General features: G+C 33.8%; 1 protein-coding gene and 1 long non-coding RNA gene across 2 annotated transcripts; both read right to left on the bottom strand.

Moving 5' to 3' along the window:
• Positions 1-2,221: 2,221 nt before the first annotated feature.
• On the bottom strand, positions 2,222-5,977 carry LOC143234057 (uncharacterized). The gene is made up of 3 exons (XR_013018488.1): positions 5,864-5,977; positions 3,995-4,046; positions 2,222-2,760 (listed from the first exon to the last, which is right to left on the bottom strand). It is a non-coding gene; the product is annotated as an uncharacterized LOC143234057 (long non-coding RNA).
• Positions 5,978-65,129: 59,152 nt separating this feature from the next.
• On the bottom strand, positions 65,130-202,563 carry LOC143234050 (uncharacterized). The gene is made up of 12 exons (XM_076471075.1): positions 201,948-202,563; positions 185,376-185,544; positions 85,824-85,903; positions 83,783-83,818; positions 83,267-83,302; positions 81,543-81,569; positions 81,135-81,167; positions 78,048-78,113; positions 76,576-76,674; positions 74,938-74,981; positions 74,356-74,391; positions 65,130-65,242 (listed from the first exon to the last, which is right to left on the bottom strand). Exons 1-11 carry the CDS (start codon positions 202,329-202,331, stop codon positions 74,382-74,384), a joined length of 984 nt encoding a protein of 327 aa, XP_076327190.1. The 5' UTR covers positions 202,332-202,563; the 3' UTR covers positions 65,130-65,242; positions 74,356-74,381.
• Between the last annotated feature and the right edge of the window lie 82,420 nt (positions 202,564-284,983).

Raw genomic sequence — 284,983 nt, 5'->3', positions numbered from 1 at the left:
GATTGATATACCTGCCTTTTTTGTTTCTTTCTGGTTCCATTCTGAAGTCAGTAAGTAGGTGCACATTCTGACATTTACTAATGATAAACATTAGCATCCATGCAGATTGATCAAGAAATGAAATGTTAGTGCTTAACGCGATTATAAAATAAAGTTGAAAATCGAAAAGGAACCAATTTGTTAATAAAAGAATCCTCTTCTGTTGGTGACGTAAATCAAGTATAAGTTTTTTTTTTTTAAACTATAATGATTAATAGGAAGAACGTGATTCTGATAGAATGTTTTTATTATTTCAACAGTGTGCGTGTTTTTTCTTACAGCAAAGCCACCGGGTGGCAACGAACCACCCTTGATTATAATGCTGTAAATCCGCAGGCTTACCGCTGTACTAGTTACTGTCTGTTTAACCATAACATGCTATCAACATTTCTCTTATAATTATGAACATAATAAGAAATAAACATTTTAACAGTAATATTAAACATGTCGTAACAGCCGTCGAGTTGACTAAAATCAAACTTTGGCTTTATTTTTCTAAAGAAATAAAGCTAGTTACGTACAGTATCACAATGTGCATTCTTTGCATTTAACCGCAAAAAAATTATTTGCGTACGAGTGAATTTAGCCTAATGTTACAAAGAAATTGCAAAAGAAATATGAATTCGTTCATTATTAATGTTTTCGCATTTAACAACTGAGTATTTAAAAGGGAATGAAACTTGTTTTTCAATATTCAAAAAAGAGCAACAAAAAACAAACTGTTTCATTATTCATGACTTTCGATTTAAAATGAAAGAACAGAACAGGTTTTTACTTCGTTATTGAAAACATGAACAATGACCTTCCATAATACATACTAATTTACTGTTAAAATAACGGATAAATGAATCTCTTGCACAAGACAAAACAAATTTACTGTGTGTCCATTTTGACGAAAGCAAAATTAACCTTCATCTTTCAGAGGTGATAAAAGTTAGTGAAAAATGGAATTGTAAAAGATTAAACCTATATAAAACATTTAGAGTACATTTAGAATAAGTTAAAAAAATTAAAACTCAAAAACCATAAACTGAATACTTAGATAAACAACAAAATTAAATTGATAGGGGGATTTACGCTAGCCATCCCTAATTTAGCAGTGTAAGACTAGAGGGAAGGAAACTAGACATCACCATCCAACTCTTGGGCTACTGTTTTACTAACTAATAGTAGGATTACACGTAACATTATAACGCCCTCACGACTGAAAGAGTGAACATGTTTGGCGTGAGGGGAGATTCGAATCCCCGATCCTCAGAATACAACTCGAGTGCCTTAACCACTTGGCCATTCCGGACCTTAAATAGATGAAAGCTAGACACCGACATTCCAACTTAAAGGATTTTAAAGTTGTGTTGACATTTTACGAGTAAGCAAGTGTGTTATTCGTTTCAAAGACAGATTACATTATTGCGGTGGCGAGCTGCCTAGTCTTCCTAATTAAACCCTATGGGTTCCAACAAAAAACACTTAGCCTGTATAAGGGGTGGCTCAGTTTGAAAATAATTTAAAAGAAATAGTTTTCTAGGTTTGCAAGATAATAAAACTGAAAAAAAATTCACCATCAACAATATTTAATTTTACACGAAAAGGCGACCTGAGAAAAATTTTTTGTTTGTTTGTTGTTCATCACAAAATTACAAGATGGGTCATCTGTGGTCTGCCCACAATGGGTACTGAAACCTGGTTTTTAATGTTATATGTCCACAATTTTACCGATGAAATACTGGGATATAGATAAAGTACTATTTGTCTATATGATCTTTTTATGAGTTTTTGAATAATCTTTTATGCAGAACATGAAAAGACCAAACAATCTGTCATGCGATTAAATGTAAGTTTTAGCTTTTAAACTTGTTTTATTTAACTGGGTTACAAAAAAAACAGTATTTATAAATTGTTATTGTGACTTTTGTTTTCCTAATAAACATAAAAATAAAAGGAAATGTCTGGTTTTACGTTTTTTGTACTGACGATCGTGGTTCAATGACTATATGTGACGGGATCTGGATTGGAAGGTCCTTGGTTTGAACCAAGATACCTCTGTACAAATCTCGCACTGGAAGCTGTGGAGGTTTAAATTCCTTTGAACTTTACGGTGTCTCTGATCTAGTTGTTTAACTCATGTATAATGTTTATATTTACAAACATTTATTTATTGATATAAGTGCATATCTTACACCACAATAGTAGGCGTTACAAAACTTATTAAAATTCAGGGAGCTTAAAATAAGCAGCTTATATTCCTTTATATTCAGGAAATTATATGAAGAACTGTTATCTAAGAAAAAATGTGATCCTATTAAAGCAAATCCTTATATATTATTCTCCCTACAACGACAAGTAAAAAGTAAAAGTCGAACCTGAATAGCTTTACAATTCAGTCGACATTAACGAATTCTGTCACATACTTCAATGTTGAAAGATTTAGAAAACAAAAAAGACCAGTCAAAGTATTATACCCTGGTTGCAGACATCCACTTCCTCTTTCATTAAACATTCAATACAAAAAATTTTTGGTAACTTTTGTACTAGTCAGATATCTCATCTAGGTATCCTGATAGGTCTTTTGTAACGGTTGAAACTAAGACTTTTAACATGCTTCATCTTAGCCAAACTTGTAAAGTGGGGCTTACAAGGTTCACATACCTTACTTGACTTTATAAACAGGAACGGCTTCCACGTTCTTTCCACGATTATTTTGATGGATCCCTTGAATTGCTATGAAGAAAATCTATTTTTTCTTAATTCATGATGACGAGAACAACGTTTCGATCTTTCGAGGCTAAAATAAGAATGTCGAAGTTCTTGTTGTTTTGAATTAAGCACAAAGCTACACAATGGGCTATCTGTGCTCTGCCCACCACGGGGTATTAAAACCCGGCTTTTAGCGTTGTAAGTCCGCAGACATATCGCTGAGTAACTGGGGGGCCGGAATATCAACACGTTGTTCTCTGCTTTATGAGTAAAATTGTTAATACCCAAACCAGCCGTCCTAAGATACATTTTTACTCTTTTTTTAAGTTCTTCAGATGTTCTCATACGTTATTACTTTTTATTAAAAATTATTTATATAATATTTTGACATATTAAAGTAAACCTGCCAATATATATTTAGTCAATTACATTACTAAACTGAATGATATCTACATTAATAAACAAGTTTTGATCAAACGTAGTGGTAAAAATGTGTTTGTGAGAGGACTTTTTGTTCAGTTACTCTCGCTAATGAGATACGATTACTTAACTTAGGATCTTGAACTAAACATATATATTTCTTATGAAAGACCTTGAAATGGTTATTTTAAGACTATGTTAGCTATTATAAATATATTAGAAATCTGGTCTTAATGGGTAGTAGCTCCAGTACCTTCTTTGAAATCACTGAATTTTACGGAAAAATATATATGATAAGAATTAATGAAATAAACTAAACCATAAGATCATGATGAGTTATCTGACTAATTAGGCTTAGCTAAACAAACAAATTCGTAAGGAAAACTAGACGATAAGAAGTTTAAAATTAATTATGAAATATAACACATGATGAGCATCCTAAACACATAGAGTTTCTTCGGATTTACAATACTAGACTCAGGGGCTCGATTCCTCTCGGTGAACACAACAGATAGCCTGATGTAGCTTTGCTATGAGAAAACACACCATATTAGACACAAAGAACATGAAGCTGCAGATATTTTAAACTATTATGATGAGACACCAGTGTTACAACAATAGATACGAACCAAACTTGAGAACTAGGTACTGGCACTAGTAATAAGACAATGAGAGATAGAGTGACGGGCCCACTAATATAGACATAAATAGCTCACCAATGACAGGAGATTCTAGTACACTTGTATCCCACCCAAAATAAACGAATGATATACACGACTATAGCGCGAGGTCACCTGAACTTAGTAACAGATCAGTTCCAGATCGAAGAAGCACCTACCAGAATACTAAGGCAGGCCAGATTCGATCTCCAAGTTATTAGACACACTGAACTGAAAAAAAAAAAAAACAGACAAATACAGATTCAAATAATAGAGCAGCTAATGAAATGTGTAAAGTATTTAACAATGTGTTTAGGCTATTTAAGAGAATGTAATAATAGTATTCATAGAATAATGTAACTTATATATAAATTATATATATTTACCAGGAGCATTGTTTGTTTTTGAATTTCGCACCAAGCCACTCAAGGGCTATCTGCGCTAGCCGTGACTAATTTAGTAATGTAAGACGAGAGAAAAAGCAGCTATTCGTCACCATCCACCGCCAATTCTTGGACTACTCTTTTACCAAATAATAGTGGATTCATCGTACATTATAACGCCCCCACGGCTGAAAGAGCGAGCATGTTTGGTGGGACGGGGATTTGAACCCGTGACCCTCATATTACGAGTGAAGCGCCTTAGCCACCTGGCCATGCTGGGCTAATGTTTACAGTGACTAACTAAGATACCAACTGTCTGAGTTCAGTAGTAGTAAAATCGTTGTGGGATAAAGATATAATGGTTCTCTTTTAACACAGCTCAATTACTTTATCTATCCTGTCTCCCTCTGGCACAGTGGTATTCTGCGGACTTATATCACTAGAAACCGGGTTTCGATCCCATGGTTGCCAGAGTGCAGACAGCCCATTGTGTAGCTATGTGCTTAGCTCGAAACAAACAAACAAATTACATGCTCCGCCAGTAAAACAACAGTATGTCCGCGGAATTACAAAGCCAGAAACCAGGTTATGATACCCGTGATGTGCAGAAAACAGATAGCCCATTGTGTAGCTTTATGCTTGAGTTCAAACAAACTGTTTTATCTCTGGTTACTGCTAATATTATATAATTACATGATAATATTCATACTGACTGAATACATTTATGAATCTCGCTCACATACACTGAGTGACTCTTCAATACATTTTATAATATTATTTTCTGTCATCTCTAAGTGAGTGTGTTGATCGTTTGAAATAGCTTTTGTGGATTATGAGTCTTTATTCTTAATGCAAAATGATGGCTCAATGATGCAGGTAATAAAATAACCTTGTATAATTTAAACAATCTACCTATTGCCGTTAAGAGTAATTGTATAAATATTCTTAGAACATTTGTAACAGCTGCAGCCTTTATGTCTACACATATGTAACAATGTATATTCGATCGTTAGGTGTAGACATCATAAATGAGGTGGCAATATTCCCCAGTTTCACTCTGTGACTCACTAAGTTGTGATAACTTTGAGCTTGCTTCCATCCAGATGCTACATAGAGTGCTTGAGCTAGTCTGACTAATTCTATTGTACTATTTTACATCGAAAAAGCTAATTGCTTGAGTTATTCTGAATTCTCACATTAAAGATTAAGCCTTTGGCTCATGTGCTTTATGAATCTCTTGCTATGTTAACTTAGCACGTATTTAATTTATTTATAATATCCAGTAATGTATTTTATACTTTATTCGTATCTTGGTATAGTATTTTCAATGTTTAATCCATTTTCACTGTTGTTATTTAGTAATTGTATCGTGAATTTTGGTAATCGTGTTTGATTATTATGTTTTAGTTAATTCTTTGAAATCATCCATGGTTATAAGAGCTATAAAATATGTCCACCTGCAGTAAAATCGCTTTCGTTTTGGTTTATTTAACTTCTCTTATCTTAAATTAGGTTAAAGAGAGGTTAGTTAAGACAGTGTATTTAATATCATTTAATTCGACTAACAAATCACTTATTCCTTCGTAGTATTTTTAGTCAACTGTTTATAATTTTCTATTAATGCTGTTTATGTTACGCTTAATACCTGCATTATAAAAACCTCACCTTAACATGGATGACTTCCTCTACATTCTTATAATTTTCTTAGCTTTTCTCTTTTTTTGAAATATAACAATTCTTCTCTCAGTCTGGATAATAACTGGACATATTTTTGAATATAGTATTTTTATTAACTGATTGAATTAAATTTCCTTCTTTGAACAATACCATATCTACTCTGTTTTCAATTGGAACAATACTTACGTTTTATACTGTCTACTATACTGCTACCACAAATACAACCAACGTCAAAAGAGTACTCTTGGTTGAGGCCGGCATATGCAAAATTAAAAAAATAAACAACAAAGAAACACACACTGTAAAAATGACACAACTTTGTCTATAGCGTCTTCTAAACCATATATTGATTAATATGACTACCGAGTACAGTTGATAAAATTACAAAATCATGATTACTTGAAATTAATAAGGAATTGTTTAACACATGTAAAAGGTATACGTTAACCCTCAAGTTTGAGAAAAACGACAAGGTATACCATTGTAGGATTAAAAATATAGAAAACCTGGCTTCGCATGAAGTAACGATAATGCTACTCCAAGGAGTAGAATTTAATTTGGAAGTATCCAAACTAAAAGTTATATTGAAAATAATGCAACATTTACCCCCAGATAAATGAGATGAACCATTAAATAATTCACTGAACATATAAAATATCAAAGAAAAATGTCCTAAAGAAAAGTGATTAATAATTATTTCTATTGTATTGATCACGTGATAAGCTAGCGACTCTAAAGTTATGGAAAGTTTTCTTTCTGGAGAGACGAAGGAAAATTGACAGAATCCTTAATTACATAGAAAAAAACTGAACTGAAGTAGTCGAGTTAAACAAATTTATGAAGAAGGAGTTGATTTATATAGCCAAATTGCAAAATTATTTAACGTAATCAGCCAATTATAAGATGATTCGTTAGTTCAAAATCATTAGACAAAATTTTTGGTTACTCGGTGGTAGAGCGGTAAGTTTACGGATTTACAACGCTAAAATCAGGGGTTCGATTCCCTTCAGTGGATTCAGCAGATAGCCCAATGTGGATTTGCTATGAGAAAACACACACACCCAAAATTCTTGTGATAATTCGACGAATTGGTACAAAATTGATGATGAAGTAGTCATGACGCGAGAGATGTAATAGAAAGCGAGGTACAATCCAACTACTAAAAGCAGTGAGAGATTGAGAGGTAAGACAAATAATATGAATCTACAAGTAGGCACAATGAAATAATAGGAATAATATGTTGTTTGTTTCCTTAAGGCCAATTTGTTATCTTACTTTGTCTAATGCAAGGAGTTAAACTCTGAATTTTATCATTCTAAGCCCATAATATTTAACTGATCCATTGAGAGACTTTTGAATGATGGGTGGTTATGTGAAGTGAGGAACAAAAGCACCGAAGATGGTGAAAAGTGCAAGAACTACTTAGGAAGAGAGGGTTAGTGATTAGGAGGATATGATAACACAAAGAAAAGCCATCAAGTGTAGTGATTAAAGTGCTAATGTTGAGTGCATTAACATTACGTATAACTTAGAAATTACCACCAGGTGTTTAGTGAACTAACATTGTGTTTAACATATAAATTACCACCAGGTGCTTACTGAACTAACATTATGTATAACTTAGGAATCACCACCAGGTGTTTCGTGAAGTAACATTATGTTTAGCTTACAAATTACCACGAGGGCTGAGCATGATAGTAGAAAGGAAAGGCTTCCACATTGTGGAATGATAAGAAATAAAAATAATACTTGAAGGACGTATACTTGATTTAGCAAGAGTCAACTGCCGGAAGAAAATTGTTAGCAGACAGATTAGACCAAAATCTAATTACTTGAGTAGGAAGGTGAAGAATGTAAGTATTGAGACTTCTTTTATACCTGTGTCAATATTACGAAGGTATATAAAAAACTAAACAGAAAGTGAGAGGAGAAAGCTACGCTACTTGACAGATTAACACCTGTATCGTGTGTTAGTACAGGTGGCTTAAAATATCTTGCCTATTGCTAGAAGAACTTGTCTCGGTCCGTATTATACGTACTGGCTGTATGGGGTATTAGTTAGCTAACAGTAAAATTTTGTATTTAATGTATCAAAGCTTATGTAGAAATGTAAATTAAAAAAATATGTCATTATTAATAATCATTATTTAATTATTTTTATGTATCACGGTATTGTTCGTACTAAATGTTATGTAAATGTAGAATTACTTTAGTAATAAGTATGAATAGTATTGATACATTATTATGTAAAAATAGAAATCGGAACATGGTGTATGATTATCTATACAATAGATTTGAACATAATAAAAGTTTTATTGCATTTAGTAACATAATGTCAATAATTATGCATGTTATAGTTATTGTAAAGTCTCAGTATCATGATTCTTGGTTAAAATATGGTACTAAGAGTTAAGTATCTGAATTATTTATGTAAAATGTTATGTTCATACTAACAAAATAGCTAGAATAGGTTTAAAAATAGGTGTGAAACTTAAGCAGATGTTTGAAGATTTGAGGAGCTGTTTAATTATGTTGAAAGATTAACCAAAATAGATTAACAATATGTGTTATTAATATTTTACAGTGTATTGAAAGGAGAAGTCGAGTAATGAAAAATCTATTCTTTCCAAGAAAAATTTAAAGGAAGGAAAATGGAATATTTATGATCAGAAACAAATTATTTCATACTTAAATTGCACTGATTGTGATGTCATCTACAAAGTGTAAAACAATTTTCTTTGCAAGACCTTTTATACAAGTTATGAAATTGCTTAGAAACCAAGATTATAGACTGATGAAATATGTGTGAACAGCTTTTATAATAACATTATAATTATGATATCATTTTCAAGGACAAAGTGTTTATAGCAAGGTCAAATTCTCTATCGGCAGGATATAGAATTAGACATAAAACACCTTTTATCTCAGTGAACAGATGATAAGTAACTGCTCCTTAGGTAGGAGTTTATTCAAAAAGAGTCGGTTCTCTGTCTGAAAACACAAAAAACTGTGGCAAGGACACTTTCCAATCTAGAGAAAAGGTAGAGAAATGGGACATAATTATAATTTTTACATAAAATTTAGACTTTCAGTCATTCAATCACACGATTTCATATAAAATTTGCTAGAACTAACAAGTTACTGAAGTTTGAAAGATAACCAGAAAAGTCTGATGACGTTAGTTAAGCACGTGTTAAATAAAATAGCTCGTTTAAATTTGGCCTTGGACTGGACACAACAAAGATTTGTTGTATAAATATGCAACCCTGAAATTCCTTTTTGGGGGTATATTCTTCATGTGTTAACTTTCCTGAAATTTTGAAACGTCCACTAAATAGTTAATAAAAGTAAGGAATTATAGAGAATATCAGTCAGTCAGTTTAGTACTAGTATCAGTCAGAACTTAGTGTAGTAACACCTCAGTAACGTTTTATTAAGCATGGTACATATTCAAGGCCCTGATTTAGGATAAGTAATGTTTTAAATTTCAAAGTCCTATTGACTTATTATTTTTTGACTGAGGAATCAATGAAATTATAACTAAATGAAAGTAAACTTAAAGCGTTGAAATATGTCTGTTGTAACATTGAAGACTCTAAACTTAATAAACTATGTATGATTTCTCAATACATCATACCTGTGTACCAGTTTCTTTATAGATATTTCATGAAGTTGTAGATTTGTGTGCGAACACCACTTGAGTGCATATCCATTGTTTAAACAAATAATATTTATAATGAGTAATGTGCTGTATCAGATGACAATAGTTTTGCAGCTTAGCTCCCATCATAAAAGGTTCCAGCGTAAAGTTCTTTTGTCCAAAGTGCACTAACCATTACGACACTGTTTTCATACACCATCTTTTTTCAATAGCCTAATCTCATAGAATTCCATAGGCGTGATGTCAAGTGGTTTAGCAATTACGCCTTCACACAGAATAATGTAAATAAACATTTGGTTCCTCATATGCATGAGGTAGGCATTGGTTAAAGGGAACTGTTGTGGAGCAGCTGATGTAAATCATATTATTCCAATGTACAACAGAGTTTTCTTCAAGAATATTATTCTTTAAAATCTCTTCAGAGAACCTATAGAGAACCATCCTATGATGCTGTCGTTGTACATTAAGGGTGACCTCACTGTGTTAGGTTATTTTATTGAGGTCAGTCTAAAGAAAGTTTTATTTGTAAGTGTGTAAGTGTTTTTCTGTTTCAGTTTCTGGTTATTCACCTGCAAATATCAGTAAATCTGAGAATACTACGCCATTTTGGCTATGTATTGTAAGAATTAGGAAAATTAGTAATTATTTTTAATAGTCTTTAGAGAAATATGGAAAAGCTAAGTGAAAACAAAAACAAAGGCTGCTTATGGCTTAGTGATTATTCTGCTTATTATATGAACTAAAAGATTCATGGTTTCCAACTCAATGCCACAATAACATGCTCAGCACTTTTAGGTTACGAGTATTCTAGAAGAGTGAGAGTCAAATCCAACTACTTGGTCAGACATGAATAGCCTAATAGTTGATCATGATTGTGTTTATTAGTTGCCTATTTCTCTGTCTGTCATTTTAACACAAGTAGGCAACTATTTGTAGTTAACCTCTTTTGTAGGTCCAAACGGTATCTTGAAACAAACAAAATGAAAGCTGCATTTTTGGGGCATATATATATATATATATATATATATATATACATGAAGATAATTAGCTTTTTACTACTATATTGCTTGCAGTCTCTGTAATTTCTACTCACCGCTAGTAGAGTGGTAAGTCTACGGATTTACAACGCTAAAATCAGGGGTTCGATTCCCCTCGGTGGGCTCAGCAGATAGCTCGATGTGGCTTTGCTATAAGAAAAAACACACTGTAATTTCTATCAAGATATGAATGAATTCTGAACAGAGAGATAATTGATTCCTTTTAAAGTTTGGTAATAGACGACACCACAGTGGCATTAGAAGTACATACATGAGCAGAGATAAAATGTGTACCATAATTAACATTGAAGTTTTACCTGTTGATAGTTTTGTTTTGTTTATTTTTGAATTTCGCACAAAGCTACTCAAGGGCTATCTGCGCTAGCAGTCCCTAATTTAGCAGTGTAAGACTAGAGGGAAGTAAGCTAGTTATCACCACCCACCGCCAACACTTGGGCTACTCTTTTACCAATGAATAGTAGGATTGACTTTAACATTATAACGTCCCCACGGCTGAAAAGGCAATCATGTTTGTGTGACGAGGATTCGAACCCACGACCCTCGGATTACGAGTCGAGCGCCCTAACCATCTGGTTGATGCTGATCCACCTATTCATAGAAGATCAGATTATGTAACGAGAATAAAAACACTAACCAGTTACAACAGCAACTAGTTAAGAATAAGGATGATTACAAGCCTTCTGAACATAACCTAATTCACAAATCTTCTCAAACTTTATTTGTTATGGGGTGGAGAAGTTTTTTTTTCTTACAGTCGCATTTCTAATAATAGGGTTTACTTATTTCAAGTCATTTTTATTTTTCCTTATGGAAACGGAAGAGTGTTGTTATGTAAGTTGATATGTCATTTTCCATTCAGAAAAAGACTAACTAACAGTAATTTATTACAGGTTTGCCACTGTTTCTCTAATGCTCACTTTTTCGTACAGGTACGTTTTCTTCTTCCTGGTGTTTCACGATGTGTTCTATTGATTTATAACGTTCGCTGGTACTTATTGATGATGCAGAGTTTTATGCCATCTCTTTCCATTGAATGTGATATACAAAACGTCCGGACATTAAGGGCATTATCTTTACTCGAAATATTAGCCTTAAGCTTTCCACCACGTGGGGAGTATAGTGAATAGTACACCTTCATTGTGCTACTCTAGGGGCTAATTACCTTAAGATAGATTAGTATGACTAATTGATCAGTGAGTCTCAGCAGACAGGAAATAGATGTATATACTCATCGAGTATCAGCTCAGCGTTGAGAACACACGGAAAATGAGATTAAAAGCTGCTAGTGCACGAAAACATAATTATTGGACAATATGAAGAGTTTCTGACAGATGTAATGGTTGATTATTTTGTATTAATCGCATTATCCATAGCGTGCATTGGTTCTCATGAGATTAGCTGTTCTTGACTCATAGATAAACCTGATTATATATATATATATATATGTGAAATGTGTTAAAGCAACTCTTTTTTTTAGGTCTTTGTTTTTTTATCCGTGTTAAAATTCTGTTCAGAACAGGTATCGAAACCAGGTTTTTAGCGATCTGAGGCTGCAGACATATCACTGCGCCACGGGGGAGTATAGTAAGTATGGTTTGGATTAAAATCGATGACTTTCTGAAAGGAGCAAAATGTTTCAGTTAACTTAAACATGAATGGGTTGTCCAAACCATCAAATAGTAGCTTGCTTTAACAGGCGAATGATCAACATCTCTAAACAATCGACTTGGCCAAGTGTGAAATAATACTAATGTTTTACTTCAAGTCTAGAAGACATGCTTGATCTTCAGCAATTGGTCAGGTGTAAGCTTTTACAAAGGAAGAAGATGGTCAGTTCATCCACGGCAGAAGAATGGACAACACCACTTGATACAGCAAACTTCTTTTTTTAACCTCATTCTGGTATCATTCAATGTGTTCTAAGATATATATTTTATTCGTATACAGACATAATGAATGGTCAGAAGTTGCAACAAAAGCTTTGGAGATTTTGAGTGAATATGTAAAATTAGCAAGCTTTTACCAGTTTGAATAAAGAGGCATACGGTATCCATTTTGTTTTAGTGTTTACTGTTGATGCTGATGAGACCTTTTGTTCGTGATGAATCATCAAGTATAGAAAAATATATTATTAATCTTATTGTGAGACGGACTCTAAATTAAGTAAAAACCTATTTGAAAGACGATGTAGGTACATATAAGTTGTTACTTTTATTTTATTTTTATCACTATAAAATATCCTCAGTGGTATCACTGTTTTTGTGGCATTGTATATCATATGAGAAGAAATATATCAGTGGTTTGAAATATTTGGAATACAATTGATTGAATTAGGATTACAGTTGAACTTTCAGTAACAAAAATATTTTAAAAAATCTTATGAAAATATGTTACTAGTATGGTATGGCAAATACACCACCACTTCAAATACCCATAACAGATATTGAAAAATTAGGAACCACATTACAATGTAGCGTTTAAAAACGTTGTTAGAAGAAAAAACAACATTTAAAAACTTCATAAGAAAAAAGAAAAAAGACATCATTTAAAAACGTTGTAAGTTGAAGGATAAAGAAGAAGGAAACTGAAACTGAATGAAATAGTGTGAGTGATGGAACAAAGAATAAAAATTTGACGTTTAACCTTTCAAAAATTTTAAAAGTATTATAAAATTAAAATAACTCTCAGCAGAACATACGACGAGTCACAAGACTACTGTAGATAACATGATCTACACTACGTTATGATGGAAATAGTGTTTCTCATGGAAACCTGGAGTACTATCATTTTCCTAACTGTAACAGAGTGGCCTATAGAGAACAAATGAGAAGCATGTACGATTTTCAGCACTGTTGGTTTTAACATGAGGAAGTTTGTCTTGAACCTATTTTTTTATAATCGGTGGCAACAACTATAGGAAATACAGTGTTTGTAATGAGAGAAGAAATATACATGAATCACGATATCTAATGCGTGTATCTAACGACTCTTTAAAATACATGGCAATACGAACGTGACTACAAGTAACCTATGAAATGGAAAAAAAATTAGTAAGAGCTGCTGTTTCAGTTCCCCTTGGGTAGAATCAACAATCACTTTACTTATTTTGTTGTAGCGATATAGTAAGAGTTTGAGATTGCATCTTAAGTTGACGTTTGTTTGATACACTGTCGTACTTCTGAATAATAGGAGTAATATAATATAATAACATGGTCCTGAAGTATTAATTGTGAATGTAATAAGGCTTCACTTACCTCATTTGGCATAATCTCTAATCGTTAATAGCACCCTAGATACTTGTTTGTTTGTTTGTTTGTTTTTGAATTTCGCGCAAAGCTACTCGAGGGCTATCTGCGCTAGCCGTCCCTAATTTTGCACTGTAAGACTAGAGGGAAGGCAGCTAGTCATCACCATCCACCGCCAATTCTTGGGCTACTCTTTTACCAACGAATATTGGGATTGACCGTCACATTATAACGCCCCCACGGCTGAAAGGGCGAGCATGTTTGGTTCAACCGTGATTCGAATCCGCGACTCTCGGATTACGAGTCGAACGCCTCAACACGCTTGACCATGCCGGGCCCTCCTGGATACTATGGATAACTTTCTCTATATCTGAAAATAATAAATGAAATAGTCAGCAAGTTGCTTGAAGTCCTTGGTGTTCGATGTTTTTAAACATGACGTTTATGAGTAAACGCTATACAATGGTAAGGCGCCAACGCGGATTTGACAGCCATTCTTATAGTTCACACACGGCTCTAAAGCAAAGCAAGTGTTTTTGTAGCAATAGAGTGCGAACAATAAGCTCTCGGATTCACAGTTGGATTACGTTAACTACAGGGTTGCGCCAATTTTGAGAAAAGATCGGAGTTTTTAGTGTACAGTTAGTATAAGAGCTGTAAAAAAACTAGGTGTGAGAATCTATAGTTTTGTAAAGAACTAATGTGGAGACGCGGGTATTTCGACCGAATTGGAAGTTTTATTTCGAAAATGGATTAAGAAAATCCTTTAGAAACAAATCTCTGTAAGAAAGTAGGGAAGAAGGTGAAAAGTCTGAATTGGGCTGATAAGGTTTTTGAAGATTTTCACAATTTGAAAACATTGCCCCAAAAGTGTAGTTTTTATCAAAATAACAAAGATTATTCATTTACAAGGTACACCTGGCCTCAATGTCAAACCTCTCGACTTGGCTGTTAAATGTGAGCTCTAGTACTAAAATCAATATGATTTGTGATAGAAAAAAATACATACACCTAGGTAACGGTTCAAAAATAAATACATAATCTTATAAGCTATAAGTGTAATTTGGATAAAGGAAATAGTAAAATATTTAGATGCTTCTACCAATCAACTAAGACATCTCTTAGTAGGCTAAGTTTTTTTTAATTACATTTACGCCTGTTACAAAAGTATAGGAGTTACTTGTAAGTGAAAAGGTTCATACCCAACTTTATGTGTAGTCCTATGTTTCCCTATGTTATTGTATTGGCAATAACAGAGCAATAGCCAGTGAGACAGTTATCATGCTAAATTTGAGGAAAATTATATTTTGGAATAGCTTTAATAACGTGTATATTTCGAGATGTTTTGTGATATCGATATTGGCTGACTGTGATGTCAAGAGAAAAAACTGGCTATTCATATATAAAAGATTTACAAAGACCCTTTTTGTTTGCTGCAAACAGATGAACAATCTGTTATAACAATATAAAAATAACATTATAATGGCTAACTTTCAACACACCCATATTTGTTCACTAATAAATTACTATAATAATATTTACCACTAAATTACAAGAACAAGCTATCATTTTCTATTTCAAAACACGACCATTAGTAATCAGTTGAAGATAATTAATTATAAAAGTATGTTTAGCAAAATATTTAGTAGCCAGTATAGATACACAAGTTAACTAACCACGTTATCTATTCTTTGTTTGTTTAATGAGAGAAGAAGTTAATTTTTTTGACACAATACTATAGATTTATAGCTTTAGTTACTTAGTGGTGCTGTCTTTCGGTGTTCCTTTCAACACCTTGACCACACAGTTTTACTAGAAAACAGTAACCATTCAAGTGAAAATATGTATAATTTCACATTTATGTGAGGAACAACAGCGATATTATTATTATTATTTCAACATAACATACTTATGCATTACAATGCGCTACATTAAAAAAATCTCCCGTATTAGATACTTGTAGTATTTGGTATACAAAATCTTTCATTTAATCAATCAACTAATATTAAAAAAGACATCAGCCCTCAAGGAGCGAGGTAATCACTGTACATCTCCAAAATATTAAGCTGTCTCTTCTAATAAGAAATATTTGCACTACTTTTTCTTCACTATAACAAAGCTCATTCGTTCATTTTTATACCATCTTTGTTACAGAGGGTGAATGCAATTGGTCACTAATACTGTTTGTCTTGACCATTTTCTCTGCACTATGAGGTCTTGATGTCGTCCATTGTTTCGTATTATCTTCCAGTTTTGTTCACTATCTTTTTGCTGACTTTCCTTCTACTGTTGTTTATAGTATAATCCTCAGTATCTAAGATATGTCAGCACATTTTAATTTTTTTGTATCACATTAAAACATCATATGCCATTGAAACTATATGCCAAATTTCCTGCAAACTGGAAACTTTTTGAAATGTTTTAAACTCGTACGAGCATTTAAAAATTTTAAAAAAAATTTAATCAGATTGAAATGTTAACTAGACAGCAAGAATAAAATTGTGTTAAAGTATTTGATAAATAACTTGTTGAATACACAGTGTGTGTATTTTCATGAAAATGTGATTTACATATAATTTTTGTTTGACAAATTAATTACATTAAACAAAGAATGATTAAAAAGTACTTTACTAATTCTTAAACAATTTTATGAAGAAAAATATTTCTAAAATATTACAATATCACGGACATACACGTTTCTCTGAGTTATTTATATTTTTCTTGAAATGATTCCGTACTTTACCATAAGCATATTATTTCTAAAGTTAAGCAATACATGACTTTCAGATGTTTTTAAATAGAATTTTTTAACTTATTTGATTTTTGTGAGTCCACAAATATATTGTTTCCATGGCCTCGAGTAACATATGAGTAACATATGAGCCACAGACAAAACAAATCACTTATAATAACGATTGCTGTATTTTTCACATAAATACTGTCCAAAGAAAACGTGAAATTTTTGAAGATTATGGAATATATGTACCACATCGTTAATAAGTGGCATAATAAGTAATTTGGAATATGAGGGTGAAAATCATCTTTGAGGTTGATAAAATATTGCGAAATACAGTAAAACCTGTCTAAGGAGGAATTGCACTGGACTGATTAAAATTTCAGGTTTTCTGGCTTAGACATAGTGAACATGCATTTCCTTAATTATATATAATTCTTGAGCGGAACGTAAGACGTTTGTGAATAAAGTTATTATACTGTTTATGCTATATTTATTAGAAAAAGAACAAAAATAGACAATCAAAATATACATAAGTACATAAAATCTTAATCAAATTTATTTAAAGAAAGTGTCCAATTTCAACTGTTTCGTTTTTCTAATGAGCTTTCTAATGCGGTTAAAAGAGAACTCCAATTATGCGGCCTTTCTGATGGAGTTCATTTTCTTCCTTCATTTTTGCATACAATTTGAAAGCGTTAATATAACTTAACACTTACGATGAAGTTCGAATTTCTGTTTCCTCTTTATCTTTTCCATTTTGTTTATCTTCTGAATCTCTCACACTGTTACCAACTTGCAATTCTATTATAGATTTTAAACCAGTTTCATCAGTTTCTGTTCAAACATTCTTGTCAACGTTCACAAAACTTTCCACGTTTACAGAATCATCTGCATCAGTCTTCTAAATCAGTGTTTAGATTTCACTAAAATCGTCATAACAAACAACTTCTCCACTATCGCCGCCATTATCAAAAATAAATCCACTTTTTCGAAAGCACTTTATTACGCATTTGAATGAAATACTTAAGAATGCAATTGCATCTAATATGCCAATTTTCATGGCCATTTCAGATACTCTCTGAAGCATCAATTTTCTGTATTTCAATTTTATACACTGTATAATTTCATTATCTAGTGGCTGTAGAACTGATGTTGTACGTGGAGGTAGAAAAACAAAACAAACATTTGAAAGTTGAACTTTTGGGTGACAAGTTGCATTATGTAGGAAAAGTAGAATATTCCTATTGTTTTGTTCCATTCTTTTGTTTAATTTAACTGCAAAAATAATGACGGCAGAAAAAGGAACAGAATATATTTAACCAATACTCACTGTAACAAAATGTCTGAGAATTTATTAATATTTAAACAAATTGTTAATTAAACAATAATTTATTAATATTTAAATAAATTATTAATTAAACAATAATTTATTAATATTTAAAGAACGTATTAATTATATAAGAAATTAATATTTAATCAAAACATTTTTTCCGCCTTACTCAGGTTTTAATCCTACTTGTTGATAGATGAGGTAGGTGAAAGATAATTTTTGTCCGCGTTACGGAGGTTCCACTATATAGAGGGCCTTTTATAATAGAAATAAGAAATCTGCTGCAAAATTTTGATATTTCTGACTGGTACAGATGTTTGACTTATGCAGTTCCGGCTTAGACATGTTTAACTATAGTTTTAAACTTCACGACAATTCGTTTTTAACAGCGTGAAGCACGGTTGTAAATGACGCTTGATTGATAGTTCAATATATTAGATTATCTTCTAAGTAATGTCCGATTTTAGGTTCAGAAAAAGAGAAAGTATTTCGAACGCTTTTAATGTTATTTAATCAATAATCTATGTTCCATTATTATTAATTACTTCCTGCTAACAAATTACAAGCTTCTGAATGACATTTCTATAAAATTCTTCGAACTGGTCCATTACTATATAATTATAAAATTTTTTAAACTAATATAAATGAAGATCAAGCTAATAACTTATCTTGTGAGTGTGAAAATAGTTTATTTATTAATACGTTTCATAAACATATTGTTACTGGTAACTTGAATATTGTAAAAGATAAAATATTACGTGAAATATTCAGAAAAGGATCCAAATACAGAATAGTCACAAAATGTAATAAAAATAATATTTTAAATCTATTTCAAACAATACTGATGAATACGTTTTACAACTTAACTATATTACATCTTATCCACCTAGATGGTTTCTGGAAAGGAGGTTGTATGCACTTAAAAATTGAAAATAAAATTATCCCATATAAAAATTAAAGAAGTACCATTTATCGTTTCATCAGTTAAAATTAAGATTCAAGAATTGCAAGAAAAATATGCTATGGTCTCCATTGATAAAGTTTACTGTAACATTGGTATCATTTGTAAAAAGTTTTATGCATTAATTATAATAGATTTGTTTGTTTTTGGAATTTCGCACAAAGCTACTCGAGGGCTATCTGTGCTAGCCGTCCCTAATTTAGCAGGGTAAGACTAGAGGGAAGGCAGCTAGTCATCACCACCCACCGCCAACTCTTGGGCTACTCTTTTACCAACGAATAGTGGGATTGACCGTCACATTATAACGCCCCCACGGCTGGGAGGGCGAGCATGTTTTAGCGCGACTCGGGCGCGAACCCGCGACCCTCAGATTACGAAGCGCACGCCTTAACGCGCTAGGCCATGCCGGGCCCCAATTATAATAGAAGAAATCAATAGCATACAAACATTTAAACTTCTTAACTAATTTAAAGATACAGTAGTTCATAATTTTGTTGAAGCTTATAATAAACTTTATTCTAAGCAAAATCCTCATGCATATTTACCGTTTCTTTACTATTCCCAAACTACATAAACCTTCAATTAAATTTAATAGGAGTTCCAAAGGGCGCTAACTATTCTACTTCTATAGCAAATTTATACATTTACTATTATAAGAATATATTTATTGGAAACTACACAAATCCAGATATTTTTACCTTTACTTACAAATATATAGGAGCTCGGCATGGCCAGGAGGATTAAGGCGTTCGACTCGTAATCTGAGGGTCGCGGGTTCGAATCCCGTCGCACTAAACATGCTCGCCCTTTCAGCCGTGGTGGTGTTATAATGTGACGGTCAATTACACTATTCCTTGGTAAAAGAGTAGCCCAAGACTTGACGGTGGATGGTGATGACTAGCTGCCGTCTTTCTAATCTTTCACTGCTAAATTAGGGACGGCTAGCGCAGACAGCTTTTGTGCAGCTTTGCGCGAAATTAAAAAAACTCAACAAACAAACAAATATAGAGATGAATTAATTATTATAAATAATCTTGAAATAAATAATGTTATAAACACTATTTATCCAGCAGAATTAGAAATTGAAAATACTTCAATATCTAATATTGATGTACAGTAATTAGATTTATATATTAAAATAATTGATGAGGATATCAATGTAAATATTTTTAATAAAAGAAAATATTTTGTCTTTCCAAATTATAGTTTACCATCTTTTAATAGTAATGTATCATACCCTTCTGTTATAAGCATTATAACTTTGCAATTTTTCAGATATTGTAAAATGTGTAATAAATTACAATATATTATCAGTAAAGTTGAAATACTGATACAAAAATTAAAAGTTAATGGGTTTAATAAAGAAACTTTAAATAAAATTATTAAATTATTCTGTAACAAATATAAGAATGTATTAAATAATATAAATAAATTAAAATTAGAGAAATTTTAGTTAACATTTCTAATAACTATTTTTAGTTATGAATAAGATCACTTAACAACTTGGCACTGTTTTATGTGGATGCACACCTTGTTGCGTAAAAAGGCTTGTTTAGAGCATGATAGTCACAGTAGAATTAATAAATAGATAATGGTTGGATGTTATACTAGTTCGTTTTGATAACTGGTTGGGAGCTTTCTACTAGTATAATTCGTCTACTGTGCTATCAATTAGTTCCTTTCTACCATATTGGGGGCTGGAATACTGACTTCAAAAGGTAAGTTTTCAACTTACCCCCAAACGGTAGTACCTTATTTACCTTTTCTTATTTTTATTTCAATTAATTTCTCTTCGTTACTTTGGAGAACAGTCACCTTCCCACAACTGTCTGCAGACAGTGAAGTATGATATATATATATATGGGACGTTGTGGACTTGAGCACCCACATCTCACTCTCCTAATTTCTATGTCTATTGCAACTCTTTTATTTCATATGTGAGACTGGCGAATTGAGGTTAAGACTGATAGACTGGGTATCCTCACCACAACGTGGGTCCTACTTCTGCAGTCACCTTCAAAACCTAGGGTACATTTTATAATTCCACACTACAGCTCCTATCCTGGGATTTTTTTAATTAGTTCAACGCTTTTGATTAAGTTAATTTTTGTTTTGGCCTGTGTTTTAAGTTATAACAAACTACTATATATATATATATATATTGTCAGGTTTTTACTTATCTCTCAATATCAAGTAATCTGTAGGGTTTTTTAATGCTTTCCTTCTGTCATAATAGATGTAGCTTTCCTTCGTTAAATTACTGTCCCATTTTGTTCCATGACTAAATTAGCTATTACGTGGTATCATAAAAAGTGAGTTCTTATGCTGAAATAAACACTTTTAGTTGCTTGTAAGGTGTTTCAAGAATGAAGGCCTGAGATAGATCTGAAATAAAGCACGTATTTTGTGATGTAAAAAATAGCATTACATGTGTTCCATTTATCCAATGACAATGAATAAATTGTATATACACATACATTAGACCCTTGGATGAACAACTGTCGAAAATGTAGGATTACATTAATCACTTTATTATACAAGGAATATTAAAGGCGATTTTTAGTCACACATAGTTACCAGAGAACTTGGATTACTGAGATAATTTGTCACAATTACGCGTTCTTTATATGAATATCTGAGAAAAGACTGTTAGGTAACTATTGTAAGTTTCATGTTAACTTAGAAGAAAATGTGATTTATACATAGATTTGAATATTTATATATATAAGCCTAATATACACTGTACAGTTATATTGTCTATAAGTACCATTCAAGTAATGATGAAAAAATTAACGAATCCAATAAATTTCATGCGAAAGAATTAATGAAGACAATAAGTTTTGTTTTGAATTTCGCACAAAGCTACTCGAGGGCTATCTGTGATAGCCGTCCCTAATTTAGCAGTGTAAGACGAGAGGGAAGACAGCTAGTCATCACCACCCACCGCCAACTCTTGGGCTACTCTTTTACCAACGAATAGTGGGATTGATCGACACATTGTAACGCCCCCACGGCTGAAAAGGCGAGCCTGTTTGGCCCGACGGGGATGCGAACCCGCGACCCTCAGATTACGAGTCGCACGCCTTAACACGCTTGGTCATGCCGGGCCATGAAGACAATAAAACTTCTTGCTAGTTTTCAAGCATGTTCTTCATGTTTTATGAGTTTCTGTTCCCTCAATATATGTAAGATGTGTGCATATATGTTGTTTGCTTGTTAAGCACAAAATCGCGCAATAGGCTATCAAGCCTATGCATATTGCATAGTAAAACGGTGAATATCAGCATTATGAGCCTTCGAGCTCATTGCCAGGTTACTGGGGGAACCAGTATGTAAGATATATCATAAGATTCAGTGACGGTTATGGGCTTGAATAAAGTGCAAAGATTATGATCTGTGTAAAACGTAATAAGAATCTGTCTTTAAACGCATCTTTTGTAACAAACATGGTGGCTGGAAATCTTCATTATTTCCGGGTACACCAGTTTTGGAAAGAATTCTCTTTTGTGTTGAAATAATGGAAATAGTAAAGCGTCACTATTACCAAAATTGTGTCGGGTCAGACAGAAAAGCCTCCCAGTGACACAGCGGTATGTCGGTGGACTCAACTGCTAGAAACTGGGTTTCGATACCTGTGATGGGCAAGTACAGGTAACTCATTGTCTTTCTTCCTGCTTTATTTTAAACAATCAACTAATCAAAAAGAAGCAAGGCTAGCTATCGGAACAAAGTTACAACACTATTTTAAGGACGGTTTTATATGTTTTATTACTTGTTGGGAAGGACTGTCTCGAAAAATATCTTCATGATGCAAATTATTGCTTTTTTTAGAGCAAAGCTGTTTGTCTTTCGCGGGAAACAAACATTGCATTGTAGCACTATAAACCCATGAAATTTAACACTGAGCCACAGAGTTAGGGAAGGAGTAGTTTTGGTTTTTGAAATTCGCGCAAAACTACACGAGGGCTATCTGCTCTAGCCGTCCCTAATTTAGCCCCTAATTTCTAAAGAAAAGGCAGCTAGTCATCACCACCCACCGCCAACTCTTGGGCTACTCTTTTACCAACGAATAGTGGGATTGATCGTCACATTATAACGCCCCACCGACCCTAGGATTACGAGTCGTGCACCTTAACCATCTGCCAATGCCAAGCCAAGTAGAAAACAAAATAATGAAAGAAGTTAAGCAATAGATTACATTGCAGAATAGACAATTAAATGTTGGGATTTAATTTAGGAAACGTGATAAAGGAAATGCTCATACAATAGAAAGAACTGACTCCAAAGAAGTGATGTGGATGAAAAATGTCTTTTTCGATAATTTTTACAGTGTGAGCAAAGCCAAACGTTTAGTTCAGGTATTTGATTTTTGGTATGATTGTAAAAAGTTTGAATAGTTTTAAGCCTTTGTAGTTCAAACAGTGACTAAAATTTAAATTTAAAACTGCGATCATATGTAGAAAGATTTTATGAAGAACTTTTTGTAACTGAAATTAAATTACGAACTGCTTGAAGTCAACACTTACATTTTAAAGCAAGAACCATATAAGCTGTATATAGTAGATGTAAGCATCTTATGAAGTTTTCATATTCGTTTGCAAGTATGCTATTTAATTAAAAGGACGAAACACTTTCACCGACATTGGAAAACCATGAAAAATGGGTATTTCCATGGCAACAACTGAGAGTTCCTGACACTAAGAACTAGATGGGTAAATTAAATTGCAAAGCTATGCAAGTGTTCCATGTCATGACAGGTTGCAGCACAACATCATGTTATGGTGATAAAGACAAACATTCAGTGTTGAAGGCACAGAAGGTTTGTCCATTCTTCACAGAAACATTTAAGGAACGTCGAACAAGATAGAGATTACTTTTGCTCAGATTTTAACATTAGAAAGATACAGACAAATGAAAAGATAATCTGAAAAGAAGCAATTAAAGACAATAAACGAAGTGCAGATGGCATTCTACCAATCAGTAATGTCGTACTGCAGCACAGTAAGCACTCCAGGGATACTGGGTACAATCATTCATTGATTACAAGAACAAATTGTGCTACTTCATGCAAATACGCCAATCCGAACTTAAAATGCGCTGACTTAAGTTTATGTAAAGTCAATCATAAATTGTACAAGAAATGCTTCTTGAAAGTCTATAAATATTATTATTTTGTTGTTTATGTGTAAGACTAGAGAGAAAGCAGCTAGTCATCACCACCCACCACCAACTCTTGAGTTACTCTTTTACCAACAAATAGTGGGTTTGATCGTAACATACTAATGATCCCATGACTGCAAGAGCGAGCATGTTTTGGTTTGACGCGGATTCCAATCCGCAACCATCAGATTACGAGTCTTGCACCCTAACTATCTGAACATGCCGGGTGCAATAATTTGGGAAAGCGTATGATTTCCGAAGACAGTTTTCTATCACATAAAGACATACAAACTTGGCTTTATTCTCACTTTAAAAGATACGAAACATTCTACCAGAGATTATTAATAAACGAATAAAACCTGGGCTCGCAGGGCGTTATTTTGCTGTATTCTTTGTTAATGTGATCGCCTTGCACAGTATCAGGGCGGGGCTCATAATCAGTGTATCGTAACAAAATGTTCACGTGTATTTGTTCGTTTTCTTTTTTAATTTCGCGCAAAGCTACACGAGGGCTATCTGCGCTAGCCGTCCCTAATTTTGCAGTGTAAGACTAGAGGGAAGGCAGTTAGTCATCACCACCCACTGTCAACTTTTGGGCTATTCTTTTACCAAAGAGTAGTGGGATTGACTGTAACATTATAACTCTTCCACGGTTGAAAGGGCGAGCATGTTTGGTGTAACTGAGATTTGAACCTGCGAACTTCAGATTACGAGTCGAGTGCCTTAACCACCTGGCCATGCTGGGCTCGTTCACGTACGACAAATGATGCTTAAAATTACCATAACAGATTGTTTATTCATTGGGTCAGTTCATTTATTGCAAAAAAGAATATTGTTATAACTTTAGTTGTACATCTTTAAGAGAGTTATTAATGAAAATCTTATTTTTGGTGTACCTATTCTAAATACCTGACGGACCATTAACTCTCTTAATGACATAAAACTAAATTTATAAGATTTTGTTTTGGAATAAGTGAGCTAACCCAATTTAGCGGTGTAAAACTAGCGCAGATAGCTCTCGTGTAGCTTTCCGCGAAATTCAAAAACAAGCCAAACAAACCTATTCAAAGAATATCTAACGCAGTAAAACCGTTACCATGAAACATATTCATGAAAAGAAACGTAACCATGGTAAAATGGTTAACACTCTTTTGACTAAATTTAACATCTTCAAAAGACCCTGTATATCAAACTAGAGTCTGAACAGACAGTGCACGTATTTTGTTTCAATTATTTTGACAGTGGTTGTTATGGAAACACCACGTTTTCAGGGTGTTCAAGTGGCCAGGTAATATGCCTCGTCCTCTTAAATGAAAAAACAGCTTTCGAAATTGTTATGCGTTAAATGACGTACTTGTAACCAGAAGCGCATAAGTCAATCACTAGTAGCTTATACTATCAAATAATGGTTGAGAATAAAATACAGCCTGGAAGACTTATTGTATTATTGTGTAGATACTTAGGAAGTGCGAGCTGTGTACAACGCGCATCGTAACTCAGTAGTTTTAAAAATAAAAGAAACAAAGAAATCGCCTAATTTAAACTTTCTTGTATAACTTATGTAGATGGACTTATTACATGAATGATTTTTCTCCAGGTTATTCAAAAACGATGGAAAACTCGCTAAATGAAAAATTTTATGGTAAATACGAAAACAATGTTTCGGTTAACAGCCTTTCATGGTTTTTTTATTCATTTAGTACTAGTAGTATATACTATTGCTCATTTTTGTTATTGTTTAACCTAACCATTTCTCGTTGTAAAAATAGTATTGAAACATACAGTAATTTATATTAGTTACACAATATGTATAATTTTATTTTCAGACGTATATATATAAATATGATTTACTTCACACTTCAAACATGCTCGCCCTTTCAGCCGTGGGGGAGTTATAATGTGAACAGTTGGTAAAATAGCTGCCCAAGTGTTGGCGGTGGGTGATGATGACTAGCTGCCTTCCCTCTAGTCTTACACTGTTAAATTAGGGATGGCTAGCGCAGACAGTCTTCGTGTAGCTCTGCGCGAAATTCAAAAAACAAACAAATGCTTGACACTTATTTCTTTTTGCATGTTTTGTTCTTACACCTATTTGAATTTAATTTTGATGGCACATTTCGATTCTTCACTACATTGTATCACGGAGCTTAGAACTTCGCCCAACTGTGCACGATGTTGTTATATTTACTTTATTACTGTGTATCTAAGTTCGGGTTCCTTATATCGTGTAGTAAAGATTTAGCTTATTACCTGCAAGACGAATCAAAATCTCGTGAGGAAAGCTTCTCTATTACTGGGCTTATGCGTGTTACAAATCTATAATACATGTTTTACTGTATATATGTTTAAAGTAGACATATATGGTGAATGTTCATTTTTACGAGCCATGGCCACAAAATTTTAGTTTCAACTGTATTTTGAAAGTAAACACTGCACATATTTTACATATGGAAACAGTTTCAAGGAACTATACTATCGTTCTATTTTTCCTTCTGTTTTGCTTGTGTTAAGTGTTGATTGATAATAATAATAAAGTGTATAGCTGATCCTTACTTTATACACAAAGTTATACAAGCAACACAAACATTATTTGCTGATGGAATTTTAATATAAGTACGATGTTTGATACTAGAAAGAAATAAGGTAATGCAAATTATTTTTCTAGAAATGAATAGATAAAGCAAAAATCACGTAAAGTTTTCCAAACACTAAAAACAAATCAGAAAGCTAATTAGAATATTTTCAACTGTTTGATTTAATGATATTTGGTGGCTTTCAAAATTATTAAGCTTTTGAAGTATTCAGCATAGTTTTATAATGTAATTTGTTAATACGGCCCCGAATGGTCAGGTGGTTGAGTTACTCCACTTATAAAGCGAAGGTCGCGGGTTCGAATCCCCGGCACACCAAACATATTCGCCCTTTCAGCCTTGAGGACGTTATAATGTGCGGTCAATCCCACTATTCGTTGGTAAAAGAGTAGCCCAAGAGTTGGTGGTGGATGGTGATGACTAGCTGGCTCTCCTCTAGTCTTACACTGCTAAATTAGAGACGGCTAGCGCAGATAGCCCTCGTATATCTTTGCCCGAAATTCAAACCCCACCTGTTAATATATTTCAATTTTTATATTTTTTCTGCTGTCAGTTAAAGATACTAAATTTTATACGTGAATCTTGTCTTGAAGTCAACACTAACACTAAACGCCACCGCTGTTTAAGTTTACTATGCTTTATGTGCTATCCGTCAAATGTAATATATCACACTATATTCGTCATATCCATTGCCAACGACGCGTTTTGCTCAATTAATAACTCTTCGTATATTATTATATTATCTTTTAATTAATTAAAATAAATAAAGGACTAGATTAACAATGTAGCATTTTAAATATAATGGATATAACATGATGACTTATAAAATTTGTCATTAATTATAATCATGCTTCGTCAGTTTATAAAAGACATTGGCACCATAAGAGTACAGTTAAGTCTTTGATGTAAATAAGGTTTAGCGGGTCGTTACTTCCATATGAAAAAGAACATGTATGGTACTATATGAAAGATTATTGAAACACCTAAGAAAGTTGAATGTTTGTTTTGCGGAGAGTTGTTGAATTATTAAAGGCACATTAAATCATTTGACACGTAATGTCACACTATTATTGCTATTTGTTAAACTTCACTAGAAGCTCTTGAAATCTTGCTGTCCTAAATTTTGAAATGATATTAGGGAAAGACAATTAGTCAAATATTATCCATCGCAAGTTGATGGTTATTTTAATTTAATAGTGAGACTTCTCTACCATTTTCTTAACGCACCCACGACCTCAAATTGCAGACACAATTTTTTTGTCGGTAATGGACCCGTCATGGCCAGGTGGTTAAGGCGCTCGATTTGTAATCTGAGGGACGGAGGTGTCATGATTAGCAGCCAACATGATCACTTAAGTTTTGCCACTAATAACTTACTATCCACTCACTAGTTTCAGATATTAATAATGATGAATTTGTGTCAGTAAGGTTTGACATTAAGTCAATCTTTTGCTGACTTTCCTTCATAACGTCGTTAGTAAAAATGTAAACTGTGGTGTAACTCCTAATCTTTTTCACTGTACCAAAAAATGACGGCATTTTTACCATATCCAAGATTTATTTATGATTGGAATTATATTAATTATTTGTATAGAGCACAGCGCAGGCATATAATTAGATAATAGTTTCAATTTCGTGAAAAGCGACAAGAGGACAATCTGTGTTGGCCGTCCCTAATTTAACAGTGTAAAACAAGACGGTAGGCTGCTAGTTATCACTACCAACCGCCAACGCTTGGAGTACTCTTTATCAACAAATAGTAGGATTAACCGTCACATTATAACGTCCGCACGGCTGAAAGGGCGAGCATGTTAGGTGTGACGGGGATTCGAACCCGCGGCTCTCGGATTACGACTCCAGTGCCTTAACCATGGTCATGTTTGGTCGTGTACGATGTCGTAAGTATTATAGTTCATAGTTATAAAGTCTCTAGAATACTTTAAACCAATTTAATTCAACTTATCTTCTTTCCCAGATATTTTACTTCATGTGCTCCACTATTACTTGGCAGGTTGAATTTCAATTTAGTTTTTAACACTAAGCTTGGAATATATTTTCGTATATCTATTCTAAATTTAAATCTACGGGAAAGCTTAACACAACTTCCTGAACTATTAATAAGATAGTCTTCAAATAACAGTTAAATAAGTAAGCATCCTGTCTTAACGCTGTTTTGCTTTAGATGTAATAAGAACTACTCTGGTAATAGTATTACTATGAAATGATACTATATATACAGCTCAAGCCGTCTTTTGCAAAAGTTGATATATAATTATTAGCTAACATTATACAGGTTTTTTTAATATGTGAAAAATCGTTTCCTAACATTAATTTTAATTAATTTTACTTTTAAAAATGGTAAGAAGAAACAAAACAAAAAGCTTACCCCTAAATCAATTTACACATAAAAGAAAATGAAAAAAAAATATTCGTAAAAAAGTTCCTAACTCGTTCCGCAAACAACTTTACCTTTAATCAGACAAAATTATTTAAATGTTTAAAACAAATTCAGCTCACACACTACAATTTTCTTAACATAACGGTTTAGTTTCAAAGTATTTTACATAGTAACAATGTTAATCAGCTGTGATCAATAAAAATGCGTTCAACCCCCAATGAGTAAAACAGAATAATAAAAATGCTCCTTGACATGCATCAAAAATTAGAAAATGGTTTAGCGAAAAAGGAAAAAAAAATGTTCATACTTTAATGTTTGATCAGCTGAAAACTATATGTTTGAACAATTTCATTTCTCGATGACCAAGTTATGTCAATAATGAAAATGTCATCTTATATACCCTTATTTTCATTCTATTATATTAGACAGAGCTCGTAGGGGCCATGTCTTGGAAGCAGTTTGTGTTGACTTCATAATATCTCTATCCTTCTTTTTAGCCCCGGCATGGCCAGATGGTTAAGGCGTTCACCTCATAATCCGAGAGTCGCGGGTTTGAATCTCCGTCACGCCAAATATGCTCGCCGTTTCAGCCGTTGGGGTGTTATAATGTGACGGTCAATCCCACTATTCGTTGGTAAAAGTGTAGTCCAAGCGTTGGCGGTTAGTGGTGATGACTAACTGTCTTCCCTCTGGTCTTACACTGCTGGATTAGGGACGGCTAGCGCAAATAGCTCTCGAGTAGCTTTGCACGAAATTCAAAATAGCTCCTTTTTTTTTCCATCTTCACTATTTGCTGGACAGTGGGCACCTACCAATAACAGCTCGTCTGCCTAGTCCTGTTTCGTTTGATTTCCCTTCAAAGCCACAAACTTTCACGAATTTTCAATTAGCTGCTGCTTGCCATCTTTTTTTTATATTCTTAATTGCATGGAATATATCAATTATTTAGCACGTACTTTTGGGGAGGTTATTATCTCAGCTGAGACCGTCCATAAACCAACCAAATATTTTATACCTCATAGATTTGCTCTATTCCAACAAACAATGAACTCATCTTGTTTATCCTTGTTCTTTCGCTCTCATGACCTTTGTCTTTTTTACGTGATACTTTGCTTGGACAATAAAATCTAGTAAGTGTAATTAGATTTGTATTCAACTTTGACGTAACATCCATTATTCTCAGTTATAGCATAACTTTAAATTATTCGCAGGTTAAAGGAGTTCACACTGACATCTAGTTCTGACAAGTCACTTAGTGATTGTTTCTTTTCTACGAACGGGTACAATTTTTTTTTTGCCTGTTATTATGAACACATGACTGGTATCCTTTATATCTTGGCAATTCTAAAGACATTAAGTCATTTACAGCTTACTTTTACAAAACATCTTCTCCTAGCAGTATATACCCTTGAAGAATGCACTTCGGCTATCATTGTTCGGGACGTGCGACTTCCCGTAGTACAGCCTTGGATCGTCATCTCTGACATCCTTCTGTGAGGATCTTACTTTTCCCGGCAATATTTACCCCATCTACTGACTGAAAGAGTTCATCCGTTTTTCTCTTCTTGACATCTGATAAACCATCTATTTCTATTAGTTCACATTCCCTCATCACACTTATCAGAATCTTCAGCAAAATCCTTGAATAGTTCCTTCAAGTTATTATCTCTGACCATACCCTCCTTCCAACATTTATCAAAATTTATAATACTAACAAATTTTGACCATGAAAATGAATCCATATTTTTGCTTAAAATATGTGCAACTCCAAAGATTAAAACGGGTTATCATATAATACAGTGTTTTTAATTTATCCCTAAAAATGCGTACACTACACCAAATCTCACTTTATGAAAAATATGTTCCACTTTTCATGCTTCTTTGAAACTACTTCCCGCATCGATCATCGTATTTAATCTGATGACAAAAATTATAAGTTTGTAAATTTACGCTGTATTACCAAGATTCTGAAATAAGCACTGAGTGAATCCTATCGTTCGCGTCTAAACAGATTGAAGATATTAGATTCCATTAATGCTTCAATGGAAAGCTTGTAAATTATGATTCATGTTTTTTTCAAATATATTTCTCCTGAAAATAGAACGGCTGTTCATCGGTAGAAGTTCAAAATCTTGTGAACTTTTGTTGGCCTATTCCCTAAAGTAAAATAGAGGTTTTGGATGTTTTTGTCAGATGAAGTGTCACTAGTTTTCATAAGCTTGCATGTCCGACAGTGCACTTTATGAAGAGAAAGGCTACCAAAATGTGGTGGAGTCATTGCTAATTATAGCAATGAATTAGAATATCATCATTGCAATTTTTTTATTTTTCTGAAAGAAAAAAACAGCAGTGTAGTGAGTGATAAATGTGCTTACTCTCAAAATGTTGGTCAAAAGCAGTAACAAAGCGTTTTACTTCAATGATTTACTTTAAAATGTTTTATATACATAAACATTAGTAAAAGTTTTTCTGCAATAAGTTAGAGATTAACCTTTAAAGCCGGTTGTTTGTGTTTACATGTTTGTTTTTGAGTTTTCGCGTTTTAACGCCTTTCTTGATTCATGGCTTACCTTAGTGTTTAGGCCTTTTTTATAACTTTTGGATAGACGTTCTGAAGTAGTAGCTTTTATATTGGCTCCTTTTATTCGTAAGATGAAGACATTTTATGTAAGCAAATACCCAATGGCATCATGTTTGTTCAATGAAAAGTCAGCAAGTGAAAATATTTCTTGTATAGATCGAGCGTTTGATGTCAAAAGAAAGAAACATTTCACGATCTAACATTTCACGATATTTGTACAACTTTTTTGTTTTTTCTGACAGAACTATTTTTTAACACCACTCACAATGATTTTGAAAGAAATTATAGGAACGACGTAGTAGGCGTGAAATAAAAGCCACAAAAGTAAGTACATAAAACGATATTTTATTTCTGTTTTTGTCCCCTGCTGAGACAGCGGTAAGTTTACTGATTTATAACGCTTAAATCAGGGTTCGATTTATATTTTCCTCAATTAAGACAGCAGATAGTCCGATGTGGTGTTGCTATAAGGAAGAAAAACACACGCATATTATTAGACGAGTGATGGGTCACTGCAAAATTTCGGGTAAAACTCTGGAATTTCTTGGATTTCCTTTTGTGTGAGAGTAATATATAGGGAGGAAACATATAGTGCAGGGAGGTAGAAGTTCACTTTTAGTATCTTTTTAATAATCTCTGGTAGAATGTTTTGTATCTTTTGAAGTAAGAATAAAGCTAAGTTTATACATCTTTATGTGATAGAAAACTGTCTTTGGAAATCATACGCTTTCCAAGGTTATTACGCTCAGCACGGCCAGGTGGTTAGGGTGCTAAACTCGTAATCGGAGAGTCGCGAGTTTGAATCCCAATCACACAAAACTATGCTCGCCCTTTCAGCCTTGGGGCATTATAAAGTTATGACCAATCTCACTATTCGTTGGTAAAATAATAACCCAAGAGTTTGCGGTGGGGGGTGATGACTGGTTGTTTTCATTCTAGTTTCACACTGCTGAAATTAGGGACGTTTTTCACAGATAGCCCTCCTGTAGCTATGCGCAAATTTCAAAATAAACAAACAAAACAAACCAAGACTATTGGGTCTGTTTATTTAATGCAACATCTAAATTGTTTTCGTGTTTAAAATTACTAAAAGGTATTTTTGTGTTTGTTTCTTTGTTTCTAATTAAGTACAAAGCTACACTGTGGGTTATCTGTGTTCCGCCTTCCATGGGCATCGAAACCTGATTTCTAGTGTCGTAAGTCTGCAGACATAATGCTCTCTCACTAGGAGTCGGCATTGTTGCGTCTACTGTTATTTTATCTTTATAATTCATTTTATTTTTAACTGAATTAAAGTATATCTAGTTAATTGTACTGTCATGAGTGACAATGCTTATGATTATATATATTTTTATTGGTGATTTGTAAATCCATTGTGACAAAAAATTATAAACCGTATATGTAGAAATAATATAAAAACCACCAGTTTCGATGCAGAGTAAAAACACCATCTATTGGACAAACAAAAATATACCAAATATTTTAAATGAGAAAGATGTTAGATATATGTAAAAATAACTGATATTATAAATACATATATGTATTCTATCGTGCTAGAGAAAAAGTCCGTATGATATATTGGAATAATAATAAAACGATAGTATATAAGCCACACATGAGAAAATACAAACAAAATAAGACTGGTACGTCTTCCTGACTGAAAACCCACTTACTCTGTTTCTGTTTTGAATTTCGCGCAAAGCTACAAGAGGACTATCTGCGCTACCCGTCCCTAATTTAGCAGTGTAAGACTAGAGGGAAGGTAGCTAGTCATCACCACCCACCGCCAACTCTTGGGCTACTCTTTTACCAACGAATAATGGGATTGACCCTCACTTAAACGCCCCCACGGCTGAAAGAGCGAGAATGTTTGGTGTGACGGGGATTCGAACCCGCGACCCTCAGATTACGAGTCGAAAGCCTTAACACACCTGGCTACGCCGAGCCCCCACTCACTCAACGTAGCACAGAAGTCAGCAATACATGGTTATCACTCTGAGTAACATTCGAACAGTTCGTTGATTTAAGTTATAATTAAGTTAAGGGATTCTCCAGTAAAAGAGTATTACCCAGAATCGAATCCAGGCCATTAGAAACAGAAAATCCGTCATTATGAGTACTTCGCAATACGACAACAGATAAACCATCAACAACAACAACAAATTAGTTATTAATTCGAATCTAGTTATATGAAAAAGATTAGCTACAAATCAGAATATAATGACTTATTAAGTATTTTGTTGGAAAAATATGTTGCTGCAACAGTTTATTTTATAGAATGTATGGATTTTATGAAAGCTCAAAACATTGTAAAAAAGATATATTTGACGTTTATTAAACGTGCCGACAAGCAATTATGAACTGCTTTTGATGAAAAGTAATTTGACTATACACACCAGAACTTAAAGGTAATCTGAATTTTTTTTTACATTCGTTTTACTTTTCCAATTAAAAAGTCACCTAGAGAAAACTGAAGGTCAGAATACATTGAATGATCAAATTTGTAGCCTCGTTACTAACTGAGCAGGAGGAATATTAGTTCCTGAAAGTTAGTTTTAATGATCTTCAGACAGGAAACGTATTGAAAATATGTTCTCTTTAAACTTATTTCTGACCTTATTATATATAGAATTCAGAAAACTTCAGATACCTTTTAGTACAATATTCTTATAGTTTATTACAGCTCTTTAATTAAAGAATCAATTTTTTAAATGTGGGTGTTTATACTGAATATCAATTATCGATTTAAAAGTTAAACAAAAACTGCTTAAGCCTTTCTTTTATCGAAAACTTTGGTTACTCTTAAATTTTCCTTCATTAGTATAGAGTCCATTAGTCATAAAAAGTCTAGAATTGTTTATTTTTCAGAAAACATTTGATCAACTTTAAATGTTCCCTTGCAATGATGGACAGGGAGTTGGATTATTATTTGCTTTTAGGTTGGAGATCGAGCATTCTGAAAACTCCAGTCATTATGTCATTGAATACGTGTACCCTTTCAGTTGTAGGTCCGCTATAAAAGTGATAGTGAGTTCTTAAAAAAGTGGACAAGTACCAACAGATTAGAAATTAACTATTACCACTCCTATCTCAAAAAGAGGTCATAGAAGTTGTCCCAATAATTACAGGCCTATTAGTCTTTCATTGGTTGTGGAAAAGGTTTTGGAAAGTTTGATAAAATATACTTTGCAAAGACATGTAACAAAGTTTATAATTTTATTGGATAGTCAGCATTAGTTCACAAAATAAAAATCTTTTAATAATTTATGAAAAAGTTACTGTTTATGTAGATGTAGATAAGGGTGTAGATATGGTGTATGTGGGTTTTCAGAAACCATTTGACAAGATGCCATATAAAAGGCTTTAAAATTTTTTAAATAATCTATAGATGTGAGAGATAAGTTAGAAAATTGGATAAAATAAAACATAGGGTTATTACGAATATAGTGCAGTCAAAGTGGATTAATGTAACAAATGGGGCACCTCAGAGCTCAGTGTTGAGACCTTTGATATATATGATCTACATCAATGACATAGACGAAGGAATGTACAATGAGTTACTTAACTTTGTAGATGATATTAAGGTCTTGACTGTTGCTAGCAGTAAAGAGGATGCTACTGATTAACCAAAAGGTTTAGATCATTTAATGAGTTGGGCAAATAAATGGTAAATAGGTTTTAATTACAATAAATGCAAAATAAAGCATGTAGGTTATCATAGCTTGAATTATAAGTATGATTTTGATGGAAATAACCTTAACAGTAATATGAAGGAATGGGACTTTTGTGTAATAGTCAATCAGTCTCTTAAGCCATCTAGACCATGGATAAAATCTAAAATCCTATTTGCTATACAACTAGAATTTTAGATTTTATCCACAAAAATATTAAATACAAGTCTAAAGAGGTTGTAATTCAACTGTACAGATCACCTGTTACGTCGAATTTGGAGAATTGTGTTCAGTCTTTGGCTCCTTATCCTAGAAAGAACATTAGATTTTGGAAAAGAGTTCAAAGAAGGATTATTAGAATGGTGCCTGGAATTGTCATACAAAGAAAGGCTGAAATATCTCAAGTTATTTTCTATTGAAAAAAAGATAATAGTTAGAGATTATCTGACTGGAGTGTTAAAGATTGTAAAGAAAATGATAATGTTGCAGCATCATAGTAGGACTAGGGGGCACAAATATAAACTTTGTCAGGGTATATTCATTTTCAGCTAAGACACGTTTATTCTTCTAACAGGCTAATTGGTCTTTGGAATGGGTTCTCTTTGGATGTAGTGTAGATAGTAAATGTAAATAAGTTTAAGAGAAAACTTGATAAGACTATGAACGATAATCTTTAAGATTAAAAGATTAAAACAATAGTTTTTTAGATGGTGGGAAAGCCGAGATGGATCAATAGATTCAATGTTTCCCAAAACATTATGTTATGTTATGTTATTATGGAAAAAACCAGTATCAATTAAATTGTTTAGGCAGAATATTCATGATGAAACTTTGTAGAATGGATGGCAACTGCTTGTTGTGGAGACACAAGTGTAGAGGACAACGTATCGAAAGTCTTCTGCCTTTCATCAGTAATAGTTAAAGGTTTTTTTTTTCTTTTTCCCGATATGTTCGTGAAGTGCATGCACTAAATAGTATGCGAGAATTTAACAGTTTCTAGCAGTATCGATAAGTGAATTTTAATCACTCGATTGACACAAGAAATAATGGGTATTTTCATCAACAGTAGGATCACTGTGTATTGAAAAGGAAGACGTGTTGATATTTGGTTACGGCGACAACACACTCTGTAGATATGGAAAGATAAAAAATATTGATATTTGATTACGTTATCAAATAATGTAGGTAAGGAAAAGGAGAAATTTTTTATATTTGGTTACGTCAATAATACACTCTGTAGGTATGAAAAAAGGACATGTTGATATTTAGTAAGAATAACTCATAAATATGAATACTGTCATAAACATCTTATAAATCATGCTTCAGAAAGAATTGCTGTATCGGATATTTTTTATACTATAAAATGAAAGCACGATAGTTTGTTAAGAGTTTAGCAAAACTGAATATAACGATAAAAGTAAAGTAGCTGAAGATGATAAAACGAATTGAAGAAATTGTTGAGCATTTATCTCACCAAAATCAAATAGTATAATGAAACGTACTAAAAATAGTGCCTGGAAATAAACTTATTGCCAAGACTAACTTTACCCTACTTCATACTTGAAAAAACTGGAATAGGCTTACAAGGTAAGATAAGTATATCACATTGTCCATTGATAGAATAAATTACGAAAGTAAATCGGAATACTCATCTGAAAGTCAGTTATGAATTAAAATGAATGTAAAAAACTTTCAAAGCGACACTAAGTAAAAAGAAATGGGAAAATTACATAAATAAGTAAATGAAATACATATAGTTCATTTTTAACGAACAACAGTCATCAGTATATTAATGAAATGAGGAACGAGAAACTATCATTATTAGTAGAGCCAAACTGGATCGTACACGGGTTGATTGAAACTATCATTATTAGTAGAGCCAAACTGGATTGTACACGGGGTGATTGAAACTAACATTATTAGTAGAGCCAAACTGGATTGTACACGGGCTAATTGAAACTATCATTATTAGTAGACCCAAATTGGATTGTACACGGGCTGATTGTACCTAGTAAGTCGATACCTGTCATACTTCATTCTAAGCATCATGTCCTTAATTGGTTTTTCGTGTGGATGAAGACCTGAGGTTCATAATACAACCTCTAAAACGTTAAACAATCTAGTGCGTGGCGGGCTCTTCACAAGGTTGCTGAAAACTGAGATCAATCAAGAAATTTGAGAAGCGAGTTGAAATAGAGGAAATAAAAGTGAAGAGAACCTAACCTAAGTTTTCAAGAGCCTTGGAAATGAAAGTGAGGAGAACCTAACCTAACTTTTCAAGAGCCTTGGATATCTTATTTTCAAAGGACGAACGAAAACATTTTTTACGCCTTACATTTGTTTGTTTTTTCACATTTTTGTCTCATCTTAATCAAAACTAAGGAGCTACGGCTGTTTAGCGTTGTAAAGTTGATTTGAGCAACTATCGATTTATTTAAAACTGCCTACACTCGTGGTGTGCAGAGCACAGATAACCCATTGTGTAGCTTTGTGTGTAAATCCAAACAAACCTTAAAACTGCAGAAAATTGAAACGAAACTGTACAGACCATTCCTTGTTTTTATTATCTAACATTCGCAGTTTTCCATACTGATTTAATATTTAAAAAACTTATACGTAAAACCACGTGTTTTATTTCTTCATCTCTAATAACGAGAAAATACTTTTTTCTCAGCTAATTAAACATGAAACCACGTGTTGAATGATGAATATGAAAGAATTTGTTATTTTCTAATTACTTCTTTTATTTACCGGATGAAGAGCTGGTACAACCATTATAACACAATAAACGGTCACGGAACTCACTTATGTAAGTGTAGCATGTATATTTTTACTAACTCACGTTAACAATGATATGTAACTCCATGAGAAACAGGTCGGTACTTCTTTGATATACTTTAGGCATAGCATGTTTATATCAAATTAAATGTGAAATGAGCGGCATGTGCCTATCAAAGAAATGCTTGTAGAAATATTTTGGCCACTGACTGAGATGGACGTGATTTGATTGGTTATTTGTTCCTAGCTCCAGGTGATGGAACGTAAGTTATTTTGTTTGATTCAATGATTCGAGTTTTGTTCAATTGTATTTTGTTTTCAGTTGACACTTCATAAATACTGTGTTGAGTTACGTAAGTACGTTGTCGGCAATATAAAGAATATTAGAACAACGGCAATAATTGTAAATACCTTTAATGAACATTTTGGAATTACACATATCTTATCTTCAGTACATCTATGAAAAGAACAAGTTTAATAATATTTAGTATAACTATTAATATAAAAACATAATCCCATTGATTGTGTTTAATTTCAAGTCTCAATTGAAATTCAAGTTCGTTTTCTCTTTAATTTAGTTTGTTTTAAAGTTCGCACAAAGCTACACGAGGGCTATCCTGGTGCTTACAATTACAAGGTGACAACGTTATTGAGTGGTGTAACGTGGCCTGAGATGAGATTGTCCCTCAGAGTATTGGTGAATGAAATCTTCATCTACAGACTGATGTGACAACTCCATTTGGCTAGCCGTCCCTAATTTTGCAGTGTAAGACTAGAGAAAAGGAGCTAGTCATCACCAACACCCGCCAACTCTTGGGCTACTCTTCTACCAACGAATAGTGGGATTAATCCTAACATTATAACACCCCCACGGCTAAAAGGGAGAACATGTTTAGTGTGAGGGGGATTCGAATCCGCGACCCTTGGATTACGAGTCGAGTGCCTTAACCACCTGGCCATGCCGGGTCCCCTCTTTGTTTTATTTAAACAGTTTTCTCTTCCTTCTTTTTTAAGTTGAATGCTTTTTTTTTAAAATCATCATTCCCAACACTATTCATTGTGATTTTATATTAGCAATTATAACAAAGATTGCTCAGCTTGTTCTTTTCATAGATTTTCTGTAGATATAATATGTGTAATTCTGAAACGTTCATTAACGATATTTAAAATTAAATTATTGACGATAACATACTTATGAAACTCAACATAAATAATATGTTCTAAAACATCATCTGAACACAAAATACAATTGAATAAAGCTAGAATCTTTGAATCAGACAAAATAACTTACACTCCACCAACCAGGCCCAGGAACAAACAACCAATCAAATCATGCGCATCCCAATCGAACTGCCTACAGTATAAAGACTCGCACAAATTCAAAATCAATAACTTTATTTTCTAGCTCCACAGCTAAGGCACTATCCGAATAGATTATTTAGTGTCCAGGTTGTAAAAGTGTTTTTTCTAGGTTTACTCCATTTTTCTTCCCACATCAAAATTAAGGTATTGGGTCAGCAGACCCACATCTTGTGGTTTTGTCATATTCTCTAGTCAAATGTTACAGAAAAGATAAAATTACTTATCATCCATCTGTAATTTTCGTGTTTTCACTAGCTAATTCCCCCATTAACTGTTATTAACTATTATTCTCGTTTTAACTCAGTTTTCAGTTCATTTATTTTTCTCTCTCTCTTTCTTAAAAATCCCTTTACTGTAACTCTGAATACCCCTGGTTACAAACTAAAACACAAAAACAAACACAAACATTAGTAGATTGTAAAAGCACCAATATATTGTTGTAAGCGTATCAATAACAGGCAGTTGCCGCCCGTTTCACAAACAACTCAGGTCTGTAATTGTTCAAATGTTGTTGTTTAATTGTGACTATTAACAAAATAAAAATACTGCAAAACATTATTTCTTTGTCAAGCATGACGTATTTCTATGTTGGATCACCTTCAGTGTATGTTTTAGGCTGGTGAAGTAAGAAATACGATGCTATGAATTGAGGTCTCCTTTTTGTTGTTCCAATCCCTTGGTTAGTATTCTCCTTAATAATCAGTATATCGCTGAAAGAAAAGAGAACAGAGCTGAGTTTTACACTTTTGAATATTAAAAATATGCATGAGCTGTCGAGAAAAAGACAGGAATATTGAAGTTATAAGACTACATTAAGTGAACCTTAACTCTTAATTATTACATAAATGAAACGAAAGGTAAATGACACCTACACTAATAACACCGAATCTTTCTAGCATGTCATTCGTGAAGTTTGAAAACTTATATAAAGTCAGCCTTTAAGATAGCGTAATGGTTTACTATTTAAAATACAAGAGCATACTGCATATATTGTATCTCCAATTTATATGTATATATTGAAATTTTTAATGAAAAAGTACAAATGTTCTATTTCCTGCGTATCTTGTTTCTTCTGATTAAATGTGGTTTCATACATACAGCATTTAAAAGGCACTCTTTACATATGAGCCTAGCGTAGCCACGTGGCTAGGGCCCAAGTGTTGGTGGTTGATGGTGGTCTTTAATCGCTAATTTAGGGGCAGTTAGTGTAGGTAGACCTTTTTTTAGTTTTGCGCAATATTTCGAATGAGTTAAACCAGCTTTATGATTACAGCAATTAATACACTAAAACACAAAAGTAAAAAAAAAGCTTGAAACGCAAGTCACAACTACTTACAGTACCATATCATAAAATGCTTTGTTGAGATATTATTTAAAAGAAAATAAATTCAACCACTCCATTATTGAAATGAAAGCTCTTCATGAGAATGATAAACAAAATATGTTTTTAAATAAATTGACAGCCAAAGTCACTGCATTTCCAATACATTAAAGGTATACTAATACTGCTATAATCTGCTGTCCTAAAGGTAGTAGTATTACCAATTATTCGTACCATAAAATTAATTTCACATTTAAAAAAGCATTCAAGATGCCGTATCTCTTTAGAAAAACTTATTCTATGATGGAAAAACCTTAGGTTAATGTTGTTAATGTAGTATATCCGATAGTCTAAAACTGTTCATTTTGTTTGGTTTGCTTATGAATTAGATATTTTTCCCTTTTTTGTTTGTCGTCAACATAAGGTTTTGACCATACAAACAGTTCTATAAATGCCGACGGAAGAAATATACAGCACTAATCTTATTTTTACATATCAAAATCATTTAAAAATAACACTAACAGTGTATTTACCAAAAGGTTTACATAGTTGTCTCTATAGGAGATCTATATACTTCACGAATATTGAATTTTAGATTCTTTGTAACTTGCATATTTGCATGTGATTTGTTTGCATTTAATCATGACAAGCAGGCGGTACACTTTTCCATTAAGCGTATATATGTTTTATTGGCTTTACGTATGTTTTAGGTTGTTGCCAGTCGGACGTAATTCGGTCTTTACACGTTTAGTTTGTACTTTTAGTTCAATTTAGTTAAACTGTACTTTCGTCGTTATGAAACTATCAAAATGATTTAAATTCTGGGTTAAATATTCTTTGGAGTATTCTCCAACAGAAAGCCTTTTCTACATTTATCTTAGAAGAAATAACTGGTGAATAATATAATTCTGTGCGATTTCTCTGTTTATTTATTTTCTGTTGATAGTTTATTCTGTTTATTTTTTCCCTTGTTTATTTGCAACCTGTCCGATGCTTACTTTAAAATATATTCTTGTTATGAAGTAAATTACTTTAATCAAATGTAAATTATTAGTAGATTTTCCTTATATTTCAGTTGGATAATAAAAATCTACTGTTATGTTGTCTTTACCATCCTGATTGCTATACTTTGCAAATTTTCACGTCTACTAGTTCGCTCCCCCCAGTGGTTCAATGGTAAATCTAGGAGCTTATAATGCGAGAAATCAATTTTTTAGAACACACATAGCTCGTTTTGTAGCATTGTGCTTAAAGACAAAGCACATTCACTTTTAGGGCCTGGCATGTTCTGATGGTTAAGGCAAACGACTTGTAATGTGCTGGCCACAATTATTGTCTTAATTTCAGCCATATGGGCGTTATAATGTGACGGCCAATCCCACTTTTCTTTGGTGAAAGAGTAACACAAGAGTTTGTTAAATTAACAAGAACCCTCATGAAGCTTTACCCGAAATTCTAAACAACGTTCATTCTTTTTTCGTTTCAAGGCAGAAATTTCGCCATCTATCGATAACAAATGTAATTTCTTTAGTTTATTCATTTTAGCATGAAATTCTCATATTGAAGATCGCAAGTTTTGATCACACAAATAATTTCCTAATAGCTGCGATGATTCACTGTTAGTCGTATTTCTCTCACATTGAATTTAGTGTTTCTAATTACTGCGCAAACGACGAAAGACGGCGAGAGATTGGATAATCAATAGACTAACAGATTGTTACAAAACTTACTTTTCTATAAAACATTTATCATTTCTAGAATAATGGGAGCTATTATATTAAAGAGATTCGCTGTTTTCTAAAAAAAATAGTTATTGTTGCTCAGACTTGTAATTTGTAAATCCTGGAGAAATTATATCAGACACATGAATTTATTTATCGCACATTTTAATATTTCATATATTTTTGTCACTCGTTTCTTTCCTTAAGTCATACATAGTTGACGATGCTCGAAGTGCACAGTTCTGAAAAGGATAGAAACATCTGCTCAATACGATTGATGTTCCGCTTTTCGTAAATTCATATTCTGCAGAATGCTAGCGCTGCCATCTGTTGACTTATATTTGAAATAATTTATTTCTACTAGTTTTTCATTCATATTCTGGACCATCAAGTTGAACGTGATAGAGCACGTTGCTTTAAAAATTCTCAAAAATGTCGTAAGCGTTCTTTTTGCTTTATTGTTATTTTAACAATCTTCGACACGGTTGTTCCAGTTACATAAATGTTACTTTAACAATTGCGGGTCGCGAGTTCGAATGTTCACGTCCTTTCAATTGTTTAGGTGTTGTAATTCTATATTCAATCACACTTTTCATTGGCAAAATAGTTGGCGGTAGATGGTGTTTCCTAGCTCCCTAGCATGAAATTAAACAAGCATCCACAAGTGGTGTTTTTCTACTTGAAATTACCAATGTTGTCTTTGTAGTTTCGTTACTCATCGCATTTATGGATTGATGCAAAATTTCTCGCATGATGCTAAAACAGTTAAAAACAATATATTATTAAGTTTACAATTTAAAGATGAGAAGGCGTTAATTTGTATCTTATAGCAAAGTCACATCGGGTCATCTGCTGTGTCCGCCGAAAGGAATCAAACCACTGATTTTGGCGTTGTAACTCCGTAGACTCATTGCTATCCCAACAGAGGACCAAAATACCACACATGCTTTGTATTTTAACATAAATAACAAATACTTGTACTTGTGATTCGTTCTATCTCGGTTCAGTTTCGTCAGGTGGTTAAGGCACTCAAATCCGAGGGTCGCGTGTTCGAATCCTCGTCGCACCGAACATGCTTGCCCTTCATAATGTGACGCTCCATCCCACTATTAATTGGTAAAAGAGTAGCCCAATATTGGCGGTGGGTGGTGATAACTAGCTGCTTTCCTTCTAGCAAATAGCCCTTAAGTAACTTTGCCCGAAATTCAACCAAAATTACTACCATTATTAACCTAATCTTAAGTGCAGTAACGAAGCGAAACGGAGGAAAAAATCATGAAAATTTCAACGAATTATTTATGATGCATGTAAAAAATTTAAAAAGAAGTTCAAATAAGAAAGGAAGATAACGTTTATATAAACGGGAATTTCATAAAACCGCGCATTAAAGTATCTGAAAGTTCAATATTAATGCCATAATCTAAATTTTTCTAATGGAATAAATAAATCTTTATTTTCTTCTTGATAAAAGCGTTATTCTAAAAACCTATATAAATAGATAATTTCGCAAGCTAATAAAACATATGAATTCATTATTTAATACTATAACGAGATAACTGGTTTATTTATTTAAATTTCGCACAAAGATATATTACGACAACGTGCACTAATTGTCTCTCACTTTAAAGTGATAGACTATGGGGAAGGTAGCTAGTCAACACAAACCACTAGAAACTCTTGGGCTACTCTTTACCAATGAATTGTGGGGAAAAATTGACTGTTACAATATAACGCCTCCATGGTTGAAATGCAAAGCATGTTTGGTAATTGATTCGAACTTTCTTCACCCAGATGGCAAATCTAGTGCCCTCATTATCAAATCATGTTGGAGTTTTACTATGTAGAACAGGATAAACAGGAGATGCAGTAATAGACATAGTTCGAAAAACGACTTCCATACCATGGAGACAATTTGGAGTAAATTAGTGTTAGTGGTTTGAGAAATATCCGAAGTGACATCAGTATCAAAAGAGTAACAGTCAAGTGTGTGCATAAATATTTCAAAATAATTAGTAAAGACACTGACTGGCCTTTTCTAAAGAAGTAGGAGCGACGTTTGTTTGTTTAATTTTGAATTCCGTGCAAAGATCCACGAGGGTTATCTGCACCAGCCATCCTTAATTTAGCAGTGTAAGACTAGAGGAAAGCCAGCTAGTCATCACCACCCACTGCCAATTTTGGGCTACTCTTTTATCAACGAATAGTGGGATTGACCGTAACATTATAACGCCTCCACGGCTGAAAGGACGAGCATGTTTGGTGCGATGGGGATTTGACCCCGCGACCCTCAGATTACGAGTCCAGTGTCTTAACCCACCTGGCTGTGCTAGGCCTAAGAGGAATGAGAAATGTCTGCCAGTTTAATTCCTTTGCTGCGATAATAAAATTACGAGTATGCATAAATTCCTGAGACAAAACATCAAATAGGTGTATAAGTGAAACAGGCTTACGAAGTAAAAGATGTTTGTATGGATGATAATTGATAGTTCGAATGTATTGCGAAATGCCTGAAGAAATAGAATATAAGGGAAATGTTCAATGTTTTCCAAGATAAAGAAAATGCCTTGAAATGTACTATCAATGTGCCTTGAAAGGAAGACCAATCAGGTTTACGAACATTCAAGGATGTTCGTTGTTGAAGTGTTATCGTGGCTTTGGCAATAATGTGGACATAGATATGTAAAGGATCATTGGCAATTGGTGTAATAACTTTACTCCTGATCAGAGATACAATACTAGGAAATGCAAGAAAGATGCCCGTTCTTGTGTATGATTTAGGACTGGTATGACATGTTAGTTGCCGCAGGGAATGGTCTATATAATTTATAATGTCGTTAAACTGTTGAACTGAGAAGAGAAGAGAATTAGTTGTGAATGTTAAGATCAACCACTATTATTCAGCTTTTGACGGTTTTATTAGTGAAAATGAAGAAGGTAAAAAGCAATTATTCTCTTTCTCTTATGTGTAGTAAAGCAATTGAAATTATAGTGGATGATAAAGGTAGAGTAATGCTGAAGTATTCCGTGAAGTTGAAATGGTGTCAGTTGTAGATCGTGGATGTTCACTACAGTGTAAATGGTATCCAGTTTACATTGTGGACAACATCAACTCAAAAAAGGTTTCATTCAATCAACAGCTCTGACAAGCAATACTAGCTCCAACTAAGGCTATAACTGGTTGCGGCACAACGAATATTAACAAACTGAAATATCAACAATCTGTTTCTAGCTGAGAATTAGTGTGTGAACCAGAATATTATTTATATTGTCAACAATGGTCGAAAGTGAGAGTTGGTGTGTGAACCAGAATATTATTTATATTATCAACAATGGTCGAAAGTGAGAATTAGTGTGTGAGCCAGAATATTATTTATATTGTGTATAGTATTTAAGGTGAATAGTATTTATATTATGTTTAATTAATGAAGATAAAGATCAGTTGTATTTACGTTGTGTTTAATTACTGAATATGGAGGTCAGTGTTATTTACATTGTATTTAATTAATGAAGATGAAGGCCAGGTTCACTCATACTGTGTTCAGTTACCGAAAATGGAGGTCATAATCATTTGCATTGTGTTTAATTACTGACAATGAAGATCAGAATAATTTACGTTGTGTTTAATTGATGAAATATGAGGGTCGAAATCATTTATATTGTGTTTAATTAATGAAGATGAGGGTCAGTATCATTCATTTTGGGTTGAATTACTGGAGATGAAGATCAGTGTTATTTACTTTGTGTTTAATTATGAAATATGAGGGTCAGAATTATTTATATTGTGTTTAATTAATGAAGATGAAGGTCAGTGCTATTTACTTTCTGTTTAACTAATGAAGATCAAGTTCAGTGTTATTTACTTTTTTGTTTAATTACTGAAGATGAAGGTCAGGATTATTTACATTGTGTTTAATTAGTGAATATGGAAGTCCGGGTCGTTTACGTTATCTAATGTGCCAGTTGGATGTTGTATGCACGATAGTGTTAATTTACCATCTATAAATCCTATATTCATAAATAAAGTCTATTTTCTGACGAAACTTCCCTTTGAAACAAAGCCGAAGAAACACACGTCGTCATCTGGTGGGAGATTTTTTTATTAAATGGAGGTTTTTTTGTTCCTTAAAAGTGAGGTTTAGAAAGCGAACTTGCTTAACATTTAACATTGCTTCGGCCATTATCAAACCAAATACAGTACATTAAAACAATCATCAAACGAAATACAGCGCATTAAAACCATTATCAAACCAAATACAGTACATTAAAACTTGGGTAATATAAATATAAACTTGATGAAAATCTTCTAAAGCTGGTAAAGGTCTCTTATAACAAAAACGTATTCGGACTGTTTAAAATTATTCAATTAAAAAAGACAGAATATACAATAAATACACTTTGTTTTACCAAATTATTACCTTTGACAGTGGCACATAACCGTCTGATAAGTATCAAGGCTTGATATTCCGGGATTTAGGAGGTATGGGACCTAGTGGTGCCTACAAAATTTAAGTTTTGATGTTAATTCATCAAAGTAGAACAATACATCTACTCTGTGTACACGATAAAACTATTTGTTAAATAAGTACGTTAACTCGTGATTGATTTCTGAACAAGAGTAGTAAAACCCATATTAACTTATTCTGTAAATTAGTCAGTTTCTACACAAAAATACAACGAATTTTTCAGAGAAAAATGAAGGGTTCAAACGAACTATTTTTACGTACAGTTGTTAATATGTTAACATAACAACATTTATAAGATACTGGCTAAGAAAATAAAATGAAACTTAAAAAAAACTAAACATACGCAGCACAGTGATTAAATAAGCACTTTCATGCTAAATATGGGCACATACAAATTCATGCCTATCACACGATAAAGGTCGTACGTAACTGGAGCATTCAGTATTATTTTGAATTATTATTATAGTAATCATATTCATTAGGTTATGTAATTCTTTTGTGAAAGTCTTTAATAAAGAACGCCTACTAATATTTTGTGTGATGTTAACCAATAAAATAACTGCAGATCTATCTCAGGAACAATAGGATATCCTAGTCCTCGTGCATGATTAATTGAAATTCGACATTTTCCATTCCATCCTCTGGTTCCATTGCAACAAAGTTACAATTGGTGTCTGAAGTATCGATTAGATCACATCATTAAACACAGCATATTAAAGAAAAATCATTATATATGACAAGCACAAATTATAAGGCTTGCTTCTGTAAGCTATAATTAAATACAATTAGACTTGTAATTTATACTGATTGTTTAATGTGCACTAATTACCTTGAGTAATTAGCTCCGATAAAACATTACAAGCAGTATAGTGGTATCATATGTAATAATTTGGTAAGATTACATGGTGGTTAATCAGTGACACAAAAGAGTTTGCTTACACCACCTGGAATTATCTGGGTTTTCAATATAATGTTATACGACACCACAAATGTCCTATATTAATTCAGCATGTAGCTTTGAACATATGTACGTCCAGTTAGGTTCCCTCCCATTCATAGTTATGAAGCTGGCAAGAATATGAGAGGTCAATACCGTTAACTTTACCAGTGTACCAGTTGGATAAACTGGCGCATACAACGCAACATGAAAGTTTGATATAAAATAATTTATGATGTAATATAAAAGACACTGCGCGATATTATGCAGAGTGTTACACTAATCCTAAAATATTTATTCTTGTATATCTTGTTAAGAATAGAAAAATGTTGATAAAGAAGGAAAATTGTATTTCTTTTAAATTATCCTTCATTTGGCAGGTGAACTAGGAGAGTGGCCTTGGGATTTCCATAAGGTTACGCAGACATAATTGGGTCTAAAAGTAGAGTAGGTTTTCATGGACACTGAGCTTGAATCTATCTTCATAAAATTTGTTTTACGGCCCCTCCCATCCGTCCGGATTCGTGGGGCTCCATGTTTGGAACTGTATTCATATCCCATTCACACGCTAGTGGGACCAAACTTGACACACGTGCTCAGGTACCACGGGTAAGTGTTCCGAGCTTCTTAGAAATATAATGGATAATGGCAGAAGTTTGTCAGCATAATGGGACCTCTGTGAGTCATGAAGCGTCCTTTTAGTCTCACAGCAAAGAGCTGGTGTTTCATGTTAGATTATATTAAACAGAATATACTGTAAACAGATATATATTACAGAAATGTAGTAGAAGGCTATTGCTGAACTTTGTTATGCTTTATTATAAAAATATACACAATCATGCATTAGTTCAACTTACGACTTTAGGTGGTGTCCAACCACAGCCAGGTAAAGGTAATCCATCTGGTCCAAGAGGACACGGTGCATCAAGACCAGGCACCCCCTAGAAATAGAAATATTACTTTTATTTAATAGCTTTACTCACGAAATTTTAAAATTAAGAACCTGTGGAAAAATTAATATAATTTATCCAAATTGAAGTTAAAATGTTTTATAATTCGCTGATATTTATCTTTGTTTTGTTATTTTGAAGTGCCAAAGTCACTAAACAATTGTATTTTAATTAAAGCGAAAACCTAACACCGTGGACACTTAAGTACTTCTAAATAATTTATAACAAAATTTCTTATTTATTAAATATTGTAAATGATTATGAGACACGAAAATTTTTAATAAATACAACACAACATGAAAGTAGTCTGATATAATATAATTTATGATATAATATAAAAGGCAGTGTGCGTTATCATGCAGAGCGTTATACTAACCCTAAAATACTCATTTCTGTATATCTTGTTAAGAATGGAAAAGTGATGATAAAGAAGGAAAATTGTATTTTTTTAGGTAATCTCCTTAATTTTAAGACAAATTCAAGGGGATCATCCTACCTGATCCCCCTTGTCTCCTTTATCACCCTTCTTTCCTCGTCTACCTATTTCACCCTACATTCACAACGGACGAAGAAATAAATTAGTGTTAGCACAATGTTTCTCATTAGAGTTAATTAAATACTGCAAGCAGTAAGTATTTCATATTCGTTTATCTTATGAGTGTTAAAGTAAAAGCTAATCACATTAAGCTGCTGGTCCTATCAATTTATATAATCTATGACCATCACAATATATTTAATATTATCTGTGAACATCTCTCTATATTAATGTTTTAGTTATGATCATCAGTGAGCCTTCTTCAAAGTTATGTGCTTCCAACATGCTGACCAAGTAAAATATAAAAAGAAAATCCATATAAATGGCTATTTTAAGTATCTTAAATATAATTCACAAACACCACGGAAGACCATTTAAATATACTTACAAGGTAGCTTCAAATTAACAATAATAAGGAAAAATGTCATAAATTAATTTTTGATAATTCCATTCGTTTGAAAAGCTCTAATTTAAGAAAGATATTTAAAATGATGTATGTATATCATTACACAGGAACACGACAATGTAACACGGTATTGTTAATAAAACCACTGCATCACCAACTATCATGATAGGTTACAAAAGAAGGACATTACATGTGACCGTATGAAGGACATGACAACAACATATGGCATTACATTAACAAGATATATCGTGTAATGGAATGCATTTTACATATCAATGACAATAGGTCATAACAGCTGGACATCATATGTACAGACATATCATTGAAATAGAAACCTTTATAACCTTTCGAACCTTTCGAACGCCGTCGGGATATAAAGGTTTGCTTTTCTTCAGTTTTATCAAGACTTCTTGGACCTACGTGTTTTTAGCACATCATGAATATCGACATATCATTATATTAATTTGACGATATAACATGATATACGTTCCTTTAAACAAGTGCTCCCCGCTAGTCCATTGGTATGTTTACGAATTTAAAAGGCTAAAATCAGGGGTTCGATTCCCCTCGGTGAGCTCAGCAGATAGCCCGATGTGGCTTTGGTATAAGAAAAAACACAAACACACTAAACAAGTGCGTTATATGTGACAAAATGTGACATTATAAGCATGTAAGACAGAATCTATGACATATTGTAAAATAATTGCGCAACATATAATAAAGCGATGTATTACAGTTGACATCAATCACTGATAAACACAAACAAACGAGCAACCCGTGTTAAATACAACACAGCTTTTGTTATATGAAACACAAATGTGGTGTTATAGTGTTTACAACATAAATTCAAGTTAAGAAAGAACATAAGTATATTACTGTCACAATATGTTCGAGTTGAGTTTTATAAATTCTGCATATCTATCATAGTGAGAGTGGGTGTTTTATTTCTGGGATAGGCCTAAGCATCTAAAAGCTGGTTTCAAATTCTTACGATGCCATTTTTTAAAAAGTATTTCTCACACTTTGACTGTGCGTGAGTTATAAGAGTGACAGTTAACTTTTTTATATGGGTTTTAAGTGGTATAGCTCTTCCAGACTGACTGCCTTCTCTCTGATAATAAGGGATGGCGACACTTAACTTTAGTAGCTTTTCCATAAATACAAAAACGAAACACAAGTACATAATAATGTTAGTAAAATAAGTCATTTTGTAACACTAATTAAAAGTAATTCCCCTTATAAAACAATATTTGAAAAAAACTCAAATCAGATGAAGAACGGGTTGTTTCCATCATGTGCTATTTTTAAAAGTGGAACTTGTCATGAAAATCTAACTTCATAACACAATAATATATTTAAATAAAAAAATGAATTTAAATCAAGAATAACTTGTGTGCTCATCTGGCTAGAACAACAATTTTGATTTGAAAATTTTATCGCTAAAAACACCACCTGTCAGGGCTTTTATAGAACATAAACTTTATTTGTCTGTTTCAGATATTGACGCAAAGCTGCACAAGATATTCTCTAGCTGTCCCTAATTTTTAAATGATATACTAAATGAAAGGCATTTACTCACCCGTTACCTCTCGAGTTGCTATAATCGAACAATGGAGATTGAAGGTTATTATTGTAACATATTCATGGTCATGAAGTGCAGAGCGCAATTTTTGCGAACTTGTCTGAACTAACTACTAGGCCCCGTCTGGTTTCTTTAAGTGTAAACGTTTATGGCTTTCTCATATATTTTTCTTTCAATATAACATTTAGTTCTACTCGTAATTATACATTGCAAAATAGTCGACTGTTTTAAAGAGGATACATACGTTTAGTTTAATTTATTACCTGTACGTTTTCTTGTCTTTTACTAGTGCTAAGTATTCAGTGTAAAATAACGTTGTTTGAATAGAAGAAATACAGTGGTACCTCAGTTCTCGAACTTAATCCGATTTGTTCGAAAACCGAATCAATTTTTCCCATAAGTAATACTGTAAATTAAATTAATCCGTTACAGACTTCCAAAAATTACGCATTATGAAGCATTTTAAGTAAAAATATTGCTTATTTATACCTGTATAATAATACTTACATGCATAAAGTCAACCACAAAACTATAAACACAATAAAAAAACAATAAATGAAAATTTAACTGCACTTTACCTGTGCTGAGAAGAGCTGATGGCGTAAGTGAAAGGTGGTGAGGAACGTGGAGGGTAGGAGGGTTATTATTGTTTGGAAGGAAAGTCACCTTCCATAAAAACATCAGGTAACTCTCCTTCTGGAGTTCTTTCTCTTTTCTGTCTCTTTGCACCGCTACAACCTGCTTGAGACTCACTGGACCTATTTATCACTAAAAACTTGTCTAATGAGGTTTGTTTCTGCCTGCATTTTATAATGTTTCTAAAGTAAGAACTGGCATTGTCATTGAAAAGGTTTATGCTGCGGTTTGCTATAGCTTTGTCAGGGTGAAAATTTTCCACAAAACTTTGTAACTCTCCCCATTTTCCACACATTTCCTTGATTACTGAACTAGGAACATCCTCCCTTCCCTTCTTATCTAAGACACTTCCTCAGTTGCCTTCTGTTGCTGTTCCTTCTGAAGGTCTTAGAGTTCTTCCGTGGTGAGCTCAGTGTTGTGGTCTTCCACCAACTCCTCCACATTATCACCACTCACACATACACTTGCCTAGTGAGACAATATCCTCGACAACAGGCTCAGTCTCAAAGCCTTCAAAGTCTCTATCTGCTACTGAGTCTGGCCACAATTTTTTCGAGGCTGAGTTCATGGTCCTCAAAGACACTTCCATCCAGGCTTTGTCTATGATCCTCAAGCAATGGAGGATATTAAAGTGATTTTTTCAGAACTCTCTGAGGATTAACTCTGTGTCAGAGGTCACTTTAAAGCACCTTTGAAACAGTGCTTTGGTGTAGAGTTTCTTAAAGTTCGATATGACCTGCTGGTGCATGGGCTGAATGAGAGGAGTCGTGTTAGGGAGCAAGAGCTTCACCATAATGAAACTGTACTCCTTCACCAACCCATCCTCCAAGCCTGGTAGATGGGCAGGTGCATTGCCCATCACAAGAAGGGCCTTGAGTGGGAACTGTTTTTTGCGTGAGGTAATTCTTTACACTTGGGGCAAACATTTCATAGACCCACTCCATAAAAAATTGCCTGGTTATCCATGGTTTACTATTAGCCCTCCACATGACATTTAGTTTACTATTCAGGACATTATTTTTCTTAAAAACCCTCGGGTTCTCAGAATGGTACACAAGCAAAGGCTTAAGTTTTAAGTTCCCACTTGCATTACTACATAACGATAGAGTTAGCCTATCCTTTGTTGGCTTGTGTTCTAGCAGTGACTTCTCCTCCTTGGTAATGTAGGTCCTCGTTGGCATTTTCTTCCAAAAGAGGCTTATCTTATCACAGTTGAACACTTGTTGTGGAACCCTCAGCTTCTACATAGTCCTTAAATTCCCTAACACATTTATCAGCAGCGTCTTTGTTAGAACTGGCACCCTCCCCATGTCTCACAACACTATGTATGCCACTTCTCTTCCTAAATTTTTTAAACCACCCCCTACTAGTTTTAAAGGCATCACCTGTATCAGCACTCGTTCCAGGGGTGTTTCTCAGGAGGTCAGTCAGCAACTGCTTTGCTTTCTCACAAATGATGGTCTCAGAAATGCTATCACCAGCTAACTGTTTTTCGTTTACCCAAATTAACAACACTTTTTCTACCTCTTCCATTGTCTGTAATCTTTGTTTCGAAACACTGTCACTCCTTTTGCAACATTAGCTCCTTTGATGACCTCTTTATTTTTCAGTATGGGTCAGACTGTAGCGAAGTATGAGATCTCTTTTCACCTCTATTGTAGCTCTAACAACTTTTCTTTTTAGTTTGCTGCCTTCATTATCCTCCTTTGACCCCATGGTGGCTTATTTAATCAGAATATTTAGAAAAAAACAAAAGAAAAATGAGAACGTTCACAGCATATTTTAGTGGGAGTGTGGACTGAGCGACAGGTGCAGGTAAAATGTTTTGGGCAAGCTTGGCGTGGGCTGAAAACGGTCGAAGGGTTGTTCGGGTCATCAGTCGAGTTATTTCGGGGGTTCGGGCCGCGACAGCTTGGTTCGGGAACCAAGCTTATGTTCGACAACCAAGACATTTTTTTCTCAAACAATATCTTTGAAAACCGAATTGTTCGAAAACGGAGTCGTTCGAGAACCGAGGTACCACTGTACATGATTTCTTGTTGTTGTTCGTTTTTAGCACAAAGCTGTTCAATGAGCTATTTGAGCTCTCTCTGTATACCAGTCGGAGTCCAGATACTAACCGCTTACCTACCTGGTGATTGCACTCGAAGATTTATCATATAAAGTGTAATGTTCATAAAATTAACATAACGACAGCTTATGAGATGTATCTGTGTATTAAGCTTGTTAAATATTTACTAAACATTTCTTTAATATCAACATAGTAGCTAGATATCGTCCAGATTTTTATTAAACGTACCTGTAGTCCAGAATTTCCTTTTTCACCCTTTATACCCTAATACACAGAATATATAAGAATTATATTTTTAAAAGTTGCCTTACGTAATTTCATTAAAATAAATAAACTAATACAAAAAATGACCACAACATTCTTATAAACATATATACATTTATATGCACACACACGCACATATATATATGCGTAGAGCATCTTATTAAATTTATATCACGTCTCTTTTTAAAATACATCTAAGACTACACAGAGAACAAAATGCGAGTTGCAACTTAGCTAGGGAAATATAGATATGTCATAGACGAAAACCAGTATGAAAGATAACAATAAATAATGCAGACAAACAAATTAGATTTATCGTTCCTATGATACTATGTTCTTCTCTGCCTTTTGATTGCTTTTAAATACACAAAACACGTTTCCTAAGGATTTATTAAAACCGCAACCAATGTTTGTTTGGTGTAATTATATGATAATTACAACGTCTTTGTCTACTAACTGCATAAGTTTGTGTGTTGGTATAAAGAACCTTCAGTTGATAGCTCATAATAAGTTCAACATGCTTCACAATAAAATAATATTTCCTGGTTAACGTTTCAATGATCTGAAATAACGTTGTTGAAAAGGTGACGTCAAATAACAAAAATGGACAATCATGCAGATCCAATAACTTACATATAAAGCAGCTAATTTCATGCATATGTGGTTTTAAAAAATGTCATAAATTATACAAGTCAAACTTGGATAGCATGAAGTAGCCATAATAGTTTTAGAAGTTAAAATTAAACGATGAATGATTACCGGAATGCCTGGGATGCCATCAGTCCCCTGATGAAAATAAATACAAATGAAGAGAAATCAGCAATACTTACATCACAGACTGTCAATTACAAGAAATGAAATAAAGACGTAGTAAACATGAAACAGACTTTAGAATACTGGTTAACAAACATTATCTTGATGTAATTTGATCGGATGTAATAAAAACGTATTTTAATTGTTTTGGCAAGATCTCAAAATATTTTACAAAAATTACCGATAGCAAACCGCTCCAAATTATTTAATAAGTCCACCAATAGTACCAACAATAAAAGATATCAAAGCTGAAAAAGACTTTAAAACTCGGTTACTACTTAATTAGAAAATTTCTAATTAATTTTTTTTTGTTTTCATTAGTAGCCCTTGAAATAGAAACTACTGTTAATTTATACATTTTTACTTATTAGTGGACAAAATCCTAGATGAGTTGTTGAGGTGTTAAACTTTCAAGTAGCTTCAACATACCGGCAACCCTGGTTCACCTTTTGCACCCTTCTCCCCTCTCTCCCCTTGTTCACCCTGTGTTAGAAATAATGATGATTGGTGCGTGATACAAGAAGCAAGAACAAATGTTTACATCTATTAAACATTTACTGTAAATTGATGTGGTTTAAATAAAAAGCTGACTTCCACCAATCAGATACAACATTGTATACATTAATAAGTTATATTTACAAATGATCAAATCCAGATGACGTAGAGGTTTTAACAAATTCGAAAGTTTTGTCGCACGAACCTGACCTTTCTGATTATGCGTAAAATATTTTTGTTTTTACTTATTATGATGGGGCTTTCTCCTTACCTTCATGCCATCACGCCCTGGAAGTCCCTGGGGTAGAGACAAGAAATAACAGAAGTTATTTCAGTTAACACTGAAACCCATAAAACAACAACAAAACAATGTTCACAAGCAGGTAAATACATGCATCACAATATGGCAGAAACGAAGTTATGTAAGTAGCAGGTGATGCTTACTGATAGAATAAAGTGATTTACAAGATGGCGGATGAAGAAATCTTGTATAATGAGAAGAACAATGTTTCTGTTTAGTGAAAGTTGTTCCCACCACCAACTGAACTTTTGTTTCGCAAATGTAGAGAACAGAATAATAATTTGTATGAGAATAATATTTTTATGAGGTGTTGCTATTTTTTCACAAGTTCCATGGATAAAAGTTCCAAGTCTAAACTAGTGCTTCGATTATGCGATCTTCATGGATAATTTTTCCAAGTTTCCCAGGTGTCAGTGTCATAAAGAAAGACCTGAAAAACTTACAAGAAACAAACAAAACAGCAAAGAGGTTGTAATAATAGATCCTTGAAACTTTGCTTAGAAGGACAATTAAACCGTACCTAGACCAATATGCCGTTAAGTTCAAGTGATGGAATTGCTTCCAAAATATCACTTAACGTTATTTAATGGGCATTTGTTTTCAAATTTTTGATTACCCAAATCACTCTTATAATACATCCTGGAAGCATATACCTGAAATATATTACTCAAGAAAAGATAATTTATGCTCATGAAGTTGAATAATATTAAACTTTTCAAAGCATGACCTACAATGTAAAATATCTATGTAAAAAGCTTAAAGTGAGTTTAAAAATTATCCAGCAAAGTTTTAAAAGTTTGTAAACTTTAAATGTTATCATTCATAGGTTATTGATACAATATATACAAAATTTATCTTTTTCTTTCTATTCATCCAGGAATTTCATCACCTGACGGAAACCCAGGGGTGCCTTGCAACCCCTGTAGGACCCTACAAGTAAACAAAAATACACCAGCGAAGATATATAAACTATGATTCTATTTTCCTGCAGGACTTCTACTCTAAATATGAAGCATATATATTTTTCAAGTACAAACCAGTCACTTTGAAAAACATATATATTTCATGTTCAGAGTAGAAGTACCAGAATTTATATGGAATACATCAACATTGCCACAATTAACACAGAAACATACACATCATACAGGCACTACATCACGAAACAAAGACATTGTAATTTACGAAACACACTACAGTCTTGAATGATAAATTTAACATCTGGAGTATGTGGTGATATTCTTTCACAACACTTATCGGATTGTACAAACCAATAAAATATAAACTACATTTAGGTCGACTGACCTTATATTTCACATAAGAACATTCACTACTTGACATTAAAAATATCACCCATTCACACACCTTTTGGACCCACTCAGGTGTGATTACAGGTATAATATCTGTAAATATTATTTATTACTGCATATTTTGATATGAGTATATGGTTTAAAGAGTCCAGGACAACGAAACCAAAGTAATAACTTCAATTTCCACTCTTCTTTAAAGATTAAGAGCTTCTTGAATTCGACCAACCATTTTTGACATTTTTGGTCATTTCTGTAAACAGTATAAAACAGTGCATCATACAATTCAGTAAAAATGAATCAATTATTAGTTGAGAATTGTATTGTCTAATTATTTTAGTAACGTGATGCATTCTTCAGTTTGCTCAATAGGTAAGACCGCCTTTACCAGAATGCTCAACTGCCATTCGTTTCTAACCGTCCTATATTGAACAGAGGAACTATAATAAAACCAGTGAGGATACACTGTTTAGAATTTATTTCGAATCTTTGAATATTTTTCAGTTTATTTGCTTTTTGTTTGTTTTTTTTTAATTTTGCGCAAAGCTACAAGAGAGTTGTCTGCCCTAGCCGTCCCTAATTTCACAGTGTAAGACCAGAGGGAAGACAGTTATTCATCATCACCCATCGCCAACTATTGGGCTACACTTTTACCAATGAATAGTGGGATTGACTTTATAATGCCCTCACGGCTGAAAGGGTGAGCATGTTTGGTGCGAGGGGGATTCGAAGCTGCGACCCTCAGATTACGGGTCGCATGCCTCTTAACACGCTTGGCCAACTAAAGGACGGATGTCGTAATATTAGCAGCATTTAATACAATAGATAAGAGAAATAATCTCTCTAACCTTCGAAGGGAAACGATACTAGGTTCTTATAAAGTAAAAGTATTATTATCAAAGGTCATATCTTTAACATAGTGTTTAAATTGTGCTAACTGAAAATAAATATATTTGACACTAAGAAAACAGCACGGCCGTCAACCACTGACTGACTGGAGAAAACAATTAAACAGGCTTGTAAATTGCGACTTGCTTGTAAGTTGTCATTGTCACTATTTGATTATTTCCAATAACATCATGCAAAATTATTATAAAGTAGGTGAAAACCGTCTATAAAGTAATTACCTCGGCTGCAAACAGGAACTTACGGTTATAGTGGTGCTTAGAGTGCAAAGTATGAGCCAGTAATGACTGAAAGCAAGTCATGCATTTTAAAAAGTTTTCTTTCACGGTTCAGAAAGACGTGGGACACTTGGCCATACTTTGGAAGACTCCTTTGTGAACTGTGGGCTTGCAAAATTGTCTGGTATATGTGATAAGTAACAATTGTTAGATCTATTCTGCATCTTATTTGCTTTTTCAAAAGAATTAAAGCACACGCCTCTATAACAATATTTCAGATTCCTCCATTGCTGGAACATGAAAACGAGGCCTCTTACGTGATTTGTTTTTAACTTCTAATTAACCATTGGAAACAGCTTGCACTCTTAAGCACCAATGAAATCATATTTTTTACATCTGAGGAAAATGATCTGGGGACTGGTTACTGTTATCATTTTGGCGGATTTTTAGAGTTAATTATTAGTATGGTTGGAGCAACTTGAATTTTGCTCACTCTGAAGAAGTGAAATGGAACTCAATCTGCTGTCTCTCATATTTTTCAAACATGTCAAATCATCTTTTCCTTTAAGAATTTACTGGTGGTTGAAAATTACAATATTTCTTAGTGGCAGACATAGTCCCTTTCGGGTTTTTGTTGTTGACAGATAGTTACGACAAATGCTTTGAATAGACTGTTAAAGAAATAAGTTTTTAAAATGTGCACCTATTACAACAGTTCTGATATTCTTCGCTCTCACCATACAAACTAACTGCAACATTTATAGAATTCATGCGATCACCTGATTTCTCACATTATCTGTTTAATACGTATACATAAATAGAGCTCTTCTTTAAATATGTGGTTGTTCTAAAAGAAAGCCAGTAAGTACCTTTTTAAACATGTTAACCGTTAAAAAACCGGGGGTAGAAAGTTTTATTTTTTATTCAGCAATTACAAACGAGAATCAGTTGTGCTTATTTTGTAATGAATTGATATTACTTAATACGAAGTAAACACTGTATAGTTGATACAAAGCATATCCTAAGTGGTAGACTATGGTACGACTATGTAATGAAAAATTAGATTTTCATATGTGAATATGAAGACCAACTACAGAAAGTGGATTTCTATAAATTCTATAAAGTTCCATGCTGCCAAGATTTGTTTTTAAAGTCTTGTCACAAGACAGCTCAATAAGATTTTCTTCTGCAGAGGTAAATTTAGATGATTTAGATGGGGCCTTAGCCTTAAATGGTCTTGGATCCATGTAAACATATCCATATATTCCGGAAAGTAATCTTCAAACCAGCCACTGAGCTGTGTTAGGTGCTCCTCAAAAGCAGGTTTTAGTTCGTGGGTCAAATCAATTTCACTGGATGTAACAAACTGCTGTAACAAGGGAAAACAGTCTTTGCCACCATCTTCATTAACTTTTCTTTTCCATAGTAGTAACGTTTTTCTGTACGCCGAAACTTTCACTGGGAGTTTCAGAACGTGCATGTTGTTTCCCTACAGAGAGAGATGCAACGCATTCAGTTTTTTGAAGAGATCACACAGGTATGCTAATTTTGACAAAAAAAATCAGTATCCAAGAAGTTTTTAGTATATTCGTGTTTTTCTTCTTCGAGATAAGAGTAGAGTTCCTGCCGTAATTCGAACACACGGGACATTACATTCCCACAGGAGAGCCATCACGAGCTATAGTAGTACAACAAAGATGTATGTGCGCCTTCTGTGGTCGAGTTTTTATAAAGTTCACCACTTTCAAGGACTAGGTTTAGTGAAAAACTCAGGTGCTTTGACACAAGGTCTTCCTTGTGAATTATGCAGTGGGTAAACAGTGCATCAAAAGTTTTGCTTTGTATGAGCGCCTGGAATCCTCCATAGCAGCTGGACATAGAGCGACCACCTCCGGTACAGACACTAACGCACATAGTCCAGTCTAAGTTGTTTTCATATATAAAAGCATCAAAAATCTCAAACAAGTCTTGAGCCTTTATGTCTGCAATGATACTTTTACAAAAGAGAAGATCTTCCACAGTTTTGCCACCATCAACGAACTGTGTGTAGAAAATCAACTTAGCATCCATCCCCTCATGTAGCGAACTCCTTCCCTTTCATTTTTTTTAATTAGCTGATTGTTGAGGTCTTTGTACATGTACTGGATTCTACGATTAAAAGTATTTTTGGATAAAGGTACCTTTGAAAGCAGTCTCTCCACAGATTCATCAACCATAATGTTCACCATATCCACTGCAACCGTTAAACACAGTTCTTCTGTGATGGTGTGAGGCTTTTTACATTTAGCGATTCTATATGCCCCCTTGTTGGATGTTATGCAAAACATTGGTTGGTATTGATGATTGTTTCAAAAATATCCTTTTTGTTCTTTCAATTTTTTTAACTTTCTGGTAAAATAATTACAGGTTTTACTAGCCATGTTAGGATGATTGATCTTTAAGTGGTGTTTTAGTTTACTTGGAAGTATGCATTCTGGAGCCAAAACCTTTAGAAATAAAACACAAAGCAGACACTATTCATAATTGACATCTACCAAAGTAAAACCAAAATCTTGAAAACTATCGTCATATTTCCGATATTTTTGTTTCTTCACAATTTTAACACTGGTCTGTTTTTCGCCATCCTTTTTTTCACTCACACACTTCTTATTAATGTTCAAAACTCTTTCCATTTTTATGCACAAGGACTGAAAATCAACAAGATAATTCAGTGAACTTCGCTAGACCTGACAGACACTTGATTACAACCCTTCAAGTAAACAAAAACATATCTTAAACTTTCAAGAACGTCATCGGAAGGAAAGTAGCTTGATCTAACGTTAAAACTGTGAACTACTTCGAGCTAGTGGTTCGCGCGGTATCCGACAGATGTCGATATCACTGTGTTTTCCTTGAAAAATGGAAATATTCCGAGGCGCCCAGTTTGGGAATCGCTGGAATATACGTTTACTTATAAAGATTTCTCAATAAGGTGATATTACACGTAATTCATGATACGCTAGATTATATAATGGTATTTTTAATAATGTGTGAAATACACAAATTAATGTTATTTTTAAATTTCCAGTTCATTTTGGAACACATAAAGTACTTATTATTATTATAACTTCAATAAAACTTCTATATTTACTGGTAAAACATAAAATCCCTGAACCTCTGGAGAACCACGAATACCATTGTTATCTGGTATACCTGTGAGTCTACATTTCAATTTCATGTAAATAATAATTTCTAAACATGTGAGACCCAAGGAAGTTTACTTGTAAGTTATTTCTCCTTTCACCAGTCGTTTAAAATCATATTTTTCTATGATAAAATTAGTACTCAAATAAACTCCAAAACAACAAAAGCTAGCAACAGAAGTTACTTGTTAGAAAATAATAATGAAGATTTTTTAAAAATATTTAACTACTTCGTGTTTCAAATGTAAATATAAATTGTTTACTTCTACCCCTTTCTCTCGATGGTCCATTGCACCCTTTAGGTCCAGCTACGTCCCTTTTTTTCCGGCCTGTTGTTAGGTCGCTTGACTCGTAATCTTAAGGTCACAGGTTTGAATCCCCATCGCACCAAACATGCTCGCCCTTTCAGCCGTGGGTGCGTTATAATGTAATGTTGTATTCAATTCCATTATTTGTTTGTAAAAGAGTAGTCCAAGAGGTGGCGGTGCGTGATGATGACTAACTGCCTTCCATCTAGTTTTACAACGCTACATTAGTGACGGCTAGCGCAGATAGCCCTCGTGTAGCTCTGCGCAAAATGAAAAAACAAAAAAAAACTTTTTTTTCACGCTTTGCAAATTTTCAATATCGACCTCATTTACTGTGATTGTTCAATAAAAAAAAATGTTTCCTACGAAAACCTAAAGAAACTTTTGAAAGAAATTTTAAGTAACTTTTTAAAACAAAAGTTTGTATTGCTGTGTAAAATTAATATGCAACAGAATATATACGAACAGAACGTTAGAGCGCTCGCATTTTTACATCACGGTGTAATATTTCAAACAACTAAAGATTTGTTTGAGTAACACAAATAAGCTTTATTATGATGCAAATGTACATTGCCTGCAGAAGTATTTACTATCATATGCGTGGGTTAAAAATAGAACATCTCCAGTGGCTTAGCGGTAAGTCTTAACGCGTATAAGATTAGCAATATTTCGAAATCAACTTCCAAGTAACGATTCTATTACAATTTATTTTTAGAACATCTTCTTCTTACCTTCAATTTGACTAATTGTTTGTACTAAGTAGGTTTTCCAGTGTGTTTTTCCGAAAAAAAAACACCAAAATATTTCAAGAAGTTAATAGCAATTCAAATGTTTTAACTTCTAATTGAACTAATACGTCGCACTTATTACAACTTTTAAATACAACAGAAAATTGGCGTCTTATCTTTAGCAATGTAAACATCTTCTGAATACTTTATTCATAGTCTGTACGAATAATAAGTAACGTTTAACTGGGCTATGTATGAGTGCGTGTGTGTTTTCTTAAAGCAAAGTCACATCGGGCTATCTTCTGAGTCCACCAAGGGGAATCGAACCCCTGATTTTAGCGTTGTAAATCCATAGACTCACTGCTGTACCAGCATGGGACAATGTTAGATGGAAAAAAAAACAGTAATGGAAGTTAGATCACTTACTCGATATTTAAGGAGTTAGTTTGGGATAGTGGTTAATGATTTATTTAAGCTGGTTTGCTAATAAAGGAAGTTTATATAAACATTAGAAATAATATTTTACTTAAAGATGAAAATTTACAGTGTTAAACGTATGCTCCCTTCTATTGGTGTTAAGTTATAGATTAGTTAGGAACACAAAATAATATAGTAACTAGCTGCTTTATTAAGCTCTTTACACGTTTCTATACATCTAATTTTAAAATAGACTGAATATTTGATGTGTCGAGAACCGTTTAAGCCTACTGAACGAATTTTATATGACATTCCAGTAATAGTTTGCTCTTCCATAAAAATAGTAGATATATATCGTATTTTCCCGATTGTAAAGTGATGTTTCTGACTAATAATTCACAGTCATCTTATGACCGAGGCAGACAACAGGCTTTTTCTCTCTTCCCACTACTCTAGCTTGTCGTATTCCTGAATGTCCAGATAGCATCCGTCTACGCATGCCATACGCGCCAAACTTCGCTCAAGATCATCTCTAATTCTTACAACCATCAACCTACAGACTGCTCATTTATGGTATTGATTTTGTAGACCTAAATAGACATTAAGAAACTCTATTTTTTTTTTTATCTTTCCCATGGTTTCTGAAAATGGAGGTGCCTTATATTCTAGATCGTACTATAACCGGGCCAGTTCGGTAATACATCTCAGTTTAACATCTTTGTTATGTAGTTCTCACATCGATTTAATGAAACAAGTAGCTTAAATACGGTGTAACAATTTAAATATTTATTTGTTAATTTAATAAACAATTGGAGCTTTCTTCATATATTTAAATATAGGCTAAATAATTGTAGATTCACACAATTAAATAATATCTTGTTTTTTCTGACTAAAAATAAATTTAATAATTGGTTAGATTTATAAATTCTCTCACATCTTTTAAATTGTAATTTAGAAAACCGAAATATACTATTACCTGAGTTTTCTTAACATCTGAGACAAGGGACTTCTTACAGCCATAATACTTATGTGCAGTTATGATAGCACAGGTGGTGGGAACAATGAATTTTCAAAATTTGTTTTTTGTATTGTAAATTAAATTAGCCTACTAAACCTTTTGTAAGAAAAGATGCCACCCAAGCACATGTAGACAATGAAAAAATAAATAGGGAAAAATATTGTACATTACAGACAAAATAAATAAAACATTTCAAATACAGAAGCAAAGTGAAATTGCTAGTCTTTTGTGTACTACAGAAATAACACAGTGTGTTTCTAGATAGAGTATAACATATTATTGTATTTAATATCAATAAGAAATAGTAAAACAGTGAATACCAATATGTATGACATAATAATTATATAATTACTTGTATAGATACCGTGAAAGATTTAAGTACGTTTACTTCGTTTAAATTATGCTATCTTTAAAGAAACACGAAATGACTTTTACCCTTTTTCCTCTCCTGCCTCTTTCACCCTTATCTCCTTTCTCGCCATGTTCACCCTGCGGTCCTGGAATTCCAGAGTCTCCCTAAAATGCACGAACCGATTATTATTTTACAGAAAAACAAACCATAATTATTTCTCCTCGGTAAGCTAGGAAACCAACTACTATTTCATAATACACTATAGAAGATTAACAAGAGTTTATGTTACATTATAATCCATTTTTTATTTCAAATGAAAACAATGTCTTGTAATCTGACATCTTAATCTTAAATATTAGATAATGGTGGATATACGTCAGAAAGACTTTTCATATTTTATATCAGTTGCAATTTGTATATGTTTTGTAAACTAGTTTCAGTATGCAAGCTTATTGCGAGTCCACTTATCGCAATTATTACTAAACTACATACCGTAATACAACATTAAAATGGGCATAAGGAACATGATGACTTTATCTATTGTACAGATAATGCTCGAGTAATATTAGCAATAAAAGATTTTACTTATAACATCAGAATCAACGTATTTTATCTGATTCCTCAGTATTATAGATTAATGTGTACTTTTATTTTAAATAAATGAATTGAGCTGATGTACAAATAAGGTATTTCAAAACTTTAGGTCCAAAATATAGCTTGTTTGTCATCCCTTTACAAAATATTAAGTAATAAGGAAAAATAACTAATATTCACCTTCCTTCCCTGTGGTCCAGCAGGTCCAGGTGGCCCAGGAGGCCCTGGTGGACCTTCTATAAAACCAGTGGGAAGTTTATTACCATCCAACATTGTGGTCAAGCCTTGTTCACCTTTGTCACCCTTTTCTCCCTATTAAAGATATATAAAAAAATTTCAAAACGTTTAAGTATCAGATCTCGTTACTCTGAATTAAACAAAAAATTTCCACAAAACAGATAATTCAAGCGAAAATTAGATACCAAAGAAGTAATTTAACATTATTGAAATATACTGTCATTTAATGAAATTTTATCGTATATCCTAAAATTACTATCACTTTCCTAGTTTCTCACCTATGTTTATTAACTCTGCCATAATTACAAGAAAACCAAAATTTGCATTATGTGCTTAGAATTATGTCTTCAAAATTTCTATACATGGAATTCTAATACCAAAATTAACTTATGCGTAATTTGTTTTTATGATCAAAACACAGTAAAAACATCAACAAGGTTTTGTTCACTATATTCTAAGAAAGCTTTCAGCTCTTCTCTTAGAGTAACCTATGTAACAACAAAAAAAGTGTCAAGATAGTGTACCATTATAGGTGACATTAGAGACAGACATTTTCGAACGTCGATACATCCATGGCTTTTAATTCTAGCTATCGCTTGGAGACAAATAAAATTGGTGGGTTGTTTGCTTTTAATATCACGCAAAGCTACATGAGAACTGTCTGCACTATCCGTTTCTATTTTAGTAGTGAAAGATTAGAGAAGGCAGCTAATCATCACCACCCATCGTCAACTTTCGGGCTACCACCCTTTAATAAACAAATAATGGAATTGACCTTTCCATTACAAGATCCTCATGGCTTAAAGGGCAAATATGTTTGGTGGTACGGGGATTCGAACCCACGACTATTAGATTACGAGAGATAAACGATTGTATATTTTGTTTGTTTTTGAATTTCGCCCAAAATTCACTAGGGCTATCTGCGTTAGCTATCCCTAATTTAGCAGTGTAGGACTAGACGGAAGGCAGCTAGTCATTACCACCTACCGCCAATTCTTGAACTACTCTTTTACCAATGAATAGTGGGATTGACCGTCATATTATTACGTCCTCACGGCTGGAAGGGCGAGCATGTTTGGTGTGACGGGGATTCGAATCTGCGACCCCCAGATTACGAGTCGAACCAAAACAAACGAAACCAATACATCCAGCTACTTCCCACAAAATTCTTAAACCAAGTGTTCAGTTGTGAACCGCTGTAAACAACTTCATTTTAGCAAAGAGACTGATATATTCTTGATTTTATATTAATACTTCAATTGGTTGTTTGGATTAATCTATCTTGAATTTACTGTATTTACAAAACAGACTGTGAATTAAGTTTTGCATATTAAAATTATTGTTCGCTGCCTCAAATTTATTGAAGTTTTCTTTCGTGTTGTTCATTTCTTCTTCTTCTGGAATACTTTTCTTATTAAAAAAAGAAACAAATATAATTTGTTTTATATTTTTTTTGAGAAATTTATCAAATATGTTTCATTAACTTCTTATTGCAACATTATATTTTGTTTACCTTTCGAAAGATTCACGATTTGTGATGTTTGTGACTGAACTAATGCATTTCCTGTATTCTTAAATATCGAAGATCTTTTTCAAGCATTAACCAGTGTGCAACATAGATTGTTGAAAAAAACAACAACAAGATTGTCTTCGGCAGAAAAACAAGTCTCAGCCATTATCATAATAACATGAAGATGGCTGAGATTTGTAGACGCTGTTTGTGTGTCTGAATACATGGCCAAAACAGGCTGGAAAAGCATAATTATATATATATTTTTAAAACAGAACAAAAAATGGATAAAACTGACAAAATGAATTTAAATAAATTTTGTTTACTTTTGAAAACCCATAGAAGCTGAATACAATTCACAAAACAAATTAAATAGATCACAGCCGCCACTTTCTAATTGTTGCTCCACACAATATACCAAAGAAAAACAGTTTAATAACGAATAAATACAGAAAACTGACACATTGTGACAGGTGTCTTCATCTGAAGGACAAAAATCCAATTTTTGTAAAACTAGAGGGATACGGATGATTTGTGTCAAACCTTTTTCTTGAGGTTGCTTACAGTAAGGATTAAATGTCTTTGAATTTCAAATAAATACTTCTCTGGTCTAGTTAGTAATACGAACCTTTGCAAGGTTTCATCATATACTAAATAAGAAGTGCAGGAATATTTAAACAGAAACAACAACAAATTTTGGTGACACTTTGGATTTTCATATGAAGTGAAAAGTTAAGAAAAATTAATTTAGTGTTAAAGTAATTATTAAAGTAAAGTATATTTTGTAATAATCCTTAATAATTTAAAGGGAGTCAAAGAGGACTTTCTCGTTGCAAAACGTAACCTGTAAGTTTTTAATCAATGAATGTTTTTCCAGCCAATATTATTTATTTATGAAGTAAATTCCAAATAATAGTTTATAAGCAAATTCTATATGGATTTATAAGTCGATATTAGTAGGGCAAGTTATATTGCATTGCTATCAAACAAAACTGTAATTTTCTAGCCGAAATAATAAATAAAAAACTACTGTAGTCTTTTCTGTTCGAATAGTTTTCTTGTTATGTATAAAATATGAAAAATTTTACTCTTTTCTAGAATTTGGAATGAGACTTTTCTTTCCTTCACCCTAAATAGTTTTGCAAAATTTCATTAATCAGATTTGACTATTTTTGATTATATAGTAACTTAAAGCTTTCCAGAAACTTTCAAAACTTGTCCAAGAATATAAAACAATTAATGCAAGTATTATTTTCTTTAATGATTTGCATGTGAAGAGAAAAGCTCAATGTTGCACGCTCTGGGAAGTTTAATTGTCAAAAGTATAAAATCTGCTTTAATATGGTAATCAAACAGACCTATGTTCCCCGTTATTCACCGCCAAGATAAGCATTTCCAAAACACAAACGCGCCAAATACAAAGTGAACGCTGAACTGAACAATTGCAACGCGAGCACCTAGTAACCACGGCTCTCAAGTCCATATTTTAGCTTTTTCAAATTTTACAATGTACATATTAGTTCTGGCACTAGCATTTTGAGCTTCAATCTAAATTGTATAACGTATCACACTTCACTGACATACCTGACATGTATAGGTTGGAAATTAATGTACGAAAAGCAGAAATGTTACAGACTTATATTTACGATTGCAAAATTCAGCCGTCTTTGGAAATCTATCTTTAGGTACCTTTCCATATTGTGAATCATTTTGTGCATTTGAGTTCGTAACCTCCATCAAAATTAAATCTGTTTTTAGTTGGGATTACGAATGTTTTTGTGTAATGTTCTGCTACATCAGTTAAATCAGTAGTGTATCAATGGATAGTCCTTACATCTTCTGAAACTTTCTAATACAGTTCTTCTTCGACTTCTCCTATTAAAATTCGCTCTCTCCTCAACTAAATACTTCGAATGTTTCTCAATGACATAATTATTTTGTTAAAACTCAAATCTCATAAATGTATTTTTAATAGTTTTCCAGGACACTTAATTATCTTAATAAGTTTAAATTAGTTATGCTGATGAAGAAAATAGTTCTCTTAACGAGTTTATATTGTGTCCGTGTATGAATGGTGTTTTAATTTTTAGGTTCTGGTTGTTTATTTATTGTTAAAAATATTGTTGATAAAATCTTTAATGATAACAGAGCCTTGGTTTCTTTTTTTACCGTGTTTTATAGCCCTTTCAGTGTTCAAACGTGTTCGCACTTTCAGTCGTGAGGGCGTTATTTTTTAAAATGTTACAACATTAGACTAACATAAATCTTTTTTAACAAAAGAAAAGTGATAATCATATGATAATGTTGTGGTTTTGTGAGTATGATGTTGGTTGTTGAGAAATACAAGATAAAGGAGTAAGTTTTCAATCCCATGACGATAAATGTTGAAGCTGTCATGTATAAACCTATGATTCATTTCAGATGATATTACAGCTTGTTCAGGCTAGAATAACAAACCTTTTACTTCATAATCAAAGAAGACAGCAAAGATTACATTATCAGCATTTCCTATACTTACTCTAACTTGTTGATTTGTTTGTTTGTTTTGGAATTTCGCACAAAGCAACTCGATGGCTATCTGTGCTAGCCGTCCCTAATTGAGCAGTGTAGGACTAGAGGGAAGGCAGCTAGTCATCAACCACCCACCGCCAACTCTTGGGCTACTCTTTCATCAACGAATAGTGGGATTGACCGTAACATTATAACGCCCTCACGGCTGGGAGGGCGAGCATGTTTTGGCGCGACTCGGGCGCGAATCCGCGACCCTCAGATCACGAAGCGCACGCCTTAAAGCGCTAGGCCATGCCAGGCCAACTTGTTGATAAGAAGATATTTGAGTTACGACTAAACTAATTATTTGACGTCACACTATTTCCATGAGAACTAAGGGTAAACAATAAATATCTTGTTATTAATCAGATTATTTGCATTAAATAGCGAGATTATCTTTATTTCTTTACCTGAGGATACATAATGGATATATATAAAGATAAATCATGCAAAATGAAACGAACCGAGATTTTACTAGAAGAAATAACCGGAATTGGGAAGATATATTTTACTTATGACCTTTGGACATTGCATAAATTTCTAATGTTATGTTATTGTTATGTTTGAGTTGAGACAACGTTTTTTGAAAGGAAATTGTCATTTTCAGTGGTTTTAAGGATATATTTAGCTTTTACTTAAATTTCGAATAGTTCCTTACAGGCTAAGAATTAATATAATTTAGTATTTCAGTGTTTTTAAGTATATCATTGTATCTAAAACTATAAATATCTGATTCTTATTTCCTAGGTCAGACAAACATATAAAGTATGGTAATTTTCAATATAACTACACTTCCCAGGAAAGTTGTCTGAATACACACACACGTAGGTAACTTTAAAGAACAAATGTATATTTACTCTGCATGTATTAATTTTCAACAGAATTCTTTCAGAATTGTCATGAAATTATACAAACTGTGGGAAATATTTTAAATATAAGTATATGGTATTCCATTACTTATTTCTTATATGTTTATTAGCGTCTAGTCTACGTTCTTCCACGTGTTGTTTAAGTAAGGTGTGTATTCTTTTGCAGGCTTTATAAGAGAAATTAGTTGCAAGTTCAGTTTCAATTAATTACAGCAGTCGTGTCTGAAGGAAACGTAGTAAAACTAAAGTAAAATGATTTTTACTTCCTGAAGTATAATCGACTGTAGTTGTTTAAATACGAGTAACTACAGTTTAAATACATCAAAACCTCTTCAGTATATGTTACATAGACTCAGACCTTAAATAGGTTACTCATATTATATTTTACGTTCTACTGTCTTGCAAACCTACTTTTACATTATTTTTGAGCTTAAAGGCGGAGTCACAGAGGAAACAAAGCAAAAATATTTTAGTTTTTTAAAAAGAAAATTCCACCATACTTAGAATTATTGGAAAGAGAGATTCTTATAACATTCATAATACTATCGTAGTTACTATTGGATAAAAAAATGCGTGTCAACTTGACGCGACAAACTTGAGGGAAGACAGCTAGTCAAGAATGCCCATCGAAAATCCTTGGGACACTTTAACAGAATATTTGGACTTAATCGTCAGTTCCATAACGCGTTCCCATCTTGGAAGTGCGGATCCAGATTTGCGGATACGGGGCACAAATAGAGACTATTAATTTGGTAATCTATCCGCTAGTTCACGCCTACCTCGTTTAAATATAGTTTTGTTAACTCTTATATTTGAATTGTACGTTTAACGGTTAGAGTTTCTGTAAGCTTAGGTGCTTTGTTAAGATGGAATCATAAATTATACATGTTAAAAGGTCGAAACGTTGTTCGCTCCTCTAAGTAAAATATTTTCTCAACCCAAACGAGCCGTTTTTACATATATATTTTCTATACAAGTGGGTTTTCACGGAATCATAAATTATAGAACATTAAGCAAACCTGTGTGTTTGACAAATAAAAAGGAATAACTTGCTTAAATAAATATGTTTAAGGTTGAAGTGTATTTTAAAGATGGCTGTAATGGGTATTAAAACTTTAATTAAAATCAGGTACAGAACAACGTTTCGACCTTTTTAGGTCATTTCAGGTTAACAAAGAGAGCTTGTAACTAATCATTGCTGAGCATATCTCGTCGTTAACGTGAAGATGACCTAAGAAAGTCAAAAAGTTGTTTTGAATTTTTATTTTAATTAAAGGTTTAATACAATTTCCAGCAGTGTTTATCATAAATTTTTACTTCAAGTGGGTTTCTCGTCATCATGAATATTAAGGGTTGAATTAATTTCGTATTTTAAGATAACAAGGGAAAGTAAATTAATAATTAACTTTAAAAAAGTGTATTTTTCAGCTATAAGTATCATAAGTGAAACGCCTTTGAAAAGTAAACTGTTCAAAAGAATTAAATGTGAATTAAATGTTTCAAATGTGATAATATTTTTATTTTTTTAGGTAATTTGCCTCATTTCAGTTCCATCTGTATCCATTTTTAATATGTGATAAACGGTAGAACATGGAGAAATAAAATTTTTAAAAACTGATATCCCATATAAAACAATACTTTAAACAGTTTACATGCGTTTATTCAATAAATGTTTGAAACATTCAATATCGTGTGACTTCCACGGGCTGTGACAGACTCCTGACACCGATTTGGCACACTTCGAATCAGTCTATCGATGTTATCTTTGGGTATGGCAGTCTACTCGTCTACGAGGGCTTGTTGGAGTTCCTGTAAATTCCGAGGAGGGTGCTAGTGTTCACTAACACGCCTCAACAACATATCCCAACAATGTTCAATCGGATTTAAATCTGAAGATCTGGCGAGCCGCAAAAGATCTATGTTGGTGTTTGTTTTGAGAATTAATGAGAAATGCATGGTTTCACGAAACAGGCTTATATAGGGTACCTTGAGTTGTATTCTCTTTGAGTGAGGTGAGTTTCGTTTGAGTTGCTTCAAACTTCACTCGCAAGCGTAAAACATACACTTGTAGACGAACGGATATGTTTTTTATACATAAATTTAGTTATGACAAAAATATACTGAAATATTTACTTGTTCCTTTAATTTTTTTGAGCAGTATATTATATTTTAAACTATAAGTAACCATAAGTGAAAGGCCTTTAAAAAGAAGGTATATTTTCGGCTATAAGTAACCACAAGTGACAACCACAGCTTAAAAATATACCTTTTAAAAGTCTTTAAAAAAAGTATATTTTTAGCTATAAGTAACCATTAGTGAAAGGCCCAAACAAGTACCTCAGCGTTCTTCCATTAGAAGCAGAATATTAGTTTTGAAAGGAATTCAACATTTAGAATAACAGCTGACGTTCATAAACTTTGTCTTCTTGCAAGACTTCCTTGAAGACCTGATGACACGGCGCCCAATTTTATGGAAAATAACATTCACAAACCTCTGAACTTGGTCACTGTACAAACTGAGGAATTCGAACCTGAAATGTACGCTCCGCTTTTGACGAAGATTTAGCTAAAAACTAGTAGACTTCGATAGCATAGAACTAAAGAAAGTTGTTGTATAGGCTGAGTAAGAATAACAAACATCTTTTCAAATTGTTCTCTGTGTTGTATTGTTGTACAAGAGATCGGAAGGTAAGAATTTGGTCGGTATCGAATCAAACAAACTTACGTGAACGTAACTTTATTTAATAAAACTACATGTAAACAGTAAAGTAAAGTAATGGTACTTATAAGTGTACAGAGGTTTTACGAGTTGGAACAAAGAAACTTACAAAAATGAAGAATAAAACTTCTACTGATGAAAAGGTAGCTAGAATATATTTATAATAGTTTATGAAACTAACTGGAGCTAAATCATTGCAAAGTAAAGTAAATATAAAGTTGTAACAAAGGAAAACCTAGCTGATAATATAGAAACGTCTGAATGCGCGATCGTATATGGTTTTTTAGCATGCGTATTTTAGCCTAAATGAGTCTAAAAATCATATAAATTATGTTATGGTAATATTAACTATTTTTAGGAAATTACACGCTGATTTAGTGTTGCTTGTATGAAATGTTTTGCAAGTAAAGAAACTAAAATTGGAATCAAAGCCAGTCGTCACGTGATTACAACGAAACTGTGCCATCGTGTAACATATTAGTTGCATTGAAAAGTTTAAGTAAGCAAAAAGTAAGAAAAGTTATTCTAAATAAAAGGCTCAATACGCAATCCAGAATTTTTTGGCAAAGGCCTTCCTAAAGTTATACGACTTGTAGCGTTTGATAGAGAAATTTGCGAGAAAATATCACGGAGAGAGAAACCCAAACCTATTATTTATATATCTATCTTTGCTCATGTTTTTTGTTTTTACACGTTATAATTAGAAATAGTTAAATGTATCATTTTCAAAATCTTGCAGTAAGACTAAGAAAGCTTATAATGTATTGTATATTAATAGTAATTTCAAATGAATATATTTTATTTTCGTTTAAATTGCAGTTTGATTGGATTTTCTATTAATTTTTACTTTCGTAAAACATAGATAGTAAAAATTTAAAAAATATTAAAGTCTGATATCCCAAAGTAAACTCTTCAGTATAAAAATCGTATATATATATATCAAAGAAGGAATGGTGAAAACGATTAAGTACAAAAACATAACAATGGTACCAAGATCAGTGTGTTTTTTCTGTATCCTAAGTCAGAGACGCCAGCATGGCCAGGTGGTTAAGACGCTCAATTCGCGGGTTCGAATCCCCGTTACACCAAACATGTTCGCCCTTCCAGTCGCGAGGGCGTTGTAACGTGACGGTCAATCCCACTAATCGTTTGTAAAAGAGCAGCCCAAGAGTTGGCGATGGGTTACGATCACTAGTTGTTTTTCCTCTAGTCTTACATTGCAAAATTAGGGATGGCTAGCGCAGATAACCCTTGTGTAGTTTTGCGCAAAGTTCAAACAGAGACTAGTTATTATTTGTATTGCAACCAACAATACACTATGGATGTAATCTCTTGTTTTTAACATATTTATTTATTCTGTAAGAATAGCGAGATATTTGTTATGTTTTAATAATATCCTCCAGAGGCACAGCGGACTCACAGAGCTAAAAACCAGGTTTCGATACCCGTGGTGAACAGAGTACAGATAGCCCATTGTGTCGCTTTGTGTTTAATTTCTAACAAACAACCATCTTAATAAAACTAATATTTGCTTACTTACCTTAGGACCCTGAAGACCATCTTTGCCTACTGGTCCCTACAGTTGGTAAGAGAAATATTACTTTACCTTCAATTTTAAGAAGACTTATTAACGACATAACATTTTAAAATAAAAATATAGATGCGTGTTAAAAATAATGTATCAACAATACTAAAAAAATGTTACCAACATATACATGATAAGCAGTTATTCGGTATTTTAAACCTGACCGACACCTTATGCGATACATGAGCTAAAGATCCAGGCAGATTGTTTGGAATTACTGATAAAAGGGAAGACAACCAGTCAGTAGCACCTGCCATCTACACAGGAGTTATTGAGCAAATAGCAGGTGTGACTGTCAGAAATATAATGACCTTAAGTGTAGAGCATGTGCAGTGACATATCGCGTCTCGGACATTGAAGTTTTCAATCCCTAGATAGGCATGCAAACTATTAGTCCACGCCCAGGCGTAATTAACAGTAATCATTTTCTGATTCATCAGTATCTATGTGTAACTAGTACTATTTCGAGAGTAATATTAAGAAGAAATGCTTTGAAATTTATTAAAATTTACTCTTGCATTCTTTATCGCAACTTACCTCAGGTCCAGGGGTCCAGAAGGTCCTGGTTTACCCATTGGTCCCTGAAGATATACAGTGTAGAATTATAATTTTGTTCTGTATGTTAGTACAGTTAGGTCAAAAATAATCACATTAACTCAAATCTATTTCTCTGGTCACGCAAGTCAAACTCTGTTACAAAATTTATAAAGAATTTCATGTGTTCTACTATTGAGGTGTTTTACGTATGGTACCATAAATTTTAATAATAATTAGGTATTAAAAATCTGATATATATAGTATCTCATTATTTCACTGTTCTTTACTAGTATCTGTAAACTTCTGTCTAACACACACAAAACATAATTATTAGATGAAATGAAAATGCATATGAATATAGGGATAATATAGAGGTGATTTTAAATAATTGGAAAACAAAACCTTGTACAATGAATGTATATTTGTCCTTGGTAAAAATTATAAATCGTGTCTTTCTGTACAAAGAGATTTTGAGCTTGGAAAAAATATTTGTTTTAATTTATTCATTATGAATTATTAAAGTAACTTAATATGGTTATGAGAACACTGCTAGGTATAAGAACAATACATGGTAAAGAACATAAAATAATTCCACATCTATAAAACGTTTTTCTGTTTTTAACGTCTGGACTTTAATATTAATATTTTTCAAAGTTAAAACAAGTATTAATTGACGAAGACTTTACTTGAACTCAATCAATTCTAAAGTTCCAGTTTTTTTATAAACTAATTCCCTTGGCAGCTCTTTATGTAGAAAAGAAAATGTAAAAATTGCAAATTATTTGTTTGTTTTTGAATTTCGCACAAAGCTACTCGAGGACTATCTGTGCCAGCCGTCCCTAATTTAGCAGTGTAAGGCTAGAGGGAAGGCAGCTAGTCATCACTACCCACCGCCCACTCTTGGGCTACTCTTTTACCAACGAATAGTGGGATTGGTGCTAGCCGTCCCTAATTTAGCAGTGTAAGGCTAGAGGGAAGGCAGCTAGTCATCACCACCCACCGCCCACTCTTGGGCTACTCTTTTACCAACGAATAGTGGGATTGACCGTCACTATATAACGCCCCACAGCTGAAAGGGCGAGCACGTTTGGCGCGATGGGGATGCGAACCCGCGCCCCTCAGATTACGAGTCGCACGCCATAACACGCTTGGCCATGCCGGGCCCAAGTGGAAAAGTCTCAACGTTCATATGCTTTCCAGGAAGAGGCAAAAAATAATAATTTATTTAGCATTTACTCTTCGCCTAAACCGGATAAAATATCAAATAAATAAGATACAATTGAACACAAATGTTGGATAATAGAATAAAAATTAAAAGCATGGTGAAAAACAATGAAGAGGCTTAACGTAATAGTATACAAAAAAAATTCAGTTTTCCTCAACATCTTTATCGAAGTCAAACAAATGAAGATGTAAAATTAAAATGTCAAAAGTTTTTGTAAAAATACTGAGAATAAAAAATCATTGTTTTTAAATCGTGAACTTTAAAACACTAATCGCTGCAGTATTCGAGCAGAAAATATTTTTGCATTTTATAATTTTTTTTAGTACGATACTAAAATGTACGAAACCTGATGATGAAAGATAGTTAAAAAACAAAAAGAACATAAAATTATAAGGTCATTTAATTATACTTACTTGTTCACCAGGCATTCCAATCTGGCCATCAAAACCAGGCAGACCAGTTGGGCCCGGTGGTCCTGGAGGACCAGCTGGTCCAGGCTCACCTGGCTCACCCTGGGATGAAAGAAATCAATGATATACCAGGTGTCAGAATATATAATGATAAAAATAATAACCTAAGATATCTATATCTTATTTTATGTTATTACACTAATTTTCATAAGCAGAGTTCCTGTAAATTTAATTTGAGTAACTTAGAAAATCTTTACGTTTGGTTTTAAATTTTATAACAAAATAAACTATTGTTTCAGAATGCCGGATAATTAAAGTAACCTAACGTAATATTGCAAACAATTAGAAAATAATCAATCATACATACAATCCGTTAAAAACAAAGCTTTTAAAATAAAGTTTTGTTTTATAAAAAAAGAGCACATTACAGAAAAAAACACATGAAACTTACATAATGTCAAATTATGGACATCTGTCTCTAAACATTAATGTTATCATTCAAATAAGATTGTTGGACACGAAATATTTTGTAGTAAGTAGCTTCAAAGTTTGAGCAAAACATTTTAAATTGGACCAATTACTGAATTTCACTAATCCCAAGACAGGTAATACAACATTTTAGTGTTAAACATCTATAATTACAACAACTTACTTTTACGTGCAATAAAATTAATACCACGTCTGTGATCACATGCCTCGTCATGTTAAACCTTTAACTTGAACAGGTTGAACAAACTTCCAACAAAGTTATCGTTATTAGAACATAAAGATAAACGAAGAACTGGGGCATTGTCTTAATGACAGGACAATAATTAAATGTTTTGCATGAATAAATGGTATCACATTTTATACGTTCTATATTTTGTATGTTACAAGAAACAGCAGCATAAATAAATGTGTGTAAACCTAGAAATTTAGCACTTTAATACAAATTATATACCATCATACGTAGAGTAAAATGGTTGTTGTACGTCACAAAAAGCACAAAACAAAAACAAACAAAACACATTAACAACTTGTGAAATGTTTCAACTGGTACTGTGATTCGAGAATATCATATAATTTAGAACGATTCAATATTATATTCAATATTTGCTAAATAATTTATAAGAAATTGCTTTATATAATTTTATTTGTACACACATGTGTCTCTAAGTGAAGAATTACGTAATAGGCCCAACACAGATATGGAAACCAAGTTTTACTGTTATAACCTCGCCTTTTTATCATTGAGCCATACGAGGACCCAGTTGAAGACAAACTGTTGAGTACCTTATTACATATTAAGTACTGCATTTTAACAACAAATTAAAAATCCAGTAGAAGATATTTAACCAGTCTTTATTAGTCATATATCTGGGTATTTTCCTAAAGTTTATTAGCAGAACATCTTGTTAGTAAACTGACCTTTATTAGAAGAACATCTTGTTATTAAACTGACCTTTATTAGTAGAACATCTTGTTATTAAACTGACCTTTATTAGTAGAACATCTTGATTAATCATCAAATCAGAAGGGTCTCCAATCAAACCTTTCATTTTCTGTTAGCAAAAATAATTGAGACTATTTTAAATTAGGAGAAAAACATACTTTGGCTGGTATGCTAGCATTATAAAGAAACATGAAACATAAACTTAATTATTACCTTTATGAACTGAACTAACTTTAAGCACTTAACGAAGATGCTTCTTTTCATCCTTAGTAAATATGACTTGTTGAACTGCATTTTCTATTTTGTGATCTTTCTTATAAATATAGTGTTTTAACGACAACCAACGTGTCATGAGGGAAAAAAATGATTGCTAACTTTTTAAAACTGCAGCGTGGATGTGGCAAAGGTACTTTTCCAATGAGACGAGTCATCTTTGTATAGGTCGGTGAAGCCTTCACGTTGAAGATTCAAAAGAACACGATTTCTATAAAGTGCTGGCACGCAAGGATAATTTTACCTTCATGTGCAGATATTCAACCTAATAGTTGAGTTGGTAATGATAGAAGGTCACTCTGATTGAAAATTCCAACAGTGACCAAACAACCGAAAGAGGTATCGGGAATAATGGAGTGGAAAGCGTAATAGACAAGAAACACATTTACAATCTTATAAAGCAGGAAAAGAAGATGGAAGCAAGCACAAGATAAATGACAGGACTATAAGATCACAAAATTAGGAAGACACTGAATAAAACAACTAGTCTTGCCTTCAAAGGCCCGGCATGACCTGATGGTTAGGACACTCGACTTGTAATTTCAGGATAGCGGGTTCTAATCCCCGTCACACCAAACATGCTTGTTCTTTCAGCCGTGGGATGTTATAATGTATGGTCATTCCCACTATTCACTGGTAAAAGAGTAGCCTAAAAGTTGGCGATGGGTGATAATCTCTCTAATCTTAAACTGCTAAATTAGGGACGACTAACGCAGACAGCCTTCGTGTGGCTATGCGCAAAATTAAAAAAAAAAAAAAAAACTTTTCTTCGGATCACTAAACAAGCAGTTAATTCACCTATTTCTTAAAATTCATCTGCGAAATAAAATTCACACAGTTTTTACTTCGTGTGATGGCTAAACGTACCAGAAGATAAGAAACTGCGACATCAGCAAGGACGCGAAACAGAAAGAAAAAGTACATTGCTATTGTGGTCAACATTTTCTTATCTTACTCTTAGAAAGAAGCTATTTCTCTTTAATACTACTGCTTATTATTTTGACCAGAACCTTTCCCATTTGTTCACAGAATGTGTGAGTCATTACATGATCACATTTGGATTGGCTGCAACTGCTAGAGCTCAACAAAGATCTTCATTAGCTTTTCCTAATAAATATCTCTACCATTCCCTACCAGATGGCAGTGAATGAAGGAAAAACTAACCTCTCTGTAACTACAGTCAGTTTCCTTCTGGTGGTGTAGTCTGCGTAAAAAAATGGTTGTAATTTTTGACTAAATTTTATTTTGTGTTAATTGCTGCATTTACGGCACTTGTTTGTTGATGGTGTAATTAAGACTAACATTAACAGCACTTAATGTAACTCCTCTGCAAAAAAACAACAACTATTTCTTTCCGTAAGTGTTTGACCCTTTCTGCTCACGTGACTAGCAGTTACTTATGATAGTCATGTTGTAACTCAAATCAGAGACATGACAAGCGACATAAGGAAAACATACGTATTTGGCGTGGTTTGGAGTAAGATGTAAGAGAGAAGGCGATCAATGAAGGAAAAAGAGAGACTGAGTGATGTGAAAGATGCAAATAAATGGGAAAAGAGAGATGAGAAAGAGATGTTGCCAGTGAAAACAAAAGCTAGTTCTAAAACTAAGTTACTTATGTCTTAGTGACAATATGACAATAAAGAAATCTGTTATGTTTAACAATTCTTGAAAGAAATAAACAAAACCTTAGTAAAGGTAAATGGAAATGGATTTGAAAGTATATCACAATCGTAGCAATGTTGACGTGCAATAAAGTGCTGTCAGAGGCAGTCTTGGATGACTCAATAGGCAGACTAAGCACGTGCAAAACAAAGCAGGGGCATAAAAAAAGAGAATTTGATAACTGATATTTCAAAGAAAGCATAGAAGTAGTCATCATGGGAAACATTAAAACTCTTTTAGATTTCCTGAGACTCCAATATACATTTTTCTCCGATTTTTATTATATTTTTATTACTTATTCTCACGTAAACCAGGTCTGGAGTGGTCATCCAGACCAAATTTATGAAGTTGTTTTAATTTCAAATTACATGTATATATATGGGCGTCATAATCTTTTCAGCGCTTAAGGCCGATAAAGGTCTTAATCCAGCCATGGACTGAGGGGCCGTCTACATTAAAATTCATATACAGAAACAAGTTAATTATGAATAAAGTTTTTTTCGTGTGTGTTACTTATAGTTTTGTTTTCGTTTATTTCCATGGGGTTTGTTTTGGCCCAAAAATAGTTTCGTCATGCGCCGTAATTCCAGCATTGGAAATAAATATTGTATCGAAGAAGAAATTGAACACAAAGTTGATAACACTTTCCATTTAAGAGTTTCTTAAAATACGCTTTGTAAAAACATTACAATAATTATGTTTTGGAGAATTTTCAAAACTCAGTTTTGTACAAAAACGTTTTTATAGAGGAATTATAGCAAACGTAGTAATCTTTTCTAAATCTTAAACAGATAAATAATTTACTTCTATGCCAGTTACAGACAGGAAAAAAAACACATTTAAATGAAATAAATAAAAGAAGTTTCTTTTAACGCATTTACACGAAAAATATTTGAAGAAAAAGGTGGAGTCGTAGTAAACCGGTTTTTGTTTTTGTACGTAAGACACTTTGAAATGGAGAAGGGCGTTATTTGTAACAATTATTTCGTAAAACTACTTTCCTTGTGTCTTAAAATGTACATTTGGAGAAAACATTATTAATTACATACATTATATCTAAAATAATAACTTAAAAAACAAAAAATTAAAATCATGCTTTTCTCTTACAGTTTGTAAATTTGTGTTCAAAAGATAGTCATTTATAAGGAAATAAATTTGAATTAAGTGAAAAAGGCGGAAAAAAGAAACTCACCGATGTTATTTGAACATCAAGTTCACTACTTCCCTGAAATTCAAAATAAATAAAAATAATAAATTCTATAAGCATTTCTTTTCATTTCATTCCAGAAAATCTAAGACTAAGACAATTGTACATTGTTACAACGTTCACAACAATCTTGGTTTTACTAAAACTTTAATTGTATATCCAAGATTTTACATCCATCATTAGAACAGCTTTAACATTTCATGGAAACGTCTTCAAACACAAAAATCTTATGATTGTTTTAGTTTTTTCGAAACACACCAGTGAGGAAAATCCACATCCCACAATAAATGTTTTCTTCGATATACCTCTCAAACTAGTGAAGTAATTGATGACAGGTTATAATATACAGTTTCATGACTTAAGCTACACTGACGTAAGTACTTAAGACCTTACCTTATTTCCTTTTTCACCTTTAATACCCTGAAAACAAATAAAAAACATAAGAAAAATCTAGTACCGTCAACATCGTGGTAGTTTTAAACGTTTATAATTTAATGTTTTTGTACTCTGTATATAAGTTAATTCTAATTATTACAGTTTATAAATATCTCATCTAATCAAACTTTCCACGTGCAAAAAGCAAAAAGCAACGTACGCTGATATTAGTAAATATATTTGTATGACCACGTAATTTGTTTCACGTTCATGAACTATTCCTTCTGTAACAGTGAAAGGAAACTGAGTTTTTGTCATTAAAAAAATGGTCCATACAAAACAAATTACAAATTTCATGTTAGTTAGGTAAAAAGTAAAATTTATGAAATGCAAGATTTAGAGTCTAACGTCTAGAAAGGTTTAACTTTACTTCATGAATATAAATCCTTAAACAGATAAAAATTAACTTGCTTTTGTCAGAATTTGAATATCTTTAATAATAATACAAAAATGGTAATGGTATTATTAATACAGTTTGAGTGCACTAATATTTTTATATAATACGACCAGGCAGCCCAGAAAGCCCCAGTGACCATACTCAGAACACCATGCATTAAGAATGACATCATGCAAACATGTAGCATCAAAATAGACCAGCGACGTGAGTAGAACAGTGTTTTTAGTGCCTATATTAGTCCACAGTTTACTATAGCCAAACAAATATACTGTAAATACAGTTTTGAAAAATAAAAAAATAAAGTCCAAATTTTTATAATAATACGTAACTTGATGAGGTACCAAAAGAGCTTGGAAAATATTACTTATTAGTTTACTGAGTTACTCTGAGTTTTTATCAAATTCAAAATCGTTGCGAGTTTTTGCCATCTTTAATCAAGGCTTTATCGTTAACAGGAATGAATGATATTGATTCGTACTTTTATAAGATGAATTTTTAACTTGGTGAAAGGTTGTTTGTTATTAAGCACAAAGCTATACAAAGGGCCATCTGTGCTCTGCTCACCACGGGTTTCGAAACTCGGTTTCTAGAGGTATAAGTCCGCAGACATATCACTGTGGAGCTTAAGATATTAACAGCACTTGGACATAACTGTGTTAGTGGTAGGTATGTAGATAGCCTAATATGATTAAACTTATACTTTTTTATTAGAGTGGATGTCCGTGTGTATCTTCTTATGCAAATCACATCAAGCTATCTGCTGTATTCACCGAGAGGGATCGACCCCATGATTTTAGTATTGTAAGTCCAAAGACTTATCTCTGTCCCATCGGCGGACGTGATGAAAGGTTCGGATTAACTCAGTTGATTGGTTATTGATTAATTGGAATCGAGCATAAACAGTAGATTGGTTATTGATTAATTAGAATTGAGAATAAACCTACACAATAGACTATCTATACTCTGCCCATATTTATAACATGTTTTTTTTTCAGAAATCAACAAAAACTGATATGCGTGTTTTAAATTTCAGTATAATTTTAAATATTTCTGTCAAGTTTGTATAATTCAGCATTCAATTAATTATACGTTATCAAAGAATAACAGAAACAATCTAAGAGTTTAAGATTCAGAAGAATGACTATTTTTGAAATGTTTACTCTTCGAAGACTTAATCCAAAAGTAAACGCACCTAATAGATAAACAAATTTAATACATGCATTTGAATAAATAATACTTGAAAATTCAAGCTTTTGGTATAAATATTCAATCTTATAATTCTTACTTTTTCACCCTTTGGTCCCTCTATTCCAATTGCACCCTGTAAAAAAAAAAAAACTGGAATAAAGAAGATATTCGTATTTCTCCCATCTTCCACTACAATTTGTTTTATGTTACCGTTCTAATAGGTCTAATACTTTTGTGAGAGGAAGCGTTTCAAATACATCAAACGAGCCACAAATGTATTTCAAATATCTGTTTCCACTACTGGAACAATAAAGCTTACAGGCTAATAATTATTTTAATAATAATAATTAATATTGCTCCGAACTGAACATTCAAAACTTAAAACATTTATTTTCAAATGTAAAACTTTTACTTATAATCCCTTTTTAGTTTATAATCTATAGCTCGTATGCTAAGCTATTCAAACATAGCTTTAATCTTCAATCAGCTATTAGAATCGGAACTTCTGCATAGAAAACTCAAGTTATTTATATAAAAAAGTAATGAATAAGTTTCTTATATGCGAATATTCATAATCATCAAAGCTTGAGAAATGGGTAGCCCTAATAATTACCGGAAATCCAGGTTTCCCAGGTGGTCCAACAGGTCCCTGAATAAAGAAAGAGAAAGGAAATAAAACTGTCAAAAGTAAGTAAAATATGGACAACATCAGATGAAAGTGTTGGTTATTTTATGTTAAAATATATCGTGTTTGTTTTGTAATATTCAAGGGATGGATGAGTTTCGTCTTTGCATACAAGTTAAAATTATCTTGAAGCCAGAATTTAAACCTTCGTTTTATTACCATGACAGTATAATAAAATTCAACAGGTCAACATTTATTAAGTGCACAACTTACCAATGGCTAGAACAGAAATACTACTTTCACGCTTTTAGGGTACAAACGACCCTCTCTTCTGGTTACTCAACTGTAAGTTTAAGGAATTGCAATACAAAAAAATCAGATTTTAATATTCATGGTTGGCAGAACATAAGTTGTCTACTGTATAACTTATACTGTATACTGTATACTGACAAACATAAATAAAGACAATTAATTTAATACAGATTCGTGGGAGGATAGCAGCCAACCCAAAATGAGTTCAATGTCCGAAAAAAACAAAAATCGTGCTTTCTCAGAAATGGAGATTGGTATGTAAGCATCTGTGATACAATATCATCTGAAATGTATGTGTGTTTGAAGTTAACACAAAGCTACACAATGCCCACCACTGGTATCGAAACCAGGTTTCTGGCATTGTAAATCAGCAGACATTAGAGCTCACCTGAAGTGAGCAGTATCTTTCACCTAGCTATCCTATCACTGCATCCAATGTTATGAAGTTATTGATATACTTCGATGGAACTAGTGTAAACTTGCATCTGTTTTTTAATATTAGCGAGCCCTGCATGGCCAGTTGGATAGGGCACTCGAATCGTAATCAGAGAGTTGCGGATTCGAATCCACGTCACACCAAACATACTCGCCCTTTCAGCCGTGGGGGCGTTATAATGTTACAATCAATCCCAACATTCGTTGGTAAAAGAGTAGCTCAAGAGTTGGAGGTGGGTGCTGATGACTAGCTGCCTTCCCTCTAGTCTTACACTGCAAAATTAAGGACGGCTAGCACAGATAGCCCTCGTGTAGCTAAAAACAAACAAACAACTTGATTTTACTCCTTATATATCACACATTGCTCGTAATTTGTATTCAGTGAACATCTTTTAATTATGGAAAATTACATTGACACTAAACATAGCATGCTCATCAAAGTTGCTTTCTAGAATATACTATGAACTTCCGTTAGATATCCCCTGTATTTTATTTACCAGAGGACTGTAGACTGAAACAGGAAGCTTGCTCGTAATCATATTAAGTACTATAGGAAAATTCTATAAACTCTATCAGAAAATGTTTTGGCATCCACTTTGACAATTATAACATAGGTCAACAAAGTCAGCCCATTTTATAAACAAATTTGTTCAAACAACATTAACTAAACTGTAACTTTCATTAGCCAATTCTTCTTTGTCAGCAATTTTAATTTTAAAGAGAATGGATTTCAGTCCTATATTAAAACGTTTCTCTGAAATCAGAAAGTCTCCTGTTTTAAAGGAAACCCCTTCATATGTATTAATGATGTTGGAACAACATACCATATCCAGCACTGTTATAGGAACAGTACAAGCAAGCTCAAATTCTCCACATATTGTAGTCCATTGTCAGTTCAGATCCAAGGCAGGATATTTTCAAATTTATTGGTATCTTTCGTATGGTAGTTTCTGTATAGTTTAATTAAAGGTTGTCTAAACGAAATCATTGTCAAGAAGTTGGTCAAATGAGACACAGCCTAACTAACTTGCTACATATGTGGGGCTCAAACAATATGGTTAGTATAATTTACACTAACTTTGTAATGCATAAGGTATTTTGGGAACGTCTGTTGTTTGGTTCTAATAAAGATGTTAGTCATTATATATATATATTAGTCAAGATATATATATGTATATATATACAAAACAGTATTCCTGTTGTTCAGAGGCATTACTTTTAAAACATTTCCAAAATATATTGTTCGCTTTATTTACATTAACATTTTTCATTGTTAACGTACCAGTGGCCCCGCTGGCCCTAGTGGCCCTGGTTTACCGTGTTTACCTCGTCGACCTCTTCGGCCTTTTTCTCCTTTCGGCCCTGAAAGATTATAAAGAAACGTATTAATATCCAGAATATATATTTCAACATAGTCTACTTTGGAAATGTAGTGACTTTTCCTTCATTAAGTTTGCCAATGCCTTCCTTATCCTAAAATTAAGCAATTTAGTGTTTAGCAAATTGCAGTAATTTCAGTAATTTTGTTGTTGTTGGTTTTTAGAACAAAGCCACACAATAGGCTATTAGAGCTCTTTCTACTGCGGTGAATCGAGCCCCAGATTTTAAAAGTTGTAGTTCCAGAATCTAACCGCTGACAAACCAGTGGGCATTCTATTAACACTTGTTACATTTATATAAACTAAAACTGCGAATACTAACAAAAGAAACAGCAAACCAAAAAGATAAGCGTGTATACACAGCTTCGATCATGTGCAACGTAGCCCACAGTAGCTCAGCAGTGAATCTGAAAACTTATAACTCTGGATTTCGATATCCATGGTGGGCATAGTAGAGAAAATTCATTGTATAAATTTATGCTTAATAAGAAACAAAGACAAAAACAGATGTAAAATGTGAAATTTTACTCAGGGTAGCATGGCATAATAAAAATCAATTTAAAATTAGCTAAATTATTTAATATAAATTAGGTATAATTATTAAATTTTATTCCACGATAATAAATACACTTTTGAAGAATATTAAGTATAACAAATTATATTTGTTTATCCAGACCGAAGAGGGAAAAGTAATGTACTGGGCCTGAAAATAGAAAATTTAAGACCTAACTGAGAATGCCAAGTGTTTGAAACAGTTTGGAGGTTTCTTTGTTTTTAAATTTCGCGCAAAGCTACACGAGGGCTATCTACGTTAGCCGTCCCTAATTTAGGAGTGTAAGATAGAGGAAAAGCAGTTAGTCATCACCACCCACCGCCAACTCTTGGGCTACTCTTTTACCAACGAATAGTGGAATTGACTGTCACATTATAACGCCTCCACGGCTGAAAGGGTGAGCATGTTTGATGTGACGGGGATTCGAATCCGCGACCCTCAGATTACGAATTGAACGTCTTAACCCACCTGGTCATACTGGGCCGAGGTTTCTTTTTAAGTAATTGGAAAAGAGTGGTAAGGGTTAATGCTACGGTATGAGACTGCTTCAGACTCGATCCATTGTTATTTCATATTATAGAGGAACTATATTTTTTAAATATTTTTCTGTTATTTGTGTACGTTTTTGGAGTTTTATAATGCGCTTAACAGATTTAGCTAGAAATTTACTATATTGAATCAACTGTTATGATTAATATGTGCCGACTTACGTTGACACAGGATCTCTCTCTCAACCAAAGGTAGAGTTATTTGGGGGAAGCAGGACAAAGGACAAAACATTCCGCTAACTAGTTTTTGGAAATTTTTTTGCATACAATGTTACAAAGCATTTGAGCTTTCTGTATCCAAATACGCAATCTAGGTGACGGTAGCGTAAATTATTCGGGAGTTATGGGTTGTCAAGGAAACAGAGTTTGTGAGTGGTCATATCACCTAAGTGGCGGTTATGATCATGAATTTATTAATTATTTTTTAATATATATTCTCAAATCAAATCATTCGACTTCTCTTCATTGCCTGTTTAAGGATGGAAGCCTTGTACTTGTTCTTCTGAACTAGGAGTTTGTGTAGCTTCGTGCTTAATTCCAAACAAACAAACTTTTTATTAAGCGTTTGTTTGGTTTGTTTTGAATTTTGCGCAAAATTACACAAGGAGTATCTGCGCTAGCTGTTCCTAATTTAGCAATTTAAGACTAGAGAGAAGGCAGCTAGTCATCGCCACCCACCGCCAACTCTTGGGCTACTCTTTTCTCAAAGAATAGTGGGTTTGACCGTCACATTATAACGTCCCCACGGCTTAAAGGGCGAGCATGTTTGTGTGACGGTGACGGAGACTCGAACCCATGCCTCTCAGAACTGGTAGAAGGCTGTTACATGTTATCATTACTGTTTTTATCTGACAGCATTTTTTATTGCTGCTTCAGTATCGTTGGACTCGATAGGTGGGTTTACTTCAACAAAGGCTGTCACAGCAACTACATAAGTTGCGAGTCGAACATCTCGAAACCTTACAGATACAGGTAACCAAAGAAATAATATTATGGCAGTTGATAATCACATGCCAAAGAGTAATAAAGTATCTGTCAAAGATCTATTGAGTTCTGATCTAAAAAACAGATGTAACGACTGACGAAGAAGAATCAGATTCAGAGCAGGAAATACTGTCATTAACTATAGGATTTCTACACATAGTGTGACCAGCAGGAAGTACTGTCAGTAACTATAGGATTTCTACACATAGTGTGACCAGCAGGAAGTACTGTCATTAACTACAGGATTTCTACACATAGTGTGACCAGCAGGAAGTACTGCTATTAACTACAGGATTTCTACACATAGTGTGACCAGCAGGAAGTACTGTCAGTAACTATAGGATTTCTACACATAGTGTGACCAGCAGGAAGTACTGTCATTAACTATAGGATTTCTAAACATAGTGTGACCAGCAGGAAGTACTACCATTAACTACAGGATTTCTACACATAGTGTGACCAGCAGGAAGTACTGTCATTAACCATAGTATTTCTACACGTGGTATGACCAGCAGGAAGTACTGTCATTAACTACAGGATTTCTACACATAGTGTGACCAGCAGGAAGTACTGTCATTAACTATAGGATTTCTACACATAGTGTGACCAGCAGGAAGTACTGTCATTAACTATAGGATTTCTACACATAGTGTGACCAGCAGGAAGTACTGTCATTAACTATAGGATTTCTACACGTAGTATGACCAGCAGGAAGTACTGTCATTAACTATAGGATTTCTACACATAGTGTGACCAGCAGGAAGTACTGTCATTAACTATAGGATTTCTACACATAGTGTGACCAGCAGGAAGTACTGTCATTAACTATAGGATTTCTACACATAATGTAACCAGCAGGAAGTACTGTCATTAACTATAGGATTTCTACACGTGGTATGACCAGCAGGAAGTACTGTCATTAACCATAGTATTTCTACACATAGTGTGGCCAGCAACAACTCGGTCAGATTTTGTCCAACTCGGAGGTTGTCAACTACTGTCGTCACATTTCATCGTATGTTACATCCACCAAAACGTGTCACTGAAATCGAGTAAATCTCATATTCTTTTGTATGAGGCTTCTCTGGTCAAGGGAGAGGACCTGTGTAAAATATGGTTATTTATGTACACATATTGTGCCTGTTTAGAAAAGTAACTGCACATCGCATTCTACACCTAACTGCTGCGTTTAGAGTAAAACATTTGACTTTAAAACTTAATAATGGTTTTGATGACTTCATATAATAAAGTATTATTAATTAATTCCATGGATTAGGTGTTCAATTTATAACTGACATTAAAAACTTTGTCAATTTTATTTCTTTGGTTAGGAAATTACTGTGAAAGTCAACTATTTGAATAATTTGAATTTAAAATTTAAAAAGGAACAGCGCAAAGTTGTTCATCATATAATTGTTAAAATTATTGCTGTATAATCGTTATTTCTAAATTATACTTTTCAATGTGAGATGGTGGTCTTCTCATTTTGCGTGGATAAACCAGTCATGATGTTGTTTTGAAGTAAGCAGAAAGCTACACAATGAGCTGTCTGCGCTCTGCCCACCACGGGTATCGAAACCCAGTTTTTAGCGTTGTATGTCCGCAGACACCGCTGAGCCACTGGGGGACACCAGTCATGAACTATACATTTTTTGTGTTTGTAGATAAATTCCATTTCTTTTTTCTCCATGCAATATAGCAAAGAGTAGATGTTTTTTCAAAGAAATCCAGACATCTTATTGCAATATAACGTAATAAACCTAACGTTTAACTAAACAGGTTTTTTTTTCCTCTGGATAAGCCCTGAAAATTTGATCATATCAATATGTTTAGTCGTTTATGTACGCTATTTTACTGGAGTGTTTCTTTTAGTACTGTTTCCGCAAAGTGACTTAGGTAAAAGACGTGTTCTCTTAGGAGTGTTCATTTTAAACAAGTGTTTGTTTTGATTCTGAAATAAGTACGTGAAACGCTGTAACTTGGGTAAATGTAATATTACACTGCCTAATTTAACTTTAAAAGTGTTAGTTGTTTATAATGTAGTTGCTTCGAGCATATCCATTTGCCAGGCCTAATTTAGTGATTTTTTCTATTTGTACGAGCGTGTGTTTGTTGCTGTTTTTCGTAAAACTTGTTTAGTTACTTTATCGAGTTTCGTAAAAAGCTACTTAACGGCTGTCCGTGATAGACTAAAAGGAAGGCAGCTAGTCAATACCACCCTCCATAAATTATTGGGCTATTCTTTACCAGTGAATAACAGTATCTACTATAAGATTATATAGCCCCGTAACTGAAAGGGCGAATGTGTTCAGAAATGAATTACAATCTTCAGCCACCAGGCCTTTCACAAACATAACATTTTTCAGTTGACAGGTGTTAGAATGGTAGCAGCAGAATTTGCACTTTTAAGATAATCGTAATAAATATTGTAAAGTAGAAATGTATACCAGTCTTGATGTGTAACTTTCAAAACAGAACTAACGTGTAAATAGGGATTTTCTGAAGAATGTAACAGCAAAACGTGATTTTCTAAGAAAAACGTATTTAGTAATTCTTTTATTCCAAAGCTGTGGCTTGTATACAAAGTTATGTCACGAGTGAGTATCGAAACTCAGTTTTTAGCCTCATAAGCCAACAGAATATCCGCAAAGTGGGTATAATCCGTGCTATGACTTAACACTATTTTTCATTTACTCCAGTTGGTTACTACGATAAATAAACTACCGCTTATCAGTGAAAATACTACTGATAGTATTTAACCATTTCATTTTTTCCACTATTAAAATCAGGGGTTCGATCCCCTCAATAGACACAGCAGCTAATCAGAAGTTACTTTGCTTTTCTCTGTGTACACATACACACACTCATCCGTTCATCTAATTAAAGAAAAGTGAAAACTTTCTCAGTTTAAACAGTGACAATAACACTATAATATCAGAAACACTTCAACGCTATTTTTCAGATTTTTAGATTTTTTTTTTAGATTACTGTATAAGAATTGCTAACGAGCATTAAGAGAGTTCCAAACCACCTACAACCCCATTCACCGTTCTGTGTACTAAACGGTGTCGAGTTAATAGTGTCTAGGAACTTCTTAATTAAAAGGCAAAATAGCGAAGATCTATTATTAGTAGATGGTTCCTGAAACAAAGGGAGTTATCTCCTTGTCGTTATGTTTGAAACTCACTAATGATCTAATTCTTGAAAGAACTTGTATTTGATGAGACATAATGAAGGCTGCACGTACGAAATTAATAGCTCCAATGAATGTTCTATCTTTGCTCAGTAAGGATAGCACATTTCTGTTCATTAAAGAAACTAAAGGCTAAATTATAACTTAAGACACGTACGTCAATTGTCGTTACCTCTCAGTATTTGCCGCAATGGAAATTTATGTTAAATGTTTGTAGAATTATAGAGAAAATTCCCTTAAGCACTTGATGTTATGTAATATAACTAATTATCGAGGAAGATAATTATATTAAAACAAAGAATCAAAATAGCAACACCAATTAAATTATTACCATATGCTGCAACACCACTATTTTAAACATTTATTATACGAAAATATTATAAAATACCAACTTATTTTTAAAACACTTACAAAGTTCTTTAAAAGCTACACAAAACAACTACTGTTACGGGTCTTTTAACTTTATGCACTTTAAAATGATCTTGGTAGAACATAAACCTGTTTTAAATCAAGTTAATTGTAAATGTTTTTTTACCTCCGTATTACTACTAATTGTCAATTACGATTGAAAATAAAAAGTCCGTAAAAATAACATTCCAGATTTATCTCTCTATCCAACAAGTCGCTTACGAAGAAGCTTTTCTCTTAGCTATTGAGTTCCGGCAATAAATCAAAAGCTTTTCGGAAAACAGCTTGTTGGATACAAAAGATGGTTCTCTATTGTCACTCTTACACACCTCTGAATTTGAGTAGTTATGGGTAAATCCCCTAAGCTGCATAATGCCCCGAAAGTGGTTCCAGTCAGTACCCTTGACCCGATTACTACCCCTTCAAATTCAGTTTCTCCTACCTCCCACAATCAAGAACATTCTGCAGTTTTTCTAAACATTTCTCTTTAGAATATTCACTCCTAGCAGCAACTATTTGTTTTTGATATTCATGAATGTACCGGGGCAAGTGTCAACTGTATGTACGAGACTCAGCCAATTTGCACAAACCACAGAATGTCAAAGCTCTATATACTAGAACTCTAAAGCTATCAAGGATAACTTCACGAGGGAAGGCAAACCTTTAGTAAACATCACAAGTCAGTTGTATACAAAATAATGACAATTTTTAATAAAATATTTATACTAACATTTCTCTTAATTTATGAAGCCTCTACGGAGACAAGATGGGTGCAAAGTGACTTTTATTTTGAGAATAAAAACATTTCTTTTCATATTTAAATTTTCCTATTTAATTTAATTAACCTCTAGAACATTTTAAATGAATTACTGAAGTTTTATTTCGTTGAAACATTATATTTTATCTTTATTTTCTCCACCTCATTGCTGCTTAGCTAAATCATCAGAGTGCACTGAAGAGAAAAACTAGCAAATTAGAAATTAATGTGAACAGTACGTTTTTTCTTCTCTTTGAATGCCTTACTTACCGCCTTATATTCAATTAATCATACTCACAATTTCACATCTATTTAATTTTAAGTTTATGGTTTTATTGCTCGTCGTGTGCAACGCATACAATTTATTCATCTGTGAAAAGCAATACATTACAGTGGAAACAACTTAGCAGATACTCATACAACAGACACACTGCAACGCGTAAAACACTCGCATTCAAATGTGTAGATAAATAGGCCTACTTTGGCCTCTAACGCAATACATTACAGTGGAAGCAGCTTAGCAGATACTCATACAACAGACACACTGCAATGCATAAACTACTTGCATTCATATGCGTACATAAGTAGGCGTAATTTTGTCTCTTAAGTTTATTTTCCAAATAAAATTTCATACACTATTCTGATATCTATTTTATAAAGCAAAAAATATATCAATGACCAAAATTCAATGTTCTTAAACTATTGCTATTATCTCGCTATCTAACTAAGCTATAAAAATGGTAAAAAAATTAAACTGTTATAAGAAGCGCCTTTGCATACATATGCACACACACACTTATTATTTTCTCTAGACTAAAGTCTATTGTAGCCAAACTTAAAAGGATGGTTGCAAGTCTAAAAGAAAAAAAGTTATTTCTTTAGGTTGTAAATATGTACATCAAATAAGAGCACTTGGTTTTGAAAACTGCTTTAAAAGTTAAGGATGGATGGGTGGAGTTCTGCCGAAATATATCGATATTTCCAGCAAATGGATAAGTTAGGACAATGAACTTATAAATTTCACCTTGACATTATTAGTATCTTTTGTTTATAGTAGTTACAATCTATAACTATAGAAGTTATACGAAATAACAGGGGAATATTCAAAGTCTACATCAGATGGTAAAGCATCATTAATCACTCACAGTGTAAAATGAATAGTACCAGCATGATTTCCAGAAAAGAAACATTTATATTAGAAATAACGATCTTACTTGTGAACTACAATCATTCAGCAATACTTATCCTATCTTTGAAATTTGTAAAAACAGGAAAAAAAATCCTATGTTCTGCATCTGTTCATAAAGTTAACCTTTACTTGCTGTATGTATGTATCAAGGGTGTGTTCAAAGCATTAACATTACAATATTAGTTACTGAATCATATCTACTGCATATTCTGCGATTCTCCAAACTATGTGCATGACGTTAGGATTCGGCTTGTGTACACAATAAGAACATTCTTCGTCTCTATTGTTGTGGATTCTTGCCTAGCAATCAATTGTAAATTACGATAATTGCCGTAATAACTGCATACTAAAATGCATAGATATATAATATTTATATAAGGTATTCCTTTTGTTATTTTAACATCCTATACTAAAATAGTTTGTCTTGTTCCAAACAAATCTACTAACTTCTTGACCTTTTAAATAGGTTTCATTTTAACAAGGATTCCGTGTAGTTTCAAATTGAATAATATAATCAATAGATATATGAATCTGTATGAAATACTTATACCGAGTGATTTCGGTTTCTCTTGAGAATGCGAAGATTGTTAAAATGATTGTTACAAGTGTGAATTTTGTTCGCCTTTAAACATTGAAGATAGAAATACGTGTGCTCTTAAATGTATACATATATAAAAAATTATTGAATGTACATATATATAAAGCTTTTATTATTATAAGACTTATATATATACATATTAGTTTGTTATAACTTAAAAAACAAGCCGACAGAAAAATAAGTAAAAAACGTTGCACTGATTGAAAAGATTCCACGATACAAACTATAATGTGGGATTACAAAATATACCCTAGGTTTTGGATGTTACTGAGGAAGTTTTGTTTGTTTGTGAATTTCGCACAAAGCTACTCGAGGGCTATCTGTGCTAGCCATCCCTAATTTAGTAGTGTAAGACTAGAGGGAAGGCAGCTAGTTCTCATCACCCACCGCCAACTCTTGGACTACTCTTTTACCAACGAACAGTGGGATTGACTGTCAAATTATAATGCCCCCACGGCTTAAAGGGCGAGCATGTTTGGCGCTACGGGGATGCGAACCCGCGACCCTCAGATTACGAGTCCCTCTCCTTAACACGCGTGGCCATGCCGGGCCAACTGAGGAAGTAGGGCCCACATTGCGGTGGGGATACACCGTCTATCAGTCTTAACTTCCATTCGCCAGTCTTACACAAGAAATAAAAGAGGAGCAATAGATATTGAAATTAGGAGAGCGAGATGTGGGCGCTAAAGCCCACAAGGCCCCAAATCTATGTCATTATTCACTGCCTGCAGACGGTTGTGATTTTGTCAGTTAACTTTATAATAGTGTATTAATTTTCACTGAAATATGTTCAATGTATGTGATTTGTCACTGACTAGGTCGCACTTTTACATTACATTGTTTAATCTTTATGAAGTTAAGTGAAATATCCTCAACTTATAGAATTACATTTACAGAAGATCTTGAAAAGTGTTTTCTTCAATTTTAATTGTTTAGTTATATTCCTATAATCTCTCAGTATTGTTAAAATTGAGATTAAATATCTATATATCCAAAAATGTCCTAACTTTTTCACATGACTGTATTGTGAAACTATAATTAAGCCTGGTAAGCTGGTTATAGTAATTATATTGCTGCTAATCTAATAAAATGTAACAGCAAAAGATGTCTCACATGTCCTGTTGTAAATATTTTTAACTTTATTACCTACACAAATTCATTTTGTAAAATAAAAAAAATGTTATTTATCTATTAACATGTACTAAATGTAATAGGAATATTTGGGTCAAACTTCAAACCCATTACGTATACGTATACATTTACATAGATCTCAAGTTAAAAACAATTTAATTAATTCTATAGAAGTAAAACATTTCAGGACTAACCCTTTTATTTCTGTTAACATAACTATATTAGAAATTGTTAATGAAGACACCATAAAAAAAGAAAACTAGAGGTAAAGGAAGTAATAAATTAAAATTGGTTGATTTTTCAGAATTTTATAATTATTTGGATGATAGTTTTTATTCTAATATTAGTGTACGTAAAATATTTTAAAAATATTTATCAACTTAATCTTCCCAAAATAAAAGCATTAATTAATGTAATAAAAAAATTGATTTTCGAAAATTATCATGAAAAACACTTGCTTGTAGATATTATATAATATCGATTAAAAGTAAATGATTTATAAAGTTTTGAAAAAGAGAAACTGCAGTTCAAACCTGCATAAAATATTCAATGATTTGCTGATTTCTAAAATTATTATCAGGCTCTAAAACAATAATATTTTTACTTGTAAAAACTTAAAGCCTACCGTCAGTTAAAATTACGGAGTTCCAATTGGTCCATTGCTATGTAATTATAAAAGTTTTTTTAACTAATCTAAATGTAGATGAAGTTAATAATTTACCATGCAAGTGTGTAGTTTATTTATTAATACTTTTCATAAATATATTGTTACTGGTAACTTTACATACATACATATGCCACTCGATTCCTTTAAGGAACATAGGGCCGCAATCGCTGCGGTTTCTGTAACAGGCTGTTTTTAAGTGAGTAGGTTGTTAGCCTACTGCACAACCCCCAACCCAGAGGACAATTTCTCAGCCCACCGAGGAGAATCGAACCCCTCATTTTACTTTATGAAATTAAAATGTAAATGTTAATAATAAAAACATAGTTTTTGGATAATAAAAAATCAACCAATTTTAAAATATCTAAAGAATTGTGAACAAATAAATATTTAAACATTTGATTTTATCACATTGTACATTACAATTTCATTAAAAGATTTAATCTTTGTTTTACATTTATTAATATAACATTTCTGTTATCCTTTTATAGAACTGAAAGAAAGAAAATTTAGCTCCAAAAACATAAAAGATATATTAATTTTTTGTACTTACAATAATTATGTTTTTCAGTAAACAAGTTTCAAACAAGTAATAGGACTTCCAATGGGAGCTAACTACTCTAAATTTATATATTTACAATTATGAAAATAAATTTATTAAAACTACACAAATTTAAATATTTTTACTTCGACTTAAAGATATTTTGATGATTTAATTTGTAAAAAATAATTCTGAAATAAACAATGCTATTAACACTATTTAACCAGCATAATTAGAAACTGAAAACACTTTAGTATCCAATACAAAAGTACATTATTTAGATTTAGAAAAGAAATAATTGATAGGATATCAATATAAATATTTTGCCTTTCCAATTCATGGTTTACCCTCTTTTAATAGTAATGTACCTTATCCTTCAGTTATAAGCATTATAACTTTGCAATTATTCAGATATTGTAAAATTTGTAATAAATTATGACATTTTATTAGTGATGTTGAAATACTGATACAAATATTAATAGTTAATGGGTTTAATAAATAAACTTTATATATTCTGTAACAAATATAAGAATGTATTAAATAAATATAAAGAAATAAAAATTAGAGAAATTTTATTTTAAATTATTAATAACTATTTTTAGTTATGAATAAAATCATTTAACAACTTGGCACTACTTGCCGCATATAAAGGCTTGTTTAGAGCATGATAGCATAGTCACAGTGTACTTAATAAATGGGTGGTGGTTAGGAGCTACACTAGTTTATTTAAATAACTGGATGAAGGCTTCATACTAGTTTAATTAGTCTATTGTGCTATCAATTATGCCTTTCTACCATACTTAAGGCTGAAATACTAACTTCAAGAGGTAAGTTTTCAACTTACTCACTATCAAATGGTGGTACCTTATTATCTTATTTTTATTTCAATTAATTTTTTTCTTTACTTTGGAAATCAGTCACCTTTCCACAACTGTTTGTAGCCAGAGAAGGGTGATATAGATGTGGGACGTTGAATGCTTGAGCACCTACATATTGTTCTTCTAACTTCTATTTCTAAATCTATTGCTATTCTTTTATTTTTTGAGAGACTGGCGAATGGAGGTTAAGACTGGTAGACAGTGTATCTCCACCGCAATATGAGTCCCACTTCTGTAGTTATCTCTAAAACCTAGGGTACCTTTTATAATCCCTTATTATATTTTGTACCCTGGGATCTTTCCAATTAGTGTAGCGATTTTTGTTTAATTAATTTTTGTTTCGGCCTGTTTTATAAGTTATAACAAACTGTTATATAAAACCTGTGCTGATACCTCACCACGTTTCGCTGTAGATGTAGTAAATTTACTATGATACCATTCTTTTCTCTTAGTCGAGAAACTTTCATTTATCGCCATTGATCAATTTAATATTAAATGTGAGTGCACATATGTCTTTAGGCTTATCAATTAAGTATCTGCGGGTTAATGGGTTGATGTGCATTTGAAATTTTGTGTTAGTTACCTCTTCTCGCAGCATCTTGCGATTAGCTACACGTCCAATGATACCACGTATTGTTTTGAAAATACCATTCACATCTATGTTTACAACAAAGTCGTTCGCAGGATACGTAGTCTATTCTCATCTCGCTCTTAAATAATATGATACTTAACATCACTTAAGGATAATTTCAGTTTTCTAACTATAAACTCCCATCATTATTAGCGGTAGAGTCTTCAGAGACAAACATACAGCTACTACTGAAACATCGTAGCTGGTGCAATTTCTCGCATAGAGTATCCTCCGCCAACCAAAACTATACACTTTCAGGTGTTTATTCAGTGGTGACACCTGTGACTAGTCTCTCACCATTACTACTATTATTTATTGTAGTATTACTGTCTATACTTCTGTACTGGATTGTAGCCAATCACACTCTAAACTATTGACACATGACCATACTTCTGCAGCAGTTATTTCCACACGATAAAGAGGTTAAATATCTGCAATATTTGTCGCTTATGTTCTTTTTTTATCACTGTTTCTGTAATTAGTTTCACAACTGTACTTGTAGGTGAAATATGTAAACATTCATGATTTTCTAATTAGTAATGTGCATAACGCAACGTATTTAAAATAGAACGTTTATTTCTAATTCTTTAAAATCGACATAACCTAAAAGCACGTCAACTCTGATTTGAATGTTCGAATTTTAACAGAGTTATTTCTAATGTCCCATGGTGTAAGAAATTTACAAGCAATTTTATCGACTTCTGCAAACTTTGTTGGTTTTTTTTTCATTCTCAGAATTCTTAGGTTAACTTGGCAGTAAGCATGGCTTTGAATTATTGTATGGTCTTTAAACTTGTGAAAGTAATAAAAACATCTACACGTTGGGGAATAAATCAGAAATTCTAACTAAGGCGTTAAATTTTGTGGCCTTTAACTCCATCAAAAAAGAGTTTAAGCATCTTTTTTGTAATTATAAATTCAGGAGGTAAGTTTTTTATAATTTACTTACCCCAAGTGGTAGTTGTACCTTATTTTTCTTATTCTTATTTTTCAATTAATTTTTTCTTCTTTTTTACTTTGGAGCACAGTCACCTTCTTTCAACTGTCTGCAGGCAGTGAAGGGTGATATAGATGTAAAACAGCGTGAGCTTGTCAATATATCTGTCAAGTTCGCTGACTAGTTCATTTTTTCTCCATTTTTTTGTCAAAATAGTTTATTGTACTATGTAGGAGTCTATCTGCTATTGTTTCCATGTGTGCGTATTTATGCATGAATTCAGATGATGTTGTTCTGGGTACTTTATAAGCTGTTGTGAGTAGTGTATTCTGTATTGTTTGTAGTTTTGTTTTTGCTTACATTTATCCATGCAGGGACTGCATAGTCAATAACGGGTCTGATGTATGTTTTATATATTTTTATGATGTTGTCTGCCGTAGCTCCACTATTTTTGCCAGTTAGACTCCTAACATAGTTTGTTCTTCGTCAAATTTTTGTTCTAATATTATTTATGTGGTTTACCCAGGTAAGTTTTAAGTCAAACGTAAGTCCTAAAAATTCTGTTGATGTAGCAATCTGGAGAAATTCTCCATTGATATAGATCTGTGGTTGTGCTTTTTTATGTTACACACATTATACACTGCTAAATTAGAGACGGCTAGCGCAGTTAACCCTTGAGTGGCTTTGCGCGAAATTCGAAAATAAATTAATTGAAAATCAAAGTCAGGAAACATTATAATTTGAATCCTTAATTTCCAGGAAAATAAAATGAAGTATTATGAAGTAGTAGCCTGAATTAAGTGTTAACTATTTAATGAGTTATATTTTTGCTATTAAACACAACTCTCTTTATTAGGATACACCTTGCTAATTGCGACCTACTTCCACATTGCAGTTTCAAGCAAAATAAGAAAAACACATCAATTGTTTCTCTCTGATAATAGTACTCCAGAACGCTTTAATGCGTTCTAGTGACCGTTATCTCCTTTTGAGAAAGATAGCTTAAGCCATAAAATTATCCATGTGAAGTCATCTAAGTCAAGAAAACTCAATGAACGAAGATGAAACAGACGGTTGTAATAGCGAGGTTTAATTTTCTGTGAACTATTCTTTATCACGCAAATTAGTAGATAGATTTTTTAGTAATATTTAACTCATTTTAAGTGAAGATACATAATACGCTCTTGTATGTCGAGATGTCAAATAGTTTCAGCACAATAGTGTTTTTTTACTGAATAGGGAATTTAAACCCAAACATAATGAACAGGGGAAACAAACGATTTACTATGAAAATACCGTTTTTAAAACATCACCGCTCGCTTTTTGTTAACTTTGTACAAACTTTTCGAGGACTGTCTGCCTTAGCAGTACTTAATATTCAAGTGATAGACTAGTAGCTAGTTAGCAATATGGCCAGGTGGTTAAGGCTCTTGACTCGCAGTTTCCGGGTCGCGGATTCGAATCCAACTCACACCAGACATGCACGCCCCTTCAGCCGTAGGGGCGTTATTATGTGATGGTCAATCTCTCTATTCGTTTGTAAAAGAGTAGCCCAAGAATTGGCGGTGAGAGGTGATGACTAGCTTCCTTCCCTCTAGTCTTACACAGCTAGATTTAGGACGGCTAGCGTAGATAGCCTTCGTGTAGCTTTCCGCGAATCTCTAATCAAACCAAACTAATACTTATGGTTCATTAATTAGCTCGAATGATATTGATAAATGAGTGTTTTATTTTTAACATATCTGGAAAACATGCTAACTTATTATTTAATGTTTTAACTTTATTCAAAAGTCTTATTGACGACAGTTATTCCAAACTCTTATTTTATAAGGCATATATATGTTATATATACTTGAAAAGGTTTGGAAGTTTTGGTTTGGTTGTTTCACCTTTTATGGCGCAAAGAAACTACGCTATCTGCACCAAACAATCAGTAAAATATTAAAAACAAAGAAAAATTATTAACATTCGTTAAAATGAATCATGTTAAAACAAAACAAATTCAATTTTGAATTCAAAATGCCCTTTAACAACATAAAACATTTGTAAGGTGAACAGCGTCACCTCGCCAATGACACTGTCCAGCGTCATGGGTGAATTTGTAGATAAAACATATCTAAAATGGCGCCGTCGTTCAGAATCGTAACGACAGCACGACAGTAACGTGTGGACTATTGTGACTTCAGTGTTACACAGACTACACATTGGTGCGTTAGTCCCGGATAAAAGAAGACGATGAGTTAAACTGTTGCCAACGTGTAGTCTACTTAGGGCATCCTCCTTCTTCCGATCCTTGTGAAAACAAGATGGCCACAGTCCAGCAGAATGTTTTATCTGGAAAAGCTTGTTTTCACGTTACTCACTCGAAATCGACTGCCGACAGGTGCGGAGCCGTGTCTTGAATACAGGATCATAGTCCATGTATGGAACAGGCACAGCCAGTGATAGCGCCAGGGCAGACAGGCTTAGTTGCGGTGTCAGTGAGTTCGTTCCCGTGAATACCAATGTGGTCTAGTATTCAAAAGTACTGGAAAGAGAGAGATGTTAAAGATAAATGGGCCAGTCGGTTTTGAATATCGGCGAGAAGAGGGTGAGAACTAACGTGAAGCAGTTCTAAGGCAAATGGAGAGATAAGCGAGTCAGTTTTCATAGTAAAATTTAAATAATGCTAGCTTCTATGTAATCCAAGGCAAGAAAAATGAGTTTACAGTTAGGCAGTGAACACAAAAACTGAGAGGATTCTGTGCGAAACCACCGAACCATAACAAACCATGACAGAACCCACAGATTTCGAACTATTCATATAATTGGGATTGGAAGAATGGTTTGAAATATGTTCGGCAAATAGAAGACAGTACTTTCAATCGGAAATATCTGCCATTCTCAGATAACTAAAAAAATGTCACACTTGAAATGGTAATTAGCCATACTGAACTGGGCTGACCAGTGGATACAGCAATGTTAACTAAGAAAAGACCAAATTCACTCATCTGTGCCTGAATACAAAGAACAAAAGAAACAATGGCAGACTGTCTATTTTGAGAAAAAAAAACATGGCCCACTGAGAAAGGAAAACAAAACCCCAAGTGGGATGCTCCTGTAACGAGAGAAGTTTCGAAGCATATAGTAAAAACAGTTGCAAACAACAGAGGTATAGAGAAGGTTCATGAGTTTCTGTGTACAAACTCTGAACTGAGGAAGTGTGGAAAACCCCCATGCAGAACAAAGCCCCTGATGACAAATGGGGTCCAGCATCTTCAAAGCCAAGGTCCTGGCAGAGCCATAGACTAAAGACCCATAATCCAGTTTCTATCGAATGAGAGCACGATAGATTTATAGCATAGAACGTCGATTCACTCTCCAAGTGGTGGAAGAGAGGAAACGAAGGATGTTCAGTGCCCTTATACACTTGACTTGTAGCTGCTAGATGTATGGTATAAAGGTCAGCTTATAGTCAAAGATAAGCCCCAAAAACTTTGTTTCAAAGACTATGGAAAGCACAACTTCATTGACACATAGTTCAAAATTAGGATGAATACCCCGTTGGCAGCAAAGGTGCATGCAAACGGTTTGAGAGAGAGAGAAGTTAAAACCATTCTTCATACTGAAGTGGTGCAAACGGTTTGAGAGAGAGAGAAGTTAAAACCATTCTTCATACTGTGGTCCACTTCAGTAAACGATTGAGAGCAGTTTATAGTTGCCGCTCAATAAACATCATGTTTGACGACTAACACGAGATGTGAAAGTCATCGACATAAATATCGTTTGTAACAGTAGGAGAGAGTTGTCCAGTGATAACGCTAATCTTTATACTGAAAAGTACGACACTTAAGACACAGCCCTGAGGAACTTCGAGTTCAGTAGGAGAGGATGGGAAAGTTTGAAACCCATACATACTTGAAATAGCCTGCTCACTAAACACTTTTAGTAAAAATGGCCATGCAACCCATTTGACTGGAGGTTTCGCAAAATGTTATACCTCAAAGCCTTTTCAAATTCAAAAAATATTGACAAAAGATGTTATTGCTTGAGAAAGGCTTCTCTGACAGACGTTTCAAGTCGAATCAGGTTTTCCACAGTGAAAAACTGTTGTCAGAACCCACCCTGGATGAGTGAGAGGAGTTTGTTTAATTTGAAGAACCAAGGAGGATGAACATTAACCATCCTCTCTAATGTCTTACAGAGGCAACTCGTCAAAGCAATTGGACAGTAGTTTGAAAGAATCTTAGTATCCTTCCCAGGCTTAGAGAAAGGTAGAACAACAGCCTTATGCCACGCATCAGAAAAACATTCTTCTGCCAGATCTGGTTAAAAACAACCAGAAAAATAGCAAGAGAAGCAGGAGAGAGATGGCACAGCATCTTGTAGTGTATGTCATCAGGTCCGACCAATGAAGAGCCAGCATGAGTTTTACCAGTGTAAAGGGGCAATTAAAGTCATAGAGACGGTTAGCCTTAAAGGAAAGAGGCGATCCCTCTGGCCAAGTCTTGATAGCTAAAAAGGTGGTAAATGAAACAAAAGTGCAAGATACCCCGTGTGTCAGGCAGGATTTCACCACGGACCAAGATACCGTGGAAAACGTGTCGAGATTTTTGTATAGATTGAACAGCTGCTTGGACAATACAGTCAGTTACTGCAGCCACACAGTCAATGGCAGGATCAAGTTCCAAGAGAGCAGTGAAAGAAGGCCAGTTGGCTTGGTACAACTTCCACCTAGGCATGCTGATTGGTTGGCATCGACCACGGCCAGTCTCCCTCAAAATGATAGGAAAATGATCACTGTCCCGTGGGTTACTATCAACCTTGCATAAAAGATAAGAAAAGAGTGAAGGGGAGCAAACCAAGAGATCAATAACAGTAAAAGACTGACAAGGTGCATGAAAATAAGTACAAACACCTGTATTGTGATACGTAAATATACGTTCTACAGAGCGACCACCCTCAGTACCTCCCCAGAGGTGGATTATGTCTATTAAAGTCCCCTAGGATTAAAAAGGGAGACAGCAACTGATTGATCATAGGTTTCTCCAGGAGACAAGCAGAAAGAGCAAATAGTGATGGTATGATTCAAGAAAACACGGATAGCTACAACCTCCAAGGGTGCATCGAGTGGCAAAGACGAGTGCCACCCTTTCATGCACTCGACCATCATACAACTTGTCATTTCTGTACGAAGAAAACTGCCGAAACGTGATCATATCAGCAGGTTTCAGAAATGTTTCCTGTAAGGAAAGATACATAGGATGGTGAGAATCAATTAGTGTTTTGATGTCATCCAGATCAAAATGTAAACCTCGACAGTTCCACTGTATCAAAGTGGTCATTTTTATATATGTATAGGCGAATTGGGTGAAAGTTCTTCTATTTTTTCCCACATCTTTTTCTTTATTCTTTTATTAGAAGGAGGTCCATCTACTTCCAACGATCCTGTCCTGGGTATATTAGGCAGTTCTTTGTCATTGAAAGAAGATTCCAGCGACTGAGAACGTAAACGAATGATCGTTCTGCATCTCGGAATCAGAGAAAAAAATGGACTCGAAGAAACGCCAGAACCCAAGGAATGTAAATTTTGGGAGTCACTGGAAGGAGTGATGAGGAGAGAAAGAGGAGTAGACGTTATCTTGTCTGCTTTCTTAATCGTGGAACGCAAAAGACTCTTGAGGTGATTTGAAAATTACTCTGTTGGAGATACGGAGAAATCTGTCTACACTCACACTGTAGCAGTTGAATGGAGTGCAGCAACATATATATGAGATGGATTGGGGGACATTAATTCCCGAGCTCTGGACAAGATATATTATTTACTGTCTTCAAACGTTGTACATCTTTCTCCTCCACCCACTTAGGACAAGAATGAAAGTACAAGGTGTGTGAACCACTACAGTTGACACAGTGTGGTTCAAGTTCGTATTCATAAGCGTCGTGGTCTTTGCCACCACAAAGAGCACACGTTAAAGATCCCCTAAAAGAGGGCTTTGAATTCCGAATCTCTGACACTGAAAACATTAGAGAGGGCTTGGAATATATGGCCTAATCTTGCAATTTAAGTATCCTGCTTTGATAATGGTGGGTGAACGTGTCCATGTGAACATCAAGATAATTACATTTCTAGGTACCATAATTCCGTCTTTCGAGTGCTGGAGATTCAACGCACCGCCTAAACGCGATAATCTCCGATTCTAGACTGTTCTTTAAATCCTTTTCAACTATAATTCCTCTGGAAGAATTTAAACTTGCATGAGAAATTAATTCGATGGGTATACCCCCAATGATCCTCAAATCCAAGAGGAGTTACGTATGTTGTAGTGAAGATGCTTCCACCAAAATGTATCTAGATCGTAACTTTCTTACTGATTTGGGGGAACCAGCAAGTCAATTTAATCCCTTTTGAATAAGAAAGGGAAACATTTGCCCTAATGATTTCTCAGATAAGGTTTGTTTGTTGTGTTTTAAATTTCGCACAAAACTACTCGAGGGCTATCTGTGCTAGCCGTCACTAATTGAGCAGTGTAAGACTAGAGGAAGGCAACTAGTTATCACCACTTACCGCCAACTTTTGAGCAACTCTTTTACCAATGAATAGTGGAATTGGCCGTCACATTATAACGCCCCCACGGCTGAAAGGGCGAGCATGTTTGGCGCGATGGGGATGCGAACCCGCGACCCTCAGATTACGAGTCGCACGCCTTAACACGCCCACTCTCAGATAAGGAGTGGATGATTAGAAGTATAGCTACAGAATCTGACTGAGACGATGACTGTACAATAGAAACGTTCATGAGTGGTCATTTTCCAATAATCTGTTTTTCTCAGTTTTTTTATTTGTTTCAAGTATGATAGTATCCACAATAAAGAGAATACATCTCAGTGCTCATTGATCCCATCCATCAGCGAGGGAACGCGCTACAATGCCAATCAAGAACATTGCAGCAACACCAGGGTTTTGACCACTGTACCCAAATACCAGCATTAAATGCAATGCCCACAACACCCATTAATAACGTCCAACACTAGTACTTGGTTTATCCTAGTCGATTGACCCGGGGGATCACCCCAAGGCCGCCCGTCTACAGGAAGTCAAGGCCAGAGTGATGTGACCCCTCAACCAGCTGGATCCTCTTCTAGGGTCACCACGCACGGCAAATACATAAATGGATGTTTAGATATCAGAGGAAGAAAACTGAAAAATACAGAAACTTCTCTTGGAGGTCTCCTTACCACGTACAGGAATCCACACCGAGCGATTTATGAGGCTTATTTTTCTTGTATGCACACATATCTGCCACAAGAACAGTACTAAATTAATTACAGATTGTTGCCATAGTGACTTAATTAAGATTCCTGGATACGGTAGTGAAACAAACGTAGTTACCGTGGAATGCTTAGAGTTGCTTTTCTGTCCAAATTAAAATATTCTTGTTTGAGACTGAAGTGTAGAATAGCTGTGCGTTAAAAGAAGTTCTTATCAAACTTCTCTAAAATAAAAGTAAAACCAGAACGAGTATATTAGTCGAAAAAAACACAATCAAAAACCGGTGGCAGATGTTTAGAGGGGAGAACTAATAAATGATTGATGAATTTTTCTCCCCCAAACGTCGAACAAACAAACTTCACCAGCACACGTTAATGAACCTTCGTGTTCCCATCGCTTCTGTTTCAGAGCTAAAATAAAGAAATATATATTTTTTTATCTTTTGATTCTAGCTGATAGAATGAAAGTGGATATAAAAATTAATATTGATAAATTTAGGAATGAAATCAGGGGTATTGAAAACATATTCTGTTTTTCAGAACAGGTATATTTTTATAATCTAGATTAATGCCTGGAATTATAAAATATTCCATTCGTAAGCTGATACATCTCAAAAGTTATTCTATGTACTCTAAAATAAAAAACAACAACAGAACCTAAGAGCTATTGAAAATTACTATCACGTTTCTTTGTTTTATTTTGAATTTTGCAGAAAGCTACACGAGGGCTATCTGCGCTAGCCGTTCTTAATTTAACAGTGTAAGACTAGAGGAAAGGCAGCTAGTCATCACCACCCACCGCCAACTCTTGGGCTACTCCTTTACCAACGAATAGTGGAATTGACAGTAACATTATAACGCCCCTACGGCTTGGAGGGCAAGCATGTTTGGTGCAACAGGGATTTGAACCCGCGGATTACGAGTTCGAACACCTTAACACGCTTGGCCATACCGGGCCCTCACGTTTCTCTGCTCATTTCAAACCATATTACCGAACAAAGGTCGGTCTACATAGTTTTCTTAAAGTACATGTCTCAAATGCTCGAGCTTGTTATACCAAATAAAATAAATATTAAGTACACAATTATTAATGGTCGCTTCCGTGAATGAACTAATAAAATAATTACATTATTAAAAATATGCGTTTCGTTTAGTAGAATAACTTGTTCAATGTCTGTGAATACCACGGAGAAAATTTTGTTTTTAATTAAACACAAATCTACACACTGGGCTATATGTGATCTACCTAATAATAGTATCAAAACTCGGATGCTAGCGTTTTGAGCATGCAGACGTACCGCTGTGCCACTAGGGGCATTTAGAAAATTAAGATGCAAATATTATCCAGTTATCACTTTAAGTATTACAAAGTAAATACGATGAGGATATTTCTCGTGATATCTTTTAAGGTAATGGTGTCTGACAAGTGAAGTCAAATTACAAAAGTTCTTCAAGTTATGTATGTCAAAATCTAATACAAATAATGGACGTCTAAACAGGAATCATGGTTATTCCTTTTGAAATACACTCAAAGAGGTTTTGAGACATAACTACCACGTGCATTTTAGTGCCCCGTGAAATGCATGCAGACAAACATAAGATTAAATTTCACCTTGCAACGTTCAGTAGTGTTCTATTCTCAATAAGTCGCTGTCAAGTTATTGACATAAATCCCAGTTATCAGATATACCGCATAAAGTAAGAGAAAATAAACTGAATAAAAGAAACCTAAAATCGTTCGTAAAATCTACAGTCATTTTATCTTACTTTCTGAGGTTTTTTGCTATGCGTTTTTATCAAAGAATATTGTTTCACATATAATATTATCTAAGTTTGACTGTTTTAATTAATTTGAAATATGTGTCAATCAAAAGAACACACCCATCAATCTTTTCATACTTAAGTTGGTACATATTTTGGAAATATTTTCCAGAATCTATAACAGTCGCATAAATCTGAAATTTTCTGATTTTGTCAAATTAGCAGCCCAAATTATGAATTCTACTTTCTAAATTAGTAGAATTGAAAACGAAACTGTAAAATACATACAACAGTTGGCAATATTTCTAATCATATTACTCACAAGAGGCACATGTTTAAAAAAATTCAAGATATTGTAAAATAATCTGCCATACTTTAGAAGGTACTGTAAACAAAATAACATTGAACATCAAGTACAATGTGAAGATAGTTTCCAATCTATATTTAGAAAGTACTTTGCAACTGTTTTCTGGTCTCAGGAAAGTCCTCAGAAGCATTATACTATTCAATTTATAATCATGTAACATTACTTTTTTATCTGGCAAAATCATGTACTGAAACCATGTTTTTACCAAAGAAAGTGTAGTTTTGTCTGTCTAATCGATCCTAATCAAAATATCCTGAAATGTAAAAAAAAATTGTTCTATATATACGTTTTTTAAACTTTGCTTCAGCTGAATGCCTGTGAGGTTTGCCTGAAACAAGATAATAATGGATTACAGATATCATTTCGAAATGTTCACAAATTAAAAAATATTTTAATCAATCACTAATTTTTTCTTCTTTCAATTTATAGGATTAAAGTTTTGCATTTTAATGGAATTTCTGACTGCCTTTGATAGTATATTTTGCAAGCACCTAATTGTGTCTATACATTTACAGGAAGAGTCTATATAGAGAAAAAAAGATAGCAAAAATCACGTCACAAACATTATCTCTGATACATCTCTCAAAACGCAAAAGTGTCAAAGTTTTGATAATAAAATAATTACATTTGGAATCTGCGCTAAAGTAGAGGCAATCAAAATAAAATGAAAAGCATTTTGAGATTTTCTGGCAACCTTACGTATAATATAAAAACTAGCGACACCTATAAATAAATGCAGGTTCTGTATTTAAATGTTTTTGTGAAAAATAAACGAAGACTGCTCATAGTAATTTATGTGTAATAGAAAGATATAATAGTAAAAAAGATTTAAAATCCAAATTAACTACGAAGTAAAGCAAAATGGTCAAGAATTGTGCTAACGTTTAATGCATATAATGTTAAACCGTAACTGTAGGCTATTTCTAACAGAAACTGTCTTTATTTTGATCCAAACTTGAGTTACCCAAAACATTGTTATTCTTTTTATTTTGTTATTTTATAGACTGGCCCTCTTTTCTACTTTTCATTGAAAGAGTGTTTCATTCACATTACAGTATAATAGCTTGTGATTTAAACATATATTAATTTGATTTGGATAACAAATTTATCATAATTCGCTAGAGTATATAGTTTAAAAACACGTTGGGTTTTATCATTCTAGTTAAACTGATAGAGAGAATAGTTCAATGGATATAAAGTGTTGTTTTATCTTGGCTTGAGGAAAGGATAGTTAATGGAGTTCAACTTGATGGAGTACCAAAGTTTGTTTCTCATAGAATTCCATATTTCCTTACTTTCTGATTCTGATAGCTGGAATAATATAAGTTTGTTTGGAATTTCGCACAAAGCTACTCGAGGGCTATCTGTGCTAGCCGTCCCTAATTTAGCAGTGTAAGACTAGAGGGAAGGCAGCTAGTCATCACCACCCACCGCCAACTCTTGGGCGGAATAATATAAGAAGAAACATCCAATCACGAGAAACAATGGGATCAGAGGAACAACCTGAGTTTATCTGTCACTAAGGTCTTTTAAGCCTAATACGTATCAAACGGTTGGTTCTTTGGATTAATATTTTTGAGAATTGAAACGACCTTAGATGTCGCTGCAATAACAGATAGGTTCTAAATACGTATGTTGTAAATTACTTTTGCAAACATAACGTCACGTAATTTTCTTCTGAGGTCAACAAATGAAACGAATAAAAGAAAAGAGTTATTAAATGACATCGCTTCAACTCTCCTCACATACAGAGTTTATTGTTGCCAAACTGCACTGTGGAGAATTAAATCTAATTAGTAGTAGAGAGTTTTGACATAATATTTGGTCTTGTTCACAATGTATGCCTAGACTGTTAAACTTCAATGATGGTACGTTAATCCATGACTTATATTATAGTACATCGATTTGACGTCAATAATGTTAATCCATGGCTGCGTGTTATTTGGTTACAAATAAAGACAATTAAACAAGAAATGTTTCACGTCATAATGAAGTGTATATTTACTGTTCGAAATAAAAGGTTTTGCTTTTATAAACGTTTCTCATCTCTGAAATGCCTTTTTGGCCCGGTCAGGGCGCTAGACTGGCAATTTGAGGGCCGCGGATTCAATCTGCATTACATCAAACATACTCGCCCTTTCAGCCGTGGGGGCGTTATAAATGACGGTCAATCCCATTATTCATTGGTAAAACAGTAGCCTAAGAGTTGGTGGTAGGTGGTGATGACCAGCTCCCTTCCCTCTAGTCTTACACTGCAAAATTAGAAACGGCTAGCGCAGATAGCCCTCACGAAGCTTTGCGCGAAATTCAGAACAAACCAAACCCTTTAATGTGAGTAAGGTTTAAGCAGTACAGACCCTAATTAAGTTGTGACAACAACATATACAATTCATCAGTTGTAACAAACTAAGAAGTACTGAAAATTTGACAGAATGTTTAACTGTAATCCATTGTTTAATAATTAAATAAAATGATGGTTGTAGCATGATAATTATAGTAGCCTAAATGATCAGAGTGACTGTGAAATGAGTTACTGTAACTGTCCCGTTACCTGTGTTGTGGGACTACTGGTTTGCTTGGTTTTGGATTTCGCGTAAAGCTACACGGGGGTTTGGTTTGTTTTGAATTTTGCGCAAAGCTACACGAAGGCTATCTGAGCTAGCCGTCCCTAATTTAACAGTCTAAGATAGAGGTAAAAGCAGTTATTCATCACCACTCACCGCCAACTCTTGGACTACTCTTTTACCAACAAATAGTGGAATTGACCGTCACTTATAACGCCGCCACGGCTGAATGGGAGAACACGTTTAGTGTGACGGGGATTCGAACCTGCGACCCTCGGATTATGAGTTGAGGGCCTTAACCTCCTGGCCATGGCGGAACTACTGACTACATTTTGTACACAAGTATGAAGAAAAGATTCGAGTTGATAAAAGAGTTTAAACGGTTTCACCGCTTCAACATTTATAGATTTAACTTTTAATATCATATACATGTTATTTCATAGTCTGAGAAATAATGACATTTTTGATAAAATTTTTGATTTTCATTTGAAAGGATTTCAACAAAAAATTAGTGTCAGTAGTGGAGGTGGTTGTATTATACTCGTATACTTCAAACAAAGAAATATGAAAGACACATTTAACCTTGAATTTAGTGCCAATATTTGATCGCTTTAATTTGAAGTTTTCCCAATACGCCAGATAGCGTCCTGAAAATATTTATGTAAAAAAATAAAAAATAAATTATTTCACATAAATAATCATAACATTCATTGATATAACAAACTTGTCCTATTGTTCTTGTCTTAGTCTTGCTGTTGAATAGGAGAATAAGTTTTGATTATTAAGGTTTTCATCAAAAGTATACCAATAGTGATACGTCTAGAATATTGTTTAGAAATAAAATATTATTATGACATCACCAGACAACAATATCATCACTATACAAGCCAAAGCTCAACGATGAATAGAGCCAGAACAGATATAAATACTCTTATGTACAACAGGCAAATAAAGAAATACTACAGTGGGATGACAGCATTGTATGGTGATGTGAGAGGTATCTGTGAAGTTTCCGCACAGTCGTGGGTAGGGATACACTTTTTATTAGATTAACTTTTATTCACAAGTCTGACATAAGACCACTAAATTAGAATTACACAGTAAATACAAATTTTTGAATATTCAAGCCTACAGTTTGCCACATCTAAAATGCTATTAACAAATTTGGGAAATTAATTAATTAATTAATTGTATTAATGAAGCATAACAACAAAAAAGAAAATAAAGCACAATACAGTTCTAATAATGGGGTGCATAACTGGTTTGTTTGTGTTTGAATTTCGCGCAAAGCTACACTAGAACTATCTGCGCTAGCCGTCCCTAATTTAGCAGTGTAAGACTAGGAAGCCAGATAGATATTACCACCCCCGCCAACTTTGGGGTTACTTTTTTACCAGCGAATGACCGTCACATTATAACGCTCCCACGGCTAAAAGCGCAAGTATGTTTGGTGCGACTGGAATTCGAACCCGCGACCCTCGTATTACAAGTCGAACGCCTTAACCCACGTGGCCATGCCGGGCCGTGCATAATTGGAAAGATTTGGTGATGTAATTATAGTCTACGTAATATCATATAGCATACCAAAACTGTTTTTACAATTTTGACATGCTTGAGCCAGAACTGGTGAAACTTACGTCAAAACTGGAATGTGCACCAATTTCATCCAATATTATGTCATTTTAACAACAAAATGCAAAACAAAAATAGAGCACAGTTATAAACTTTGAGTAAACCGGGGCTTAGAATGGAGTCACTCTACGTATGATATGAAATAGCCAACACTTACGCAAGTCCATAAAAACATTTTATAAGACTCATCAAGTAAAATTACTAAGAGAACTTTAAGTCCAATAAAGTAATTAAACTAATTAGTTGGACTTGCTATATATACACTGGTGGCCAAAATCTTAAGGACAATGAATATAAAGAAAAATATGCATTTTGCGTTATTTGAGCAGAGTTTCGAAAAATGAAAATAAGAAAAGAGAAAAAAAATAGCATTTAATAGGGAAAATGTGAGCACTATGAACTTAGTCTAAATACTAGCTGGTCAAAAGTTTAAGACCATAACAAAAATAAGTCCTAAATAGGGTAGGAAATGCCCAACAAGAGATCTCAGTAGTGAGTTGCACGGCCGTCATTGGGAATAACTTCAAACATTCACTTTGGCGTGGTCGATACAAGTGTTTACAGAAGGCTGGCTGGAATGTTATTCCAAGTGGTGAAGATGGCTACACGAAGATCATGCACTGCTTGGAATTGACATCCATTTCTCTAGACTTCCCTTGCCATTCACCCCCAAACATTTTCATTGGGGCGAACACGCTGGATGCTCCAAAAGAATCACGTTATTCGTCATGAAAAAGTCCTTTGTCCTGCGGACATTGTGAATTGCAGCGTTGTCCTGCTAAGATATCCAATCATTTCCACACAAGCGAGGATCTTCAGTCAATAAGGATGCTCCCTCCAACATGCCAATGTAGCCAGCTGCTGTTTGAAGCCCCTGTGTAACCTGAAGCTCCATTGTTCCATGGAAGGAGAAAGCACCCCAGATCATGATGGAATCTCCTCCACTGTGTCTTATAGCAAATGTCTCCGGTGGGATATCTTTATCGTGCCAGTAACTCTGGAAGTCATCTGGACCATCCAGGTTAAATTTTTTCTCATCAGAGAACAAAACCTTCTTCCACTTTTCTACATCCCATGTTTGGGGCTTCTCAGCAAAGTTTAACCGAGCATTTTCGTGGTGTGGAAGAAGGCATGGCCTTTGAAGACGTTTACGGTTTTTAAAGCCTTTCTCTCGTAGATGCCGTCTTATTGTTCTTGAGCTGCATTCTGCGTCCGCAAGGGCCTTAATCTGGTTCGACGATCGGCTGGTGTCTTGCCGGACAACTCGTCGAATCCTCCTGTTTAACGCCAGCAAAATTTTTTGGGTCGACCATTTGAAATTATCGTTCTGTAGCACTTCGTGTCTTTTAAGAAATTTGCAACAGCAGTTTTACTACGCCCAATCTCACCAGCGATGGCACGTTGAGAGAGATCTTGCTTTTGCAGCTCAACAATTCTGCCACGTTCAAACTCTGTCAACTTCTTAGCCTTTACCATGTTTTTACCCAATGTAACACGGGATATGTCAGTGGGAGATGTTGACAACGCTAATGCTTGAACACAAATGACTAACTTTCGTCACGTGTTTACCCATTAACGCTTCGTTTCAGTATGTTCTTAAACTTTTGACCAGCTAGTATTTAGGCTAATTTCATATTGTTTACTTTTCCCTATTACATGCTAAAAGGTTTTTATTTTTAATTTTCCCTTCTCTTGTTTTCACCTTTCGAATCTTTACTCAAAAAGTAGTTGAGTCTAACAAATTAAAATGCATATTTTTTCTTTATGTTCATTGGCCTTAGGATTTTGGCCAGCAGTGTGTATGAGTTTATACGCATTAGCAAACATCATCAAATAGTGAAAATGTATTTTCTGACTGTTATTAGGTGTATAAATACAATTTATTAATCGTGTAAAGCAGAATTGTCTGTTCTAGAGTCAGAAATTGTCTTGAGGAATGGATAGACTAAGTTTGATGACATTTAGCAGAATAACTCAGAAGATCACTTTAAATGGATAAGAAATAGGATGGTAGGTTTGAATTTAGCAGCCACTTGAGTCTTATCTCCTTGATTCCGTGATTGAAGACTCAAGTGAATCAGAAGTTAATTACAAAATACATGAAGCCGATACCAAACCAGAGTTACGTTTATTCCCATTCGTAGCATTGAACGAATAGATCGTAATACCAAAAGGGAGCAACAGTTACCTACAATTATAGCTTTAATTTCTAAACCCGCCATTTCGGGTACTAATGCTAGCATAAAATATGTATTTTTATACATCAGTCACAAACACGTAAATTATCACATTTGCAGAAGAACCAGAATAGCTTAGTTTATGCACAGCCTCAGTTAGATATTAATGCTTTATTTTAATACACACAAACAAACAAAACGTCAGGAGATATCTATAAGTTAACAATCTGAAGTTTCTGAATTTTGCACAAAACTACTCCAGGGCTATCTGTGCTAGCCGTCACTAATTTAGTAGTGTAAGACTAGAGGGAAGGCAGCTAGTTATCATCACCCACCGCCAACTGTTGGGCTACTCTTTTACCAACAAATAGTGGGATTGACCATCACACTATAACGCCCTTACGGCTAAAATGGCGAGCATATTTGGTGCGACTGGGATTCGATCTCCCGACCCTCAGATTACAAGTCGAACGCCTTAACCCACCTGGCCATGCCAGGCCTTATCTTTTTTGTTTGTTTCTTTGTTTTTCTCGCCTCTACAGATTGTTTTTGGCTTTGTAGTGTTTCCAGTTGTTCCTGATAGCACAGTCAACCAAGATTACAAACTTGTCACTTAGACAAAGCGATTTTTTTAGTTAATTTTCACAACGTTCCAAATATGGAAGACTGCATATAGCTCTTTTCCACAGCAGGAATTACGTTTATTTTATCATAGAAGAAAGCATCAACCGGTTTTAACACTGTCAGTTGATAATGTCCGCTTGTTTTATGAAGATACCAAAGAGTACATTACTAAATATGCTGTACAGACACCTATTTTCAATACTTTAATATACTTTGAATGAATTTGGAAAATCTTGAAATCACTAAGTAGCTCTAATGTATTAATTACATGTGAAATATAAAGACCATTATGTTTCAGAGGAATCTCTGATTACAATAAGAACATATTTTATTTATTTTAACATTAGTAGCTTGTTTATATTTCTTTGTTTTAAAGTTTTGAGCATAGCCGTCCTTAAATAGAATTGACAGACTAACAGGAAGACAAGGTACTTAACATTAAACATTACCAACTCTTGTCTCATGAAATAGTAGAACAGCTCCGCACTCTTATACTAAATCCATGATACCAAAATGCGAAGTGTGTTTTTGTGGAAACAGGTCTTAAGCTGTTTCATCTATAATGTTCTAAATGGTTAATTAATTCATTTTCGTGGATGAAAAGAATCACTTAAGACACGCTTTTTATATGACTGTTTATTTATGAATTTCACGCAAAGCTACACGAGGACTATTTGCGCTAGCCGTCCCTTATATAGCAGTGTAAAACTAGAGGAAAGGCAGCTAATCATCATCACCCACCGCCAACTCTTGAGCTACTCTTTTACCAACAGATAGTGGGGTTGATTCTCACGTTATAAAGCCCTCAAGGCTAAAAAAGAGAACGTGTTTGGTTTGACGGGGATTCAAACACGCGTCTCTCGGATTACGAATCGAGTGCCCTAACCACCTGGCCATGTCTCATTGTAGATGGCCTGTTTGAAACAACAACAGTGAAAGAACTGTTGTACAAATAGGCTCAACAATTGTAGAATAGCATCATACTATTCAAAGTTAAACGTAACTGCTGACGAAAGTTTCATAAGTAGTATCAAGAGACTGGTGGCTAAGGAATGATGACATAAGTAATATCAAGACACTGGTGGCTAAGGAATGATGACATAAGTAGTATCAAGACACTGGTGGCTAAGGAATGATGACATAAGTAGTATCAAGACACTGGTGGCTAAGGAATGATGACATAAGTAGTATCAAGACACTGCGTGGCTAAGGAATGATGACATATGTAGTATCAAGACACTGTGTGGCTAAGGAATGATGACATAAGTAGTATCAAGACACTGGTGGCTAAGGAATGATGACATAAGTAGTATCAAGACACTGCGTGGCTAAGGAATGATGACATAAGTAGTATCAAGACACTGCGTGGCTAAGGAATGATGACATAAGTAGTATCAAGACACTGGTGGCTAAGGAATGATGACATAAGTAGTATCAAGACACTGGTGGCTAAGGAATGATGACATAAGTAGTATCAAGACACTGGTGGCTAAGGAATGATGACATAAGTAGTATCAAGACACTGGTGGCTAAGGAATGATGACATAAGTAGTATCAAGACACTGGTGGCTAAGGAATGATGACATAAGTAGTATCAAGACACTGGTGGCTAAGGAATGATGACATAAGTAGTATCAAGACACTGTGTGGCTAAGGAATGATGACATAAGTAGTATCAAGACACTGGTGGCTAAGGAATGATGACATAAGTAGTATCAAGACACTGCGTGGCTAAGGAATGATGACATAAGTAATATCAAGACACTGGTGGCTAAGGAATGATGACATAAGTAGTATCAAGACACTGCGTGGCTAAGGAATGATGACATAAGTAATATCAAGACACTGGTGGCTAAGGAATGATGACATAAGTAGTATCAAGACACTGGTGGCTAAGGAATGATGACATAAGTAGTATCAAGACACTGGTGGCTAAGGAATGATGACATAAGTAGTATCAAGACACTGCGTGGCTAAGGAATGATGACATAAGTAATATCAAGACACTGGTGGCTAAGGAATGATGACATAAGTAGTATCAAGACACTGGTGGCTAAGGAATGATGACATAAGTAGTATCAAGACACTGGTGGCTAAGGAATGATGACATAAGTAGTATCAAGACACTGGTGGCTAAGGAATGATGACATAAGTAGTATCAAGACACTGGTGGCTAAGGAATGATGACATAAGTAGTATCAAGACACTGGTGGCTAAGGAATGATGACATAAGTAGTATCAAGACACTGGTGGCTAAGGAATGATGACATAAGTAGTATCAAGACACTGTGTGGCTAAGGAATGATGACATAAGTAGTATCAAGACACTGGTGGCTAAGGAATGATGATTGAAGCGTTGTAAAAACAGTATCATTCTCAAATGCATATTTTTATCCTTTTGTAACTCTTTGTTTTCAGACATTCGCATAAAGTTACTGAAGTGGTACATGCGTTATTCGTCCCTAATTTTAAAGTAACAGTCAATTTGGAAAGTATACTTAGCCAACAATACTCATCACTGGCTGAATAATGAATAATGAAATTTGACCAAGACTCTTATAACGTCCTCTTGGCTCCAAAGTTCGAAGCATAGTTGTTGTTGCATGTTTTTTTAAAATAACTAGACGCGATTGGTGACTTACAGATTAATAGTCAAACATGAAAACCACTGAACCACGTTTGATCCCATCTTTGTATTGGTAATAATTTTCATAGAGTTCAGTCAATTTCCCTTCCCAAATGTAAGCAAAGGCACTAATTTTGAGCTCAGATTTACGACCGAAATACAAAGTTATATAATTACGTATATATTTCAAAACACCCATCAAAAATTTCTTGTTTTCATTTATTCTTATATTTCTAATTTGTTTTCTCAAAATTATGTAATGTACATAGCAGTTTATAATATATATAGTTTGTCATTTTCAACTGTCTAAAAAAAACCAGATACAAAAATATTTTTTGTTAAAAACTAGCATCAAATGTTAAAAGTAACCATATTTTATAATTCAATAGGGAGTGCTAATGATGCAAATTAGTATTGGGCTGAAACTGGAGCAATACAACTCAATTTGATCCAGCGTTTGTACATTGTTTCGTTTGTTTTTGGATTTCGCCCAGTTCGCGCGACACGAGGGCTATCTGCACTAGCCGTTCCTAATTTAGCAGTGTAAGACCACTTTATACAGTTGACAGTCAAACCCCTTTAACTGGTTAAATAAAAAGAATAATTTAAGTGTTGGCGGTAAGTGCTGTTTACTAGTTGCTGTAATCTATTAGTTCAAAAACAAGGGCGGCTAGTGCTGATAGTTCTTTAGTTGCTTTTCATGAATATCCGAAAACGAAATGAGTAGATTGATGTACACAAAGAAAGAAGGTTAGAAACATTTTGTTCAAAATAGGATAAAGTTATACTAGACCGGTTAAAATAATATAAACTAGCTTATTATAACGTTAGGGGCATCATCTTTTACAATTTTGAAAAAGAGTATTTGTCTGAAATATTTTATTAGGTCTGTTTTGAGTTTTGCGCAGAGCTACATGAGGGTTGTCCGCGCTAGCCGTCCCTAATTTATCGATGTGAAACTAGAGGGAAGGCAGCTAGTCATCACCATCCACCGCCAACTCCTGGGCTACTCTTTTACCAACAAATAGTGAGATTGACTGTCACATTATTACGCCCCCTCGGCTTAAAGGGCAAGCATGTTTGGTGTAACGGGGATTCGAACCTGCAGCCCTCAGATTACGAGCCGAGCGCCCAAATCATCTAGTCATACCAGGCCTAGACACTGTAGATAGCTTAATGTGGCTTTGCTGTGTAACAAACAAATCTGCACCAACGTTTCTAATTCCTCTACGTTTGTACATATAATTGCTCCATTGTACTTTAAGGTAGCACAAAGTGCTGTGACGCTTACAAACACACACACACAAAATAAAAACAATTTTCACTTAGTAGCTATTTATTGTATATTTTTACTTTGTTTTTCACTTTTATGAACCTATTCAACAGCAACTTAAGACGGTGTTAGTTACTTCTATACATCAAATGATTTTCTTCCCTCACCAAACTTATAGACAAATACACTAAAGTACAAATTAATTAATTACCTTTATTATACTCCACGTGCCTTACAACTTTAAAACCTCGTACAATAAGTAAAGATTACGATATTTTTTACCCAAACTTCATATTTTTTTCTCTGTTCATTAAATACATTCGAATGTGATAAGAAATAACGTTTAAGAGACAGATATTTGCGAGAAACAAAAAAAGTCAATAGGTTCTGATCTCATAGAAATGTGTCATTAAATAAAACAAAGACAAATCGCTTTCTCCTTTTTACAACCGAACCATACAATTAATAACGATGCTCCTGCGCGTATGAGAAATGTTGCGGAACATTCGGACAATTAATCATGCTCGAGGAGATCTGAGGATTTTCCATCACCATTAAAGACTGAACCAGTTTTCAAAAGGTTACTCTACTTTTTGGAAGCAATTTTTCCATTATATAATTGTATTTTATTAATTCATTTACCCAGAAATAAGTAAAATTTGAAGATAGAAAGAAATCTAAGGATAACTACAAAAACTAGAAAATTGTAATAAACAAAATTATTTCCTTCATGCATTTTTTTTTGTTAAACAACAGTGGGTTATTTGCTGTATCCACTACATGAAATTGAATGCCGTATTTTAGCGTTGCAGGTCTAAGCTTATGATACTCCATTCAGGAATTTTCCTCCAAGTTGAAAGCTTAATATTTATGTAAAATTATACTCACAGAATTATTGTAATTTAAAATAAGAAGTGGGATTAACAATTAAAGCTTGTTTTTCTTAATAACGTTAGAGCAAAGCATTGCAACGATTCACAACGTTTCATTTTCTGAAGAAAAATAAATCTTTTGACTGATATATTGATATTAATGACTGATTGTTTGTAATTAAGCACAAAGTTACACAATGGACTATTTGTGCCCTGCCCATTACGGGTATCAAACCCGGGTTTTAGCATTGTAATTCCTCAGGCATACCGTTTTGCAATTGGGAAGATATTTATTCGTTTGTTTGTTTCTGAATTTTGCGCGAAGCTACACGAGAACAATCTGCGCTAGACGCCCCTAATTTAACGGTGTAAAATTAGAGAGGAAGGCAGCTAGTCATCACTACCCATCGCCAACTCTTGAGCTACTCTTTTACCAACGAAAAGTGGGATTGACCGTTACATTATATATCGCCCCCCCACAGCTGAAAGAGCGAGGATGTTTGATCTGATGTGGACCACCTTAACCACCTGGCTATGCCGGGTCGGGGATATTTGAGATTAATTCTAGGCTTCATCACAATTATTTTATTATCTACAAAATACATTTGTAAAAAATTATTAAAAATAGGTAAAAGAGGTCTAACGTATTTTAACTTTCTTTTCACTACTTCAGTCAACTTCGAGCTTTATTCGTCGCGACTTCTATGAATTTTGTTTCATTATATTAAGTTTGAAAGTATTATTCGCTAGATCCTATGATATAAATATACTTTCTTACAGTTGACAATTCCTTTCCAATGGGCCTGGCACTCGACTCGTAATCTGAGAGTCGCCAGTTCGAATCCCAGTCACGTTAAACATACTCGCCCAGTCAATCCCACTATTTGTTGGTAAAAGAGTAGCCCAAGAGTTGGCAGTGGGTGGTGATAACTAGCTGCCTTCCCTCTAGTCTTACACTGATAAATTAGGGACGGCTAGCGCAGATAGCCCTCGAGTAGCTTTGTGCGAAATTCAAAACATACCAAACCAATCCTTTCCAATGACAATAAACGTATTTCCTTAAACGTGCATCTAAATGTAGGGAAGAATATTTTCTTTCGTCGCCAAAACACTCTATATAATTTTTCAGTACAGAAGATTTAGTCCCATTTATAATTTGTTGATTAGATGAACTAAAAGGAGATGAAAAACATACACATAGATAGCTGTGACAAATGGAAACAATATTTTGTTAATTTATGATATATAATTGCAGTTTTTTCTATTACCACGGAAAAAGTCCCCCACTAGTACAGTTGTAAGCCTACGGATTTATAACTCTAAAATCAGGGTATTCGACTCCCCTCAGTGGACACAGCAGATAGCTCGATGTGGCTTTGCTATAAGAAAACACACCCACCAGGGAAAAATGCATTTATAAACCAAATTAAAAACCAAACTTTATACAAATAACTTTGATATAAACAATTTAATAATACTGGAAAGTAATCTCCTGAAATTCCAAAGAAATCAATTTGTTATTTTTCAAACAGCGATTTTAATCATAGAGCAATAAGATTTTGGGTTTCATTTTGTCAGTATTTTTGGTTTCATTTTGTCAATATTTTCCAGTTGCTTTTTTTTTTCTTCTTGTTGATTAAAATTCGCAACATATAGATAAATAGCTGCGCGAAATAAAAATTCATTTCATTTATTTATCCAGGCGGTAGATCTCTGGATTTCACAGTTGACGAGTCGAGTCTGAATTCGTGCAATACCACAACATATTCTATGCACTTTAAGACCAGCCGTAAATCCTTATCGTAGAGGAACGGTGATAGGGTGTACTCAGTGGTTACATAATGTTATGAACTACTATACATTTAATTTGTGATGTAGAATAATCCTTTATCTTCAAAGACTTTGGTTTCTATTTCATGCAAATCAGTGAAGTACACTGGATTGTGGTGAACACTGTCACTGATATAAAATAACAGGGTGTAAGAGCAAGTGATGCTTTGCTAATTGTACTTTATTTGGTATTTATTAAATTTCTTTGCAAAGATGGTCATTCGACTGGATGTTCTCTCCCTGCAATGAAACTAATCCAGTTCCAACACGACTAGTAACAATGGCTAGCTTAAACTACGTAAACATTAGTCCATACAGACTTAACACTTCTATATAATAAGATATTAACTGGAGACACAACAACAGAGAAATGTTTATTTTATTTACAATATCCAGACCGTATACAAGAAACGAATCAACTCTTTTTTTTCAGTTGGTACAGAGAAGTTGATAATTAATTCAACCTTTGCTTGAACAAGGAAATTTGTTAATGTTCTGACATGATTTACAGTCTCAAGTCTGACCTGCGCAATAAGTTTGTGTAATTTGGGAAGATAAGCATATTTTTTATCACACGAATATAAGATATCAAAGTATACATTAACTAACTTGATAACGAATAATAAACTTAACTTTTAACATCAATAATAGACTATCAGTAAAACCACTTATAGTGTACCGACATCAAAATATCTGCTTAAGTGAGATTTAGCAGTATTTAGATTTATTTAATTTAGCAGTATAAGACTAGAGGGAAGGCAGCTAGTCATCACCACCCATCGCCAACTCTTGGGCTACACTTTTTCCAACGAATAGTGAGATTGACCGTAGGGAATATAACGCCCCCACGGCTGAATGGGCGAACATGTTTGGTGCGACGAGGATTCGAACGCGCGACCCTCAAATTACGAGTCGAACGCCTTAACCCACCTGGCCATACCGGGCCTATGTGAATCTTAAGAAATATAATCAAGTTCAAATAACAATATTTACTTTTCTGTTTGTTTTTATTTGTGTGTGTGTTTGTGTATTTTCTTGTAGCAAAGCCACCTCAGGCTATATGCTGAGTCCACCAACGGGAATCAAACCGCTGATTTTAGCGTTGCAAATCCATAGACTTACCACTGTATTATTAGCGGGGAACATTTAATTTGTGACAGAGCTACGTAAGTTTCGGTGTCAGAAGTAATTTTACAAATTTACATCCCTAAAATTTGGATTTTGATCCCTGCAGTGAACAGAGTACTGACAGTTTATTGTGTAGTTTTGAACTCAGAATAAAAACTAAGCTACTCAATTTTTTTAACACACCTACGTTTTGCAAAAATCATTATTGCCTAAAATGTATTTTCTTAGTTTCCACTAATAGTGCTAATTTAAAAATAATTAATTAGGCCTTACATGTTCATAATTTTGCACATTTATGTAAATTTTGTTTTAATTTATTTATTAATATAGTTTTGTACAGCTTCCAGTGACTCAGCAGTAAGTCAGAATTTAAAATGTATTCTCAAGACGGCCGTTATGATTATTAGCACTTTAATTAAAATAAAGTAGAGAACGACATTTTGACCGTCTTGGGTCATCTTCAGATTAACAAAGAGAGAGTAGCAACTGACCGTTGCCAGGCACATCTTAGGCACGAGAATATATAAATGGGTATGGGAACGCATGGCGCGTTCCAGGTGGATATTAGGTTATCAATTAGTATAGGTGTAAAGGTGTTCCTTTACGTTGGTTTAATTTTGGTTTTAGTTGCTCTATAAGTAGGGCTTTTTTATTTTGCGTTTGTTTATATTTGTTTCCCTACTTAATATTTGTGTGTTTTCTATGATTATGTTATGTTTATTTGATTTGCAATGTTCAAAAACGTACGAACGTGTTTTTTTGTGTCCTTTGAATCAAATTTCCATTTTTCTACTTGTTTCTCAGATATACAAGTCGTGACAGTTGTTACATTGTATTTTATAAATTACGTTGGTGTTGTGTTTGTTAGTGTAATTTTTACACAATATGGGCTTTAGTTTTGTACGTGGTATTTGAATAAATTTGGTGTGTACTGGAATGTTGTAGTTTGTCTTAAATTATTTTATATAAATTTTGGTTATTTTGTCGCTGATATCGGGAATATATGGTATGTAGCAGTGTAAGGTTTGTAGTTTGTTGTATCTTGGGATTTATTACTGATTGTTTGTTGTTGATTGTGTTGTGTGGTAAGCGTATAATTGTTTCAACAGTTTTCAGAGGAAATTTATTAATATTGATGAAGTGTTGTTTTAGTTTGTTGATTTCTTCCTTAATTTTATCGGGTGAGCATAATTTTGTGGCTGTTTATTTGGTTTCTCAATATGTTGAGAATAATAAATTTTGTATCACGTTTCAGGTTTCATTTTATTAAAACCATGGTGTAAGAATGTAACGTTGTGTAACAAAGTATACATTTCAGTATTGCGTGACAAATTCTCAAAACGATAAAGCAGATAAAATAAAAAAAACACGAGGGTGCTGGCAGTTGATAATGAATAAAAATTTAAAATATATATACAAAAACCATATTCAGTTATTGGCCGGGAGTGATCTGTTGGTTAGCGTGTTGTGCTTTTTCTTTTCGAGTCCGCAACGTGCCACTCAACTCGCCCTGCACATTTAACTTTCGAGATGTTATATTCGTGGTAATCAATCCTGTTTTGTTTTGAATTTTGCATTTCACGCAAAGCTACACGAGGGCTATCTGCGCTAGCCTTCCCTAATTTAGCAGTGTAAGACTAGAGGGAAGGCTGCTAATAATCACTCCCTACTGCTAACTCTTGGGCTACTTTTATGATTCAGACTTCAAAATATGAGTTAATACATTCTCTCTTATTAAAACTGGGTAAGAGTGAACATACGCGGCTAAACATTTAATTGTGTAACCACAATGTGAAAATATAAAAATAAAAATTATTCAAAATTAAGATACATGTTCCTTAGCAAGACCTTTTAGATTATGCGGTGGTTTAAAACACCTTCAAAATAAATGTGGAAACAAATCAATATTATAAAAATGAAAACGATGAGTTATAAAATTATGTAAAAAAAACATATGTGAGTTTTGTGAAGGTATTAGATATATATCATAGAATAAATATCCAATAGGAAATTGCATTAAAATGAATGTATGAAAAACTATTACATCAATACACTCGTTTAATCTTCCCTTGAAAAGGGAGTTTACTGAAGTAATGGAGATTTAAAAGAAGAAAACAGAAGGATAAAAACGTAGCAAAGTAGAATAGATATTTTAAGATTAAACAAAATCGCTTTGTGTTAATGGCATTAGAGAAGAACTATTTGGAGGAGAAATAAATGTTCCCATCCAAATTTGACAACTAGGGTTTTAACATATTTATTCAGGGTGTTCGTCACTGTGCACATGTTTCAATATAGAATACAGGAGGGAAATATGAATGACAATTATAAACAATGTTGAAAGTGACCTCCGTTGGCATCAATACAGGCCTGGATTCTTCTTATTTTGTTTCTAAACACCGCTATCAATTGCTGGCTTCAAATAGACTGAATAAAATATGATTACAAAACTGCACAGTGACTTTCCGAATACCCTGTATAAAATGGTAAACCTTCGCAATCTTTAATGTTATGAAGATGCCAATTTATCATGCATGATGATTAGATCATTTTATAACAATTATTGATGTTGTAAAAGCATAAATTCAATTCGAAAATTACATTAGACGTTATATGAGATATGAATCTTAGAGTCACAAGTTAAAAAACAGTTTAACTTAAAGGAAGATATATTTCTATGAATTATCAAACATTATTGATTATTCTAAGCGTTAACAGACTTAAAAAGATAGGGCAGAGAGAGAACTAGCGACTAGCGAGTCTGGGCTAAATTTGAGTATTTACGGTTCATGTCCCTTTGCAGCAATAAACATTTATCTCATGTTGGACTGTAGGTGCGCTATAAGAGTTTCAGTCAAATTCCTCCCTTTGATCAGTTAAGCGTTTTCCAGTAGTAGGTGGTGGTCCTGTTCATCAACTACGTTCTCTTAATAATTTGATAACCTTTTGTGTAGCTTTGTACTAAAATTCTGAAACAAACTCAAATAAGAAGGCATTGGTAACAGGCCCATTCGATTCGGCATGGCCAGGTAATTAAGGCACTCAACTCGTAATCCGAGAGTCGCGAGTTCGAATCCCCGTCACACCATCCATGCTCGCCCTTTCAGCCGTGGGGCGTTATAATGTGAGGTCAATCCCACTATTCGTTGGTAAAAGAGTAGCCCAAGAGTTGGCGGTGGGTGGTGATGACTAGCTGCCTTCCCTCTAGTCTTACATTGCTAAATTATGGACGGCTAGCGCAGATAGCCCTCGTGTAGCTGTGCGCGAAATTCAACATACAAACAAACAGGCCTACATTTTCAACCTTATTTTATGGAAGTTTCCAAGAATTAGATGAGTGTATAGTAACTATATTTCAACGATACTGTAAATGTTATATCTATTGCACCATAACAATAATTTTCGTATCATACGACTAATATAAATGGTAAAGAGCTCTCAATTGAGCAAAACGCGTCGTCGGAAATGGATATGACAAGAATAGTGTGTTTGGAATATAGCTATTATACACTCTTCTAACTAAGGAGTAAATTAAAATTATAGTGTTTTATAATGTAATAAACTTAATACTAATGCCTTATGACAAGTAAAAATTGTAATAATTATTCGCAATCGTGTAAAAGACGAATAAGTTTTTGTCAAGTAAACAGGCTTTAACGGCAAAATTATTCACGTTTCCAGGAATTTACAAGCACCGTAAATTAGAGAAAAAGACAAAAATACTGCACTGTGTGAACGTACTAGAACTGTTCGTATATGCATGTATACTAAGTTCTTTGTTGTCGTTTGTAGTGAATGTAAATTAATTATTAAAATAAATTAAAAATATAAATTGTATTTCTTTGTTACTTTTAACGTGAACGTCTGTGGTACATTAAGACAACGGCCTGGCCAAAAATCCTTAGGAACCACTTACCAGAGGAAGACAACCAACCAGTCTTTAAACGGACTTTGTTTGGGCTTGCACAACATAACAGGATTGTAATACACTGTCAGCTGTTAATGCGAGACCTGTTTAGCAGCATTACAAATTGATACTTGGAACTATTTTATCACGCCTGACTCTAACTGTACTTATGAAACATATATTTAACTATGTTTTTATATTATCATCTATTGGTATTAGGTACTATATTTTAGAAAATTTTCTTAGCCTAACTGTGTTTAGTGACAATATTACGATTATAATGACGTGTAATATTTTAAGTATTCCAACGTTGTTTTGTATTTAACAATATGTAAGTTTATGAGAACTAACTAAAAGGGTTAGGTAAATGTAAAGTATTTTTATACAAAAAGGTCAAACCGTGAACACAAATTCAGTGAATGATTAAAACTTAGTAGGTTTTGAGTCTGCTCAGGCCTTCCTCAGGACCTGACTTACCGGATGTAAGACAAAACAAAATAGTACCTCACGACATTTTCCATGATGCTGCAAAATAACAATATTTTACTAGGCCATGTTACAGTTCATGTTTGACTTTTATGACAGTATAGTGTATAAAGAAGAAACGTGGAGTATCATTTATATAAATAAAAAATCATAATGAATAAATCTTCTTTTAAGACGTATATGGTGTAAAAATCCTTGGAAGAATTTTACTGATACATATGAGGTGTAGAATATGAAAGCTACTAAATTTTAGCTTAAAATTGTTATATGTACTAAAGCATAACGGTTATCTTTGTTGATGACATAAAATAATATTAGAATTATATAAAAAAAGGAAAAACGTGATGGATAGTAGATATCAAAGACTATTGTTTATCGAAAATATATGGGATTGCATTAAAAAATTAGCACGTAGATGAAGTAAAAAGTTTAACGAGTTTTATAGAACTATTGATAGATCAACTTAAACATTTTTTTTGTTTATTGTTAATTATAAAACTATAAGTTAGTTACGTTTGCTCTACCCACCATGGGTATCGAAACTCAGTTTGTAACGTTATATTATAAACCTTCGGACTTATTCCGTGATGAGAACAAACGTACTTGAAGTAAAAATGTATTCTGAAGACGGCTGATATGCGTATTAACACTTTAATTAAAATAAAGTACAAAACAACGAATCGACCTTCTTAGGTCATCTTCACGTTAACAAAGAGAGAGTTTGCAGCTGTTTGTTTCTTAATCTGTTAAGTTTCTGTTTTATTTCATGTGTGAGTCCCAGGAAATGTATAGTTCAGTATTGGTGATTTTTCTGCCAAATTCTGTTTCCAATTGTGTATTGGTTATTGTTATCTTGAGATTGAGAATTGCTATTTAGTGAATTATTGTTGGGGTGTATAGATGTAACGTAGCTGAAAAAACTAAGTGTATGTTCTGTAGATGTGAATCCAGTAATTGTATTGTCAACATACCTGTACCGGTATCGTGGTGGATTTAAGGCTGAATTGATCGCTTGAGACTCAATCTGTGTCATAAAAAATGTTGACTATAACTGGTGATACAGAATTGCCCAAACTTAGGCCATTTATTTGTAGGTGCTTTTTGTCATTGGACGTAAAGTTAGTTTGGTGGTAGTGAATTCTATAAGGGATGCCTTGGATATAAAGTTCTAAAGCAATTTTGCAGGTTTCAATGGTTGAGACTTCTGTAAAGAGAGAGATTTAATCAAAACTGGTCGTTAATTTTTGCATCCTCAGATGTCAATGTTTTAGACAGACAGCTCCTGTACATATACTGCTGGTTATTCCAACCCCACCCCCCCACAGTCATCTAAATTATTCGTTTCATTATTTTATTTATCCCTGCAGCTCTACAGTAAATCTAGGGGCTTATAACCACACAAATCGAGTTTTTATACCCGTTGTGAACAAAAGAGAGATAGTTCATTGTATATCTTTGCGCTTAACGAAACACAAACAAACAAAATCTATTTCTCAAGTGTGTGTTTGAATCTACAGGACATATCGTCTTAGGATAGAAATTGTAAAGTGTAGTTTTAATTAAGCATGTCAATTTATTAACTTCTAATTTTTCTATACGTCTTCTGTCAAAGAAGTAGACTTGTAAAGAGGTGATTGTGAGTAATTATATTAAAGCAGTTACCAATATACTTGTTTTACTTAACATTACTTATATTGGAATGTTTAATGTCTTCGTGGCATTGTGTAATATTAAAATACAGGATTAGAGATAAAGCCGATACAGGATGGTTAGTTTTGTTTTTTTGAATTTCGTGCAAAGCTATTCGAGAGCTATCTATGCTAGCCGTCTCTAATTTAGCAGTGTAAGACTAGAGGGAAAGGAAGCCTAGTCACCACCACCCACCGCCAACTCTTGGGCTTCTCTTTTACCAACGAATAGTGTGATTGACCGTCACATTATAACACCCCCACAGCTGAAAGAGCGAGCATGTTTGGCGCGACGGGGATGCGAACCCGTGACCCTCAGGTTACGAGTCGCATGCCTTAACATGCTTGGCCATGCCGGGCACTATTCAGGATGGAATATGTCTTTTTTTTTTAATATCCAACTTCTTCACACAGCATGCGACGGTTTAAAATAAATAATTTATCTGTAGAATATTTATGTTGACCGTACCAATTCCTTGTCGGTAACTGTATTGATGAGCATATAGTGTAAACAGTTTAAGCTATTATAACGTTCATACATACCTTCCATTTCTACTTACTTATTAGCACAATATACATTGAATATATTATTGTTAGATTCAGCTCTCGTGACTTTACGAATAGTTTTGCAAACTTTTAGTTCAATGGTACACTGTGACATTCAAACATTTACTTCAAATCGTAAAATTGTAAAACGAGAAAGTCCGGTTTTCGCCGAACAATGTAATTACATAAATACTCAGTGCACGAAATTTACGATTATACGTTTGGTGAATGTTCGAGTAACACATAGTTTAAATTGTTTGTACAAATCTTAGCCCCTTTATCTGTACAAAATAGAATGTGATATAAGCTACAAACTAATTAATCTTAATTTTTGTTTAGATGCAGTCGGCTCTAAAATTTAAGTAATATAACCTTATAGGCATTTATATTGTCTCTTTAGACTCTCCTTCGCTATACACTATATAAAAATATTAATATTTGAAATCATTCTGTTTTGAACTGTATGGCAATTTGAAAATGGTAACACGCATTAAAACTTCCATTTCAATACATTAGTGATGTCGAGAAAACCCACTTGTAAAGAAATATATTAGTAAAAACGGTTCGTTTAGGTTGAGAAAATGTTTTACGTAAAAATTTTTCTCAACCCAAACGAGCCGTTTTTACAGATATATTTCAATACATTCTTACCAGTTACAACCATTAATAATGTTTGAAACTCTGGCCAAATTACGCAGAATCTCTGATAGCAGAACAAAAGAGGAGATCAGCCGACGGCCATGAATAAACAGATATAAACAAGATATAAAATATGCCATATGCGACTTGTGTGATTCATGTGACTTAAGTTACTTGGATGTGTTTTATCATTTCTTATAGAAAGAAAGAGAACCTAATTTTGATGTTCGATTTTTAAGACAAATGTAATGCAGATTTTCTGTTGTGTAGTTTGTAAATAAGCAAATAAAACAAAAAAAGGTTTTTATAGTACATAGTTATTCATTCACACAAACACATCCTGAAATAGTCGTAGAATTTAAGAATAGAAGATAAAGCCTCTAACCTGAAGACCACATTATATACTGCATACGTCTATATTTTCACCCCGTACTATTATAACAAGCTCAAGTATGAGAATCTCAGATTATTTGCTCCCTAACATATAAATATTATTATGCATTGTTGTTTGTACAGGTCATAAAATGTTGATAAGAACAGATTAATTGACCAAATTAAAATTCCCAGACTGGCTTCTAAAGATCATAGGCTGCAGGAAAAGAATAAACAGTTAGAAGATTATTTCATTTAAATATATATCAACAATTCTAATGTTAGATCATTTACAATAATTACTGAAATTTATTCGGATCAAATTATAACAAAGGAAAAAAAACACCACCATCAAAAATACGAAATTCTAGTCATATAAGTTGGGTCTTTTGCCTCTTAATGGTATTAAGTGAGGAACAAATTACTTTCAGTCTTCTACTTACTGAAACATTATATTCAAAATGCTAGCATTTTCATAATAAATAATGGCCATATAAATAATAACTGAATTATGCTTTTTATATGCTTCCATATATAATTTATGCTTATAGGCGAATTTTAATCTCTAAAGTGTATTGTTCATGTACATGATACATTTAGTTCCTCCTATTTACCGAAATGCATAAATTCATAATAAATTAAAATATTAAACTTCGTCATTTATATTCGTAAGTGTACTTTTAGGTTATGAATTATTATTGTGTGATTTAAGGTGAGGAATTACAGCTTTTCATACGTCAAACACTTAACAGGAAAACTAATTTGCTAATGGAGTGAGAGGCAAACTTTCAAAGCTTTAGCAGGTTGAAGAGGTAGAAAAAATGAGGGCTTGATCTCATATTGATTTCTCGGATTTCTTAGGAGCATTTACTACAGAAATTCAATAAATTGTTCACGTTTCCTCATTTGTTTCTATGTTTCTGTAGAAACAGAATCACAAATTCGCAATTTGATTTCGAATTCATAGTTAAGGGGGCCGTCTTACCTTCCTTTAAATTTCAGTTGTTATATAATATTTTATAGACTATTATTACTGGGAATAATTCTCAAGAAAGGATTTATTCGTAATTTGTAATTGTAATTTTCGATTGAGGAAATTTGTCATTCATATCTCTTTCTACAGACCATCGATTCAGTTAAATTCAAACTTGTGACGTAGCAAGTTCATACTCTTTCTAAATTCATATTTACAATAAATATTAAAGTGTTTTGTTAACGTTTTTTACATTTATTTTTTAATTGTATATATTTGCCTATAAAATACAAGAAATAATGAAAGCATCGTTTGCAAAGTAACAGTTTGTGAAATGCTATCCACATCTATAATTGCAGAGTAGTAAGTACGAAGGTCACAAGAGAGAGCGTTGATGGTGCTGGGCCTTAATCCAGATGGACACATTTGATATAAATCTTAGTGGTAGTAGGAAACACTGAAGTAAAAACCTCCACGATTGTACCAGGTGACGAATAACGTTGCCTGACACAAGGTATTGTGACTCTCTGATATAGTGACATTTTATTAGTTTGTTTTATAGTAAAGCCACATTGAGCTATGTGCTGTGTCCAATGCGGGAAATCAAACTCTGGATTTTAATAAATTGATTTAGGACTGTCCCATTAGTGAACACATATCATATGGAAGTTTCGAGGATAAGACACTGTGAAAAATGATTTAGATCTTACTTATGTAAAAAAAAAATATAGACTGTAAAACAAAATAAAACATTGTGTTCTACAATGTTCTATAGTTGGGTCAATTTTTGTAATAAAACATTTAATTTAAGTAGTAAAATTGGTATATTTGATGATTAAAATTAAAACCAAATATACACTTTTTCACTTAAGATATGTTTTTTAAATTGTGTTAATAAATGGTATATGAATGACAATAGTTGTAAAACGTTGTGAATTAAAAGTGGAAACAATTTATTAAGGACTTGATAAAAAATCTAAGACTTATATTTATTAAACTTTTCCTTTGGAAAAACATCTATTTGTTTAGATCTTTTTTTCATTTTCCATTGATATACTCAATGCTTCTGTATGTGATTTTCATACAGAGAGGTATTTACGCAGCTACACTGCAGTCAGTTGTTTCATTGCACAATGGCTCGGCAGGGCCAGGCCGTTATGACATTCAACTCGTACTCTGAGGGTCGCGGGACCAGAGGGAAGGCAGCTAGTCATGACCACCCGCCGCCAACTCTTGGGCTACTCTTTTACCAACGAATAATGGGAATAACCATCACATAATAACGCCCCCACGGCTGAAAGGGCGAGCATGTTTGGTGCGACAGGGATTCAAACCCGCGACCCATCGGATTACGAGTCGAACGCCTTAACACGCTTGGTCATGCCGAGCCCCGCAAAATTCCTATTAGGCCTTGCATAAAAGACTCTAAAGTAAGATGCACAGATTTATGGATTTAATAAAATGCGTTTATATAATAATGAAATAATGCATAATTGCAATTATAATTTAATTTTAAAAGCTAGTGCATTGGATAAACTGTGACTAATTTTGTATATTTTTAGCACTTTTAATGTACTTAATTTATGCATGTGATGTATTATATCTTTATACATTTAGAAAATAAATGTATTTAATTTAAATTGTTTATGTTTGATAGAACTGAGTATCGGAATTCTTTTTTTTTATCAAATTCGCAGAAAAATTATGTCCTGAAGAGTGACCTTTAAAGTCACAAAACCAGTTAAAGATATTAATAAATGAAAAGAAAAATAGAATATTTTGATATTCTAGTTGTTTGTTTTGTCGTATTCACAGGCAAATCTTATTGATGTTTTGCTTACATATGTATATAATATTATTATTTTTAAATAATAAAATATATTATTAACTAATGAAAAATTATGCTTATCTTAATAGAATACTGGGATAAAAATATACAGTTACAACAAATAAAATGAGCTTCTGCAAAATAATTTATGTGATTTCCCACCAAAATATTTAATATTTTACCTTCAATGTAATTAAATATAAAGTTGTACGAGAACTTTTTACTGAGTATATAAAGATTGAAATTTATCAATTTTTCAGTTGGTATTTTTAAATTAAATTAAGAAAAAAATAATAATAAATAATGTTATTAACCCGTTAATACTAAATGATCCAAATGGGATTAATTTAAGTGTAATAGAATAAAGTTTTAAATACAGTTACGTCAGAAAGTGTTCGTACCCCTGCGTGCCGAGTGGTTTTTTGCTCATAACTTAAAAAGTATCACGATTAGGCTAATAGAAGTAGAGTGTGTTACACATATTATACTAACACACATCTACATAAATGTTTATGTAAATAAACAACAAATAAACTGTTTCTAAACAAATAACCAAAAATAGGATGAGCATAAAGTGTTCGTACAGTTCAGAACGTGTGAAAAAACTGATATTCCCGAAAAAAATGTTATTTAGTTTGGCGAATAAACTACATTATACCATTCCAGAACTAGACACTGGGTGCATAAGTTTGGAATTTAGCCAGCAAACAATTTACTTCCGGCAATTTAGCACCGTCTCCGTCATTATCTGCTTGGTCATCATGGCGAACAGGAAACAACTGTCCAGTGATTTACAAAAACCCGAATTATTGTAAAATAGAAGTCTCGTGTGTCTCTTTCCGGTATTGCTACACAACTTAATGTGCCGAAATCTACTGTTCAAAGCATAATTGTCAAGTTTAAGCTTACAGGATCAACTGCTAACCTCCCTCGTTCCGGATGCCACACCAAAATTCCAGAGAGAACCAAGAGGAAGGTTCTCAGAGAAGTTAGAAGGAACACTCGTTTAAAACGTAATGACATACAGAAACTAGTAAGGGAAACTGGGGTTGAAGTAAGCACCTCTACAGTTACGAACATGTTACGCTCTTCTGGGTTCAAAGCAAGTCGTCCTTGTAGAACTCCATATTTAAAGTCTGTTCATTTAGAAGCACGATTGAGGTATGCAAGAAAGCATGTAGATAAACCCTTTACCTATTGGAAGAGTATTCTTTGGTCAGACGAGACTAAAATCGAGCTTTTCGGCCACAATGATGTTCGCTATATTTTCCATGAAAAGGGGTAGCGAAATCTTCTAAAGAAGACTGTCCCTACAGTTAAGCACGGAGGTGAGTCGATGATGCTATGGGGTTCCTTCAGTTCTTCTGGTGTAGGCAGCCTTCACCGCCTCAACGGAATCATGAAAAATGAAGAGTACGTTGACATATTAGGCACTTATATCAAGAATGATGCTTGGAACTTGCGGCTTGGGCGTCGTTGGATCTTCCAGCACGACAGTGACCCTAAGCACACATCAAAATATGTGCAATTCTTGTTGCAGAGGAATCATATAAGCGTTCTGGAGTGGCCATTGCAGTCACCCAATATCAACCGAATTAAAACGTTTGGCATGAGTTGAAGTCCATCAGCGTCCATCAGAACAACTTGCAAGAGTTGGAGGCCTTCTGTAAAGAAGAATGGAAGTAAATACCAGTCGAGTACTGTAAAACGATCATGAAGGGCTATGAGGAGAGATTGCGTCAAGTAATTCACCTGAAAGGCTACAGAACTGACGATTAAAGTAGACGCACGAACCCTTTCTGCCCCTCCTGTGTTTGGTTATTTGTTTATAAACAGATTATTTGTCGTTCAATTAACATAAAAAATATGTAGATGTGTGTTAGTATAATATTTATAATATACTATACTTTCATTATCCTAATCGTGATACTTTTTTAAGTTATGAGGAAAAAACTACTCACGATGCAGGGGTACGAACACTTTCTGTTGTAACTGTAATTACTGATACTAAGTCGGCTGAGTTAAGCCTACTCCGTTAGTACAGCGCTAAGTCTATGAATATACAACGCTAAAATCAGCAGTTCGAGACCTTTCGCTGGATTTACCAAATAGCTCGATGTGGTTTTGCTATAAGAAAACACACGCACACACCTGAACTAAATATCTTGAGTTAACTATAATTTCTATTGCATTCGTCTTTTATAAGTATTATTTCGTATTTGTTATTTTTGGCTTTTGTCCAATTAAATTATTTTATATGAGAAAAACTTTTATATGGTTTAAAGTTCATTTCTTTCATATGAAAGTCTTAATCCCTTTTCCTGATATGGGTGTGGCAACTACTAGTTGTTTTTGTGATAAGCCTCCTTTTAGGATTTTATTTTAGCCTAAAAAGTTGACGTACTGCTTGCTATTTTCGGTGCTCTTAGTTTTCGACTCTAAGTTTGTTTTGTTTTTTTTGCTTTTGAATTTCTCGCAAAACTACATGAGGGTTATATATATATGCTAGTCGTCCTTAATTTATCAGTGTAAAACTAGAGGGGAGACAACTGATCATCATCTCCAACTCTTGGGTTATTCTTTTACCAACAAATAGAGGGATTCACCGTCACATTATAACGCACCCGAGGCTGAAAGGGCTAGCATGTTTGGTATAACGGGGGATTTGAACCCTTGACCTTCAGATTAGGAGTCGAGTGCCCTAACTATCTGGCCGTGCTGGGCCTTCGACTGTAAGTAGCATCGAGATATTCACAAATATTGTTTCCTGTACAACACTTAAATAGCTTTCTGCATTTTACTTGTAAAGTGATAGATGTATTTTTCTATTAGGTACGTTAACGTATTACCTCCGTATGTTTGGCGTGAATTTATTCTATACAAACATCTTTTTCCTTTCTTTCAGAAATGAAGGATAGAAAGAACCTTAGATATGCGCCTAATAACGCCATCAAATGAGATTTTATTAGCTTGTTAGCAGAATATACCTCTCAACATATCTTCACTTTACATCTATGAAATACGCAAAAGAATTTCATACGTAGACTAAATTTTTAAGGTTCGCCAACAAGGGAGCTCCAATGTTCCAATGTTTGGAGTTAAGAGAAGTATAGTATTAAAACAATAAAACTTCTTGTTTTCAAGAAACAGAAATAAAAAAGAGCACTGATGAAGTTCGTTTCTATTCAAGTTTTAAAATGAAGAATTATTTATCGCTCTGTAAATAATAACACATTCAAACAAATAAATATATTACTTTACCATTATAAAGAATTAAACATTTCTGTATTAAACATTCCAACGATTTCAAAAGTTACTCGAATTTACATGCTAAGCAGAAGAAATACAAGATATTCTAAGGATATGAAAAACTACGTTTCGACGTGTGAAAAATACAAAATTAAAATAGAAGAATGGTACATTTTGTGATGAACCGTTCGCTGTATTCGCAGTGAAACGAACTAAAAGTTAATACACCACGTTTTTTACAGTTGCGGTTTGTCATTAGTTTATGTTTGTTGAGAAGGAAAAACGCATTGTGGATAAATGATTTTTACAGATACAAGATTATTTTTTATATATTCTTAACAACATATCTTCACCAAAAAAAAAACAGCCCGAGTATCAAATTTATAAGCATCATTATAAACAGCAAAGACAAGAACTTGACATGAGTGATATGTCAAATAATAACTGAATAAACAAGAAAAACGCTTAAGAGTGGAATTATGCTAGTTCTCGTTACTCGATGAATAAAGGTGTGTTGTACCTGAGTTCACGTGGTGCATGAGAACACTGTGTTGTTGAAAATATATGTGAAATCACAAAATGCTTCTCCTTCTATCGTGGAACAAGGCTGATGAAACACAGAACGTTATATTTGCTCTTTAATAATTATTTTTGTCCAAAATATTTCGTCATTCTCATGTTTTTCATCTCTCTCTCTGAAGGTAACTGTTAGATATGACGAGATAAATATTTTTTTAAACCGGTGGTTTTCAAGTTGCTAGAAGAGTCGTGAAAATCTTATCAAACTAAGAATAGTAAAAAAAAACTGTAGGAAACATTGTCGCAGCAGGAGTGTCGGTCAGATCAAGATACATTACTTAAACTATGTAAAAGAAAGAATTAAAATAATGTAGCAAATTATGTTCATATCATTGTCAAGGTGATTTTATTTACAGAAATATTTTTTTCTTAAAATATCTAATCTCAAAACTTGTTTAATGCAAAGTGTATTTGACAGTATTTTTCAATTTCAACTAATAATTAGCTTCCAGATGACGTCTTAACGATTTATGAAGTGAAATAGAAGGTTATTAGTTCACCTCTTAATTCCGTTGTTGAGAATTGTCCTTCTTCACCTTCGGCCCGGCCCAGCCAGGTGATTAAGACACTCGAATCGTAATCCGAGGGTTTCGGGTTCTAATCTCCGTCACACTAAACATGCTCGCCCTTTCAGCCCCTGGGGGCGTTATAATGTGACGGTCAATTCTTGGTAAAAGAGTAGCCCAAGAGTTGGCGGTGGGTGCTGATGACTAGCCGCCTTCCCTCTAGTCTTACACTGCTAAATTAGAGACGGTTAAAGCAGATAGTCCTCGAGTAGCTTCTCTATATTGCAGAATACTTTGGAGATGAGTAGGTACATCTAGTAGTCACAGATGTACTGTTTTCAGTTCGTGTTATGTGTGAAATCTTATTTACTACATTCCACGCGATTCTTTTTGTGGCGGTCGTCATTCGATGGAAAAAGAAAGTGAGTTTCAAAACTCTTCGCATTCCTCAAGTGACCTAATATGAAAGCAAACATGACCGGATATTCCCCTGGGACATCTTACATACGAAATCCTGGAAATCTTAGCAATCTAGTTTTGGGGTGACAAATAAGTGAGTTTTCTAATCTACAAAGCCTTATTTTATTTAGTTAATAAAAATATCATATAACTATATTTATATAATATAAATACAGTATGTGTATATATGTATGTATCAGAGCAAATAAATTGCAAATATTTAAATATATTCGATGTTTCTTATACGTGTGGAAAGGTGGTCATAAACAAACTTATAGATTGTCAAATTTAATTAATTATTAAAAACACGTAAAGGGTTTGAGAAGAAAAGCATTTTTCTGTCATTTACTTTCTTTTACTTTCATTATTATTTCATTAATATGTAAGTTCAGTAAAATGTTAAATTAATTAATATACTACATCGAATATTTTGTCAAAGAAACTTCAAGAAAGATGTTTTTTATCTCTTCTACTCCCAGGATTTTTATTGATTTTTCGTGTGAGAGAAAAACATTTACCAAACACTGGTTTACAGCATACCAATTACAGATGTATTTATAAGTGTTGTGTAAGTATACCTATCCAATACTGCTATAAATGAAATCCTTACGTTTTATCTTACCTGCCAAAGAAACTAAAATGAGCTTAAATTTCCCCCAAAGCTACATGACGATTATCTTAGGACTAATTTAACAGTTATCACTACTCACCGCCAACTTTTGGGCTACCAACGGATAGTGGGACTGACCGTCACGCCACCACAGCTGAAAAGGAGAAAGTGTTTGGTGGGACGAGAATTTGAGCCAGCGTCCCTTCAGTGAACTTTGGAAACTTCCTCTATAACCTTTAAGACTATTTCTATTTTTAATTTGTAATTGAAGCAGAATATTTTAGACAACGTCAAGTGTGGATGTTTTTAAATATTCAAGGAAACGCTTTAAGAATTGACTTATACTCGGGCGATTGTAATAAGTCCTGTTTGTTTTTGTGACATTTGGTTAGAATCGATCATTGCGTAATGTCAAAAGATATATTTCATTTCGACGCACAAAATGAACCGAATTACTTTTTTTTTCTAAAGCAAACATTTAAATCTTAATATGTTTCTGCAATTATGACGAAAAAGAATAAATTTGAGGCATTATTATACTGCCAAATGCAACGTTAAAATTCGGTGTTCGGTTCCCCGAGGATTTGCGTTAAAATAAACTAAATAATTGTTATAATCATGATTCACGGACTTGATACAGATATTTATTAATATACATTACTTTCGTATGGAATAATATCATCAATAGTAACACTGTTTTATTATATGAACTATAATTCCATAAAATAATATGTGATGTTATCACTGATTAAGATTTTATCTACGGTGTAGACTTGCACAAAAATACCCTATAGTGTCATTTACGATGAATTTTTCAATCGGCTTTAATACACTAAAACTTTTTTATTGGTGCATTTACTGTGGGGATTTCAATCAGCATCAAAACGGTTTCATACTACGAGTAGCTCTTTTATTATCACTATGTGCAGGAAATATATGTTATGTACTATTGACAAGAGCATCTTGTCCTCTAGACAAGGGTTGGTGCTTTATCCACTATAATAATAAAAGGGCATGGTTGTGTGTGATTCCCATAACTTCATAAGGGAAAGACGTAGAAACCTGAAATTTTACGCCCGTATTAAGTGGATTCTGAAAGTGTGCACCGGGATAATGTTAATTATCTTATTCACATATGTGCGTGCATGCACGTGCGCATCTTTTTTAATGAGGCAAGCTAGCGAGAAACCACGTAGAAAAGAAGTGGTTCCTTATGTAAGATCGGTTTGGTTTGGTTTGAATTTCGCGCAAAGCTACACGAGGCTGTAAGCGTTAGCCGCTCTGTAATTTAGCAGTGTACAACTAGAGGGACTAATCATCATCTCCAACTCTTGGGCTACTTTTTTATCAACGAATAGTCGGATTGACCATCACGTTATAAAGCTCCCATGGCTGAAAGGACGAGCATGTTTGGTGTTACGGGGATTCGAACCCGCGGCCCTCGGATTACGAGTCGAACGCCTTAACACGCTTGGCCACGCCATGTAAGAATTTCTGAAATAGAGAAAAGCCAGTATATTTTTGTTACAGGTGTTCTAGTAATAGCTATTATGTCATGTTACTTAGGAACAAAAGTATAACTTAATATTGTTGTAAGTCTATGTTTTGAAAGTTTAAAATGTAATGTATAAACTACAAAACTGAAAAAAATAATATTTATTGTTTTCTTTATTAAAAATCTCCGTTGACGAAATTCAGAAATGATTTATGTTTGAAGTTGGATCAATATTTTTACTTGCATAATATATTTTATGAACTTGGATCTAGGTTAGGTTATCTCATACTATGGATTTACTTTACGTTTATTCAGTAATGTCGTTGAATCGAAACAACAGTTACTACACTTATAAGATTTCACGACTTCCTTGCACCCATGTGACTAAAATCGCAACGAGCAGACAACAAACTAACTATTCTATTTGAGTAACTGCATTTTGGCTTTTATGACTTCTGTTATTTCGAGAAATCAAGTGTGATGACATGATATGGCACGCACTGTGTTTTATATAGTTTGGATAACGAGATGTATAGTAGCATCTATAATTACCCATATATTATGGTATCCTCACGTCTTTTTATGTTTCTGGGAAATAAAAATATGTTTACAATATTTTGACTGTTCTTTAATGTTAAAATAGGTTCAGAATGCAAACACTGATATAGCTATCTTGAATATATAAACCTAAAGATAATAGCGAAGCCGGGTACTTTCGCTAATCTTTAAATAGATTACAATTTATGTTCTACGAACCTTTCAGCAGTCAAGTTTTTTCGCTTCATATTTAATTTGCATCATGTGTTTCTTTACTAAGTAGTAGTCATTATTTATAATTTGATTTAAAGTTTATAAGAAAATAACTCATAATATTCTTACGATTTTCCTTTTTTAATGTCTAACTTGAAGTAAAGTTTTCGGTTACGCTTGCAAAGAATTCCATTAAGTGATAAAATTCTAAAAATATGACAACGTATATATTTTTACACACTTTGATATTATCAATGCATACTTAAGTTCAAATTAATTTACTATCCTTTCTTAGATAAAGCAATAACCTGGCTTAAGTCCGATTTTAGAAGGAATCCGGAAATTATGTAAAAATAATTATTTCTTGAGTTTCAGGAGTCTTGAATTTCTGCTCGGTCTAGTAAAATGCCATAAGAGCAGTAGTTGTAATAAATATCGTGACAACGCGACACTGGCCTGGCAGAACTTTTGATACATTTAGACAAAATGTCAACAAGCTCGTTAGCAATTTTCGAAGACACTGTACGTTGAGATTTCTATTATAGAAGCGCTCCCCAGTCTGCAATATACATTGAGTTACTATAGGTAAGACGTAGTTTGCAACAGAGTTTCATACGTTTTATTTCACGGTCAAAATGAAAAATAAATTAAGACCACGCTCTGTTGGACAAATTAATTAAGAACGACCAACACACCATGAACGTTACGTCACTCTAGCATATACTCGGCTCCCAACAGCTATATTGATAACCCTTATTCTAGATTCAATTGTTAAGCCTAAGAGATAAAATACAGTGACAGGAAGTATTTGGTTTAAGGTTAGATTGTATGTAAGAAAACCTAGTTGAGTTTATTAGTTTTCGTAACTGAAGGAACTGTGGCAGTACAGATTGCCTTATGAAACTTGAGGCTTTTTACTTTCACAAGCCTTCCATTGCTCTCTCTTATTAATGTTCTTTGTTCTATGAGTCTCTTCTATAGCAGAATGATGCATATTTCCTTTTTATCTTATCAGGCTTTTCTGGTTCTGATTACAGAAGCTGAAATATTTGTTATATATTTATTAACAATTAAATAAATAATGTACTTTGCTAAGTTCGTTGTTGATTTACAAAATACACAATTCAATTGTAGGTAACATGCAGCTGTATTTAAAACTACATTTACCGTTTTCATGAATCTTGGTTTACAATAAAAACTTCAGGAAAGACCTAAAGTTTGAAAAATGGACTAATAAATGTTTATACACAGTTTTACGAAACGTGTTTTGGAGGTTGTTTATGTTGCAACAATAATCCACTGATAGTTAGCTAGCCCTCTACAGTTTTAGACTTTGAGTTAGCTATCACTGCTCAGGATTCTTGTTAGAACTGTCCAACTCGCGTAACACCCAAAGTGATACTTTGCCAAGGAAAAGCCTTCATCACTTTTACACCCCTTCCCCAGTACAGGTTGCAACCTTTTCAACAAAAAGTAACTCTCTGGAAAAAAAACTATTTCCAGAAGGAACTAATCATGACGCGTTATTCAATTTTGAGGGCTGATAACTATTGACCTCTATTGTTTTTATTCTTCGTTGCTTGCACCTTTGGAGGGACAGCGGTAAGCTGACGGACTTAAAACGCTAAAATTCGTAGTTCGATTCTCCGTGGTAGGCACCCCTAATTTAGGAGTGTAAGTTTAGAAGAAAAGCAACTAGTCATCACCATCCACCGCATATTCTTGGACTACTCTTTTATCAATTAATAGTGGGATTGACCGTAACATTATAACACCCCCACGGCTGAGAGGGCGAACATGTTTGGTGTGATGGGGATTCGAACCCGTGACCTTAAGATTACGAGTCGTGTGCCCTAATCATCTAGTCATACCAGGCCTAGACACTGTAGATAGCCTAATGTGGCTTTGTTCTAAAAGAAACAAATCTGCACAAACGTTTCTAATTCCTCTACGCCTGTTTCTCGTTCTTCTTCATTCATTTTTATCCATCAGAATCTCTGTTAATTCCCCTAAAATTCAACTATTTGTCCAAAGTATTTAATTTTTTCTTTCCCACGTATGTCCAGTGATCATCTTTTCCTTTTTTATATTGACACTCCAGTGCTTCCTCATAAGTTTCTGTTTCTGTTATTTCAAGTAGCTTATATTCGTCATTCATATATAATACTTATTTCAAACAATGTTTCAACAGGGTTCACGTTTCCACTCCGTAAAGCAAGGCTGACCAAACTTAACATTTCAATTACATTTTTCAGTTCTAGTTTGATTTATCTCTAGATTGCGAGCCAATAATCCGTCCTGACCATCAGGTTATGCTAGTCACTAATTTAAGAATGCAGACAAAAAGTCATAGTGTCTTCACCATAAATAAATTAAAGAAACGTGAGTCTTAAGCCTATGATAACCTCTCTCCCTTTCTACGTAGTTTTTAGGTGTGTACGAGGAAGAAATGTGATGACAATTTGTTGTAGTTAGAATATTCATCTAATCTGATCCTTGTTTTTTTATATTACCATTCATTCACATTTCATGAGATTTGTCTTCGTGATGGAGGATCAAGCTGCACAATAAATGAATGGTGTAGGTATATGTTATTACATTAACTACGGATACTGCATTATAGCATAAGGAATGACAAAAGATGTCCTTATTTTTCCTGAAAATGTAATTTTAAATATTTATTTTGAAAATAACTTCCTCAATTCAATAAAAAAAAATTATTTCTTCTATCATTATTTACCTAAGAATTCACTCATACAAAATGAATCAAATAGACATATGGTTTTAGCTTTTGAAACAAAGTCATTGAAACAGAAATATTCAGTTACAATATGGAGAACATTGTTTATTCCTTTAGCGTCCCCACTGGTTCCGTGGTAAGTTTACATGCTTATAATGCTAAACATCGATTTTCAATACCCTAAATGGGCAAAAAATCTCATTGCGCAGCTTTGCTATTAATAAAAAACAAACTACTCCATTGGAAATTTGAAGAAACTAGAATCAAGTACAAGTTAACTACCTATCAACTTTGTTTTATATCTACCTGTAATGATACCAGGTATAGAATATATTTCGTTTTAAATATAATCCATATTTATGCATTGGATATCGATTATCAAAAATATTTCTGGTTTTACCTAAATTCATATGACTCACTCTTACATTTTTTTTTTTCATTCATCCGTTTGACTTACACAGAATCGAAGATATTTTCAACCACGGTATTAAAATACGTCTTAAAGGATAGTCGTATTGTTTTAATATACAACAGCGATGGAGGAAAATACAGTATGTAATCGTTTATCAAATGGTAGTAATTATTACATGATAATATCGTATATACGTACATTATGAATTTCTCATGCTATTCAAAATTTTGAATTTAAAAAACATAATATTTAACCTTATGTGTCAGAAGAAACTCCTCAGAGTCCCTGCAATGGTAGGAATCGATGAATCTATTCGAAAAAAAATCCACGCAGAAACCGAACGTTGATCAATGAATACAGGACAGGGCCTGGTTAAAACAAACGAACCAGAAAACTTGAAAAATGCATTTACTTATTTTTCTGGTGATGATTTCAGAATTTTCGCGCAAAGATACACAAGGACTATGTGCACCAGTTGTTCTTAATTTAGCAGCGTTAAACTAATGGGAAGGCAGCTAGTCACCACCATCCACCAACAAGTCTGGGGTTATTCTTTGACCAACGGATAGTGAGATTGACCGTAACGTTATAGCGCCCCTAGGTACAAGGATGAGCATGTTTGGTATGATGTGGATTCGAACCCTCGATTCTCAGACTACGATTCGAACGCTCCTAACCTCCTGGCCATGCTTGGCCTTCGTCTGATGAGTAGAGACGGTTTGTTATGAATTGGAAAACTGACGTAAAATTGTTTCTAATTGTGAGTATAAATATTAAAAAATCCTCTTTATAACAAGCCTTGCATATTCTATAGAACAGCTGATTTGTTTTATTAATGGTGGTAACTAAATTTTTAACCCTACTGAAACGTTAATTATATCTGTAAAATGTTTTAGTGGTTTCCACTCTCTTCATAACTAAATCATGAGTAGGAAGAAAAGCTGTGAAAAAAAACTGGAAACTTAATACAAGTATGCTGAAGAAAAATACAAATATACTGCTTGGATTAAGAAAATATATCCTCCGACACATTAAGAATTACTAATTCGTATAGACGTTCATATAATACTTATAGCAAGTGTTGGAGTTAATTAAAACAAAAGAAAGAAGTAACATATATATTAAACGATCATAAGAATGCGACTTTACGTTTGTTGACTTAGCGTTCATGTGAATAAAATTAACTCAGTTCATAGTAACGCAAATAAAAGTTGGCCTAACAGATCTTTAATCGACGATATAGTTTTATTAGATCGTTTTACAAGAGTAACTAAAGAAATAAATTATTTAAAAACAGAATACAAGTCATAATATAAAGATCATTTTATGACGTATGATGAACAACAAAATTGAGTGTTGTGACATGGACTAATTAATCAGTTTATAGTAAGTATTGGAACAGTAAAAAAGAAGAAATACGCATTCATTTTACCGGGTAAAGAAGAAAGTCATTTATTAACTAAAACGTTAATAAGATTTGTATTAATGTCTCTTTTCGTGAATCAATGCTGAACTAATACGATCAAGTTATATAATAATTACGCACAACATTTCGAGAACATAACGTGTTTTACAACTTTTCTGCATACTTAATAAAAGTTTATATGTTTTGGATATTCGTGTAAAGTCGCGCAGGAAGCTATTTTATTTCAATCTGCTCTAACTGTTAATCGGTAGGCCACATAGAAAGCAGTTAGTCAACATTATCAACAGCCAATCATTGAGCTACTAAGATCCAATATTAAAATATTAAAATCACACACCTTTTAAAATGGTCCTCAGGTGCCCCGTTTTTGTTGTTATTTTTTATAGGCAATCGACATGAAACATAGACTTTCGATCCCATATTACTACATAATATTTCGTAGAACATGGGTTTAGTTTGAAGCTGAAGTTTATGGATGCGTGGTACTTTGTGAATAGATTAAAGAACTATGAATTTTATCTTATAATTAACATTACAATACAACTAAAATACACATATTTGTTAAAAGCATAATATTTTAGCTAATGCAAGAATTTTAGTATTTACTGATTTTCTTTCTGTCACTGAGATACTCCTGAAATATGTACATAATTAATAAATGTATTTTTTTGCGATTTACACTGTGAAACAAAGCATACAAAAAGTAACGAAAATTGAGGAAACAATTCACTTTTATAAAGACCGAATTTTGGAGTTATTATAATATGTTAAGCCTACATGAATATTTTTCGTTTGATTCGTTTTCTCATTGTTCTTCACATCGGTTTAGCTTGAATCGGATATTTGACAAAAAACTGCTATAAAACACATACAAAGATCATAACCTCATAGAACAAGTACTTTAAGGAAAAAAATATACATAAATCTATTTCCAATTTTCCTCTTTCATGGAATATTGTGGCCCGGCATGGCCAGGTGGGTTAAGGCGTGCGACTCGTAATCTGAGGGTCGAGGGTTCGCCTCCCCGTCGCACCACACATGCTCGCTCTTTCAGCCGTGGAGGTGTTATAAAGTTACGGTCAATCCCATTATTCGTTAGTAAATTGTAGCCCAAGAGTTGGCGGTGGGGGATGATGATTAGCTGCCTTCCTTCTAGTCTTACACTGCAAAATTAGGAGACTAGCGCAGATAGCCCTCGAGTAGCTCTGCGCGAAATTAAAAAAAAAAGCAATCATGGAATATTTATAGAACACATTGAAATGCTAGTAATTTACTCCAACAAAACACACGTTTACACATCATAAAACAGCATTAAGTTAGTTTTGGTCATTAAAGCGATGTGAGTGTAATCTTTGTGGACTAAAAAGTACAAAGTATAGATGAGCTAGTAAAATGCTAGTCTTTCGTGTCTTCAGTGCTGTAAATAAATAAAGATATTTTACCATTTAATTGATATTCGTCACTAAATATCCCCCCCACACAACTATCTTAGTGCTTTTATAAAACAACAAACTGATCTACTTAACCGGACTTCCCCCCTTCTCACAGCTGGCTCAGCACTTTTACCATCAAACTTATATTTTTCACCAAGCGCCACTCCCCCCTCATATACACCCGCACAGCTGGCTCAACGTCTTTACCGTTAAACGTATCTTCTTTATCAAGCACCACACACGCACAACTGGCTTAAAGCTTTTACCATCGAATTTATCTTCTTTACTAAGAATTACCTACACCCACTCACCCCAAACAATTGTTTCAGTGCTTTTACCAGCAAACTGATTTTATTTACCAAATGTCCTAACATTTGGCTCAGCGGAGTGCTCATACACGCAATGGGTTCAACAAACACATTCCATTGTGTATTTTTGTGCTAAATAAATCAAAGAAATACTCGAGGGTGCATGGACTTTTCCAGGTAGTATTGCGTGAAGTGATACGCCGTTTGACATCGCAATATGAAAACATTTTAGCATGTTACACACAGACAGTTCAGTGTCATAATGTGTAATACGAAGTGGTCAACTGTCCTAGTGTCATTAAAGAAATTGTTAAAAATGCAAAATGCGGGATGTATAAATGTATATAGATTAACTTGTCCATTTTCATCTACAATTGTAAATAACTGCTATTACGAGTTTGTTTTGCCAAATATGTAATTATTACTACTTGTACAAAATGTTACTTTGAAACTTTTCAAAAATAAGGAATAAAAAAATGTATGATTTGTTTTACAGGTCAAAACAGCAATCTAAACGTAGATTATTTAGTAATTCCATTATCATTTTCATAATTCGATACCAAAATAAGAAAGGTGTATTTAACATCAGTTTTGTTTCTGTTTATACTGCAGAATGTTTATTTTTCTTTAGGCTTAGTCACGACTTGATACTTTTTTCTTCAACTTACTGAAATTATAACACTATGAACAAAATTTTTACTTTTTCTTGTTCCTGGGCAGAAAGTGTTATTTCCCAATTGCTTATGCCTAAAGTAAATGGAAAAGACCTATTTTTCTCTTCAAACTTTGCTTTGTGACCTGGGATCGTATAACAAAAACATGATGGGAGACTTTATTTGGGGGATGATACATGAAAGTGATTTAGATTACTGTCGCAAATCTCGATAAACTACTCACTTCTAAACATTTCTGTATAACTTTAGTATAAATACATGTAAATCTTGATTCATATGTTGTTTTATTCAGACCTTATGTAAATGAAAATGTGCAAATTTGCCCATTTTAATATAAAAAATAGCCTAATTTCTAAATTTCATTATTCAGATCACAAAAGCAAAGTTTGAGGGGAATAATGGACATTTTCTGTACTTTAATACATAAGCAATTAAGAAATAACACATACTATCCAGGAATAAATTTTGTGTTACATTGTGTAATCTATTGTGTAACTGATACTTCAAACCGTCGGTACTCGGTGAAAAATCCATAATTACAAAATAAGAAATAGAACTTTACACTTCACAAATACTTCACTTATTAGGTTTTTAATAAAGACGTCATAAGGTAAAGACCGAGATTGTCTGTTATTTAGATCAGAAAGTTCTGTTTCTCTTCACCCCACCTTATGAATTAAGGTTATAAAACACGTGAAAGTCAGGAGATCTGGACCAACGTGGATGAAGTTATTAATTAGAAACACAAATCTCTGATGTTAAACTATCATGACTGAAAGAGTTTGTAAACAGATTTTTATATGTTTAACCAAAGAACAGCAGATTACCTCAATATTCACCTTGAGGCGGGGTTAAAGTTGGTTTGGTCATTTAGAGCTCTTACTGGACATGGTTTTATAACTTTATTTCTTTATAAAACATCCAGAGTAGCTGGATGTTTACCTTTTTAAACAGAGTTTTAAGATTCTGCAGTTTTTTCACATCAAATTGGCGTTACGTTTCAACAAGATGTCAGGCATATGTTGAGTCAATTTTAGTTACTAGTTCTTAATTATATGAAACCTCCAGGTTGAGTTATGTATAATTGTTTGTTTGTGTGTCTGGTTTTGTTGAATTTCGCGCAAAGCTACACGAGAACTGTCTGCACTAGTCGTCTCTAATTTAGCAGTGTAAGGCTAGAGGGAGGGCAGCCAGTCATTACCACCCACTGCCAAATCTTAGGCTACTTTTTATTAACAAATAGTGGGATTAATTGTCATATTACAACGCTCCCACGACGGAAAGAGCGAGCTTGTCTGGTGTGATGGGGATTCAAACCCAGGGCCTTCAGATTACGAGTCGACGCCATGCCGGGCCTACATTACTGATCTCGACACGATAATAGGCAAGCACCACTTTTGCTGTACTTTTCCATTTTGTTTCTGCTGTTGCAATTTTTTTTGTCTTGATTGTCTGTAAAGTAAAAGGCTGGTCTGTAGATTTCTTTGTTCAGTGTGCAATAAATTTTATGAGAAGGTTTTCAAATGTAGCTTATCTTAAACCGTTCCTTTTTCTTGTAATCCGAGAGTCGCTGGTTCGCGCCCTCGTCGCGCTAAACATGCTCGCTCTCCCAGTCATGGTGGTATATAATGGTACGGTCAATCCCACTATTCGTTGGTAAAAGAGTAGCCCAAGAGTTGGCGGTGGGTGGTGATGACTAGCTGCCTTCCCTCTAGTCTTACACTGCTAAATTAGGGTCGGCTAGCACAGATAGCCCTCGAGTAGCTTTGTGCGAAATTCCAAAACAAACAAACAATCCTTTTTCTTTTTGTCATTTCATGCAGTGTGTGGGTTTATTGATATTATATTTATGGGTTTAAATCTTTAAAACAACAATCTGTGTATTAATTTGATTTTATACCCTTTATTGACAGCAAACTGTTTTTGTTTAATTCAGTTTCATAATCTTCAGTTGAGAATAATAAACCTATCCAACAAACCATCAAACATGTAAATTTGTGAGATATGGGATGCCTTGAAGAAGCATGAATGATATTATTATTATTAGTTGGTTTTCTAAGAATTTTGAAGGCATGTATGCCGTTATATAAGTTAATATTTAAGTCTACTGCAAATATACAAACACAAGTATATATACATAGATACTTGTTGTTGTTGTTTTGAATTGAGCACAAAGCTACACAATGGGATATCTGTGTTATGCCCACCACGTGCATCAAATCTCGGTTTTTAGCGTTGTAAGTCCGCAGACATACACGTTGTTCTGTGTATTTTTAACCGTTTATTCCAAACACACACATATTGTTTCGTATTTAGTTTCCGTTTGAATAATCTATTAAAATATGAAGTTGTGAAACAGTTTTTATAGAATAATATATTTATTTCTGTACAATGTTTAGACTCTAACAAGATCTTATAAAACATTTAATGTAGAAGTTTATTCAAATTGCAAATACATCCAATCAAATAATTTTGTTTACGATACTGGCTTCCACTTGTTTTAGATCTAATTATAAGTTTTTGATTCTGAGTATTTTCAGATATTTTTAGTTTATTTTTTATTTTTGAAGCTTATTTTGTGTAGTTTTTCAGTCGTATGTCAATCTGAGTTTCAGTCTTTTTCATTTTTCATGTTTCTTGCATCCGGTCTTCATTTTACTACCTGTTCCCCCTGCATAAAGATTTTTCCCATCTAAACATCCTGTAAAACACGCTGTACCATTACTATATTTCTTGTTATTATACAACTCGGGTAGAAAACTTTAATATTAATTCCTAATTTAGTTAAGATTTTAGTTTTAATTTATGTTTCTTTTGATTGATGTGTATTGTAATTTAATTAATTTTTTACTAATAACTCCTGCAAATGATATTAATTCATAAATACATTTCTTCTCCAGCTCTTATTGGGTGTTTTAGTCAGTTTTCTTGTTATTCTTGTTTGTGTTAACTTTTCGTTGGTTCCTTGTTTTTATGATTGTGTCATAACTTATGATTAGAGTGTATCCATTTTCTATCTTAAAACATCCTGTTATGCTTTTACATTTTCATTGGCGCATAGTCTCAGAGTTGCTGTTCCGCATCGCGTTCATATTTCGATTTTTACTTTATTATCGCGAGTAGTTTGGTTTGGTTTCTTTTGAACTTCGCGCAAACCTACCTAGTGCTATCTGCGCTAGCCGTCCATAATTCAGCAATGTAAGACTAGAGAGAAGGCAGCTAATCATCACCACCCACCGCCAACTTTTGGGCTACTCTTTTATCAACGAATAGTGGGATTGAGCGTAACATTATAACACCCCCACGGCTGAAAGTGGAGCATGTTTGGTGTGATGGGGATTGAACCCGCAACCCTCAGATTATGAGTCGAGTGCCTTAACCACCTGTCCAGGCCTTGGCTGTTCACCAAACAAATATGATGGAAATATAGCCGTCTTAATGGCCTTTGTGATGAGGAATAGTGTTGATAATGCTGAAGAGAACATCTGTGTTATCTGGTGTTACTGCTGCTTCCGGATCTTTTTTCATATATTTATATACTATGCAGTACACGTAGCTACTTTGTAAATATTTTTGCCAATTACTTATGACAAAGTTGTTCTGTATTAACTTATTATTTATTATTTAACTAGTTCGAAGTAAATTTTAGCTTAGGTTCTCAAATTAGCGTTTTTACTAATTCTTAAATTGGTTAATCATTGTTTTTCAGTTTTGAGTGGCAAGAATTAGCAGTTCACAAGAATTAGCAATTTACAAAAATTAGCAGTTCACAGGGTACGTTGCTCAAATACTGAGATGTGAAATAAGTATTTCATTCCTTCCAAATGAGAAACAAAACAACAACAAGGTTAGTTTTCCTTACGCTAGTTGGTCTGGCATGGCCAAGCGCGTAAGGCGTGCGACTCGTAATCCGAGGGTCGCGGGTTCGTGCCCGCGTCGCGCTAAACATGCTCGCCCTTCCAGCCGTGGGGGCGTATAATGTGACGGTTAATCCTACTATTCGTTGGTAAAAGAGTAGCCCAAGAGTTAGCGGTGGGTGGTGATGACTAGCTGCCTTCCCGCTAGCCTTACACTGCTAAATTAGGGATGTTAGCACAGATAGCCCTTGAGTAGCTTTGTGCGAAATTCCAAAACAAACCTTGCGCTAGTTTTGATATTAAATGAGCTTTAAGTTTGTGTGAGAATAATTATGAATTTATAATTCAAATTAAAAAAATAATCTGTTTAATGATTGGATACAAAATGTATATATATATACTTTGCAATTCTATCTTTAAAAATTTCTTTATAGTTAAGTTAAGACTATGCTATCAATCTTAAGTGAACTGTAGCGTTCCTTATGTATTTGTTTTAGTTTTAAAAACCCGGTTTGGAAATTCTTTCTTTAAACTTCCGTAATAAATTGTCAATCTTTTTAATTTCTAATAATTATCTTCTGCCTGTAACAAACAATTGATTGATTACTTAATCTACTGTTTATAATTCTTCACTTACGCTCGAATGTTTGAAAGAAAAACAAGAGGGGGGCTTGGAAATGCTTTTAGAGCTAGGTTGCCATCATTCTTATCTGTTCTTTGTCTTCAGGTGGTAATGGACGATAGTTACTTATGTCAGAGAATCGATTGCAACTCAATTTATCTTCTCACTCGCTTGTTTTTTCACAAACTTGTGGGACAAAAAATGAACTATCGATTATATATTTAGGGTTTATGTCATAATGTTGAGAGGGAATGAGTGAAGGTATTTCTTTCCCTTCCTGTTGGACTATAATGTTAAACAACGGGATGAATATTCTTACATTTATTTAACACGTTTCGATGTTCAGAGAAATAAATTAAGACAAGTTTTAACAAACACAAACAGTGCTCGTTTTATAACTTGTTTTTTATATTGATCATTTTTTCATAATTTAATCCCATATTTTAAAAAAATGAAAAGAAAAATGCAACCATTTATCAGAGAAATATTATATTCAATTATATAGTATCAGAGTTACGATGTAACCTCATACAACAGTTAACTAAACTACTAAGTAATCATTAACATCGAATATTTTGCAAATTATTAATCTTTAGTTAATATTAAAATATATAATAACATAAAGTATATATACTGTGTGTTTTCTCATAGGAAAGCCAAATCAAGTTAGCTGTTGTGTCTACCGAGAGAAATCGAATCCCTAATTGGAGGTGGTTAAACCTGTGAACTTACCGCTCTACCAGCGGTGTGCTAACGTATACTAAAAGCTAGTTTATACGATGTAGTGAAACTGTATTCTTAAACTTTCTGCACATCCGTTTCAAACTGCCTTAGCTCTGAAACAAGGAATAATGTATTTTTATATTTCTATGAGTTGTCGTATTACAGGAACGGGTGCAGTGTCCATTAATTTAACAATTCGTTTTATAGTTTTAGTAAGTAAATTATACTCTATTACTAAGTTGATGTTAATTTCATTAATAGTATGTAATAAAATATTTTATATATGTGTTAATTTTGTTAATATACTTTTTATTATGTACGTTTATCATAACAAGTGTAATAAAAAATAATTTTTATAAAGACAAGTATGATATAGATCAATGTATACGTAACCTGACTATCTATAGTAACATAGAAAGTTTTAATGCTACGAAAAAGTATTGTAACAAAAAAATCAAACCTACAAATCTGAGTTACTTAAGAATTTTAAACAATTGGCAAATCATTGTAACTATGTTAATTTGAGCCAAAGTATTGCAGGTTTTGCAGTTTTAATTTTCTTGTGTGAATACATCTTGTAGCATTATAACTTTCCGTATTACTATAGCTAACTAAATAACGTGTACTTCGATATCTGTTTATTTTTATTATACCTATTTCTTTTCTGTTTAATAGCTTTACATTCGTGCGCGTATACCTGATTTGATTTTATTATTTATTGGAACCTTTACTAACCTACCGGTTCCCCGTTAGTACAGCGGTGAGTCTACAAATTTACGACGCTAAAATCAGGGGTTCGATTCTCCTCGGTGGACACAGCAGATAGCCCAATGCGGTTTTGCTAAAAGAAAAAAAAATCACACACCCCAGCCTACCGTCAAATCCAATTATGTTTCCTAAAGCATTGCATTATTTGTTTATATTCGATTCACGAAATTAATCATTAGGACCCCAGACGGAAGAGTTCTATGAAAGAATTGCAGCGACAAGGCTCGTCTCTTTTTTTTTTTCTGTACGCTTGTTTGGAAAAGTCACTTACTTACTAACGTAGATGAAACTTCGTTAAAATAGTGAAATTCTGATTCTTTCCGGAAAAAGGTATATAGCGATTTAGATAATTTTATTAATACAATAAACTTTAATTTTGCTCATCTAAAACTGTGTTATACTTATTGTTAATATATTAGCATTTTAAAGGTCGTTTCAAACGGATGGTTTTTACGGCAGCCATTTTGTTTCATCACAATCTATTCTATTAAGTCATTTAATAATAATTCTTTGGTTTAATTTATTATATTTATTTAGGACTAACCTCGTTAGATATTTGAATTAAGGCCAAGGGTACGAAACTGATGATTCGTTGCATTTTATCGTTATATGTTTATTTTAAAACTTTTAAACCACGTAGTTAAAACACTAAACTAAATTATGTATATTAATTATTAGGTTTATTTTAGTTCTGATCTACGTAGGTAGATAAAAATATTAAAGTAACCGTTTAAACACCACCAACTCGTTTTATTAAATTTCAACTAGCAAGAGATGAAAGTTATGATTAATATAACTCAAATCCATTCATGAAAATGCCTGCAAAATCTCATTTTCATCCAACCATGTACGTTATTAACTATACACTCTTTCTCAACCAAAATAAAATTACATTTCTCTACTTTATATTTTATTTTATTTTACATCCATTATCAATTAACATCTGTTATAATATTTATGATAGATAAATTCATACTGTCATGAATAGAACTAGTATTTAATATGAAAATGAGATATCAACTACAATTTATCCCATAAAAAAAGTTTTTTTAAACCATCAACGGAAATATACATCCATGAAAAAAAGACATTTTTGTACCATCAAAACTGGATGTGTGTCAAATTTTTAATACATTTTTTTAAAGATAGCCGATGCTCATTTCTTAATGATGAAGAATTCATAAGTAAAGATAAAAAGATGCAAGTAACATGCGTTCGTCCCTCATATTGAAACGCTCTCTTGTGACATATATTTATTTCAAAATAACTGAGACATTCCTTAAACAAATGCTTAAAATAACTCCAGGCATAGGAGATAGCAGTTATATACCATATTACATAGGAAAGTGTTCTATGCCTTAAACATGTTGTCTTCCAACAAATAAAAGCAAGCTAATAAAAGTCAATTTTTAGACTACAGCTCATTTTTTTTAATCTTATACATTTATCCCCTGCTTCTACAGCGGTAAGTCTATGGGTTTACAACGCTAAAATCAGGGGTTTGATTCTCCTCGGGGGACTCAGTAGATAGCCTGATGTTGCTTTGATATAAGAAACACAACAACACTTATACATTTATTAACACTCTATACCATAAAACACCATCAACCTTCAAAAACAGATTTATCTAGGTTAAGTGGACTGTTCTTAAAACAATAATTTCTACCATTGCAGCAGTACTACTTCGTAAAAGCACTTGTTTATGTAAGCACCTCAAACAAAATCCTTTATTATGTGACAAAAACACACTATAACCGCCTTACAATCAGAAGAAAAAATAGATTTTGAGAGAGCATATATACTTTTACCTCAGGCAAATGTCAATAATTTCAAATTTTCTTTTTCAACAATTAATTTTCTGTTCATTTACTAATGTTAACAAAGGTTACTCAATGGTATTTGATTACTGCTGTTTTGTTTCGAAACAAAATGCACACGATACGCCATATTTTTAATTAATAGTACACACTACGTATTATATGTAATTACGCTCAGCATGGCCAAGTGGTTAAGGCATTCGACTCGTAATCCGAGAGTCGCTTATTCGAATCTCCGCCACATTAAACATGGTCGCGCTTTCAACCGGTAGCCTTCGTGTAGCTTTGCGTGAAACTCAAAACAAGCAAAAAAATATATATAATTACGTACAGCGAGCTTTATGAAACAAGCACACTCACACTTCCGTATTAGTGTATTTTCTAACACTTCAGTACACCTACTTATATTTATATTACCATGTTATCTTTCCTAAAACAAATGCTGTAATGACCGACTTTCCATAAAAATACTAATTTCATAAATCATTTAAAGCTGTTCAAAATATTAGAGTTTAAACTGACTGAACCTCATTTCGCAAAACAAAAAGACTGATATCAAATCTGAAATTAGAGATAGAAAAATATCCAAAAAGTATAATATTGACAACTATTCGAACCATTACCATGTCTCCGAGAAATCTTATTCGACATTGAATCACAAAAACATTTTCTTGACAAAAATGTTTCACGTCTTAGAAAATGTTGGCCTGTTGTTAATGTACGTCGAAGAAACGTCTGTTGAAAAGAAACTCTTCTTACCGCGCTTTTTCAACCATGAAATAAGAATCGTTACCGGTCCGTCACAAGAAGACAGTGGAAAATATAATAATAAACCAGGATTTAGATGTCTAGAAAAGAAATAGCATGAGTGACAACACGTTCCAGCTACTAAAGATATTGTGTTCCGTGTTTGTGTGTGTCTGTATATATAATATATATATATATATACACACATAGTCTTGGTCAAAATGTTTGTATACTGTTCTATATTGATGTTATTGTTTACATTTTTGGAGTAGTTATTGAATATATGGAACGTCTGAGTAGTAACAGAATAGGTAGCATATGATCAGGCAAGCAGGTGCAAGTTGTTATTCTGGTCTGTATAAGTTGTTTTTGTGCACTTCTTCGTCAAAACACGCATATACATCCGTATAGTGTAAGTGTTCTTTTGGTACAACAGTTTTCGAAACATTAACGCTTCGTTCAGACAGTTTCTGTATACTTAGTGTCATTACTACTTTGTCATATGCCAGAAGTTGTGGAGCGTCAAATAGTTCATACTATTTCTGGACAGTCGAAATATTTGACGCCCCATAACTTCTGGCGTACGACGAGGCACAATAGAGTTACCCCAGTGTATTGTATCGAGAATTCTGAAACGTCACCAGTCTACAGGTAACCTTCTGTCACGAAAATCTACTGGTAGGTGCTAAAAATTCGCTGTCCAAGATGATTGTGTTTTGATCAGGTTAACAGGTCAAGGTAGAAAAACCTCATGCAAAAGTTTGTGACAAGAATGACTTGAACACATTTATGCCAGGGTATCCAGAAAAAGAAAGTAAACAGGAAACTGACCAAAAAAGGTTATTTTTCAAGTACTATCTGCAAACGTATATTAACTGAATTCTCCGCTGTTGCCTAATAACTGGACAAGACAGTAGGTCAACTTACAGTTAGGACAATGAGTCCTGTTTCTGACTTGATAAAGTTGATGATTAAACTTGTGTTCATAGTTTGCTTGGAAAACAGATGAGGGAAGATATTCTTCCCACAGAGAATACCCTGAAGGTGGTGCGGTACATGTTTGGACAGCTATACATCATGATGTATATCATGCCCTACGTATCACCCAGGGAAACGTCTATAGCACCTTCTACTGGCATCACATGGAGATGATATTTCTGCCATATGCTGGAGCAAGGTTTGACAATAACTTGGTGTTCCAAAACATCAGTGCCACTGCCCACAGTATACGTATTGTTTAGGACTATTTCCACCAGGAGGGCGTTGCAAAATTGACATGACCAGCAAAGTTCTATTGAGAACTGTTGGACAAAGCTAACCCAGAAAACTGCTAACCACGACACTAAAGCAGTTATTGTAGCTGAGTTGCAGCGTCTTCTAGTTGAGATACAATAACATAATCGACAGCATGTCATGATGTCTTGCGTTGTAGACGCTATTTATAATAATTTGATGTTATATTTTTTTCATTATATATGTTTTGGTAAGGTTGTGATACGTGAACTGTTGAATTACACCTCTTTCTTCATGTGTTTAATAAAATTGTTCACGATGTCTACGGAACCTGTCTCATTATACATATTACATATGTAGATAACATACTTTTCTCAGTTTGTCAGAGCTAACCGTATATGTATTTCATCTTAATAATGATCTTATTTGTAATAATATACTCAAACATTTCAGACAAAACTGTATAATTCTTCTTTGTTCAGCGTTAAATACTTCTTCATCAGAAAACGACCTCTTTAGGACAGCTGTCAAGTTCACATAATTTCACAGTTACACAATTCTGTTTAGAAACAAAGTCAATTAGTTCAATCACCAGTATATCTTACAATATAAATGTGAAAGCATTTTCTCTGTAACAGTAGCTTGTGTATGCATATTATATTAAAATTACAAGAGAATGTTTCGTGCTGATATGCTCCCATATATTCAAAGGAGACATTTTGTTTTAAAGCTAAGCCTAATGAATTCTATTTTTACATTTCGGTGTTGTAACACAAGTGAAACTCAGTCACCATTACACCAGCGTTCAGAGCCGCATTATTTTCAAATCGTAAATAAATAATTATCTTAGGTAATATGAAGTTATGCCTAAAATTTTCAATTTTTCTAAAATGACTTAACTTTCTGGCATACGTTACTTGAATAACCTGTTTTTGCCTAATTATAGTTAATTTTTAAAGAATGACATATGAACATGGTTGCAGAGATTAGCACCGTAATTTAACCAAACGTCTTTTTTTCATACAAATTCTGTGAAACGTTTCTTCTTTATTGTGGTCTCAAAATGTTTTAAAAGACAAAAGGAATGTTACAAAATGTAGACGAATTATTTTGGCTCACAAGAAAATAATTTTAGGTCACCATAAAGTGATTTAATACGTAATAACTTGATCAAAAAACTTTTAATTTGGAAAGATGTGATTTGTATCTTTGCAGATACAGGCTTTGTGTTAACGATAATAGTTTACAACGTCAACACTTCTATACGTTTGTGCCCTCTAATAAAACAGCGTTATGTCTGCAGACTTACAACGCCAGAAACCGGGTTGCGATACCCGTGGTGGCCATAGCACAGATAGCGCATTGTGTAAATTTATGCTTAACTTCAAACAAGAAGAAAATAATGTAAGAAATTATGATTCATAAATCTTAGTATAATGAACGTAACGAGTATATCAGTATCCATGTATGTAAACAAAACTGTTTTCTCATCTGTTGAATAACCAACCATCAAACAAAATTCTTAAAAAATTCGCTCTTGAGTATTCAAAATTGAGACAGTTGTAAAAATAACGGTGGCATACATAACTACAATATTTTTACAATATAACACAAGTTCAAATAAAAGCACCCTTTTCACAAGAACACAGCTTTCACTAGGGCTGTACGTAAGGGTTTAATTATATCATTACTGATGCAATTTTTAAATGTAGTACTGAAAACCTGGAGTTCTTAAAAATATATTGTTTTTTTCAATAAACGCTACCACTTTTAATGAATAACAATATTACAGTTTAATAGTACGGTCAGTAATTACTAGCACAAACAGCCACCCCTAAGGCGTCGTTTCTGCCAGTTACTATAATATGTATAAGCCAATTTATGTTTCCCTCCATTACAGGAAATCGAAACACAAGGGTACCAAACTACTAATACAACATTCTTGGAACATTGTTATCAGAATTAAACCTTGTAATTGTTGACCAATAATAGTTTAGAACTGATAACCAATAACAAAAGTAATTATAAAGATATATGTCAGATGAAACGTATCAGCAAAGAGCCTGCATATATTATTTCCCTGAAAACATCATCTATTTGATGGTTTATTTATTCGTCTTCCCTTACATAGAATTTCCGATTCACTCGAGCTAACCATCAACAAATCTGACCTTGACGTCTGAATGCATTCGAAAATTTCACCAGAGATCGAAAAAGGTATAGATTCTAATTCATTCCTCTTTGTGTTTCCAACAGATAACTGATCTGAACAGAACAATGGGCAACGTGCTTGTGTTTGGTTCTTACCTCTAAAGTGATCGGAATATGATCAGTTCGGAGAAAGAAGTCAAATACATTATTTATGTAAGCAATTTTTCTTTGTAATTAAGAACTATGGCAGGAAAGCTGACAAATATTTTTTGTTTTTGTTATTCAATTGGTGTAGCTGATAGCTCAGTAAATATTACACTAAAAGAAACTGATGGAAAGAACCACGGAATGTAATCTGTAGCTTAACTCGTGTATTTATCTAAAACGTCTGTGTTTATTTTATGTATGTGAAACAAAACACGCAGTTAGATTATTAGAGAGATGTATAAGGAAACACGTGAAAATTATCGTGAAAATTTTAAGTCAGTTCGTCTTCAAACGCATTGTGTGTTTATACTTTTTTTTTCTTTATAGCTAGAAAATATGTAATAAAAAACATAACATATTTCCAAGAACCATTTGCTCTCTTCTGAACGCGCTAATATCACGCGGCATAATTTAAAATTAATTTATTGATATCAAGTTTGCTTTTACTTACCTCGTATAAACGTATTATATGAGGTAAGTAAAGATGAATTATTGGTGATAATATATTCATTTGTCTGAAAGATTTCTGTAAGGTTAAGATTATTTTAAGCTCGAAGTAGTATATAAAAAATAACTGTTTTTATTTACTGTTATAAGTCACTTTAATAAAAAAATTGCAATTCCGCGAAATAATTTCTCCAAACGTTATCACCACAAAACAAACATGATCACACTATAACTTCTTGTTTGTATGTATATGTTTGTCGCTTTGAAACTCACCAAACCTTCACGAGATCTACCTATGCCGACTGTCAACGCTTATGTCAGATAAAATAGAGAGATCTAACGGTCAATCTTGTAACACACCTATTGCCTCTGATGTGGAGCAACATTATGCTTTTGCTTTTTTATGGTAACGGGGGGGGGTAAACAGGAGAATATTAGATTCACATTTCAGCACTCTAGACGCTGAACAACGCTTTGTGTTATTAAATCATATAACCCTCGTGGTTTTCGAAACGTGAAACTTTCTACGTCAGTGGCAACCATTCTGGCTCAAATAAAGAAACATTTATACATTTGCTTATATAAAGTGCGTGATTTTTATTAATATAAACCTAAATTATATGAATCATCTTTAGAGTTGTTAGATGATACCAAATTGTTTCTCAAGTTTGTTGTTTGTTAGCAAGCTGTTAAGCACGAAGCTGCAGAATGGGCTAACTGCACTTTGCTCAATAATGGTATCAAAGTTTCTCAAAGAAAGTAAATTTTTTGCTGGCTAAATTCCAAAACTTATGAACCCAGTGTCTAGTTCTGGAATGGTATAATGTAGTTTATTCGCCAAACTAAATAACATTTTTAACGGGAACATCAGTTTTTTCACGCGTTCTGAACTGTACGAACACTTTATGCTCCTCCTATGTTTGATTATTTGTTTATAAACAGTTTATTTGTCGCTTAATTTACATAAAAATTTGTGTAGATGTGTGTTGGTATAATATTTATAATATAGCTTACGTCTATTAGCCTAATAGTGATACTTTTTAAGTTATAATCAAAAAACTACTCGTGACGCAGGAGTACGAACACTTTCTATCGTAACTGTAAAAAAGCCATTAAATACAATACATCTTATTCTTCTAGAAGATGCAATGTTGCGAGCAAAACATGTAGAAGTGAAACTTGCACGTCGCATAGTTTGATATATGTATCAAAATACCAAGAATGTACATGAATGTGTGCAAAACTTTGCTATGTCAACCTGAGAGATTATGCATATGTTATACACTATAAATTATGTAAAAAATTTCTTCCTTCAACATTTACTGCACAATGTTGAGTTTAAGTTGGGCTTTGAATATGTATGCCCAGTTTCTGAGGTTTCACTAATATTTCATCATGAGAAACATTTAGAAAGCAAAGAAATAATATTTCCTTGCTGACAGTGAAACACCACCAGAAAGTGTTAAAAATTAAGTGTAGTTTCGGCAAAAGACGGTGGGATATATTTATATGTCCTTCGGTTTTTAGAATCGATTTGCAAGATAAGACACACGAAGCATATGTTTTTACAAATTCTTATAAACTCATCTAACAAGGAAAAGCGACGACCGGATAGAGGCAGTTTGAACGGAATAAGCTTAGCTACTTCAACTGAAAATTATCTGTAATGAACTATTAATTAGATGAATTTTTCTGCTCCTTCGCACAAATCCCAGTTAAGAGAGAGAATTTTCCTTAATGAATAAATCTTGCAATCAGTAAGGACAAAATCATGTTCGTGGACTCTTATAGTATTACAAGATTATGTTTATCTGTCCAAGCTGTACTGGTTTTGTTAGTAATTGATAATTAAACATAAGTTTTATACACATAATCATTAACTACCTTTGTATAGTACTGAGAAATAGTTTCACATTTTCCTTATGTGCTAAGGGTGACTATTTTAACACGTCCCTTGGAAGAAAAGAGTTATATTTATACCACAGTTTGTTGAATATTAAAAGTAAGTCCAATCCGAAAACTCACAGAAAGGGTGTTTATGGACATGTCTTTTCTGGACAAGTTTTCTTTTGTTAATTGATAGATTTTAAAGTGAAAAACAGTATCCTCGAGTCTACATGCTAGCTAGTACTAAGGTCTTTCCCTTAGAGTAAATTCAGTATATATCAATAAAGCCACATTTTCAGCATCATTAAATAAGCAATTGCCAACCTTTAATGCCTCCACTATCACCTTTTCAAGTTTATCTTTCAAATGAGATACGAACCATTTCATCTGCGATTTGGTAGGGAAAATCAAAGTATCACGATAGTCAGCAGTGGGATGAGCATACAGGAATATTTCGAAAGCAGCTACAGACATAATATCATACTCGAATTGCTGCGAATTATCTACCTAGATGGTTCTAAACGGTTCCTGAATATATTTGCGTGTTATTTGACAACTTCAATGCTTCTTGTGTTTAGCCGTTAAGATCGTGATGCGCTGAAAGATTTGTCACCTCATCGCTTTAAACCACTTTTTGCAGCCCAAACGCTAAAATTGTCTTCTTTTTAGCCAATTAAAATATCCAAAACTTTCAGTTGAAATAAATAAAACGGATTAATGAGATTGTTTGCTTTTTTCAACATAAATATTCCTCACTGTTTCGTGAGAGGCACATTAAATACAACAGCTTTGATGCAGTTCAGATAACGGAAATTATATATATCTGTGTGTGTACGTGTTTATAACTAACATTCTAGTTCAGATCTAAGCATTTGTGCATGCTCAGAAAGTAGGCATGATTAAGCTAGTTTAAGTCAGATTTAACTGATCCAGATCGCTCGTTAAGAACAGAGTTTTTGTGCATACTGTATAAACATAACGTTAAGATAAACAAACGATTGATGGCGTGTGTATTTTTTTCTTGAATTTCGCACAAAGCTACTCGAGAGCTATCTGCGCTAGTCGTCTCTAATTTAACAGTGTAAGACTAGAGGAATGGCAGCTAGTCATCATCACCCACCGCCAACTCTTGGGCTACTCTTTTACCAACGAATAGTGGGATTGATATTCACATTATAACCCCCACACTGGTGAAAAGACGAGCATGTTTGTTGCGACGGGGATGTGAATCTGCGACCCTCGGATTACGAGTCGAGTTTTTTTGTTTTTTCTCTTTATTCATCCCACCTCAGAGAGGGGGTATAAACAAAAATACATGAAATAAAACACTAGTTAAATAATGAGCATATGGAAAGAAAACATTGCAAGATACCACCTTGTTAAAAAATTACAACAAGAGGTATAAAATGTGTTAGAAAATATAAAAGAAGTAATGGTTAGCGGTAAGTATCTAAATCAAATTACACGAAAAACATTAATAAAACAAAGAAAACAATGGAACACTTGTGATAAAAAAGAAAACTTGTAGAAAAGAATACACTTCATCTTAACAAAGCACATAACAGGTATCTTGGTTACCAACCTACCATTATAGTGATATAGTAAATGAAACACTAGTTAAGTAATTAGCATATGGAAAAAAACAACGAAAAAACATTACAAGATACCTTGCTAAAAAATTACAACAGGTGTAAAATGTGTTAAAAGATATAAAAGAAGTGATAATTAGATTACGAGTCGAGTGCCTTAACCACCTGACCATGTCGGGGCTCTGTAAAAAAACGAAAGGAAAACTAATGGCGTGTGTACTACTCCATTCGTATTGTTATAAGTCGTATTATTATTGTTTGTATATTACAATATACTAGTGTTAAGAAAGAAACTTGTGTGTTTCAATCTTATTGGCAAACATGATGACTTTGATACATATAGAAATACAGTTAATTGAACATTAAATTTAAAATTTCAAGCTACTTGAAATCGTAATACTCAACATCTGCAAATGCAATATCAGTATGTGATAAAAGTAACTGATTATATTGTTGTTGTTAGCCGCTGTACAGCCGGTTATATAATGGCTCTGAGCCAAGTTTTAAGAAACTGTCCATTAAAACTACGAAATATTAAATTTCTGTCCACGCTGTTGTGAAATCTAATGACACTAAGATGTTGCCTTTACTTCATGTTTCATGTGAGCATTGCATGATATTTAAAAAGTCAGATAGATAATTGTGATCAAACTCACTCGAACTCCAGAAAAATGAGCTTTAAACCTGAGTGGACGTATCTTCATTACTGTTCTCATGACATTATATTAATTGTATCGCATGTCGGTAGAAGCAATGTGTTAATGTTTATCGCGAGTAAAATGGTAATTGAATTTCGTTAGTTATCTTTACAGTAGTACTTACATTCACAAAAATTGACAAATATGATAAAATGATCAAAAGTTTATAGCGTTGAGGTGAGACACGGAGGCCATGTTTGTCCCAAGTTATTTTCATTTTTCTTTTGCCACAGTGTTGTTGTTTGTTACTAAACAAACCTATTCTTTCAATAACTACATTAGCGAAATAAAGTAGAATAAAGTATTTGACACAATTAAAAATCACTGTGCGTTTTATTGTTTTTACCTTCAGAAATATCTACAATGTATAGCATTGGCTGTCTGATAATTTCAGCCAGCCATCTTCGATTTTAAATGGGTCTGTTGAGCCCCAACGCACTGTCTTTGTTGCAATAGTTTGTAACTATGGGCATCAAATCTCCTCAAAAATATTTAATATCGTCCGATCTCTTTTGAACTTATGAGTTAAAAAGATATTTTTCATTTTTTGTAGAAAATTTAGTGGCTGTTTTAAATTATGTCCCCCAGTAAGCACTTTTACAATGCCACATTCTTTTATATCGTCCCAAGTTTCAAAGAACACTCTTACAAACATCAAAAATTGACAAGAAGCTAAAGGGACAAGGTGGGGCAGGGTCACTGTAAATATTTGAGGCTGGATTTATGATTTATGTGAAAATTGAAATACCACGGTTAATTTGTACAATTAACTATATGCATTATTTTTGTAAAGTAGTACAGTCATGAAAAGTAATAAATGAACATAAAAATCCTAACAGACAAAAGAACAGTAAGGATGTGAAGTAAAATAAAAATTATTTACTCATTGTTTGTTTTGTTTTTGAATTTCGCACAAAGCTACTTGAGGGCTATCTGTGCTAGCCGTCCCTAATTTAGTAGTGTAAGACTAGAGGGAAGGCAGCTAGTCATCACCACCCACCGTCAACTCTTGGGCTACTCTTTTACCAACGAATAGTGGGATTGACCGTCACATTATAATGCCCCTACGACTGAAAGGGCAAGCACGTTTGGTGTAAAGAGGATTCGAACCCGCACCCCTCATATTATGGGTCGAGTGCCTTATCCACCTGGTATGGCGGGCCATTTAAATACGGTGATAACATAAGTTATTATTGTTTCTTACCCCTGTACCTTTTCTTCTTCTTATAACTCAAACAACGAGTCAACTGTTTAATCTTATTTATAGAACTCTCCAAGGGATACGAGTTCCATAAAAAAGAGTGATGTCTCACATACACAGGCTACCAACTAGAACATCACTGGTTCCGAAAACACTAGAGTGAGGTTGCATCAGACTGAACAAAATTGATTATTGTGCACTTTATGTGAAGACTACAAATATGTGTGAAGACTTTTTTGTGCTTATGTGCTTTGCCTTACACTTTATGTGCTTACGTTATTTCGTTCACAGCTTTTACCGAACTCTTTTTTTTTTTACTTTAGAGATTTTGTTTTTAAAAACTCTGGTTTTTGCCATCACCTGTCCAATAATTTACTTTATTGTTAACAGAGGAAATGAGAATACACGATATGTGCAACTAAATACAATTTTCGCATATTCAAATTTATCAATGATCCCTTTCTTGATCACTAGCTACTTAATTACGAATTTATTCAACGTATTATTATTATTGTATATATATATATATATATATATGCATAGAATTACAAGCACATATCTTTGAAATGTCCACCTTCATTCATATAGTATTACGTTTTTGTAAATATTCAGTTGATGACGAGATTACTATCATATATCTATTTTAATAGTGATGTTTTGTTTACGTTATATTTACAAATGTATATAACGTGTACTATTAAAGCTATATTACGAGATTCTTGTCTGTTTACTAAAATTTTAGAAGATTCTACAGTGCAAGAATAAACCGTATTGTATTATCTGGTATATTATCAGTATTGTTGTGCAGGTTAAAATGTCTAAAAACAAGAATGCACTTATGAATTAAACAACGTGACGCTCAGAAAGACGGTATATATTGTTGGTTTGCTGTAGTTGATATACTGTAAACCTCGGAAGCTACAGCTGTGACTAACGCTTATTAAACGTAAATTTCAAATATTTGACCAACAACATTTATAAATTTCGAATAACACAAATCATTTAACTTGACAGGATTTACATCAGGCATTGGTTTGATTGATGTTAAGCGTAAAGTTATACAATGGGCTATTTGTACTCTGCCCACCACGGGTATCGAAATCTGGATTTTAGCGTTGTAAGTCCGCAGACATACCGCTGTACCACGAGGGTGCTCACATCAAACATTAGTATTTTTACGAAAACATTACATAACTTCATCGATGGAAAAACTCTGCGAAGAAAGCAGATCTAATTAGTTCTCCGTTAAATAAATTGTTAATTGCAACACAGAATTAATTCGCTCGTCGTGAACTTTCGATAAGATATTTAGTTATAGATCAGATGAAAAACTCAATATTGTTTGTAAGTTTTTGAAACGTTTGTATATAAAAGATTATTTGTAATATCCGTTTTTACAGATTCTATTATTATTCATATATTAAAATATATTTGTGTTAAAGAGAGATCTGTGTGTATCATTTTTGTTGGCAAATACCACAAATTAGTTACACATCGATATATATCCTCTAAATTTATATTACAATTTAACTCATTTTCAGGCCATTTGAAATTGTAATACGTGACGTGTATTACTAGATGAATATTCCCATTTAGTTAATTCGATAAACGTGTAAAAAAATACCATCTTTCCTTACTCTATGCTTCAGCCATAGTCATATGTAAGTAAACTCGGCATGGCCAGGTGGTTAAGGAACTCGAATCGTTATTCGAGAGTCGCGGGTTCAAATTCCCGTCACACCAAACATGCTCGCCTTTCAGCCGTGGAGGCGTTATAATGTCACAGTCAACCTCACTAGTCGTTGGTAAAAGGGTAGCCCAAGAGTTGGCGGTGGGTAGCGATGACTAACTGCCTTCCCTTTAGTCTTACACTGCTAAATTAGGGATGGCTAGCGCAGATAGCCCCCCTGTAGCTTTGCTCGAAATTTAAAAACAAACATATATAAGGGAAAGAAAAACTCTAATTCGGCAAAATCGCTGACTTACCCCTGGTAACGTCATTACATACAAACATAACACGTTCTCAGTATCAAAACTCACATCACAACAAAAGATGTCACTGATATTGGAATATATTAAATTATTTAGTTTAATTATTAGTTTGGTTTGTACAATTAATCATAAGAGATCAGTTAGTGGTAATGTCTTGAGCTAAGTTTAATAAAATATTTGATAAATTATTTCAGAAAGTGAGAGAACATCAGCTAACACCGTTTGTGTGTGTGAGTGTGTGTTTTTTGGAAAAAGCTCAAGTTAATAGGAAGTTACTCGTGGAAAAACAAATCTCCCGAATTTTAACTTGATTATAACGACGTTGTAAACCTTTTTTTTCCTTTTTACTTTGTATTTGCTTTATTTAATATTTACTTCGATTTACGTCGATTAATATAAACGAAAGACATTTGTGTGTAAACATTGCCTTTCTGATTTGTATTGTTATTAAAGAAACGAAAAGAATCATCGAATATCACCTTTTCTTCAGGAATGTGGATACACGTATCAAGAAATTACATACTTGCGTAGATATATATTTATATTCTCGCGCAAATTTGCATAAAATTAAAAAATAAACAAACAATAAGACTCTTTTTTAAAACAAGAGCTGCTCTTGTGGTATTCGTGTTTTATTTTCCTTTTCTTAAAGGTGGAGATTGTGCTACTTAATGGAACATTTTATACATTACGTACACGTACTTGTACCACATACAATTTCTGAAGCTCTTACAAACTTTGCTACTTAGAAGTAAAATATTATATAAAACAAATGTAGCGGGATCAATTTTCCTGAAAAGTAGTCACATGTGAAAGTAAAAAATAACAATATTTCCAAAACATAAAATTAAATATAAATCAAAATACATTCATATAACACCGTATTTAAGAATTTTGAGGAAGAAATGAAACATAATGAAGCTATCCGCCTCACCTATGGTTATAAGTATAAATATATTTTTAATAAACTGCAATATTTCATATGTTATTTTTTAGATAATGTGTCATTTAAGTTTTGTCATAATTAACAAATATTTTAATATTAGCAGATACTTTTAAAACGTTTGCAGTCAAATTAAAATCATTTTTACAACAGTACTTCTTTAAATTCAGGATTTCTCGAATAATACAGAAAAATTGTAATAGTATATATCGAAATTTGTAAGTTCACTTGTCTTAAGTCTAAAGTTTTCATTAAGTATGCGTTATATTCAGTTATAAATTAACTCTTCAACTTGAGTACGTTCTTTTTGCTTTAGTTTAGTCATGGCTAAACTTTACAGTACTTAAGTACTTTTTATTGGTTGGCCTCACAGCTGGTACAAGCTGACTACTTACAGCAAGGATATTTAATGTCCTTGTAGAAATAATGACGTCTAAGTAATTCACTAAAGCTGAACGGTTTGTAATGTTCGAAGTCTATAACGTTTCTGATCAAATTCTTTAGTTTTCCGATTAGTAATCGTTAATCACAATTATAGTATCCCAGATCTATAGCACACTGACTGTAGATGACCAATAATTATAACAATCTTTTGCCTTTACGCGTTGCTTTTATTCAGATTACGCAAGTTTCTTGAAAGTTCACTAGGCAACAATACTGTCAACCATTAGTACTTCATATACACCTAGTACAATGTTGGTTTTTCTTTCAAGTATTCTTTAGAAATTACGAGAACAGGCGGGACTTGCGCAATACGCAGTCAAAAAAAATATATATGTCACATACAAAAAGAAAAACCATACAAAAACAAGTGTAGATACCAAAATAAATGTACAACAGTAAATATGTTACAATATGTATAATGTTATGCGTCGATCTAACGTTAGTGGTTTTCAAAACTTTCCATAAGGTTTTAATACATTTTCTAAAAAATGCCTAGTAAAATATATTCATTTCTCTTGAAATAAAATACTCGTGTGTCTATATTTAAATAGTAAGGTGCGCGCTCATCTTTAAGACAGACAAAATTAAATATTATTATTATAAAATAGTAATTAGAAAAATCCGGAATTTCTTTTGACAACTTTTATCAAAATCAAAGTACATAAGCAGTATTTTGCCCATTATAACTTTAGTAGTTTTAAAGCCTGTGAGATTATATCAGTCAAACTTTCAATCACTGTAATAGACGTATTCCCATCTTGAGACACAAAGAGCTACAGCGCACTCATGTTACAATAATACATAGACAGCTTTTAAAAAATCCTTTAAATATGTTTGTCTCCAATTGATTGACAGCTGAAGAACCAAACCGAAGAAAATATTTCAAACGTTTTGTTTGTGAATTTGTTTATGCATAGGTTCACTCATATTGTACTACTGTTGCGCACTTTCTTCTATACAAGTTTAAACATTGTTACCTTTGTATATTTTTAAAATTATTCAACATAACATCAGTATTTAATGTAGCTCTAAACCGATCAACAGAGGTACTTACAATCTTAATCTGAATGTATTATACATATATGCTGCTGTCAATCGTTTCTTGAATGTTCTAAGCAACGTCAATTTCTTAATTTTCTTAACCCTACTTTTCGCTAGTATATCCTAGCATATTCAAGTGGATAAAATTAAACTGTAAAACGAAACCGTTACGTGTTATAGTTTTAAAAACATATTTATTGTTTCATTCGTAAACAAAACTTTGATTTTTATTCAACAAGTTCTTCCTTGATCATACTTTAGTTTTATTGTATCTTTCTTATTAGTGCTGCCGCTCATTCCTTGAACCAAACTATGAGAAAATATATATTAAAACTATCAATGACGTTAATGAAATCATGGTTTTTGATAAAATCTAATACATGATTTCTTGAGTCAGTTTCCCTCAGACTTTATGGTTGGAAGTACGTATAATGTGTTTTAGTTTGAAATTCGTAAGGCAGGCACTAAAATACTGGATGGCGTTTTTATAAAGAACATTACAAGTTGCTTGTTTTTCAACGATTTATTTCGATAGTTTAAATAAACAAAGAACAAAAACTTTGAATGTATAATGTATCATTTTGCGCAAGTACACACAAATAGTGTCTTCTGAGCATTATACAACGACGTGTTCGTCTTCCGTAGAAAGATGCGAAACATATAAGTAAAGCTAGTGAGTTAAGAGACTGTGCGTTGTTATCTTTCAGAACCGGGCTCCCCAGCGGTACAGGAATAATTCTGTGGATTTAAAACGCTAAAAGTTGGTCTTAATACCGCGGTGCGTAGAACACAGATAGCCCAATATGTAGCTTCATGTTTAACTAGAAACAATCGATAGAGATGGAACAAATAATTAAAGTTTGCATAAACGAATCGGTTAAGTCATTAAATATTTTCCAGTATAAAGTTTATGTTTATCAAATATACGTAAGTATCGCTTCACTTTTACCTACACAAAATTTTCCATTCAAGAAGAAATTTATTTTGATAATCGAGGAGATCTATCAGCATTTTATTCGTAATATATGTTAAGCTTTTATGGGTTCGCATCTACCTATGTCTATCTAGCTGACTCTTTGCTTCTTGCTGCGTAACTGTTTATTTGTCTACTGTATGTTTCCAGACGTTACTGTGTGGTTTCCCTATTTTCAAATCTCATCTATTCTTAGCAGTTGAAATGGAAACATAACTTGTTTCTCTCAGAATGTATGTAATGCGATTGTTTTTCTCAGCTATTTTAAAAACAACCTTATAAGAAGTTTTTTTGAGCAGATAAATTAGATGTAAGTGCATTTCTACTGTGTTTTATTATATTAAGGTTACTGAAATAGTTTGTTTGATACGAAGGAAGTTTTATTAAAGCCTTAACAAAATCGAAACGTCCGATTCGCAGGAAGTTTAAAGAACAAACGGGAATATTCTCTATGTACATTTTACGAAGTTAATTAATGCCTTATAAATTGACGTTGTATACCAGTAAAGCTACAAAACGGAAAAATTAACGTATTTTTTACGTATTTTAAAACATTTGTAAACATTAATTTTATCTCATCATGTTCAAGTAATAGTTCGTTATTCAATATTATATAGAACTGTTAATAAACATTCCTTACTCACCTTAATGGTTTTAAATCACTGATAACTGTTCATAGACCTTTTTTTTTCATTATTTTATAAAGTAAATTATGAGTTCGTAAAATATGCTTTTTCACCAGTGAAAACATATATTAATTCGTTTTCATTTCACGACGATTAGTTGTAACTCAAGGAAAGTTCAAAATCCTTAAAGTTTTGAAAGGAAAAGAAATCTCATAGAGTCAATAAAAGTAGGATATTAATTTATCGTGTATATATATATATATAATAAATTCTTAAAATTATTTGCTCTTGCTCCAGGTGTTAAACTAAATAACTAATCTAAATAACGCTTATTTATTTTTGATAAATAGCACAGAATGAAATTAAACAAATATAAAATATCCACCTAAAATTTGATTCCTTAGCTGAAATCTAAAACAGTAACAATAGCTGAAGGTTTTTTTTCCTTGAAATGTGCATCAAAACATTTGATTTCCATTTATCATCAGACAATTTCTGATTCAAATTTTTTCTTGATTCTGGTTGACTGATTATGAGTAGCTACCATATTTATCCTAATACTTTTTAATCCTTCGTTAAATAACATTTTCATATAGAAAATAGACTAACATTATTTCACCAGTTGACGCCTTAATATTAAACATAATTGCATTGAATCTCATAGTCATAAAATAATATCGTTTGTTGTCAAGCACAAAACTATACAATAGTTTATCTGTGCACCAGGGGTATCGAAACTTGATTTTTTGCGTTGATTCCAAGACCAATACACGTCTGGAAAAGACATTTCACGTTTTTGAAGTTTGCTGTCATTTTTTCGTTATGAATAAAAAACATTACAAAATATCAAGTTTATAATTCGAGTCTGTTATGCACAGGCCCGGCATGGCCAAGCGTGTTAAGGCGTTCGACTCGTAATCCGAGAGTCGCGAGTTCGAATCCCGGTTGCACCAAACATGCTCGCACTTTCAGCCGTTGGGACATTATAAAGCTACGGTCAATCCCACTATTCGTTGGTAAAAGAGTAGCCTAAGAGTTGGCGGTGGGTGATGAGGACTAGCTGCCTCCCCTCTAGTCTTACACTGCTAAATTAGGGACGGCTAGCGCAGATAGCTCTCGAGTAGCTTTGTGCGAAATTCAAAAAACAAACAAACTTTTGTAGACAAAATTTAAAACTTTACTGCTGATCTTTTTCAAATATCTTGTTTTTTATCTTGTGTTAAACGCCTGTATTTTATATCCCTTTCCCAAAACTAAGCCTAATACACCTGTTTTCATTATATTAGATTACAACGCTTTATGATCATGGAGATTCTCGTGGCTTCCAAATTCAGCTGAACCATATCTTCAGAGTTTCCATACAACCCCTACATCATCACAAACTTGAGCTTCAATCTGCCGAATGGAGCAGCTTTCATCAGCTAAACATTTCGATTTCTACACTTTCGTTACGTAATATTTCCGTCCTGGGAGTCATAAGTCACTCTCCTACTTCTGGATGTGGTCCTCGTTGCCATGACTTTTATCATCATAGTTTTACGGCAGTTAATGATTCTTCCACTTACATCTTAACTTTCGCAACCAAGAGAGGCCACCAATTGTTATTTTTTGTATAGTGACGTCATCATCTTGGTAGATTTATTTGTGGCTTCACATTATCTGGGGGTTCATTCTTCCTTTCTAACTTATACAATGATTTTATTGTTTTCATTGTTGTATTTTATCGTTGTATATTCAATACTAAAATGCTAGCAGAGGCTGTGGTAATTTATTTAAAGTGTTCTTGTCTTCTGAAAAATTTTGAAGAACTGTTCTTTAACATTAACTTCCATTTTTACCAAAATACGAAACCCTATTACCCGAAAGTTTTTGAACAGTGCAAACCAATATGGCTTCGTCGTAAAATAAGCTTTTAACTAATATCTAAAGCATATGACACCTCATGTTATGATGTGGGTGTTTGTTTTGAATTTCGCGCAAAGTTACACGAGGGTTGTCTGAGCTCGTCGTCCCTAATTTAGCAGTGTAAGACTAGAGGGAAGGCAGCTAATCATTGGCATCCATCGCCAACTCTTGGGCTACTCTTTTACCAAGGAATAGGGGACTAACTTTCACATTGTAACGCTCCCATAGCTGAAGGGGCGAGCATGTTTGATGTGATTGGGATTCGAACCCGCGACTTTCAGATTACGAGTTGAGTGCCTTAACCACCTGGCTATGTCGGGCCATGATGTGATAAGGTATGTTATATTCGAAAGTTTGGTGTTTTATTACAAAATATAAAATTATCAAATAAATTATAAACACACAATACTAAAGATTATAAACATGTTTAATTGATATATTACCATAAACATTAAACATAAAGTTTAATAAAAAATATTAACTATTCATAGTTAAAATATTTTGAGATTCAATAACTCTCAAACTTTTCACTTTATAAAGAACACTTAACGCTACATTATTTGGTTATAAGCCTAATACACTTATTCTGAATATTTTATTTACAATTTCATCAACCACATCTGATTTCTTACAGTTTTTTGTTTAAAAATATGTTTTGTAGTTTCCGATCAAAATTATGATCAATATGTCTTCTCAAAAACATTTGCCCAGTTCAAAATATTAATAATTATACCATAAATTATAAATGCAGTTTATTTTAAACAACTAGATTTATATAAAATTATAAACTTATATTTCAAGAAGTTAATGATAACCTTCTACAAAACAAATCACATAGTCAGGTTTGTAATAGCAATCTGAATGTTCTGAGTTACTCAGGATACTTAAATCTAGTATAACAGCTTCACTTATACTCTGTTGTTTGAGGAAGTTGAAAATGCTCAAATTAATAAAAAATGCTTTAAATTCACCAACTATTAACATATTATAATCATATCTATACATAATTTACTCTAATTCGATATCCCACTTGTTATTTGAAGATACGTAAAACTTAACAAGATTGTTTGATTGTTTTATGCAAAACTTGCAAAAGGGCAATCTGAGCTCTTTCCACCACGTGGAATCGAGTCCAGAATTTTATCATTGTAAGTTACGAAAGCCTCTGTTGACCTAACAAAAACAGAATGATTTATCATCATTCAGTAAAGATACTGCTATTTCTAGAATTCTTTTATCTACAGAAATAAAAGCCGCTGTATTATAACTCAACCTGTTACTAACCGAAGAATCTACATATCACAGATAATTATATCAATATTCCTGTGTTTCCTGAGAGTAATATAACCTGAAATATTAACCATATTTTTATATTTTAGTCTAGTCTTGGAAATATATGTATATATACGATGTATAAGCTTAACAAAGAAAATGAGTTAATGGTTTCTTCAATATTTGATATAAAATTTTCCCAAGTGCTTATACTCATTGTTAAATCATCATTAAAGCCTTTAAAGACGAATCAATTAATAGTTCTTCATTTCTCACTTTACAAACTGGATTATATAGAAAATAAAACAAAAACATCTTCTAATGGTAGCTCATACAATACTTTAATGGCGCGCGCAGGCTCCTCTTAACTTAGGGTTCTTAAATTTAACTAACTGGTCTATAGAATCATTGTTATATTAGCAGGAAAAAATCAATTGAATATCTTGTCATAATACATCCATTCCAGATTCGGTATATTGTTGTTGGTGTAATGCTTTATTTTTACTACTGAATTAAATTTTACTCACAGTAATTTTGTATGACTTCACTTTTGATTGAAAATGCAACAGGAAATGACGTATGAATCATATAGCACGCGTGTATGAAGAACAGCATGATTTGCATTTATAGTTGTAACAGAATTAAAATGGATTATTATTATTAGATCCCGTAACTATACAAAACGCTTCGATGATGGCATTGTTTTGCTTTAAAATGTTCTTGATATGTTTGTCCAAAGGAAGCCACAAAGAATACTGCAATTAAGTTTTAAAGGACAAATTAGTGACTTTATGCGAATATTCGGTTTCACAATATTGTTGTTCTAAATTATAAAGCATGAATGCAGTGTTTACGATTAAACATTATATTTTATGTACGAGTTAGCATCTAGAAGCTATATGACACTATCGTACACGAACCAAAGTAAAAGAATACGTGAAAACAATCCGATTTTTACAAAACTAAAAAGCGACAAACCTTGAGAAACCACTACGTATATAACAAAGCAGTAGTTGACTTTTGAGATCATAGTGTGGTCTCATACATTGCACTAAATTTGAGTATTTATATATTTAGATCAAATATTTTAAGCGTTGGTTAATATTTAAAGGATTCTATTTACACTAAGAGAATTCCTCGAAAAAATAAACAGATGAAATAAGACGACAATAAATAAAAAATGACTATAATTGACTATTAGTATTCAATTTTTTAAAAGTTTCTAAAGATTGTGCGAAGTAAGGATTTGAAAATGTAGAATAATTTATTTCTTTGAGAAACAAACATGAAGATCTGGTAATGGGAACACAATAGGAATCACATCACTCAGGTTTATGTTTCTTTCAGTTGAATATATTGATATCTATTTTCCACTTTTTTTTAGCATTTACATGGGAGCCTTTTTGCGACGGCCCGGCATGGCCGAATTGTTAAGGCCCTCGACTAATAATCGAAGATCGCGGGTTCGAATCCCCGTCACAACAAACATGCTCGCCCTTTCAGCCGTGGGGTCGTTATAATGTGATGTTAGTCCCACTATTCATTGGTAAAATAGTAGCCGAAGTGTTGGCGGTGAATGGTAATGACTAACTGTTAAATTAGGGACGGCTAGCGCAGACAGCCCTTGTGTAGCTTTGCGCGAAATTCAAAACAAACCAAACCCTTATTGTAACAAACAAGCCTTGACGAGATTCATAAAAAGGAACTATATTTAATTATGTTATTTTAATACGAAACAGCTTTTGTTATTCATGTGTCATTCTTTATAACGTATTTAAATGTTCTGAATGACAAGAAGAATGCTCACTTTGGAACTTAAAGTGGAAACCAATTGTCAGACCGTATGACGTATTCCAATTTTTTGTGTTTCAGTTACGGCAATTTTTCACGTTTTTGTTCTAGAAAAGGAATCTTCTACGGTGACACTGAAAGTAGAATGGCTTGGTTATATCTTGTCTGTCGTGTGAAACAGAAGCCTTTTAAACACTGAATAAGGTAAGAGTTTGTCAGAATCACGTATTTACTAAACTAAATATCTCACTTTCTCAGGTTATCGTAACAATACGAACGTATGAATGATGTAAAAATACATAATTTTCAATTTGTATTTTCAATCAGATATTGGAGGAGTCAGCGGTTTACAGAATTACAATGCTGAAATCCATGACTTGATAAACCGTAGAGGATACTGTTTAGGTTTTTGTTTAAAACAACACTGCAGTTGGTTTGTTTTTGTATTTGAGAATAAATTTACACAATGTGCTACAAGATCTATGCAAACTACGGGTATCGAAACATAATTTTCAACGTGTGAGCTCTTAACCTTACCACTAAACCGATAGGGGAGATAACATTACAAAATCTTGATCTACAGGTTTTATTATAAACTTATCTAATTCAATATCCAGTTGTTATATCAAGTTAATTTACTACTTAAATAAATATTTTAATATAGAGATTAAACATATATATAGATTGAATATGTAGATCAAACATATATATAGATTGGAGATTAAAGTAAATTTTGCGATTTTAATTTGCTGAAATGAAACAGAATAGCTATTAATATATCCATATGTATGTATTTAACTGAAAGTAAATATTGTGTATATAATGTTTTCAAACAAGTAACAAGTTATTACAATGAATGAGCGCTACAGTTAAGCTTCAAATATTAAGTTATAAATGAATGAAAATTCACTAAATAAATAGAAATAACATTTGGCCTTTGTGGACATGTCAAAGGATATTATAAATACGTGAAATCAAAGAAATTACATAATAAATGAGAGAAGACAATTTTATTTTCACTTACTTCACCTTACGTTGTCGCTTCTTAATAAGTTTTATTGAATTCTTGTCTACAAAAAAAATGATTAAAGAAAAACCATTAAAGTTAAATAAAACAAATTGGATCTGTAAGTCACAATTCAGTGGTATTTTATCCCTCACGAGGTGGTTTCGAATATATTAGTTTACTCTTCCAATTATATACGTGAATGGATTCAATAAGTGGTTTTGCAGTAACCAAGCTCTGCTCCTTTACTTGAGCAAGAAAGCAAAGTAATATTCAATTATTTTCACAGAAAAAATTACAGACAATTATTAGTTCAGATCAGTCTAGCTTTTACCTTCTGAAATACTGTATGCACGTGTTTCTGTGTAGAAAACTTTCGACAAATACCAGAGAACAAGATTATTTCAAAAGTGATTACTTTCAAGCTTACATGAGTTACTTATTAATATTTCAACCTATTATTTTTTATATGTAAGTATGTATATGTTATGACGTTCCTTTATTTATTTGTTTGTGCTTCATCAGTTTAAATAAATTTTGGAACAATTTTCATCAATTAATTTTCCTAATACACGCCTTCAGCCTTATTATATTAAAGCCTAACATAGCCTGTCTTTTATCAATAAATATATGGATATGTATTCGCGTTCGTATAGTTTTATTCGTAAAACTTTAAAATTCAGAGAAAACCTGGACGAAGAAACTATACGATATGGCTACTTTCATATTATTGTCCTTCAGTAGCTAGGTAAAAAATACATATATACTTTAAGAAAAAAATTGTGTTTTACGTTTCTGCTTGAAGTCTGCACCATTGAAAAGGTTAAGCCTACCCAAAGTGATACATAACGGATACTAGTACTGTTTATATCATGTTTAGATTAAACAGAAATTGAACAGCTATAGCTTAAAAGTAATTCACCCTGCACTAATACTCAACCCATTAATAACTGAGTCTTACATGTAGCCAAAACACATCACTCGAGTTCCTGTGTTTTATCAATGGCTCAAGCTGATTCAAGCTGCTGTGAGTTGGGATTTATTGCGATTCGCCAAAGAGTCTTTAGTTGAAAGAACCTTAAGAGGTCTATAAATAGGTTAGTGTACATTTATATGGTAAGAAAAAAAAAAGAGTACAAAGCTACTTCAAAACCAGTTATAATATAACAAAATCTTCCCTCGCTAAAACTCCATAAACACAAAAGGAAAGAGAGACACCAAGGGCAGATCTTCTGAACTGTCAAATACGGACATTTTATTACTCTTTACATTCCCTTCTAGAACGATTTACAGCATGACGTCATTAAAGATGTATTGCAATGTAAACTAAATAATCTCCAAAGCAAAATTACTGTCTTAACTTCATGACAAAAATGTGGATTCTTTGTGAATCCAATCAAAGTATAATAAACAACGAGTGTCACGATTGGAATCTATTCTAGCTTTCCTAGGAAACAAAATGTGTTTGTACAAATGATTAAGAAAATGTTTACTGAGAAATCCCGGATGTGTTTTTTACATTTAGTTTATTTATTTTCCATGTCCCATTTACCGAGAAATCTCATATCTTTCGACATTTGGTATATTGACTTGTCGTGTACCCAGACGTAATAGGTAACATTGGATACGTACTGGTCAGTATAGGGACACTTACTATGAAGAAAAAGTTGACAATATTTGGTATTTTGCCGTTGTATCCCTTATGTATTAGAATTTAATTAACGTTACAACAGTTAAAGGAACATCCCTGTCACTTTTGGTTCTTGTATCCCTATGTATTAGCATTTAATTAACGTCACAACAGTTAAAGGAACATCCCTTTCACTTTTGGTTCTTGTATCCCTTATGTATTAGTATTTAATTGACGTCACAACAGTTAAAGGAACATTCCTGTCACTTTGGGTTCTTGCATCCCTTATGCATTAGCATTTAATTAACGTCACAACAGGTAAAGGAACAATCCTTTCACATTTGATTCTTGTAATTTTTGACATTGTTTTATTATCTCAAAAGCTTCTTGATAAATTAAAGTAAACTCACTTTTTAGACATTTCATACTTCAAAACAAAGATTATGATAAGTTTGTTTGTCCCCCCCTGGATCAGAAAGTAGCTTCTGTGCGTATAGTGTTTAAACCACAAACAAACATTCTAATAAATTTGATTCAAATTAATAAAACAATGATCCTAGCAGTTATGAACACAACAAGTATCAAGATTATGTTTGAAGATGCTGTGTAATTTTGTCATCTGTAATTACCTTGAATTTTGTGTATTTTAAAGTTTTTTGTGCCTAAAATATTTTTCAAATTAAAAGGAACTTAATAAAGAGCAATAGTATCGAGCTCCAAAGTATTGAAATGTATTATTGTAAATACATATATATTATTTTGTTAAAAGAATATCGTTAGAATTGATTTTAAAATGGTTCTGTTTTAGAAGATATTCGCAGTACAATATTTACTCGTATTGGATTACAAAGTTCAAATTACATTTGTCACCTGGTATATCAATCAATCAGTTTTATAGAATGTTGTAATTAAAACTCCTTAAACAGGTTACATTTCTATTAAAATTGTTTTCATAGTTTCCACTTAATTGACACGTACATATTATTTGGTAAAACATATAGACACGCATACAAATTCAATATAATAAAGATTTCATGTATACATCTCAGTAAACATTAGAAATAATCCTAGTTATTTATATTTCCACACGCAAATATATGCATATAGATATATAATCTACGTGTTTAGTGCTTTCGTTCAAAACCTCGAATCATCCTTAAAATCCACTGAGTTTGAAGCCAATTTCTCCATCGTTGATCGTGCAAATTCTCGTTGCCTTGACGACGACACCTTAATTTCTACTGTAACAAAATTCTACGAACGGCATCGAGGTTCATTTTAAATAAAACCTGTTGAAACAGCTTCCAGAGACTCTCCACTGTGTGTATACTTCACCTTCTAAAACTGCAAACCAAAGAAATAAATGTCCGTTTTACAGGAGACGTGACAGTTATGTGGTCGAATAAGATTGATGTGGTGTCAGTTTCATCAGTGATACTTGTTTTCTAAACAATTACTGCTTTTCGGTTGTTGTTAGAAGCTTTTTGAGTTCTCGGCCAGTGAACGTTCGTTATCTTTAAATCCGTGTTTATGACCTTGCTAACGATGTCAGGAAATATGTCCAGTTTCATTGCCATGGAACTTTTGTATCTGAATGTTTTCTTTTGTAACCACAGTTTTCTTTTGACGACGAAGCGTCTCTGAAATAGGTTATGCACGAATTTCCGTTTCCATATAGACGAGTAACGACTTCCTCATTACACAACTTTGTGCTCTCTGACTCTACGTCTCTAGACAGTTTCAATATATGAATATCATTTTTCGGAAATCTAAATATAGTGACTATGCAATTTAGAAACATCAGGAATTCTCAAGAACCAAATAAATGATCCTAAACATCTTCTTCGACATCTGGAGTGATCTTTCATAGCATTAATAGATATAAATAATTCAAATAACGTGGGATCAAAACACAATTATATCTCCTTCTTTGATAACAAAGTAAACTGTTTATCTTGGCCCCGGCATGGCCAGGTGGTTAAGGCGTTCGACTCCTAATCCGAGGCTCACAGGTTCGAATTCACCAAAGTTGCTCGCCATTTCCGCCGTTGGGGTGTTATAATGTGATGGTCAGTCCCACTATTCGTTGGTAAAAGAATAGTCCAACAGTTCGTGGTGATGGCTAGTTGCCTTCCTTATAGTCTTACACTGCTAAATTAGGAACGGTTATCGCAGATAGCTCTCGTGTAACTTTGGGCGAAATTAAAAAAAAAGTATTTTTATCCTTTCGGATTTTGTATGTGATGATGAAGGTAAATAACTAAAGAAGTTGCATTACACCTGTTTTGATCTTACAATATTTTTGGTGGTTTTCACATAATACTGACATTTAAAAATCTTATTATACTGCCGAGAGTTTGTCGTTTTTAGTCTAAAGCTACACAATGTGCGGAAAATGGAGCCAAGGCTTTTAACATTGTCAGTTAGTACACTTATTGCTGACCCACCAAGAAACTGTTTGCAAAAGATAAGTGCTCGTACTTATAATTTGTGTGTTTGCTTTAAAGCAAAGTCACATTGGGCTATCTGCTGTGTCTTCCGCGAGAAATAGAATTTCGGATTTTAGCGTTGCAAACCAGAAACTTTCCGTTATCTTATCGAAGAACAATTTAAGAAAATCAGTTTGTTTTCTGCTTTAAAGTAAACCCACATTTAGCTATCACTGTGTTTACCGCGGATAATCTAGCTTTGCATTTTAGCGTTGTTAATCCATAAATTTACCGTTGTTCCACCGAATATCTTGGTACAACTAAAATGTAGTTCGGCTTAAAAATAAACTTTATAGCTTTGTCTCTTTATGAATACAAACATATTATCAGAAAAAGCACACTGTTGCCAAAATATCTAAATGCATCTAATACGAAACTACAATTTTGTGTTAGAGTAACAAGAAAACCTATTAACTATATAAAAGTAGTTCTGATACTAAATAAACAAATTTAATAAGGAAATTATCGTAGAATGAACTGCTCTACCATTTGATTATTTCGTTAGTACACTTATTATTAGCATAGTATATCCAGTGAATGAGATGCTCGGTTCGTATTCTCAGGGTCGCGGGTTCGAATCCCCGTCGCACCAGACATGCTCGCCCTTTCACCAGTAGCGGCGTTAACACATGTGACAGCCAACACAACTAGTTGTTAGTAAAAGAGTAGCCCAAGAGTTGGCAGTGGGTAGTGATGACTAGCTGCCTTCCCTCTAGTCTTACTCTACTAAATTAGGGACGGCTAGCGCAGATAGCCCTGGAGTAGCTTTGCGCGAAATTCAAAAACAAACAAATGCCTGTTATTTTTTAGCAAAAAGCTACTCAATAGGTTACTTACGCCTTATACACCACAAGAAATCAAATGATGACAGAAATCAGCTTCGACATTTTTGTCAAGAGCCAACCATGAAGACTGGATAACACGTAAATCTGGTGACTGTGGGGCACTAAAGTAGATGTTTAGATTCTTACTCGTGTTATTTTTTAACCTACCTGTAATAATTCCAGCAGGATAAGTTGTTGCATTGTTTTCCTATCGCAGAACAACTCTGTTTTGGAAGAGAGTGTTTGTCCATCATAGGATGATCTTAGTTTGAACTGAAATTATCTTATAGTTAGATCATAGGCTTTAAATTCTTCCAGTAACAAGCTGCTTACAACATCATAAAACTTACAACGTGCTTAACTGATGGGTTAAGACTTATATGGTTGTAAATTTATTTTTGTTTTCACCACTCATAAACTTGTCCATTTGATTTGGAAAGTGTAGAAGACGATTCATCTGAACACATATTTTACTGATATTTCATTTAAGTATTCTATAAACTATGTTATTCTTCTTGATACTTTATTTTTGTGTATTTAGAGGTTTCTGAATGGCTGGTTCACCATGATAGTGTATCTCATGCAATCTCTTTCGAGTTGGTTTGACAGAAATTAGTTGTTGTCATGTAAACCATAATATAGATTGAACGAATACATAACTTATTTAAAAATACATTTCAGCATCATCCTTCAGATCAACAAAAAATACAATTGAAAATAGAAAGATCCTAGCTAGAAGTTGAGTTATACAGTTTTATTTGGTGCTGTATAACAGCAGTCCTCCCACTTAAAATGCTGGAGTCAGGGATATTTATAGAATATATTTTGTGATTTTTTTAAAGAAATCTATTTCTTATTTGGTGGTCAGCAAATATATTATTTTGTTAAGGTTTATTTTTGTAACGGTGTTATGTGCTTCTCTACTCCTATGATATTACAGTATTTTGTTTTCTTCCCACTATTAGTGCTAATGCTCGTATGTTGTAGAATTGATACGGTTTGCGGATTGCTTGTTTAAAATTTTACACGAATCTATATAAGCTGTCCCTAATTTTGAATTAATATATGCTAGAAACGGTAATTGTTTGTTTTCAATATCGCGCCAAGCTACACGAAGACTAATTGCACTAGTCATCAGTTATTTAGCAGTGAGAGATTACAGAGAAGTTAACTAGTTTCACCACTCACCGCCAACTCCTGGGTTACTCTTTTGCCAAGAGAAAGTAGGATTGATCGTCACATTATAATACCCCATGGTTGAATGGGCGAACGTATTTGGTAGAATGGGATTTGAATCCACGACCTTCAGCTTACCAGTCATTGCGCTAACAATGCTCGGCATGGAAGAATTACAACTCAGATTCATATTATAAGACATTATAATCATTAGGCCATGCTAGACTTAATAACGTTTTTGATATTGGAATTTCATATGTATAATTTACTGTGTCTACGGTGTAATTGATTCGAAAGCTTAAAACAGTTTGAAATGGTTTACAAAACAGAAAAAAACACATATTATGCTTTTACTTTTAGAATGCAAACAAAGCAGATATTCTTATAAATTTGGATTATATCAACATGCTTGTTTTATATCCACATTGTCTGCTTGGAAATATTTTTCTACTTAGCTCTCCAAACTGTTCCAGATGGTTCACACATCCTGGGTTGGATCATTGTGTGAACACTCATAGATTCTAATCCGTTTTTCTGCTCCCTATACTCGCACAGTTTGTGGCACAGCATAATGCTGCTTTATTATAGTCAAGTTGTTTTTGTTCTGATCCCCAATATCGCTAACAGCTTGTCACGTTTAATAATGATTCACGCAAGGCCAACTTCAATTAGTGCGATATAAGAAGCGTCACGCTGAGATAATATTTTTTTCTTCGTTGTGAACTAACGAAGATTGTAGATGTTTAATTGCAATTCATTTTGTGACTTTTTTAAAGTTTACTTCGAGGTGATAAAGATGATGAGTTATATCAGTTGCGATGAAGAAATCTAAAAGGGATAATGACTAGAATATGTGAAACGTGAAAAAAATTCTTGTTTGGAGGTTTTTACGACTGACCAATAAAGTAATTAATTAACGCGACAACTAAACTATAATATGTCAAATATTTGACGCTAGAGGGTATGGCTACACGTAAGAAGTTGGAAAACACGTTAAAAGATTTGATGAAAAAATTGCATGTGTGTGAGAAAACTTCAAATATATTAATAATTGAAGTAAAGTTTAGCATAATTTCTAATACATCCAGTTAGAGTAAGTAACTAAGACAAAACATCATAAAATAATATGATAGTTCAACAAACGTGTTGTATTTAGAAATATTGTTGTGACAATTACCAATATAAAATACATTGCTTACCAGGCTCACCAACCGGGCAAATACACTCTGCTGCAACCATCTTCACACCTTTCTGTCTGGAGTTTACCATGTACTGCTCCTGGTCTGGGTTTATCCACTCCGAAACTTTTGAAAATAGCTCTGTGTCTCTTTTCGTTCGGCTAGTAACCGACATGAATCGCTCCATGCGCTAAACATTATTAGAAATATTATAATAAGAAAAATGACAATATACATGCTTCACACACACACACATATATATATAAATTTATTTCTATAGTAATTGTAAAGTTAGTTGGCCTGTAGTTGTCTAATATTAATCATCTGAAATCCATAGCATTTGACAGCGTAAGTAATGAAACGAGGCGTAAGACTATTCCAGTCCGAAAATTGTGACCAGAAAGCGCTGGTCATGAACTCTGCATAGTGGAAGCTATAAAACTAACGATCGAACATACACCCTTAAAAATTAAACCCAATCTTCGATTATTAAAATAGCTTCTTCAGACTATTACTAAAGTGAAGATCATAACAGTATCGAACATTTGGTCTGTATTAACGAGAAAAAAAACGAATAAAGAGGATCATGCAACAATGACGCTTTGCAAAAATTGGTTTTAAAAAATGTAAGGAAACATGATTTCATGCTGGTGCGACGTGTACTGGTGCTCCACAACACCCGGAAATTAAATAGTGATTCTTAACGGTTTGATTTGTTTTGAATTTCACGCAAAGCTATACGAGAGCTATTTGCGCTACCCATCCCTAATTTATCAGTGTAAGGCTAGAGGGAAGGCAGCTAGTCATCACCTTCCATTGCCAATTCTTGGGCTACTCTTTTACCAATGAATAGTGAGACTGACTGTAACATTATAACGCCCCCACGGCTGAAAGAGCGAGCATGTTTAGTGTGTTGGGGATTTGAACCCGCGATCCTCAGATTACGAGTCGAGTGCCTTAACCAACTGGCCATGCCGGGCCGGTTCTTAATGGAGAAGAAAATTTTCAAGAGTAATGCATCATTAATCAAGTGACCAAAGAACACCACGCATTTCTACCATCAACATCCTGGAAGGCCAAGAGATAAAGAAAGAACCTTTAACCCTACAGCTTACTGGTGATTTTAGAACGTATTCCAGGAGAATCAAACGAATGGTTTTATCTTTTTACTCGTATTGCTGTTTCAAGTACAAATCAGTGACACTTGTGGAACTCGTTCACTTTTTTCTATGTTAGAACCCTCAACTGAGTCATCTGACGTCAGAGAAATTTACATACATTTATGCGATGATGATTGGATGATATGAGGTCACAATGCGTGTTGGATTTATGAGAAAATTCGTGATTTCATTTCTTTGGGGAACCTACAAATAATGGACTCATACAATGAATACTATACATACAGATACTGGAACATTTATTATCATTTCTTCCGTCGAGGGAAAAATAATTTTGAATAAAACAGACTACCTGAAAAATGTTGTTCCACTACATATTGCACAAACTATAAATATGTTTCTGGGATGTGTTTTCTGAGATCAACCAATCAGGAGACATTTTGTTTGTTATTGAAGAAAACATGCACAATGGACTATAGGTGCTCTGCCCATCACCGGTATTGAAACCAGAAATTTAAGGCTATGAACTCTCAGAATTATCTGAACGGCTAATGTGTTATCTATGCGAACTTCATTGCCCTCTAGTGGCTCTAATATTTGGCACTGAAATCGTCTTTTTCCATCATCTCTTCAACTTACCAAACAATACAGTTTATTAATTATTAGTTCTCGAATTAGAGTAGGCTAACCAACTTCGTAATAACCTTGTATTTCTGATAATGTTGAGGAACTTCGCTAAAAGAGAACAAGAAATTCAAAAAATTACGTTAATATGTTTACTTCTTCAAAATATATATGATCTTATAGTTTTCGTTTGTGATTTACCATTACATTCGTTGATAAAAGAGTAACCGAAGAGTTGGCGGTAGGTGATGATGATCCTTCCCTCTACTCTCACATTGCTAAATTAGGGATGGCTAGCGGCCCGGCATGGCCAAGCGTGTTAAGGCTTTCTACTCGTAATCCGAGGGTCGCGGGTTCGAATCCCGGTCGCACCAAACATGCTCGCCCTTTCAGCCGTGGGGGAGTTATAATGTGACGATCAAACAAACAGAATATTCCTGATGAAAATTAGTTAAGTGGACTGTAACTATCTATTGTAGCAATACAAGTGTAGAGGATGACATTTCTCAGGGCTGAAGTATTTCGAGATGTCGTTCACTACACTTGTGTTTCTACAACAAGCACTTGCCTTCCATTCAACTAAGCTTCAATATCAAGCCTTTTCTTTTCTCTAATTATACAATATTAACGTTCTAGAACTTTCTTATGAGAGAGAAATTGATGGCTATTTCTGTGAAGTGTTATGTACAAGCTCGTTAAAAACATGTTAGCCGAATTATGGATATTCGATAGAAACTCGTTAATAACTTTGTATTTACTATGCTTATTTTCCTGAATAATATTGGATAATTGATGGTCTGCAAAACGTAGCTAATAGTTGTTGGCTGCGCAGTTAAGTGCAAGAGCAAAACGACAATCTAAAAATTTATAAGTTTAACTTTTACTATCCACTAGAATACGTAGGTTGAAGGAAGAATGCATGGGACAAAAAAATTGTACTTTTTTATTTTATAGATTAAATAAATGGGGCCTGGCATGGGCAGGTGGTTAAGGCACTCGACTCGTGATCTAAGGGTCGCGTGTTCGAATCCCCGTCACACAAAATATGCTTACCCTTTCACCCATGGGGCGTTATAAAGTTACGATCAATCACACTATTCGTTGGTAAATGAGTAGCCCAAGAGTTGGCGGTGGGTGGTGATGACTAGCTGTCTTCCCTCTAGCCTTACTCTGCTAAAGTATGGACGGCTAGCGCAGATAGCCCTCGTGTAACTTTGCGCGAAACTCGAAAACAAACCAAACAATTAAATAAATGGAGTTTTAATAAAACTGAAATTGCATGCTAAAACTAGTTAGTAAATTGGCTCGAAATATCTTGATTCTTTTGAATATTTGGTATATAACACTTTCTTAAAAACCATATATATGTTTATAATCATAGAGAAGGAATTATTTCTATCTTTTCCTGACGAGTTTAAAATGACAGAACATTAACAGTTCTCCAGTTACTTCGTGCGTTTCTTTTCATTACTCTGATTGTGACAATAGTAGAGTCAGTATGATGAAAGTACTTTCTTCAAATCATGTAAAAATTACTTTTTTACAATTAAATCATTCAAGCTTATCGAAAAATAAACATCGCGATCTTCATTTAGTTTTACTTTATTTTTATCTGCATTTTAAAGTGTTGTAAAACACATTTCAAGTTATTATTGACGATGATTATAGTCTAATGAAGCGTTATTTTAGAAATCATTTTAAAAGCAAACAAAATATTTACATAAATTATTTTCTTGAACCATCAACTATTTTTATGTAGTTTACAGCTTCAGATATTAGAGTTTTACAAAAAAAACTACTTTGATTTCCAAAACTATACTCTTGAAGTTTGAAATAAGATAGACTATTTTTATGACGTAATTTCCCCTTTTATATATTACAGTCAAACAAAATAAAATATATTCCTGAAAAAACTGGTTTCAAAATACTCTATAGCAGTAAACATGAAAACTTTTAAAGCGTAGATGTGGAGTTCGATTTCTGTGGTTTGCAAACCTATGCAATGTACAGCTTTCTACCTGAATACGCAAGAGTTAACTTTACTTAAGAATGTAACAGAAATCTTTAAACGCATTTAATGTTAATAATTAGTGTAACCCTACTTAAGAACTATAATTAGAAATCCTTGTAGTCACGCCAAAATAATTCATAATACGCATCGCAAACCATTAATTAGTATTTATACTTTAACAGTTATGAAATGTTCAAAGTAACACAAATAATTATATTTATATTGGACTATATCGATAACATTTTATGTTATAACTCAAGCTGAGGAAATACTAAAATGTCTGAATATAAAAGTAAAAAGAAAACATGTCTTATGATGACAGTGAAATATGCTGAAACATACAAATTACTTACAAGTTGTAAACAAGACAGTGATATGTGATTTGGAATTTTGAGTGTGTTCTCATTTCTTACCAATGAATGTTATTTTATTGAGTGGATTACATATATTTTATGACACAACATAAACGCCTGCGTTTAAAATCTACCAATGAGAAACAATCTTTCTTTGCAAAGTCTTGGAATTTAAACAAATATTCAATTCCAATAAATTAATTTAAAATACATCTTTACTGACTCTCTAGATATATATATATATATATACATTCAAGTAATTTCATCGATTTAGTATTCAATATAACAACATATTTTTCAACGTGCAGTGACAAGAAATATTTTCAAAATATAAAATATGAAACTAAATGAATGGTAGCTTTATTAAGCTGTTCTCATATACAATTTATTAAGAACAGAATAAGTAAACTTATTTCTTTACCGAACTATTTAAAAATTTGTGATCTTATACGATCCATTAACAAGATTATTAATGGAAAAAGGCCCTGCATGGCCAGGTTGGTTAAGGCGTTCAACTCGTAATCCGAGGGTCGCGGGTTCGAATCCCCGTCGTACCGAACACGCTCGCTCTTTCAGCCGTAGGGGCATTATAATGTGACTATCAATCCTACTATTCGTTGGTAAAAGAGTAGCCCAAGAGTTGGCGGTGGGTGGTGAAAATTAGCTGCCTTCCCTCTAGTCTTACACTGCTAAATTAGGGATGGCTAGTGCAGATAGCCATGGTGTAGCTTCGCACGAAATTCCAAAACAAACGAAAGCAGACTTAACGGGAAAAATATATTTTTGATAAATCTCAATATTAAAATATTGTATTAGTTTCGTAATGAAATGTATACAATAAAAGTAGTTTTAATTTAAAATTTTCTACTACAATAAATTGAATACTGACTTACTTATTATTTATATATCACTCAAAAAAGATTAACAGAAAGTTTGGATTTCGAAACAAAGTTTCATCAACATCATTTCGACAATAAAGTGGTTTTACAGCACCTAGATATTCGTCCAACATTAGTGTTTTTATGCAAACGTTATAAGTTGGTCATTGTTGTTATTGTTTTTTTCAGGATATCAAACAGAGTACGTAATTGCAAGGAGAAAGCAAAGAAAAACAAGAAAGAAACTTTTAAGTATGAAAGTTCACCAAAGAAAAATAAAGTTATTGTTTAATGGAATTCCACGTTAAAAAATGAAAATATTGAAAAATTTGTGAAAAATGTTCAAAGAAAATCTTAAAACTAAATCGTAAAAAATATATATATTATGGAGTTTTACGCGGTACACAAATTATCTACAATACAAAAAAATAAAAAGTTTGTAATATTAACTGATGGAAATTTGATTTAGCAGAATGACAAATAGCTGAAAAGTAAAAGAAATAAATATTGTTACGGAATTCTCTTTTTGAAATTAAAAAAATTAAAAATTCCGAACTGGATGAAGAAGGTGTCAATTTAAGGAAAGGTTTGTTTGTTTGTTTTTGAATTTCGTGAAAAGCTACAGAAGGGTTATCTGCGCTACCCGTCCCTAACTTAGCAGTGTAAGACTAGAAAAAAGGCAGCTAGTCATCAAAACCAACCGCCAACTCTTAGGCTACTCTTTCACCAACGAATAGTGGGATTGACCGTACTTTATAACGCCCTCACGGCTGAAAGGGCAAGCATGTTTGGTGTGAAGGGGATTAGAATCCATGAACCTCGAATTAGGAGTCGAGCGCCTTAAGTAAAGGAAAGACAAGAATTAAATATAACATACTACGTCGGAAATAAAACACAATTCTAACGTAGGACAGAAAGGTATGTAAACTAATTAGTTTGACTTTCGACACAAAATAATCGAAGTAGAGGCAGGATAAAACAAAGGGTGGTTTGTTTGTTTCTTTCAAAAACAATTAATTTAAACCTTAAATTAAAAGGAAAATTAAAAATAAATAAGAAACAAACAATATTTGACCCAGCGTAGATTGTAAAGCATCCACTTAAATTAAAAAGTCTAAGAGTACGAATGATCCAGAGATCATTTTAGAGTGAGGTTTTCTTTGGTTCAAGTTGTCGTTAAAGTGGACCACTATTGTCAAGCTATGTTGTCATTATTTCGATATCCATCTCTTCTCTTTTCCTAGTGGTTCAGCATAGTCAGGTAATCCGAGAGACGTGGGTTCGAATCCCCGTTACACCAAACATGATCGCCCTTTCAGCTGTGAGGACGTTATAACGTAACGGGCAATTCCACTAATCGTTGGTAAAAGAGTAATCCAAGAGTTGGTAGAGAGTGGTGATGACTAGCTGCCTTACCTCTAGTCTTAAATTGCTAAATTAGGGACGGCTAGCGCAAATGTCCCTCGTGTAGCTTTGCGCGAAATTCAAAAGCCAAACCCTTTTCCTATTTTAGTCATATTCCTGTACTTAACTCAGGAAAGTCTTTGTATTTTCCATTTATTTCCTTCTGCCCTCGTCCCCGTTTGAATTCAAGTCGTCGTATAAGATTTTACTTTTACCACTCGTGTATGTAAACATACTTTTAGTAGAGCCATTCACAGCACCTCCCCTTGGAACCCTGTTTGATCTCACTTACCATGGATGATGTGCTATTGGAATCACATATACACCTGCTATGCTTGTGACATTTCCGAAATTTTGTAACTTTACTTTTCCATGTATGCTTTGAATCCGATCTCATTTACATCTGGATAAGAACAAACATTGAAATTTTATCTCGTTACTTCAGCATTTTTTAAAGGTTTCACAAAAATTTTAAAACGTAGGTGTTCCATGGATAATGTGCCACAACAACGCCATTACCATTGTCTGAATTATGGGGAAAACATCACTCAACTCTTTTGAAAAATAAATCTTAACTTTTTTGGACATTATCTAATTATAGATCTTCCTAAATCTCTGGATTCTATAAAAATAATTCACATTCCTATTAGTTTTCAGGAAGAGCCAATTATAGATCTTCCTAAATCTCTGGATTCTATAGAAATAATTCACATTCCTATAAGTTTACAGAAAGAGTAATGAGTAAATGCTGGAAAGGGTTCCTATAAAATGAGCTTAGATTTCTGCTGACATTAAGTCAGAGATTTCTTGTTAAGCAGTGATTTTTATATACTTTTCTTACTATGCTATGAAAATTATATTAAATATTATTCAAATAAAAATCAATAAACTTTAGAAATTAAAGTCAGTAGTTAAATTTTATCTTCGCATTTAAGAGAAAATAATTTAATTAGTATAAAACAACAACAAAAATGAAAAGATCTGTCTATTTGTATACGACGGAAAATCTATTGTCTACAACGTATTCATTTTTCTGAATAATTTGCGGCACAAATTGGGCTAAATGAGGTTTTGAATATATTATAAACAGATTTTAATGGGAACAATAGAGGAAAATGAGGTTTTTGCACAGACATATTAAATTTCGGAAACTAAGAAGGAATTTAAGAGATGGATCTAATTGGATGTATTGGATCTAATTATAGATAAGGAATATTTTCATTACTAAATATCTATGATCAAATATGGATAAACGTATGTTTCATTAAATTAATCTAATCATATTATAGTTTAATAATCTACCTATTCCGTGAAGAATGTAACCTTCTAAAAGATCAAAGAAATATAAAAGGGTAACTGCATGTACGTTGCCCCAATATTAGAAACAAATTATTAGAAATAATACAGATAAAGATTTCTTGTAATCAAATATTTAGTTTATTTTTCTTTTTGGTACCTAAAATATTTCTAAATTTGTAAAGGTCTACTTTAATGTCATTTAGTGCAGTTACCATTCATCAGTTATGTTAGAACTTCAACTTAATAAAGTTGTGCATGGAAGAGGAATTTGGAAATCTAATCATTTTTTTGAGAGGGAGATAAAAGAAAAGCATTTTTAAATGTAGTGAAAATAAAGGTAAAGAAACAAATTAACATTGTGCAAGCAATAATAGTATTCAACCAGTTAATTCTCAATTATTTCTTGATAAATTATTAATATAAATTACAGGTTATAGTATTTCATTTATATATATTTATATATATATAGTTATAAATGTATATATATATATATATATAATAACAAGAATTAGGAAATGAAACAATGACCTTAGCACAATTTTTAATAAAAAATAATTATAAATCATATAAAATTTATATAAAATTATGTGCTTAGAAACTAATAGAATAAAGATAAATGGGTAATGTGTAAACGTAAACAGAAATAGATCAGATGTAAGAAAAAGATTAATGCTAATTTTTTAAATTTAGAGGGAAAAAGGAAATTGTATAAATAAACCAATATCAAAAATAATAATGAATAGTAATAAGGAAATAGTGATAAATAATTTAATACCTTATTTGAAATGCTAGATGATACTTTAAAAAAGTTCTTCTGAACATATTATTAGATATAAAGACGTTCATCACTTTCTGGAAAAAACAGAGAAAAGTACAATAAAAAAGTTTTATATGTAGATTTATTTGGTACAAAAATATTAAATATAGAAAATCCCCAGGAGCTGATAGTTTTATAGTTGAAATCATTTATTTATTTTGACAGGATTTAAACCACCCTATGGTAAATGCAAGAAATAACTAATATAAACTTTAATACATATTGCTTATACATTAATTCACGCATATATAGCAGAAAGGATAAAAATTGTGTTGTCATTATTTATCCATAGAAATAAAAAATCATAAAAATAAATTGATTTGAGAAAATATTAGGATTTCTTCTTATGTTGCGAGATTTACCAAATAAAATAGGATATATGTGGACATTTACTATTATTAGACTTTCAAAAGTTTTTTTTAGTGTACCAGCTCGGACATTTTAAGTAATGTCATAGGAATGTTGGTTTTGGAAACTCAAGTACATAATGGATAAATGTCAAGCACTATGTTATAAAGTTATCCAAAACAGTTTTTTTATGTGTCTTCTTTCAACTAAAACAAATTTCATGTGTGGAGAATTTATTTCATCTTATTTGTTTACTTTAGCAGTTGACAGCTTAGTAGTGTTCTATATGATAGATTTGTTTGTTTTTAATTTCTTGCAAAGCTACACGAAAGCTATCTGCGCTAGCCGCCCCTAATTTAGCAGTGTAAGACTAGAGTGAAGGTCGCTTGTCATCGCTACCCACCGCCAACTCCTGGGCTACTCTTTTACCAACGAATAGTGGGATTTACCGTCACATTATAAAGTTCCACGACTAAAAGGATGAGCATATCATTCGAACTCGCGACCCTCAGATTACGAGTTGAGAGTTTTAACTCCCTGGCCATGCCAGGCCCTATACGTCAATAACAACTACAGGAAGACATAAAAAAGTAAGTTTTGAAAATATTTTTTGTTGCCTTGATCATGGGACTGTTATGGTATAATCCCAAAATAAAAGTCATTAAAAAAACTTTGGCTGCCTTTTCGTATGACATGTTTATACCTAAAATAAACTTCCAAAATCTTTGTGCTAATAAAATAATATTTTCTTAAACCTTTCTTGGGGCTCACTTAATGAAACGAAGTAAACTGAAGAAAGGTAAAAGAGGGTTTAGTACTTTTTATAAGTTATGACCCTCTCCCCTTGAAAAACACACACACTGACATATAGGGTGTTACTTAATCTGTTAAATTGCACGCAATGTTTGGACACACTGACATATAGGGTATTACTTATATATGCAAAAACGGCTCGTTTGGGTTGAGAATATATTTTACGTAGAAGAGCGAACAACGTTTCGACCTTCTTCGGTCATCGTCAGGTTTGGTATCTTCGAAAGAAAGACATTTGAAAGACTTGTTAAGTTGCTAAGTAGTTAAGTGTGTAAGAATGATAATAAGTCCATTATAAGTCCATTCATCCATTTTTAAATCTGATATATTTTCTGAATATTATAAGTAATGGAGCAGTAAAATCGTAATTTATTAGTGAGAAAATAAATTAAGAAGGGAGATATTTCAGCTTGTATTGGAGTTGCTTCCTCTTTATTTGTGTTAGATCACCTTATTCAGAATGCACATTTGTATCGAATATATTTTTTAAGAAATTAAGATGTTTAAAATAATAGTAGAAAAGTTGCAGCATTAGAGTTTATCACAAGCTTACTTTTATGTATATTAAATAAAGTTTTATATAAAAATAATATCATGAAACCTCAACAATGTTTAAATATAATTACTAGGCTTTATGAAAATCAGACATTTTTTTAGGGAAATGTGTTTTCCAGTATTTTTAATTATATGCTGCTGTACCTCTAACGAAAGAAATTGATGACTCAGGAAAAGTTATATTGTAGCAAAAAATATATAGGATCTACTAATGACTGTCTCCTCCAACGTTTTAAAGTACATTTAGTGTGAAAAGCTAAGAAAACAAGCACCGTTCTAATTCACAGATCAGTTGTTTATAACACAAATACAAACTAAAGCTAATTCAAGATAGTAAAAAGTCAAACTCTGGATACATGAAAATCTTTTTAACATAGTCAGAAGCCACTCAGCCGTTCTGTACAAAATTAACAAATTTCTTTGATAAGCCAAAAACTATTCACACAATCTATCAATGTATTTTTAAAGTGGAAACAAATAAATCAAAAGTATAGAAACTAGAAACATTACCCCAAAAGTTATTTCGTTTCTGATCATAAATCAATTATAAAGTTTATATGGAAAAGATCTGATTCAGATATGATGTGATCACCAAAAACAATCGTCTATATGTTTGTGGTCGTAGTCCTGATTAATGAAGATGAGCCACCTGACTCTTCATGGAGACCTTTACATAATAATTCTTCATATAGGAGTTTATAGCTATACTGGTTTTCAGCATATTGATTCATGGTAAAAATGGTTTTAAATGATGCATGATGAGCAGTTACTTGATAACAGCTCATTTTCCAATAGTGTTATTCAAAATTAAAAAGCCAAAGGTGAAGAAAACGCAATCCAAAATATTGTCTGTAATTGGTATTAAGAATGGGTTGATTAGACATGTTTTTTTTTTCTGTGTTGTCATTACAAACGTTTTTGTTTAGTTACGGTCAAAAAAACAAGTCGCGGACTGTAATGATGTGGTTACCTTGACAACAAGAACACGCTAACGCAAAAAACGTTTGAGTTTGTACTCAGTCTTTGGACCCGCAGATGGTTCAGTAGTAAGCTTAAGGGCTTATGAGGCTAAATACATGGGTTTAATACCTAAAGTGGTCACAGCGTATTTAGTTCACCGTGTAGATTTGCCTTTGTCTAACGTGTGAAAGAATACTTTAGGGATACACAGACTGTAAAATCAAGTTAAACTTTAACATGAAAGTATGATACCTGATGAGTGACAAAATTCTCAGTTACTCATACTTTTGATTTTAATCAATTTATGATTAAAATTCCCGATTATCACTAGGAACAGCTGTATTTAGCATGTAAGGGATGGACGGAGAAAAAATCGCCGTTGCATATTATGTAAGCTAATCATATTCTCAAATCTCTTACAACAATGTAAGAGAATTTTACAAACTCCCAACTTAGGTTTTAGAAAGCTATTATGACTTTAATTTTATCGAAAAAAATCATCGCTAAAGTAGAAAACTGGCGGGTAGCTTAACAGCCAATTGCGCTGCTGATTCTGGCGTCAGAAGGGCTAGCTCGCCAAGGTTGAAGTCGTTGTGATGATTTACTCACCAAAGATTTGCATTTCAACTTGGGAAGTGTAGAAATAGTATAGTGTTTCATTGACTTTAACACATGATGTCCATTAAGATAGTTTATCACGTCAGCCTAAAACTGCTGTCTTCATGGCGACTGTCATTCATTACTAAATATTCGTTGGCATTGTTTAAAACATAAAAACAGGGCGGTACAAGTAATAACTAAATTCTTGAAGAAAATAACGATGTAAAGATGGCAAGTAGTACAGAAAGAAGGAAGATAAAAATACGAAAAACATAACAAATTATATATTATATAGAACCAACCAGATTGTTTAAAATATATGATTGTAGTTTTACCTTTCAAAAACGGTGTCAGTGACTTTATTTATAATAACGCCATGGAATCTAGATTAACAGATTCTTGTCATCGCCCGCATACACTCGGTACAGCCACATCAAGCATCATTATTTGCATTGATTGTTTTAGCTAATATCAAGTGATGCTAAACGCTATTTAATTAGGGGAATTACGTACATTTTAGCAAATTTGGATTTAAAAATTGTCAATGAATAACAATCATTCATCAGTATTCTTCTTTTGAAAACTTGAGCTACAAACTGATAATGTAGTTTGCTTGGTCTAACGAATACTTATGTATCTGCACGTGCTTTCGTCCAATAGATTTGTTGCTGTAAATCAGCCTTCTTTAGTATGAATGAAAAAAAAAAAAAGAAAAACAGTCCACCACTACTCTTAGATGAAGCTATAGTAAAATTGTAGACTCACACCTACTGAAAATATGTCATATGGAATTCGCACAACTATAAGATAACAAATATCAGGATAACAGTAAGCAGAATCGATAAATAGTAAATATGAAACAATTTACGTAAGTTAGCTATGGCTAGAAGAGCGTACAGTGTTAAAGGTAAAACCTCATGCATTAAATTTTAGGTTCATTCCGTGAACATGACACAAATCTGTTTAATTTACAAACGTTCGTTTCTTCTGTTCATTATAATAGCAATAAACATTCTGCAAAACACAACCAATGTTTCGTCAGTTCGAATAACCAAAACTAGCATAAGTATCGTGAAAGAATTTAAAAAGAAATATCTTCAGTTTTTTTTAAATGAACAAAAACATTGTTAGAGATATGACGAAATTATCACCATGAAAAGGAAAACGTTTTAAGTGTTTATTCTACTAAGCAGACCCGTCATGACCAGGTGGGTTAAGGCTTTCGACTCGTAATCCCAAGGTTGCGGGTTTGAATCCCCGTCACACTAAACATGCTTGCCCTTTCAACCGTGGAGGCGTTATAAGTTACGGTAAATCCCACTATTCGTTGGTAAAAGAGTAACATAAGAGTTGGTGGTGGGTGGTTATAAGACTAGCTACCTTCCCTCTAGTCTTACACTACAGAATTAGGAATGGCTAACCTAGATAGCTCTCGTGTAGTTTTGCGCGAAATTCAAAAACCAAACCAATTCTACAAAGCTTTTCATCTTCTATCAAACAAAGTTATCATAAGTGACCCAATATCTCGATTTGAGGACGACGTAGGAATGGATGAGACATATTATCATTGTTTTAACGAGTTACATTTTTGAAAGCATCATGTACAGAAAACTGTGAAATTTTCTTTCTTTAATGGCTATCTTGAGATTTCTCCGGTGGGACAGCGATAAGACAACTTACAATGCTAAATACTGGGATTCAATTCTCCATTGTGCACCCAGCAGATAGCTCAACGTGATTTTGTTTTAGAATAAACAAACAACACATATTTTTAAGTAACATGTAACTGACCACCCAAATCTGAACCATAATCTCAACAAACAATCATTCGTAGAAAGAAAAAATAACTAGAGTTTAATAGCATGTTGGGAATCAAATAAAATGTTTTCTGTCTAGTATCAGAGGGATAGGTACGGCATAAATCTCTTTTGAGTTTTCATAGATGTCTTAGAACACCGTATAATAAATGAACTTGATGCTTATTTGGTTTGAAACTGCTATTCAGCAAAAAAGCGATAGTAAAACTATATTGTGTAACCAATAGGAACATCCGCGGAGAAATCTAGTTAAGACTAACATAGCCATTAAATGCTTTATTTTAACATCATCTGGCTTACTGAACCAAATATGACAGGAGTTTTCTAATACCTAGCTGCAAATAGAAGCTTTGATGTTCGTATCACTAGGTCGCTGAATATTCTTTGAATTTTCAGCTATGGGAGCCTTAATAAATAAGATAGATTAAGCTGTTATTCGATTCAAATACCCGGATAGAATACTTCTAGCTAATAGGCTACTTTTCCTCTGGTCAGTAGCTCAGTGACCCACAGTAGAACAGCAGTGCGTCTGCGAACTCACAACGCTAGCAATCGGGTTTCGATATCTGTGGTGGGCAAAGCATTGTGTAGTTGTACTTCACATGTACTTCATTGTGTACTTCAAACAAACAGTAGCTCAAAAATAGAGATTATTATTAATGACTCCTAGGGGTCTTGGCCTAGAAGCTGTCATTCGAGTTGAAACTTACAACTCCAGTTGTGATTTTAAAAAGCAACAACATGAATTTCTGAAGATATATCGGCTAAACAAATCGACTTCACCAGTCCTTGCATTTGCGTTTGTTAGTAAGATAAATATTTTTGTTTTCAGGCTTTATCAGGATTGCAATAGTGTTAACTGCTAAGAGTATTTTAAGAACTCTTGAGAAACAATCCAAATCGATAGGAAAGTATTTCAACTTAAACCAAATTAATTTTGAGCTACTAAGATAAAACTAACAATTATGAAGTACATATTAACGCTAAATACAATACTAACAATATAGCACAAAGTATTAGAATATAATTGTTTCGTGTGTATGTTTTCTTATAGCAAAGCCACATCGGGCTATCTACTGAGTCTACCGAGAGGAATCAAACGCCTGATTTTAGCGTTGTAAATCCACAGAGTTACCGTAGTACCAACGCGGAACTAATTGTTTCGTACATTCAACCTTCAGTAATTATTATTCTGGCATTAAAATTTTCTTAGAGTAAAATACGTCATGAATATCACTAACAACATTATTTAATGTCGAGTTTCTTTTTAGGTTTTGTTCTGTAGCAATGATTAAGAGAAATGACAGAATCAGAAATTAACACTGTTGATCATATCTGGTGTTATTAATGCATGTGTTATGCATAAAATTAATGTTTGTCATCATCTTCATGTATCTAAACTCAATAATTTGTAGAACATTTCTACTATAATAAAGATTTTTTTTATTATCGTCACATTAACTTTTAATTATTTTTAATACTATTATTTCGATAAATGCTTGTCAATGTTTTGAAACTATTTGCTGGTGGTGGACTGTAGGATTTACGAACGAAGTGTGGCTTTTATTCCGTGATATATGTCATAGTAATCCTTCAAAGAAATCCGAAATAAACTGACATCAACGTTCATTATACATAAGTTTTGTTTTGAATTTCGCGCAAAGCTACTTAAGGGCTTTCTACACTAGCTGTCCCTAATTTAGTAGTGTAAAACTAGAGGGAAGGCAGCCAGTTATCACCACCCACCGCCAACTCTTGAGCTACTCTTTTACCAACGAATAGTTGGATGATCGTCACGTTAGAACGCTCCCATGGCTGAAAGGGCAAGCATGTTTGGTGTGACGGGGATTCGAACCTGCGACCATCAGATTACGAGTCGAGTACCTTAGCCACCTGGTTATGCCAGGCCAATATACATAAGCAATTTATGCTAAGTTCATATGTGTTTCAATCTATATTTCAAAACAATAAATCAAGCTTGAGTGCAGTGAAAGAAAAATTTAAGCCATAATAAATATACTGTTTATGTAGAGCAAATTAAACTCGCTTTATTTGAAAGTGAATAAATAATAATAATTATATATATATATATATTTATATAAAGCAATACACCATTTTAAATTTTTGCACGTAGAAGTTATTTCCAAGTTAATTAAACGGATATTTTTTGTATCAATTCTTTGTCAAATTTTACCCACAAGTTTCTGTTTGTTTTTCTATTACCTCAAATGATAAAGAAATTCAAAATAAAATAATTCAGTACGTCTCAATGGACCACAGGAAGAATTAATTTGAAAGGACTGCCTAATAGCATTATTCATAGATTACAGTCTCGTACCACTACATAATGCTAATAGACTGATAACGTTAAATACACAGCCGGAAAGTAAATTAGAATTACTTCTTATTGAGAGCGTTTCCTTTCTATGTTTATCTTGGAGTTCATCGGATGTCTGTCTACAATAGAAGGCGTGTATGTTCGCAAGGTGACTTTCGAACTGGCCTAAGATAATATTTTATTTGTTCCTTTACGCTCAGTGAGACGTATCATTTGTCGTACATTGTCTTCTTTCAAGATAGATTATGGTTATAAATTTAAGCATACACCACGCACGAGGCAATGTCCTTCCATAGAATATGTGGTATTCTGATAAATCGGTCTTAACATGTTAATGATAAAGGAATTCAGCTTATGTAACTGTGGTTCGAGAAAGAAATCTGACCTTATTTGCTTCCCGCCAGATAGTGAATAAATTTTTTCTTGAAGAATTGTATTGTTAATTGTAAAACCACATATTAGTGTTTCACGAAAATTACGTTTTTAAAGTTACGCTTTATTCGTCCTATATTAATATCTGGCCACCTTACTTGCAAAATTAAGTCATATTCATCAACGTCAAGTATCATATAATAGATTTTTTCCCTACAAAACGGTAATCAAATTATCTATGATTCCAAATACGAAGAACGACAACATTTGTTATGTGTTTACTTACTTTTTCCACCATGCCGTCTACTTGTTTAATAATATGTTCTACCTTCAGTTGTCTATACCTGATTTCCAGTGAAGAAAGTCTTTCTTGCAACTGAAGGAACCTGAGGCCGCAGAAGCCTGAAAAAGTCATAGACAAAACACACAGGACCCATAGTGTTACTACAGAACCTTTCACACAAATATAGTTTTCCTTTTCAGCTTGATTCAAGTGTGGTATATTGTCCACCTGCGAATATTTACTGTCTTGGTAATGCTGATAAGCAGAAGAATTCCCGAAAGGTGGTATCAAGTTCGTTGGTGTGTTTCTATAAACCTCAGAGAGGTGGTTTTTTTTCTGCTCTGTCTGAGCTTCTTTTAACTTCTCCATGTTACTACAAGTTTTCATTTACGTTGCGTAATTACTACTAAACTTTTACGCAACAAAGTCGTTCATAAACGTTTGGTTTCCGAGGCAGTATGACATGTGACACGTTTACGATGTCATCAAATAGGAAATGATCTAAAAACCACAACGAACAATAAAACTTTCACTTGCACCCATCAGCTTGCTACTTCAGCTTAAGCCAGACTGACGGTTTAACGCTCGAAAACCATCCAAAAACTCGCACGCGAACGTTAAGCGCACGCATCTCGTAAAGGCAATCTCGTTATTCAAAATGAGCTGCGCACAATAAACATTGTTCACTCACTGATGCCTACAATATGAGCATCATGAGTTACCAGTAGTTTTTGCCATCTTCTAATGTCCCATCTAATCAGTAAATATGAACACATTGTGAGGTATTAGTTGGTCATTCGAAACGTAAAGTAACGTTTACAATTAATTTTATATAAGCTTTAATTTGATATTCTTGGTTTTGTTTCACGAAATGATAGTTTCTGACCAAGAAAACCCTTCAATCATTTAAGACTGTTTTTTATCTTTGTTTGTTCGTAGTTAAGCACAAAGCTGAACAATGGGCTATCTGTTCTCTGGCCACTAAGGTTATCGAAATCTGGTTTCTAGCGTCCTAAGTTTCCAAACATACCGCTGTGCCACTGGATAGAGGGGAGCGTTTTTGATTGTAATACTACGCTGCGATAAATCGGGTTTGTTCTTAGTTGGACTGCATAATATTGCGTTATATTAGTTCGACTAGTAGATGTACCCGCGTGAACGATTTATGATTTTTTTTAATATGTCAGTGGCAATATAAAGACTAAAACCTCATATTGAAATTCCACTGGTCTTGATTATTTAAATAACGGTTATTTTCTATTTCAGTTTTGTTTATGACAAATCAGTAACTAGTATCTGACTTAAAATATCTTATCATATATCTCTGTCTGTTTTATTTGTAATAAAGCTCAAAGTTACATAATGGGCTATCTGCGTTCTGCTTATCACGGGCATTTAAACCCGGTTTCTAGCGGTGTGAGTCCGCAAACATTCCTTTGTGCCAGGGGAGGGTTTGTCTATTTCAAAAGTATATATAAATAATGTGTGAAAAAGGAATCCCTCTCAAGGGATTGACGTTATTTGAAATCAAAATGTGTAATTAACGTTTTACCAGTCATGAAGATGAATAGTATTTCTGTTTAGTATGCTAGTATTAACTGAAAGTAAATGGAATGTAATGAAAGACTAAACTGAAAAAGTCCTTCACTAGCCGACCTGGCATGGCCAGGAAGTTGAGGTACTCGACTCATAATCTAAGGATCGCGAGTTCGAATCCTCGTCGCACCAAACATGCTCGTCTTTTCAACCGTGGAGACGTTATAATGTTACGGCCAATCCCACTATTCGTTGGTAAAAGAGTAGCTCAAGAGTCGACGGTGGGTAGTAATGACTAGTGGTCTTCCCTCTAGTCTTACACTGCTAAATTAGGGATGGCTAACGCAGATATACCTCGTGTAGCTTTGCGAGAAATTCAAAAACAAACAAACCTTTGCTAGCCATCCTCACTGACTGATCTGTATTTAGCCAATACTGAAGCTATGAAACATATGTTGTTTGAAATGAAACGTAACCTGACTAATTCCTAGTTGATTGTGGAATTAGTAATTAACTCGATTATTTAAACACAAGTGTCTTATGTGTCATGTTGTGCAGTTAATTTTATTTTTAGTTCTACTTGGAAGTCAACAAACACTGAAATATAAGATAAATGTCTAAACTAAAGGCGCAATTTATTTATTTTAAAGATAATGAGAGACAATTAGAAACGTGCCTTTATAAAGCTACTCATTAGTGTCCGTTTAAGATGCTACTCTGAACAATCCGGCTCTGAAATAAAGTTCGCATTTTTTCTCTTATGTTTGTGGAATAATCGAAACTGCCAAAAGCAACAACCTAATGAATTCACGCCCACATTGAGAAATGAAATGACCTCTAGGAGATGTCCAGTCACAGCATGACTGACCTTGATATGCACGAGTGCTGTACTGAGCTAATATAAGAAGTTTTGTGTGTGTGTGTACACAACCCACTTTTGTTTGTGCTGTCAATTCGTTGCCTGTGTTATTGTTGTTTCGTGTTTTTACAATGCTCTGAAATTATCTACAGTACTTAACTAGAGGAAGAAGTGACGCTAGCCGCCTCTGATATCATACAATAAATTACACAAATTATCTCTTGAGAATGAATATTTATATAAATTAATCTACTAATGATGCGACAATTTATTCTCCTCCATAAAGAGCGACACACGTGTAAACTGAAGTTAGTATGTTCGTGAAGGTAACGTTATTAAATAAATTATCTCTCCAGTACAAATAATGAGCTTGTTTGTTGAATATCGCGCAAAGCCACTCGAGAGCTATCTGTGCTAGTCGTCCTTAATCTTGAAGTAACAGACTTGATGAAAGGAAGCAAGTCAAAACTAGACATCGCTAACTAGTGAGTACCGTTTTACCAAAGGAATAGTGGTATTGGTCACCTTATAACGTCCTCAAGGCTGAAAGGGTGAGCATCTAGGTGACGGGTTTCAATTTCACGACACACAGATTGCGAATTGAGCGCCCTAACCACTAGACCATGCCAGACTTTATTACATTGTCAAAGGTAGCTCACGTTGATGTCTTCTGTAAGAAGCTAAGCTGTTTTGTTTTTAAGTTCTATATGGTAATAATTTATACCCATAAAACATGGAACTCTGGTAAAAGAAGGTCTGGAGTGTTCTACTGATTAGCTTGTTTGGCTGCGTATTGAAATTCTGTGGTTTTTAATTTATAATTTGCTGCTGAAAATGATATGCACTCTCAGCTGTGGGTATGTTATTAAAATGACAGTCATAGGTATCATTCGTATAAGAATAGCCTTACAGGAGTCAGTAACAGAACGGATATTGCTTATTGATTAACTTTCCATTGGCCAGCAGTTTTAATTTAGTGATGAATATAACATCATAAAATCTATCATTACCTTAAATTAATTCATTTTCAAGTTAACGTGTTAAAACATGCATTGCAACAAAGATAAAACATTTTATGTCATTATTGCTCAAGTAAACAATTGTTTCATGGGTTTTACATCACATTTTAACAGAAACTTGAGATAAATTTTAGCGATAAAGAATCTTCATGTAGACCATCTTCCTCAGTTCTGCTAAATTTTTGTCTTCAAGACTCTCATTGGTTATCTTATTACATAATGAGCTAGTCCACTTTTAGACTGCAAAATAATAAAGCTGGTTATTTTGTATCACTGTATTATATGTCTTCTTTTCACTTTTGGAATACAAAATGATAAAGCTTTTGATTTTGTTATATCCCTAAATATTTGGGCCACTACATTGTACACTTTCTTTTAATTGCTAGACTACAAAATAATAAAGCTTACTTAATTGCAATAGCAATTCATAAATGTTCAGTAAAATACACAAATCCTGCCATTTGCATAGAATACATTGACAACGCTAAGCACCATGAACTATGAATAACTGCATTTTACGTTATATATATATGTATACAAGTTCACAGTGGTGAATTTCTCGAGGATCTGCAAAGGAGTGCTCCTTTTATTCATATTTAATCAAGAGTCAGTGTGCTAATGTGCTAAAAGAATCTCTTGCGCTTTTTTAAAGAGAGCTTATGTCTATCCGTCTGCATCAATGCAAAGCATGCCGGAGTAACAACAGTTACAGTAGCTGAAGAGTGAATAATATAAAGACATACTAGTTGGTTAAAATCCAGCAGGTTAAAAAATATGATATCTCAGAAAAAGGGATAATGTTTATGTGTTCACACAAAAAAGAAGACTACAAATAATGTGACATAAACCTCTGATCTTGTGAAGGTGACTTCCTGTCACTGAAGTGAATCTGTTTTTATTGAAAAATTAAAACTACTATTAGCGTCTGTTTACCAAACGTTTGGTATGCGTTATGCAGAAAATACCTTTATACAGGCGACAACGTTACTTTTACACATTAATGTTTCCACGTCTTGGAATACTATGATACTAATGATCAGGTATTCGTGCGGTAAAAAAGTGAGTATGAGTCCTCTGGTAATGTATATATATATTTTAGTTCTGCAAAAACACGAATAAACAAGTGAAAATATAATCTTATACATTACGTAGGTGGCAGACAATAAAACCTGCAGAATATTTTTTTGTTCATTTTCAAATTTGTAACCGCCGTTTGTAATGTCATAATGTAATTATTGAGTGAAACTTTCCGTAATTCCACCCGTTAATAATCTCGAAAATCATTATATGCTTTTTAACTAGTTAATACGAAATTATTATGATCATGTTAGAGTACGAAACTTAGAAACAAAACGTGTATTGGTAGACTTTTCTTGTCTTAATAAATAGGGCCGTTTAACTATTTTGTTTTGTTTTCATACTAACAAATAGTTATAAATGTGTACATTTAAAGTTATAACACAAACATATTGAATGTTTTCTCCATAAATAAATTAATGTGTGTGTGTTTTTTTCGTATAGCAAAGCCACAAAGAGCTATCTGCTCAGCCCACCGAGGGGAATCGAACCCCTGATTTTAGCGTTGTAAATCCGGAGACATACCACTGTACTAGCGGGGGGCGTAAATTAATGTGGCCTAATTAATGTTCTCTTAATGTTCTATGTATTCCACGTTCAACTTCGCTTATCTTTGAAAGACAATAAAGACACAAATTCGTTTTAGAGCAAAACCACATTGAATTTTAGCATTGTAATTCTATAAACAAGACACGAAGAAAAAATGCAAAACATGTTTTCTGTAGAACATCTAAATAATACGGAAAACATTATCTCGCTATAAGAACAAAGGCTTTATTTGTTAACCTAAAGATGTCCTAAGAAAGTCTCAATGTTGTTTTCTGCTTTACTAGCAAAAGTGTTAATATCCATACCAGCAGTCCTGAGATATATTTTTACTTCGAGTGGATTTCTCGTCATCACAAAGAACAAAGGCTTGTCCCTTTCTTTGATGCAAAGTAATATTAATTTTCTCACGGTAGCGTATTTACATTATCTGGTGAATACATCACTTTCATAAAAATATGATGAGTGAGTCTACTACAGATCATGTTAGCTCAAACTATGTAACTAAACCTACACGCATTTTATTTATGTTAAAAGTACACGAAATAAATGAATAATGGACTGAACATAAAACCTATATCTCTGTAAGCATCGATATCATGGAAATTCTACGGTATTTGATCATTTATAATTTCATTTCTTTATTTTTATTTTCGACAGTGAACATAGCTGAAGATATATTACAATGGAATATTTTTGCAGAACTACTGACATAAAGAGATTCCTTATAACAAAATATTTTCCCTACATATTTACTCTTCAGATTGTCTTTCTGTTACTTTATTCACATCTATCTTGACTATCTACTTGTTAAAATCCTTAATACTTTAACTATCCAACAACAACACTGAAGTAAACAACAATAATAAATATCTTCTCTTCATAAACTTCAAGCGCGAAACCGAATTCTTGATATTACGTTATCCTTACTCAATACATAAAAATGAATACCTATCCATTCGCCGAATATGAAAAAATTATACATTTAACTTAATACGCAATAAAGTATTCACATGCGTATTTGTACTTTTCCAAAAGGCAAAGAAAACATTTTTAATCGTATTTTCCTCGAGAGAGAGAAATAAAATATTATTCTTTTACTCACAATAGCAGATGACTTTAAGTGGATATGGTCGCCTGATAGAAAACAAATTAATTTGACAACCCTGAGGATTTTCTAGGTTTAAAAGATTTGACCTGTATTTTTTTATCAGACTACTTTCGTGCAGTTTATTTCATTACGAAGTAGACTATGGTACACATCTCAGTGATCTTTCGTAGGCCAAAGTTAAATTTGTTTTTTAAATACTTCTAACGTCTTATTTTGTTTCTCTGCGTAAATAAGAAAGGACATATTACCTTATTTTCCTAGCTGGTCATTCTCATGAAAAATAGTACTGAGAGATTAAAAGAAACTTTTCCACTGTTTAAAAAATTTAATAAGTGTAATAAATTCCCTCCAGATCTCACAAAGCTTGAGAATATTAACTACTAGAATGTTTTCAGAAATTAATTCCGATGTTAAAACCTCGGTATTTAATGTCATACGAATTACATACCTCGTGATCTACTGGTATTATTAAACAACTAAAGACATTGAATAATGAGTAATAACATCGAAGATTTATAGCTTAAATCTTTCGTTTAAATCAGAACTGGAATTATGCTCCGATTATTTCCAGTTCCAAAACCTTGTTGCAACTATTAATAAATGTAAGTTAGGGCCAAATTGTAAAAACCCTTCTAAATCACTGTTCAGCTCTCCAATACACACCAGTAAAATATTTATTTTATAAGGCGCTCTGTGGTACAGCAGTAAATCTATGGACTGATAATGCTAAAAACTAGGCTTCGATATCCGTGGTAAGCACTTCATAAATATCACCTCACGTATCTTCATAATTAACTATAAGCAAATCTTTTATAACATTTTCTGCAGTGAAACTATTTGCTGTTATTAATATAATGTATGTCTTTTAGAACAAATGAACAAATGTGTTAGTTATTTCAATTTAAATCTATATTGTCTCCGAGACTTCATTTCTTATTAAACTTAAAAATGTGTGACTTTGTTTTGCGTTATAAGTCCTTATAACTTATGGTCAAGCCACTGGGGGAGGGATGTTTACGGTGGAATACTTATTTATGTTAGGGTTATTCCGAAATAATTCTTAAATATATGACTAGATTGTTACTTCTTTAACAATATATATTGTTTAAATTTTTTCACTGCTTACTACTAATTTTTATTTTTTTTTAATTTTTTTTTTTATATTTTTAGATGTTATTATCTTTCACACGCATCTCTACTGTCATTTCAACATTATATATTTATAGTTACGTAGTTTGGGTAGTGCACTGTATCTACTCACATGATTTATGTAACATAGTAAATAACATTTTAACGTTAAAGATACAATTATGTAATAAACTCAACTGTTATTCATTTACGTACTTCTTAGCAGGTTTGGTAGAGTAACGGTAAATTTAAGTTGGATATTATATCGTTACAAGTATGTTTTCGATATTCACGGGTGGGCAGAGCCTACATCGCCCGTTATGTAGCTGAGCGGTTAACAACACACCAACAAACGTGTTGGGCATCATTTTTACTATCTGATGATAGATAAAAAAAGCACTGAAGAATACGTCTGATAATTATATCAATACACTTATACCACACAATATTTATTTTACTTTCATTACTTTCCTACCATTGTTTTAGCTTAACTTTGTTTAGTTATTATTTGTTCATTATAGTGGTCATTATTTCTAGAATGATCTTGTTATATAAGAAGTAAATAATAAACCTATATTTTTTTCGGTGTAAATTTTCATAGTATACCCTATATTCTAGGTTCTTTTTCTCCAGTGATCTCCTTGTGGAACAGTAGTACGTTAAGGGATTTACTACGCTAATTTAAGGCGTTCGATTCCTTTTGGTGAACACAGCAAAGAGCCCCATGTGGCTTTGCTTCGAAGCAAACAAATTATCTTTAATGGGCTCCCAAATCATTCAATAAGTGAAAGTGTTGCGTTTTTACTTCATAAGAACAACTAGGTGCGTGAGAATGCTTATTGTTAGAACTCAGTGAGCAAAATATTTCATTTTTCTGTAACAAGTATGAAAAGTAAGCACAACCATATGTATCACAATAATGATTTAAAGTGACGAACAAATCCAAATACAATAACAGGTTATCTAATTTATCAAGTGTTTATATTTATAGCTTTTTCCTCAGTTTCTTATTAACGTCACAATTAGTAATATGATGTTTGTTTGTTTGTAATTCCAGATGTGCTTAGAGTTAAGTTTAGGACACTCTGACACAGCTCATTTTTATAATTTTAACTTTATGTAAGACAACTTGTCAAAAGACAAAGGTTAGTGCAATAAATTTTTGAACTTGCCCTTATGTGTATATGAAAATATCGAATAAAAAGTTTTGTTTGTTTTAGCGCAGAGCTACACTGTGTCCACCGCAGGATTCGAATCTCGAATTTTAGCGTTGTAAGTTTATAAACTTTCCGCTGACTCTCTAGGGAACTGAGTAATATAGATTTAGTTTACAGTGGTGCTTTTTTATTCTTTGAATATTTAAATATATTAAGATAAAGTTTAAAAACGTTTATCAATAGATCAATAGTCCACGTGGTTGTGTTCTGAAAGACTCTTTATAATATTATTTTCATCTATGTCTCACAACTACTTTCCCGTTATCTGTCAAGGTATCTGAAGAAAAACCAAATATCTGCGTTCTCAGCCACAACACGAAGATTATAGTTACTAACGAGGGCCTTCCAATCCAAGATGTCATTGTGATGAAGTTGAAAATACCACAAGGTATTATTAACAAGACAATACACAAGAATTTAAAGTTGAGCAAAAGCTCAGAACCTCTCAGTCACATCTAGAAATAAACTATCAATAGCTGTGTTCGAATAAATTGAAGTCGCAGCAATCCCGTTCGAATACATATCTGTCATCTGCTTATATGTAACCTTAGAAGCCATTGATCAAGTACTATCGACAGAGTATTTTGGAAGGTCTGTCCAGTTGGGTGGTCTAAAATTGACCTCACTGTTCAACCTATAAACTTGTTTTAGTATAACCTGCGATTAGGATATTGTTGAATTATTATAACTGTCAGATGAGTATAACAAAAGAATCGGTTAACGGCCCGGCATGGCCAGGTAGTTAGGACGCTCGACTCGTAATCTGAGGGTTCCGTGTTCGAATCTCCGTCACATCAAATATTCCTCCCTTTCACCCGTGGGGGCGTTATAATGTGACGATCAATCCCAATATACGTTGGTAAAAGAGTAGCCCAAGAGTTGGCGGTGGATGCTGATAACTAGCTGTCTTCCCACTATTCTTATATTACTAAATTAAGGACGTCTAGCGCAGATAGCCATCGTGTAGCTTTGCGCTAAATTTAAAAACAAACAAAACAAACAAGAATGGGTTAAGTATTTTCACGGGCAGAACGGGACCCGCAACATAATCGTCATAAAGTATATTTTCGTGTTGTTTATAAAATTTAATCTGCATATTATTGGTTTTATTAATTCTTTTTTTAAGCACGAGTTTATATTCTTAACCAGTTTTGGGAAATTAATAAAAATTATTTTATGTAATAAGTTGCAAAGTTTTCTCACTTACATGCCTAACCTTACGAATAGGCACAAATATAAATTATTAAGAATATCTTTGAAATCAATAACGAGTCGTTAGTGTTTATACGTAAAAATAAAATATTAGAAAAAATTATTTTATCATCTTCTACCAGAAATTTCGTCGTATTTATAAACTATAAAATAAGAGGAAAGTCATGAGGGGGTCAGACCCCCTTTCTAATTTCATATTGATGGAATTCTCGAAAACAGTATGTCTTCTTTTTCAATATTTACCTTTATGTGTTTTTATTCCACTTTTAGTGATTATGCAAAGGGAAGAAAAAATAGAAACACAATTTTTTATCATCTGTTACAAACGAGTGTTTATTTTAAACCCGTCCAACGGGCCGCTACCCCAGCTGGTATTAAAATAAATGTTAGAAAATCTGATACTAGGAAAAATAATATTACGAATAAAAATTTTGTTTGTAAGCTTGTGTCAGTGGTTGTTTGCACATGTTGGTCTTTTATATAATAATGCGGAAAATAAATAAAAGTTTATTAATTTTATAATGTTCATTGTCGATGCTTTAAATCTTTGTTCAGAGAACACCTCACAATAATAATTACATCACCGTGCATAGTTACTCGGATCATCAATAGATGGCACTATATAATACAAGCTTACTTTCCTTAAAAATACAAAAAGAAACTAAAGTAAGTCAAATTACATAGAATGTTTCGAACACGAACCGTTAGTATACATTGTGTACATATCCACATTTTTATTGCTAAATAAAATCCTTTAGAGAACTATTGGCAATACGCTATAGATAAGAGACTCAGTTTGTCAGGGACTAAGTATAACAGCAGATATAAGTGGAACATATATCTTCATTGATAGTTGTTACGCTGAACGAATATTTGTTCATATTTATCTCTCATGCCAACAACTTTATATAAAAGCGTTTTATTGATTTCGTAAAATATGGCGGCAATTATTTTTTACTTTTTTTATGAGTGCAATTTCAAACGTTCTCCAAGAAAAGTAAGAACCCTAAATTTGTACTTTGCACCTGCAATAACAAGTTAACATCATAACAAAAATAACACTAACATAGTTAATCTCATTACAATAATAAACTTTATAAATATGTGTGTTACAAAAAAAACTCAGAATCGTGAAACACGCTCTCCAACAGTTCTGTAACACTTGGATATACACACACATCATGTGCATGTCACATCATATGGAAGTACAACTGAAATCTCATCATTATTCTGAACTAAAAACAGTGCAATTCTGAATAGATAATGTAAGTAAAATCGAACTTTAAACTATTTTAGGCTAAACTTACAAGTTTATCTGTCTAAAGAGGGTTAATTACATTATATTAAAACGACCTAGAATATGTAAATCAGCAAGTGTAGTAGTAGTTACAACTGAAGTAAAGTCTTTGTGGAACGGATTGTATCAAAACTACAATTTAACAATATTTGGCGTATGTGAGAGGTATGATTCCACCGAAGAGCGAATGTTTTTCGTAAGTGTATGTAGCAATATTTCCAATATTCTTCAATTCAGATCATAAAGATGTTTTCTCTAAACAGCTGATATAAAACACATAGGGAATATTGGAGAGATTTTCGTATGAGAGCCTTATGATGAAGCGATTTCCAAAAGAAGCTACGCTGCAGGGCTATTTTAAAGATGCACGGCCATCAGATAGAGTAGGACTCGTCATGGCGACAAGGAAAACGTTTGGAAAGGTTTCAAGATCACTTGAATATAATATTCTCAACAGTAAATTGGTATTATTTTTATAAATTTTTCGTTATTTTTTGTAAACATATAATCCATTCTTTTGGTACTGGACGACCTGCTAATAACGTTACTTTAACACTTCATGTTGTTATATAGAGTGAAAAACAAATACTGATGAAAATTAAAAAAAAAAAAACTAAAGTCGATCAGAACGTAAAGCTCTGCAGAGTGGTCTGTAAGGTTATAACACTAAGTGATATAAACCTAGTTGATGAACGACATTTCTATGATTTTATAGCTTACGTTTACCGATATTACAGTTGGGAAGCGTCTCTTAAATGACTTAATTAAGAAAAAAAGATAAACATATATTTACCATTCTAACCCATTTTTTTATATATTGATGAAAATAATGTATATCAGTCAATAAAGGTGCTAATAGAGTGTAGATTTTCTGCAAATCATATGTTATTTTGCAAATAACAACGATAGATTAAAAACAAATCTTTATATTAAACAATAAATATAAGGTGAATTTAAAGCACTATAAATCTTTTTAATAATACCATGTGAGTAACAAGTAAGATACATATTTAAGATAGATGGTATAAGCATTTATGTGGCGAGCATTCGTTTTCTCAATATATTTTAACCAGTTCCGCTTTTAATGGTTTCGTTTTCAAAACAGTATTTTGTTTTTCATCTGTTGCTCAATAGCTTGTTAGTTTCCGAATTTGGCGAAAAGCTACACGAGGGCTATCTGTGCTAGCTGTCCCTAATTTAGTAGTGTAAGACTAGAGGGAAAGCAACTAGTCATCACCATCCACCGCCAACTCCTGGGCTATTCTTTTACCAACGAATAGTGGGAATGATTGTCACATTATAACAGCTCCATGGCTGAAAGGGCAAATATATTTGGTGTAAAAGTGATTAGAACTCTCGACCCTCAAATAACGAATCGAACGCTTTAACCCCTGGGTCATGTCGGCCCGAACACATTAGTGATTTTGTTGTTGTTTTAATTCCACATTGGTTATCATTATCACTTCTATAATGTATAGTATGAGATTAGGTTCACAGTTAGAGTTAAATTTAATGACGGGAAACCCACTTTTCACAAAATAAACATTTGGAGGCAGCTTGAGTGGTCAATTTTGTTAATTTACAGCGTTTGAAGGTTATATCACCATCAGGTAGAGTTATTTCTCTCGAAACTTCAAGAACGGAGTTCAGTTAATTTTGTACACTTAAACTAGAAAAAAAAAAAAACATATATTCAACACTCGGGACGTCAACACTGCGAGAATCTGTTGTTATTGTTATAAACAGTTATTGTACAAAGTTGAGTATCAAACTAAGTTACTGTTTACATTTCACAGAAATGCCTTTTCTCATGTATTTTTTCTTTATTTCTCTGGTATATAATTATAGATAAACCTTTGTTATTGAAGTTGCATCTATTGGTTTTTATTTCATCGGGCTTTCCAAGTAAATCAGTTTCGTAATTTTTTGTTTATGTAAAAAAAGCATATTTTACGCCACATTACGCTAAGATAATAACTGATGGACAAACAACAATATATAAGTAAAAAGAACTTTGTCGATGCATACAAGGTCTTTCTATAGAACGTTGATTTGTTTCGTTTCTTCAACGTTCTGTACAAACAAGTAATACATTACCCCATTAATTAAACATCTTTCTTATGTTTATAAACTGTTATTTGCCTCTCTCTTATTGTGCCTTTAATATAATCTCGTTTATTTAGAAAAATAGCTACAGATAATTGTCATACGAAGGTGTTTTTTGTTACTTATTTTATATACATTAATTTTAATGCAACAATTTTCCATTGATGGAAAACTAAAGTACTTTTAGTTCCTAAAGTTAAGCTTTAGGAAATTACAAAAAAAAATCACGAGCACACATTGGTGGATAAGAGAGCTCATACGAAACAAACGTCTTTGTCTCAATCAATGTAGTCTCACTAGGAAATAACGGACATACTCAGTGATTTACAATAAGAAGTGTGAACGTCTTTTTGAATAATAAATGCCTGTTTTTAGTAAGTTGAATGAATTAAGTGTAGCCCAAATGAGCTTTATTAATTTTTTATGTAGAAGGTTTCTTCACAATCCAGAACTCATTACGATGTCAAAATTCTGTAGTAAACTTTTTTTTATTTCCCTTCACTGTAAGAAACCCCTATCATTAAGAATAAATTGTTAAGAGTTCTAGTAGTTTAACTATGAGTTTTGTACAAATTCTATCTATGTTTAACGAACTTTGGCGTAATATGTCGTGAAGTTTACACATTGATATTACTGATTTATGTGTCAACTAAAACGGCAAAATATACACAATATTATAGAGACACAGAATTCAAGATGTAACAATAAGAAAGATATGATATAAAAATATGTTTATATTTGTGGTGGTAATAGTGTATTAGTTTGTGTCTCCTTTCTATAACGGTTCATTTCTCCTCGGTGTGCTCCGCAGATAGCCCGATGTGGTTTACACTATGATGTGTGAAACTCATTTTGATGAACCAACACTTGTTTCCAACAAGACAAATGCATTAAGAGCAACTCAAGTGCACTTTATTAATTTATTTTAATTACCTACTTTATGAATATTAAATAACAGGGTTCGGCATGGCCAGGTGGTTAAGGCACTCGCTCCTAATCCAAGGGTCGCTGATTCGAATCCCTGTCACATCAAACATGCTCGCCCTTTCAACCGTGGGGTCGTTATTATGTGACGGTAAGTCCCACTATTCGTTGGTAAAAGAGTATCCCACACGTTGGCGGTGGGTGGTGATGACTAGCTGCCTTCCCTCTAGCCTTACACTACTAAATCCGGGACGGCTAGCACAGATAGCCCTCGTGTAATTTTGCGCGAAATTCAAAAGAAACCAAACCAATTAAATAACAACTATGTACTGAAAGTATAAAATGAAATCTATAGAGAACTAGAAAACTATTTGCTTATTTCTTAATTTAATCTTTTTTTAATAAAAAACGTTGGTAATATAACACAAAATAGCTTAATCTAGATACGATTTAAGTTTAAAATTGTTACGATACTTTTACTTTCATTATAACTTTTATGCACTTAACTCTAGACCAGGTGATCCCACACTACGTCTATACTTTAGGATTATTATATCAACACTCATCACACTTATAAGGTTTCATATTACTCTACCCCTTCACGGCCTCCTTGCACTACCGTCACTAAAGGAGAGATATATAGTAATCAAACGTTTCTATCTGAATAAATACATTTTTGCTTTAATTGCTCCTCCTGTTTTGGTCTACTTTGACAAAAGTGGACTGCTATTTAAGGTATACATTTCGCTAAAAACTGCGACATTTCAGAAACAGTTGAAAACGACTCTACCAAACGTCTTACCACAGAAGGACCACGGATTAGCTCTCTTAATATCTAAAGCTCCACGTTCAAGACTCGAAACAACAGTCGTTTTGTTTTCCAAAAAGAAGAGACATAAGAAGCTTTCTTTTTTAACATTTACTTTATCTTTTATTTAACTTAAAATACTTTTTCACTTTGCAATTACACGTAACGGGAGGCATATAATTGTTTTCATAGTGTTTTATATCCATGTAACACGCTTTAAAACAGGAAAGAACACATACATACACCCAAAAGTAAAAAAACCTTCTGGTTACAAAATGGAAAATACTGATCAAAAGAAAGAAAAATAAAGTTAGATAATACTAAAAAATAAATATATTTACTAACGTTTCATTTAATAGATAATGTTCTTAAATGTTTTTGGTAAATTCAAATGTGTTCCGGAGATTACATTATCAGTATTTAAACGCCAATGTAAGTCTGGTTAAATCGCTAATTTACAATAAAATTATTCAAAGATAAAATAGATTTATTATTTAGTATAAAACTAACTAACCGTTAGGTTTTGTTTCCTGAGCCCTATATACGAATACCATTAAAGTGTAGACTATTAGAATACCGTTAAAGTATAGACTTATAGGTCACTTTATTTTTGTACTTTTTATAGCTGGTTTAACATCACATCGTAGTTGCAGAAAACAAAATCATAAATTGATTACATTGTTGACACAGTAAAGCTGTCAGTAGCTTGAGGAAAGATGTTTTCTCAATCTTCGTTTCAGGAGTGGTGTACCAGCAGCTTTAAGAGAACATCATATAGTCACCAGTAATTCCATGGACGACGTTATATCTACATATACCTTCAGGGGAAAATACTTATTTAACCAGTATTCGAGACTTGTTCCCCAGTAAGTCAGTAGTAAGATAAAGGGATTTATATTCTGAAGTTCAAGGTTCTGTTCCCTGTAGTGGACAAGGAAAGATAGCCCATTATGTAACTTTCCGCTAATAACAACAAAATTACTATTTATACCACCAACAGCTTCAAAAGAGGAGTATTATATGCTATTTCATTAGATATTTTTCTTATTGCTATATATCTTCCACAAAGATTTGCCACATTGAAAGCTGTTTTAGATATTTTTAACCAACAATAGTTTCAAAAGATACTTATTAATAGCATAAGATTCAAGATGTTTATATGAATTACCAACAACTTCAAAATACACCTAGTTAACAACGAATAAGTTTAAGAAAGTTGTTTTAATCAGTCACCGATAACTTCCGTTGACATATTTTAGCCACTTACCTTGTCATCAGGATAAATGTTTTATCCATCAATAGCTTCAATGAAAGTGCCTCGGTGTTGTATTTTCTGACAACAAAAACGATGCTTTATTTTCAGTTCAAACCAGGCCCGGCATGGCTAGGTGGTTAGGGCACTCGACTCATAATACTATGGTCGCGGGTTCCAATCCCCGTCTTAGCAAATATGCTCGCCCGTGAGGGCGTTATAATGTGACGGTCAATCTCACTAGTTGTTGGTAAAAGAGTAGCCTAACAGTTGGTGGTGGGTGGTGATGACTAGCTGCCTTCCCTCTAGTCTTACACTGCTTAATTAGGGACGGCTAGCACAGATAGCCCTCGTGCTGTTTTGTGCCAAAAACAAAACAAATCAACAATTCATCATTTTTTACACATTGTTCTTATATAGCGATTTCATTCATTTTATGAAATGTTTTCATTTACTATTATTATTATATGAAGTAACCAATTACCCGTGGTGCCAGTGCATTAGATCCGCGTGTGACGTATTCATGACATCATATCTGCAACGTGAGAATACAGAAAAATAAAGTTCTCCGTAACGGAAAATGGAGGCAAAACGAAAAACTCGTGGCCCCTATTGCAACTCTACATGCACACAGGATAAACATTTCGCGAAGTTGGGGGTTGTACATTATGTAACAAAAAAAGTTTTTCCAGTATCATAGAGAAGAGTTCCATTATAGTATGATGATGATGATACGATATGATGTAGATTGTATGAGGTTCAACCCAAAGGCTTAGTATCAAATAGCAAGTTTATGTTTTGTTATTTTAACTCAGAATGACTTTCTTGTTTTCAAGTTGAACTTTGTTACAAACATTAAATATCAGACTTAATGGCCTGACATGGCTAGAAGGTTAGGGCGGTTTACCAATAATCTGAGATACTCGTGTTCAAATCTCTGTCACACTAAACATGCTCGTCCTTTCAGCCATGTGGACGTTAAATGGAACAAACAATCCCACTATTCGTTGGCAAATGAGTAGCCCAAGGTTTGGCGGTGGGTGGTGATGACTAGCTGCCTTCCATCTAGTCTTTCACTGCTAAATTAGGAGCGGCTAGCGCAAATAGTTCTTGTGGAGCTTTTTATGAAATACAGGGTGTTCGGAAAGTCACTGTGCAGTTTTGTAATCATATTTTATTCAGTCTATTTCAAGCCAGCAACTGATAGCAGTATTTAGAAACAAAATAAGAATAATTCAGGCCTGTATTGATGCCAACGGGGGTCACTTTCAACATTGTCTATAATTATCATTCATATTTACCTCCTGTATTCTATATTGAAACATGTCTATTAATAAGTATATAAGTGCACAGTGACTTTCCGAACACCCTGTATAAAAGAAACAAACCAAACTTATTCACAAAACCAGTAATTTTACACGTAAACCTCGAATAGTCTAGCGATTAAGGCTCTCAACTCGTAATCTACAAATCGTGAGTTTGACTCCCTTTACTGAACAAGATCATCCTTTCAGCCATGGGAACGTTAAAATGTTACGATTAAATCCATTAGTCAATTACAATAGCCTAAGAGTTGACGAAAAGTAACGTTGATTAGGTAGCTTCTAAATGAAAGACGGCTAGCACAGATGGCTCTCCAGTAGCTAGCCTTGCTCAAAATTCGACAAAATTTGTGCCTAAAATCTCATTATACAGGTTTCTTACAACAATCTGCATAAACCTATATGTTTTCTACATTTATAATCGATTACTCAAGCGTACGTAGCCCTGATTTTTTCTATTACGAAATATATTAAGATATTGAATAATTCAAAGCAATGCAAGACTGCATGGACTTACTGGAATATAAGGTTTTTTTATGGAGAGATTCAAGTAAGTTAAAAGAAATCCTTTTTATGACATACTGAACAATTATGTTTAAAAATTAATGTAAATCAAAGCTCGACTCTACAATTACACATGTGTGTGAGTGTGTATACATATGTAAGTTATGTGCAAAGCAATTATAAAAAGTTTGATTTAGAACACCGTTTTCGATTGCACTCCTGCGTTAATGATATATTCTTAATTGGGATTCCTATAAGTTTGTTTGTTTGTATTATTTTGTTTTAATTAAGCACAAAGCTACACAATAGGCTATCTGTGCTCTGCCCACCACGGGTATCGAAACCAAGTTTTTAGCGTTGTAAGTCCGCAGACATACCGCTGAGCCAGTGGGGAGGACGATTCCTGTAAGATCAATAGCTATTTGTCCCGCACCAGCTTCAAGAACCACATGACATTTTTCTCATTTCAAACGACGTCGTCACCGTGAACCACGTGAAAAAGGCCCGGCATGGCCAAGCGTGTTAAAGCGTTCGACTCGTAATATGAGGGTCGCGGGTTCGAATCCCGGTGGCACCAAACATGCTCGCCCTTTCAGCCGTGGGGGCGTTACAATATGACGGTCAATCCCACTATTCATTGGTAAAAGAGTAGCCCAAGAGTTGGCGGTGGGTGATGATGACTAGCTGCCTTCCCTCTAGTCTTACACTACTAAATTAGGGACGGCTAGCACTGATAGCCCTCGAGTAGCTTTGTGCAAAATTCAAAAAACAAACAAACCACGTCAAAAATCACATTTTATGTTCTATTTTAAGAAGGTTATTAAATATTAACTACAGTGGCATCCAAGATCCTGGTAATACACATCCCGTTTATTTTCTTAACTGTCCAATCACAGTTTCTTAAATCTGAAATATTCTTCAAGTTTGCTCACATGAAAGAACCAACAACTGGACACATGGGGACGTTTTCCATGGCGGTCTCCTTTATTCACTGTGGTCTCATTTGTGTGAAGAAAGACCGCTGTTTAGGAATAGGTTACAGTGTTAACCTCCGAAAGTGTCAACTGTTAAGTACAATTTCTGAAAGCTGTTTCATAGACAACATAGACAATGACGTGTGGGTGTATAAGATAAGTGATTTCCATACCAGGTGCATGATTAGTTTTAAAATATGTACGTCCTCCCGAAACCCTGTTTTTTTTTTGTCTAAATAACAGACGAAAACATTAATATAAGATATATATATTCTTGTCTCTTTTGTCGATTATAACTTTTATTATCATACTATTAATTTTCTTCTCTGTTATATCTCACTTTTTTCCTTTGAAACGAAAATATGTCGAAAGGGTTTTAATTAGTTTCTAATTCAGAACATGTATACAGTCTTTCCAGCATAAACTTTGGCTCAAAGAATGCATATGAAATCGCTCTATAAGTGGCATGTATATCTACTGAGGTCAAGTACAGCTCAGTAACTGGTATGGTTAGCTGTCGGTTAGAATGTCCAAGGTTCGAGTCTGTGATATGCCACTTAATATTTTCTGCGTTTTCAACTGTGGATACAATGATAGCGGCTCCGACTGCTTATCCTTGTCTTACCTCTGGGTCAACAGTCCTAAATTGTTAGTTATTAGGCCTGCAACTTTAGGCCTCTCATTTGAGCATTTCAGATTATGTGCTATTTTCATCTTAAAAAACACAAAATACCATAGGCGTTGTTATAGAATCGCTGTTATTATTAGAGTACTAACCAAGGGCTCCAATACAGATTCGACAATGTTTTACGTTGTGCAATTTTTTAACTTCTTTGTTGTTTTTGTTTTCATTAGCTGTTTTTTTTTCATGACAGTTTTTTTTCTCTGAAGGCATTCTCGTGGTTATAAATCTAAATATTTGCCTACAATGGGTAATGTTGGTTTATATGTTAGTAAATACAAATGAAACGTTGTTCTCATTGTTTCATTTTTACTCTTATACAAATCATAAACATGGCTTGACATAGTTTCTTATATAAGTTTAAAGTAACGTATTTTTGAATATGGTTGTTATATTTTAGTTATCTAAGAACCGTATTTTATGTTTCGTAAAATATGTTTTATTCATGTTATTTATGTTCAGTCGAAAAAGTTTATCTGAAAAGTTCTGTAGAGACTCTCTTTAACATTACATCCTGAGGAGTGAAACTTTGAAGACACGTAGCCTAGTGAACGTAAACCAATGAATATTTTAAAAAGTCAGAAAATATTAAATTTGCTAAGACACAGAAGCATTTATGTAATAATACATATATATATGAATGAAAAAAATTCCTTAAACAAAAAAGAAGTGCCCTTTGTTTTTGTACACATTGCCTGGGGAAGTGATATACATAGGGAAGCAACACCATTGACTCTCAGCTGTGTCACCGCGGAGATTTGAGTCCCAGATTTTAGCTCTGTAAATCCATAGACCATCCGCTATCTCACTGGGAGGAATATTCATGAAGTGAATATGTCAACCTCAGTATTTTCTGTATGTTAGATTTACTTCTTGTTCACAGCTCTCTTGCACGGAAAACCCGTGCAAAAATGGTGCAACTTGCCAAGATGATTATACTGGTTCCTACAAGTGCAATTGTTTGTTTGGTTTTTCTGGTCACAACTGCGAAACACGTAAGTTTGTTTTCATTTAGTTACACTTTATCTCAAAATTCACTCCTATAAAAAAATTGCAATGATTTTTCAGAAATAAATCTAAGTGTTTCTAATCATCCTGCTTTGTGGTAATAAAATATCCTGTTTACCCCTCTTCGATTTCTAACGATTATCAGCAACAGAAAAATAATTATACTTAACAATAGTTTATATAATTTTTTTAAATACGTTTTTCTTGCCTATAGACATGAAAAATAAAAACCATTATATCTACTATGACCAGATGGATATGGTAAAACCAAATGATTGTAAAATTGCTATTCATAACATGCGAAGACTACTCTTTATAAAGCCTACCTTCTAACATATTCTGTAAGCTATATTCACCGGAAATGTTGATAAACAAAGAATATAAATACAGTTGAGGAAAACACTTCTTTAGGGTAAGTGGGCTCACTTTCAAAACATTATAATACCATTTTGCTAAGTAAAAAGTAACATTAAAAATACTTCACATATACTATAAATTAAGCCCCCTCAGTGACTCAGCGGTATGTCTGCGGACTCACAACGCTAAAATCCGGGTTTCGATATCTGTGGTGGGCAGAGCAAACATAGCCCATTGTGTAGCTTTGAGCTTGGTTAAAAAAAAACAATCATAAATTAAATTGAGTCGTTCTGCGCTTAGTAAATATAAGTCAGGTAAACTAACTCTAATTTTGGTCTACTCTAATTTACTTGAATAATAATCTAACTATAAGATATTACTCACTTGCGTTTTAGTAGTAGGTGTGTAACTTTTATTCACAGTTTAAAAAGCTGATTCGCGAGAAAAGAAAAAACTGTCTTATACGTTCTGATCAATTTTTGAAAGTTTGTTTGTGTGTTTTTTTTCGTATAGCAAAGCCACATCAGGTTATCTGCTGAGTTCACCGAGGGTAATCGAATCCCTGATTTTAGCGTTGTAAATCCGTAGACTTAACGCTCTACCAGTGGAGTACGACTTGTTTGTTGATGTATTTCATATGGGTCTGCTTATATCGACTATAGATGAGTATAAGATATGAAGAATCCATTAAGGTTTCGCCCTATATGAATGTGGCCTCAACTAAGGTGTTAACTACATTTTCTTATCAGAGTAGTAGATAGAGGCAACGGAAGTATAGATTAGAGTATATTTGAATGCCTCAACACATTATATTTTATTTAGAATTAAAAACGTGCAAAGTTATGCTATTGTGAGCAAGAAAATGAAAATTTCGTTTAAAATAAAAAAAATTGAAACATTATTAACTACTGGAATTCTGTAATAGATAAACTAACTGATTAAATGAATAAATGAAATATTCATTAGACGTCAACAGCAGGAAATTGATCAGTCGTCTCTATTGTAATTTATGATGTAAAGAGACATCTGATCAAATTTACTGGTCTTTTGGGAACGGTTCATCAACGTTATGTGGGAATGTGTTTTCATCCACATTGATTAAACATGTTTGTCACTACTGCCTTTGCTTTGGAAGTCACTCAATTTATATTTTATTAGAGATTAGTTTTAGATCTATAATGTTTCACCATTGTTTTCTATATCTAATCCTTTCGGTATTCTCAAGAATTAGAACAATATACAATAATGATATTTTTCCAACTACACTTTGTTCACTTTATTCACTGTCGACGACTCGTTTCGTTCAATCTAGAGTTTATCTAGCATGCAGGAACACAGTAATCGGATCCTTTAACCTTTAAGCCTGACAGTTGTTTTGGTACAAGATTAATTGCTAAGAAACCAGAGATATATTTTAGTACAAGGAAATAATTTAGCTGTGAGGGAAGATGAGAGTACCCCGAGAAAATCCACTTTCACGGACAGGGCGTCGAATAAAATACCTTTAATGTGCTCAAAAGTAGCTTTAAGAGAAAGCCTGGTTAGTAAAACATGATAAACAACTTCATAAGTGTCGTGTGGAACATTCTGGTATACAATACTGATCATGAGTGAATAGTCGGCAAAAAAGTAGTTTGTGGTCGGATCACTATTTACGTTAGATATTTGTTACAGGAACAACTGTTATTGTGTAAATTTCATTTTCAAGCTGGAGTGACATATTTATAATTAATTTACTTATCATTAGATATAAGTAATGGGCCTGTTATATTTTGCTTAGTATTTCATTCTATATCTAACTCTTTAGGATTTTTCAAAAATTAAAAGAGAGTAAAAAAAATGGTGTTCCAACCATACTATGTTTACCCTAAACACTGCCTAGCGTACTGTAACTGAATAGTCTTCTGATGCTTGTTTTGGAATTTCGCACAAAGCTACTCGAGCGCTATCTATGCTAGCCGTCCCTAATTTAGCAGTATAAGACTAGAGGGAAGGCAGCTAGTCATCACCACCCACCGCCAACTCTTGGGCTACTCTTTTACCAACGAGTGACCGTTGGATTGACCGTCACATTATACACCCCCACGGCTGGGAGGGCGAGCATGTTTAGCGCGACGCGGGCGCGAACCCGCGACCCTCGGATTAGGAATCGCACGCCTTACGCGCTTGGCCATGCCAGGCCTCTTCTGATGCTTCAAAACATCTAATGGACTAGATATAAAATATAGTAGTGCAAAATATAATAGACCTAATGCTAATGTCCTATCATAAATGAATTAATTAAAATCAGACTTCGCCAACATGAAACAGGCGTTCACGCCATAACAGTTGAATAACTTTGTTTCTAGCTTCGAAATTTACATAAGCTATATTCGTGTAAGTGTTATTCCTTTAATTGAGAAGGAATTTTCTCAAGTGATATTTTGTGGGACTTGACAAAAAAAAAAAAACACTATCAGAGAACTTGTTCATTTCATCTATATTAGGAGCAATGTTTTTTCTTTCCGTACTGTAAAAGCACCTTATTTTCAATATCTAGTTGGCCCGGCATGGCCAGGTGGTTAAGGCACTCGACTCGTGATCTGAGAATCGCGGATTAGAATTCCCGTCACATCAAACATGCTCACCCTTACAGCCGTTGGGGCGTTATACGTTACAGTCAATCCCACTACTCGTTGGTAAAAGAGTAGTCCAAGAGTTGGCAGTGGGTGGTGATGACTATCTGCCTTCCCTCTAGTCTTACACTGCTAAATTGGGGACGGCTAGCATAGATAGCCCTCGTGTAGCTATGCGCGAAATTGAAAACAAATGAAACTAACCAATCAATGCCTAGTCATTCCAAATACAAACCGATCCAATTTCAAAGCTACAATCCCAGGTATAATATTTGAATTTATTTCCCTCCTTAAATTACATTTATAAAACTGGCAAGATGGACTTCTATAGTCCCAGAAGTTTTCATATTACTCGTATTTCCTCGTACATTTCTAGTATCTATTTCTTAAATTCCTCATACGCTTTCAACCAAATGCATACAACAAAAATGAGTAAATAAAAATCGTATTTGTCTATTTTTTGTGCTAATTCAAATGTTGTTAACAATGTAATTGTTTGGTAGAGGCGCAATTAATATTCGGTTAAAAACACACATTAAAACAGATGTATTCTTAAAAGAGAAACAATATATAAAGCTCAGTTTTATAAAATTTCAAAGACGGACAGATTGGATGCTTTTTATCGAGGAAACGACTGATTAAAGCTAAATTTGTGTTTCTTTCTCGAGTTCTTATAATTTTATTTCAACGTCTAAAATATAGCTAAATGACTCCATATTACTGCGATTTATAATAAGAAATTGGCGTTTAAAGGCATACTTTGTGAATTAACAGTCGTACTTATGGTTATAGTTTGTGAATTAACAGTCGTACTTATGGTTATAGTTTGTGAATTAACAGTCGTACTTCTGGTTATACTTTGTGAATTAACAGTCGTACTTATGGTTATACTTTGTGAATTAACAGTCGTACTTATGGTTATAGTTTGTGAATTAACAGTCGTACTTATGGTTATAGTTTGTGAATTAACAGTCGTACTTATGTTTATAGTTTGTGGATTAACAGTCGTACTTATGGTTATAGTTTGTGAATTAACAGTCGTACTTATAGTTATACTTTGTGAATTAACAGTCGTACTTCTGGTTATACTTTGTGAATTAACAGTCGTACTTCTGGTTATACTTTGTGAATTAACAGTCGTACTTATGGTTATACTTTGTGAATTAACAGTCGTACTTCTGGTTATATTTGATTTTCATTGCATTTTGCAGCTTCAATCGGCTATCAGTTTCACAGCACGTCTTATTTCAAGTACTGCAACGTAAGTAAGACACAACTACAAGCTGAGGCCGCGTGCAATGCAGAAGGAACACGTTTGGCTAAAGTGTCAAATCTCTCTACTCACCAGTTCTTGAAGAGTCTTATCTTAAAATTGCTTGGATTGGCCTTACCTTTAACGATAGCCATTGGCAGTACAAACCAACTGGCTTTAGCAACTGGGGGCCGATGGAACCGAGTGGAAATGGATTATGCACATACATGTGGAGTATATACAACTTTCAATGGGATGATTGTTCTTGCAGAGATACTTTTCATTACTTATGCGAAATTATAATTCAATAGAGTAGAGAAAATAAGAGATTTTGTTGTTGTTTACAGAAAAAAAATAGTAAACCACTATATTGTAAAATAAACTTACATAGCTAATTAATTAATTTACCTATTGTTATATTTTACAATGGAGATACACTTCTGCATTTCTGGTTAAGTTAAAGTATATAATATTATCGTTATTGAAGAATATCGTTTTTATTATTATACAAGTGCCCTGTAGCTTTAAACTGTTTCACTTTTAACGCATGGAGTTTTGGAAGTTCAAATGTGCACTTGATAATATAAAACAAAATTTCAAACAGCCTTACACATAGCACGAACAAAATTTACAACGAGGTAAATTATGGTATAGAGTGATCATATTTAAGGTATTCAGCTTAGTTATGATTTAAATGCAATACTCTGAAAGCAAGAAAATACAAAAACCACCAACTGATAATTTGTTTCATTCCTTCTCGATTGGAAACATCTTGGTAAACAGCTAAGAATAATTATTTTTCCGAAAACTGATTCTGAAAAACCAGTTTTCGGAATAACTATATGAATGAAAAAATATGATATTGGAAAATAATTGATTACTGTATTGCCAATGTGAAAGTTAAGAACAGAAACTCGAAACCTGGTCAAACCGTCTTACAAATTATACTTGTTGAGGCGTGACAAAATAAGATCGATGAACTTCACTGTTTTTTTTTGTTTTTTGTCAGAAGATTAGATATATAATTTAAAATAATGTTAAGTGGAAAAGGGTTAAATAATGAACACATTGTATTTTATCAAAGTAGTTATGCCTGAAAGTTTAAGAAGGTCATGATTTTGCATTGTAACATCAAATAGGAAGAAAAATATCTTGACACCTTTGTTGATGTCTCAGATAAGATGAGACCTAACAAATATCCGGTCTTAAGAGTAATCCTTTATACAGTGTTTAGTACTAGATGTTCTAAAACCTAATATTCTAGTAACTCTTTAAATAAAATAGAAGGTCTTAAAAGCTCATTATGAAAGAATGTTTTCAAGACACAAAAATGAATAAATCTGTCTTGGTGAGTTGAAGTCAATAATCACACTAAGGCAGCGCCTTTGACTTCGATATCCTAACTAGCAAACTATCATGGGAAAACTGTTGCAGTGGAAAATCATAAACTATTACAGAGTATTTGAATTTAAGTGTAAAGGCTTTGGTTTTACAGTTATTACTGAAATTTACTTCTAAACGTGTAGAAAAATACGTAAATATAAAAGATAACTGTGTTTTGATTGGTCATCTGTGGTTTTTATGACGTTCGTAGAAGTATGGGGAAGAACAACATTTTATTGGTGTTAATGAGTACTCACAACGAGTGATCGAGACGTACGACATATGTTAAATAAATAGAATTTTCTACTGTATTCAGTTCTTTTGTTTGTGCCAGTTTTCAACTACTTTTATTGATACCGTCTTAGATGCTTTTATTGTTGCATGAAGTTTGTCTATTTTCAACTGTAAAAGATATTCCTGGTAAAATTCTTACTTATTTTTTACCTTGCATCCCTTTAAATTTTCTAAGTAACTAAACTTCCAATAACTGAGATAATCTAATCTATTCCAATATTTTCGTATTTCTAGGCTTGTTGTTTATTTGTTAAAGTTTCATCTAGAGCTGTTATTGTTGACCCTTCGTAAAATTAAGAATCGTGTGAATTGAATACTTAATTTGGGCTTTTCGTACACATGAAATTATGTTGATGTGGTAACACCTGAATAGCCTGTTTAAGAAAATGACAATGGAAGTGAGAAGTTACAACAATATCAGTTGATTAAGCGATAATAACAGAACAATAGTTAGAAACTACAAAACTTTATCAAGGAATTCGCTCGAGAAAACAAAGGGAAAATTCTGTTAAGTTCTGGACATTTTATTTAATATTATGTATTAAAGATAGAAGGGATCTAACCTAGAATTTTGGACAACTTTCATGAATATCTCAATACAATAAGTATACCTCTAAAATATATATTATATATTTTATTTTAAAATGCCTCGTATATAACTTTATAGTAATATTGAAGATGACAGACACGATTCTGAGAAGATAATGAAACCAACCGACTAATGATTTCTATAATAATTTTATAGCCTATTATTTCCTATGCCAACAACTAAAAATTGCAAAATTCCTAACGCCAACTTGTTATTTGTAGGACCGAATGACTGCTGACAAGATTTAAACTTTGCTGTGTTACTTCTAATGTAATGCTGTTAAGAATCATAAAGATAAATGTCTAATAAAAATGTAATTATTTGGTATTATTCCAAATCAAATGAAAGCATATATTTCTGGTCTGTTTCAAGAAAACAGTTTTGTCTTCTTTTATTCCAGTATTTCCAGTTCAGGATACTAAAATATATCTCTAGCCTATAACATAATGGTATATTTCCATTGTTAAACATAAGGCGTTGTTGTATTATTTCAAACTGTCTTTTAAATAACGCGTGAAAATTATTGTGCGAGGGCAATTATAGAAATTATAGTTTCATTGTGGAATTTTCACACTGTGTGAGATTCAACTGATTCGCAAGTTTTTCATGAATGTATATTTGCAGGTTCTTTCAAAATTGTACATTTATAGGGTTATGAACATTAAAAGCAATTATTATATCTGGAACTTGTTACGTAAGCCTTCTTGCTCTTTTTGGTTTCTCAAAAAACAAAGCATAGTTTATTATGTGTTGATATGGCACATACCGTTTCTTGTAAGTGTTCTATATGTATGTTGTCATTTGTTGTTTTTTCCTATACCTGATGGTTACAATTGTAATTTAAAATGTATAATAATTTCAAATCGTTTAGCTTCTGCTGAGAATGAAATCTAATGTGTGATAATGTTGTCAAACTCCCCAAAACATGAATACTTTATTATTATTATTATTATTATTATTATTATTATTAGCATATTAAATAGTTAGTTTTAATGAAATGCAGGTATATTGTTTGGTCTCTGCTGATTATTTTGTTGTCCATATTCATATTCATGAAGAAAACCTAATTATCTTAAAAGTTTTTCTCCAGAGACAACTATTACTGACTTACATCAATAGATGGAAGCAGTGGATTGATAAGCTCTCACGTGACACGTATGTAACGAATTCTTCTCATTAGAACATTCGATTACGAATGTTTCTCAACAATTGTCAAACTAATATTTACGAATGCATACAAGCTAATCATAGTATTCACGGAAACATAAAACTAGTAACAATGAAAACAGATTGCCGCTAATAAACAGCACAGTCAGAATGCTAATCCTCAAGTTTATTAGTGATCTATGGAGAACTGTTCAGAAATATTTTGTATTATTGGTTTCATAACGTTATGATCTGTATTACCTGAAGTATCAGTTTGGGTTTTATTGATTCTGTATTGTGTATTGTTCTTTATGATACATATACTTCATAAGAAAATTAAATATTATATGATAAGGCTAAATTTATGGTACTGAATCTGAACTCTTATTACAAATTATCTTAGCTCTGTAAACTATGAATAAATAAAGTAAAACTAAAAACTCGAATTATTTACTGGTTTGAATTCCGCGCAAAGCTACACGAGGGTCATCTGCGCAAACCTTATAATATAAATTCAAAAGGCATGAAGTGAAGAAAGTTAGTGTAAAATTCGTTGCGCATGAAAGGTATTACATTGTAAGCAATTATCAACAGTTTGTTACCATATAGAAAGCCCAGCATGGCCAGGTGGGTTAAGGCGTGCGACTCGTAATCTGAGGGTCGCGGGTTCGCATCCCCGTCGCGACAAACATGCTCGCCCTCCCAGCCGTGGGGGCGTTATAATGTGACGGTCAATCCCACTATTCATTGGTAAAAGAGTAGCCCAAGAGTTGGCGGTGGGTGATGATGACTAGCTGCCCTCTCTCTAGTCTTACACTGCTAAATTACGGACGGCTAGCACAAATAGCCTTCGTGTAGCTTTGTGCAAAATTAAAAAAAAAACACAATATAGAAAACGAAACCTACGTTCACAGTTCCTTCTTAGCTGTATTCATAGATGCTACTTTCTGAATTTGTATATATGTAAAAACGCCATCTTTGTCTGCATAATGTGATCACAGTGATTGATGATATTGGTTTTATTTTATATATTACAGAAACACTATCACTCCTACGAAACATTAAACACAAAATCACGTCAGGTAACCTGTCTAAGACAAGTTACACCTACTTTGATTGGTAGTAAGCCAATGGAAACCAACACTATTATAGATAAATGTACAAAAAAATGCACTTCCAGACTACTAATAAAACAATTACAATTATTACAATTACATAAAACTAAAATGCAGGAATATATTCATAATTACATAAGTTATAAAACCACTCGCTAATTTTCTGTGAAAATTTCAATTGTGACAATGTTTTAAAGGTACATTCGACATATGTTAACTTAAAATAAATATTATAAAACTAAAAACACGTGTAAAATATTTACATATAAATAGTTTGTATGATTATGTAAAATAAAAAAAGGCACTCTTTTACCAAAACATTTTACCGTCCCATTATAACGCCCCCACGGTTGAAAGGGCGAGTATGTTTGGTGCGACAGGGCTTCGAACTCGTGACCCTCAGATTATGAGACGAAAGCCTTATTCTACCTGGCCATTCCTGGCTCTTAGCCATAATGAACATGCATTTCTTTAATTATATATCATTTTTGAGCGGAACTTTATACTTGCTTGACTCAAGGGAAGTAAGACGTGTGAATAAAGTTATTATACTGTTTATACTATATTTATTAAAATAAGAACAAAAATATACATTCAAAATATACATAAGTACACACAATCTTAATCAAATGTATTTGAATAAAGTATCCAATTTCAACTGTTTCGTTTTTATAATGGGCTTTCTCATGCGGTTATAAGAGAAAGCCGATTCTACGGCCTTTTCATGAAGTTCATTTTCCCCCTTCATTTTTACATACAATTTGATAGCGTTAATATAACTTAACACTTGCGATGAAGTAGAAATTTCTGTTTCCTCATTATCTTTTCCATTTTGTTCATCTTCTGAATCTCTCACACTGTTACCATCTTGTGATTCTATTATATATTTTAAATAAGTTTCATCGGTTTCTGTTAAAACAATCTTGTCCACCTTCACAAGACTTTCCACGTTCACAGAATCATCTGCATCAGTCTTCTCAGTCAGAGTTTAGATTTCACTAGAATCGTCATAACTAACAACTTTTCCACAATCTCCGCCATTATCAAGAATAAATCCACAGTTTCGAAAGCACTTTATTACGCATTCATCTTTTACGCATTTGATTGAATGACATAAAAATGCAATTGCGTCTAACACGTCAATTTTCATGGTCATTTAATATGCTCTCTTACAATCGTCCGTGTTTGCAATAATATGCTAAAGCGTCAATTTTCTGTATTTCAATTTTATACACTGCATAATTCTATTATCTAGTGGCTGTAGAATTGATGTTGTACATGGAGGTAGAAAGGCTAAACGAATATTTGAAAGTTGAACTTTTGGGTGACAAGTTACATTTTCTAAGAAAAGTAGAATATTTCTATTTTCTTGTTCCATTCTTTTGTTTAATTTGTTCAAAAATTCCTCGAATATAGAACTTGTCATCCACACTTTATTATTCACTTTCCAGTCCATAGGAAGTTGATTCTTCCTTAAATTTTTGAAGCTGCACGGATTTTCACTTTTACCTATCACCAATGGTAAACTTCCCTAAATTTTAAAATTAGGGAAGATAGGAATTTATTTTTTGTGAGAATTATTTAAACAGTAGAATTTTGCACTTAAAAGACAAATATATTTCTACAAATCAGGAATATAATTTAACAGCAAAAATAATAAAGGCAGAAAAATGTTTGTTTGTTTGTTTTTAAATTTCGCACAAAGCTACTCGAGGGCTATCTGTGCTAGCTGTCCCTAATTTAGCAGTGTAAGACTAGAGGGAAGGCAGCTAGTCATCACCACCCACTGCCAACTCTTGGGCTACTCTTTTACCAACTACTAGTGAGATTGACCGTTACATTATAACGCCCCCACGGCTGAAAGGGCAAGCATGTTTGGCGCGACGGGGATAGTGGTAGAAAAAGAACAGAATATATTTAACCAATACTTACTGTAACATAATGTCCGAGGATTTATTAATATTTAAATAATTTTTTATTTAAATAAGAATGTATTAGTATTTAAAGAAATTACTAATTAAACAACACTTTATTAATATTTAAAGAAATTATTAATTAAATAAAAAAGTAGTATTTAATCTAAAACTTTTTCTCCGCCTTACTCAGGTTCTAATGCTACTTGTTGATAAATGAGGTAAGTGAACGATAGTTTTTCGTCCGCGTTACGCAGGTTCCGCCATATAGAGGGCCTTTTTTAGGAGAAATCTTAAGATAATGCTGCAAGCTTTTGATATTTCCGGCTTGTGCAGGTTTTACTGTATTACTTAACTTAAAGTTCTCCTATGGTAGTTCAAATAACTTTCTGTTTCGAAATTGAAATTAAAATAAATATCTACTACGCTTTTGCCCCACGAGATGGCAATACCAACGGTGTGGTTTATCGTCGAGGGTTCATATCGCATGTTTGTTTGTTTTTTGAATTTCGCGCAAAGCTACACAAGGGCTATATGCGCTAGTCGTCCCTAATTTACCAGTGTAAGACTAGAGGGAAGGCAGCTAGTCATCACCACCCACGTCAACTATTGGGCTACTCTTTTACCAACGAATAATGGGATTGACCGTACCATTATAATGCCCTCGCGGCTGAAAGGGCGGGCATGTTTGGTGTAACGGAGATTCGAACATGCGACCGTCAGATTACGAGTTTAACGCCTTAACTTACCTGGTCATGCCGGGCCATTCATATTGCATTTGAAAAGCTTTGGATTCCAAAAGCTGGCATATGTTGAAGTTTTACAATTACTGTTTTACGATTCAGATTTAGATGGACATTAAATAACCTCAATCAATCTTTAAGCTGCTTAAATGTGGTGAACTTAAAAATGTAACTAAGTAATGAAAATCTACCATGCGTTAAACTAAAGATTTTTCAAGCGTTTTTAATTGTATTAACTTATTATATTTTTTAACTTATTCCTGCATTTCGGCGTGTTACTTCCAGATTGAGGGTACAATGAAAATTTAATTTTCAAAAATTTGTTAAATAAATAATTACAAAAGGGCTATTTATGCTGTGCCCCTCGTGATAACCTCGATAACAGATAACCCTCGTGTAGCTTTACTCGAAATTCAAAACAAACAATGAAACTCATCATGGTAGGGTTAAAAAACAAAAACAACAAGAAACACCTAGGTATGTAGTTTGTTATAAAATTCCCATGGTAAGTTCCGTATAAGAGGTCATACACGTGCAGTGAAGTTATAATTATCATAATAACAAGTTTAACTAACATCAAATCGAGTGACTGAAATTTGCTTTAGGCTTTGATTACATGCCAGAATATAATGATTTGTTTCTTAGTACAAACCACTAGTTATGCACAAGTGTAATTTTTACCTCAGTGAAAGAAACATTGAAATCTAGACCCTGTGCTATATATCATGCCATATATGAACAAAATCGACAATGATTCGTTGTGGTTTATACAACGTTCTGGTGTTCGAATATACAACGGTTGAAGAAAATATTTCAAACACTTCATCCTTTTAACGTTAAGTTTTAGTCTATAAGAGATGAAAATAGAATCCTACAGTTCTTTTTCTTGACACTAAGTTATTTTCTGTCACTGAATTTCCTGTATACGAATAATATATTTTGTTTTTTCCCTCCTGCGCTCGGAGAAAAGTTCTTGAAATCCAACTGTGGAGGTCCGCCAAATTTCTCAAAAGGCATGATAAAGTAAACGTCTACCTGGTTTATCAGCAACAAAACTTCTAGAATAATGAATATTTCTCGAGAAATAGTTTCGAAGATGATGTTATAATGGATATAAAAAGTAAATTACAAGTACATCAGATAAACTTAACAATAGTCGAAGAGTAAACTGGCAAAAATGAACATTTGTTAACACTAATCAGACGGAAACAAAAATAGCAAAAGAACGTACAGACGTGACATTGGCAAAAATAACAAATTTCTGTTAAGACAACTTGAAGAGAACTTTATAAGATGTTTATTTTTGTCAAAGATCTGGGTTATTATAATTGAAAATAATTTGTGTGTTTGAAGCTACGCAACGGGATATCTGTGCTTTGCACAACTATAGATAGAAGCCTCGGTTCTATAGTAGACATACCGCTATGTCCCGGGGAGGGGACACCGACATCCTTTAAACAATTAAAAACAGCTTTAATTGACGAATATTAAAACACACTTTTCATCAATTTCAAATCGTTTGAAGACGTATTCTGTGCTTAAGGTGAGATATAGATAAATAAAGTGTAGAAATTAATTGGTACTTTCATTATTTTATCCAACCACTATGCCTAAAGCACTTTATAAACCATCACAATAAATTATTAATTTATCAAACAATTTATAAGTGAAAAATATTTTATATAAATTTACTATTTTCTTTATATAGAACGTGTTCTGTTGGTTGGCAACGTAAATTAATGCTGTTACTTTGAGCTTAAACTCTTAGCTGAAAAATTATATATACAATCATAATTGGCCTGGCATGCCAAGGTAATTAGGGCGCTTGACTCGTAAACTGAGGGTCGTGGGTTCGAATCCCTGTCCAACCAAACATGCTCGCCCTTTCAACCGTAGAGACGTTATAAAGTTACTGTCAATCCCACTTTTCGTTGGTAAAAGAGGTAGGCTAAGAGTTGGCGGTGGGGGTGATGACTAACTGTCTTCCCTCTAGTCTTACATTGCTAAATTAGGAACGGATAGCGCAGATAGCTCTCGTGTTTTGCGCGAAATTCAAAACAAACGAAACCAGAAAAGACGGAAAGATAAAAAAAAAAATATTGTAAGCAAATATTCCTGGCCACTAATATCTTAAATTAGAAAATAGAAAATTTATGGATCTGAGAAACTGCAATAAAAGGAGCTGAGAAATCGTCTCTGGCATTTGAATTTCTTTTAAAATAAAATAAATAAGACAACACGTTTTCCTTCATGTTGTACTGAAACTAATTGAAGGACATTCATCTCCCCAGGCAACTGTCTTCTTGCTAGACGCTAAACCTCGTTCTATAGTTGCTAGTGCACCATGTTTAAACTTCCTCCCGGTGGGCTAAGCAGATAGCCTGATGTGGCTTTGCTATAAGAAAAACACACACACTGTTTAAACATATAAACAGTGTTGAAAGAAACACTGGTTTTATGTGCTTTTTCTCTCTTCACTTTCTCCATGGCTGAAAAAATAAAAAATAAAATTAAAAATCTGTTATAAAAGTATATTTGTAGACTAAATTTAACGGTTTGTCAACATTTTCCATCGTTCATATTCTGTTTAGCTATAATAACTTGTTTGTGTGAAGTATAAACTAGTCTATTGTTTTTATTACATCATAACACAGGCCTGGCATGGCCAAGTGTGTTAAGGCGTTCGACTCATAGTCCGAGAGTTGCGGGTTCGAATCCCGGTCGCACCGAACATGCTCGCCCTTTCAGCCGTGGGTGCGTTATAATGTGACGGTCAATCCCACTATTCTTTGGTAAAAGAGTAGCCCAAGAGTTTGCGGTGGGTGGTGATGACTAGCTGCCTTCCCTTTAGTCTTACACTCCAAATTAGGGACGGCTAGCGCTGATAGTCCTTGAGTAGCTTTGCGCAAAATTCAACAACAAACAAACAAGCATCATAACAATAGGACATTGTTTAAACGTCCTTGCCAAATCGCCCAGCTGATTGTTCACAGCCGACGGTTAAATAAACGAGCAACTTAGGATGTCTTAGAAGTATAATGGGTAGGTTTGCTCCGCTATTCATGGGTAAGTTGGAGTTCCATGGTCATGTTACGTATTATATCATTGTCTAGGATGAATCTCCAATATATTGTATTACTCACGTTACGCATTACGATTTCTAATAGCCGTATCAAATTTATGATATTTGTCAACAACTTTCTTTCTTAACGCGAATGTTTAATAATATACAAACAAAAATAAAAATACAACTTATAATAACGGTTATTACTAATAGTTATTACAAATGGGGGCTAGTCCGGGATATGAGACCAAGACCTCTCGCAACACACATCCAACAAAACACGCCAACGCATCAAACCAAAACAAACGAATAGCGGTAAATCCGTTACCGTTAGCTCCAGATCAACAGGAGACTGGTTACAGGATAATTGCCCCTTTGCGTAATCTTCTTGTAGCTTCGAAAATTAATTAAACAGGTGGGAATTTTCGGCGTTTCAGGATAATACTAATCATGATTTTCTGTTCTGATTTTTTTTTTTCGAAACACCAACGTATCAATAAAGTTAGAGTCTTTCTGTTTTATTAATTACTGCGAATTCATTCTGAAAGTGATGCAATTTTTTTCGCAAACTATTTTATTACTGTTTTACACTGGTAGTAGCAGAGTACTCGATTTCTACTTAAACACAAAAGTACAAATATGTGTTATCTGTGCTTTGCTCACAATATATATCAAAGCCTTGTTTACATTATTATAGTTTATTATAATAAACTGGGGAGTTTGGCAGAGTGAACCACGTGAAAAGTATTTAAAAGCTGGAAAATTTAAAGTCTCTATATATAACTCTAACCAAAACACTTCCCTTTTTACGTTGTTATCGTCTATTTAATAGTGCTGTGGCAGAATATATAAAAAGCTAATATGCATGTTTATGACCTAAGGACAGACAAAACCCGTCTGTTATTTGAGATCTGCAAAACCTTTGTAGTCAGATTAATATCTTTATCGGAACAGCACTTTTTCTTCAAATACAGGTATTCTAGGTTAATGTAAATGAATTTTAATCGCAGACACTGAATTCTACTTTTCCATTTGTCTTGGGCCTAAAATTAGTTGAACTTTTATTATTCACTGCCTATAATCTTTAATAAAATAAATTAACTTTGTGATTTGTGTACGTTCTTTGCTTTATTTTAATTTGAGCTGACACTTTAACAAACTTAATATTGTCAATAAATAAACTTATAATGCTATTCTACGATGTAACGTTGGGCATTTAAAGAAAACATTAATTAGCTTTTAACATTTTTTCTACAAAATGTCTACTGAAGTATATTTACATTCGTTGAAACGAAGTGCGCGCGCATTTGTATTCAGATAGACAGTAAGGTACACGTGCATTATCAGAACAGACAAACTGGCTGTTATTATAATAGACCCAAACATGGAGGAAAAATGGCGAAAATTAACTATGGAGATTCATTTTCAATCATGTGACTCCGTATTTCTGAGGTAAAATTAACAGCGGACGATTCATTTTCAATCATGTGACTCCGTGTTTCTAGTTTCCACAATGAAAAGAATCGAAGCAAGCCAGCAAAGCATGGAAGAAATTATTATAAACATTTCAGGAAGAGTTACTCTAACCAAGAAATAAAAGGTTTAGTAAGGAATACCTCAAAGAGAGCTCAGCCACAGTGGCCTGTTGCCGAAATGCTTTAGCAAAATCACAATGGAAATAACAACCATTCAACTAGGAGCGCTAAAAAATGTATTGCTCCTGCTAATCACTGTAACATGGATAAATCTAAAAGTGGGGAGAAATTTCGTTGACGCAAATGGGTCCATTATTTCAGGTAAACTGTATTATATGACAACAAACTAAATACATATGATGAGCCAACCAAGATTCCAGAAGCGATCCCCGTGTCTAAAAAAAAATTTAAAAAAAAGATATGGAAGGTAATAGACTGAAATAGCAACAAGACAGCTATTGCTAACATCAAACTTACACGAGGGGAAGGATTCAGTTTCTGATACCCTTTATGGCTATGCTACCAATCCTAATGATTTGTTATTTTAAATGTGTCAATGAAATCCCGCAAAGAAAAAAAAATGGCGCGCTTCTTCCACAAAACGTGATAGATCAATTGGTTGCTTGAAAACGGAAATAAGGTGACATCATAGCATTTTCTAGTAGGAAAGAAAACCAAACGAATCTTTTGTTTGTATTTGTTTTTATGTAATTAAGCACAACGTTACACAATCTCAACAGCATCAAAATCAGTTTTACGCATGTGCGTTCAGAGACTTGCGGCTGTACTACTGGAGAAACCTCTAATTATTCTTTTAGTTGTTCTAGTAGGAAAAAAAATTCACAGGAGTGAAGAAGAGAAAATTAATGTATGAGTAACTGGATAGAAGGTTAAAATTTTAACCATGACTGAAAACATTACTTTTACAACTGTAAAGTACCTGTCTACCAACTCATTTCTATAGTTTGAGAAAATCATACCAGACTTTTTAATACGAAAACGTCTTTGATGTGACAAAATGCGTCATGTGAAGTGTCAATTGTCAGAGTGTTTTACAACAAATTGGCTTCTTTGGAAAATCATCGATGGTAATTTATATGTTAAATTCGAATATGCATATTATCTTATTGTATCTATGTTCTAATCTATATATGGTTGGTAAATAAAATAAGATCATGAAAATTGGATTACACAAGTTTGAAAACATCTGCACTTCATCTTGAACAGATCTTTTTAAGTAAGTAAGATTAATTTCCCTTTTTGTTTTCCTCTGAAGTACTTTTATCATTTAACTGTAATTTTACACATGTTCACGTTTTTTGTTTGTTTTTTTTATTTTCGTGCAAAGCAGCACGAGAGCTATCTGCGCTAGCCGTCCCTAATTTAGCAGTGAAAGACTAGAGGGAAAACAACTAGTCATCACCCCCCATCGCCAACTCTTGCGTTACTATTTTATCAACGAATAGTGGGATTAATTCTAACATTATAACGCCCCCACGACTGAAAGGGCAAGCATGTTTGGTGTGACGGGGATTCGAACGCTTGACCCTGGGATTACAAATCGAGTGCCTTAACCATCTGGCCATGCCTGGCCACAAGAAGAAGTAACGTTTATATCAATGTGATAAACAGGAGCATAAAATGGCATACAAGAATATTAATATATCTCTAAATAAACTAATTAATGCATAAACAAAATGTTTAACACAATACAGGAAAATATATATAAAATGGTACATTTTAAGCTATCTATATAATAATTACAAATAGGAATAACCAGGAATAAATACTTATAAACAAATAAAAGATTTACAAATTAGGTAAATTCATGGGCACATGGAACATTATTTGGGAATAGCTTTCTGACAATGAAATTGACTAGGGCCATCTACAATATAAGAGCTTTTTATGAAGTTTGCAAATGTTGCTTCTCGTCTTCAAGGCGTGTCTCCTTGACTATGCTTACACCACCAAGAAAGGTAGGTAGGTTAATTTCTGTTCAATATAATCTGCTATTAGTCAAGAATCCAGATTCTATTTCTGATAAAACTAATTTTAATTTGCTGTGGTTGTTTTCAAAACACAGAACTACTCAATGGACTATCCGTATTCTGCCCACACAGGCAACTAAATCCGATTTTTAGTGTCGTAAGCCTGCAGACTGACCACTGACCCACTCTAGAAGTGGCAGAAGTTAGTTATAGCATAAAATTGCAATAATGATTTCTTCCAATAAGATAGAGATGATTGAGGAAAAAAGGTATAAATAAATGTGACGAGGATTTGAACTCGCAACCCTCAAATTACGAGGCTAGCACCTTAACCACCTGACTATACAATACCTACCTTTGCGTGTTATTAATATGTTATTACAATAGTATTCCAATATAACTTATGAAAAGAAATAAATTGTTGTTGTTTTCCTAATGAAATGTATAAAAGTACACATCTCTGTGCCTACTTAAAGGTAGTAATATTGATTTAAGCCATTTAGAATATAGAGACAGAAATTAGAAAATGTTTTTGTCAATTGATTTCACAAAATAATTGCTGTAAAGGGTTATGTTTTCTAATTTCAAATTATACACAAATTTATAAGCTCACTACTGTCTCTATGATTTTTTTATTCATATATTTTTATGTGACATTTGACTCTTGACCTTTACTTTATTTTTAGTGACTTATTGCTATTTTTATTCTAAAGTTTATTCTTTTTTTCGTTTATTTTACATAATAGTTTTAGTTATTTGTATATTTTTGGTTATAAGTTGAAATGCATATCCGATATAGAGTGCAACTGTTCCATTAGTCACTAAAAGTTTTTGTTTTGTATTTTCTTGTTTCGATTAATAGTAACTGTTGATCCAATTGGTTGATGCATATTAAATGAGGTTGAGTGTCATAAATTATAGAGTCGTAAACATGACCTTTAATCTCTCCGTGTAATAAATTTCACATTAATGGTGTTGTGAATGTAAAGATTGATTTGAAAAGCCTAGTTTAGTAATAGTCACCGTTTATACGAGCATTTCTAGCTATTCTCTTTAGTTCAAATTTACCATTTTAGCAAACAAACCTTCAATTATTATTACATGTTTTGCATTTCTTCGCCCATATTAAGAAATGGATAAATAAACATGTCTGTTCACACCAAGTGCCACAAAAAATTACACTTTATTCTGCAATTCGTGGTCCCTGCAGCCTGAATTCACTGCTTTCTCTCTCAGAATGAGTAGGTGAGCTTATTTTCGTCACTAACTCAGGTCTTTGCTTAAAGTCTTAAAATGCAAATAAACTTTGTTTGGCCGTTATGAAAGCTCGACTAAAATAGGTATTGTTTGTTTGTTGTAAAGCACGAAGCTGGGCGATGGGCTATCTGTGCTCTGCCCATCACTGAGCCACCTGGAGCTTGTTAGTTTGATAGAAAATAAATATAAATATTATAAAAATAGCGATATTAATTATTTAACATAAGGTATTACTCTAGACAAAAAAGAATAAAATGGAAAAGAAGAAATAAAACTACAGCAATCTTTTCCTGTTTACACAGTTTGTTCATTATGCCTAAAACATGTAAAACATGCATACTTATTCGTTTCCAGAATTAAAACTGGAGAGCGTTTTCTTTATCCCAATATGTATCTCTCGAATACATAAACTTTGCTTACAATCTTTGCCCATCTTTGTTTTTAGGCCCTTGTGAATTATCCCAGAAAATTTAAACACTTTCAGTAACCCTAATATTTCTACAGAAATAATAAAAATGATTCAGCTTTTCTTTTTCTTAATAGTATGAGCGTGTAGAGGTCAATTCAATGCTTTTTCAAAGTTTAGTTGCCAACAATGTAAAGCCTGTTCTAAAATGGCTTTTGACATAATCTGTATTTCGCCATTATTAGCCGCTCAGGAGATCAACTTCTAAAAGCAAGTACGTCAAGTGCAGTGGCGAATGTTGGACTGACCATTTGAAATGACCTAGTAGTGATCACGGCTTGTGGATGCTTATTTTGTCTCGAATATTTTACGATTTATATACTAATTGTAGTCTCAGGGAATGAAGCAATCAATTCGATTTGTGTCTACCTCGTTGAAACAGTTGCGTATTTAAGTTGAAAGTAATTTTTTTGACTAGTATTGTTTGTTGTTTGTTTTTGAATTTCGCGCAAAGCTACTCAAGGGCTATCTGCACTAGCCGTCCTTAATTTAGCAGTGTGAGACTAGAGGAAAGCCAGCTAGTCATCACCACCCACCGCCAACTCTTGGGCTACTCGTTTACCAACGAATAGTGGGATTGACCGTCACGTTGTAACGACTCCACGGCTGAAAAGGCGAGCATATTTGGTGTGACGGGGATTCGAGTCTGCGACACTCAGATTACGCGCTGAGTGCTTTAACCAGCTGGCCATTTCGGGCCTTCGTCGTCTTTAATTTTAACACTTTTCCATCTTACGTAATTCAGTTGTTAATGTGATTAACGTTAACAATACCTAATCTGAATATTACTTCTCTGGATTAGTTAATTCAACTTAAAGATCTAGTTAAACAAAATGATTACAATGCAGGTTTCTGAAGACGATGTAACAAACACAAATGGGTGAAATTTATCCACAAAAAAGTACGAGTGGAAAAAACACCAAACCTTCGCTTTTGGTCAAACATTAGGTTATTATTGCCATGGAACTTTGCAACACGTGAATAACGTAATGCAATGTGAATTACGCAAACTTGTTTTATTTTGCTGTGTTTATGAGAAGACATGGTCTACAGTTTGAGTTAAATCATAAATTTTGCTTATTGGAACCATCAAAGTGAAATTTATTGAAATATATACTTTGAAACCATAAACAAAATTCAGAATACTTACCTTTGATCAAAGTTATTCCAAAACAAAAGAACGGCACGCACGGCTAGGTGGTTAAGGTCGCGGTTCGAATCCCCGTCCCACCAAATATGCTCACCCTTTCGGCCGTGGGGGTGTTATAATGTGACGGTCAATCCCACTGTTCGTTGGTAAAAGAGTAGCCTAAGAGTTGGCGGCGATTACTAGCTGCATTCCCTCTAGTCTTACACTGTTAAATTAGGGACGGCTAGAGCAGATAGCCGTCGAGTAGTTTTGCGCGAAATTCAAACCAAACTCTATCGGATGAAGTGACGTAAAGAATAATAATAATATGCAATTCACTTCAGATGGTATAAAAGGGGACTGGCATGCCATCTTAATTCATTTTCCTTAATTTTGTATTTACATAGAGCGCGTGATAATCTTCATGGATTACAACTTATAATTTAAAACTAAGTGATATTCTTGTTTGACTAAGAGATTCCTCTGAGAAGCAAACAATACCCTTATTAGATATTTTAAATCCAGTTAAGCACTCTTCAGAATATTATTATGTAAGAATTTTATATAATATTGGTAGAATGTAACCGAATGTATTTGAACTACGCTGTCTACAACCCGATGCAACAAGCCTTTGGGGAGAAGATTTAAAGTATTTTAACGCACTTATAAAAAGGTATCTTGAACCAATAATAACACAGGCGTCCACCAGTAGCACAGTGGAATGTCTGCAGATTTACAAAGTTAAAAACCTAGTTTCGATACTCGTAGTTGGCAGAGCAGAGATAGCCTGTTGTGTAGATTTGTGCTTAATTGTAAACAACAACAATAATAACACAAGCTTGCGGTGGTTTTATTGTCTTGAAATTTGTACATGGTATACAATTATTCCCGTACGCTAAATCCGAAACTAATATCTGTTTCATTCCATAACGTACAGATTTTTTATTAAACGTTCTATATACTTTTAGACAAGTAAGTAATTTTCATTAAAATTGGGTCACATTTTGTTAAGCTTGAAATATTGACAACCACTGGCTATAGATTCCTTTAGACCAATCGTAACGTAAGTCTTATCTATCGTTCTAGAATCTACGAGAAACACACCGATAGTATATAAACAGTTAACAAGCCACAGGTCATTTCTGGATAGTATTATCATAGTTTGTGCATGCACTTAAACATTCTTTTTTCTTTTCTTGACTCGACATGACCAGGTGGTTAAGGCACTCGACTCGTAATCTAAGGGTCGCGGGTTCGAATCCCCGTGACGCCAAACATGCTCGCTCTTTCCGCTGTGAGGGCGTTATAAAATGAAGGTAAATCCCACTAGTCGTTGGTAAAGAGTAGCTCAAGAGTTGGTGGTGGCTGGTGATGACTCGCTGGCTTCCTTCTCGACTTCCACTGCTAAATTAGTCACGGCTAGCGCAAATAGCCCTCATGTAGCTTTGCGCGATATCCAAAACAAACCAAACCAATAGTCTTGTGAGAATTATACGCACAGAAAAACATAAATGTTCAGACACTTGTAAAAATTTCACTTTCTGTCAATACTATTTTATTTACAGTGGTCTTTTAATTACGAATGCAACAGGGGCGATGGAACATTCACCTCCTGATTTTTGTTTTTCCACTGGGTCAGAGGGCTGTAAAATGTTTCATTTGTGAGCCTAACGTGACACGCCCATTGGCCTCGTGAAACAAGTAAAATGTACCAGATTGTAGAGGGCTGTTGTCTAAACGCTTACACCAGCACGTACAGCGTGTAATTGAAATTTTAGATCCAACAGACACAATTAAATGTTTAATCATCAAAACGTTCCTTGTCCAGTGGCTCAGAAACAAGTCTTCGGCCTTCTAAAGTTAAAATAATTCATTTCTCATGCAAAATACATAACAAACGCCTTCAGTAATTGTTCAGATTAATTATAATATTGACAATATATTCGTTTGAATTTCTTTGCGACTCATTAGCGGTCTTGAAACAAAGACACGGACCCACTAGTAATACATTACTCACCGCTAACTCTTTGAATACACTAAAGGATTAGTCGGGATTTACTTTTATTAGTATGATAACACTTCCACAGTTCCAAAGCAAGGATAGTGGTTGTTTTTGTTTTGTTTTGTTTTTGTAGCAAAGAGACACGAGCAAAAGGCCTTTCAGTCCATAGCCCGGCACGTTAACCTCCAGGACAAGCCTTGCCTTACCTTATTGATAATTCTAAAATCGGTAACAAATCTGTAATTTTTCTATTATGTGGAACAAGTATGAATAGAAGACTGTTTGGTGCACAGGAAACTTCAATGTAATTAAAACTACAAAATGATTGTATCTAATGTTTATCTTTTTCTTCTTGTTGTTGTTTAAATTCCGGAAATGTTCAAAGAATAGGAGAAGCTTTATAAATTCGGAATCAAGTAAGGATGGAACCTTTATAAAAGTTTTCAGTAAGGTACTGTATCGTTGTTGTTGTCCCTTTGGCAATTTAGTATCATAACAGATGAATTATATCCTAGAGTATGAATTTTTGATGTTTACTATTTGTGTGAGAAAATTTATTACAAAGGCCGACAAATTTAAACTTTCATAAAAGTGTTTTTGATTTTCGTAACGGATTTTGCATAATTCAGCTGCGTAGATCTCGAAAGTAATATTCACTTTTTTCTGTCACATAAGGATTTTGTTTACAAATCGGGAAGAAAAACTTACTTAGAGCTAATTATTATTTCGTTTACCACAATGAACATTTTTATTATCATGTTTGTTGACAAAAATACAAACAAACTGGTATCTAATGAATATACCTCCTCATTCATCCTGATTTGTGTATGTGTGTGTGAAATGTACGTCTTTCAGTTTCAAAACTGCGTGTTGTAGTATTTAAATTAATATGTATTGCGTCTGGCAAATCTTGTTTCAATGACCAACAGTAATGAGCCATCAAGCTGATGTTCCATCTTCCCTTATACCTCCTGTCCTCATTCCTGATCTCTTGATGAAACCTGTCGTCTTGTCATTTGCTGAAAGCACTGATATTTTCAGGTAAAGGGTCAATATGTGAGTGTAACAAATGAGCTTTCAAGTTCACATTACAAACCAACTTTGAATTTATCGAGGATGTTACTGACAATATTTTTATAATTTGGGTCCTTCTGGTCTTTAAAATTTGTAAATTCCATCTTTAAAGACAGTCCATACTTCTTTTTCAACGTTCCTCTTCGTCTTTTCGAACTGTTCATCAGAAGTCAAATTCCTCATCTGAGATCCTTTAAGTTTCTCTTCTGAAAGAACTGAAAACTGCCCAGATAAATACTCAAAACAGTCGCCATCTTTACAAACTGCTTCATCGAGTTCAGTTATATGTGAAGAGGAGGTAATAGGACATTCTTTGTGTCAATCAAACTTTCAGGTTCAATGTTTTTCAGTCCTGGTATGAGACTGACTCTGCGCATTCAATATTTCTTTATACGACAAATTTACCACAGATACAACATAATACGTTTGGATCATTTACGCAACCTCTTATTGCTCTAACGATGAATAAATAGTATCGAAACGAAAAGAAATAATATCAACGTGCACACAAACGAATGACATCCAGAAATGACACGTCATGCGGCTTGTTAGCTGTTTATATAATAGTGGTGTATTTCTCGTGGGTTCTAGAATGATTAATAAGATTTTAACACTGCGATTGGTCTAAAGAAATCTATTGCCCATGGCTGTCAATATTTTAAGCATGAAAAAATGAGACCCAATTTCAATGAAAATGATTCATTTATCTAAAAGTACACATGACATTTTGTGAAAAATGTGTACAACATGGAATAAGAGGAATATGATTTTCGGATTCAGCGTACAGGACTTACAGAAGAACAAGAATACATTTCAAAACAATAAAAATATTGAAGGTCTATGTCGTTTTACCAAGTACCAATGTTTTTAGTTTCTTTGCACAAATACAAAATCGAATGTGCATTTAAATGGTACGTAGTACCAGTTTCGACCATATCAACTGAATGACCATTAAACCAAACATACATTGATCTCATACATAAAACTTTCAAGAAATACGTTATATTACTTGAAAAGTCATGAAATTCCTAATTTGTTTAATACACTAGGGTTGCATCATTTGATGAAAAAAATCTTAACATTACAACAGATGCCAGTTCTGCTGCTAGAAGATTATGGTGCAGAATTGAAAGGAGAGTTGATTTTGTAGATAACTGTGTAATTCACAGGCCAAGTTTAAAATTCACTGGTAAGGATCCAGGGATAATTTGATTGTCTGTGCAAGCAAACTGTATTACCCCCAAGGTAAATATTGTTCTCGCACAGATGCAGCTAAACACAAGGATAATCTCATAGATAAAGGCCTATTGAATTAATAGAAAAGATGTCGTACAGGGGTCGAAAGTATAATCTTCCTGGTAGAGGCTATGAACATGAGGAACAGGTTCAACACTTTAACCATGTTAACAAACGAACAAAAGCCAGAAGCTATCATAAAGGGTTCCTTCACCTACATGGATCTTACTGCTACTACAACAAAGAAAGTAGGTTCATAAATCTATTCTAGACAGAAGAGCTTTTTAAAACTGTTAACGTGGATATGAGGAAGTTGTGGACAGAAAGTTGCCTTTGCCAAAACTACTCTAAACATATAAAAATGCATATAGGACTTAAGGAAGAATCGCACGTTCTTCTTTGAACCCAATCAACATAGACAATGAGGTGTCTAACATCATGGCCTGAAAAGTGTTGTTTGTTTTGTTTTATTGCATTCAATATCACCTGTTTCAGTTGTGGACAACAAAGACAGATATAATGCAGTGTGTACTAAATTGTCGATATTATGAGTATTTTTGAGATATGATTTAGCAGCACTCTTAATAGCACCGAGCAGAATGTGCTGGTGACTGTAAAACAAGTTGGTTTGCGTCAGAGATTTAAAGTTTAGTTCTGGCTACTGACCTGAGTGTGTGCAGAAATGTGTCTGGAACATCTTAACTATTATAGTAGCTGCTAAAACTTTACGTGACCATGGTAGTGTACGCCAACGTAAGCAGCATTCTAGTCAGTAACCACTGACTTAATATGAGTTAATGGAAACTGGCTTAAGGTGAAGCTTGATTCCATCTTATAGTTGAAACAATCTTGCGTAATGAATTTTGTGATATTTGCTTGAGTACTGGTATTTCGATAATGATTTACAGCAGAAGTTATCTATGTAAACGGTCTGTATAACACATAAGCTGCAGCTATATGGCAGGGGTATTTAATGTTATCAACTATTAACCATAATCATGCACTGCACTGGTAAGAGATAAATGAAACTGTGATGCTGCCTTCGAATTTCCAAACAATGTCCTGAATAATGCTTCAAGTGTTCACATAATCATGAAACAAACAAAGTATACAATATTTTCTGCTTAAACACAGCACTGCATTGGCTCAGACTACGAGTTGTTTCATAAGTAGTAAGAGTTGGTTCAGTGCTTGAATGTAAAAAAAAGGTAGATGGTTTTACAAATATGTCGTGTAGACAGGATTAACTTGACTTTTTATCCAGCAGATATCGATTACTTATATTTTATTAAATCTTCTGGGACATAGCCAATGATGAGATAAACTGTATTTTTAAAGACGGTGTCATATAATTATCACAGACGGCTATGTCATAACCATTAGTCATTGTGAAGAATGAGAAAAAAATTCAAATTTTATGTTAGTAAGTAAATATATTAACTTCAACTTTCTTATTTCCACGCCTTCAAACAGTCGGAGTTCTGGACACTTTGGAGGAATTCCTCACGCTTAGCGCATACGATCTGGTGTCTGGCGACTACCAGGTAGAAATGGATAATGAAAACAAATTGAAAGATCATTCTCAAATCTTATAAAATGATATCATGCAATTTGTAATTGGAAATTTCTTGATCAATGCAGCTGATATTTTAGTGCTTGGATGCATATTTCAGGTCGTCACTGAAGTTCTTAGACTGGCATTCCAACTATGTTATGACACATACTTGAGGTGATAAAAGAAATTTTACTACCCATTTCTAACTTTATTATGGTTGAATACATGAGATGATAAAAGAGAATTTTACTACCCATTTCTAACTTTATTATGGTTGAATACATGAGATGATAAAAAAGAATTTTGAGTAAAATATTCAATTGGTAGCAAAAATTGTATAATTGAAATTAGCCGTCTGAAAACACAACTTCATGAACAAGATGGAAGCTTAAAAAGATTTTTATCATCTATAGAACTAATTACATTAGCTATCTTTTATGTCGCTTAGATTGTAGCTGAAAAAAGGAAATCATTTTCTGATGCTGAACTATACTGAAGAAATACTGATTGTGGTTATTGAAACTCTTTTGGAGAATTATGGTTCAAAAATAAAATCTAATATTCTTCAAAAGGTGAATGATTTGCAATTAAGTCGAAGAACAATTGTCCGCAGAATTCTAGAGTTAGCGAAAAACATAGAAAATCAGTTGCTTAAACAACTAAAAGACTATTTGTGTTTTTCTTTACCATTAGATGAGTCAACAGTTGTTAGTGGCACTGCAAAGTTAATATTTTGGGTTCGATATGTAGCTTCAGATCATCAAGTGAGGGAAGAAATGTTTGGCCTTTGTGGATTACGAGATTGAACGTGTGGAAAAAATATCTTTGAAAAATTTCAATTTGGATTTTAAAAAAACTGGTTTCTGTCAGAACAGACGGTGCTCCCGCCATGACTGGGGCGAAATTGGGATTTGTTTCCCTTTTAAGGAGCATTTAATTCAAAATAATGTGAAGTCCACGCAAGGCAACCTTTCCATTGCATTTTGCATCAGGAAAATTTTTGTGTTCAGTTGTCTAAACATGATGAATTGAAAAATATAATAGACATTGTTGTAAAAATTGTGAATGACATTAGAATTGGAAGCTATTTCATCCATCAACTGTTTGTTGAGTTTTTGAATTAAAGCAGTGATTGTACTTTTGCTGATCTTACTGATTTTGAAAATGTAAGATACTTAAGTAGAGGAAAAGTCTTGGAACGATTTACTTCTTTATTTCTTCAAATAAAAGAGTATCTTGTTGGAAGAGGTAAGACTGAAAATTTTCCTGAAATCGAAACTATGTCATGACAGTGTAATTTGCACTTTCTATGTGACATGATGGCTCACTTGAATAATTTGAATACGAAGCTCCAGGGAAGATGTAATATAATAAGCGAGCAATCACTTTCTATTCACGAATTTCAATTAAAGTTAAACCTCCTTGCGGAAAAATTGCAAAAGAATGATTTGAAACATTCTGCAAAGTTGAATAGTTTTCTAGAAAATTAATAAGATGATGCTGAAGATAATCTCTGTGTAAAATGGATCAAAAATCTTTCTCAAAAATGTGAATGACGTTTCTCCGAATTTAAAAAATTGAAATTCATATTTGAATTTTTGCATGATTCATTTCAATTTAACTTAGGAAACTTCAGTAAGGAAATTACATCTTTTTTGTCTTTAGATAACTGTGGATTTGAAGACGAGATACTTTCCCTACAAACTGTAGAACACATAAAAGGTAAACAAAAATGTTTTTATCAGAGAGATTTAGCTCACTATTCTGATAAATGAGAGTCTTCCAAATTTAAAGATAGCAATTTCGAAATTATTTTCCATGTTTGGATCCACATGGGTGTATGAGTCAACATTTGGTACGCTAGATTTTCTCAAGTCTAGATACAGATTTGGACTTACTGACAAATTTAGAGGCAGAACTAAGATGTTCATTGAGTATAGACAGTAAGCTAAATTTCACGAAATTTGATGAAGAAAACCCCATCAACTTTCACATTTGATATTAGTTGAAATGCAATTATATTGATTAAACTAACATTTTTTTTAATAGTGTGGCCAGCGTTGTTTTCACAGTTGTAACCACTATGAAAAATCAGTTGTCTACCCATGTACTAGATATCTGACCGAGCGTAAAAGGAAATGTTTAACTCTGCTACATTTTTATTTAGTTTTTGCTATATGTCTGCGCATCATGAGTGAAACCAACCAGCCGTAGCGATTATAAATCTTAGCTCATGTGATGAAATTTGTTTTAATTCCACCTTTACTGAGAACATAACAATATGTATTCAAAGTAGATGCCTAAGTTTCGTTAACCACTTTATTACTGTAAACTGCAAAGCTTTTGACTGAATTAGAACAAGTGAATCGCGGGTTCGAATCCTGTCGACGAACATGTTCACCTTCTCAGACGTTGGGATATTATAATACAACGTTGATAAAGAGTAGCCCAAGAGCTGGCGATATGTGGCGTTGACCAAGCACCTTGTCTGTAATTCATCACAAGAAGATTAGGATTCGGTTTGGTTTAAATTTCACACAAAGCTATACGAAGACTGTCTGCTCTAATCGTCTCTAAGTTTATAGTGTAAGACTAGAGGGAAGGCACTAGTCATCACCACCCACTTCCAACTCTTGGGCTACTAATTTTACCAACTAATAGTGAGATTGACCGAAACATTATAACACCACCACGGCTGAAAGGTCAAGCATGTTTGGTGTGACGGGGATTCGAACCCGCGACACTCGGATTATGAGTCGAGTACCTTAGCGACCTGGCCATGGCGGGCAAACAAGATAAGAGGCGACTTGTGTAGTGTTACGCGAAATTCAAGAAAACAAACATTTCTGATGACTCATGGTAACAATTACACCATCTGTTACAGCCAATAGTTTTATCGATATAGTAGGTGCAAAATATAATCATATCAATTATTGCTATGGCAACCAACGTGCTGCATACAGGTGATGTGCCAGGCGCGAGAATATATTTAGAAAATTGGGTAGACGAAGCTGTTACGCAACATAAGGATATTCAAAGCTGATTTCTGCAAGGGCAGTTTAAAATTTATACAAACAAGGAAAGTTTAATTTTTCATTAGCTTCTCCACGCATAACAAATCTGGAAAGAATAAGTTTAAAAAAGTGACGTATTTGTGTAACCAACAAACTGTTATTTCATTCTCAAAAAATTTTAGAACAAACACATTTTACAATCTTTTTTTTTTTTTTTGAAGGAACAAAAGGGAATCCTTAACAGACACGGCACTTGAAATTCTTTTAGACAGGATTAGAGTAAATTAATCTATGGTAATTTTTCTTTCTTTTTTAATTGCTATATTTATGCGCAAGCAATACCAAGCGTGGGGCGTATGTATATCCGATTCGATTCTATCACTCATTATGATCTTTACTTGCCTACCCTAAAATTGAAATTCCTTTAGGCACGATTACAGTAAATTAATCTATGAAATCTTGGGTGTGGTCAAATATATCATTCGAAAGAGTTTGACATCCTGCATCAGAAACTGTAACTAGTTTTCAAATCTGTCAAGAGATGAGTGAAAAGTTTGCATTAAAAAAAAAGAGAAAAACTCGAAGTCATTCTATGAGCTGCTATGCCGCAGTTAAAAATATTAATAATGGTGTGTTATTCTTTTTTGTTATTGTTGCTTTGTTTTCATTGTTCGAATAGCTAAAGAGCAAGTTAGGTAGTTTTATTTAAAATAATGAATGCGAATGATATTAAATTGCACGAAGATGTATAAAGCCAGTCACATGACGGTTTATGTTTATTTGAGTGGCAAAAATATAAAACTCAGGATCTGGAGTGAAAATCGCTAGTACAACCAATTTGCCAATTTGTACGTAAATGATCTACTGTTATAATCTTGAGGCTTATAAGACTTATTAATAACTACATTAGATTTACATTGGTTATTTTTAGGATGTACACATCAACGTTTGTCAAAAAAATCTATTTAGACGTGCATACATAACATACTAATGAAACAGCCTTGAGAATAATAGATGCTCACTTAATAAAAGTGCAGTTGACTTAGTCCGTTTCTTTAACTGCGTTGTTATTAGAATATATCTGTAGTGTCAGTAGAAAAGGAACTATGACTGAAACCGGGTAAAACTGGAGCAACCATGTAAGCAAACCTCATAAAGTGCAACAGTCATTACACAATGTCCCATTTAAGGATATGATTTAACAGTGTCAGAAGGTATTATGAGAAAGACGTTACGAAAATATTGCAATATAGCAATGAAAAACCAAGTAAAAAGTGTTTAACTATTCAGCAGGAAACAGGGAAACAGTGCTCTGATGGTGCTTAAGTTGCAAACTGTGCATAATAAACGACAAGAAACGTTTACTATGCCATAACAGGTCGTATTTAACCTACTTCTTTAATAACAGCAAATTAAAAGAGGGAAAAGCCACATAAGGTAACTGAACATTTTTGTTTCCCAGTTGGAGTTGATGTGATGGTGTGGGAAACATTCTCGTTGTATATAAAGAGTCATTTACTTCCTTCAGAAGGAAAATGGCAAAATTGGAAAATTGTACCTGGATATGGCTTCTGATGATATTCTCACCACTATAGCGCATTTTCCACCTTACCGGAGAAGATATATTCGAAAATGACAATACAATAATGTAATATAGAAAATTATATTAGAGGAACATTAGTTCGTAGACTTTCGTTACCCTCACAACTTTGTTTATCTTGTTAACGGTATCAAAAAATAAGTTTAGCTTCATAGTAATGGGTTTATGCAGATAAAAAAGTTGGTTTTGGTTAGCTTCAGATGGGGTGTAGAGCCGTTGCTACTCTAAGTGTCTCACTGTGTTAGATTTTCTACGTCTTCGAAATGTTGTAATATCTAGCTTTACACTGTTCTATGAATCACCCCAGTGGTACAGTAGCATGCCTGCGGACTCAAACTGCTAAAATCGGGTTTCGATACCTGTGGTTGGCACAGATAGCCCATTGGGTAGACTTGTGCTCAATTTCAAAGAAAGAAACAAATAAAACTGCCATATAAAGATTTGTTTTCAGAAATATCGATCAAATACCTCTTCAAACATCAGGTTTTTACGGCAATTGACAATCTTGAAAATGCTTTTATACGCTGGACAGATTCCTGTCTAGCACGTGACCGACAATCAAGAGCACCTTAACATTCTTAGAGAATCATTATTTAATTATAATGAGTTTACGTTCAATCATTACAAAATATCTGAATTAAAACACGATAGAAATCAAGTATTCTATTTTCAGTCAGTAAACCAAGACTCTGAAGAGTTTTATGCATCATTATCTGGCCTTGGTTGTTTATAAATGTGCTTAAAGGTATACTTGTACCCACGCTTTTATCGTTATTTGTTTGTTTGTCTTTTGGAATTTCGCTCAAAGCTAAACAAAGGCTCTATGTCCTTAACCATCCCTTTATGGACAAGAGGCAGGGCAGTTAGTCAACAGCTTCTACCGCTGTCTCTCACACATCTGATTAGCGAGATTTCACTGTCACTCTTATTGCGGCAGTGGAACGAAAACATGAATTTCTAATTTACATTGAGGATACTGTAACTCCTAAACTACGTTCGGCCTCACTGTTATAATTGGTGGTTTGGTTGCTTTAAGAGTAAAATCACATTTGGCTATCTGCTGTGTTCGCCATGGGGTATCAACCTCCGCATTTTAGCGTTGTAAGTCCAAGAAATTGCTTCTTTCTCATCGGGGGACACTCTCATGATGCTAATTATCGTTACAACATAACATATAGAATGCCACACCATTAAAGGCGCATCAGTAGTTTGATTGCCGTAAATCTTAAATCTGCATTTGAAAGCCCTGATGTCATTTTTATTCACACTACAAGAATTTTGTTTTTAGAAGTTATATGTACTAAACCGAGCATTAGAATTTATAACCATAGTTGTTATTACTTTATTGCACACTTGCTATTTATTTTACGACGTTCGGAAATGAGATTAAAAACAGATTGAACACCCCAATTATTAAAAACAAAAACCTGACTATCTTGATCTTGTAGCTGTGTACATTTAATTAAGTTTAATAATAAATACGTCACAATTTACACCAAATGTCACGAGACTATATAATACGAGTTACACGCGATATTACTTGTCTAATTTTAAATTCAAGTATAAAAAAAAGACAACTGATTACTGAAATACCTCAGCATCTCAGAGTATAAATATATTAAACCTGTATTAACTTATGTTGTCCCTTTGGAATAAATGTGTAAATAATTAAGTTGCTCTACCGGTTCGTGTACCTGTAATCTTTAGTCAATGATTCAACGCAGACATGGGGGCAGTGGAATAAATTAAACACAAACATGAAATACCATGGAGAACATTGACTCGGTAATATAAACATTAAAATGTTTCACTCAAGTACACATGTCTGATATTTTCTTAACACTGATATTTTAAACAACCTACTTGGAGATACATTAGCGAAAGAATTAAGGCAACAGTATCCGGAGAACCTGGAGAAAATCCAAATTCTTAAGCACGAAGTTCTTCAACTCTACAGAGTACATAATTACTACCCAAGATATAGCAATCACTTTCGAATAGGATTGTAATAATAACAATCAGATTCTCCTAAAAAAACTTCTTTTTCAGCCGCGGTATAAAGGCTCGTAGAATGGCTCTGAGTATTTTCTTTTCTCGAGTACAAACTTTTTAACTCGTAGCTTCGTCAGCTCTTCACCGACTTGAGATCTAATAAGAGTTTTAGGTTCAGGAGGTCAAACACTTTCAATTGAAAACGTCCTGTGTCTCATAGAATAATTTACTCAACTTCTACCTAGAAGGGCCTGGCATGGCCTAGCGCGTTAAGGTGTGCGCTTCGTAATCTGAGGGTCGCGGGTTCGAGCCCGAGTCGCGCCAAACATGCTCGCCCTCCAAGTCGTGGGGGCGTTATAATGTAACGCCCAATCCCACTATTCGTTGGTAAAAGAGTAGCCCAAGAGTTGGCGGTGGGTGGGGATGACTAGCTGCCTTCCCTCTAGTCTTACACTGCTAAATTAGGGACGACTAGCACAGATAGCCCTCGAGTAGCTTTGTGCAAAATTCCAAAACAAAACAAAAAAATCTACCTAGAATAATTTCAATTTGAGGGAAGGCTAAGAGAGATTCTCATAAGTAATAAAATAGAATCCATTATACGTACGCCCCAAGCTTGGTATAGCTCGAGCATAAAAATATAACTAGTAAAAAAAAGAAAGTTACCATATATTAATTTACTCTAATCCTGTCTGAAATAATCTCAAATGCAGCGCGACTATTGAGGATTTCCTCGTGTTTCTCTATCAAACAGTGCTCGCCCTGTTAATTTCAACTATGACAGTATCTAATAGTAGGTAAGAGTGAAATTATAACAGATTTTAACTCGTCGAATATAATAACTAATACAAAACTCAAAGACAAACTGATATTAGTCGTTATTTAAAATTTATGCGTTTAATTTTTATTCAATATGTTTGTTTGATCAAAACTAGCATTAGTTGAATAATTATACATCTGACACACCAGAAATTCCCATTACAGAATGTTTGTGTGTTTGTATCAAATTTCGCGCAAAACTACACGATTGCTATGCGCTTGCCGTCCATAATTTAGCAGTGTAGACTAGAGGGAAGGCAACTAGTCATCGCCAACTCTTGGACTACTCTTTTTACCAATGAATAGTGGGATTGACAGTTGCATTATTACGCCATCACGGCTAAAAGGGAGAGCATGTGTCGTATGACGGGGATTCTAACTTTATAGAATGTTTCACACACATACACACTTTGCAGCACAAACGTGAATATATTGTCTACAATAACGGTTTGGATTACTTTTGAATAGGCTGAAGAACTAAGGTTTGTGAACATAATTACACAGTGTATATCACTAAATAATCATAAATATGTCAGCACAGCGGTATATTTGCGGATTCACAACGCTAAAAAAAAACCTGGTTTTGCTACCCGTGGTGGGCAGAGCACAGACAGCCCATTATGTAGTTTTGTACTAAACTTCCAACAAACATAATTATGTATTATATTTGTTTTCTTCTGTGAACACTGGCAGATATAACGGCGGCTTCTTATTTTACCATTTCTTTCCTTCAGGTCGGCCCGGCATGGTCAGGTGGTTAAGACGCTTAACAAGTATTCAGAGGGTTGCAGGTTTAAATCCCCCGTCCCACCTAACATATACGCCTTTTCATCCGTGTGGGTATTATAATGTGACGATCAATCCCACTATTCATTGGTAAAAGAGTAGTCCAAGGGCTAGTAGTGGATAGCGATGACAAGCTGCCTTCCCTCTTGATAGCGCAAATAGACCTCGTGTAACTTTACGAGAAATTCACACAAACAATTTCTTTAATGTCAACAACGTTATATCATAAAATAGAATTATATCATATTTCAGCAACAAAAGTTCTTCTTTGGAAATTAAATTAATTTATTCGAATAGCAGTAGTACCTGATAAATTGACCTATCGTACAAGGTCAAGAATGAATATTTCAATTTCACCTGAATTCACTACTTTTAATACAAAAACAAAGCAAATACTATTCGAAAGCACCAAATAATTTGCAAACTAGAAGAAATAGTCATACAAGTAATAAACAAACATGTTTTTATAAAGCATTTAACTTACATGATAATATTATATATAAATTTTATTCAATTATGTATTAAGGACTTCGAGCAGCTTCTTTCACAAACCGAAATAATTTTTACTTTACTAACTGTTACCATTGAAATGTGAGGATAGTGAATATGTTGATGAACGTTTCTAATTATTCATCAGTTTCTTTTAAACGGGTTTGTTTGGTTGTTTTAAATTTTGTGCAAAGCTGCAAGAGGGTTATCAGCGCAAGCAGTCCATAATTTAGCAGTGTAATACTGGAGGGAAGGAAGCTAGTTATCACCACCCACTGCCAACTCTTGAGCTACTCCTTTATCAATGAATAGTGGGATTGACCATCACTTTATAACGTCTCTACGCCTGAAAGGGTGATCATGTTTGGTGTGACAGCGATTCGTACCGGCGACCTACAGATTGTGAATCGAGCGCTCTAATCATTTGGCTATGCTGGTCATAAAAACACCTTTAAAAATTTGATAACAATCTTTAAGTCACATAAAACAACTTGACGAAACCTTTCGAATCGCTGTCCTTTACCTAATAGTCGCCGGCAATGCCAGGTGGATAAGGCACTCGACTCGTAATCCGAGAATCGCAGGTTTGAATCCTCGTCACGCCAAACATGCTCGCCCTTTCAGCCGTAAGCGTTATAACGTGACGGTCAATCCCATTATTCTTTGGTAAAAGAGTAGCCCAATAATTGGCGGTAGGTAGTGATAATTAGCTGTCTTCCCTCTAGTCTTACACTGCTAAAGTACGTTCGGCTAGCGCAGATAGCTCTCGTGTAGCTTTGCGCGAAATTCAAAACGAACAAACGATTATCTAATAGTTTTGAAAGATATAAATAGCTTCCTCCTCCAGTATGTCTGCAAGATTACAATGCTAAAACTTTGGGTTCAATACCTGTGGTGGGCAGAGTACAGATGGTCCGAAAAACAAACTATTTCTGTTGTTTCATAGATAAAATTAAGTACAAAAATATGTGTTACATTTAAAATCGTTTTATAAAGTAGAATTAATAATAATGCTGCTGAAAGTGATGAGAAAAAAAGAGAGAATCATTTTGTGTCAATTAGTAAATAAAATAAGGAGCCAGTGGTACAAGTCTTACGCACCTCTCTGAAAATATATTTTTACAATTCGTCTAAAGTCAGTTTTGTCGTTACAAACTTTCATATAACAAGCTAGTTAAAATAATCAACATGTTGTAAAAAAATTTGGATATTTTTATATGTTACTTTGACCTACACATATTCGTGTAGTTAAAAATTAAGGCTTGAGGCTAATGTTACAGGTAGTTAACATGTTAATATCACTTCATATTAAGTTGCTGTTAAACATGCTTTTCCTGTCAGTGAGAAAACTTAATACACAGCTGGCCAAAATCTTAAGGCCAATGAACATAAAGAAAAAATATGTATTTTACGTTGTTAGACTCAACCATTTATCAGAGTAGAGCTTCGAAAGATGAAAATAAGAAAAGGGAAAAAAAACATTTTTAGCATTTAATAGGGAAAATGTGAACACTATGAAATTAGCCTAAATACTAGCAGGTCAAAAGTTTAAGACCATACTGAAACGTAACTCGGTAAACACGTAACGAAATTTAGTCAGTTGAGTTCAAGCATTAGCGCTGTCAACATCTCTTACTGACATCCCCTGTGTTACATTGGGTAAAAACATGGCAAAGGCTGAAACGTTGACAGAGTTTGAACGTGGCAGAATTGTCGAGCTGCAAAAGCAAGGTCTCTCTCAACGTGTCATCGCTGGTGAGATTGGGGGTAGTAAAACTGCTGTTGCAAATTTCTTAAAAGACCCTGAGGGTTACGGAACGAGAATTTCAAGTGGTCGGCTCAAGAAAATTTCGCCGTCGTTGAGCAGGAGGATTCGACGGGTTGTTTGGCAAGGCACCAGCCGATCGTCGAACCACTTTAAGGCCCTTACGGACGCAGAATGCAGTTCAAGAACAATAAGACGGCATCTACGAGAGAAAGGCTTCAAAAACCGTAAACGTCTTCAAAGGTCACGCCTTCTAACACACCACGAAACAGCTCGGTTAAACTTTGCTGAGAAACACCAAACATGGGACGTAGAAAATTGGACGAAGGTTTGATTCTCTTATGAGAAAAAAATTTAACCTGGATGGTCCAGATGGTTTACAACGTCACTGGCACTATAAGGATATCCCACCGGAGACATTTTCTACACGACACAGTGGAGGAGCTTCCATCATGATCTGATGTGCTTTCTCCTTTCATGGAACAATGGATCTTCAGGTTATAAAGGGGCATCAAACAGCAGCTGGCTACATTGGCATGTTGGAGAGAGTATCTTTATTGACTGATGGCCCTCGCTTGTGTGGAAATGACTGGATCTTTCAGCAGGACAACGCTGCAATCCACATTGCCCGCAGGAAAAACCTTTTTCATGGCGAATAACGTGTTGGGCCATCCACCATATTCGCCCGAACTGAACCCCATTGAAAATGTCTGGGGGTGGATGGCAAGGAAAGTTTATAGAAATGGACGTCATTTTCAAACAGTGCATGATTTTCACGACTTGGAATAACATTCCAGCCAGCCTTCTGCGAAAGCTTATATCGACCATGTTAAAGCGAATGTTTGAAGTTATTCACAATGACGGCCGTGTAACTCACCACCGAGACTTCTTTAGGACTTCTTTTTGGTACGGTCTTAAGCTTTTGACCAGTTAGTATTTAAGCTAGTTTCATAGTGTTCACATTTTCCCTATTAAATGCTAAAACTTTTTTTTTTATTTTCCCTTTTCTTATTTTCATTTTTTGAAGCTCTACTCAAATAAATGGTTGAGTCTAACAATGCAAAATACATACTTTTTCTTCATGTTCATTGGCCTTAAGATTTTGGCCAGCAGTGTATATTAGCAGTTGACCACAAATTTGCCACATTCATTAAGGATAGAAATTAACAAAGTTTTTGCGTTTAAAATTGAATACTTAATATAAGAACCATTATTTGTTATCATTTTAAATTAATATATTGATTTAGATCTACCTTAGCCCTCTTTGGATGGCCGAACCACGTGAGGTATTACTGGATTCACTGCCTAAAATATGAGTAACAGAAAGGGTACCCAACCCAACTGATAAAAATTCATTCTAATCAATGCAAGTAATATTGTATGAACGTTACATTTATTTAGCTATTTTCACCTTTAGATGCATATTTTTATTTTTGATATATTTATTAATCATGCTTTAATTAGAAATTGATATTAATATACTCTTCAAAACAAGAAACGCAAAAGAGATATTTTTGTTATTTCAAAGAGAAATATATGTAATAACGTTACAAGCTCAGAGTATGTGATGTTACACGTGTTAAGGCACTGATTGTCAGACCAAAATGACAATAAAAGTTGTCCACTTTGAAAACGGAGGAAAACATCAGATTTGTCGCCAAAACACATACGTGTCCAATAAATTTGTTTGAAAGATCTGCATGTTCTGCAAGTGCAACATGTGCAAAATCCCTATAAAAGTGACGGGTTCTCGGTTTACATAGCTCAGTGTTAAGCCACCGACACGCAATACAGTTACGCCAAGACTGACTGAAGCACAACGCAACAACGCCATTGGTCGCTTGGAAGTAGGCAAATCTCGATCAGATGTTGCCAGAGCTGTGAATGTCCACCAAAGCACCATCACAAGGCTATGGAATTGTCACCAACAACATGGTTCAACTCGTGACCGTCCACGATCTGGCAGACCTCGTGTGACCACGCCCGCAGAAGATCGCAACATCCGGTTACGTCACTTTCGGGATAGAACCACCACTGCGACGTATAGTGCTTCAACCATACCAGGGCTGCGTAGGATTTCCGATCAGACCGTACGCAACCGTCGACGAGATTCTTAGGCCCCATGTGCAACCCATCATGGTGAACGTCAACGACGTTTTTAAACATGACAACGCCCGTCCTCACACAGCCCGACTCACCACTGTCTTCTTGAGACACCACAACATTAACGTTGTTCCCTGGCCCTCCAAATCACCAGATTTAAACCCCATCGAACATCTTTGGGACGAGTTGGACCGACGTCTCCGACGGCGACAACATCAACCGCAGACTCTACCTCAGCTTGCAACAGCTTTGCGGGCTGAGTGGACAGCCATTCCACAGGATGTGATTCGTCATCTCATCCTTCCATGGGCAGGAGATGCCAAGCAGTTATTGATGCTCACGGGGTGCATACTCGTTATTGACGTTGAGTGACGTTAAACTTCAACTAGTGAGCGTGGACTTCGCCTTTGCAGATTTTGGATGTTCAGCAGTGGATGTGCAAAGTTTCACACATGTCATACAGAACTACCCGGAATAAACTTATTAACAATTTGTCTCATATTATGCCTTTTGCGTTTCTTTTTTTGAAGAGTATATTTTAAACCAATGATTAAAAATAAGGCATACCAATAAAAGTTTCTGATAGACCTGTTACATCGGTCCGGCATAGCCAGGTGGTTAAGGCACTCGACTCATAATCTGAGGGTCACGGGTTCGACTTCCCGTCACACCAAATATGATCGCCCTTTCAGCCGTGGGAGCGTTATTATGTAACAGTCAATCTCACTTTTCATTGGTAAAAGAGTAGCCCAAGAGTTGGCGGTGGATGGTGATGACTAGCTGCCTTTCCTCTAGTCTTACACTGCTAAATTAGGGACGACTAGCGCAGATAGCTCTCGAGTAACTTTGCGCGAAATTCAAAACAACCAAACCTATCACATAGTTTATCTCATAAAAAATAATAAAAATAAAAATAGAACAAAAGAGGAAAAAATAATAAATAGATAAAGGAAAAAAAAAGGGCAAATCAAGACAATACATGGACATTGCCTTGAAAAGGGCCGGAGTGCTGGCCCAAAAGCACTACAACAACATAATAATAGCCGACATGAAAGCTAGGAATGGAGGAAGAAGTCTTGTGCACCGTCCTCCTGGGTATTTAAAAATGCAACATACCCAAATACCCACAAAGAAGAAGCGAAGTTTATTTCATAATTTCAGTAGGAGTGAAAACATGTTCGTAATTAATTTTAAACGTGCTTCAAAAACTTATTATTTAAAGGGTATATTAAACATTTCGGCATATAAAAATATAATGCTATTATATTTCAAATATCAATATTTGCTATACATTATATACTCTTCAAAAAAAGAAACGCAAAAATCATATTTTTTTATTTTAAAGAGAAATATATGTGATAACGTTACAAGCTCAGAGTATGTGATGTTAGACGTGTTAAGGCACTGATTGTCAGACTAAAATGACAATAAAAGTTGTCCACTTTGAAAACGGAGGAAAACATCAGATTTTTCGCCAAAACACATACGTGTCCAATAAATTTGTTTGAGAGATCTGCATGTTCTGCAAGTGCAACATGTGCAAAATCCATATAAAAGTGACGGGTTCTCGGTTTACATAGCTCAGTGTTAAGCCACCGACACGCAATACAGTTACGCCAAGACTGACTGAAGCACAACGCAGCAACGCCATTGGTCGCTTGGAAGCAGGCAAATCTCGATCAGATGTTGCCAGAGCTGTGAATGTCTACCAAAGCACCATCACAAGACTATGGAATCGTCACCAACAACATGGTTCAACTCGTGACCGTCCACGATCTGGCAAACCTCGTGTGACCACGCCCGCAGAAGATCGCAACATCCGGTTACGTCACCTTCGGGATAGAACCACCACTGCGACGTATAGTGCTTCAACCATACCAGGGTTGCGTAGGATTTCCGATCAGACCGTACGCAACCGTCGACGAGATTCTTAGGCCCCATGTGCAACCCATCATGGTGAACGTCAACGACGTTTTTAAACATGACAACGCCCGTCCTCACACAGCCCGACTCACCACTGTCTTCTTGAGACACCACAACATTAACGTTGTTCCCTGGCCCTCCAAATCACCAGATTTAAACCCCATCGAACATCTTTGGGACGAGTTGGACCGACGTCTCCGACGGCGACAACATCAACCGCAGACTCTACCTCAGCTTGCAACAGCTTTGCGGGCTGAGTGGACAGCCATTCCACAGGATGTGATTCGTCATCTCATCCTTCCATGGGCAGGAGATGCCAAGCAGTTATTGATGCTCACGGGGTGCATACTCGTTATTGACGTTGAGTGACGTTAAACTTCATCTAGTGAGTGTGGACTTCGCCTTTGCAGATTTTGGATGTTCAGCAGTGAATGTGCAAAGTTTCACACATGTCATACAGAACTACACGGAATAAACTTGTTAACAATTTGTCTCAAATTTTGCCTTTTGCGTTTCTTTTTTTGAAGAGTATAGTTCTGATAACTCTTTGGAAGGTTTTTTTTTCTAATTATTTCATAATAAAGTTAAAAACATTTCACTACTCTCTCAGACTTTTTCTGAGGATTTTGTGATTTTTCATCGATAAAAACATTTGGTATATTGAACTCGTTTTAGTTCTTTTCCCTATATATTGAAGATTCATTAAAATAGATTGAAAAATACATAATTAGACAAGAAAATTCGCTGTTTTGTATACAAGAATTTTTATTTATGTATCCCACAAATCTCTTCACTTATAATTAGTGGCGTAGCTAGGGTTTTCATCGCCTGGGCATAAAGTCAGTTTTCGCGCCCCCTCATGACAAAATGTAAACCATAATTCCTAATTATGTAACATCAATTTGGCGCCTCCCACCCCCGATGCTGCGCCCGGGGACAGATATACCCCTTGCCCCTTCCCCCTAGCTACGCCACTGCTTATAATGATTAAAAATGGTACTAATAACGTAATGCTCACAATTAAATTTACTTAACTGTTCATCAGCTCAAGCATAATACTGATGCAAACGTCATATTTGAAAGCACATGATATTGTTGTCGGTTAATGTGCTAAAAGACAAAATGCTTTTTGGTGAAAAAGGAAGAACTCTATAATTGGGTTTCACTGACCTTAACCTAACCTGTTGAAAAATCAGTGTAGTGCAAAGCTTTTTAAGTTAAGTTTTGAATACATGTATGCCTATAGCCATACACAGAAATCATAGTTAAAAACAAACATAGGTTATTGCTTTTACCATGGTTCTTGCAAGATTTACACTAGTAACTTTAAATATATCCTGGATGTTTAAGAATTTGGAACGCAAACAGTTTTTTTTATAAGTATTACAGTTGTAAACGGATGACCCATATCAAAGGGTTAGTGAACGTGGTTTAGAGCTTGAACTGTTATAGTCACATGGTTACTGAATGCGCACAGGAAGAAGACATAATCACGGGAGCGTTTGTTATGTTATTGTAAAGCTACAGATGAACTAACACACCCAGCAGACTTGATGTCAATTGTACATGGGAGCCCGAGTTCTTTACTAAGAGCTAACGATCTTTTCAGCCTAGCAGTTCAGTCACACTTGGTTGAGAAAACAAGATAACCTACAGACTGACTGGATTATTCTATATATTCAATATATACTATACCTTATAGTTCTGATAAATTCACATTATTTGGAAGGGTTTTATTTACAAAAGAAACATTTCATTAGTTTCTCAGACTTTTTCTTACTGTTTTGTAATTTTAGTTGATAAAACATTTGCTATATTACACTGATTTTAGTTTTTTTCCTTATATATTTGAGATTAATTGAAGTAGATTTAAAAATACATAAATATACTGAACTTTATTCGTTATATGTAAAAGAGGCTCCGACGAACCTTAGCGGAACACCTTTGAAGCTAAATGAAACCATTTCTAACAAAACACGTTTTTTTATTTATTTATAAAGAACTTTGTGGTAACGCTACAGGAAGTGTTTGATGTAATGTAAAGAACAGCACGTGACAAATAACGACTAAAACTACCTTCAAACTATAACGATATAAAGCCCAACATATCCAGGTGGTTAGAGCGCTCGGCTCGCGGGTTTAAACATGCTCATCCTTTCAGCCATGGAGGCGTTGTTATGTTACGGTCAATCCCACTAGTCATTGGTAAAAGATTAAACCAAGAGTTGGCGGTAGATGGTGATGACTATCTATCTTCCCTCTAGTCTTACACTGCTAAATTAATAACAGCCAGAGTATACGACCCTCGAGTAGCGTGGCGCGAAAATTCAAAACAAACAAATGAGTTTGTTTTAGACCAAAGCCACATTAGGTTATCTTCTGTGTCCACCACGGAGAATCGAACCTCATGTTTAAACGTAATAAGTCCGTGTACTTACCGATGATTCCTTGCATCCCCCCCTCCGTCAGAAAAAATCGTAAAAGGCAGACAGTAATCGAAAAGTTCTATCTGGGTAAATTTATTTTCGCTTTTATGACTCTCCCTATTTCGAGAAATCAAAGTTTGACGTAACATATACTGGTTCTTTTATAAGTTAGATATTTACTTATAAGAGGAGTTATAACACTAGTAGCGAATTATTGCATGAGTTATTTATCATCCATACTTTTCAATCTTTTCAAATATAGATTCACAATATCAGTCATACAATTAATAAAGGCCCTGGCATGAGCTCGTGTTGTGGTTACGATGCTTAACTGTGTGGGTCACGGGTTCGAATACTGTCACCGAAAATACTCTACCTTTCTGCGGCAGGAAAGTTAAAATGAGTCAATTCCTCTCTTTTTTTGTTGAAATATTAGACCTAAAGGGGAGACTGGTGATGTTAACTGCTTTCAATGCACATCTAGTTTATCACTTCGAAATTATGAACGGTTAGTGTAAATAGCTTGGTTTGGTTTGTTTTGAATTTCGCGCAAAGTTACATGAGAGATATCTGTGCTAGCCGTCTCTAATTTAGCAGTGTAAGACAAGAGGGAAGGCAGCTAGTCATCACCACCCACCGCCAACTGTTGGGCTTCTCTTTTACCGACGAATAGTGGGATTGACCGTAACATTATAATGTCCCACGGCTGAAAGGACGAGCATGTTTGGTGTGACAGGGATTCGAACCCGCGACCCTCAGATTAAGAGTCAAGTGCCTTAACCACCTGGCCATGTCGGGCCGGTGTAAATGGCCTTCCAATAGCTTTGGGCTAAATTCAAAATTCTAACAACACAACTAATATGGAAGAATATTTCGCTTTTTATTGTTTGTTATGAACATAATGTCTTGCTCTCACAAACAGTTCCACAGTTTCTGGTTATATATATATATATACTAATTTTATTTTTACATGAATACCTTTCTTTTAAACGTTTTCGCTGGGACAGCGGGAAGTCTACAGATTTACAATGCTAAATTGTAGGATTCGATTCCACTCAGTGGGCACAACAGATAGCCTGATATGGCTTTGCTATATAAACACACAAACACTTTTTAAAATAAAACTAACACTATCTAGTTTCCAGTTTGCCCAATATTAGATGGCCATAGGCTACGCAACAATATTGGTAGATTTAGTAGATAGGATTACTTTGATAATGTCATGTTATCGTTTTCAAACTAAAAGGAAAATGTTAATTTGTAATTTATTTGTTTATTATCAATTAAACGTTTTACTACTGCTGGGTTTGGAAGTTTTGGAAATTTTCGTTCAGAATCGGAGGAAATAAAGAATATTTTTATTATGTACAAATAATCTCAAAGCTACTGTTGTATCGAATGGCTTGTAAAGAATGTTACGGGTCATTGACCCCGACTAACGAGATCATGTGCTAGTCTACGCACAAACATAAGTAAAAAACAAACATAATAACAGCAACAATATTTATTTTGTGTTTTTACGGAATTATAAAACAGCATTATGATTCTGCGATAATTAAGTTTACTATAAAATCAGGCTTAATGCATACGTATATGTTAGTTGAAGTAAAGATGAACTTTGATCATGGAATCTAGAATCGTAATAATAAACGCCCCACCTCTTGAGTGGATCGAAATGCGAATATTTCTTTCTTAGCGCAATGATAGAGAATTGTAGTCTGACGTTTCACCAATTACGACAACACGTACTTTAGTCAAGCGAATCTAGCGACACGTACCTCGTTTATCTTTTATCTCATGACATGTACACATTTCACAACACTTAATCAAGACAAAGAAACGTATCTGACAGGAATACTTGAAACCGGCATGTCTAGTGACCTACAATCCTCTAATGATATACATTGATATATAACATATGTATGAAACTCTATTTACGAATAACATAAGAAAAATAACGTATGACAGTATAACTCTGAACCTCTAAATGACTATTGATGACAAAATTCTACATCTGTACTTTCTCGAACATTCGAAAATAAAAATACAATAATTTAAACGACAAATAATTGAACGTTGTGTCCTTTATTTTCGTAAATCATAATCGATGAAAATATATGAGTCACACAAACAATTTTAGTCCTCCGCTAGTACAGCGGTAAGTCTACGGATTTACAACATTAAAATCAGTGGTTTGATTCTCTTCGGTGGACTCAGCAGATAGCTCAATGTGGCTTTGCTATAAGAAAACACAAACAAAAATAGTTCTAATATAAAAGAGCAAGGAGTCGGCAATCTGCGGCTCTTTAAGAAGTTTTGTGCGACTTTCTGGCTATCTGCTGTGTCTACCGAGGAAAATCGAACCCTAGGTAAATAAATCCGAAGACTTACCACTATTCCACCAGAGGAATATTTTTTAAGACTAGACCGTTAGGGAATATTGAGGCTCTTGAAATATTTCGGTCTCAGACAAAAAAAATCACTCTATTCATTGAAGGGTTACCGATCCCTGAGTGAAATACAGACTAGCTAGTTTTACTCTAAACTACATTATGGAACATTCTGAAGATATCTCTCAGCAAAAAAACTAGATGAGATTCAGGCAGCTCTGTTTTCCTCAAAGACATATGCGCAATTCTACTTTGAGATTAGCCACCCAGTGACTCAGCGGTATGTCTGAGAACTTACAACGCTAAAAACCGGGTTTCGATACCCGTGGTGGGCAGAGCACAGATAGCCCATTGTGTAGCTTTGAGCTTAATTCAGAACAACAACAACTTTGAGATTATGTTAAAAACGACATGATAGTGTATAAATTATTCCTAATTAAAATGAATAACGATAGGTTTGGATATCGAATTATGATAAAAGTAGAAGCGATTTTCAGTAAAAATGAATTGATACAACGACATTAGGAAAGAAAAGAAAGGATATATAAAACTAGATTGGAATAGTATAATAATAATAGAAGTCAAAGTGTATTTAAAAACCTTTAATTCAAAGAATGGATATACGGTAATTTTTAAATTGATTTTAGCGTGAGATTTTGGTTGTTTGAGGCTGTAATGATAACATAGTTTGTATCTCAAGACGGCTGGTATGAGTATTAAAATTTTTATCAAAATAAAATAAAGAACAACTACTCGACCTTCTAGGGTTATCTTTAAAGAATAAAACGGATAACATCGTTTACTCTAGAATTATGATTTTAGCTTAGGTAAATCATAAAATAAACAAAACGGCCTTTCAATACTCTTAAGATCTTCACCGTACCTTGTTTCAGTATTCTAGAAAAGTTTCGGGTACAATATATTAGGCCTGGAATAGCCAAGTGTGTTAAAGCATTTGACTCGTAATCAGAGGGACGCGGATTCGAATCCCGGTCGCACCAAACATACTTGCCCTTTTAGCCGTGGAGGCGTTATAAGATGATGGGCAATCCCACTATTCGTTGGTAAAAGAGTAGCCCAAGAGTCGGCGGTGGGTGGTATGACTAGCTCAGGTAGCCCTCGTGTAGCTTTGCTCAAAAACCAAACATACAAAAAATTTCCCAGAAACATAAAAAAGTCGTAAAGAAACGATTATAATAAAATTATCATATGTGGTACCGGCATGGCTAAGTGATTAGGGCGCTCCACTCGTAAACTGAGGGTCGTAGATTCGAATCCCTGTCGCACCAAACATGCTCGCCCTTTCAGCCATAGGGACGTTATAATGTTACTGTCAATCCCACTCTTCGTTGGTAAAAGAGTTAGTCCAAGAGTTGGCGGGTGTGGGGTGATGACTAACTGTCTTCGCTCAAGTCTTACAGTGTTAAATACTATGTTACGCATAGCGGAGATAGCTCTTGTGTAGCTTTGCGCGAAATTCAAAACGAACAAGCAATATGCCACTCAATGCCACCTCAATGGCACAGTGGTATGACTGCGGACTCACATCGCTAAAAACCGGGTTGCGATACCCGTGGTAGGTAGAGCACATATAGCAGCCCAGTGTATAATTTTGCGCTTAATTCTCAACAAAAAACAAGCAACCAAACAAACCGATTTTGTTGCAGACTGGCATAAAACAGAGCGAAAACAAGAAAGAAAATCAAAATTCGTTTTTATTTAATTAATAAAGAAAGGAAAGCAGAAAAGGCACTTGGCAAATAGCTTTGAAGATGTTTATTATAGTTCAAAAACAAAACAAAAGAGGGGGAGTTCTCAATTGAGGCTTATAAGCATTAGAAGCAAGAGCATATAAAAAGATAGACATGAACCTTTGTGTTAGACTAATAACGACACAAGGCGGACAGAGGAAAAAAAATGCTGGTTTGACTCTGAGAATGAAAAACGTGTAAGAATTCTGCAACCGTTTCGCTTTCATACAAATGGTTTTCAAGAATTCGTATCCATTGTAAGAAAAAGGTTCGACCTGATAGTGAGTAGCGCCACCAATGTTGTCAGTGGTATGTATATACACATATATATATATATGACATAGTTTTGAAATTTTATCACGTACCCTCATGATTGTTTTTGTCCTTTGGACGCTAAAGCTTATTGATATAGGTATGTATATTTGTAAAAACTATTCAATTTAATTCAAAACTAACCTCATTAAGATTTTTGTTTTTCAAACGTGTAAACAATCGCTACAACTTTTTAACGTTCTTATTTATATTTAGAGTAAAGCTACATCAAGCTATCTGTTTTGTCCCCCACGGTGAATTGAGCTCCAGATTTTAGCATGGTAAGTCTGTAAACTTACCGCTGTTCCAACGGGAATCTTGAATTCTGCTTGTTTGGTTTGTTCTAAATTTTGCGCATAGCTACACGAGAGCTATTTGCGCTAATCGTCCCTAATTTAACATTGATAGAATAGGGAAAACACAGATAATCAACACCACCCACTACTAACTCTTGAAATATTATTTTTCCAATCACTAGTGAGATTAACCGTTACTATATATTGGCCACAAGGCCGAAAGAGTGAAGATATTCGATAATGGGGATTCGAACCTGTGACTCTCAGATTGCGAGTCGAGAGCCTTAACCGCTAGGATATTCCAGTCCCAGGATTTGTAAGAATAGTCAATCCCACTATTCGTTGGTAAAAGAGTAGCCCAAGAGTTGGCGGTGGATGGTGATGACTAGTTTCCTTCCCTCTAGTCTTACACTGCTGAATTAAGGACGGCTAGCGCAGATAGGCCTCGTGTAGCTTTGCGTGAAATTCAAAACAAACCAAATGAGCTTGGTTAAAGTTTTTTTCTTTGGTGACATTTTTAAAATAATTTCAAATGTTAAAAACTAAAATCATAACGAATTTCATATTTTAGAAAAATTATATTTTTTATTTGGTGAATGATAAATATTTAAAAACTATAAATTAAATAATATACAGAGAATAATGATAACTCACGACATCAAAGTAATATTTTTTTAAAATAATTCATATCAGTTGTAACTTATATAATTTATCTCGGACGAGTCTTCGACTCATTCATTATCTTACGTACGTTGGGTATTTCGATTTCAAATAACGGAAATATGAACTTGGAAATTAATTGGATATCAATATGTATCAAATTTATTATATTCCCCGAAAAGAACCATACACACAATTTTCTTTCTTAACACAAATATATTTTAATATAAAAAAACAATGCAATAACGGTTATTACAAATGATTATTTAAATACAAAAATTTTACAAACTCACAAACAATATTCAGTTTTCTATCTAGTCGGGAACGGAATATTTTATCGACGGTCCAGGTCCACGACGAGCGAATTAATTTTAGGTTGATACACTCCCTTTGATGGGAATGCTAGTTAGCTCTATTCATGTTTGGCCTAACGCAGTTAATGGCCAACTGGGTTAAGGCGTTCTGCTCGGAATCTGAGGGTCGCGGGGTCGAATTCCCAGCATACCAAACATGCTTGCTCTTTCAGTCGTAGGGGCATTATAATGTTACGGTCAATCCAACTATCCGTTGGTAAAAGAGTAACCCAAGAGTTGGCGGTAAGTGGTAATGACTAGCTGCCTTCCCTCTGGTCTTACACTGCTAAATTAGGGACGGCTGGTGCAGATAGCCCTTGTCTAGCTTTGCACAAAATTCCAAACAAACCAAACTAACGTAAAAGTACGTTAAAAATGACGGGAACCGTTGGAAACCAAAATTATTCCGTATGAAACTAGTGATATACAATAGAAAGAAAGAAAATTCACTTTCATGTTACATATTGTTCCTGAATTCATTACGTATAACTCAACAAGCATTCTACATTTTGGTGCCTGTGAACAAAAGATGAAAACGTAAAATTACCATGTTATTTCATACTCATCTGTTCTTCTTCAATCATAAATAATTTCTGTTTAAAATTGAATAAAATCGTTATGGATGTTTTGTAGGGGGCATTACTAGAATATGAGAATGGTGTGATCAGTCAAATGGTATTATTCATTTTTATAAAAAAAAATATTCGTGTTATATGTGTAATTTGTTCTTCTACATGTGTGGTGAGTTCACTGAGACAAACGCATTTGAAATATGAATACGTGAAAACATAGATTGTGTATTTACTGCCTGCTGTTGCAAAATACGAACGAGTTAAATATCAGTCCGTGCTCTTATGGTCTATTAATATTGCAATTGTAAAGTGTTTTCTAAGTAAGAGGTTAACTTTTACTTGACATGATTCGCGACATTCATGTTTAAAGCTATTTGAAATACATAACGTTCTACATTATCCGTACATCATATAAATTACAAAGATTTTGGTTTTACCTTTAATTCGTAAGAGGGACTAATATTTTGTAAATCAACAGCGGGGAATTTCCTGCGCTACCGTTTCTTTTATGGTAAAATATATTACCTCAGACTAGTTGGGGAATTATCCACATGACCCAGAAAAGGATTTACCCAAACAAAATGAAATTCAGCATATAAGCGCATATTACTTCTTTCATAACAACACGCAACAACACTGAACAGTCTTATACAGTTTGGTAGAAATCGTATAATTAAACCTTAAAAAGCAAATCTGTATGAACATTTCAAATTTTCAACGCTTAGTACGTGCTGAAAACTGAAATTCTAAGCCAGTATCCCTTCTATTGCTTAAGTGAATAAATGCAAATATGTACGGGAATTCGTACATGCGACCCTCAGATTACGAGTCGAGCGTCCTAACCACCTGGCCATGCTGGGCCTTCCCATGGGTATCGCATCCTGGTCTCTTGGGTACGTCTTGTGTGTAAATGCTAATCGAATTATTTCAGTGATTACATTCTATTAAGAGTTGATATTTTGTGCTGTCAAATAATTATTGAGAAGGAATATTTTGATAGGTGACTGTGAGTGTTTAGAATTAAGTATAAAGCTACACAATGGGTTATCTATGCTCTGCCCACAACAGGTATCGAAACCCGGGTTTTAACGGTGAATCCTGAAGCATACCGTTGCACCACTGAGGGGTGAAATTTAATAGGACTCAGAAAATATTAATTGTTAAGCTACATTTTAAAAAAAGAGGTTAAAACGACGAAAAATAATTATTCGTGTAGTGTGTTTTTATTTAACTAGTTTTAATCTCTATACCTAGTTTGAGTGAGAATTTATTTAGTAAAACAAACACCAAGTGGGAAGTTTGCTATACAGTAAAACAGTGAATGGAAAGGTCACTATAAGTACGGCCCTGCATGGCCAGGCGCTCGACTCGCAATCCGAGGGTCACGAGTTCGAATCCTCGTCACACCAAACATGTTCGCCCTTTCAGCCATGAGGGGCGTTATAATGTTACGGTTAATCCCACTATTCATTGGTAAAAAAATAGCCCAAGAGTAGATGGTGATGACTAACTGCCTTCCCTATTGTCTTACACTGCTAAATCAGGGACGGTTAGCGCACACAGCCCTCGTGTAGCTTTGAGCGAAATTCACAACAAACCAAACTTATCGTTTTTGAAAGTGTTCAAAAGTGCTTTTTTCTGCAAATAATGTAATTTGTTTTCTTTTATTTTTTAAGCATTTCTGAGTAGCGCGCGATTTTTAAGAACATTTTGTGTCGAGTACGTTACACCTTTTTATATTATCATTGCAAAAAAAATGTATCATTCAAGAAGTTGTTTGGACTATACGAAATGTTTATGTTAAGTGTATGCTTTTGCCGGTAAAGTATTTGTTAGTTCGTTTGTAATTAAGCATAAAGCAACACAACGGGCTTTCTGTGCTTTGCTCACCACGGGTATCGAAACCCGGTTTCTAGCAGTGCGAGTTCGCAGACATACTGCTGTGCCACTAAGATGCCGGTAAAGTATTATGCTGATAAAAAACCGAAGTGGTTTCAGGTTTGTTTTCTGTTATTTAATTCAATTTATAATCACCATTTGTGATGTGTTTCTTCATTTTAACTTAAAGTATGATATATCCAATGTTTTATTTCAAATTCTTTTGTGCTTCAATTTCGTGAATTTCATTTTTTGCAAGCTTTCAGTCTCAAAAATACTGTATTTCTGTAAAGGGATTTTTAAACACTTTTTAGTCAACACTGAATACAAGAAAATATGGGTGAGTAAGGTAGCAAAACAAACATTGTAAACACATGACTCATCACAGCAGCTGCCTGCATTTTCTTCGTTTCTAGTGGTGTGTGTATATGACATTTGATAAAACTGTTTGTTCACCATTTCCACTATATGTATATTTGTTTTCGCTATTTCAATACTGTAAAATATTACAGTACATGGTAATTCAATCTGTAAGTTAACGTGCCACATCAAGGTTCCGTAAAAGCTGCCAAATGGAAATACACTAATCAACCTCTACTATTCAGTACAAAAGAGCAGATGTTGGTTGCATATACGCAACAATATCGTCCAGTATACTGATCAACTTTACCTGCTCTGTTTCGTTCGTCTGCCTACCTAACTAATATAAAATAGAATAATAAAATAGACAGTATCGGAATTTACTTTATATATATATATATCTTATGCTAGAAATAACTAGGGTATTTCTCAGAAACATAAAAAAAGTATTTATTGGGAACAAATACAAACCTATTACATTTTGTCACAAGCAATCACGAAGAACGTGAACTTAACTGGATTGGGAGGAGTGGGGGGGTGCGTTAGGGAAGCGGAGATTTCTGGATTAAAGTTTGGGGCATCCCGAAGGCTCTGGTAAGCTTCAGGTAGGACTTCTTCACAGAAACTTGCGACCTATTTGTTACGTTTCTGTTAATTTCACTAAAAATTGGTTTGTATGTATGTAATGCGAATAGTTTATTTTTCATATGATTATCCACAATCGTTGCTATGAAGAATGCTAACAAAGGCTGTTCTACATTCTGAAACTTTCTGATAAATATATTCAATGATAATAACATTACAAACATTAGCATCGATGCTTGAAGGAATACTTTATTATGTATTCTCACCAGTTTTTCCTTCTCCGATGATGTGCATTCCTTCTGAAAATATGTTATATGTTAACTACTATGTACACCAGGGGAGAAATTCTAGAAAAAAAGAACAATATAGTTATTCAGCTGGGTGAAGTGGACCTGTTTGGAAAAAGAAAGAGAGTTTGTAAGCATAAACGACAAAGTAGCTCAAATGCGTCCCGGTACAAGTAACATCTTTAAAATTCAAGCTCCAGTACTCAGTACCGGTGGGTACCGGATGAATTTCACCAGTGATGTACATATAAATCACGACAGCATGCTTATACAATATTTATCTTTTTTTACTATATGGAGCCAGGCGGACAGCAGTAGGTTTTCGTATTTATAATACTAAAACCAGCGGTTCGATTTCCCTCGGTAGACACTGTAGGTAGCATGATGTAGACGTGCTGTAAGAAAAGAAACACAAAACCTTTTGTATACACTTTCACGCGCGTGCCCACAATCGTCTACCAGTAAATCAGGGCTCTAATATCAAAGTTGTGAATTACGGCATGGAAAAAACGAAATGAAAATAAAGGTAAATTTTGTTTGTTTGTTTGTTTTTTTGGAATTTCGCACAAAGCTACTCGAGGGCTATCTGTGCTAGCCGTCCCTAATTTAGCAGTGTAAGACTAGAGGGAAGGCAGCTAGTCATCACCACCCACCGCCAACTCTTGAGCTACTCTTTTACTAACGAATAGTAGGATTGACCGTCACATTATAACGCCCTCACGGCTGGGAGGGCGAGAATGTTTGGCGCGACTCGGGCGCGAACTCGCGACCATCAGATTACGAAGCGCACGCCTTTACGCGCTAGGCCATGCCAGGCCCATAAAGGTAAAAATAAAAGTAGGGTTCAGCGTACAAATAAACAAAGAAAGCAGAAATTGCGCAATAAAACACGGAAATCGAAGGAGGTAAATTCGGGAAATCCTGAGATTGCTTGTGACAAGGTATGACTAGAATAATTTAACATTTTAATCATAATTAATTTTGCCAGTAGTTAAACATCTCATAGCCTCTCTTATTTTTCATTCCTGGTCCTCCAGTGGCACAGCGGGTATGTCTGTGGACCGCAAACGCTAGAAACCCGGTTTCGATACTTCTGATGGGCAGAGCACAGATAGCCTATTGTGTAGCTTTGTGCTTAACTTCACACAACAACTTCCTTAAAAAATGTTATTTCAGAAAATAAATCAAACGTGTTTTTCGTTATGATAATTGAAGTAAATGTTATCAGTTACTGATTAAATTTGTTTTTAGAATTTCAGCAGATGTTCTGAGCCATATAACTATAATGTGCTTTTCTCATGTTAATGTCAACAAAAGAGTATTAATAAATACTTTAATAAGTGTTTTACTATCACATTGTAGACATATTTCTTAACATTAAAGAATAAGTAGTATTATATTACAAACAAAAGTGCCCGTCCCCAGTGACGATACAAGTTTAATACAGTCTATCAATTTGATTTGTTTCACGACTTAAAAAGGTTAATTATGTTGAATTTTTGGTTTCACTCAGAGCCAAATCTCTGAGTTACTTGTACTGTCGACCGCGAAAAGTAATTGTTGAACATTTCAGACGTGCTACGAGCAGTTCAACAATAACGTACAGTAAATGTAAGTTTTTATTATTTAAGTTACGTCACATTTTCAAACTTGATTGATGGTGTGATTAATTCCTAACAATTTTGGTGTAGAATATCCTGCTTTATGTGGAATATCCTGCTTGCAAAACAAAACTTGGCATCAATATTATTCATGCTTGTTCTTCCGTCAGTTCAAAGGTGAGTGTTGAGCTTCGTTTACACGTGCAGCTCTTCAAACAGAAGGTATAGAAAGTAGTGTTCGAAATCCGGTTTTTTAAGTTGTGGTTTTGTTTTATGAATCAGCATTTCTTTTCAATGTAGTAGAATAGTTAATAACGTCTATATTATGAACTGTAAGTGACCAGTTTCTACAACCAACGCCCAGCATGGCCAGGTGGTTAAGATGCTCGACTCGTAATCTAAGGGTCGCGGGTTCGAATCCCCGTAGCACCTAACATGCTCGCCCTTTCAACCGTAGGGGCGTTATAATGTGACGGTCAATCGCACTATACGTTGGTAAAAGAGCAGCACAAGAGTTGACGGTGGGTGATGATGACTAGCTGCCTTCTCTCTAGTCTTACATTGCTAAATTAGGGACGGCTAGCGCAGATAGCCCTCGTGTAGCTTTGCGCGAAATTCAAAAACAATTTACAACCAACTAAAGTACAATCAATTTCCGTTAAAATACTGTATTTTTCGGTGTAGTAAGACGTGCCTTTTTTCCAGAACTAGCATTTTTTACGAAATGGTTTCATTCACAATAGTTCATAACACGATTGAAATATATTGCATGTAATTTGTTAATAAATAGCTTATGGTTTAGTTTGAATTTCGCGCAAAGCTACACGATGGTTATCTGCGCTAGCCGTCCATAATTTAGCAGTGTAAGGCTAGAGGGAAGGCAGCTAGTCATCACCACCCACCGCCAACTCTTGTGCTACTCTTTTACGAACGAATAGTGGGATTAACCATCACATTATATCGCCACCACGGCTGAAAGGGCGAGCATGTTTGGTGTAAAGGGGATTTGAACCCGCGACTCTCGGATTACGAGTCGAGTGCCTTAAGCACCTGGCCATGCCGGGCCTTAATAAATAGTAAATTATCTGATGGGAGATGTAGAAGGAAGCTAGTATAGTTTAAAATCGATTACACGTGTAAATCCCAAAAAACATGTGTATGAAAAAAGTACACGCTATTTTTGACATGCATCTCTGTTTTGGATTAGAACTTTCCCGGTGGTTAACGGTAGGGTTGTGGGTTTATAACCCTAACTTTTGAGGTTAAATACGATCTGTGGAAAACCACAATATGCCCCTTACAAAACTATGTACTTAACAGCAAAGCATACTCTTGTATCGGGATCATATGTGAAAAATTGAAAAACAAATGCAAATGAGGTTGAAGTATATCACAATGTATGAAAATTGATGTTTTTTAGGTCGGAAAATGCGCAGTTAATAGAATAAGTTTTTGTTAATTCACTGACTGTAAGAATGCGGCGAAAAGAATAATCATTTGTAAGAACACGTTACTTATTTTAAAATTGTTTTGTTGTTCTTTCTTTGTTTGTTTTAAAATTTTCGCGCAAAACTTCCCAAGGAATATCTGTGAATAATTACGTATCTCTGGATGACTGGTGTGGGTATTCACACTTTTACTAATAAAGTTGTTCTCTGCTTTAGTAGCAAAAGTGATAATACCCATACCAGCCGTCCGGAGATATATTTTTACTTCTAGTGGGTTTCTTGTCATCACGAATCTATGAATAACTGCCTAATTTTCAAGTGACAGACTAGACAAATATAGAAAGCCAACATCAACCACTAGCAGAACTAGGAGAACAAGAAACAAAATTGTTTACAAGCGATTGTCGTCATGCGCAGTTTTGGTGTCAAGTGTGAACCAATGAAAAAAAGCACGTGTTGCCCCTCCTACTTGTGACTATTATTGCGGAAAATTATGATCAAAGATACTGCATTTCGCTTCGACAGTAAGGTTTATATTTTCGTGAGATTTTTTTCTTCAAGCCAAGATTAGTTATTGTGGTTTTCAGGTTAAAAAACAAATTTGAAAATAAAAAAGAAACTATACTGAAAATGTTTTTTTCTTCGAAATATTTGTCATTTTAGGTTTAGACAATGGTTGTTTTCTAAAGATGTTGACAATTGTTGTCATTGTCGAATAATTATGAAAAGAAATTAACGTGGGGGTCAAAAAGAAGAGGAGAGAATAATTCTTGTAACTATAGGGTTTTTTCCCACACATGTTCAAATACGAGTTGACTGGAATAACCACAGATGGTACGTACAGCTTCTTTGTTTTTAGTAGCCTCGTGAGGTTTGTTCACTATTCAATACACACGTGCACACGTTTCCCGCTAGTACAGCGGTAAGTCTACGTATTTACAACGCTAAAATCAGGCGTTCGATGTCCGTCGGTGAAATCAACAGATAGCCCGATGTGGCTTTACTCTAAGGAAATTCACACAGGTACACCTATATATTGACATAACCACTTATAATTAATATTATATGTTTATTTTACCCCGCACTGTAAGCAATATTATGCAGGGTGACCCGTAAGTCCCTGCCCATCCATATGTTATTATGTATATTATATTCAATTACGCCCATATTATAAATTTGTTGTTTTTTTTCAGAAAAATATGGCCGATGTAAGCCCATTTACACTTGAAGAGCGTATTGTGACAAGTACGTGGGTACATGAACGCAGCGAGAATGAGGGACAGCACACAGATACACTGGATACACAAGTTATTCTTGAATGGGTATGGACTTACGGGCCATCCTGTATTACTGTGTAAAATATTTCAACTGTTATTCTATATTTTAATTAGCTTTCCTTCTTTCTTCTTCATCTGTGGGCCCCCAGTGACACAACGGTATGTCTGCGGACTTACATACTAAAAACCGGGTTTCGATACCCGTAGTGGGCAGAGCACAAATAGCCCATTGTGTAGCTTTGTGCTTAATTCTAAACAAACAAATATTCATCCGTTTATTTATGTTTCATATGAAAACGTATAAAATTTTCTTGAATAATTTAATTAAAGAAGTTAGAAATGATTGACCATTTAGAACAATATCAGATACTCAGAATGTGCAAGAGTTATCACAAGTTGGCTTTTTTAAATTGCAATAAAGAAACGGTATGATTTTTTCTTACTTAAAAAAATAGTACATTAAACGTAAAGATAGAAACTTCTCTCATAAAATATAATTTTTTCCGAATAATTTTTATTCACCTTCTTGGAAAACTGATGAATATGCAAGCAGAAAAAATCGCGTTTGGTGTATTTTGTATTTAAATATCTCAATGTATAATTGAGTATTCAGTTTTTCTTGGTCACGTCAAGGTCACGTAGACATAATACATAGGTACGTTTAACACAGTAATACCGTCACAACGATTTATGGAAACAATTAGCACTTCTACAGAGCAATATTAACGAAGGTCGAAAACGTAAAATCGTCAAGGATTTTTCTTGTGGTATTTCAGTTAATCTCTGTCCACTTTTAAAAGTCAGCCAAGTGAGATGTAGCCAGCTTCCCTTGTTGTTAAATAAATAAAGTCAACGCGAGCAATTTCCGATTTAGCCGAGAAGGTATTTGTAACTGAAAGCTTTCTAATTATTGAATTCATTTAAATTTTAAAACCAAAACTAAAACTTTTAAAATAATATTTCGAGAAATAATTAACAAGAAGTTTCACAATGTTAGAGAACTAGCTTACACAATAATTTTCGAGGAGATATTTCCAATTTTCACAGACGAACTGAGCACAAGCAGGAAGTATAACAACGGAAAGTGATGTTTTAGCGGCGTCATGGCTAAAAATTTAGATTGGTTTTAGAACGTGAAACAGGAATGAAATTGATTTCCGGTATATTAAACGACCGAACAAGTGCAGAAAGGCTGGATGTGCAAAACAACAAGTACGGTTATAAAAAAAAAAGGGGGGGGGAACTGAAACAAAAAACAATTAATAAATAACTTCAAATACACCATGTAACAATTTTACTTTTTCTTGTTCTCGGGCAGAAATCGTTATTTCTCAATTGCTTGTGCCTAAAGTAAATGGAAAAGACATATTTTTCTCTTTAAACTTTGCTTTTGTGACCTGAGATCGTATAACGAAAACACGATGTGAGGCTATACTGGGGGCTGATACATGAAAGTGATTAACATTACAGTCGCAAATCTCGAAAAACTACTCACTTCTAAATATTTTTGTATAACTTTGGTATAAACACATGTAAATCTTGATTCATATGTTGTTTTATTCAGAACTTATGTAAATGAAAATGTGATAATTGGCCCGTTTTGCACATAAAATAGGTTAATTACTAAATTTTATTATCCAGGCACAAAATCAGTTTCAAGGGAATACTGGCCAGTTTCTGTACTTTTACAACATAGGCAATTAGGAAATAACACATACTATTCAGGACAAAATTTATGTTACATAGTGTTATTAACCTGAGAACTGACATTTTCCACAAAGTATGTAAAATAGAAAAATAAATTAAACACTTCCGGAATAAGGTTTAACCCCATAGAGAAGCTATGTGTGTGTTTTCTTATAGCAAAGCCACGTCGGGCTATCTGCTGAGCCCACCGAGGGGAATCGAAGAGAAGCTTTGTAAAGAGATGGTCCAGTGACATCTTTGTTATCTCTGTCTCCTTTAAACTTAAATCCAGCTGTTATACATAACTACGGATCTACATGACCAGGTCGTTAAGGCACTCGACTCCTAATCCGATGGTCGCTGGTTTGAATCCCCTTCGTTCTTTCAGCCGTGGGGGCGTTATAATATGACGGTCAATCGCACTATTCGTTAGTAAAAGAACTGGCGGTGGGCGATGATGACTAGCTGCCTTCCCTCTAGTCTTACGCTGCTAAATTAAGGACGCTCTAGTGTAACTTTGAACGAAATTCAAAAGAAACCGAAACCTATACTTAAGAGAAGTAGAGTTATTGACAAAATTACCAGTCTGCTAAAAATGTTTGACAAGAGAAGGTATATTAATGTGAGAATGTTCTGTATGTATAGTTTGGAATTATTTAACATTTTCAAATTTATACACTTTGAGCTCCCAATGGCACAGTAGTATATCTGCGGACTTACAACGATACCTGTAGTGGGCACATATAGGCAGGATGCAGCTTTATGCTTAATCACAAACTAACAAACACATTCCAAGTTTTATGCCATGCAAGTAATTCCATTTTTGAAGGGATTTTTTTTACTTCTTAAATCAGAGTGAATGTTACAATGCATACAAGAAAATTCTGATTTACCCATTGATAGCGTTCGATAACATTAATGTCTCTCTGGCTAAAAACTAATACCAACCAAGTTGTTCGTATTATATATTTTATTATGTATGGTGATAATTTTTAGGATATCATGAAAATAACTCCAGTAGAACGCGAAAAAATGGTTTTACAAACTTAAATGACAAATGAGTTGAAGTTACACCATAAATTACTTTTAAGTCGCCTCTCTGTGTACACGTGCTTTCATAATTTTTCCAATTGATTCAAGAAATAGTAGAATGTGTACAACGAGTTTAGAGAGATGGACACAACATTCAAAACAAATTTTTGAGACGTAACATTGCTATAAGTAACAATTTTCGTCTTGAGGATGAAATATGGACCCAATTTTAGGTTTGTTTTTTAATTTCGCGCAAAGCTACACGAGGGCTATCTGCGCTAGCCATCCCTAATATAGCAGTGTAAGACTAGAAAGAAGGCAACTAGTCATCACCACCCACCGCCAACTCTTAAGCTACTCTTTTACCAACGAATAGGAGTATTGACTGTCACATTATAACGTTCCTACTGCTGAAAGGGCGAACATGTTTGGTGTGACAGTGATTCGAACCCGTGATCCTCAGATTACGAGCCGCGCTTCTTAACCACCTGGCCATACCGGGTATCCAACTTTATGTAATTACCTGGAATTTTTACTAAATTAAATTGTATAATAACAATCGATCCTAGATAAATCCTACAATCACCGTAATTTTCAAGAATTTTAGCAGCAATTATGTTATGTGCGAGGGAAACAACATCAAATTTCGCAAGAATAAATCAAAATGTACAAACACAATAATAATAGCATAGCGATACAAATAGAAATTAAACTAAATAGAACCACAATTACAAAAAAAAAATAATAACATGTATAAGAGTTAAATATGGATAGGCTAGTCTGGGATATTTTAAAGATGTCACATATCTGTTGAATATAGCTTTTTTGTTTTCTAGTTTGAGCTCACACCATGAAATGATTCTAAAAATGTTATTACCTTTCATAACTTGGCCGATTACAATAAAGAAAACCCTACTAGTGAGAGTTTTTAGCTTGTTTATTATTAAATACAAAGGTATCCAATGAGCTATCTGGTATCGAACTTCGAGGTTTAGCAGTTTAAGCCTTCAGATCGACCGATGAGCCATTAGGGATCATTAATGGCTTTATCTTCCCATGGAACTGATTGGTCAACAAGAACACAAGGTTGCCTTTGTGAAAACCAAGATATTACTATTGAATGAGAGGAAAGATACAGTCAGTCTAATTTGTGGACATGCATCTGTAGTGACGAATAGCAGAGTTCTTAAATAGAAACAGCCCAGCACGGCCAAGCGTGTCAAGGCGTGCGACTCGTAATCTGAGAGTCGAGGGTTCGCATTCCCGTCGCACCAAACATGCTCGCCCTTTCAGTCGTATGGAGCGTGATAATGTGACGGTCAATCCCACTATTCGTTGGTAAAAGAGTAGCCCAAGAGTTGGCGGTGGGTGGTGATGGCTAGCTGCCTTCCCTCTAGTCTTACACTGCTAAATTAGGGACGGCTAGCACAGATAGCCCTCAAGTAGCTTTGTACGAAATTCAAAAACAAACAAACTTAAATAGAAACAAAATCGAGAAATAAATAATTTTTATCATAAGAAATACGTATGTATATTGTTACGCTATTGATAATAAGATAGCATATTTTTCCATTTCTTTTTTCCAGCTTCTCTTTGGAATATCTTTATTTCACCCAAAGGGTAATATCCGGAAAAAAAGAAAGGTTGAAACAGTATTATTATTATTTCTCGATAAGGTAATTGGAAATTGAGTTGTATTACTCTATATATTATCGTAAAGAGTAACATTTTGCAAAAAATAATTTAAAAAATATAGATCGGGAGTAGGTAATGATTATATTTAGGATGTCTTGTAAGCCGTTAAAACCAGTGCGTGTGTTGAGAAGTTGTTAGTGTGAAAAAATTACTTAGTCCTGAGAAGGATTTGTATATGTGACCATTATGGTTATTAACGCTGCAGCTAAAATCATCTGTATGTTTACAGCTTAGACTACCAATCACGACTATGTTGAGTATTGCTTTGGTCGTGATGAGTGTTGTAGGAGACGTACGAGGCGAATAAGGTGAGAGTTTGGTGGGTTGGTAACATCATATATTATGTGTTCGTTAGTTAATGTTAACTTCTATCTTATTTGTTGAACGTTAATGTCTTTTGTGTAAACAGGAATGTCACATTTATTTGACAATATTGGTTTAGACAATGTCATAGTAAGGAGAAAGAAACAGCTGAAGTAGTAAAGAATCGTTTCGCTTATATTGATAACATCTGAACTAAGTTATGGCTGAAATCGAATGTGTGTTGCTTGTTTTGAATAAAGTCCTCTGAATGTTGACCTAGTATTAAAATTATGTAAAATGTGTGTGAGATCAGGACTGTTTGATGTAGTGGTTGATGGTGAATTGCCACATATGGTGAACATTGCTGGGGAACAAAGTGAACAGTTGTTAACAACAAC

The sequence above is a fragment of the Tachypleus tridentatus genome, chromosome 12 (assembly GCF_004210375.1).
Source record: "Tachypleus tridentatus isolate NWPU-2018 chromosome 12, ASM421037v1, whole genome shotgun sequence".
Lineage (NCBI taxonomy): Eukaryota > Metazoa > Arthropoda > Merostomata > Xiphosura > Limulidae > Tachypleus > Tachypleus tridentatus.
This window is presented reverse-complemented; position numbering and strand designations above follow the sequence as displayed.

Bases quoted from the DNA above. Each gene is read 5' to 3' on its own strand.
- LOC143234050 (XM_076471075.1), bottom strand. From the start codon at position 202,331: ATGAAAACTTGTAGTAACATGGAGAAGTTAAAAGAAGCTCAGACAGAG. The intron at 78,114-81,134 runs GTGAGTTTCTTT...TTTTGCTAACAG, and splicing joins TTGATGTTCAAATAACATCG to AAAATGAAAGGTTTGATTGG. The intron at 76,675-78,047 runs GTCAGTTTAATA...CTTTCATCCCAG, and splicing joins AAGATGTTCTACTAATAAAG to GGTGAGCCAGGTGAGCCTGG.